At 39.9% G+C, this 288358-nt stretch overlaps 5 protein-coding genes and 1 long non-coding RNA gene across 32 annotated transcripts; 3 read left to right on the forward strand and 3 right to left on the reverse strand.

Annotated features, from left to right (window-relative positions):
• Nucleotides 1-6278: 6278 nt before the first annotated feature.
• Nucleotides 6279-63974, reverse strand: SHC3 (SHC adaptor protein 3). Its single transcript, XM_040091139.2, has 15 exons — nt 63837-63974; nt 63338-63468; nt 58969-59162; nt 57572-58176; nt 41542-41612; nt 29494-29557; nt 26748-26867; nt 23586-23639; nt 19427-19478; nt 15410-15536; nt 14237-14384; nt 13183-13279; nt 12179-12373; nt 9648-9943; nt 6279-6603 (listed from the first exon to the last, which is right to left on the reverse strand). Exons 4-15 carry the CDS (start codon nt 58109-58111, stop codon nt 6475-6477), a joined length of 1893 nt encoding a protein of 630 aa, XP_039947073.1. The 5' UTR covers nt 58112-58176; nt 58969-59162; nt 63338-63468; nt 63837-63974; the 3' UTR covers nt 6279-6474.
• Nucleotides 35096-39684, reverse strand: LOC120765907 (uncharacterized). The gene is made up of 4 exons (XR_005704521.2): nt 39506-39684; nt 37631-38919; nt 36958-37043; nt 35096-36861 (listed from the first exon to the last, which is right to left on the reverse strand). It is a non-coding gene; the product is annotated as an uncharacterized LOC120765907 (long non-coding RNA).
• Nucleotides 63975-92440: 28466 nt separating the features above from the next.
• Nucleotides 92441-95115, forward strand: CKS2 (CDC28 protein kinase regulatory subunit 2). Its single transcript, XM_040090367.1, has 3 exons — nt 92441-92622; nt 93410-93537; nt 94667-95115. The coding sequence occupies exons 1-3, from the start codon at nt 92564-92566 to the stop codon at nt 94717-94719; spliced, it is 240 nt and encodes a 79-aa protein (XP_039946301.1). The 5' UTR covers nt 92441-92563; the 3' UTR covers nt 94720-95115.
• An 873-nt stretch (nt 95116-95988) lies between these two features.
• On the forward strand, nt 95989-122616 carry SECISBP2 (SECIS binding protein 2). Of its 6 annotated transcripts, none has more exons than XM_040090827.1 (18): nt 95995-96062; nt 97189-97334; nt 99188-99380; nt 101368-101497; nt 101899-102053; nt 103163-103250; nt 106820-106968; nt 107498-107656; nt 110777-110878; nt 111907-112026; nt 113150-113318; nt 115787-115956; nt 116721-116859; nt 117271-117400; nt 119092-119312; nt 120041-120195; nt 120631-120832; nt 121632-122616. In XM_040090827.1, the coding sequence occupies exons 1-18, from the start codon at nt 96021-96023 to the stop codon at nt 121736-121738; spliced, it is 2577 nt and encodes an 858-aa protein (XP_039946761.1). In that variant the 5' UTR covers nt 95995-96020; the 3' UTR covers nt 121739-122616. The 6 variants fall into 6 exon arrangements, with proteins under 6 accessions (XP_039946767.1, XP_039946761.1, XP_039946763.1 ...); XM_040090829.1 differs by having other exon boundaries at nt 113186-113318; XM_040090828.1 differs by having other exon boundaries at nt 101371-101497.
• Nucleotides 112442-223125, reverse strand: SEMA4D (semaphorin 4D). Of its 22 annotated transcripts, XM_040090806.1 has the most exons (22): nt 222909-222995; nt 222265-222314; nt 166985-167047; nt 159007-159397; nt 156612-156757; nt 155472-155534; nt 154919-155017; nt 153728-153821; nt 152668-152781; nt 151495-151646; nt 149627-149802; nt 149342-149498; nt 148334-148556; nt 147796-147911; nt 144431-144603; nt 144170-144213; nt 142711-143037; nt 140015-140221; nt 128802-129011; nt 125996-126093; nt 125793-125864; nt 124356-124469 (listed from the first exon to the last, which is right to left on the reverse strand). In XM_040090806.1, exons 4-22 carry the CDS (start codon nt 159098-159100, stop codon nt 124362-124364), a joined length of 2673 nt encoding a protein of 890 aa, XP_039946740.1. In that variant the 5' UTR covers nt 159101-159397; nt 166985-167047; nt 222265-222314; nt 222909-222995; the 3' UTR covers nt 124356-124361. The 22 variants fall into 22 exon arrangements, 21 of the variants coding, with proteins under 21 accessions (XP_039946752.1, XP_039946740.1, XP_058280158.1 ...); XM_058424175.1 differs by lacking the exons at nt 222265-222314; nt 222909-222995 and adding an exon at nt 223063-223125 and having other exon boundaries at nt 159007-159371; XM_058424173.1 differs by lacking the exons at nt 222265-222314; nt 222909-222995 and adding an exon at nt 223063-223125.
• Nucleotides 223126-268364: 45239 nt separating this feature from the next.
• On the forward strand, nt 268365-270046 carry GADD45G (growth arrest and DNA damage inducible gamma). The gene is made up of 4 exons (XM_040090129.1): nt 268365-268488; nt 268600-268701; nt 268807-269020; nt 269375-270046. Exons 1-4 carry the CDS (start codon nt 268436-268438, stop codon nt 269483-269485), a joined length of 480 nt encoding a protein of 159 aa, XP_039946063.1. The 5' UTR covers nt 268365-268435; the 3' UTR covers nt 269486-270046.
• Nucleotides 270047-288358: the final 18312 nt, after the last annotated feature.

Below are 288358 nucleotides of genomic sequence, written 5' to 3' on the forward strand. Positions count from 1 at the left end.
TCAGTGGAGGAAGAGGACTAGGGTTATAGCTCAGCACAGCTACGCTTCCTGCTGACATGGAGACATCCTCTCCACAGTACATAAAGTGGCTGCTTTTGTCCTTGCAGTCACTCTCCACTGAAACATCATGGAATAGACTACCCTTCTCTATTCTTACATATTCAGTGTGCCAAGCTACCTTTACAGGACAGGGCATCATCTGGCTCAGAAAGAGGGCCTGTATTAATGCTTATATGCTTTCAGAAAATAGTATTTGTTGAAAACAAAAACACGTGTCATCTGTCAAAGTAGGTGGAGCTCCTATGGTGGTGTAAAGTCAATGTAGCTGAGGTCCAGGTCCTCATGTGCCATTTGGTTCTCTGACATTTTTCATCCCTGATTCTCCTGGGTTGAGCAGTTGATTAACTTAAAATTATTCATTATCCAAGTGAACCTTTTGCTACAAAGTATGCCTCCCTTCAGATCAATTAAAAACCCCAAGCTCAAGCCCAGCCCCAGCAAATAAACTTCATTAAGGAACCTAAGAGAATAAACTCAAGCCCACTTCATGTGAATGTCAAACTAGTAATAGTGCTCACTGTTTTATTACTTTGGTTAAACATATACAAACTGAGTAATCAGAAAACAGTTGCATGACACTTATATTCCAAACTACATTGCTCAAGGGCTTCCTCAGAGACAAAATTTGTCTCTATAGCTAAAATATCACAGTCAGCAGAGAGGCAAAGGCTTGAGATTCACAAAAGTGGTTAGGAATATAAATTATCACAATATTTCCACATACATTATTTTTCCTACAATTTTCAGTTAAAAATTTTCTAAAATTAATAAATATTATTAAATATTATTAAATAGCAATTGTACAATAAAACTTCCTTTTACAGCAAAATGGTCACTTTTTAGTTTTGCTGTTGCTGCCCACACAATGCAAAGGAAAACATTTACCTCAAAAGAAGAAACCTAGCTTCTTTCAAGTTTTAATTCTGCAGGACTTTACTAAGAAGCAGTTATCACAGCAATCCAGACAAAAAGGACACAAATATACACTAATTATAATCTTCACATTCCTCACTTAATAGAAAATTTCACTTAATTTTGAATTAATATATGCCTGGGTGTGTTTGGTGTCTTTTTCCTCATGGAAGAAAAAGGATGACTGCTGGAAAAAGCTTTCATTTGACCTGGACTTTATTTGATAGTTACATAAAATGTAAATCTGCATCTTAATCTCAAATTCTGCAGCTACCTTTGTTTTCTGAGTCATCTGCACTGTCTCTTACACAGTGGGGTAGCAGAATGAGTCACCTAGTTCTAGCATCCTTCTTCCTTTGGTTTCCATGACCTGTTATGTTGTCAAAGTTTAAACATGCTTTGTATGGTGCTTTTGCTAGAAATGTGTAGTTCTGAAATCTTATCCCCTTTACTGAGACAAAAAAAATAAAAATTAAATAATAATAATAATAATAATAATAATAAAAAATTTAAAACCCTGCATTTTCTCCCTGGAAGCCTTAGGAGATATTTACGTTGGAGTGTGCAGACGAACAGATCACGGCTTGTGAACATAAATGTCTCAATAAGAGATGAGCAGTAGGCTTTGTATCCCCAGAGGTTCTGATTTAACTCTGCCAACTAATTAGCATGTTTATAATTTGGCAACCACTCTCTATTCTCATTAGTGGCTTCAATGCTGTCTGGCTCATGTTTCCAGGCTTCACATTTCTTATCCCTGTAGTCTTCTCCCCCAGGACAGCTTTTCACTCTCTAGCCAAGCCTCTGGTTGACTGCAGGCAAATTTCTTGTCCATGCTATCCTCACCACGGGCCTACCCTCATCCCAGCTGCATCCGATGCAGACATGACCAAGGTCCACAGACACTGTATGTGGGTGAGTAGAGTAAGTCCAGCTGATCACAGAACATTAATGGAAATTCACCCACATTTTGACAGCTTTGAACACATCCGGATGTGTGAAGAATGCAAACCTCAGCTTCGGCAAAAAAGACCGTGTAAGTCAAACTGGTTTTGATAGTAAACTAAGGTATGTCTGAATTTAGAATTGATGCAGACACATTTTGAAACTGTCAAGCAGATAAAAAGGGAAGTATGTCTCTTACTTCAGTTTAGATTTCATTTATGCAAATATTGATTATGGTTTACTTAATATAAATTCTTGGTTCTACCACTTGCTTTGGATAGAGGTTGGAAGCTAAAGGACAGTTTTGCAAGCACGATTTGTAAGATTTTTTTCAGAATATTCACAATTCCAAATATCCCTCTGATAACTGCAAATTTTGTAGAAGGTGCGAACCTTTGCTAGTTATCAAATCTACTGACAAATGTCTAAATATGCATCAATTGTATTATTAATACATTATAGCTGGCATCTGGCATTGATGTGCCAGCAGCAATCACACTACAGTATCTTTTTTTTTTTTTTTTCCTCATGTTCCTGCACATGATGCCTGGGGTCCATGGTGATAAGAAATGTGAGTATATTGTTCCACAGTGTGGAAAAAGTATGAATACAGGCTATAGAAAATTTAGTGCTGGCAGATGATATTCACCAAACTGTAAAACATTTTGTCCCAGTGACAGTGCATATTTTGTACTGAAGTCTTGATCCCAGGACCTTTGTTCAAGCTTTTATTGAATGTCTGGCAGACAGGTTTTGGCAGAACCGTTGTTACCTTCCATTGTGAACCCTGTAGGAAATGAAGTGAAGTGAAAAAACTGTATAACTGGGCAAAAAGGCAGGCATTAAGCCATGGAAATTGCATCTTCTTATAAGGTGACCAGCCAAGCATGGTTAGTTTGAACATTCTCTTCTTGCATTAAGGAAAGGGAAGCTGCAAATCCTCACTCTGAACAAACTCCCATTTGTCAGAAAGTATTTCAGTTTTCAAACCATATTTTCAGGTTTCATTGCTTCTGAAGCATCTAAAATAATTGAAAGTATGAGAACATTTTTGTACCTAGATGTCCAGCCTATCACTAACACTGGATGAATTTTATTAACTTAATAATTAGTCCAGATCTGCAATAAAAAGTAATCAAAATCATCTGGCTCATGTATAAATGTTCTTTGTTTCAAGGCATTGAATATGTTTTCAGTAGTTCCGACAGTTGCAACACAACAAATCAAAACCGTTAATCAGATAGGACTCAAAACCAGTGTAGACACTCTTGCAGGATATTTAGAGTTCCAGTTCTGAGTTCTCAGCTATTCATAGGAGAAACATCAAAAGATACTATCCTATCACCTAATCTCAGTGATTTCTACTGAGTCTAGAATTTTTTTTTTCAGTAAAACCCTACTTCTTGAAGTCATGGTACTGAATTACCACAAGCAAGTGTCTAGTCCTTGAGATTGCATTTAAAAACAATAAAAAAGGTGAGGGACTCCAAAAACAAAGGTGAACATTTAAAGATTATTATGCTGTCAGTTATTAGGTGTTCAGCTAACTTCTCAGCATTTAAATCTACCTTATTATTTTTACATCTCTTAAACTGGTGAGAATGTTGGCTCCTCACAGAAGTGGGCCCAGCCGCTCTAGCAGGTTCAATTAGTTCTTGTCAAAATCAGTTTAAAATTGGCCTAATGACAACTGGTTTGGAAGTGCTATCCAATTAGCTTTACAGTTCATTTGCCCTTTTCAAAGGGGAAAGCCAAATGTACCAGAGTGACAGGGACAAAAATCGTGACAGGATCCACAAATGGAGTACTGAGTGGCACTCACGGTCTTCCTTTCTGTCCAGTTTTGAGACTGTGTGGCTCCCAGTGATGTAGAAAAGCCTCTGTTCCTTCACGTGTGGCCAGACAGGGTCTGCTGGCCGATCATGTCAGCAGGGCACTGTCGCAGTGCAATGGCAGTATTGCCATCTCGGACCGCACTGCATTGAGACAAGATATACGTAACCTTTGCATCATCAATGGATATGCTGAGCTGAGCAAATTGGCTGTGCTGACAGAGCAGCTCAAAAATAGACACATTTCCCTAGAGGCACAGTTTGTGAAATATAGTCTGGGAAATTTAGTATTTCTGTCAAACAGTTTCATTTTGTGTCTCCTTGACACCAGCTTTAATTTACAAAACATGCAGCTAAGTGGCTGATAAATTATTAAAGCTACAGTTAGGACAGTGGTAAAAAAGGTTGAGATATTTATTTCAGTGTATGTTTAGTGTCTTTAATTCATACACCTAAATCTTGTCACATTTTTCCAAGATATTTAGGAATCCAAAATGGACATAAAAGCATATGGGCTTTTTGAAGACACTTAAGGGTGTCTTCCGTACTTTAACTGAAATTATAGGCAATATTCAAAGAAAAAAAAACCCACCTTCTCTTATAGATAGTGATATCACAGTGAAAAATTTCCAGAACATGGCTACAGGAAGGTTAGAGCATGGAGTAACAAGCATTATATGTGAAAAAAGTGGCAGCTGAGATAATTTAAACTGGAATATGGTGAGACATGAATAAATAAAATAATTTTTTGAGACTCTCAAATAAACTTGTTTTGGTGGATACTACTTTCGGATATAAGAACTGTTCCTATTTCCTTGACAATCCCAATCTAGTAAAACAAAATTTTAAGAATTCCACTAAACTCAGTGCCATGCTAATATGGATTGAATTCAGCATTTAATTGCTCTCCTTTGCTCTCAGTTCCCATTCAGACCTAGAAATACCAAATAATAACTATCTTTAGTAAAATTAATCACAAACATTTAGTTCGCTAATGTCTTAATTTGGCTTCTGGATGTCCAAATTACAGAATCAAATGTATTTTTACGTAGTCGCAGGTTATATGATTAGTTTTAGGTGGTGTCTCAATAATTTTCAGTTTTCAAATTACTCAAACTTCCAAGTTGCAACTTCACCATATTTAAAAGCAGAAGGTACAAGAAAGTTATCTCAGAACGTTAATGTGATAGTCCTGCAGAATATATTCTAAGTGAATTCTTCAGTCAGTTTGATTATAGTTTGACAAATTTTAAAACTTACCAAATTCTTAGAACCAAATGTAACTTTAAGTATATTGCGGGGTAGGCAGGTACTTAACCTAGACTTACCCTGATGAGCTTTTATGAATCAAGTCTGAAGATTTGATTTGAGAGACTGGTGCTAGAGAAGACCTTGAATTGCTGAAGGCTAAATCTTGAGTCTGGCACAAGATTGCATTTACAGGAACTGTGTCTATTGAATTTGACTCATAATAAGATTAATAGAATAGGAAAAAAACTTTATATAATGCTTAGTACAGTACAAACACCCCTTAAAGCATTTCCCAGTACCAAAAGTCAAGGGCACTTCTGCCAGAAATGTGTTTTTATTGTAAGTGTATTTTTTAAAGTTGATATTTAGAGAAAAACAGTAAATTTCCAATACCTATCACTTGCTGAAGGCCAAAATGAAGTTTTGCTTTGGCAAGTAAATGCAAGTGACATTTTCAAAACTGACCACTGAGTTCAGATAGTTTTCACTGCTTATAAGAAGAAAAGATTTTTCAGATATTTTTGAACAGTCGGGTACATCTTCTATTAGGCCTATTAAACACAAGTTATTTGAACTTGTCTAACCAGTTTGCAACATCTCATTTGAGACTGTTAGTTCAAGGACACTAGATCTTCACCATAAGCAGAGAACTACTTACAAATAACTTTAGCACTGAAATAAATAAATTGAAGTTACAGTACATTGTTACAATATCATTGGAAAAATCAGAGCACACACCTCATACACATAGAGATCACACCAAATAATTGCTTAAGTAAGTTACAAATGTTTTGAATAGCATCATATAAGAATTCAAGCTTGACATCAGAAAGATAAAATCCTTTTGATATCTATCAGTGACACTGAATAATGCTTTAAAAAACATTTTATGCTAAATTTCTAAGCTGGAATAGTTACTCAATTCAGATTCCTTCCATGGTTAACTAGCATAATCCACCTGTAATCCCCATAGCTGTGCTTCTTAGGTAAAAACAGAAATAAGATTTGTAATATTAAATTTCTCAAGAAATTGAGACTGCTGAATTCTATTTTTTTGTCTTTTTTTTTTTTTTTTTTTTTTTTTTTTTTTTTTTTTTTTTGGTAAAAACACATGGCACAGAAGATAGTTTTATGCTGTCAACAGACTGACTTGAAAAATATAAATATATACTGTATTTATATATATATATATATATAATGTGTATATACACTATCAACATTCACATTAGAGAACCTGAACAATTTTGTTGAAATTACTTTTAAGAAAGCCTTTTGCTCTGATTTCATGTCACATAAAGCATTGAAAATGTTCAAGTGTACCATATGAAATGGGGCTTCTTAAACTTAAACTTCACATATACTTGTGAAATATATGTGAATATGTAGAATTTTTTTAAATGTACATTTTGTTTTCACATCTGCAATTTCTACCAGTTATAGCTTGCAAGTTGCAATAACTAAAAGTTATCTGGAGTCAGTGTTTTCTTTCAGCAGGCTGTTGCAGGTAGAGTTCACTCACTGAAGAAACTATAGGCAAATTATTCTCAAGGTGATAGTTGATGAGATGACTTATGCTGTCAAAGACACGATCTTTTGTACGAACCTTCAAAAAAAGGATGCAAGAAGATAGATTAAAGAGTAAGGTACTTTTCCCCTTAACTTCACACTAAAATTGCCTAAAACTAAAATGACAAAATCATACTTTAGAAACTGATCCCTCTTCCATCAAAATTGGTGGAAATTTGGCACTTATCCAGTGTGGCTTCTCGTTTCTCTCTCACTCCCCCTATTCTCACCAAACAGATATTTTGCATGCAATTCCAGGGACCAGCCTACTCTTATTACTCTTTCTGAATATGTCTGCTTGAAAATAGTGAGTCCCATTTTTAGATCAATTTTTCTTCTTCAAAGGACCACCTACTTTGTTGAGGTGTTCACACCTCTTTAATTAGAAAGAGTTATTGTGTTAGATTTGTCACAAACCATCTTCTTTGTGCACCTCTGAATTTTTTGTGCTTAAGACTTTTTCCTTTCACTACTCAAAAATTCCCTTCCTAGAAAGAGATCCACTCACCATATGTGCTTAGCTTGGGTTTGCCCTATGCTGCAGAATACATCCCTCTGCCTTTGGAACTGAATCACTTCAGGACAGGAAAAACAATTTTTCTAGCCCACATACCAGCCCTCTGTAGCAGCATCCTGATGGTATACAATATTCCACCCATGAGAGGAGAAAACTGATATTGCAGGATAAAGCAGTCAAAATAATCAGAAGCCAAAAACTAATCTACAAAGTGATCTTTAATTATTTAGCCACATGTTCACAAAGCATTTCCTTCCTCTGTTTCAAATGAGTTAGGCATACAGCTGCTACAGGCAGAGCACAGATCCACCCCAAGCAAACATCATGTGGCACTAAAACTTTTATTGGGCTGGCACTACACTGCATCAAACAAATGCCTGCAAGCATTGTTCTGAGTAAAAAATGTCATCTGGTCTCCTTGAACTATTCTCAGGAAGTGAGAACAACTTGTGTTAAAACTTTTGAAAGTCATCTTATGTTGTGGTGGACACCTCACCTGAAATAATTCAGTTTCATTATTAAGTTCTGTAAAATTTGCTAGAAGCTTAACATAATATGTCAAAGGGTTTAAAACAAACAAACAAACAAACAAACAAACAAACAACCCCCCACAAATTTGGCATCTGATGCTTTCTGGTCAGTCTACATGTATTTAGTCACTGAAGGAAACCAAAAGGCTCTCCCAATTTCTGAAGCATTCTGCTTTGAAATGTCACTTTCTCCAAAATAAAACTATATTTTCAAAATGAAAAGATACCTTTAAAAAATAACTAACTTCACTTATCTGTAATCTAACATGTTCTTACTGTAAGTTAGACATTCTACCATCACCAGAGGTCTAATTCTAAGTCTAGAAAAATCCTACAGTCCTCCATTTTAAGTATCTATCATCTGAAAAAGGGATCTCTTTTCCCTTTTTTTGAACTTTTTTGTTAGCTGGATGAGAGCAGAAGCAACTGGACAGTTAACTCTGCTCTGAGAACACACCCTTAAGACCTGTTATGTGTCACTAGGTAGTGAATGCGAAATTAGTTTTAGGCAACAACTGTGTGAATCAGTCGTCAAAAACAATCCCGTTGAGACCATGCAGGACAAAGCCACTGGCATGCTGTGGCGGCTGGCCACACACTGGCATTTTATAGACGATTCTCCACTTTGACAAGTTGCAAATAGGGCTGCTCAGAAGCTGTGTCAGGATCCCACAAATCGTACAGACAGCACAGCTGTCTGTAACTTAGTACAGCTGCAGAAAATCGTTGTTCTGGAACAGTGCCTTCCAAGCAAGGCACCTCAGAGTCACTTGGGCCATGGCGATACAAGCAGCCTGAGGGAAGGGATAGGGGCAGATAACAAGCAGGTCCCTAACCAAGGAGGTCAGCAAATTAGAGATGCAGTAAAGGCAGTGCAGCAAAGATGGAAGGGCCCTCCAATTTGTACGGAAAGAAAATGCCTGGAAGTCAGCTCAGGACCTGAGTATTCCATGGAGTCAGCACTGCAGTAGAGCTCCTCGTGGGACACCGCATTCCTGCACTTGCCGCGGTACACAACAGTGTTTCCTTTGCAGTAGCCTGTAACAATTATTTATGGGTTTTCGTGGAAAAGAGAATTAGGCTACTTTGTTGCAGGAAATTGGCAAATTTTAGCAAAGGAGGCTGCCCCTCAAGAGGTGCAGAGCTACTCCCCTGGACTGGTGTGCCCATCAAACGCAGGATTAGGCAGCTGGCGCCTCAAAAGTGCAAAAGCATTCTTTGACTGGCCTTATGTGGCAAATGTAATTAATTGCAGCAAGTACCATGCATGAGCCTCATGACTGCCTTACAGACTCTGCGGGACTGACATATTTCTGCCACAGCTTTCTCAGCTCAAACACCAACAGGACAACTCCTTTATGGGAGCTTCGCACTTACCTTGGGGCTGGTTATCTAAAGCTGTCTTTTATAGAGGAAAAGGCGTTGCCTACTTGCAGCTACCAGAAGCCAAGAATAAAACTCATGACAGTGATGTCAATCTCTTTGAAGAGTTTATGCCTCCACAGAAGCAGGACAGGACAGCTACAGAAAACTAGAGCTCCCTTTTCCCCTCCAGCCTGCAGTGGGGAAGGTGCCCCCATCAGCAAAGGGAGTCTTTGTGCAGTTAAGAGATGGAACAGGCTTACCCCAATTCTCTCCTGAGAATTCATGCAGGAAAATACAGAGGGCCTGGTCCATATCCCAGGTAACAGAGATGCCAAGTGGAAATTGCCAGCATGCAGGCTAGCCAAACCTCCCTCCTTTAGTGAGAAAACTGAAATGGCTTGGCTGCACTTTTGACCAAGACTGCACAACACTGGTCAAAGTGTGAACTTGCTTGGGAATCAGGTCCCTAAGGCTCCCTGCAATGTGCAGAAATCATGTGCTAAGTCTTCTGCTAGGCATCAGAGAGAGAATTAGAGATGTGATGGCACATCAGGGATACGAGGTGCTGCTTATGATAAAGTGTGAATAAGCTGTAAAGAAGATTAAAGGCATTTAGAGACAATTAGTAGAGTCAGAAACCTCATCTATTAGTGAGGAGTCAGTGCTTACAGTTCCTTCTGGGTCCACCAAAAGAAGATGCTTGACTTGTCCTTTGTGCATGCCTGTCAGCACATAGGAGCCAGGATTTGTGGTACTCTTCCTCACGAGGAAATCTCCACATTTCTTTAAAAGCTGTTCTGCTTCTTTCCTGCTCATCTCTCCTTGGTACCATGGCTCTGTACTCAGCTCTTCAGCTGCGGTTTGGACAGCTACTCTGGATAAAGGAGGACTGGTGCACCCCATGGAGGTGGATTTCTTCAACATAGCCTCAGATGATTGATTCTTGAGAGCATCTTCAAATGGTTCTTGTTATGGAAACAGAAACAGGAGCAGGATCATTCAGAGGTAAATCATGTACCAAAATCACGATATTCTGGTAATTTTAAACTGTATTTATTTTGCATTACAGCCACTTCTCTTTATCTTTATGAAAAAAATGAGGGAATGTACACTACTAGACTTACTGATTTATACAATATATTAAGATTGAGGAGTGTAATGCGTTTAAAATGTATGTTAAGCACAGAACAATACTGATAAAATCAGACTGAACCTTGGCAGGATCTTTTGAAAGGTATTGGTTTATTTCAGTAGTGGCTATTGTCAACAGCTCTATTTATATGATCTGGTACCAGGCAAATCCCTCCTTCAGTATTTCTAGGTATGTCAGACAGTTTAATTTCAAATAAATTGCATGATAGGAGTCTCTAATGTCATTATACTCATATCAGGTCTCTGTTCAAACAACTTATTAATTTAAAAATTATCCATTACTGAGTCTCCAGCCCAAGGCTATGTCTAGTAGGGAACATTCACCCTCACTACTCAGCCTACTCCTAGCCTCCATCTAGGAAGAGAACGTTGCAAAACATACACAGGTTAACACATTTAATGCCATTACCTAGCTAAAATCAGCCTTGGGGAAGCATCTTTTAAACCTCAGCCAAGTCCTGAACTCAGTGCAATTGTAGAGTTGAGTGGAAAGAAGTGTCATTATGGATCCCAACAGTCTTACAGAAATAGCAAATATGTCATAGGGTGCTTTGCTACATGTTGTACTGACCTCTTGGAAGTTATTTACTCTTGCAAGACCTTCATCTGGCCCACAAAAAGAAATGTTCTGTGCCCCTAGGCTTACAAAAGGACTTCTGGAGAGTGGCACAGTGAAGCGATACACCAGCTCTAAATAGATTGTTCACACACAAGGCGTACAAAGCCCTGTTTGCGTGGGGCCACAGAGAAGCTAGTTTAGGTCAAAGAGGGAGGAAAAATATTGTGCTGTCACAGCTTATTGATATCTCAGTCAGTTATTAAAAACAGTTTATAAATATCTTCACTATAACGCAGTCTGCACAAAGTCCAACATATGTTTAGCTCAACAAACCACTAACTTAGGGCTAATTAGCACATTTTCTAATAGTACTTTTCTCTCATTTTCCAATGGCTGATAAGAGTCAACGTCCCTGATTTCAAACAGCAGATTTTTCTCATTTCAGGTCTATATTCACAGACAGTTATTATCCCAACTTCCTTCCCTCCTCCATTCTTACAACTGAAAATCTCACTAAGCTGTGGAAATAGAGCCATAGCTCAGCAAAAACATGCCAGGAGGGTGGTGGGTGGGTTTTTTTTTTTTTTTTTTTTTTTTTTTTTTTTTTTTTTTTTTTTTTTTTTTTTTTTTTTAACTGAGATAGCAGGAATGTAGATATTTTCTTTTACAAATAATTTGTAGGCACCAACTGCTTTGTCTCACTGCCTTCTAATTATGTGAACTGAATGAAATAAAGCATGGATAAGCAATTTATCTGAGGTAGGAAAAGCACAAAATCTCAAGAAAACTCTCTGTGCATCAAATGCTTTCAGTATTACTTCATTGTTTTCTCAAGGCTGAAAACAATGTATATTATTAGCACAAATACCAAACTATGGCTGATGCTTAAGCCATGGTTTTGCAGCTATGGTGATGTTTCTGATCTAGGAAAAGCTGCCTTCAAAATTGGTACAGATAGGACAGTAGGCCAACCCAGAGTAAGTGGCAACTCAGTAATTTAATTTCCATGCTAGATTCCTTGTGGCACAAAGCTTTTCATATGTGCATTGCCTTCCTTGTAACATACTCACAGGACAGGCTGAAGGCAATTCTCCACCCATCCATACCTTCACCCTCCTTCTTCACTTTCCTGCGTGGCAAGCTTCCTGATTATTTTTTCTTCTGACATAACTGCCTGCGATGTTAAGGATAACATGGACTGCAACTAACTTTAACTCAGATATTATACAGACTAGCTCAAAGTCTTCAGCCACCCTTATTTTAGTTCAGTCCAATATGAAACACAATGGATTCTGAAATTCACCATAATTACACCAGGAACACTAAATTTGGAAAACTAAAAAATGTTGGTGTTTTTGTTGTTGTTGTGTTTGTTTTTGTTTGTTTGTTTGTCTGTGTTTTTGTTTGTTTGGGTTTTTTTAATACAGAACTAATGCATAAATATATTTGGTCACTTGATTCAAAGGAAGTGAATAGGAAGGGAACTCACTCATGTCAAACAGATCCTTTCCTGGACTGGTTGCTTCAGCATCCTCTGCTGTTCCACTGAAGGTACTTTCAGCATCTGCCTGAAGTGCCAACATATCTTCTCTATTTATATGCTGGGTGTTTACATATATTGGCAGATCTGCTGTTGGTGCTACTTCTGATGTCTCCTCTGACACACTACAAATATCCAGAGATCCTAGAAAATGCAAGACTTTTTTTTTTCTTTTTCTTTTTCTTTGTTTTTTTGTTTGGGGTTGGTTGGTTTGTTGGTTGTTGGGTTTTTTTTGTAATTGACAGAACAGTGTTGAGCAATTATCATCACACCACATCATCACAGGTTTAAAATTTCCTGGACTCGGAGATGTAAACGCAATATTACAACAGTAGAAAAGTGTTAATTAATGGATTCAGAACTGTGTTCCAATGAAGGTATGATGGGGCTGTTTCCCAGGAGGAAAGGAAATATTTGTAAATAAAGATTGTAAATTTCAAAAATTATATTCTGTTGGGGAGTCATGAGAGGAGGAGAAGGTATAAAATCCTCAAATGTGTACAAATTAACAACAGAGAATATATTCTGCCATTAGAACATAAGAGTCTCTAGAAACACAGTAAAGTTATCACATAAAGCTGGATGGGGTGAAATTTTATATGTGCTTTGAAATTACTTGAAATTCAAAGACAAGAAAAGGAACATTATGCACTATTTGCTGTTTGTTAAGTAGGGAGCATTGCTTCACATTTTGAATTAACCTTCTCACTTTAGGCTTTTCATTAGAGAATTCTATTTTGCATACCTTAGTGGGTCAGATTTTCAGAACAGATCATACAGCAGACCCTTAAATATCATAAATTTCACTGGTATTAACTAAACTAAAACTCAGACAAAAGGAACCTATCAACCTAGTTCAGTTCATTGCCTTTAGACTTTGAGGCATCAGGCTTTCTCATGCTTTGCCCTTCAAGACCACCTGCAGTACCACAGACGAAAATAGCAAAACTCACCTTGTTTAGCAGGCCCATGATGCAAATCTTCACTGAATTTTTCTCCTAAGTGATGGCTCTGATAATAAATTTGCTCGCCTCCCACTCCTGATGCAGACTAGAATGGACACATGCAAGGAATTTTTCAATTGTCTTTAAAATCTCTGACACATTACAAGTGGCTCTGCCAATTTCCTTGGATGTATTTTGTGCACCCTCACTCTTCCTTTCCAATTAATCATAATGTAGAATATATATATACCAAATATATTTCTGTAAGAGTAAAATATTACCAGTGACCTTCATGTGTTCTTCCCTGATTTCCGCTTTTAGTGGCCCCCATGATACCAAATGATGCATCATTTCTTTAGTTTGTATTCACATAGCAAGTCTTGACAACCTGTTGCTGGGAAAGGTGTTCCAGAGAAACACACATGGGACCAGAAGACAAGCCCCAGTACTCTTCACAGCATGAGCTGAAAGATTCACATTGGTACCAGGGCACTAAGGGGAGTGTGTTGGCTACAGACATGGCCCCTCTGGATTTAAGCAGAGTTGTGCTGGATGTGAAAACATCTCTTAGGAGGCTACATTGACACTGCAGTCAAACCTTTGACAGGAGTGCTAGTAGAAATATTCAAGTTGATCTTCATTCAGCATGAGGGGGAAAACCTACTTAGGAATCTGGCTAAATTCTAATCACTGCCCAGTCATTAACATAATGAACTGTTAGCAATTACAGCACTAGATTATTTAAATGATTCTGCATTAAATCGTTCCCAGTTAATGTGCACTATTTGATACTCTCTGAAGCAGACATGGTTTCTGCAAATATAGTTGCCCCCAGTGGATTTCTGTTCCTCAAACCTGGTTAATCTAATACCATGAGGATTTCACTTCTTTTAATTTTTTCTGAACCTGCCTAATGTGTTGTCCCCCTCGATTTGCAATGGCCATTCAGAAACTGGCCAGAGTTTCTATACTTATAGACCATTTCAAGATATCCACCGTAAAACCATGTCTTTTAAAAATTTTGGATCAATCAGCAGGAGAGTAGAAATGAAATTATACTGACCTCAGCTGTGTTTGCAGCAGTGGGACACCTTGTTTTGAGCCTGGCATCAAGACATCCGCCAGGTATTTTATTTGGGATGTTGTTGTAATAGTGATGCTCTGTTGCCTCGTTATCTTCCTCCATCCATGGGTCCTCGAAACTCTGCATCCTGTAAGCAAGAGAGTGCTTTCTTTTGCCTCTTGCTTGTAAAGCATGTACAAATACTTTCAGCAGGTTAAGGCTGCCTGTCAACTGTATATTGTATGGACACTTCAGCTACCACTGAAAGTCAGGAAGCAATGATGGATCGTTCAGCAGATCATCTCTGTTTAGACAAACTGACATAAACCTCCTTTGCAATGGAACAAATTCTTTATGCTGAGTAGAGTATGTTTAAACTTGGCTTTAAAGACCATTATAAACTACATTAACAAACAACTTTATCTAACCTTAAAATAGCACTTGTAATATTATGACTTGATTGACTGACTAGGCTCTAAATCTTTGTCTTTAGCTATGACTACTCTATCGCCAACGTAATTCTGCAAGAACTTCACAAAGACAAGAAACTGAATACAGCATGCTTCCATATTATGATAGTAGCATTTCATATTCCCTATATACCTGGTTTTGCTCTGATGTAAGAGATTACAGAAGGTACAAATTCACTAGGGTTTCCAGTAATGCTAGTAAGCACATAGAAATCCATGTCTCTAAAAAAATCAGAATTTTATTTCCCAGCCTTTTGAACACATGTAAGCAGACAGAGTTTGTATCCTCTAGATATCAAGGTAGTCAAACCTCCCTGCAATACATCACGTTCCTAGAAATATAACCCTAATATGAGAAATACTGAAACATCATTAGTAATTTTGGAAGCCCAGCAGTCTGACCTACACCAGCTAAACTGACACAGCTGCTGTGGCAGTAATGAGGAAATACCACAAATAACAACCATTCTTGGCCATCCAACTCTGCTTACTAACTACAGCACATAACACATTTAAACATCATTGGATGTTAAATGTACTTTACTTCTTTCATATTTGTTAGATAAACACTGTTTTGCTAATACAGCAGAAATCTTTTTTAAGTATTCAAGTCCTGTCTGTCTCCAGCAACACTGTCCACATTTTATCCAGTAAATTGAAAGCTAAAGAAGGTCCTTTAGCTGTCTTCTGCAATTGCACTCACCTATCAGGGAAAATAGGTGTCTTAGTGGGGCATTGCAAGTACTGCTTAAATCGAAGCTCAAATGCTTGCCCTATGGTGCTGATGACATCCTGGGCCAGGCCATCACAGCATTCCAGTATATGACAAGCTGAATGAAAAAGATTGACATATGGAAATCACTGTTTATGTCATGGTGGGATGCAATGACCTATGACAAAACACCACATGTCAAGCTTAGTTTCCCTATTAGTGAAGTGAACATTTCAATAAAACCCAGTTCTGATACAGTGAATTTCAGTCAATCACAACTATTTAAAGGTTAAATAAAATTGCACTGATGTATAAATGCAATAGACAAGCTCACAAATCTGTTCCACTATTTTAACAAGTCCACAAACAGAAAAAAAATCATAAAATTTCAGTTGTTATTACCTAAACGCAATAGATAATATAAGAATTATAAGCTTTAAATTGAAATTACAAAAATATTAATAGATGGTAATAGCAACAAAAGCTTTATTTGTTTTCCTCAGTTTAATTACTTCACTTTTATATCTAATCACCCCAAGTTCACAAGCTGCTCTCTTTTCCCAAACTACAGACTGAGGGAGGAGTAGTATTCACAATACTTTCTAGATAATGAGCCCTCATCTTATTCCAGGAATACAGAGATTGGTACTTTTTCCTGCTTGTTTGCATGGAGACACTCCCAGCAAACTGTGGGGTTGCTGAGGAGTGCAGAGCCAGCAACCTGATTAACTCCATCACTCCATGTGCAACTTCTCTGAAATCACTGTAACAGAGGCAGTAAAGGGGGAGGCTAGCAACGCAAGCTCTCTTCCTATAGAAGACCAAGAAACCTTTATCAGCTGTCTGAGCAGCCAAATCTGTCCTGGTTTTAAATCAGGAAATGGCTTAGAAGTCTCATCATGTGTGAAAACACAGAGGTCAACTTGTGAAGTGCTCACTCAACATTGCAGGAGTACAGATGGGTGCTAAGAGATGGAAACTAAAGATCTCAATGAACAACATCTCAGTGACACCCAGAGAAGCCCAGATGAGTTAATTTTCCATACTCAGAGTTGGAGAAGCATGCTGTCTACTGGCTATAGCCTGGATTGGACTTCAGACTGGTTCTTTTCCAAGTTCAAAGTCACTGATTTTTTCACCCCTGAGTGCTTTAATAACCTGAATAGAAACTCTTCAGCTGAAAACCTTCATTTTAGTACATGCCCATTGCCAACTCACTGGAACCAAGAGCATTGGCTGTCAGTGTCCTACAAATAAGGGTTGGTCATGACATTTAGTTGAAGTAATACCAAGACTAAGTAAGTTTAGATATTAATTTTTCAGAGGCTGAAATATTGGATAGACTTCTGAAGAGGCCAGAATAAAGGGTCAAGAAACCTGCAGCTGGGCAAGTATGGAATGTCTCTTCTGCAGCAGCAGCAGCATCAGCACCTCATTCAGCATGAGATGGCACCAGTCACAGTACCAAAAACAGTGGTATTCTTTTCTCACCCTAGAGCATCTGCTGTGCCAACCAGCAAGTTGAAATGCCTCATCCAGGAAAAATGTCCCTAGCTGCATGTTGAAAGTGGATTCAGCAGAAAAAAGCAGGACCTCCATGTGTCCAAAGATGGAGGCAGACATCCCTGACTGGTAGTAAGGTGTTTGCTTTTTCATGCCATCTGCAACACTGCTATTGGCATTGAACAATCAGCCCCCATGGATGGTGCACATTTATCTCTGAAAACATGGACCAAAAGTGTTTTAGCCAAAAAAGGCAGAGATGTTTGCACTCTATAACCAGAGTGTGAATTTAAAGAGGTGACATCACTCACTGCTAAACCTTTCTGGAGCTAAAATGAAGCATGCGTTATTAAGTAGTTTCAGTAGATGACACAATGAATAACCTGTTTCCTTGGATACATGAATGGACTTTCAGCAGGTAGGAGATATGACTCTTGTAAAAGGATGAGAAGGTTTGGCTCACACAGAGATGATTTCTTGTGAATGTTACGACAGAAAATAGATAGACAGATCCAGAATACAAAGCACACAGACAGCTTTTCCAGCCTTGGGAATAAATTAGTCTAATATGCAAGCTATACTACAACACTGGTGTTAGGGTAGCGCCAGTAACAGCAGCAATAATATTTTCATTAGATTCAAATGTAAAGACAAATTCCATTTTAAGGTAATTTGAAGACAACACAAAGAATGACAGAACAGCAAGTGACGGTGAAAGAGGGCAATTCAGGTGCCTTGGTAAATCAGACCATTTTAAAGAATGTGTTTTAATACAGGTGGCATACAAAGTCACTGATCTGCAAACCATTGATGTATATATACAAGTGGGGAAAGCACCCATAGAAAAGTCATAATGCTGAAGGCTTAAAAATCACAGGGTTAAAGAATTTCACATGAGGTAACAGTGCTTCACTGCAGCAAAAAGGTCTTAGGAGGAAGCAGCCAACAAAGAGGACAAAAGTAAGAATAAACAGAGAGGTGCATTGTCTGCTATAGTGGCAGCCCCTGTTATGCAGGTATGATATGCCTTTTTAAAACAGCTGCAGGAAAATGAAGGAAGGAGGTACAGAAATTATCTGAAGGATGGAGGATGTGCACTGCAGCTGGAATGCTTGACCTGAATACAACAAAGGAAGACAACAATATCTGGTGCTCAGATGACTCCTCAGCCTAAGATAGCCTAGCTCAACAAGGAACAGTCACAGGAAGCTAAGGAAAAGCACATTGAATGTAGGATAGAAGGAGCATAGTACCAGAAGAACACAGTGGAGAAGGAACATAGTGTATAAAATCCACTCATATGGGGGCGTGAAAACAGAGCCCAGGGCTCCTCTAAACCCTACACAGCAAATATCTGGTCTACAATGCTAGTCCCTGCCTTGACTGAGATGTCTCAGACCAACTAAACCAGTCTGGATTTAGCAGAAGGGTACTGTTAAAGCAGGGGGGCTGGAGAGCAGCTCTGCACCATGCGTTCCATAGTCTGATGCTGGAGACTCTCCAACACGGAACACACGACCTTGTAATGTAACAAGCATTGCAAAGAACTGGACTATTCCCTACATCCCATTCCCTTTAAATTTTCTAGGTATTACTCTAACGTTCAGTGTATTAGTATGCTTAGTACAGGTATTATTTATGAGCTAATACTCTCAAGTCTGAACATCTCTGAACATGGACACATCAGATTCTTCCGTTATCTTTAAAGGTGACTATACGTGGAAGCTACTGGATTAGTTGTGCCGGTGGCAAGGTGGGCAGCTGGAGGTTTGCAGGATTGGCATTTTGGAGTGTCTGAATTCTCCAGAAATCCTGTTAGAAGCATTTCATGTCATTTTTTTGGAGCTAGTCTGTTCTTCTTTCTCTATGATTTATGAATAGTAAATAGATTCTCAGGTACATTATAAAATACTTTGTATGTTGCATTAAGACCAAGCGAACACAATCAACAGACTCCTGTCCTTGAATGATTGCTACTGAAGCAATACAACCTTGAATAAAACTTCACTGAGAAAGAGAATTACAGTGAGCTGCCTCTCAAGTTAGCTATTTGATAAAGAATCTGATTCTGCCAGGAAGAGTTAGGCATGTACTGGGAAGACCTAACAGATTTAGCTGCCTGATCAGATGACTTAATCTGATTAAGAAGATTGCTTATCTCTTGCACTGTGATTGTGTGCAGGTAAGACTTGGCTGTTACGAAGAAGCTCACATAGCCAAGTAAGGCAAGTGTTTGATTTAAGAGATGAAGAGAATCAAAATGATATTTGGGTATGAATTAGTGGCAAGACCTATTCATTCCAAGCTTGAGAAACAAACTACTGCTTCTTATTGCTGCACAATCTTTCCATGGTTCTGTCAAAGGCAATCCTTTGATTGGTCTACATTCTACGTTTACATTTTTCAGAGGGGAGGTGGGGGATGGGGGTGAAATGTGACTTAAACCATGAATAATTAGTGCTTCTCAAAGGAAAAATGGATATCAGATATATATTTCTAACTTACCTCTACGATTAACAGGATCCTTAGCTACGTATGCAACATAATCTGAAGTATCCTGTCAAAAATTAAGATATCTACAATGAATGGAAAAACATATTTGCATTGATTACAGCAAAAGATCACAGTCCACAGTATGTACAGTCCTGTGGGCAGAGCCCCAAATGACATATTTTGCTTTACAGTTGCATATTACTTAAACCCCATATAAAAGTTTATGGGTTTTGGTACTAATTGTACCACTTTCGTTTTTACAGAATGTGATCTAATCCAGCAGAATCTTAAAATCTCTTCCATCAGTTAAACAAACTCAGTAGGATTTGGCCCAGGTCTCATTTAGGAGGGAATAGAATTACAAGTCCTTATCTTCAAACTACCCAGAGATTTTAGTTCATAAAATGAATAATCATCTGGTTCTGTGGCAGAAAGAGTGGGAGTAACAGCACTGCTCCACAGAAATATTGAGCAATGGCATTTACTCATGTGTGACAAGCAGGTGTTTACTGACTACAATTCCATATGGCACGGAAGTGCTCAGCCCCTGCTTGGCTCTGACAAGCTGTATCCCTGGATGCCCTCCCCCAGCCCTTGGACTGCTCCCTGCCACACCGGTTGCCACATGCCCAGTGGATTTTCTGGCAAGGGCACACAAACATCTTCCTGAGGGATATTTTTTCTTCCTCTCTTGTCACCTCTTTGCTTCTGTGCATGAGTGGTGCAGACTTCTATCATTATGCAGATGAAACAGAAAGGTCTGTGTTTCTGGGAAACACTCAGGCCTGCTGATATATCTGGAAAATGCCATATTGCCTTGATGCAATCAGGAAGTCCTGGTTAGATCTGGTATTTCCTGACATGCCTGGCTCGTCAGGTATAGCTAAACCCAAGGGGTATACAGGATACATTACAGCTGGCTGTGTAAATTTACCCAAAGCCTTTTCAGGTGACTGATCATTGCCAATTACACCAATATCTAACGTCATAATAAACATCAATCCTCAGTTAAAAGATAGACTTCTTCAGCACACCTTTTTCTAGCGCAAGCACACACCACCACCATCAGCCACCCAAAACAAATCACGGTACTGAATGCCTATACAATTTCCTTTCTAAGCAGAGAGCAAGGGAAATGATTAAGTACAGTCATGGATTCTGGTGACAGATGTGTAATCATGTCACTTAATGCATAGTTGGAAGGCACTCAGACACAGCAGCAGTGAGGCTGGTCTATTAAAAAGCACAACCTTACCATTTTATCTCGTAATTTCTTACACATCCTGTGGCACAGTGTCTGGGCAGTGACTACAGTGGAAATAAGGATGCATATCAACAAGTAAGGGGAAAACAAAGGTGACTATGTCTATAGCAGTAAATAATACAGAGCCCTTGTCTCGCTGTATTGGTTTCTCACACTATGCCCTGAAACTCTCTGAGGGACCAGCACACACTTGGTATCGATCCCAAGAGACCACTATGAGGGAATAGAGTGAATGTGTGGGAGCAAACTGCACTGTGTTATTTATTTCAGGGCCAGAAAGACTAGAAAGTGGGCCACAGATCAATTTATTTACTACTTTAGGCATAGCTAATGGACACATCTATGCCTGAGTAAATCATAGATCTATCTCATAGCTAGTATAGGTGTGAGATTCAAGCTCTTTTAAAGCTCTGAGATTCAAGCTGACTATGACAAACCATTAAGGACCTAAGGTGGGCACATTTCAGTGTGGCTAAGTTAGAAGACCCCCATTCAAAACCTATACAGGGATTGGCAGACACAGCAAACTGATCCTTGACATTCAAGGACTGAAAACAAGTATGAATGAGCTATAATTTTCAGCCTAAAGACATTGCATTGTGGTGTTAAAATTTGGAGGTATTGCTGAAACTGAAAAACTACTGCCTCAGAAACCTCTGAGAGACCTGCATTATTAGATTTTATGAGATCATCCACTCCAAAATTTCAGCAGATATCTCCAAAAGCAGATGTCTTGTCTGGCAGCCTGGAAACAACCACCTGAAATTACTGTGGAGCTAAATTGTTTAGCATATCATAGGAGGGCCTGAAGAGAACTAAAGCAGATTGAGAACACAGTCTTGGAAGTGAAATAAAAATGGCTCCAAAACTGTGTATGAAAGGATTTGGCAGGGAGATTTTTAAGCTCCCATATATTGACACAGCCAGGAACTGACTCAATTGTAAAGGGGAATATTGCGAAAGTATACATGGTATTCAAGATATTCTACAGGCCTGTGGAACATTTCTCCAGGGGTTATATTTTGGATAATATAATTAATAGTAAGGGAGGGGGAGGAAGGTTGTAAAGCCACTTGCTGTCACAAATTGGAGGCAGATATCCAGAGCAGAAAGATTGATGGGGTAGAGAAGTGAGGGTAGTCTCATTTCCTGATAAACCAAGCTCCAAAATAAGTTCAAAATAAGGGAATCACTTCCTAAGGAAACATGGGCACAGATCTAGCTGCCTAGGTTGCTATGGGCTTTCTCCAACCAGTTTAAAACTTATATAAAAATTATGGTCTGGAGCCCAGCTGTGACTGGGAGATACAGTTCAGTGGAGGAAGGATGAAGTGGAAATCATTAAGGGCTGATGAAAGTTATGTCTACATGGCTCTCTGATGAGTAAATACAGCTGTGACCTAAATCACACCCCCGCATTTTGTCACCTTCTACGTGCACCTAGGATAAAGGTACTAGTTGCTTGTAGAAGAACATTACCCATACCTACTTTCTTCCTCCCAACACCAGAATGAACTCATGCAATAGTCTTCTTGGGAACACAAATTCATAATTTCACTGTTGTAGGCTCCCCTGCACCATGCAATTTTATTTTTCTGGTAGCTCACTGACTCAGTAGTGAGTTTTTTATCTCTGTAAAACATTTGGAAGAGTTTGTTTACTCCAAATCTAGAACTCTACTGCTGTTCCCCTCCTCTTTCCTGGTAAATCATCAGTGGGCAGTGTGAAATGGTGTTTCCAGGACCTAGCATTTGGGATGGCAGATGGGCAGCAAAGAATCTTCTTATGGAGGCAGGGAACTGTGCTAATCATTCCTCTGCCCACTTCAGGAATTGTTCATTTACAGCATCCATTGCAATCTGTTGTGCTTCAAAGCTGCTGTTGATTCATTTTTTGTTCCCCAAATTATTGTGATATTGTGTCCTTTTCCCTTCTGCAATTGTACTGAGGTCAGCAAAGCTATACTAAGACTGAAATTTTTCTTTATGTTTTCTGACAATAGCAAAATGAACAGAGAAAGCACCAAGCATCTTCACCTTAACATAGTTGAACTGAGAATTAACTCACAAATCAGGCTAGAAATTGCCTTACCTACAGTACATGACTGACATATGACAGTTAATCACATGATGGAAAAAAAAGGTACTCATTCAATTAATTTAAATTTAAAAGCTTTCAAATCTTTAAGGTAAGAGGTGAGCACTGTCTCTAATTTATATTTTTCCCCTTGCTAAATGAATGACAAATACTTTTCAAGCCCATTTATTAATATACCTTTGGATTAACAGCTTATTAAAATAAGGAAATACACAATAAGCTGGAATCTGCCCTTTGAGCTAAATGAATGAAATTTGTAGGTGTACTTAAAAGCTTTGCAAAACAGGAGACAAAGATCTGTGCTTTTCTTGGAAGCCTGTCTTCAAGCTGCATGAGTGCACCAAATATACCTACAGGCAGAATTTAGCACAGTCTTCTCAGCGTACATTTACAATTCAGAAGAAAAAAAAAAAGAAAATTATGCATTAGTATAAGTACTGTAAATATAGCTGCAACATATTCTATTACTGTAAAAAGTGCAAGACAAAAAAAACAGAATGAAAATCCACACAATGCTCATGTGACTATTCTACATTAACCTGAAAAAAAAAGCCCTGCTTGTCAGTTCCTATACAAATGCTTACAGCCCCTTGATACTTTTTGCTTCAATCGTTCAAAGGATCCATGAACACTTGTCAACCATTCCCCTCAAAGAAAGCTTGATGGCAACGATCAAGAAAAAATTATGAAAGAAGAAACTGGAGTCATTGTGATTATGTTTTTTCTTTTAGCAAGATATGCATTAAATTTTGTCACACAGTCCTCGTAACACAGTATCTATGTGGGAGAAGGCTTTAGAGAAATGCTTACCGGATCACCTCCAGACGCAAAGGAGATAGATTGCATATGGTGATTTGCTATGATCTGTATGGGTCAGAAAGAATAAGTGTGAATCAGATGGGTTTCTTACAGTTTGCAATTTTGATTTCTTTTTTGCTTGTATGCTGGTGAAAATCCAAAATCAAGATAAAAATTACCTACAAGTACTTGAAAGAGTAGCATGATTATAAAAACAAACTTAACAATAAATATATCTATTCTGGTGTTCTTTAAAATGTATCAGGACACTGCAAGGTTGCTAAATGTACTCAGAACTTCAGTAAATCATACAGACTGTCAGAGAGTATCTTTTGAGAAATTTTAATCTGTTAAAACTCACTTTCTTTATTATGGATAATGATGAATGAAACAAAAGGTCCTATTCATCAAACCATTTTTCTGCTGATGCCACTCTGGTGAAATCAATGAAACCATGCCAACCTGTACACCAGCTAAGATTCCTAACATTGCATCCATCACCTCCTATGTTGTTTTATGTTTCAATCATCAACAGGTTTACTATATGTAAACAGAATTTTGAATCTAGCTGCAGTGCAGCATTGTGGACAAATTCACAGGCACACTCTAGGGCATTTGAAATTCAAATTGCTTATGTACAATTTGAACTAATATGATATTTCTCTGGGAAGAGACAATTTGTCCTGAACCTCTAATAAAAGCAGATCTCTGCTATTCTAAGATGTAACTTACAAAATCTTTTAATAATGAAATTGTGTAACAACCAAGAAAGAAAAGGTCATTTGAAAGAATTTTTCACTTGATATTTGAGTCACAGAAGCCATGCCAAGGAATTCATCTGGGATGGGACAGGCCCCTGTTTAGTGCCTCAGAGCATCTGACAATAGAATTAGGATCTTGATTCTTCACTTTGGAGAGGTAATCATATACAGAAAACTATTCTGGAAAAAATAAAATAGGCTAGAAAAATATTCTCTGTGCTGTTTCCCCTAGCCTGTTTCTTAAAGACCTGAACTACCAACTACCTTCCTCGGAAAGAAAAAAGCCTGACAGGACTTTCTCTGGATCTTGCTGCTTCACTAAGTCAGAGAGAGGTGACTACTATTTGTAGTGCTTCTTTTATGTAAAGAGCACTTAATTTTCAATAGCCCTGCTTGTCCCACAGCAGCCTCCAAAGATGTGGTTAGTTTTTAAGTGTACACTGGTGAATTAGTGTTCTGTTATTCAGCAATGAGGATTTCCTTCTTTTTTTACCCTTAAAAAACTAACAATAGAATATATAGAGAATACAATACATATAGAATGTAGAATATCCTAATAATAAAACAGAACTAGTGAAGTTCTTTTAGACATTTCATATTATCACTATCTCGACTTGTGCAAATAACCTTGTCTTTTATTTAAGCATATTAAAGAAAAATTATTTCAGATTGTTGCTAAACTATTTTTTTCCAAATTTTAAGGAAGCTGAAAAGTACTTGAAACCAATAGTTCAAGTCAGGTGAGTTTTTTTTAATCCCACAGCTAATTTAGTTTGAGGTAGGGGTATTCCCCACCTCACCTCTACCAATACCGAAATACTGAAAAGAGACACTGCAAATTATCAATGCATTGCTTAAAATGAAACAATTCACTAATGTTGGCACATAGTTTAGAAGCCTTTCAATCTACATCAACCTTTATTTTAAAGAAATAAGAAAAACAAAATCATCTTCCACTCATCCCTGCTTAATATGTTCTCAGAACTGTGGTGCAGGGGTACATGCAGTTGCTTTCTTTCTGCCACAAGGGCCAACAACACTATCTTTCCAGATCTGCCAGGAAAAAGAGGCTGTTACAGAAGTTCACAGCCATCCTCTTTTGTGGGGCCTCAAATGCAAAGCTGCTGGGCCATGCTTATCTGCAAATCAAATCCTTGGCATAAGCAAGAAATAGGGGAGGCCACAGCCAGACTAGGGATCTCTGAGAAACCAGATGTTTCCCAGGCCTGCAGCACCCAGAAGAGTCTACCTCAAGAAGAATGATATGACAGAAAGATGGACAGTCTTGTCAATTCACAAAAAAGGCAAAAGGTGTGGGATGACTCTTCTCTGAAATAAATGAGTTTAACTGCATTTTTGCCCTAGCACTGGCTGATGACAAGCTGACTTTCAGGGTCTGGCACTTCCTCAGCAGAGCAAATAAACATCAAGTTCTTATGCTTCTGATAGGGGGGTAACTGTCCTTAGGAAAAGCACTGCTGTGTATATTCCACAGTAAGGCTACAAACTACTGCAGACAGTCATAGCACTGCTCCCACAGTCTCAGTGCTCACTGCAGAGGATTGTGATGTTTTCTAAATAAGGATAAGAATGAAGATATATGAATGAGGACATAGCAATGAACAGCTTTTTAATAGACAGTGTGTATATTCTTTCTTATTTTTTAACCCCGAGGCCCCAAAGGACTAGTAGGAGTTTTACTTTTTCCTCTCTGTATATGGGCAGAAAGTTGCATGCCCTAACGCAATAGGTGGTTCACAGCAAATAGCACAGCAGTGACTACGCATGTCTGTCTGCTTCTTCTTTATATATACCCTGAGCAAGGATTTTTCTCATCTCATACATCATTCACAAAAAACTGCAGTGATTCTCCAAAGTCTGTCTGTACCTTCAGCACAGTGAAGAAGAAGAAACGAGGTACTTTTAGAAGGCTGTCTCTCCTCTCTAAAAGACTGGCCTTACACTGCACTGCAAAATTCATGTATTTTTAGCAGTGCTTCAGGAACAGTTTGCCCTCTACGATTCTAAATGGGAAGTAAACAACAAAACTGAGATGCACATTCAGTGTTTTAGTTGTTGCTCCAAGCAGATCCCTTTTACTACTCTGAAAGTTTGTAATTTTATTCAATAAGAACTCCCATGACCAGGAAATGGTATTTCACATCATAGGTCTTGTAAGAGCAAAACCAATCTACCTGAAACATAGCAAGGAAAAAAAAAAAAAAATCATCAAAGTTGTGTTGAATAGTGAAATACTCTGACTTCCACTATGATTATATTTTGGGTTCTTTCCTTTTATGACATTATTGAGGAATAATAATGTTGAGTAACTGAGTATTTGGCAGACAGCAAATAATTGTGCAGCAGGCTGTTCATCAAAAGCCTCACAAATTAATACAGAAGTTACACTCACCTGTTTTGTATCTGGATTCATTAGATTTAAGCTGCTGGTGGAGATATTCAACATTATGCTCATTCCTGCAAACTGAAGATTGCTCTTCCCCAAGATGCTAGAAAGGACTTTGCTTGGTGGCTGTGAGGAGGGGGGGGAAAAAGCAGATTTTTGTTCTCTGATTATTTTTGAATGACCTTCATTGTACGCAGTGTTAGTGGTGATTTTAAATGCTTCTAAAAAGTTTATGACTTTTCAAAGATCATTTAATTGCAACAGCTGTTTTTCTACGGACATTATTTCTCATACTACTACTACAACTGCTGCTGCTGCTGCTGCTACTACTACTACTAGTAATAATAATAATAGTCAAGCAGTCCTTCATCTACTCTTGACCAAAAAAATAGGGGTTTTGTGAGACAGCACAGTCTCATCTTCACCAAGGGACCAAGTAAGCAGACTAAGATTAACGCCTTCAAGTCAGTATCTCAAAATGACAGTGTTCTTGTTCAATAAAAATAGCTTCAGCTCTTGAAATGAAATCTGTTTTTTGCTCTACATCTACTGATTGTTCTACTCCCATGCCAAATGGAAAGTGGGAACTCCAGTGATACTGATGGAATGCTCACAAAATGGGATACAGAGTGTTATGGAATAGATGACCTCTAAAGATCCCTTCCAACCCAAACCATTCTATGACTTTCCTTCAAGACTTCAGAGCAGGTAAAAGCCAGAGATAGACAAATAAAACCTCATTATGCTGGGGTAAAACATGTATTTAAAGATTATCAGAGAATAAGTCTAAAAATGTAATACAGAGGATATAATAGTATTGATAACTTTTATAGGCATTTCACCAGCTCTTAGGAGGTTTTGTAGCAATAGAAGTTAGGCTGTCAAAGCAAAATTCACAAACTTCTCACCTTTGACAGCTATGGGGAACTACATAGCTGCATGAGAGCAGCCTCATTCAAGTAACCACCACCTGTAAAAAATCAGGCTGCCCAGCAGTAACAGACCAAGTCCTTTAACTTACTCTATTTGCACTGGTGAATATTCATGCTGGTCCTTAGGATACAAACACAATATGACTGGAGACAGTCTTATTCTGCCATTATATTTGCATTTACCTGCAAGCTTGGATAATTTTGTTCCTAACAGGATGGACACACTTGAGCTTTTGTGGTCCTGAAAGTTTACATGCATTCAATTTTATCTTCTTTTCCTTCTGTTTAATTGATGAAAAATACACTACGTACATACTGCTCCTATGTAACATGTGCTGCACTATTTCAACCCTTTCATGTTACAAAGCTAGTACTTCATTAACTTCTCTTTTGAACAAACTCTTTTGACTATTATTGTATTTCTTCTTTCCTTATCTTTCATGATTCCTGGGTCAGGCCTAAAGATCACCTACCTACAGTGTTGGTAATGTGTGAGAATTTGGCCTCTGGAAGTACATGTCACCTTAACAAAATTCATGTGCCACTAGTGGCAGAAACACAATGAATGTACAGACCAGAAAAAGACACACCTCTTTGACATTTATCTGAAATTCTGTTGCTCTTTTCAATAACTGATAAGCAACATTACTTTTAAAACCTGTAACACCTGCAGCAAAGTGTCTCACCCAACACTTGCAATGCTGTTTAACTTATTTTTTCAACTACATTTTATGTCATTTTGCTTTCCAAGAAGAAAGATACTTTCATCTTTACTTTCAGATTTAAAATGAAAAGCCAGAGAAACAAGAAATGCCAATGAGACAAATTTGGTGGAGGTGAAACCATAGCCTTAATTTCTGAGATAATTCCCAATTCCACTGTGACACGTTGTCACATATGACTGATTTTACCAGGATATAATTCTCCGTTGCAAACAAGCGGCATTTCCTCACATTCCTTTCTGCTGAGATTCTGCCTAGATGGTGGAGCAGCTGGGGAAGCAGGCAGACCTTTTACTTCACCTCCCCATTCTCCTCCTGTACCCAAGGACATGCATGAAGGCTACAATTTACTACTCTCAATGTTTCTTTCCTTAGAAATAGCATTACATCCCAGCTTTGCTAGCAAGCTTCTGGAAGACACTGTTGAGAGCCAGTGGAGGAGCTAACCCAAGCCTTCCTCCTCTCTCTGTCTGAAGACTCTAACTCCCAGCACACAAATAAAAATAAAAGCATGGTAATAATGACATCAGGTACACACTGGACTCACCATCAGCACTGGGCACTGAGCATCAGCCACAGGTGTTTATGGAGAGAGCATAGAAAACAAAGGATTACCTCATAGGCTCTTTCTATTTCCAGAAATCAGTGATTACCGATCTCATTAAATATCATCAGTAGATCTATCCTTCAAGAAAAAATCTAGTCAGTTTCAAAACTATATATGTTTTGGGCTTCTGCTGTATCTTCCAGCACCTATTTTCATAATTTACTTATGCATTTATGAAAAGGTATCCCATTTGTTGGTTTTAACTCTTCCACCTACAATCTTTAAAAAAAAAAAGTAAAAGGAGGAAGTTTCTATGGAAGGAACATAACGGCACAATCTTCTTCCTAGATGTATTTATATTTCCAGTTTCCTACAAAAGCAGATCCTGACCAAAAGGGCAAGCAACACCATACAGTGTGTAAAAACAGCCAATACTTTTAATGATTAATCATCTGTAATTCTCAAAGTTAAAGTCACCTGCCTGCTGTGCCTAGTCTCCACTGTGCTGAACAGAGGAAATACAGTCAACTGCACTACAAGAAAAAAAATACCTTTCGTTTCTTGAAGGCTCTTTTGGGACCAGGCATGGCTTCACAAACACGACTGATTGCTTCCCTAAAGAGACAGAAAGAAGCTTTATGGCAAAAGAATGTGTGGGTTTCTTCATTACTCTTGAAATGCACTGGAGAGAACAGTTACAACTGTATTTCTGATCACAAGTGAAGATAGTTAGTGGGTCAGTTAGTTTTCCTCTAAAAAAGAAAATGTTTCCTTACATTGTCAAAAAGGTCTTTTCTCACTGTAAATTAGAATATCATTCTTAATATCATCTTTGCAGTCTTTTGTATATTGCTTAAACATCATCTTTTTAAAAAATGTTTCTTTTAACGTGAGAGTTAGAAAGCATTATTTTTCTTACTGTTATATTATGCACTTTTCCAGTCAGAGAAAAACAACCAGGTTTTAGACAGTATCAGAACCCTAAAATATTCCTGATAATACGTACATTCTATACAGTACATGAGATGTACAACATTTTAATTTATACTAGTTCAGTACAGTCTGAGTGGTTTATTTAGTGGCCTTCTGTTTGTATTATAGGGAAAATTATTGCCATCAATATTTTGTTTCAGTTTTCTAACATTGCTTCATTCTTACCATTGCACTCAAATTGACTGAAAGAAATGTATTTCCAAAACCGATTTGAATCTATATAGTTTCATGGAAGTGTAACTATACACTGCAAGAACTCTTGAGATCATGCTCCAAACAAATCTTACAGTTCCTTTCAGTATTTAGCAATTTATAATCTGAATGGCCAGTCTGGTCAGTGTTTAGAATTTGTTCCTGTGCACGCATAGGCCTCCTCTCTGACCACTTAGGTACAAGGCTCTAATAGGCTGGCCCCACTACAAGACAGAATGGTTTCACAGGAACAAGCAAAAGTGACTACAAACCTTGTTTAACTATCTTTACTATGTGTTGAGTCTAACAGCACTTTACATATAGAGCCAGACCCATACAAATAACATATTTTACGCAAAACCTCCCCAAAGCTCAAAACCAAACCAACCAACCAACAAAACTATATGAGAAAACAACAGAATGGGAAACAATGAACTACAAGCTAAAGAACAGCCAAAATAATCAAAACCTTGAAACATCATCTGGATAAAGACATAAATTATATTAACTTTACGCCATACACCATATATTTTGACTACACAGAATCAACAAGTGAGTCAGGAGAACAAAGTCATACACTTATATCAGCATTCAACTTATAATGGCTCAACAAATGTGACAGATTATATCAGGTGGCAATCAGTAATTGCTTTATAGTTATGCCTTTTGTGCTTTCAGCTTGGACCTAATCCAAAATTTGAATCATCTGGAAGAATCAAATTTTATTGGTTTGGGGAGATGGGTGGTTGTGGAGTGGAATGTGCCTTGAAGCAGGTTTACAGTCCTGCCATTCTGAAGTGTGAGATTTATAGCAAGAGATGGTTTAAAAATCTTTCAAGCACACTGTCTTTTCTTCAGGTCTAGAGGAGAGGTTGTTTGTTCTGTAACTTATGTCTTTTTTTCCCCCACCTACATCTGTTTATCTAATAAAATTGCCTCTCACTACAAATCCTGCCTTGCATAGGCACTCAGACCACTATACTACAATGCCCCATTTCATGGTTCAACACCATGGTTCTTAGTTCCCACCTTTACCCCCTTTTTTTTTTTTCTCCCAAACTCCAAATGAGTGTTTTAGTTAAATTAATTACTAGATTTTCTTACAGACCAAGTAAAAAAACAGTTGTTTTAAAAGAACTTGTCTGATGCAAAAAGCACAGCAAGCATCACACAAGTGATCACCATGATATGAGACAAGGGTTATTCCTGAAAACGTAACCAGGGAAAAGTAAATAGTACACCTCTCAAAAGAAAAATTCACCAAAAAATGCTTCTCTTTGACTCAAGAAAAACAGACATTGTCTTTTACAGAATTATCCTCTCTGGCTACTGAGGTAAAACTTGTGGTTTCCCATCTCCTTCTTCCACTGAAGTAAATCTTTCAGAGGTAATAGAATGGGAAGTTCGGCCAGCGGAAGTCTCAAGCTCACTTCAGTCTTTCAGACCCGTGTCTCTTTCTTCACCAGGTGTGTCTTAGTTCCAGATATTTTGACTGCAAGTTGCTCTCACAGAGACATCACCAATCCTTGTCACATCTTTGTCACTTCCAGTGGTCCAACTAGTGCATTGAGATACCTCTTAGGTCTTGCCTCTCACAGAAAGGACTTGGATTTCTGAGATACCTGCTTGAGGGATAAATTAGTCTATAATTTCCTTTCTCTTCCTATTTGCCCCCATCATCTTCTCTCTAGTGGCAGCATGGAACTTAGAGCAAGACAAGGGGATCTTCAGGCCACTGCACCCAACAAAAATTGTATGCAATTTTGCCATTTTTCGAGTGCAGAGTTTGGTCTTGTAGTTTTGCTACTACCTCTCCTATCCTGCCAGCTCATGATAACCAGACATTAAATGTCTTAGTCAGTAGATTAATCTGATTAAAGGACCTTGTTGATCAAAACTGCTGCTTGAGCATAGGAGAGCATAGCTGAAAAGGCTGAAGCCCAGGGCAAGGCTTTGCAAGCCTTGACTACTCCTTGCATGGTCAGTCTTGGCAGAGCTTTTTTTCTTTAGGGGAAAAAAAAAGAAAAAGAAAAAAAAAAGAAAAAAACAACCCACAAGCTGGAGGACCTGGGCTACACATCCTCTCAGTAAAAAAGCACTATACAATTTCCAGCTATCTGTCTTCCTTTTAGCAAAATATCTCTGTTTTACAGAACGCAGTGTTTCTGAAGGCTGTGGGAAGACTGGGAGTCTTTGGGTTTTGAACCTCTGTAAATACTAAATGTTTAAAGCAACTGCAGAGTTCAAGTTAACAATGTTTTTAGTGAAAACGCTGTGAACTTCAGAAAACATATTCATAGAGCAATTCTATGTAATCAAGGTCAGAGTACCCTGGCAGCAACTCTTTGCACGCCTGCAACAGAAGGCACAGTACTTTTCCTGTGTGGGAGTTAAGGAGTCTAAAAGCAGTATTTGAAGAAAATAAGAAAAAGGATGACTGAACATCTGTCACTGCAATGATATGCATTTTATCCAAGGGCCACTAAGATGATTAGAGGGATGGAGCACCTTTCTTATGAGAGAATTGGGATTGTTCAGCCTTGAGAAATGAAGGCTTTAGGATGAACTAACATAGCCTTCCAGCACCTGAAGGGAGCCTACAAGAAAGGTGAAGACAGACTTTTTACAAGGGCATTTAGTGATAATATGGGGAGAATGGCTTCAAACTGAAAGGGTAGGTTTAGACAAGTTGTTAGGAAAAAATTCTCCACTGTGAGGGAGGTGAGGCACTGGAACAGATTTCCAGAGAAACTGTGGGTACCCCATCCCTGGAAGTGTTCAGGGCCAGGTTGGATGGGGCTCTGAGCAACCTGGTCCAGTGACACATTTCCCTGCCCATGGCAGGTGGATTGGAATTGAATGGTCTTTAAGATCCCTTCCAACCCAAACCATTCTATGATCCTATGAAGGTTCCCTGATCACTCTGTTCAGTATATTCTAGATAATTTTGTGGGTAAAGTTGTGCACAGACAGCCAGATAGCCTGGTAATGTGGAAAGGATGGCCCAAAGACTTCTTTGCCAGGCAGGACAGGGCAGATGTAACAATTTTTTTTTCAGCAAATCACATTTGCAAATACCACAGCAGCATAAACACCTGAGTCACAAATCAAGACCAGGAACAGGTATTGCTGCTAGGCTGAGCATGCCATCACCTGACTGTGCATAGAAACATTTGCCTAAGGAAGCCAAAACCAAATGTTTTGTGTATATCTACATGGCTAAATATTGAGCAATTTGAAAAAGTAGGATATTACTACATTTTCTTCCTTCCTAATTAGAAAATTATTTGACGTAGACATACATTACACCTTTCTAAGCCACATCCTGCTTCATTAACTGGGCTCGGATAAAAATCAGTGTAGACTTATGCCAATCTCTTATAAAATTAGTTACTGTGCTGTCTGCAGTAGGAACCACATGCTGAGTTCCAAATCTGCCCAAGAGTATTTTCTGCCTTCCAGATGGTCATACTGTGGAGTCATTTTCTTGGCACAAAACATGTTGCGTATTTTGAATATAATTTCAGCATTCAAGTGTATTCAGTAAAAAATCACCAATATTCATTTTCTGAGACTGACCTATACTTATTTAAAGTGGCTTGACATCTGAGACAGAAAAAAGGACATTTTACATTGCCATTTAGTTTCATTAAAAAGACTAATGCTCTGGTATAATTCATAGCTTTAGTGATATTTTATTCTGTCATACAAAGTAGTCCACTCAGGAATCTCTAATGTGTTCCTCTATGAAACATCATCACTTGAAAATACTCTCCATTTTTTGATTGCGCTGTTCCTGTTCTTAATTAATATGATTTAATTGATTAAACCCCAGAATTCTGGAACCCATTTTTCAGGGAAATTACATACACATAGAAAAAGCACAGACTTTCTCAGCATATTTGTAAAAAAGTAAAACCATTTCAAATAATGAGATGAGAAAATGTGACTACATTTTAGTCTGAAATGTTTTGTATCCAAATATTTAAAACCCACTAATACTCTCTTGTTTAGATATTCTAGCGTCCTGTAGTTCTTCCCACCTCAAAAGCTTAGGACTTCACAGCTTGAAAAACAGACATCAAAAGACCGACTTTCTAAAGGGAAGAACTGCTCAGAAGTTTCACAATTATTTCTTAACAGTACTAAGTTCCTGTCAGTTTTAATCATTACCAAGTATTACACCAGTATTTTCTGAGGAGGAACAAAGACTTAATTTTTAAAATTAAATTAAATTAAATTAAATTAAATTTAAAAATAACCTGCTTCTGAGAAAATTAAATAATGATTAAAAAAAAAAAAAAAAAAAAAAAAACCAGAGACCAAAAATCCATTTTTAGAAATCTGTTTAATAATTTAAATATTTTTTGTTCATTTGCAGGCAAATTTGCAGGCAAAACAGGCAAAATGAGCATGGGCTGTCTGAAGTAGCACAGGGGACATTAACAATCTCTGAAGACTAAACCAGTATTTGACCACAGATTGACCAAGTCTGGAGGACGCATGGCTGAAGAAGTAGCTAAGGAGAACAAATCAAGGGTATGGAAAGGAAGGGGAGGCTAACTTTGCGGCAAAGATGCACCTACTGCCATGAATCCAGAATCCATGAATGCAGCAGCATCCCTGAAGGGAAACCCCCACAGAAACTGGTGCAGAGACCAAGTGATGCCATTTGTCACCATCCTGATTGATTTGAAACCTCTCTTGGTGGGGAGCCTGGAAGAAAACTTTTGTGGAATAAGGTGATGTCAAGCAGATGTGTCACACAAGCCAACATAACTTGTAGAGCAAGGAGATGACAATTCTTTTTTTTTTTTTTTTTTTTTTTTAGCTCCCCATCCTGTTTCTTCAAATGGAGTTTTCTTATATGTAGAAAATCTAAAAGCAGAAAATGAAAGGAAGCTGGCCAACTTAATCTTTAGTTTATTGAATAAATTTTATACACTCAAGTGGTTGCCTTCAGCAACTATTAGGCATAGAATACCACGTCATTAGATATGCAGTATGCAATCTATCTAAAGATAGTTATTCTCATGCTCCTGCATCTTCAGTGTGAGACTTCTATTAGCCTCCTAAGAGAAACCAATGCAGTTCAAAGGACTCTTTTGCTCTTCTTGGCAAAGAATCTTTTTTTCAGTATTTATAGACAACTTAACTTTTTAAGGAATTTTTAAGACAATTCCTGTACAATTTGTACCTTCTTCCATAACATGCAAGTAAGTTTCAGAAAACCCAGTTTCATTCATTCATTCATCAGTAACAGAGAAATCTACCTGATCTTGATTGTTTCTTCCAATAAAATAGTTCTGAACAATGGTCTTATTTTAAGAAATATAGAGTGAAACTTGTTTATCCTACTGGCACACCTTAGATATATCTCTTAACTTTGCATGCATACACAACTTTGAAGAACATAAAGTAAGGATATATGAAACCTTGGTGTTAAATGTACAGCTAAAAGGCTTCCTTATAAACAACCCCCCAACTGTCAAGAATATAGTCAATGACATGAAAAACATCTAAGAACATTTACTTTTAGGTTTAGATCTGCTAAGTAGCTCAATCCTTTAAGGTCTTTTATGACTTTCAGCCTTTTTTCCACTCAGCCTGGTCTCTAGCTACTTATCGTAGTCTAGGTCAGAGAAATGGAGAGAGAAATTAAAACCCTTTTCTGTTGCTAAATCAGGATCACAGTAGTCTCCAAACTGGGCCCAGCCTCAGGTAATTTACTAAAAATATTTTCTCTCAAAGAGTAGATATTAGAAAATATTTCAAAGGCAGGCACAGGACACTTTACAGAAGTAGAGTGAAAACATTTAGTCTAACAAATATCTTTTTCTAATGCCTAACGGGCTTAATTTCCAAAGCAGGACTTTGGAGAGAGGTATCTTAAAAAAGCTCTGTATAAGACAGATGGCACTTTATAAGTATCTGGGCTGTGTTTGCCAAAAAGCAGTGTTCAGTGCTGATGAACTGTCTGGTGTGACTGGACATGTCATGTGAACAACAAATTCCTTATGCCATCAATTCTATGTGTAATCAATATGCCAGGTGCTATTAACAGAATTGGAGAATGTCTTGGTTTCCAGGTTACTGTTCTTAACTTTGTACTGCAATTTGCATTTAAAACATGTCAAGATCACTCTGCTTCAGGTCCTGCTGCTGCAGACCCTTGTGGAGTGATCATCTTCCTGAAAATCCAGGATACAGTGATATCTGTAACTGCTTCCCTGACTATTTGGCTTCCAATCTTCCACCTTCCCTATCCTCCAAGAGGTTCTTTGTTTTCTTAAAAAGCCACTTGGACTGGGGGACCTTACTTAGTTGCTCTCACTCTGGCTTTCCAGTACCATATATTAGTAAAATTATTTCAAATACTCGTCAACAATTTCCACTCAAATACTGCATTGAAAAGGAAAGATTCCAGTCTTAGGCACACAAAAATCTTTTTATTCTACCCCATTTCTGTGCTAATAACAGCTTAACTAGCAAATGTAAATTATTCTCAGACTATCTATAGCTGCTATTGCCCCAGTCAGAGGTGTGCTGTAAGAATTGTAAGGATGTCTCCATCCATTTCTGAGACTCATGCTTCCTGATGAACCAAGCAGCAGCCAGCAGCTCATGCTTCCCACAGCTTTGACTCTGAAGTAACTGTGCCCATCTCTTCCTGCAACTGCAAGTGGTCTGTGTGTTCTGCCATCTCCTAAGTGCCACCCACACCCACGGTTCACCTGGAAGAAAGCAGAAATAAAACACGCTCACCTTTAGGCATGAGAGCATGTTAAGGAGGACACTGAATACAGAATTCACTGCAGATAACAGATTACCTCTCTGCCTTCAAAAATCACAGAAGACCCATTCTTGCATTTCAATGTCTTCCACCATTTTTTTCAGTGATGCTTGCTGACAACTTCTGCAAACAACACAGATACAGGTGAAACATTGTATCAACTGAACTGCTTTATATTTTTAGCACTGGACTCAAATACAACTCTAAAATTTAGATTTCCACCATTTCTCCTCCAGGGATATTGGCATAAATGGATTTGGTTTAATAGTTTTATTAATAAAGTTCAGGCCTCAAATTTGGAGAGGAATATTTTTCAAGCTGTTCATACCAATAGAGTTAATGTAGAGGACCGGGATCAGAGCTTGGATTTGGGTCCACTGCTGATATGAGGCATTTCAGTACTCTGACCTATTGCTATTAAACCAGCATGCAACATAATATTTTACTCAGCATAAGGAGGTGTGACTTTATGATACTGCATGCAGTAAACTGATGACATTCAATTAGATGCCAGTGAACATTCACCCTTGTAGTTCAGACTCAGATGTACAACAAACACTGCATGCAACATCTACTTCAAACCCGTGCATAAATCACTCATGCATACAACACAAAAGTGAGGACTCGTTATTCTACTGCAGCTTTAACAATAAGCATACAAACATATTACAAGAACTGCAAACACTGCACATGTTGCAAAATAATTTTACCTGATTTTTAACTTATTTTTTTTACAAAAAGCCCGAAGGCACAAAGGGCCTGGCCACAGAAGCTTAAGAGTGGCCTCTTTCTATGACGATGATGGTTGGTTTCGGATGAACTTTAACCACTTGCCACCCATGGTTAGCTCAGTAGTCTTGTCTGCTAGTCCTCTTTTTCCTCCACTATGTTGAAAATTAAATGCTTTTGTTTGTCTTGCTGCCCAAGAAAGTCATCTTGATTTCACGTGTGTTACAAGAATTATCACTGGGTAATTAAAGATGCAACACGTGGATTCAGCTGGCTTTCATTTATCATTATGTGTAATGGCTGACCGTTGTCTGGCGCATCCTCTTACTTGTTCAAGAATTCACATGACATTACATTCATTACAGGAAAGAATAAATACAATAAAACTGATTAATACTACTCTAGTTCTTCTATTTCCTCTGTAGTGAGAGAATCTTGAGACTTCAAATGTATAATGATAAAGGCAAAAAACTGTTAGAAATTTTACATAACTGTTCCTTGTTTCCTCCAACTCAAAATTAGAGCAGTAATACCACCGCAAGGTACCACCAAGGTTATTAAGGTCTGATAAAGAGTATGTCAAGTGAAAGTGTTTCTTCATTCCTCTCCCATGAAGATAGATGTATTGCTGCAAGTTTTAACATTTTAGTGTACAAAAAGTGAAAATGCAAAACAAACACAGATTACAGGATAGGATAGGTTAGGTAAGACAGCATTAGATGGCACAAGTTGATTTTTCACAGGACTGCAATAAGGACTGTTGACCAAACTATTTCCTCTGGGGCTTTGATGCAGTTCCTGAAATTGAAGCCAAAGTTCTTCACTTGCCAGATATGTCTATGCATACACACTGATGTATATACTTTCCTAATGTATTATAACAGCTGTGATTTTCAAAGCCATTCAAATTATCTACACAATGTTTTTCCATGAATTTCTTATCTCTAATTCACCATGTAAATGGAAATCTCAGTCCAATTTTTAAGTAATTTCTAAATGCTCACTCAACTATTTAAGAGCCATTTACAAGCACTAACTAATTCATTTAATCAGAGTTGTCTGTGACTGGGACTAACAATTTGTCTCAAATAATACCACGAGTTTTCAAGCAGAGCAAGATACTACATGTCTCACCCTCCCATTACTGAGCCCCACAAGTTTTTTCTTCTAGGAATTGATGCTGCTTATTTTACTTTGGGGATTCAGTCATCCTCCCAGCTGACGGAGACATAAAGTGACATATGCACTGGAAGGCAGCAACTGGAAGTAACTGGAAGGCAGAAAAAAGGCAGATTTAGGATTCCTAATAACTGACTTCCTGTTTTTAAGCTCTGCAACATGGAGAAAAAGTAAGACTAAGAAAGAAGGCAGAGATAGGCATGTGAGGCAGCGCTAGAAAGCTACTTATTAGGAAGAAATGCATCCAGGCTTCCACACTAAATCAAGTAACTTGACTCACTTTTTCTGTTTTTTAATCATACTTAGTAAATACTGCATAATGCCAGAAGTCATATCAGTCCAAGAGAGATCACTTTCTTCTATGACTGGTTTTGAAAGGTCTTGAAAAAATAACAGATCCAACAGGTGTGATGCATGCAGTAGGATCAATTCATAAAGTTTGGGTCAGAAAGGGATTGCAGCTGCTTTGACATCTGTTTCTCTGGTCAGAGGAAACAGCACATAGAGGTTTACACAGAGAAGCTTTTAATTCAGCTATGGGCCAAGGCTCCTGACTGAGGCAGTCATGGCTAACACTACAGACCCAAGCCTTGGCCACACCACATCAAAAGCCATCAGGCTACCAGGACAGGTTTTTTAGCTGGTGGCAAGCTGCAGAGAAATCAGCATGGACGTACCTAAAAATACATGTATGATGTAGTAGACATAAATGTGACTTTCAGGTGCTTTTATTGTATTTGAAATCAAAGGGCTGCACAGACCGTTTGGTACCAGGTGTCTTCTTAAGAGGGAATTGATGCCTGCAATATCAGAACATCAGCCTTATTAATTAAGCACATACCTTGAGGCCTATGTTATGTTTCTTAAAACACACCAGAAATTTAACTAGCATGTGTGAATTTTACCAGTTCCTTAATAATATTTTCTTAATAAAATAGGTTTGTATGTGAAATGCTACATAACAAAGCATGTGAGTACTGAAAACCAAGGACATGACAAGGGGATTTCTAGAGCCAGATGATTTAATGAAATGCAGATTTAGATGTTAGGTTCTGACTCAAAAGCTACCTAAAACCCTAAAAATTTTAGATCAGGAATTACATTATGAAAATTATGAGATTTCATTGTTTTATGATACACAGGAAATTGTAGATGCAAAACAAAAAGCAAAATATAAAGATAAGGCTTCCCACTTGAAAAAAAAAAAAAAAATATATATATATATTCTGTGCTCTAGATATAATTAGAGGATGGTGGATTAACAAAATTATTTCATGTAGTGAAATAAGCTATAACTTCAACAGAAAAAAAAAATAAAATTCCAAATTTGTTTCATAGTAAACGCCAATAAACTTTTGGGGTTTTTTATTGGAGGAACTACAAGGCAAAGATATTTTGTTTGTGTAGATCATATTTCTTCAGATCATGAAATATGCTTATGTATTGATGTCAGAGTAGTGCCTTTAAGCTAGATGATAAGAAAAGTAAAACACTATTACAATGAAGACATATAGTAAAGGAAACTGTACAGAAAAATTAAGATGAATTCCTTCCAGATATAGAAAACAAACTAAATAATTATCACAACTGTTTAGTAAGCCAGTATCACTGAATTTCCAAGGGGTAAACAAAAATGTACCACCTGCATTGAAACTACAGATCTGCTTAGATATTAAATAATTTTTAAAGGTCACTGTTGAAATAAATCAGAAGTGTACATGATACATTTTTAAAAGTACAGTAGTAAAATTATGAAATGCCTCCATAGTCTACATGGCTTGAAAAAATGGATTCTGTCATTTACCTGTCCTCTGGCTTCTATGCCTCTCGTCAGTGCAGCATCTTGACAAATTAATTAACTTTTTGTGAAGACTTACATGGCTCAATTCAAAGCTGCTGTATGCAAGTGTAACTCAAAGTCAATGCATATAGACACAAGATTAATATCCAAGCCTAAAAGCAAGTGATTTTTCTCATTTAATAAAACAAATATTTAGCTGTTTATAGTATGATATATAGCTTATGACAGATTCATTTATTGTCAACGGTAAGACGCCTCAAAGAGGTGAAATTCATGCACTTTATCCAGCCATATCACTGTGTGTGTGCTTCCTTGAAAAGGATTTCTTTTTCAGTTCCAGAATTTGAAAAAGTGGCCTCCAGTTGCTAGAAGACATCAGTGCTACATTCCTCTGAAATAATTGACTCAGCTTTTCAAAAGAAAATTCTCTCCTTTTTTTTGTTTCTGGTATCACTGTGGTGATATATTTCCTTTTATATCCTTTGTGCAGACAGTTTATAATCTCACAACTTTTCATAAGAAATGACTATAAAACCCCATAAACATGGGGCTCCAAACGAGCTCCCTAGATTAATTTTGAGATCACAGATTTTAAGCATATTCTAATTCTCACTGGCTTAAATGTCATTAAATTGGTACCCAGGTAAGTGCCTTACTTGGTATAAAAAAGTAGGTAAAAATTTTCTAAATTAGCACATGGCATATCAAAACTCCAAAGAGAAAATAGCCTTTAAGTCCTGCTGAAACTGTATTAATACCACATAAAGGATTTACATGTTAAAGCAAAACTTAAAAGTGGACTTATGGTATTCAAAAATCATTTACCATGTGATTTTCCATCTTTCTGGCCTTTTCACTCTGGGGACACAATTCAGAAGTTAGTTTAAAACACATAGTTGTACAAAATCTTACCTTGCAACCTGCATTCTAGTATTGAAGTCAAGAGATCTCATTGACCGTAAGACTTCTATACAGCCCAAGTACTGTAAGGAAAAAGAAAGAGTTGGAAAATATATTATAATTATGCTTGAGTTCTGGAAGAAAGTGCAACTAACCACTAAAAGACAATGTGCAATTCTTATTTTTACATTTGATTTATCTTTTGTCTAAAGTAGGTTGCTGTGATTATGCTGTTCTATGTCACAGATTTGTTCCAAAGCATTTTGTTTTATTTGTCACATTTTATTCATACTGTTTTATGTTCAACCTGGTCACCGTAATACATTCAATTTATACTGAGTTGATGTGCTTTTTTTTAGTTTTCTTCTATCTTAATTTATCCACTTTAGATACAATCAAAGTAAAAAATAATCTTAATGAGAAAGGAAGTGTGGTAAAGGAAATTTATCTAGTATTGGTTAATAGGACAAAGTTATTTAAAAGGGAGAGAACGAAGTCTCATTAGAACAAAAAAGGCAACTTACAACAGGGAAGCTGAAAAGAACATTAATAACCAAATTTCTTAGTAAACAGCTCAGGGATAGATGTGATTTAGTATTTTCATTTATTATAGTAGTAAAAAGGTGGGAAATGCTAATAAAATATGCTAATAAGCCATGCTGGGAAATGGCTTTAACAGGGTCATTCAAGAAAGGAATTACATGAAGGTTAGCTAATGTTAAGACAAGACCAGACTTTTTGACTGAGATTTCTGCTCTGCATCTCTGTGGAAAAAATGGAGTACTGTTATGAAAGATGTTAAAATTCAACAGTATCTATGACTGGGAGTGAGAAAAACTTAGGTGAATCTTCTAGATTTGCTTCCAAAAGTGGGCATAACTTGCATATGCTAAAGTCTACTGGAGCTAAAGCTCTTGTCAGATATTTGGATGGTGTCTGCACAAGCTGCCTCAAAACTGACAACCCGTGGCAGTATCTTTCCATGCAGGTTAAGTATTCAATCATACAGTTGACTTTTGAAAGTCCAGCGAGCTGGGAGAAGTCTTTACATCATGAGCTTGATTATGGTGATCATGATGCTATTCTAGCACTGTGTTTTTATATCAGCTCTTCTATCAGTTTTTCTCTATTTTCACAGCATAATACAATCTATTTGGGATGAAACTGGTGCAAAAATCAAGTGAGGCCAAAATTTTTGCCTGTTTGGGAATTTATTTTTGCTGAAAAAATAATCTTTTAAGTAGAAAATCACTGCATCAGTAACCATAATATCTAGAATTTCAGCAAAGATTTTCCATAGAAACATGTACGTCATAAAATATTTACAGGCTGAGAGAATATCTAGTTTGTTTTCACATATCCACTATTATTTATTTCTATCAAATGTAATTAAGTCATCAAAACACTGAAAAAAATTAGCTAGACCATCAACTGACTCTTACATATTAAATTGTTTGAACTTACATTACTTATTATAGGACATAGTTTCTGAGAAAGGTTTTCTCAAGATCCATTTCCTAAAATAATTTAGAAATCTGCAAATCTGTATGTTTTGAAAGCTTATAAAATATTTGTGGAAATTGAATTGTATAAAGAGATCCTGGCACATGTAGCTTTCAAGCTAAAGATCATACCCTCAAACTGTCTTCTATCATTGCAAAATTAGACAATCCTTGTATCTTACTACAAATAAAATCTTTTTTTTACATATACTTCTGCCTGAGCACTTAAAACATATACAACTACATTTTCATGCACTGATGAAGGAAGTTAAGCCATTAACTCTATTTTTAATTATCTCAGAAAGTGCTTTCATTTTCTTGGAGAGTAAAGTCTTTAGCATCACTTGGATAACCAGCTGAAATAATTTAACTTATGCCAATAAACAGCAATGATCAATATTTTCGTTTTCTTTCTGTGTCATTTCATTTTAGTCTAGGATCCTTTCATAGATTAATTTTGTCATTATTTATTTCACATGAAATGCTCTTTTAATTAAGTACGCTGTAAATAGTATGACTATTCAAAGGTATCCCTGGGATTTTTTTTGTTAAAGAAATTTAATTCTTTCATCAACGTATTAGTTTAGACCTCTCAATACTAAAACACCCTTGGATTGTACTTGTTCCTTCACTTACCTATATTTGCCACAAGTTTTTTATAGCAAAGTAATTGCACGAGTTTGAGAACCAGGTTCACTATTTTGGAAGCAAACTCTGGAAGGTATTTTGACAAGTACATGCAGGCGTGCAAATAAATACACAAAAAACATGTGCAGAAAAGCCAGTGTCAAAATAAACAGATGAATCAGTAGACAAAGAAAACATACTTAGAAGACGTGCATTCAGACTCCTTTGAGTCATACTACCTAATCTGCATTAACAAAAATAGAGACAAGATCAGACTGAAGGAAGGTCAGATGGAAAAATTACCCTGTACTTGTTTTATGTATATCACAGAGACAGCTGAAGACAACATAGTAAGGCTTGCAGAATTCCTGACTGATCAATGCAAAGATGGCAACTGATTTGCTGAGATAAAAGATGTGAACACTTAATCACCACGGCATGTTTTTGTGATGAAATTACTATAAAAACTGACATTCAAAAGGTCCAAAGGCCAACTACAGGGACATATAACTCACCTACTGCTATGCTTCAATTATTCCCCAAGACCAACACTGCTGTCTAAAAATATCCATTTGAAGTACATCCTGACAAGGATCCACAGAAAGAAGACATACAACCAAGATAGCAAGGAAATAAATTATTCATTTATTTCAACAAATAAATACCCTCATTAAAAAGAAATGCTATCTTTTGCTTTAGGCATTCCATGAAACATTTAAAATATAGTTATAAAACGGTCTACTTCCAAAAAAAGCTCCTCTTCATGCAGCACTTAATGTATATTCTAACCAATCAGCTTCTGTGCAGCTTCTGTGACATTTATGAGGTCCATTCTCCCTCTCATTGCTCAGGAACCAAGTATACTGAGATGTAGCCCACCTTGATGTAGAAGGATTTGGGACTACCAGTTCCAAGCTTTCTCAGATAACATTCTGCTTTCCATTGACTTTCTAATATTTGAAGGAGTTTCCAGGTTGTGTACACTCAAAGGTACTATGTCCCAAGGAAAAATACCTTTCATATAAATGAATACCTTCCCATTCAGAGATTTTAGATTCATAACTTGTACTTTGCATGTTAAACAGTATCTCGCAGGAAGCAGAGTGCCACACACAGGTGGGACCGTGTAGCCCTCATCCCATGTGGTTCCAACATCCTAATTAGTTACAATTTTGACAGGTTAGTGTAAGAGAAGGCTATATGACTCAGATTTCTGGTTTGTCCCATATGCGAAGTTTTGTTCCACAGTCCCTAAAGTACCTGTCTTCTTTATGACTCAAAAAATTCCTTTTCAGCAACTAAAACTTTTGACTGAAGCCTGTGCAAAAGAGAATACTGAGATCTCTCAACACTTCTCAAAAACAGATATGAATACTGGCTGAGTGCCTTTGTGTACTCGGAGAGGAAAAAAGAGGAAAAAAAAGAAAGAAAAGAGAGTAGTCACTGTCAGAGAAGCCTTTTGCTCCAGAAATATGAACAACCTTACTTGGTGCTTCCTAACAAGCTTCTCAAAATACCAAGTTATAGGAAGGATTTCTCCATTATTGGACTGAAAAGCTGGCAGTAAAAACAGGAAGAAATACTTTTATAAAAATGTAGCAAGACTTATTCTACTATTCCATCAGGATGTAGCTCCATACAGCACTGAAGCAGTCCAACCCACATACACATCTAGCAGATGAGTGTCTGCCTTGTGCATAGTATATCTACCCATCCCCTACTCTCAAATGAAATAACAACTCCTTACCTCTGAATCCAAACTACCAGAGTATTATTAGCTCATCAAAATTGCATGGGCACTCTTAGTAAATTGAGATTTACTGTTTTTAATCTGTGTAACCAGATGACCATCATCAGATCTGAGTGGTTCACTACTTTGCAGCTTGTACCTGTCTTGTACAAGTCACGTGAGAGATAACCTGGTTACATCAGCAAAGAGACATACATTTGTATTGTTAGACAAGAATTAGCCTATGCCTTCAAATACTGATGTATCCAAAGTATGTTCTACACATTGCACAGCTGCAGATAACAGCCTGGGGGCACAAAAATTAGATTCTGATTCCCAGGGTTCTGGATGTTATATGGAGATCTAAGTTTCAAAAATAGAAATAAAATAAGCTGGGCAATTCACTGCAATTTTCTCACCCATGGGCTTAGGCTGTGCTTTTGCTTGGCGTGTGCAAAAGTGAAAAAGTGAGTATCATTTTACTTGCCACATCTGGTTCTCATGGGTATCTCAAGTCATACGCCCACATTTTCCTTTTTTTGTTTTTAAAGGAATAGGGGAATTTGTTTGCTTGGACTTGGGGTTTTTATTGTTTTACATTTCATTCTCATTCACCAAAAAGCTAGTCCAGAATTACATTCTGCCATGGAAGTAAATGAGTAGTATGAATTGACTAGTGCTAGTTAACTATGGTTAAGGACTCCCTTATTTAAAAATAGGAGCTTTTATTTCAGATTTTATTGCTACTAATGCAATGAACATTTATTTACGCATAAAAATTACAGTTCCTTCTAATTTCAGGTACCACCATGAACAGCTACAGGAGCTTGTGAAATGTGCACTGGGAGTTCCACAATGTTCCACAATACTGAAAAATTATTTTCAGGTTTGTTATACACCCTAAATCTTATTAAGACTCAAATCCAGATGCCCATTAACAAGCAGGCCATAATACAAAAATAGTAACAGCCCAGGACTTGATTTCAAGATAGTAAGTTTGTCTACATATAACTGTGGATACAATCAAGATTTTTAATATCAATATTGATGTGTGAAAAGGAGAAAACAACGCCCCCCCCCAACAACAACAACAACCCCCCCCAAAAAAACAAAAAACAAACAAAGAAAAAAACCCAAAAAACCCCCACAACATGAAAGCAGCCCAAGCTAAGTTCAATCTGCAAGATCAAAAAGTATTCTATAAAATGAATTTTTCACTTTAGAAAATAATTATGAAACTCAACCCTTCAATCCCTTTTATATCATATTAGATGAAATTGCCAGCTTAACTGAATTTAAAATACCCACTTTCTAAACCACTAAGTAGGAAAAGTAAAAAAACAAACCAACAAACAAAAAAACCACAAAAATTTTTAAAAATTCTAAACAAATATTTAAAGAAATTTAAAAAATACAAGTCTAAGAAGGAACTGTAATCAGAAAGTGTTCTCTCTAATAAAATAAACTAAGTTAAAAAAAAAAAATAGTGCCACAATGCTTCCTAGTTTCTTATTTGTGCTTTACAAGAACATTTATTACCCTGAATACCTTACTGGTTTGACTGAGTCATGCACCACAAAATTATTTAACTCTGCTAATCAGCAAGACATGGGCACAAAACAAGAAGATAGCTTATCAAAAGATAAATTTGCTTCTTTACTTCATATGGAAAGCATAGTGTAGTTCTATGTATTTTATTGATATGATTTGATTGAATTAACACCTGAAAACTTTTAAATATAGAGGTACTGAATTCATACTGAAAAAATGTACATGTAAAGGCCCTTTATAATATCCTACTTGTCATTAATCCAAGGATGTGGCTCGGCTACCCAACTGGAACATAGATCTGGGAATCTGCTAAATCTTTCTGGACTCAATGATTAGCAAGATCTGCACTCTAATGTGCAAATCCCTTTTTTCTTTGTTTTTGTGGGCCTTTTTGTTTGTTGATTGTTTTGTGGAGCTTTGCTTCTCTGTTTTGTGGAGTTTTGCTTCTCTGTTTGTTTTCCTCTTTACCTTAAGAGCTGCCCATTGTTAAAAGGGTGTTGTCAAACGTCATAGGTTGAGAACCATTGTCCTGCCATTATCATGGCAAATATTTCACCCAAACTGCCATAACAGAAGTCTGCAGGACACCCTCTCACTTCAGGTGTTGTTGAAAATACAAAGCATTTGATGAGCAGAAGAGGCAGCCTTCTAAAATGGTGGCTACCATCAGCTGAACAGATAGCAGCAGTGTGGCTAAAAGGAAGTCCTGCATGCACAAAACCATTCAGATTTACGCTAGTTTACCCTGCCACTTTCAGTAGAAGAATGGAATGGAAAATTTGTTCTGTGACATTTCTAATGTAAAGTAAGTTATAATATTAGAAAAAACTGTGGGCAGAACCAAGACTAGATATTCAGAGAGAAATAAATTTGTATAAGCAGTTGTCACAGAGTTTTAAGTAAGCTGCTAGAGATTTCAGTTTCTCTAAAAAGTTTGAATAGTTTGGAATATAAATATATTTGTCTTTAAATCATCTGCTTAACTATCACATAACACCATATCAAAATCTTAGCTAACATGGGTGCTCAGTTAACATGCCCTCCCAGCCATGTCATAGCCTCCTGCTCTTCCTCCCCTTGGCAAGACATATCTTTGTGCATATATGCATGTCTCTGTGCTCTACCAGTATATGCCACAGCCCCCATTCTGTACCTCTGCCCTCTGTTTTCCTGCTATATGCAGAACAGCACACCTGGTTCTGGCAGCAGTAATTCTGTATGAAAGAAACACTGGCAGCCTTGTTATGAATGAGGAAAAGGCCCTATATTTAGACGCTCTCAGAATCCAGCACCAAAAATGTGTCATAAACGTATGCTACCATGAAAAACAGAAAGGCTCTCTTCCATGCTTTCATACTTCTGCAGTTGGTAATTTTTATACCAGTAAGTAATCATGTACAGAGCTTCCAAGTGAATCAATATTTCCCCCAAAGGTTTTTTTCTCATTGAAGAATGCATGTTTCAATCCAGACAGAAAATTCTAAGGAAGGACTGATTGAGTGGAAGTGGAATAAAGTATCTTCTTTAGGGTTCAACTACAGATAAGCCTCAACCCCTCAGTGTAAATTTATCATCACAAAATCCTCCACCAGTAAACCAACAGAGCTTTCATACTAGTAGAAATTATGATGGATATGACTATCAATTTCATCTCTCTTGAAAAACAGGTGGTTGGCTTCTATAGCAATGGATGAGAGAATACAGTTCTCCCAAGAACATCTCCAACTCTGGCCAACATCTTCCCATTTCCTCTTGTACAAGAACTTGCTTCCGGAGAAAAAATAGATTATATGTTTCAATATATTCAGACTAACAATTCTTAAGTGGCAAATGATAGCAAACCCTTTCTATGAATTGTCTTACCCTGTGAAAGTATTCTGGCAGCACCTCACAATCAACTCAACAGTAAGGACTCAGAACCTCTTTAAAAAAGGCAAAATATTCAGCTGGGAAAAGAAGAAGATATTTTATCTTATCGTGAAAAAAATTCTTAAGTCAACAGAGGTCTCATTTCTTGCCAGAGAGGGGAAAGATATAACTGAGAAACAAATCTTGCTTTTGACAATTTTCTAATCTCCATCTCAAATGGGGTTGAAAACAAAACATCTTCAAATAAAATACCTTTTTCTTAATTTCTTACTTGCAGGTGGATGAAACAAGATTGCCAACATCATGCCCCAAAATATTTATGTGGTAGAGATGCTAAATAAACAGGGTCTTCACAAGATTTCAGAAAAATCCCATATTGGTGGCTTTGCATGAACAATATTTCTTATGTTCTTATCTTACAGATAAATGTTTTTGCATGCAAAACCTCAGGCATGTTAGAATCAGAAGCTCACACTGGACAGTGATTTATTCTATTGTTTTAAATGTAAACACATTCTATATTAAGCCTCTATTTTTTGTATGGGCCAAAAATTCCCTTAAAAAAAGCTAAATTTGAGAAAAAAACCCCACAAGTTTTAGTTCTATACTTTTTAGGTTTAATTTAAAAAATGTATCATAACAATGAATGCAATTATTGCAGTCTGAACTGTGATCGGGATACACAAAGCAATCACACGGAGACAAGAGATTTTGCAGGGCAGAGAGTTCCTTCGAGAGAGCCCAAGGCTGAGAGCCCCTCTGCCTGTTTATTTCTTACTTTTTACACATTTGTGGGTCTGGCTGTGGATTGGCTTCTGGAGTTATCACCTCCCAGCCGAATGGCCAGAATGGTCAGTTACAATTGTTTTCAGGTTAGAAATATGCCAACAAAGGACAGAGAATGAAAAACAAAGGGTTTGTTTATGTTACATGTGTGAGAAAGAGCAGAAAATGCTCCTAATATTGTACAGTAGCTAAAAAGTCTGACTACATCTTATGAACAATCAAAAGGCTTTAAAAAACTCAGAAAAACCAGGGTGACACTGAACCACTTAGAGAATGCACTGCAGTAGCACAGATAAATTACTTCATTTTCACAGCTGCATACTTTAATTCAGTGAACACTTTCCACACTGTTTTGCTGCTACCTTGAATATCCACTAAGATAGACTTCCCTTTAAACCACCATGCAGATTAGTTCCAGCAGCTTATGTTCTGCATCAGAATTCCTTTAACACAAACACACAAAAGCTTCTGCAGCCGAAACAATATGCTTCAATAGTTGGAAATCATAATCAGACATTTGAAACTGTAAATATGGACAGTGGAAATATATTTAGCTATTAAAGAACATGTTCTTCCTCAGTCAATAGAGAGTAAGAAAGTCATTAGCAAGTAGAATTTCTTGATGAGGAGCGCAATTAAAGCACAGATTCAGAAGACAAAAGATCTAACAGGTGCTTTTCTACTATGCCAAATACAAACCCATGTAAAATATCTGAAATACATATACTGTTCTGCTTTCTAAACTGTGCATTTGGAGGTGTGGTGTAGGAAGGACTTGTGACTGTTAAAACTGGAAATCCAAAACATGCATGGAGGGAGAGGGAGTACTTTTTTTATATGAATGCCATATGTACCTCTGGTCTTCATCAAAAGAGTTCAACAACTAAACCAGATCTTTTTTCTGAGTCTTTATCAATATTTAACTCTCCTATGCTGAATTTATTGTGTTCTCAGTAAGAGTGCCCAAAAGATGACCTCCACTGTGTAGAAAAAAAAGGGATAAGGGGAGAGATTTCCAAGGCTGGATTTAAATAATGAAAAATTTCTGGAAGGTTTCCTTGCCACATAAAGGCTATGAAGAGGCAGAGCAGCTCTGGGAGGTTGGGGGTACCACCAGGCTCTCAATGGCCCCAAGCAGACTCACTTGAGACCCCTTTTCACCACCATTCCTCAAACTCCCAAAGTCAGAATCAGCTCAGAATTGGCATCTGCAGATTTCAGTTTGTGCCCAACACCAAGCTGTCCTGCCTTTCTATCTCATCCATCTTTTCTTTCCGTTGCACAGTTTATACAATGTTTCCAGTTACTCAGCGCTTGCTGCTTAGTTTTTTGACACATTTACAAAAAAAAAGTTCGTAAAAGAGAATAACACTGTAGCATCTGCATTCAACATGCGGTGACACAACACGGCCCCTACATTTGGTGACAGTGAAAGGCAGTGATTCTGAAATATTCCAATATTCTTCTGGAAGTTACAGGTGTTTCTAAAATGTCCTTTCCATGAAAGCAGCTTGTCTATAAAAAAGAGACAATTCTGTTTCTTGTAATTATTTTATCACAGGTAAGCAATGTCAAATGTCAGTCGGGAAAGATGTTGTCCCATGAGACATTCTTTCCCTTGTGTAATTCCTAAATTAGTAACAGCCAAAAATGGAAGTAAGGGCATCTTAGTATAACAACATATCCAAGGTCTGGAAATGGTGCTGAGCAAGCTTAGACAACATCTTATGATAAAATCTCCCTCTTTTGTTCATGTGTTTGTTATTTAAGGTATTTGTTCAATTTATATCTCCAATTTCAGAATTTATTCTGAGGGAAAAAAAAAAAAAAAAGGAAAAAAAGAAAAAAGATAAAAAATACCTGTATCAGTAAATCCAATGTGATGATGCTGCAGAAAAAAAAAAAAAAAGAAAAAGAAAAAGAAAGAAAAACAAACAAACAAACAAACAAACAAACAAAAAACCCCAAAAAACAAACCAAAAAAACCCACAAAAAACCCACAAAAAAACCCCCAAAACCACAGCCTAGACAGCTGTTTCTGTCTACCTCACACTACTTTCTTTGTGTCACCCTATACCTTGTCTATTTTTATTTTGGTTGCCATTTCTGTCTAATTTCAGATGTGGTTTTTTTCAGTCCTCAAAGCTCTAGCTGTGACTTGGAATGTCTGATTCAGCCTTTTGAGACTGAAATCTCACCTCACCATATGAAAACTTATTTGAAAAAACAAGGGGAATATCGAACTTATTAAATAAACTTTCTAGATTCTCCTTACTGAATTGTGCCTAATCCCTCCAGAAAACAAGGGATGACTGGAAATGCGCTTGCTGCCCTGAGTCCTATTGTTATTCCCATCACAACTCAAGTGGACAGGCTCTGCCTCAGACCTGTCTGCAGCTGACAAAGGTAGAGCTGCATTACATTTTGTCATAAATATATAGGATCAAAAGAAATTAATATTGCACGACTATGCAGAATTACAGAGAAGCAATACTGAACCCCTCTTCCCCTATGAAATTTGTTTAATTTAATGGGAGAGTAAATCATCTTGAAAGAGCATTAGTGGCTGGGAAGGCTAGTTGTCTTTAACACTACACCAAAGCAGACCCAAGCTTTTTCTCATTGTAAACAAGAAAATTTAATATTGATACTCTGTGCATTCACTTGAACTTTCAGCTATAAAATTAAGCCAGGCTGCATCACAAGTATAGCTGTTGTGTTAGTGGAGACAAGATTTCTCTTCAGCTAGGGGAGAAAAACACTGTCACTGGGACAAAGGAGAGCCTTGTCTCCAGCACCACAGAAGGGCATGAGTTTTCCCTGAAGATCTTGATTCATATGTGTGTTTTCTTTGTGTTTGTAGTGGCAGATATTTACATTGGGCACATGATATTCTTACTGTAAACATTGTTGGAAGACAAAAAAAGAAACCAACAATCCAATTTCCAAGGAAAAACAAAGAAGGTATTCTGCCTGAATGCAATTTTACCTCCTACACTAACCAGCTAAATTAATCCAGGGATTTCAAAACTGTAAGACATACACAACTAGCAGGAAAAAAAAATAACTAGCAAGAGTAAAATTTTTGCTTCAAATAAAAATACTCCATGCAAACACTCTAAATGTACTGGAGAACAGACATTCACATTGACAGCTGAATTCTTCAACTCTGAAATCAATACATGCTTTGCTTTCTACAAAACATGTGCAAATGTACAGTAATAGTACTTGATTCATGTAATTAGAATAATATTATAATTAAGACTCCACAGTATGATTTCTGCTTGTAGAATCTGATTTAATTTCTGTGAGAAATGCTCTTTTCCTATTATTGGGCTGTACAACAGATTCACAGTAGTACAGGTCCATGAACATCAAAAGAAAGGTTTTCAGGAGAGCAACAGGCATCAATATCATTCTTTCATAGTCCAAATAACAGTGAAGAAAAAAGGAAAGGATACTAAAAGATCTCTCAGGAATATGGTACAATAGGAGGGATTAATTACTTAAACCAATGCTTAGTCACTTACCTCTCTCTCCCCTAATCTGCATGTATGCAGCTTTAAAAACCCACAGTGATAAGCCAGTTCCATTACTCTTTGTTAACACCGCCTGTGTACCCGGGTTGAGGGTAGCAGACTATGAAGTAAAAAGTCAGTATTCTATCCTATTATTACCATATGACTGAAACACACAACACATTTCTTAAACACGTAAACCTCATTACAAACAGGATGCTCTGGGACTGTGTTTTTTCCTTATTAGAACTATAAGCACAAAATCCTACAGATTATGGTTTTAGTCAGGCCATGCCAAATGATCAGTTATTAAATAACAGCACTACCTCAATTTGACTGACGAAAGTTGAAATTAAATCTGATTAAAAGAAACCCAAAAAACTTGCACATTTTTTTTTCCCACAAAGAAGATAAATATAATCAAAAAGAGAAAAGAAAAATCTTTGTTGTAATGTTATTTTTTTCAGTGACGTCAAATCAGTTCTGGCTAAAACAGAAAGAAAAAAAAAAGAGAAACATTTTTCCAAAGAGTCCTGAAGTCTTCGAGAGGAAGGCAACATATGATGCAGTTTACACTTTGTTAGCTCCATTTAAGGCTGTGCTTTGCAGTCTGGGTTAACCACTAAAGAGGCACAGCAATTCAATTCATCTCTAAGCACACACTTAACTTCCAGTGTACAAAGGTAGCCTCAATTGTTTCAATGAGAATGCTCCCGTAAACAGTGTCATGCAGGAATGTTTGCAGAACTGAAGCCTTTACTTGGTGATGTGTTTGAACAGCTTCACAATGATGTGTTTTCCACATCAGATATAAACTGCTGTTATTCCCTTACAAGGAATGGAAGTGCTAAAATGTTAAGGAAATAATTGCAGTTAGGATTATATTCTTTGACTACTTTGCTAAATAATAATAATTTAACGTCCTTTTAATTGAAATATAATTGGCCTGACTTGCAGTGATTCTTTTGGATGAAACAGTTCTTCCTTCTCTCGCAGATACTATATTTCTATTTGCTTTTTAACACTAGATTTACCCAGGTCTGTTCTATGCTACTGTATTGACTTTAAATGTTACTGGCTTTTTCAGATAAATTCTTATAGGTAGATAAAATTATACAGTATTTTTGTTTATTTGCTTTTGAACTGCTGAACAACAGCATTTTAAACTCATTGACACTTGTTACAATATCCAATCACAAGTTACTTGAAGACAGAAATGCATTTGCCTCTTGACTGTTGTGCTCTTATTTAAATAAAACAAACTCCAAAATGTCTATAACATTACTTAACTACACTCATCAGTAGATATTTATCATTGGAAATAACAGTTTACATTGAAACATTTAACTGTTGTTTCATTACTCCATTTTTTACACTTTTTTTATTCTATGCATTTGTTTTTCTGACAACATGAACTTCTATAATCTCTCCCTGTAGTAATCAATCCCACGACAAGGAAAGCACCAAGATCTTTAAGGAATTCCAGCACAGTAAGCTACTTCCCCCTCCTCCTGTCTTCTCCCCCCCACCCCCCCCTCCATTAATTCATTATTTATTAAACATTAAGTAGCATCAAGTGAGATTTCAGTACCTGACTACTTTATGTCCCCAATATGGTTATGGCCATTGCCTAATTTGTTACTAAAATGTTTTTTAGGGTTGGTTTTGTGAAATTTTTAATGTTATAATATATAAAAGTGCAACATGAAATCCACTGGGAGGAAAAAGTGTAGAAAGTGCCAGTACTTTTATGGCTGAAAACAATTCCATTGCAGCAGACCATGGAGATCAGAATATAACTACAGTTTGCCATAAACCTACACCCTTTTAAAGCATTAGAGTTACACTGCCTATTTTAAAAAAGAGTAATATGTGAAAATGTGGGAACAGAGGTGAAATTTCAGATTTTTCATACATTGCACATAGGAATTTTGGAATTTTGTGTCTCTTCAGAAGATTCCAGTGTGAGCTATCAAACTGCCCAGCAGTTACAATTAACCCTGTCCCATGACAAATTTTCTGGTTTAAGTGTGGATTAATGAGAAAATTGTAACCTAGTGCACATTTACACACACGCATATACAAAAATCTAATTTTTGTCTCATTTAAAAAATGGCATATGGAATTTTCTGAAAGGCATATGGTACTAATTAAACATGGTATGAGTCCCCCAGACAGTCAGTATAGCCATGATGTATCCAAGGAATGTTTCCCCTCAGTATACATTATCTGTGTATTGATTTGATGGCCTGATTGGATAAAAGCCTTGGTATCAAACAATGTTTAAGGGTTTGGGAACTGTACTTCTATTCTTATCCATATGAATGCAGCAGTTGCCAAGGAAAACTGTGATAGTTAATAAGCAAGCAAATTAGGAACTAATCAGGACCAGTTTATCTTCATTCATTCATTAACCACTTATTTTGGTATTTATTTTCAATCTTTCTTTTTACATTTAGAGCACTGTTCTGTGATTCTTATGCCAGAAACCACAAAATTAAAGTCATCATTCTGGTTTTTTTTAACAGAAACAATAAACTAGATTCCATACATTTTAATGACTAAGAAACTACAAACACCTAAAAGTAAGTTGATTGATTTTGAAAATTCTGATATATATAGTGTGTATAAATACACTTTCATCCCATCATCAATAAGTAAATAGTTGTTCTATTATCCTGTTAAGTATAGGTAAATTACTATTTGTAAATGTTAGTCCACTTCTAATAACTTTAATTCTCTTTTCAATTCAAGGATATCAGCTTCCTCTAGCATATAGTAGGTCAACTACTGAAAGGATTAAGAAATTGAATGCTGTGTTTGTTCTGATTCATAGCGATCACTTCAGTTAAAACTAACAGCAGCAGAGTATTCCCACAGTCATTATTTGGCTTATAGTATCTTAAGCAAAATAAAAAGTAAAATGGTTGAGTCCTCTGAGCTAATGTGAAAATGGTAAATGGCTTTCTGTTAACCAGAGTATTTCTGTGCAAAAAAAATCAGAGTCTGAACTACGTCTAGCATCTGTGGGTTATTTTCACTGAGACACTTCTTGAAGAGTTACAGAGAAGCAGTTGTGACTTGAAAGGTAGCACTAACTCCTTTGTAGTTTAGTAAATTTCAGAGTAGTAAAAAAAGACTGTACAATTTCAATAGTGCTCTGAACTGGCCAACCTACTCAATCTACTACCACCTGCTAAATCTATTAACACCACTAACACAAAGAAACGAAAACTGCTTCCTTAGGCCCCCAACAGCTAAATATGCACTCTGCTTTTGATAATGAGACTTGAGAAAAAAGCAGTGAGAGTTAAGTAAGAAGGGTGCCACTCAGTTTTAAATCAGCCTGAAATAAAGTCACCTGTGACACTGAAAAAAAAGATGACACTAAAAATAGACCTGTCATATTAATAGCATGCTGCAAAACAGTTTAACACTTACGATACAAAAGCCTTTTCACCATCAAAACATGGCAACTGAAGAATGAATTCTGGACAATAATGTTATTTTTACACTTTCTGCACACTATGCTGAAAGGTGTAACCAGACTCTTACCTAACTACAAAAAAATTGCACATATGTAGAATCTTGAAGGTTCTACTTTAACAGGTGGTTTCAGAATATTTTCAAAGCATATGGAAACATTACATTTACCCTGTAAACTTAAGATCCTCTGCTCTTGACATGCTGTATCAATGAACTAAAAAGAGCAATAACATTTAAGGTGGCTGAATGCTCATTATGTAAAACAAGCTGCATTTTCCTGCTCTACCCACATTATTTCTAATTGTGAAACAGATTAAGAACTGTGCTCTCTGCCTTACTGCTCTAAGATTTCAAATATCATTTCATTTTAAAAAAACACTCACCCTTAAAGGTTTTTAAAGCTGAAAAATTCATGCATGATTAACAGTTCTCACACAAGAGTCTTTCTTTCCTCCTGTATATTGCACCAGACATATTGAAAGCCTACGTATACAAGATATACATAGTATGCAAGATGACACTGAAAACCTGAATTCAGAAGAAGGCTAAAAAAACCCAAATCAAATCAGCTTTTAGCTTAGGAACAAGATTTCTATGCAGCTGTAGAACATTATTTGCAGGTTTGCTTTAATGTAACAAATAAATACAGCTTCCCAACCCTTCCTTCCTACATTTACATTTCATGTATTATGCACAAAAAAAAAAAAAAAACCAACAAACCCACAACCAAAACCAAACCAAACCAAACCAACAACAACAACCACCAACCCCCCCCCCAAAAAAAAACCCACAAAAAACCCCAAACCCCCAACAAACCCAAAACCAAAAAAAAACACCAAAAACCAAAACACACACAAAAAACCCCAAACACCAAAACCACTAAAAGAGATCCTTTCAGCCTGACTATCCTGGCAGCAAAACCAGCAGAGAAATTTTCACTGATAAAAACAGAGAATGGAAGAAAACAGACCAACCTTCACAATGTACGTCACACCAGGTCCCAGGATCTTCTCACTCGAGTGCAGCCATCCTTGAGAGGATTTATTCACAAAACTGCTAGTTTGATTCCAATCTTCACCTCCCAGGTGCATTTCCTCTGACTGTGCTTTTTTCCCCATACTCATCTTGCTCACGTCCTGCTGAGAACACGAAGTGGCAGAGACAAGGTTACATGTGCTGTCTGAAGCCCCTGCTGCTGAACTAGAAGCACTCGAGCTTCCCTGCAATTTCGAGACAGCAAGCTCCTTTACTGCTGAGGAGAGGTTTTTGATACCCAAAAAGCTGCCCGTGCTAGACAGTTTCAAGTGGGACACTTTATGGATGAGGGTACACAGGGTGGTGGGTCCATCTTCTTGGTCCTTGCGGAGACCCTCTGGTGAGACCAGGTACGAAGGTGAAGCTGAAGTTGTAGAAACTGCTGAGACCTTGCTGTTCATGGGCAAATTGTGAATAAGATCATCAACAGATGTCACAGAATCATTCCTGAAGCGGTTATACTTGGTACGTTGAAGCATGCCCTTCTATCTGCTTTCCTGCATATGTTCTGGCAAACCTGATGCCACTGCAGGAGATGCCTGTACTAACATAGCAAGCAATTCATAACAACACAGAGGATTAACAAGAGTTTAGGGTAAAAAAGAAAAGAGTATAAGAAAAAATTTCTTTTGGTTCCCTGTTAAGGTTGGGTGAAGTAACAGTTTTCTGTGACTGAGATCCCAGTCCTGCTTAGAGCTGCCAACTCGCTCACAGCAAAAGCATGACTCACACAAATGAGAAGGACCCTTTTCAACAAAAGGCTGTGAACACTGCAAATCACTTCCTGTAGCCAAAAAAAAAAAAAAGGAGAGAGAAGAAAAAAACCCACATCCACCCACTTACAGCACACTAGCACCAATCAATTCTCAAATTCTCTTTTCCTATCTTCTCAAACAGATATTTCCTCCCAATCTTTAATTCTTATCCCCTCCCACCACCCTTTTAGTACCAAAGGCAATTACCTTTAAAACTGTATTAACAGACTTTATGAAACACCACACTTTATTCATCTGTTAACATGTTCTTCCACCTCACATATTTGTGAAACTATAAAGAAATCACAATTATATAACAAATATCTGGATTATATTTGCATAAATATAATCCCCCTCTCCTGCCCCTGCAGCAGAACACGGACACCTTAAAGGTTTTCAGAACAGATGAACAGAACTAAAGAATATATTCATTTTTTCCACAAAAGCAACCTAACAGTGCCTTTTTATCATTGCTATCCCTCACAGAAACTGTTATATACAAATTTTGATAGAGAAAGAAATCCTTCTTCCCTGTTACTTCACAGGAACATTGTATTTTAATGCAGGAATTGCGTAAGTACCTATGTGTGAAGAAAAGTATTTTTCTGATGTCCGACAACAGGCTTAACTGATGTTTTTCTTTCACAACTGATATTCACTCCGAAGAAAAACATGAAGAGGATCTTCAATTCACTGGAATGTTAGGTTTAATTCTGAAAAACTGAAAAATCCCTGAAAGAATATTAAAAAGTCCAGGTAGCAGCAAAATGACATCCTGCAGTGAAAAAAAAAGAAAAAAAAAAAAGAAGAAAAAAAAAGAAAAAAAAAAGCCTTTATTAAGCATAAATGTCAGTCACAAACACTTGATCTGAAGAAGTAGCAAAACATGCAGAAAAAAGATATTTTATTTCTCCTGCAATTTTTTTAGAAGTCCAAATGTGTACAGTATTGTGATACACAATGCCCATCACAAGCCATATGGCTTTTTCCTATAAATCAATATGCTTTGAAAAACATTTTTTGGATGTAGGACAACACACTGCATTATAAACAAATTCAGACCAGAGAAGTTGCATAGTGCAAAGTAATTTTTAAAATAAATTACTGACTGCAGCACAACTTAAAGGAAAAAAGCCCATGGAATTCTTTCCTTCTCCTATGACTAAAAGCTGCAGTATACAAACTACAAATACAGCGAAACAGCCGGCTTAAATACAGGTATTTAATTAGTATATTCATGACATACTGAATTAAGTCAGCACCTCTTATCCCAGCAGTGATGAATAATGGCAATGTCCTAGTCAATGTAAAGCAGTTTTCTATTGATCTGCAGAACAGCCTTTCATCACCACACTGCAAACCTGCTACAGCATCCTCACAGCATTCATTCCTCTCGTCATCCTCCTAGCACAGCAACAGCAAATATACACACCACAGCCTATTTTTACGTTTCTCTACTGCCCAGAAAACCCTACTGCTCCCGAACGGCTCTCCTCATTAGAAGCGGCCAGCAGGACTGCAAAATGTGAATGAGATGCTGCGCGTGTGAATGAAAGGGCTGGCTAGCATCCCCACATTTCTGTGAATGAAGGGAGGCCTCGCAGCCTCTGCCAGGCAATCCCTTGGGTGCTCACCAGCCCAGCCAATACCAGCCGGCTTTGATGACTCATTCAGCAAAGCCTTGCTAAATAGTGGAAGATCCCATTTCCAGCACAGGCGGCACCTTTTTTGCTGCAACACCAGAAAATGAAGCCGGCATGTCAGCAGACGGGAGTTGAGTCGCGAAAACCCCGTGGAAGACAGGGTGTTGCCAGAGAAATGTCTGGGGTGTCCACAGAAGTAGCAGGTGAGGAAAAGCGTGGCATCAGATCTGTGTCTCTCCCCGACTGTATTCATTCAGCCAATTCATTTACATCCAGGAGAGGAACATGAATGTGCACATTTCGCTTGATATTCGATTGCTCTCTGAGAGCCTGCAGATTCACAATTTTTACAGGTTTGCCTTCAGAGACGTCTTACAAAAACAAAAACAAAACAAACAAACCAACCCCCCACAACAAACAAACAAACAAAACCCAAACAAAAATGCCACCCAACCAACAAAAAAACCACCCCAAAAGGACCACAAAAACAAAGCCAAAGCCCTCCCAGAAAAAAAAAAAAAAAATTGCATATACTTATTTCTCCCTTATCTACCCTGTTACCACAGCAGATATTTAAAGGCAGTATGATAATCACTCCAGGGAATGGTAGGCAAGGGGAAAGCTAGAGCATAAAAGCTTTCCAGAGTACCAGCAATGGTCCAAATTTTGAAACTTTCACTGGACAGCTTCCAAGGCATCCATTGCATGCAGAATTCTCCTGCAAATCTGACATAAGACCCTGCAGAGGAGTAGAAGCTACTGAATTACCCAGTGCTTAAAATCCAGTGCCTATTTCAGTGTCTGATTTGGGAATCTGTCTCCATTATAAACCCAGTCCTATGGTAGGAAAACTGAACTGTTCCCAAACCTTGCCTTTTGTAGTTCCTGGGACTAGAAATAGTACATAATTTTGCCCTGCAGGCAGCAGGTTCAAATCCAGCTCCAGGAAATAATGAATGAAATTAGGAGACTGTGTAATAAGCATAAACTGCAATTTAAATTAGGATCTAGCTCATTCTAGCTATTGCCAGAACATTTATAATGTCCTCTGCATTTCCAGCACTCTGTCTGGAGTTTGCACACTGACTTTACCATGCCTACCTTAAACAAGCTTGTTGCTGCTGTTATCATAGCAAGAGAGCATGACATTCAGAGCACAATTTCTTTCTTACGTCTATTTGCAACCCGTGCTAAGTCAGCACGTAAAGTGGATCCAAGTTGAAAATGAACTTTTTAATTTTCTTCTTTTTTTGCAGGCCTGTCAGCCAGATACTACAACGTGATTAATAAATGGCCATGGAGCAATTAATAAAATGGCAGGCGGAAATTCAATGTCAGTTAGTGAAAAATAATATATCATCTCAGAAATACATGCACAGTCAGAGGTGTACTGACAAATGCAGCATTTCTTACACACTACTGGTAATTTTGGCATCTTAGACCATTCTTTCTTTTTTGGTTTTTTCCTGGGATTTTTTTTTTAGCTTTGTTTTCTCATGGGTACTCTTCTCACCCTAATTCAGTTCTTGTTTCATGTCACTGTTCCTCCTTTTCTTCCTCCAAGCAGCTCTTGGGGCTTATTCTTAGCTGTGACCTTTTTCCTTCTGTCTCTAAACTACCTCTGCAACTACTAATTTTTATTAACCACAAAGGGTAAGAAAAGAAATTATGCTGGGGGCATGATTAGAGGGAGAAACTACATTTTGCTGAGGTTTAAACAGTTTTAAATTGCTGCAAACATAGGAGTCATTGCCAATACACAAGCCAAATCAGGCAGGATTATGTGACCACCATAAAGAGGAAACACATGGAATACCACCCCTATGTTCCCCAACCTACAGTAAGAAACGCTCCAGAATGCAAAAAAAAGGGTAACTTTCAGTAATCATATTCAGAGAAATATTAATCACATAATCAGAGTCAGCAAAAATACCTTGTTCCATTAACACAGTGTGGTCAAGTATGTACTGTATACAAAAAGTGCTAGAAACTTGAAATTCTGCTGAAATATTTGCATTTTCAGAGTTATTGCCTGGTAGCAGTAAGATTGCTTGCAGGCTAAATTGAATTTAAGACAAATGAGAAAGACCTTGACTCTGGACCAAAAAACCCCTCCAAACTGAATTTGGGTTAGCTAAGTTATAAGAAACACTGAATATGTCAGACAGACATAAATATGGGTGTTGCTAAGAGTTTTCATACTACACAAAAAGTAGTCATAGGGCATCATAGTTAACATTCCTCTTTATGACAAGTCCTAAACGATTACTGTTACTGTGATGTAACATTAAGCCATCATCAAATAGGATGCTATTCCTTACATTGTAATATGACGGACACAAGTGTTAATGATCTGCTTTTCTAAATGTTCTTGCTGAATCTTCAACATCAACAAGTGGTCAATTCCTCAAAAGAAAAGGAAGCATTTCTATAGTACAAATATTTCTAATACCCTGTGGGGATTCACCCTCTTTTGATAATTAAGAAGGAAAAACACCAGCATTCTTTGCACAAGAAATAGACATATATCAGTAATCTCTTGCCTGTGTATTTAATAATCCAGCTTTCTTTATGTGAGACAGCCTCAAATGATGTAGTTAACAGAAAAGCAAGATAACACCAGGATAAGCTAAAAGGCATTATGCTCTAACCTTCTGTAATGGTTTTAATTTAATAAAACCGTGCAGAAACACTAATTAATGTAGGGGTTTTAGTGTTAATATTTTTGTGGGAGGGAGAGATTAGGAGAAAAATAAACAAAGTTGGCTTAAGCTTAAAAATGAACAACAAAAAAGTTTTATTAATACACACTAAAAGAATAGAAAAAAAGAAAGCTGGAAAAAACTAAAAGAGCATGAAACTTTAAAAACACGCTTCTTTCTTCTTACAAACTACAAACTTACAAACTTTCTTACTGAACAACACAGAAAGACACAACTTATGATTTTCAGTCAGTTTCACTACTTAGACATAACTACACATTATTTTAGGAGAAGAGTCCTTCTAAGATTTTTTATGACGATGTTTCCTTACATACAAATCCACTGCCGCCCGGAGTTTTCGCAGGCTGTGATGTTCTATCCGCAGAGCTTCTCAGTGTATCTGGGGTATTATTTACGAATACTTCTTCTGATCTAAAATTATCTTTGTCTCAAAAGGCTGAGACCTCCTTTTTGACCCAGGAGCGAGGGTTTCACAGTTCCCAAATAGATCGCTATTACACCAGTCCTTAATTTTGATTAGAATAGCATTCTACCCAAATAATACTAAGATGCTTTAAAGAACAGTTCATTTCTTCATAATTTACCTTAGAAGAGTCCGGTTAAAAATGTCCACTTCTTCAATCCTATTCCAATATTATTATTTCTTTTACTTCTCATCTAACTGACTTCATGCAGTGCCTGTTCCACGAACCTTCTGTTTTCTTCTTTCTTTTTTCTGTCAAGGAAGAATTGTGCTTTAAAAGTTCTGTGTTGCTAAGAAAGGGTTAAGTTTACTTGGGCTTGCAAAAAAGCCACGTGCACACGCCGGGCTGGTAGAAGAAACCGGCAAATGTCCTTTTTTCTACCCCTTGGTCTCGTCCAGGGCGGTCCAGCTCAGAGCTATCACTAAGCTGCAAAGAAAGCCTTCACCCGAGCTGCTTTCATGGGAGCAGCAGTTCTCAGAGGGCTCGGCAAGGCCCGGCCCAGCCGCCCAGAGGCAGAAGGGCTTGACTTAAGCCTTCCCCTCCCCGCCCCCCGCTGCATTTGGGGGGCGTTCTCAGAAGCCTGGCCGGGCCCGGCCCAGCCGGAAATAGGGGAGCTAACCTGGGCTCCCCCCGCTCTCTATGCAGGCAGCAGCTTCTGAAAGCTCAGCCGGGCCCGGCCCGTCCGCCCAGAGGGGCAGCAGAGCCCGGGCCGGGTCCGGCCTGGGCCCAGCTCAGACCACGTTGTTACTTCATGGAAGGTCACTGAAGCAAGAGAGCGGGCGGTCAGCTGCAAATAAGTTTTAAATGTTCCTTCCAAAGTCGCACTGACAATTCTCATTAGTCAACTTAGCTGTCAATATACCAGCCTTCTTTCTGATAGGTCCTTGTCCTCCTCCCCCCAACCTATGCCACGGTTAGGGCAGGGAAAAAACATTTTACATTTCTCTATATCTAGAAAACAAAATTGTGCTAACCTATGATACCTTCTTAAGAAGTATGTAGCTATTTTAATTTTAAAAAATGTCAAAACAATTCTATATGTTCTGTTTGTACATACTTAATATATCATATTCTGTATTCCTCTGTTTCTCTAATCTACCTGCCCACAGAACTCAATTACATCCTACTGTGATTTCAAGGGGGGCTCATCCCATAGCTGCAAAAATTATTGAAAGGCACTGAACTTCCTGTCAATGCCAGGACTATATAATTCTACTTCAAAACATTTTTCAGGAATCAAAGCATAGGCTGGGCTCACATCACCTAGATATTTTTTTTCCCTAATGAGTGTTTTACTCTGACCTCATCTTGCTGTTCTACTGTCCTAAAAAACCCTGAGGGCCTGTAAGTAAAAGGTGTTATTCTCCCATGGCAGAAAAACAAACCGTTAACCAACCAAACAATCAACAAAAATACAAGGAACACCCCCTTCCCCTGAAAAACCCAAACTATTCTTATTGAAACCAAAACTATTCTAACAAATCCCAGTTAATTTAGTTAAAAAAAAAAAAAAAAAAAAAAAAAAAAAAAAAAAAAAAGAGTGCTATAAATTGCCCCCACCTCCTTTTCATCCTCACCCCTTTTCTTTCACTGGATCAGAGTTTTGCTGTTTCCGTGGCAACATTATTGCTAAGGGTGGGTTGCACCAGGAAATGGGAGCATTATCTGTGGTTTTGCAAATTATTTCTCTGGAAAACCATACTGTTGAAAGTATTACTATTCAAGATCAGTGATTATTAATCATTAATGATCAACTTCCAACTTAAATTACATCAGTGGAGTATAAAATTAAGGTCTCAAATATGCATACAAATTTTTGTGCAGATTCTTATATTTTGAACCAAAAGCTGACCCAATGTTCAGGAGGCTGTTTTTTTCTGTTAGTCGGAAATACTGAAACCATTTTGTCTTAAGACATGTTCACCCATTGAAATATGACATGAAATATTTGGAAGAAAATGAAACCCGTAGTTCCTTCTGCTCCATTAGTAGTTCCCAAAAGCCTACTGTTTTAAGTCAACACTACAAAAGTTCACAGGAAAGATGCATCTGAGAAAATACCCAAATCTGAACATGTCACTGAGCTTTTGTAAGAAATGATCAGGCAGTGAAAGGCATTGAAATCCACAAACCAACACTAAACCCACACTTACAAACGCCCAAATTTTAATTATTCCTTTCTTTCAGCCAGACATTGAAACTAGAGCATTAGCAACAGTGCAACAGAACTGTATATCCTAAAAACCAGACAATCTAAAGCTCTGCCATGTCTGTTTGGCTGCCTGCACCCAACAGAGACCTCGGTAGATAACAGGTCTTTTCCAGCCCAAAAGATCCTGTGTTTCTATGGCTTTTACTCTTTCTCCCTGTCCCAAGCTTCCACCCTCCACACCAGGAGTCACACTAGCTGGAGCCTCACCGTAGAGAGGGACCCTGCCCTAAGAAATATATCCCAGTCACATTTTCTTTTGCGTCCACAAACTGCAGCATGGTGTACAAAAGGTACTGCATTTGTTACAAGTGGGCCAGGAGACCAGCTCCTTTTTAAAGGCCTTTATTAAGGACAGCTCTGTGTGGGGAACTCAAGGGGTTGCGCACACCACCGCTGCTCCCGATGGACGACGCAGAGGAGGAGGTGGTTCAGTTTTGCCAGCTGGCAGAACTGGGGCTCTGTCCTCACGAGAGTCCCTAGGAAGACAATGCTGGCTCGAGTCTAGGGGGTGTCCTTTTTGTCAAGAACTGACAGGGTTATGGTGATGACACAGGGCTGGCTCCAATCGATGATCCGAGGGTCCTTACTGTTTTGCCGTGTTAGAGTTGTTATTTCCAGTCCTTAGTTTTCTGGTGGCTCAGTCATCTTTAAGGGTCTTTTGGGTTAAGTGCACCTTAATTTGCATATGGCCTTGGGCACACAGTCTCTTGGGAGCAGAGGTGGTGACACCCGAAAGAAAGGGAGTATTGACATAGAATAGGGAATAGGGAATAGAGGTACAAACGAAAAAGTTTTTGCTTACAAACAAACAACAGTTAATTAACTTATGCAAACTTAGAACAGTAACCCTTTAACAGTAACTAAGAGCCCATATTTTAGGATTTTATTTCTTACACATTGTGAATAAAGTAATGAGTAGCCCATAACATGGTTCCATTCATTCATACTGATGGAAATTATGCTTATTCTGGGCATAGATGCATTAATGTCCATGTGTCTCCAAGTGTTTCTATTTTAAGCAAACAGAAATACCTGTGGTTTGGAGGAGAAAGCAAATAGCAACCTAGTTCACTGACAAATTATGGAACAACTTTTTGTACTATCTTCTTCAGATTGAAAGCCAGCCATTTACTTATTTTTTAACCTAGCACCTTTATGGTTCTCATTCATGAAATGCATTTAATAATTCAATAGTTTTCTTTTCTACATTGTAAAAAGGTGTCTATTTTTTTGTTTTGGTAGGGTTTTGAGTATTTTATTTTCATTTTGTCCATATCTTATTTTCCTAGGAAAGTTTTGCAAAACTGATTTTAACCCCCCCCCTCCCGCCCCCCCCCCCCCCCCCCCCCCCCCCCCCGTATATGAAATCTGACTTCACAAATTTCTTATTGATTTCAATAGGAGTCAAATTTCATTCTCCACTTCCAAATCCAAATTAAAGTCTGGAAATTTTAATTGTGTCTGACTTTTTGTATACAAGATTTCTTAGGTTGTTTGCCACTCATATGTATATTTACTTTTACGAAAATGTGAATGGTTTTATTTCTATTTTGATTTTTAAAACCGTAAAAAAAAATTACTTATATATATATTTTTATGTATTATTACTTATATATATATATATACTTACAGTATAGATACAAATATGTTCTTTGCCACTATAAGAACATTTATGTTCTAGTATCACTCATTTTTTAGGATAGCTAAATATTGGCAAGAAGAGCAGCAATTAAATATTATGTGGAAAAAATGCACAGCACACTTTGCTGTAACTCTTTGCATCAGGAAGGGCTAACTATACCTTGTCTGAGCAGACAGCAGTCCACTAACCCAGACCTTCCCAAACCCATTAGTTTTTTCCTCCCCTAATTAAAAGGTTGTCATCTGTAAGAACCAAACACCAACAGAGAGTATAAATTACCATTTTTGCCTGTTGCACATCTGACCAAAATAGTGGTAGTATGTGTAGAGATCTGGCGACAGCAGGCCTTTTCAGACTGTATCACCTTTGCCACGTTGCCATGAAGTGCATGCTGTGTGTGGCACCTACTTGAAGAATAACACAGAAAAAAACTGTTTGGGGTTTGGGGGGTTACTTTTGTGTACATCAGTTCTAGACTCCAAATCACTTCAGTCATCAACAGTGAAAAGATAGAGGAAAGGAATTGCATAGGCCAGGACAACTGCCTAATACCCACTTGCATCCACTTCACCCTGAAACAACCCATTAACTTGTGTCACCAAATGATACAGATGCTCTTAGCAAACATGGAGCTACAACAAGGCCATTATTTATCAGCCTCAGTACTAAAAAATTCTGGCAGTTCTGCAGCAGTGGATAACTGCAACAGTGGAGGGTTATTCATAGCAGCACTCACAGCACTCATTCCCAGTGAATTAAAAGTAAGGACTACTTCTGAGTTATCCATACATACAGCTGATATGAATCACCATACTGGTTTAAGCTAATGCTACTTGTTATCTGACCTGAAGGGATGGTTCACTTCTTTCTGGGTACAGTCAAATGAAAGAGGCATCTGCAGACAAATGTGTATGTGCAGGTATGCCCACATGCCTGCATGTACTAAGGATGCACTCTTTTCTCAGCTGGGTTGATTTTCCTCCTTGCATTTGAGTTGGCCTACCTTAGATACAACAATACATATGGAAAGCAGGAAGGCAAATCTGTGTAAGACATGATAATGAGGCAGGGCTGTATGGAGGGATTTAAACACCTGTTTAAATGTTTGCTAAACTGGATTGAAGTTTCCAAATTACGTTGCTAGTAGTGTAAGGAAAGGCACTAATTGAAATGGCTGCAGGTGTGAAGACTGAAAAATTCTGTTTGAAGATCCATGAAGAGAAGCAGAGCAGAAGGGAGGCAAGCACCATAACTCTAAAAGGGACTCCAAGATTAAAAAATGTTTAGAATGGCAGAGAAATGGAGATAAAGATATGTTTACCACCCTACTATCATAAACAGTAACCTGTATATTTTCTTGGTGTGGTAAAAGTATATAGTACCTTTCTCTAGGTACCCTCAGAAAAGCCCCTGAGAAGCCTCAGTACAATTAAGGCTGAGGTAGCATGAAAACTGTTGGCATTCTGAGGGTCAGCAGTTCTCCAAAGGACTTTGGGCATATGTGGTAGGACCAGATTTCCGTAACAGCAAAGACACATAGCAAGAAAGTACAGCAGAAAAGCTGGAGGAAAAACACGGCAAGGGCAGACAAGGAGAAACCAAAGCCCACTGGACAAGCACAGGTAATTGATGGGTATCCAGGTCAGAGCAGATATTGGAATGGAGAAAAATGGTCAGCTATGAGGGTCTGTGGAGAAATCACACATCAAGAGCCCAATCTCAGAACTGCCCAGTACTCACTTTGAATTCAGTTTCAAGGAAGCACTGGTGCCAGGATGAAGAGGTAGAGGAGAAATGCCACCGGCAGAGACACAGACACAGCTCATGAAAAGATAGAGGAAAAAAGGATGCTGAAGCCACCATAAAGCCTGAGAAGGTCTGCTGCGGCAATAAGTAAAGCAGAAGGAAAAATCCTTCTAAGTGTACTGAAAACAATTAGCCTTACTACCCAGTGGCAACAGTAGGGCTGTTGTTTCCAGCTAGTTCAAGTGACAGAACATCTGAGACTGACTGAACACTATCATTACAGTCAACATGTTAGCACTGGATAGATGTTGATTGTCTGCTGTTTTTATTCACTTGGATTAGGATATGAAAGAGTAAGGATCCATACTGTTACAATACTATCATGCGCCACTGAAGACACTGACAGCAATGTGTCTGTTCTAACAGTTATTACTGACCACCATGAACTGTAATTATCCTTAAACAAAGACTAGCAGCATTATATCTGTCTAGGACTACCAATACAGTGCAATAACAATGCTTTATCCTACTAAAGCTGCTCCTCTAACCAAGTGCAAGAAACTTAACCAGTAAATGCACAACTTTGCTTTGAACAGTGTGCAAATACTAAGCCTGCTTTTGAACTGCACCTTACCAACGTATGCTTGACCGGAACTTCTAAACCCGAAGAAATCATTTGTTTAGCTACAAGCAAGAGGACTGTATGCAGCAACAAAATCCATTAAGTGCAATTAAACTGAAAACTCAACAGTTAAGGCAAAAGTAAATCTACAACAGAAAATTTTGTATCAGAATACACACACGTCTGTAATGTAATACATATACAGACCACCAGGATGAGAGTCAAATGAGAGAACAGAAGGATATTGGGAGGTTTCAGCATAGTGATGCATAGCTATATGGTAATGCTCCCGGATTAATACTCTTTCTTACCTTGACAATACCATTTTTATTTTGTGTTTACTTTTTTTTTTTTTTTTGCCAAAACAATAGTTGGGTTTTTTTTAAGGAAAATCAAACAAATATTCTGCTAGATAAGCACTTCCTACATGCGCAAATAAAAAAAGTATAATCTATATTTAATTGCTAAATTAAATATATAATTTATATTTAATTTCCTAACCCTTTGCAGTATGCAGATGGAAATGTGTATGCAACTATTCCACACAAGCTTTCAGTCACACAAACTAACACCTGCCCTCTGCTGTCCAAGATGTAAACAAAGTTGGAAGGAGCTTTTCCATTCTACAGAGGACATTAATTCTCTCTAGAGCATTAGCATCTACAGGCAGCTGCACAACTTCCCAGCAAATCACAGTCACAAATGGAATAAGGAGAATGAAAAACTTACATGTTCCTGCAAGGCCACAGATAATTGGTTTTGGCTGGGATGGAGTTAATTTTCACCACAATGCCTAGTAGGGGGCTGTATTTTGGATTTGTGTTGCACAGAGGGTTGATAACACACAGATGATTTTGTTACTGCTGAGCAGCACTTACACAGAGCCAAGGCCTTTTCTGCTTTTGCTGTGGCCATGCTGGGGAGGAAGTTGGGGGTGCATGGGAGGAGACACAACCAGGACAGGTGACCCCAACCGACCAAAGGGATATTCCAGATCAAGTGACATCATGCTCAGGATATAAGGTGGGAGAGAAGGGAAAAGGGGAGAATACTTGGAGTGATGGTGTCTGTCTCCCCAAGTAACCATTAAAAGTAATGAGTCCTGCTGGGGAGGAGATGGCTCAACACCTGCTTGACCTTGGGAAGCACTGAATGAGTTCCGTGTTTTGTTTTGCTTGTGTGCACAGTTTTTGTTTTCCCTATTTAACTGTCTGTATCCCAATCCACAAGTTTCCTATCTTTTGACCTTCCAATTCTCTATGATCCCATTTTTGGGAATGAGCAAGTAGCTGTATAGTGCTTGGTGGATGGCTGGGGTTAAACCACAACACTATGTTACAACAGCAAGCTGTTGAATGTGGTATCTCATCAAAAAGACTACAGTTTAAGAGGGCAGAAATGTGCTGCCTGAGTGTCTTGTCTGTTCAGAAGCACAGAGTAATGATCAGCAACCCAATTTCTATTGCTGCTTCAGCTTTTTGTGCTCATTAAAGAAAGCAGTCTATAAAATGTCATCAGTAGATAAACCACCTTGCTCAGTCTTAGGGTGGTCCTTTGCAGCAGAAATTATCTCTTCATCACTTAAGGAAAAGAAGGGATACATACTGCCAGGAAAGGTGATGCACATGACATATAAGCAGTGTAGGGAGGATCATATGGCTGGTCTTTCTGTAGTTATGCCTAAAAAGCAGCTTGTAATTACAAAACAGCAAACACATCCAAAGGATGACTTGAAGAAACCCCCAGGTAAATTACTGTAACTAGATAATCAAAAATAAAGAGGCTGTTTCAACTTTTCCCTTTTATCATTAAATTTTTACTTCAAGATAAAAAAATTTGAAATTTCTCAGTACAGCAGATTCCCATAATCCAATTAATAAATAAGCACTGGTTAAACCAGCAGAATATTCCTTTGACATCACTAGAGATGTAACCGAACCTCACCAAAAGAAATACTTTTTAACAGCTGTTAAGAGCCTTTTGGGGAAAGACACTGATTTTCTAAACCATCATTAATTTGTTCATTTTGAACAGAACTTTGGCCAAAGAAAATTAAAATTAGATCCTACCATAAAAGTATCCTTTACACATAAATCATGACTATGAGATCCATGACCCTTTAGCCTGTTTTTCACTCCTTGGTTACCTCTGCAACTGCTCAGTATCCTCTATCTGCATATAATTGTTAGATCAACAGCTAATGAAACCACTGACCAAATTCAGCCAAAACTACAAAGAAGGGCAGATTTGGAAGATGCTAAGTAACAACACACTCATGCAATAAGGAGGAAGAGAAAAAGGTGAAAATTAACCTATATCTCCAGAAAGAGAGGCATCATAGTATTAGCCTGCATTTCTTAAAGTCTAACATTTTTAATAAATATGCTTTATATATTATCTGTATCACAAAAGTTCACAGATAAATGTCAAGACACTGGCAGTATAACCCACACGGTTAGCAGAAGTTGTTTTGCTGTCATTTAATTGGAGCAAAAAGATTTTCTATATGCCACAGAGCAGCATTTACATTTGAGATCAAGAATCATAGGCTCATTAATGATTTTCTAATAAAGGTTTGAAACTTTAGACCACATTTTCCTTCCTCTGAAATCCCAAGACTGCTCATAATGCCCATAATCTATCTCACAAAGCATGCAAAGCTGTCTGTCACCCATATCTCCATGCAGACTGGACTAAAAGTGTTACAAATGCTTAAGAGACATTTGACCGTACTGTGGCACATCACCATACTTCGGCACACTTGTTTTTATTATGGTTATCTCATCTAATATCTCTCATGCTAACACCCCAAAATTTAAAATCTGAGTTTGCCAAGTTCCACATAAAAAAGCAATTATAACCAGTTCAGTTCATCCTTCAGACATTCATCTCACCATGACTGTGGTTCTTGTCCCTAGATAGAAGATACACCTCATGATTTCTCACTAGTTAGGCAAACCTCAACCACAGGTCCAGATATTAAGCTGCACACCCATTTCAACAGAACTAAATATGATACTGTGCAATTTGCAGTTTACCAACTGGCTTAAAGTAAGCTTAACAGTTAATAATTCCTAGAACAAAAGGTAAAAAGGAGCTGCTGTTAGTATCTTCTCTATTCTTTTGTTTAACACAAGGAACATGTCTTCTGTGAGTGAATTCTTCATTAGACTAGTCAGTTACTTTCAAGGAAAATATCTGGTGTTTATGAAAACTTCAGAAAGGCTGTCACAACTCTAGGTGAATTGCTGCTGTAATCAGTCACCCAATTGCTTACTGTTTGTAAGCAAAGCACAAAACAAAATCACTGCACGTTACACTTTTGAGTCTGTTCTTAGCATGGGGAGATAAGGTCAGTATAAGGTATAGATTTTCTGGGTAATTCTTAAGGCTTAAATCAATCATTAGTAGCTACCAGTGCTGAGCATACTCCTACATTATGCAGCCTGATGATGCAGACAGATATGCTCCCACATGCTGTGATTCATGCAGTCCAGTCAGAAAATTCAGTAGCATTATTCAACAAGCTGCAGTTAAGGTACTCTAATACTGGCTTTTCTGCCATTGTCTTCTAAAATACAGTCATATAATAAATATTCTTAGTATAAGAATATTTATTTGGTGAACTTCTTGCATTCAGAGCAAGTAGATGAAATATGTTTATAGACTTTATTATATACATATACACATGCACACACATGATTTTCTCGCTCTCTCTGTCTCTAGCCAAAATAAAGAAGTTAACAGTTTATTTCCAAGGCTGTTCCTTCTCTTAGTGTATATATTGACTCCTACTATGCCTGCAGTTTTCCTTTAATTTGAACATACTTTGTAAAGATCAAGTAGCAAACACTGCAGGTGTTTTATATAATTCATTTTTTTCCTCATCACTATGCAATACTGCATGATGGGAAACCATGCATATATTTTGGCTTATTAATTAATGTTGCTTCCCCTAATTCTCTCCTGAAAACGTATTGCCATTGCAGAATGCCTGTGTTAGTATTTAGAGCATATCACACACTTCAGACTACCTCTTGGAATTAGCAGTCATATTAAACCAACTTTAATTTAATTAAAGACAGTGTTAGATTAAAAAATATGCAGCAGTTAGGGATGCCGGGTTTTTTTCCTCTTAATTTGGAGTCACATCACATCAAAATCAACATTTGATTCCTGAGACATTCAAGTGTACTTGACATGGAGATTGATTCTGGTGTTTGTATGGTTAATCTGCTGAGTCGTGACTACTTGTAACTGTCAAATTCTCTCCAAGGACAAATAATTAAAGCTTCTGGAAGAATAAGCACACAGGAAGCAGTGGAGATTGGATGTACGTAGGTGTTGAGGGCATTAATTTTTATCCAATCACTGAATAAAAAGCACATTATTCATGCAACCTTGTTCATTCACTGCTACGTGACCTGCACCACAATAGACGACTGCAGCATCTAGTGCTGAATTCAAGGCATTCAAGGCAATGAGGAAAGGACTCCAACAGTATCAGCACAGAAGAGCAAAATGCTGCAGTGTAGGTGTAGTGTGCAGCCTTTGGTTAATTCTTTAGCTCTTATGACTAATGCTAGAGTGACACAAAAATACATTTTCTCATTGAATATTTTTCTTTGGGTGCAGTAAAAATAGCAAATATTAGCCTTAAAGTAGAAAGACCTTTCTTTTCACTTTCTTTTCAGCAGGTATTTCCCACATGTCAATGACAACTATCAGATAAAAAATCCAAACTCATAGCAAACAACAAACAAAAGAATTCATTATTGGTGAAGAAAACAAATGCAAAGCCTTGTAGTATCTGTGGTACAAAACTTTTGACACAAACTATTTCAATAAAGTGAATACTGAAAAGTGTAAAATCTACAAAGCAGTTTTAGCTGTGAAGTTCAAAAAAGCCTGTTATAAGTTCCTGAAGGTTTTTAAAGCACAAGAACAGCTCCCTGTTCCAAAATAGATTCCTCCACCTTCACATTGCTATTCCTGTCCCATGTTAACTCACTACAAATTCTATCTTTGCCTTGATGCTTATATGTTTGCCAACTATTTTTACATGTAATTTTTATTTGCTTGACTATTTGTATACCACATACAAAGGTGAAACTATAACAAGACTCTAGTGAAAAATCAACCCATAAATGCTAATAATTTGGGTATCTATAAACCTATATTAAGGTCCATGGTTACTGGAAAGCAAGGCACCTGCTAAAAGTATTCATGTCATCTCCCACAACTACCTACTCACTCTGGCATTTTTAAATACCAGATCAGTTACATCATTCTTAGTAGCAGATGTAACAGCTTCATATCTTATATCCAAGCACAGGCAGAAAATATTTTAACTCTCATTTATAATGAAAAATAATGGTCTTTTAGAAAGGCTTGAAAGCTGCAGAATTCCCTAATGACAAATTTGGGTGTTTGAAATGTTATCAGAATAAAATCTCATTTTATTTTTGCATAAAAACAGAACTCTCCACAGATTTCAAGCATGAGGTAAATTAATTAGGTTTTTATTACAAACCAAAAAAGAAACTGAAAAAGAATCAAAGGGGATTTTGAACCCCCTGTTTTTAAATATATAAAAAAAGTAATTAAAAATATATTACATAAACTGCTACATCTGCAGAAAAAAATGGATGCACATGAGGAAAATAATTAAGGTCCTTACAGTAGGAATAGAGAAAATCATATCTAAGCAGTCAAGAAGAAGAAGAAGAAAATGAAAACAGAAATTTATATATATACTAATGGTTGTAATAGGACAAATTTAATTTAGAAATAATTGGTAAATTTGAAAACAGTAAAGTCCTCAAGCTGTTGGAAAAAACACAAAGTGTTTTATCCTAATGCCAGATTTAGAGAGTTTGGATAAGCTCCTAAAGTTAGAAATACACTTTTCATTGCTATCAGATACACTCAAGAATCAGCATGGAAGTTTGGATAACAGGTCACTCCTCCTCTCCTCCACCTGCATTAAATCTAAGGAAAGCATTTCAGAGCACATGAAGTAGGAAATTGAAAATGGCAAAGTCTGTCCTTTGTGCTCCTCATTGGTCACACTCTTCATTGAAACTCTAGTACAAAAATATATTGCTAGGACAGGACAACATGAGACGTAATTAATCAAAAGAACATAAAATGTTCCTGCGTCCCAGTGATGTAGTACCAATGGTTACCATTGTTGTAAAACATTTGCCTTACATTTTGAAGGAAATTAATCAACATTGTGATAAATCATATTATATAATTAAACATTAATATTGGGAACCAAGATTACTGAGCTCCTAGGTAACATCACATTTGTGTGATGTTAAGAACTGTGTGACATTACTCAGGAGAAAATAGCTTTCCTAATGTCAATAAAGAATGTAATATAATCTCCCTCTGCCATTTCAAAATTGAAAAATTATTAACTGAATAGAAGAGTAACACAGGACTAATTCTTCATTTATCACGGCCAGGTCATAAAATGCTGGTCATACCCATGATAGGTCCATTTCAGGGCTTAGCTCAGGAAAGGTTAGTAACTTGGAAAAAGGACACTGCTGATACTACTGTAAGCCAGATTTTTTGACTGTATATTTTATGGAAAAGTGAACATTCTGTCAATGTTCGTGGCATAGATTTAAAAAAAAAAAAAACCCAAATCAACTTTTAAAAACTGGCTAAGATCACACAGGTTTTATAATTCACTGTTGTAATTTGTGATATTTGTGAAAATTCAATTCCTAGATACCAAGCGGTAGATCAACATAAGTTTTTTTCTGGGCAACAAATAAAGGTGATGAATGAAATCTATGAATGTTTGCTTGCAAAGTTCAGATATGCCAATGAGAATTCGATGTGTTTAAAATAACCACAGAAAGCTATCTCAAGTATGATTATGGAATCTCAGCAGAAATGCAATGTGTCCATAAACAGTAGAACTGTTTTTACCCCGCCCATATATAGCACATGTTTCTGACACGTTCATATGCAGATTGCAGGTGGGAGTTTCCAGGTTCAAAGCAAATTTTTCCACTGAGTGGCATGTTCCCAAAAATTCATTTTCAACCCACCTAATTTTAGGCACTTAGTGAAGGGGCTAAAGTTAGAAACCAAGTCATCCTTAACTCTCTCTACAGCCTATGGAAAAATAGTGATAAAGGGCTGGTAAGACTTTACTGCAGATGAATTACATCTAGTGAATGCCTATTCAGTATTCAGACTGAAGCTATCTGCTTATTAGCAGATCAAATGTTTGAATATTGTTCGGAACAAATAAATTCCATCTAATCATTAAATGAGCTGTATACTTTCTCCCCTTATTCAGTCTCAATAGCTACTTCTGTGAACACCAACTTGCTGGCCTTATAATCATCATTCTTTCTCTGTTTATTATTTTTCTAAATAGATAATTCTTCCTCCTTTTGCCTCTTGTTTCCTTAGGTAGCAAATAAGTAAAATCTACTCTCTAAGACTGTAGCACAACAGATTTGGGTTATTTTTATAACTGCAGGCGAATGAGGAACTTGTCCACCTAATGGCTTAGATTGCATTAAAATTACCCATAGCTCCCAAATATTTTCATTAGTGTTCAATAATTTTCTATTCTCACAGCCAAAACCTCTGCTGGAAGCCTGTGAAGGTATCATTATTTATCAATTTTACTCCAAAAGCAAGATCTCTGATAAAGGATGTGTTGACAGTCACAGTTAAACAATTTTACAGGATGAAGCAGTAAGTATTGGAAAAAGGTAATAGGAAAAATAGGGGCATTTATTGCCTTTTGCATTTCAACTACTTAAAAATATGAACACAGGAAACCATATAGTCAGTGTACATAATGTAACAATACATTTTCCAAGCCAAATATAGTTGACTAAATCAAGGCAGAAACATGGGCTGCAACTACCAAAATAGAACAAAGGAAATGTGGGGGAAAATAAACCAACAAACTCAATCCCACTTGAATTTTAAGTATCTTTATACATAATCTTCTGATTATGAAGTTACAATACATATTTATTAAATAAACACTTTTTTTTTTTTTAAAGGACATATATTCTGAGATTAAAAAAAAATATTCCTGCAGTTTCAGTTCCACTTGCCATCATAGCTGCTCCCTTCCTTGTTACCAGTTTCGATATTCTAGGAAGTCCATACATAAGATCCTCCAGGTATTTGCCTTGCTTAAAGTATTTGTCATGCTTTAATTTGGCGGGGGGGCAGAAAAAGAACAAACCTCATGAAACTTCCCCTTCTTTATTACATCCTATGAGAATCTGAGAGGGAACTCCACAATTGGTCATGCACCAGACCCTTTTTTCACTTGTGCAGGGCCCCAACACATTTATCAGAACTAACTGTGGATATATACAGATATTATAAACACTATTATAAATACTTCAAAAGAGGTATTGTATTTCCTTACTTTCATTGTGAGAAGAAAGCAAAACTTTTGGACATTAAGTAATACATAAATTAATAAATTAGTTAATAAAAATACATTTAATGCAATTATAAAATGGAATATTTCATTTCCTTTATGAAATTTTTACTGCTTACTATTCCCTATGACAGGATATACTTTGTAGAATTATCTAAGACAAAGATCAGAACCAAGTAAATACATGCTTCACTCATTCACAATGTTTTTAAGAAGTCAGTTAACTTCAGTGAAGCCCATTAATTAATAATATGGAAATAGAGCAAGATTACAGGACTTTTTCTCACCTGCTTTATAAGGCTTGTTTTAAACTCAGCAAAGCAAAACATCTAGATTCATTTAAAACCAAGCTGAAATCTTGCTACCATTATCTTTCTCCTAATTCTCACCATTTTCACTATTCATATTTCAGTGTCATATACCATGCACCATAACAGTATAAAAGACACTGCATGAAAATGGAAAGGATAAAAATGAAACACCACCCACAAACACACAAAAATAAACAAACAAACAAAAATCATAGAAAATTTGTACTCAAATAAATTCCCATCCTCTTGAAAGGATGTACCTGGAATGTACAGAGAGTACTGAGGAAGTAAATGCATGGTTTAACCCATAGGCTAAAAAATGAACATATTCTTATTCACCCTTATGACGTGTACATACTCTTCAGCATATCACTGAGAGAAATTCACTGACATTTAAGAATGCAATGAATTTATGCATATAACTCATCTCAAATAATGAAGCTTCTTTCAACGCTAGGATGTGTATGCTAATATTTCATACATACACCAAAGCCAGGACTTAATACTCTATTCAGTACTATGTATAACAGGAGAACACAGAGTATCCGCAGGAACAGAATTAAAGCTGTGTTTTTCCTGATTTTAAAAGGAGGAAGAGAATTTAATTCAAAAAGCCTTTTCTGTCCCTGGCAATTATTTACACTGGGAAAGTATTAGACAGTTGCCTTCCCAACTAATAGGTCCTGAGAATATGGTTTCATGTGTGATTGCACTGGAGCACTCCTGACTGAATGACTAAAGAGAACTTGACCTCCTCCCCACTTATATTTTCAAGCTGCAGAAAGAGGCATCCTCCAATTATAAACAGGGCAGATTGAGATGCAACAACTGAGGTAAGGAACAACCAGCCATAGATCTCACTCAGGGTGCCACAAATATGACATTTAACCATCTCAAAGAAACTGTGCTCACGCTTACCAGATGCTAACACATCCATTTCATTTAGTTTTGCCTTCTGCACAGTGAAAAATATTTTAATTTTGTAGTAATTACTGTCAAACTCACAGCTCTAATTATATTCTGCCATTTAAAGTGCTTGCATATGCATTTAATGCTTCCAAAGATGTCACCCTAAATACTGACATTTTCTGTTCATTCACAGAAGATATACAGTATTAATAGCCAATGCAACAGCACTTTAATGTAAAACAAATCACCAAGGAAAGTAATGTTCAAGCAAACATTTCTGCATTTCAAAATCTGAGGTACATGTACATATTTACATTTTGTATTGCTACAAAATAGCCAGCTTCTTCCTTTTAATCTGCTTAATGCAACGGGAAGAACTCTGACAGCACCAAAAGGCCTGCTGAAGAACTGCTGAGTTTCAGGCTTGTCCCTTCAATCTTTATTTTAGCCACCATAAAAGTGAGCCAAATACAAGGACAAAAATAATTTGATCCTCTCACTGTCTAAATTCTCTTGTGCTTTGAACTGCCATAGTAGAGTGGGTTCAACATTTAGTTGCTGGATTGTACAATCCATACTGCAATTTATATTCTCTTAAAAAACTTCCTCCTGAACAACAGTTGGAGCAAAACACATCCTTATCCTGTAACAAGTTGAAATTGGAATACACAAACCATTCTGTACTCATAAAACCATATGTCTTCAACTAACATGTTGTATTTATAAAAGTTCAATCACATAATTGACTGTATTTAAAAAAAAAAAAAAAAAAGAAGACAACATATATAAACAAATTTAAAGCCTTACTACCTAACTTGTCACCTGGAAGCTTCACAAAACTCACATTTTGTAAGGTACTCTGAAAGAGGGCAAAGTGCTCCATTTTGGCAGTAATGAGGAACATGTGCTTTGGAAAACAGGGGTAAACGATGGATTTTTAAGTACCTCTATCAGTCTTCAACTGCTTCATGAGGAGCCTTGCTACCACTTAACAGCATTCAAGGAAGACCCTTTCCCTCTTGCACCCCACCACATCTTCAGAAAGGAACTGACAGAACTGGCAAACAGTTCTATGACAATGTTAAACTGCCACATTCCTAATTCCTACATTCAGTCCATCGGCTCCATTTTAATTTTACCTTTTGAAAAAGTACAATATTGAACACCCTGAAGGTTAATTTCTTCCACTTGTCCAGATATTGGGTTGAGGGCTTAAATAAGGGGATACAGCTTCAAGTTAATTAAAGGCTGTCATTTGTTGTTGCTAATTTGTAGTAATTGGCTTTGGTTATGTACTGATTAGATAAATGAGAGCACATGTTTAACTAACAGATGATACATTACAGGACTGTTTCCTTTAATTTATCATCAATCATATGGAGCATTTTTTATAACAGGTTTATTTTAGCACTGTGCCATTCCAAAATTCTTCTCTCAAGTCTTTTTTCTCCCCATGTGGCTCCATATGCTGATTGAAAAAATGTTAAAGGGTACCATGGTAACGCCTGCTATGCTATAAGACATATTGAAGAAAGTTTTCAGACCCCTCAGGCGTAACTAAGACATTAAAAAATGCACAATAATGTCAGAAAAATACTCCAGAGATACACTGATAGTATCCAGAGACACTATTTTGGGCTTGATCATTTATTACAATTACAAATTATAAAAGAGGTTTACCTGCCAAGACAAAAATCAAAATTTTGTGTAACACCTGCAACAGATGACTTTTCAGTATCTAAAATAAAGGAAGAGGGGAGTCATGAGGAACACTCAAAGTGGACACATATAAGCAGGGAATAAAAAAACCCCACAGAATTAGCTTGCAAAATGCAGGATCCAAAATTATGGGAAAGAATTCAAATAGCTACTCAGTGCAAGGCAAATATTTTGAAATAGGCTGAGCTGAAAATGACCACTGGAGAACAACAAATTAGATGAGCTTCCTTAAAGTAAAGCAACAGTCTGAGTGAAGTTCTGGTATAATATAGTCTCACAGGAACAGAAAGAATAAGATAACCATAAATGACTGGCAAAATCACTTCAGGAAGCGTGTTACTTCATAGAGCACATGTATATCCCACAGAACAGTGGAACTGCTGTGAACTTAAGGAAGCTGCTCATAATAAATACAAATAATTTAGCTCCATTCATTGTATCAGTGACAGGACAACACAGTACATATCAAAGAAGGGTACTTAAAACCCCAAAAGACAAAGCAAAGATTCAGCCTGGGGAAAATACAAAAATATTAGTGCATGTACACAGAATGAATTGTTCCCAATGTTCTTGAAAACTAAGTTCTGTTTAACTCTAATTAAATAAAGGCTTGATTCAAAGTGCCAAAAGAAACTGACACTAATTAAACATGTTGTGATGGAGGACTCACAGCTGACACCATGAATGGTTTCAAGCATCAGCACTTTATTATTCCCCAGTACAACCTTTTATACCCTTCTCACACACATTAACACCTGAATGTCCTTTTGCCCTTTTGTGATTGGTCAATACACATCAACATTCCATGCTTTTTTCCTTCAATGCTCGCCACCTGTCTTACATAGCTGCAACTTATCAAGGGTGAGACTGCCTGCAGCATTATCTCTATTCTTTTACAATCCATTCTCCCACTGTGTTGCATTTGATCCCAGCTGTACTACCAGTGGTCCAAAAAGACCACAACCCTAGGCCCGACTCGTCACAGAAGCTTTGCTGCCACACAGAGTGGAGAACGAAAGTGAAAATCTGTCACCTTTGTGGGCAGCTCCTCAAAATGGCAAAACCCTGCTGTCTGACAGGAAGACATTTTACATTTTTTTACGGTAAGGGAGTGGAAAGTTTGGTCCTTTATGTTAATATTATGAGATTTAGATCCTCCTGCTTTCCAAACCTTTGTAAATGTTCTCACACTGTGACACAGGTAATATGCCCAAAACCTGTTATTCTTTGAGACAAAAATGTAGGCGTTCCCTGTGCATTTTCTTCAAATATTCTATTATCATCCAGTCTTCTTCAAACGGGAGCACACCAATTAATCAATTAATCCCTTAACTAAAACCCACAAGTACTGTCTTTGACAGATAAGCTTGTCATTTACCATAAGATCCATGAGCCCTCCAGTGGCTATTTTAAACCTTAAACTGTAGCAATAACCATAAGAAAAAATATTTGTATGTATGTGGTTTACTCAGAGCACATTTGATTTCATTTGTATTCTGTCATCTTTTACCACTTTAACTAAACAACACTTAAGGCAGCCTTTATAATCCTTGCAAACAGATGCATTTTCAGCTCAAAAACACTTTATTTCACTCTTATGTATGTACAAAATTTATAAGTAATACATTTTAAACATTTGACTTCAAAAGTCAATGAGCAATATTTATGTAAGGGGGTGGGGAAATATCAATGCATTGGGTTCAAAACCAAAATCTTAGCCTATAATCCTGTAGGATATATACACTACCTCTTGAAACTACAAACACCTGGGACAATGAATAAACATTCACAGGCTTTTTCAATGCAAAACCCAGAATGTGGCAGATTTAACATAAATTAAAAAAAATACTTCTTCTCATAAAGGACCTTGTTCAGCCATGGAACTCATTGCAACAAGATACTGTGGAGACAAGATATTTGGCCCAAAGACAACCTGAAAATTCATGAAACAAAAATCCATAGGGGAAAAGAAATCGCTCATCAGAATCCAGACTAAACTGGGAATGTGTTATCACAATACTTTTCCAACTCTTACGCTCTTCCATTACAGAAGGCAACCACTAAAGAAAGTTGCAAAGATACGTCTGGCTAAAAGGATCTTTTCTCAGATCTAGCACTGGCAAATAATTACTTAAAGTATTTAAACACTGTATGAAAAATATCCAGTAACTGAAAACTCTTCACTACAGATTTTTTGCCCTTGATGCACTCTAAGACACTGTGATGTTACACAGCCTCCAGGAAAAATCTGACAGGACTGTGCCTCATTTGACAGAATCTTTTTCTGCTTGATTCTCCATTATTACACAGTATCATCCTAAATGTATTATATGAGCATTGGTTGCTATGGAAATCATCCACTAAATTCTCCATTATTGATTTTGTTTAACTTGAGAATTGAATCACAGAACCATTAAGGTTGGAAAAGACCTTCAAGATCATGGAGTCTGACCTACAGAAGCTGATGTTGTCAACTAAACCACAGAACTAAGTACCATGTCCAGTTGTTTCTCAAACAGCTCCAGGGCTGGTGACTTCACCACCTCTCTGGGGAGCCCATTCCAATGGCTCAATAACGCCTTCCATGAAGAAATCCTTATTGATATCCAACGTGAACCTCACCTGGCACCCTTTGAGCCTATGCCCTCTTGCCCTGTCACTGGCTGGAGAAGAGGCTGACCCTGAGCTGGCTACACCCTCCTGTCCGGCAGTTCTAGAGAAGAATAAGACTACCCCTCAGCCTCCAAGCTAAACAATCCCAGCTCCCTCAGCTGCTCCTCCAGGACCTGTTCTCTAAACCCTTCATTAGCTCCACTGCCTTTCTCTGGACACGCTCTAGAAACTCAATGTCCTTCTTGTAGTGAGGGGCCCAGAACTGAACACACAACTCAAGGTATGGCCTCGCCAGTGCCAAATTCAGTGGGACAATCTCTGCCCTGGCCCTCTGTGCCACACTGTTGATGATACAGGTCATGATGCCATTGGGCACCTGGCACCTGGGCACAGCTGGCTCATGTTCAGCCACTGTTGACCAGCACCCCCAGGTTCTTCTCCACTGAGCTGCTTTCCAGCCACTCTGATCCCAGCCAGTAGCACTGCCTGGAGTTGTGACACAAGGACCCATCGCTTCACCTTGTTGAACGTCATGGAATTGGCCTCTGCCTATAAATCCAGCCTATTTGGATCACTCTGCAGAGCCTTCCTACCCTCCAGAAGATCAACTCTCGTGCCCACTTTGGTGTCATCTACAAACTTACCAAGGGTGCATTCAGTCCCCTTCACCCAGATCATTGATAAAGATGTTAAATAGGAGAGGCACCAATACTAAGACCTGAGGAACCCCACTAAGTGACAGGCTACCAGCTGGGTGTAACTCCATTCACCATTACTCTCTGAGTTCAGTCTTTGCTTTAACTCAGTAAACAGAGCCCTTGTCCAAGCCACGGTCTGCCAGATTCTCCAGGAGAATGCTTTGGGAGGCATTGTCAAAGGCTTAACTGAAGTCCAGGCAGACACCATCCATAGCCTTTCCCTCATTCACTGGACGGGTCACAAAAGGAGATGAGGTTGGTCAGGCAGAACCTTTCTTTGCTTAACCCACACTGGATGGGCTCAGTCACCAGGTTGTCCTCTATGTGCTGTGTGATGGCACTCAAGATAATCTGTCTCATAACGTTCCCAGGCCTGTATTCCCTGGATCTTCCTTCCAAACCTTCCTGTAGATGGACATCCCACTGTCCAGCCTCCAGTTGTTAGGGTCTTCCTTGTTAACCAGTGTTGTGGTGTTAAGTTTTCCCAAAACTAGTTTATCCCCGACCTACCTGTAATCCTTAAGCAATTGGTTTAGCCCTAAGCTTGTTCCCGCCTTTGTTCCAGAAAGTTCTATGTCAATCCTCATTTGCTCCAACCCCTCACCTGTCTGTTGAGGATTGTTCGTTCCCCCTGCTCTAGAAAGTTCTGTTTTCTTCAACGCCCTATTGGTTCCCCAAGACTGCAAGCTCCCCTTATGATCCCTCATTGGATGTAACCTTGTGGACCACTCCCTGTGAACCTCCCCGACAAAATTACTATTGGTTGTTGTGACGTATCCTCTCCCTAAACGCTTTGGCGTCAATAAACCTCCTGCTGGAACCTCATACTAAGAGCCTCCACCTTCTCCTTTGTCCGAGCCCAGTTGTGATGTGCTCCTATGACTTGGGGTTGCAAGCCCCAAAGGTTCTGCCCAAGGCACTCGCAACGCCTAGGCAGTTCCCCACTCCTGTCGTTTTTGGCTTCAAGGAGCTAGCCGTATCAGTGAGTGAGCACGGAGCGAAGATAATAAAATGACAAACCATGACTGATGATAAATGATAGTGCGTGGCTTGGTGACCTCTTCCTCCACTCCCTTAGTAGGCTTGGGAGAATCCCATCCAGTCCCATACACTTGTGATGGTACAAGTGGCACAGCAGGTTACTAACTACTTCCTCCTGGACTGCATGGTGTCTATTCTGCTTCCCATCCCTGTCTACCAGGGCTGGCTACCCTGAGGATAACTGGTCTTACTGTTAAAGTTTGAGGCAAAGATGGAATCAAGCAACCCAGCCTTTTCCTCATCCTTGGTGACAATTTTTACCCCCACATCCAATAAATGATGAAGATTTTCCTTTGGTCTCTTCTGGTTTTTACTGTATTTATAAAAACAGGTTTTATTCTCTTTCACAGCACTGGCCAGATTGAGTTTTAGCTGAGCTTTTGCCTAATTTTCTCTCTACATGACCTAACAACACCCTGTACTCTCCCTGAGTTGCCTGCCTGTTGTGATGCATTAACTGGGTTTATATTTAATCAGATTTGTAATGTTTTTTCCTATGTATCAGGTGATCTGTCCTTGCCCAGCAGTGCCCATCCCCCACACTGAAATGTAACCTAACTCTGTTCCCCTCCCACGTATCCCTGATTGGGTGGTGCCTCTGGGCCCTGCCCCCTGGGAGAAAAAGCCCCAACACAGGGGGGGCCTGGCGCTCTCTGGCATCAGCGAGGCATCTGGAAGGGTTCCAGCCAAGCAGGGCAGGACTCGAGAATAAAAGCTGTAATATCCCACCCAGTGATTTTACTTTTGCCATCAGCAGTGGTCTAGTCTCGTGGGGAAATACAACTGCCCCATCTTCCAAAGGTCATAAAACCTCTTTATTCTATGAGTTCCAGTGAAAGTTTCTTCTTCAGTCAGGCTGGTCTTTCTTCTCTGCCAGCTCACCTTTTAGCAAACAGAGATGGCCTGCTCCTGCACCTTTAAGATTTCCTTCATAAAGCATGTCCAGCCTTCCTGAACCCCTTTGTTTTTAGGGGCAGTTTCCTGAGAGACTCTCTGAACCCATGTCCTGAACAGGCCATACTCTGCCTTCTGGAAGTCCAAGGCAGAGGTTTGGTAGATCCCTTTCCTTACTTCACCAAGAATAGAGAAACTCCATAATTCCATGCTTGCTGCACCCAAGATGGCCTCTAGCCACCGCATCTCCCACAGCCCTTCTCTGCAAACAGCAGGTCTGGCAGAACACGCCCTGGAAGGCTCCCCTACCAGCTGTGTCTGGAAAGTCATCTTCCACATGCTGCAGGAACCTCCCAGACTGTCTCCTCTCCACTGTGTTGGGTTTCCAGTAGACATCTGGCAAGTTAAATTCTCCCACAAGAACAAGGGCTAGTGATCATGAAACATCCACTGACAGAATATTTCACTTCATCCTGGTTCAGTGGTCCGTGACAAGCTCCCAGCAGGATCTCTGCCCTGTTGGCCATCCCTCTGACTGTCACCCACAGGCACTCAGCCTTTTCCCTGCTGTCCCTGAGCTCTGTACAGCCAAAACCCTCCCCAGTGCACAGAGCCACGCCACCACCTCTCCTTCCTCACCTGTCCCTTCTGAAGAGCTTGTAGCCATCCACTGTAGCACTCCAGTCATTCCATCACATTTCCATGGTGAAAACTACGTCACAGCTTCCTGCTGCCGATGGCTTCCATTGTTTGTTATCCATGCTGAGTACACTGGTGCAGAGGCACTTCAGCTGGGCTGTCCATGCCACCCCCCCAACACCAGCATGTCACCCCCAGGCTGATAAGTGTCATTTTTTAGATCTAAGATGTAGTCTTTTGAGTAGGTTCTGAACACTACTTCCACAAGAGGATCCATAAAAGCAGAATGAGAAAATTAAAGCTCAGTGAAATGACACAGATCAACATTAGCCTCCAAGTTCTGCAATGATCTGAATGAATCACAGACATTCTGCATTTCTCTACTCATCCTGCAAGCTGGACACTGGGAATCATTTATTCAATATCTATTCAAGAATATGACTTGGGAATCATTTATTCAATAATCTATTCAATAACACCTTCAAAATGCAATTCTTGAGCCAGCATAGGTACTGCATGGAGCGTGCATTAAAATTGGCTCCATTTTTCAAGTGAGTTTGTCCTCTCTCAGAAGGAAAGCCTCAGCAATTTCACTGGATTATTTTCAAAACTTACATTGTTTTATTCATAGTCACCTAGACCATCAAAATATAGCATTATTCTTTAGTCTCTCCACAATTTTGTGTGAACCAAAACAAAACAAAAATAATCCATCTTCTGCATTTACTAAGGGGATGTTAATTAGCACACAACAACGCAGCACTTTTGATAAAGTCCTTCAAATTAAGTAAGGCAGTAAATTCAAATTTAACTATCTAAATTGAGGTAAATTCTGAATATCAAACCTCCAGAGACAAATACTGTTAATATACATACAAACAGCCTGAGAGTGCTTTGGGGACTAGTGGTGTTGTGGAATACTAGGCAAACACCATATAAAGCCAGCAAATAAAATCAGCAAATAGAAAGTTACCTTACTGAATATAAGAATTAAGTGAGACTGTTTTTTTACTAACTCATGGTTTGTGGCTCTACAGTCTCAGAAGGCATGCACACCACATGCAGAAAGATATTCACCCCTAAAAAAGCGCTTTTTTTCCCCCCATGTAAATTCTCTATCTAATAAGGTGCAAGTTTAACTGCAACATCATCTCCCATCAGAGTTCTTCTGCACTATTTGTCTGCCTGTTATCATGAAACCTGCAATAATTTATCAGCCTTTGTCTTAAGTTTGAGCCAATAGATTCAAAAGCTAGTTGAGGATCAAAACTGATGAGAAGTAAAATTGTGTATGCCTTGCTTCCATAAGAAACATTGAAAATATAAAATCACAGATAATGGTTCATCCATATGTGCTATGAATGTGATTCACATTCAAATTACTCAAAAGTTATTAATTGTGTATATGATTATGACTCATGAAGACAGTACAAAAGGTTCCTTGACTCTGATCTTGCTGTTCTATTCAGAAAAATACATTCAAGCATCTGACATTAGTGTTTTATAAGGACATGTTTGAAAACTGAAGCACAGTAAAAGCACACATAACTTTTTTTTTAATGTCTCACAGAACTAAACAGGAAAAAGCTGCAGAGACTTTTAATCAGAGACTGCTATGCACAACACAGATGGTAAATTTTTCATCTCCCCCTTCTGATAAAATTTTCAGACAGAAAATATTTTCATGTACCATAACTTACATCCTGAACTCTGTATATGCAATAATTAAGGTGCACATGGGCCCTTCATTGTAACAGTTTGATCACAGCCCACATATCTCTGTGGATGGCCTTAGTCACAAGAAAACAGGTTACACAGAGGATTTAAATCTGCTCCTCTCTAGATACACAAAACCATCCTTCACAATAATGCTCATAGTCCATCTTTAGTTCTGAAGAGCGTCTATGCTGATTACAGTCATGCTGTTCACATACAGAGTGCAGATTTCATATGTGCTTGTGTTACAGCTATAGGAGACAGAGACAGAAGCTCAAGAATATTCTCTTTGTGTTCTGCCATTTCATCCTGTGTTTCAACAGCAACCTAATCACAGCTGCTGCCATAATCAGACAGGTCTCTGAGCAGGAGCTTACATTCCAGCTGCACAGCTCGCTCTCATTTCTTCCAAGAAATCTATACCCCCCTAAGGCTATGTGGGGTACTTCTTAGTCTGTGCTATAGCAAACTTCTTTGATAAATGTTTTAATATATGCCTTCAACATGCTGAGGCAAAAATGTATGATAAAGCTTCTCAGTAGCTTTTCTCTTTAATAAATATGTGTGTTTATGGTCTCACTGCCTTCTGACCTGGTTCAGAAGCTTTGGAGTGAGGATTCAAATCACTGCTTGATAATCTTAATTCCACAAACTAACTTATTTGAATATGAAAACATGTAACAATTACAATTAAAAGGTCATTCTAGAGCACTGGAGAGAAAAAAAATCACTTTTGTCCTACACTCCGTATTTGCAAAAGTTGCAGTGGGAAGGCATAATTGACACAACCATAGAAAGCAGGCCTCAAAGAAACCACTGATCAGAGACAGGATCAGCTTGACCTAAAACATTACTGCAGAAAGCATTTATGTTCTAAGACGTTTAGATTACGTACTGGTAAAAAATGTTTCCTAAGGTCTAGCACAAAGCTGCCTTGACAAAGTTCAAGCATTTTTGTTCTCTCCACACTGTAGAGAACAGTTTATTTCCTTCTTTGCAATGTGACTGACACAGCCTTTGTGAGGAGTAACAGTATCCTGAAGACAGTGATGAAGAGCCCTGTTTCACACAGTACCACACAGTGTGGCTGAAGCTGGACCTCTGGAGGTCATCTGGTCTTACATCCCTGTTCAAGCAAGGTCACCAACAGCCCAGAATCATGTCCAGATGGCTTTAGAAGGCCTCCAAAGTTGGAGACTCCAGCAGCTCTCTGCCAGTGCCCCATCTGCCTCACAGTAAAAAAGGCTTCTTGATACTCATAAGGAGCATCCCATGTTTCAGTTTGTGCCCTCTGCCTCTGGTCCTGTCACTGGGCATCACTGCAGTGAGACTAGTTCTGGTCTTCTTTGCATCCTGCCTTCATGTTCTCATACACATGTTTTCATCTTTGTAGCCCTTCACTGAACTCTCCCCAGCAGCTCCATCTTTCTCTTCCACTCAGGAACTCAAAACTCAGGAACCCAGGCTCCAGCAGAGGCCCCACTTGTGCTGTATGGAGGGCCAGGATCACCTCCCTCATCCTGCTGGTAACACTCATCCTACTGCAGCCCACGGCATTGCTAGCCTTACTGCAAGGACGCAGTGCATTCAGCTCAGTGTTCATCAGCATTCCCAAGCCCTTTTCTGAGAAACACATCTCCACTGGGGAGCTCCCACCATGTACTCGTGCCTGTGATTGTTCCTTCACATGTGCAGGACTTCGCTCATCATCTTGTTCCACTTGTTCCCCTCAGCTTCATGAAGGTCCTCTCAGCCCATTTCTGCAGTTCCTTGACCTGGGAGCACAACCCTGTGGTTTCTCAGTTACTCCTCCCAGGTAGGTTTCACCTGCAAACTTACCACTCTGCCCCACTGTGCAAATCATTAATGAAGATGTTCAGGTCCAGTTTTGACCCTTGAGACACACCTCTACTTACTGGTCTCCAACTAGACTTGTGTCACATGTCACCATCCTCTGGGCCTGGCCATTCACCTGAGGTCATTGTCTGCACACCCAGTCCACACATCAGCTGGTTCTCTTTGAAGGTATTACCCAGGGCCTTGCTGAAGTCTACAAAAATAATGACTGCTCTCTCCCAGGCTCTTTAACAGGCTGGTCAAGAGCAGAGCCCTTTCACCTCTAAATGAACCAAAAAAAAAAGGCTTACTTGTAGCCTTACATAAATATTATCTTTTCCTCATGTTCAGTATGTATGAGATAAGCAGAAAGCTTATAAAAGAAGACAAGGAGAGGAAATGTCTTTCATCCAGTAGACCCCATCATGGTGGTTTAATTTTTTTTTCCCATTATTACACAATGACATTCCTAACAGAAATCATTGTGTATATTCTGCCTCAAGTATTTGAAAATAACAGTTGTGCTGCCTGAGATTAAGCTAAAAAACTCCAAACCTCTCTATTTCAAATAATCCAACCAAAACTTTAGAAAACTTGCAGATGGTTTGTACTTTACAATTATACTGGAATATATATTCCTTTGTTACATGAATTTCACACATTTAGCTACACCAGTTCAAAACCACTTCATTTTGCCTGTATATGACCTGTGCCCAACAAGCTCTAATATGGAGTCAAATTAAGAGAAAAATATTACTGCTAGATTTTGATAAGCATACCTTTTAATGGTTGCATGGTGTGAGACTGGCTTAAACTTTATTGTTTAAGACAAGCTGCAGTGCCAGTAGAAACAATGCTGCTAAAAATATCACCTATTACCCATGCATGTGTATCAGCAGTCATGTATCACATGGTTTTAGTTGTTTTTTTTCTCCATCAGAACTGTTTTCAAAGAGATGAATTACATAACCACAGGCAGTACCCACATCTCTGGCAGCACCAAGGAAGCAGAAACTTATCTCCTTTTTTCTGCAGAGGCCCAGCAAGGAGAGGAGAGAGGAGCACACCACAGGCAGGGGGCATTGAGCATGAGGGGAAATTTAGGGTTGATATGGAGAAACTCTTTAATGCAAGGGCATGAAGCACTGGACAGGCTGCCCAGGGAGGCCGTGGATGCCCCATCCTGGGGGCCAGCAATGGAGGAGCCTGAGCAACTTGATCTGGTGAAATGTGTCCTTATCCATGGTGGGGAGTTTGAAACTACATAATCTTTCAGGCCCCTTCCAACCACTCCATAGTTCCATGGATTCTATGAAAGCAACAGTGAGATCGCTCTTTCTGGCCACGTTCCCACCGTACTTATCTCATCCCACAGGGCAGAAATAGCACACTTATCTGGGGAGCTGCAGAGCCTCTTAGCAAACCCTGGCAGCCTGCTACGCACGTATCCCCAGGGAGGCATTTGATGGTTTTTTCGGCTGGGTAAGGATGTTTGTGAACTGAAATCCTGTCCACAGTTCCCACCCTGCTCTGGGCACACCTGTACCCCGCGTTTTATCTGTTTTCACCCTAAGCAAGTATGACCAATGGCGCAACCATTCCTGACAGGTGCAACCCACAACACCACGGGCCAACAGCAGCTACCCGGCAGCTAGGGGAACGGCACAATTTTAAAGTGAACACGACGCTTAGTTAAAAGGGCGAAGACATCACTCTCTCGCTACCCTGAAAGAAGCAGGCCCCCCAACACCAGGGACAGAGCCGAGCCGAGCTGGGCCCCGCCAACCAGGGCAAGGCAAGGCCAGGACGGGCAGGGCCGGGGTGAGTCGAGCAGCGCAAACCAGCGGCGGCGAGCGCCAGGCCGAGCTGCGCATGTGGGGGCTGGACGCAGCCGCCCCCACCCCGGCCGCCCGCCACAAGCTGGAAGGGTCCGTTCCCGCCCCGGCCTCCGCTGGCCAATCAGGCGCGACCGCGCCCCTTCCCCCGCCAGCCCCGCCCCCCCGCTTCGTGCCGGCGCTGCTGCTCTGCCCAACGACCACCTCCCGTTACGTAACGCTCTCCCGCCCGCCGCGGCTGCTGGGGATTGGTTGGGAGCGGCGAGCGCGCGAGTTACGCGACGGCGGGGTCGGGTGGGGCGCGGCGGCGTGGCACGCGATTGGCCGGCCCCGGCGAAAGCCAATGGGAGCCGAGCCGCTGTATTCAAACGTTGAGGGGCGCGGAAGGAGGCAGTTAGTGCGCGAGGCGTCCGTGAGGGGGGAATCAGAGGCTGCTACCTGTGCCGCTGCTCCAGCCTGTGCTACCGCCCGCCATGGCCCACAAACAGATCTACTATTCCGATAAGTACTTTGACGAGCAGTACGAGTACCGGTAAGAAGCTGTAGGAGAGTGCGGGATGGCCAGCTGGAGAGATTAGGAAGAGCCGTTCCGTAGGAAGGCTTGGCCGAGGCGTGCGGGCTGCTCTGAGGGAATGAGGAGGCTCCGCCAGGAAAAAGGAGCCAGAGAGGATGTAAGGCCAGGCGGGAGGGGCTCTGCTGAGCCTCTACACGTGGGGTTTCCGCGTGGCTTTGGACTGGTGGAGAGGACGGAATGAGTGACCGAGTGCTGTTAACCGGTTAGCCCAGATCGTTCGGTGAGAGGCCAACACAAGCCCGGGCCACAGGGTGATGGCGGAGGGGCGGTACCCTCTTGCCCCAGCTCCGGGGTGGGGCTGTGGTAAAGCGTGGGATGGGCCAGCGTCGGCCCCTGCCGACGGGGGAGTGTTGAAGTTTAACTCTTCTAGGCTTACTTGAAAGCGGTATTATCAATAACTTAGAAGTCCGAAGTTATTATTTTTCAAGTAGCTGATACCGTAGCCTGTTGCCAGGAGCGCATGCTTCTCTGTACCGTCATTGGAGTCTGAAGGGGTCTAAATCTCTTCTAGAAGACAGTTTGACTCCCAGTATGCAGTTGTTTTACAGATGTAACGTGTAATAGTAGTAAGTGATTTTAAACTGGAATCTGGGACGGGTTTGATCATCGAATACATGCCAAGAGTCAGTACTCTGCTTTATAGGAAAAGTGGGTATGCATAACCTGCTTACTGTCTTTCAGTGCTGATCTGTTCCAGTTTTCTAGTGTGCAGTATTTTGTGTGTTTAATATTTAAACCTCTACAGACATGTGATGCTGCCACGAGAACTTTCAAAACAAGTGCCAAAATCTCATCTGATGTCTGAAGAGGAGTGGAGACGACTTGGTGTTCAGCAGAGTCTTGGCTGGGTTCACTATATGATCCATGAGCCAGGTGAGCACATCTGAACAGAGTTAGACAAATGAAAATGTCAAATATCAACTGCCTGGTGCTCAGCTGAAGTATGTGATGTCTAACTCTTACTGTGGAATCCATTTGGAATTCACTACGGAATGTTACTCTCTTCTTGCTACTTTAGTCCTTTGCCAACAAAGGCGATGTAATCTTTATTTTCAGCCTTCCCATCCTGCTTTCTAGATTTGCAAAATGCAAGTCTTGTCTTAGATGCGCATGGTTTATCTGTAGACAAAAACACCAGACTGAAAGTGTTCCTGCCTCTGCCTATAGAAACAGGCTTTTCCTGAGCTCTTAAATAACATGAGTATGCAGTGACTGAACCAAAGTTAATGTAGCAACATATCTTTAAATCATAAATCTGGCACACATACTTTTTTGTACAAGTTAATAGATGCCCAGGTAAACAAGGTCCTGTGTTAATCTTCTGAAAATTCTAGAGGATAGTTTCTAGCTGTAGAGCCTCCTGAAAAGTCAGTATTTCAGTTAATGGGGTGTGAAGCCCTAAAACTCCTACTAACTAGGATGTTGGTACTGTGGGAGCAGCCATTCCAGGTAACTTACCATTGATAAGCCTGACTAAAAAGTAAGAGGTGACTGATGAATTGCAGCACCAAAAACCAGGTGAAGAAATTGGCATACCCTTCCAGTGTTTCCCTTATCTGGGTACCTTTGATATTTTAGAATTTCCTGGAAGCATTTAGAATTAAGAAGACTGACAATAATGTAAGCTGGCTGTATTAACCAAAGTGGATTTTGCTGGTGTTTGATATGTGTCTAACAGATAGTATCAGCAGTTTTAGTCTAAGTTGCAGTAATAGTGTTCATCAAATCGCCTAATGTAAAGAGACATTATAAAATACTCTGTATTTTCCCAATACTTCCCTCCTGTAAGAATCTTAAGTTTATGATACTGTCAGCATTTGGTATAAAAATAAAAACTCCACTGTTGTAAGAGCACTGCAGTTGGTCTGTTAATACTGCATGTGAGGCCATACTTAGGCTTCCTAATTATTTGAAACTAAACTCAACTTTCATTTAAGATTAAAGAAATTCCTTTAATCAAGATTTGGACGAACTGACACTTTGTTGAATTTCCTTTCTGCAGAACCACATATTCTGCTCTTCAGAAGACCTCTTCCAAAGGATGAGCAGAAATAAGCCATCGTCTCTTGAATCTTCTGGAACTATGTATATGAGTGTATATATGTTGGTAGTATTCAGTGAATACTTTGAAATTTACAAAACATTCATCCAAACCTGTGCATGAGCTGTATTATTCACAGCAACAAAGCTCAGTCAAATGCAATTTCAAGCAGGCTGCTATGATGTTCAAAGAGTGATGACTTTATCTTTTACTGTTAATATAAGTGCCTCTCTGACTCTAAATTGTGTTGATGTTTGTGTTGCATGTTCTGATTAGCTCATCAGTTGTTAATGTTCTGAACCTTTTATGCTCACATTTTCTGCTATAGTGTAGTATGTTGAAATCCAATACTTAAACTTTTTTGTACTAAGAAGGCTTAAGAAATAAACACTTTTTATTGCTCTATGAAACTGAAGTGTCTGGAGTTATAATTTACTGGGTAAAACAAATATTGTCTAATACTTTAAGAGTACTTACTTCAAAACCAAAAATAATTTGGTGAAACTGGTATTACTTGGTATAAACTTAGGGTTGAGTACTACTCAGTATTTCAAAGAGCTTTTTAGGCTCCTTTGTTTAGCTTTGCCAATACCAGTTAATTTTTACTCTGAGGTTTTAGCCTGCTCTTCCTGTCTTGCACTCAAATTGTCACTGTGGCTTCTTGAGTGTAGTAGTAGCCATACAGACTTTTTTTAAGAAGGTGCTTCCATATATTAAGTAACTCTTAAAGAGTAACGGGTTCATTTCAAACGTGAGTTGTATTATAGTTGTGCACAATTTGGAAGACCAAACCAAAAGCAGGGTTGAAGTATATGCTGTGCCTGTGTGCTGTCATGGAAACAATTAAGTAACCTGTGAAGTTTGGTGAGGTAATGAGCCGCTGTAGTCTTTCCTCGAAAAGCTGATAGAGATGTCTGTCTCAAGTGCCGGCCTGTATGTGCCAGGCCTGGTTAGAGCAGGACTGTACAAGTGAAGCAAGCGCCCTCACTAAGAATCTTGCTGAGCTCTGCCTAAGTCACGCTTTTCTCCAGAACGTGACCATCGGAGTCGTGGGTGGTTGTCACCGGTGCACGCCTGCCTTTATTCCGCGCCGTCCCTTCTACGGGACAGGATCGGCCGCAGCCGTTGGCAGGGGGGCTCAGCCGGGCCCACGCCTCTGACTGCCGCTGCCGCGTCCCTGCCTACCGGGCCCGGTCGGCCGTTCCGGGCCCGCCGGGCGCGGCTGCACGCACACCGCCCGGGCCAGCCCGCTGCGTCATCGCGGCGCGCCCAGCGCCGGGCCGCGCGGCGGGAGAGGGGCCGCGCCCCCCGCGCCATGTCGGCCGAGAGGCGGCTGCGCTCGGGCCGCGGCGGCGAGGTAAGGGCGGCGGCAGCACCTGCAGTCCCCTGCCCCCTTCCCGGCGCGGAGTCGCTCTGCGGGAGCCGCCCGGGGCGGGAGTTGCGGTTGGATCGCTTCGGACCGCGCCTCGGTGCCGCTCCCCGCCCCGGGGGCCGCTCACTAGCCCGGGCCGCGCGCGCCGGCTGCCCGTACACCTCCCTGGGCAGGGTGACTCCCACCGCACCTTGGATCAGCCTTTGGTTCAGGACTGGGGGAAAAGTCTTTCTGGAAGGTCAAAATCGGGGGGGAGGGGTCGCTCAGATTGGAGCGCAGCGAGTCGGTTCCCACCACTTGGAATGGGGTACTACAGACATCCAGTGAGCTCAAGTGTTGAGACCTTTTCTCATTCAGAGTGGAGAGTCTGCTGCTGCAAGAACAGATAGACATCCCAGACATTGTAAGGCTTGGTGCCCAGATTCTAACCAGTAGTAGTAGTAGTAGTAGTGTTACGTGCGTGGACCAATCACCTGGTCACGTTCTTAGTGATCAGGCTACAGTCTCACTGTTGCTTCCTGCATGTTTTGATGAAATGGCAGTAAATAGTTCGACTCTCATTTCATTGTACTTCCATATATACATATCCTGTTTAAGTCGATGGTAATTCAGAACAAATGGAAAAATTGTCTTAATAAATTTGCTTTGTGCTGGAAACAAGAAGGCTATAAAATGAGGTGTTCCTTTCAGACAGACTGCCTTAAAATACAGATGTGCACAGTCATTGTTACATACTTTCAGAGTTTGATTAACAGTAGTGATAGTATATTTATAAATTTTAATTCGTGCTGTTCAAATATGAAGGATCAATTAATATATTTGCACTTACTGCATCTTGTTTTAAGCAGGCTTCTGTTCTTTACATAACTGACCTTTGTGAGTGTTTCATGATAAATGAGGGTATTAAGTGACTTTATAGAGCAGTCAGATGTCCTTGGTTTTGTTTTCACTTTATTTCTCCATTTGCTTTTGGTGAGCTTTGTTGTTTTGCATGTTGGAAGAGGGCAAACTAACACTTACCAATGACAGTTAAGCTCCTGAGACTGAGTGTTTTTCACTTAATAACATTAATCTCCAAATGCATGTAGCCAAAAAACGTTTTGTTTCTCAGGGCATCAAGTTGTCAGCAGAGGTCAAACCATTTGTTCCAAAGCATGCGGCGGTAACTGTGGCATGGTCAGAACCCTCAGAAGCATGTGTCTTTCCTAGGTACTTAACTACATGCTACCCATTTGTTCAGGAACCACCTTTGGATAAGTATGTATATTTTCTGAATCTTATTTCTTGGGGGATTTTAACCTTCTGGTTTTGGACATTCAGTACTCTTAAAAGTCAAGGTTCCAATACATTATTAGTGCAACTGTAGAAATGCTTCTGCATTACCTTTGTGATTTAGTTTTTTACATTTATGTTCTGTGGGCATATACCAGGTACCTTGTCTTTTGCTCACAAGCACCTGTATTGTTACAGAGCCTAAGGAGGATTTGGTGGTCTGTAATGATTGGTCTGCTTTTTGTGTGTTTTGGAAGGAGCTAAATCCAGTCCTTGGATGAAAGAATGGTTGTGTTGCAACCAGGCTGAGGTAGATGCAGTTGTAGACAAGGAAAAAGATTCTTCAAAAAGTTTCGCATCCTGTAAAATATTTAGTATATGGGGCTTCTCCTGGATCTCCTCTCCACAACCTCTGCGTCTCAAGAAAAGCAGTTTTGCTAAAACTGCTACAGGTTTCTGAAAGTTTTGATGTTTTTCTGTTAGAGCCCAGGAACAGTATTTGTGGTAGACTTATAAAAGTATTTTTTTAACCAGAGCAAACCAGAAAAAAGCCTACATAGTGGGATAGGTAATAACTGAGTCTCGGAAGAATCTGATGATGCTACATAGTTTTCACTATGCTTCTCAGAACCCAAAGCATTGGATTGATTATACAATTACTGCAAAGTTACAGGCATTTCTTTAAAAATTCAGAGCATTAGTCAACACAATCATTGTAGGCCATCATTTTGTCCTACAGGAAATCTTAGTATTTTCAACCTATTTTCATTTGTACTAGAAATTTAACATTGAGGTGAGTATGGCCTGTTCTATGCATTAGAGAAAGCCCACAGCATTAGCAATAAATCAATTACTATCAAAAAAACCCTGACCCAGACAACAGTAGTCTTCCAATTAGTGTTTTGCCTTGTTGGGACTGAGACATAGTTATATTTGAGTCTCATATGGTATACTTCCTCTTCTTGTGTAAACTGATTATAAGCATTGTTTTGACTACATTCTGTCAGCATTGCAGCAGGTGGTATAAAGTCACCCCAGGACAGTGTATTATCTAAAGTCTTTTGTGCTGATAGGAAGGTTTCTCTGTCATTATCTACACAAAATTCTGAGGTTGGCAGCTTCATGTAAAATACCTTCAAAAACTGAATGCAACTTTCTGAAGCTGAGAAATTTCTATTCTCCCTAATCAAATCTGGACTTTATATGTTTTTTGGACAAAGCATAGAAGAAAATTGAAAGAATTTTTGAGCATACATTTGAAGGAAAGAGGCATGCCCCAGTCATGTTGTGTTTTCATACATTCTGATGGTTACATGCAGGTCAGTTAATTATTATTTTATAATTCTACACTGTATTTCATACATGTTTTATACTCCATAAAATGTTATACTCCCATTTCATTCTTGTTATTTTAAGACAGATTTTAATGCTTGTTTTTTTGCAGTCAAGTATGTTAATCATGTCATGTCCTTACACTGTGCTTTTGGTTTGTTTCACAAGAAAAAGCTTACTGAAAATAAGCACGAAGAATCTCAGTAGTCTTAAACAGGCATGGGAACTATAGCAGACTAGCTTTGAAACTTGGAAATGGATAATGTGCGTTTTAAGGTATTTGCTTAACAACACATTTTCTCAAAACAAAATTAATTTGTTTTAAATAAGTCTGTAGCAGTGAGTAAATACTTAATTGAAATAACATGGAATAGTTTTCTTCTGAAATAGAGTTTTCTTGTTAAACAAATTCTTTAGACAAGGAATATGTTTGTCTAGGCAACAAGTAGGTGCTGAAGACTTTCCCCAGGATGACTTTAATTTCTTTCTCAATATCCATCACATAGTGTTCTGGGAGATCCTGCCTTCCGTGAATACTCCAGCTGCTCTTACTCACCTGATGTTGTTGCAAATGTGTATCCAGTAGCTGGCTCACAGTGTCAGTCTAACAACTCAACACACTGTAATGGTTCAGGAATAGGCAGTGAATCTGCTGAGCAAACATATCCAGTCAGACAAGAAAATAAGAGTCTTTCAAAGGTGAGCAAATCTGTGTTTTTAAAAAAATTAATACTAAATTCTTACTTTAAATCAATCTTTATAAATGTTTAGTTCATACTTTCAAAGTGAATCATCACTCTTCCTTCTTGTAGTGATCATGAATGGCATTTAAAGAGGATAGTAGTGTAGTGTGCCTAGCTTCAGAAAACCAAAAAGTTAATGGAATTCTACACTTCAGATTAATGCAATTTTTCCAGCAGAGTTTTTAGAACATGAGGGGAATTTTTTTTTTTTTTTTTCCTCAGGAAAAAAGCATCTGAATGGGGAGGGAGGGGAAAGGACATTCATTTATGAACGGTGCTTTCTTTTTTCATTCTTTGGGAGAAGGGCTTTTTTTTTTTTTTAAAGCCCAGTGGCAGCTTCCATTAACCTGACTTAGGACAGACCTGGTGTCTCTAATCATCTGTTTGATAAGTGATGAAACCACTTTTGCTGTTGAAGGATTTCTAAGACTTATTGCAGGTTGAAGACAATCCACAAGAAGGGAGGAACTTGTAGTGCTGGGGAGAGGAAAGAAAGCTTCATGTTAGAAATGTACTCTTTTTTTCAGTCAGAAGTAAAACTGATATTCTATAAACATCCTCAGTCATTTTTGTGTCTGTCTGTTTGGGGATAAATTTCTTGAAACTTGTGATATGTTTTCAAACAAAAGTAGACAAACCTCTCAAAATACAAAAAGGAAAAAAACTCTAATGTATTATAAACTCATTTTCCTCTTTGGTTAGACATTGCGTTTCTTAGGTTTGTATGGCTGCTTTGGTTTTCAGCAGTTTCATCTGATCTGTTCTGCAGTGACATCCTTCTGGTGGACCTTACTCCCTAGGCAGAGACCTGGTGACTTCACTGTGGTCAAGCCTTTGTAGAGTTGTAAGACTAGGTCCTAAGCATGCATTACTAAACATAAGGTAATAAAGTCTAGACACCTAAAATTAGTAGTTTTCTTGCTGAAAGGAGAATTAAGTGCTGAAGCCGTCTGGGGAGAGGATGACCTCAGCATCAGCACAAGTGATGTAGTACGAAGAAGCTTAGTCAAGCTTCTGGGAGGAGTTCTGTGATCTTTGTACTGGCCTTGTACTGTTTTTATAGTCTGTCATTTTTCCCTATCATACGTATTTTTTGTGAACTTCATAGAAGGAAGTGATTGATCTTTGCAGCTTTGCATTAATTAGATCATGTGTCCTAACGCTTTAAAAATTTTCCTTTGGAGATCAAGAAATGCCTTGCCCTCCCACCTAAGAAAACAATTTTGCTGCCAAATATACTTTGAATTTAGTCCAGCATCCGGTAATCACAGTTTAGCCATTCATCTAGGCTGGTATAGTATAGTTTGCATAGATGCAAACCTAGTGCTTGTTCCTTGCTTGCTGATTCCTAAGCCCAGCTCTGCCAAACAGTGCTTTGTGGAAGAATTGTAAGATTTTCACAACTGTGCAGTGTGGGTGAGTGCGTGTCCTTTACAGGGATCATGTAGATGTGTCTTCTCTAGCTACTTTACTCCAAGGTTTTTGCATGTTGTGACATCAGTCTTAAAAGTTTACCCATAATATGTAATTAGTCAAAAGATTGCATGCTTGTAAGATTTTACCCCTGTTCTGGAAGAAACTTTGTTTTAGAAAATCAGGCTGGATGGTTTAATACCAAGCAATTTTAAACTATTGGAAATGCTGTGATTAATGAGATCACAAGAATGCAGTTGTCTAGAAGCATATGTATATATTCATCTTACTTGCACTATGGTATATGCTAAAAATGGCACAGGGAGCAAGGTAGATGAAATTAAATAGCGTATCTCTAAATGGCAGTTCCTAATTTTATTGGTTGCTTGTGGTTAACTGTAACTGTTTGGTTTATATTAACTTGATGGTCCAACTACAGATACAGAGGTGGTTAACTGTAACTCATGGTACACTTGCTAGCTTTACAGAGTTTCAGTAAAACTTGCTAAACATGTCACAAATACTTGCAGCAGAGGAGATCAAAAGAAGGTGAGAAAAAACTGGACAAGAAAAAGCATGATGGAGGTGAAGCTTCTGTCAAAATTGTGAACAGGACTTCATTCCAGGCTTCTACGCACAGCAGAGAGTCTGTGAAGCCAGGTACGAACATGTTGCTTATAAGTACATGGAATAGGTGCGGAATGGGTATCTTTGCAATATGCTGCAGTTTGTGCCTATGTTTCTAAATCTAGAATAGTTAAGGAAAAAGATACCTTTTCTGTGTGACTCTTGAGAAGGAATGTTGACCTGTCTTTTCCTGATGGAACAAATTTATGTAAACTGATAAAAAAATTCCTAAAACGAGCATCTGAATTTTTAGTTGCTTGTTCAGTCAGTGTGTTTTCATGTTGATTATAACTCCTAGGTGTTTTTATTTAATATGAGCTGTGCATAGCAGCAATCTTCGTGACAATCCCTGTAGTTAACTAGTGTACTGTAAAATGTACCTAGAAGTGATCACAAGCAAGTTTAATTCCTTAGACTTTACATGCTTTATTTAGACAGGTTCAATAAAACTACAAACAAGAAGTCAACTGAAACTGCGAAACCAGAGTCTTGTCCTGTACCCACATTTGAAACTAGCTTTCTGAACTTCCACAAGTCACAGAGTTTGGAAAGCAGTGAAATACTGAATGAGCACCATAAAGGTACACCGGTAAGTTTAGTGGAAAGTAACACTGTCCTTAGTCAACCTCACATCTCTTCTGCTGAACACCAAGGATAGCCCATGCTATCTGCAATCCGTCTTGCAGAACTTGTAAAAATAAAGCTTGTCAAAAGTACAGGCGTTACTAATGCAAGTATTTTGCATTCAGTATGGCAGTTTAAGACTTACTTAAGTGCCTTGCAAGCAAGAAGGTTCAGAGCTAGAGGTTTTAGGGCTCTTCTAGGTGGTGGTGTCAGTGCTTGCTGTCTCCTACTCTTATTGTTCTTTCCTTGTCTGTGCTGCCCATAGGTAGAGGAAAGCCAGGTGACACCAGAACATAAATACGTACTGGTATGGACTGGATTGTCTGTACAGACTACCGGCATATGTTCATGTACTTAGCAGCTTACTGTTTTCTTTTTCATCTGGAAATAATAAGTAAGCAGTTGCTTATCCAATAGTTTCAACACACACACAAAAAAGTCTGCATTGTTGTACTAAATTGTTTTCTGCTAAAGGTTATAAATAACAAAGTGAATTCCAGAAGGAGAAAAAAAATTGTTGAACATTATTCTTTATTTCTTTGGCTCCCTGTTTGTTAATAAGTAAAATACTGAAGTTTTCAGCAGTGTATCACATATATTGAATCAAAGTTTTTGGTAGTTATTAATGATTAATAGGTCTGAAGGATCCAAACAAAATATTATTTCTGATGCTTCTCAGTGGAAAATTAATTAAAAAAAACCTTTCTACTAACCCTTCGGTGCCATTTTTCATTATTTGTTTGAGTTTGATGATAGAATTTGTTTTTAGCATACATGAAGCATCAGAATATTTTCTTGTTTGTTGTTAGATTATTGTTTAGATGCTTTTGTAAAATATAAGAAGGCATAATCTTGATTGTATACCAGTGAAGAGACACCTTCTCAAATTTTGTAATACCATAGGGCTGAAATGATGGTTCTACTAAGACAAGCAACAGAAAGGCTGAAAAGGTCCCTGTGCCCTTATCTGTACATGGGTTGAGGATTTTTTAGTTTGTGGTGATTTATTTGGTTTAGCTGTGTTTAGGTCAGTGATTTTAATAATTTTATGATACCTGATCATCTGTTTTGCAGGAAGATACTTCTACAAAAAGCAAAGCTTTGCCAAAAGCTTCAGATGAAGCAGGAGACAATTTATATCCCTCTTCACTTGATGGTAGGGGTAAGTTTTCCAAACAAAACTTATTTACCTGCATTTTTAACTGCTTGTATCTCAGCAGTTTGGAAAACTAAAGTGTTCTGAGGAGCTGTTGATGTGTAAAGTACAAAAAGAATTCAGGAGCAAGCTTGCTATAAAAGAAAAAAAACCCAAACAAAAATAACGAGGTATCACTTTCTTTGAAATGAGGTGACCACTTTTTGCTCATTCTTGTTCATATATTTCATCAGCTGGGATTTTAGAATTGAAGAATTATTTAGTTTGGAAGAGATCATAACCCTAACACCGTCAAGTCCCCCACTAAACCGTGTCCTTAAGTGTCAGGTCTCTGCTTGTTTTAAATATCTCTAGGAGCAGTGAATCAACTACTACATGGGGCTGCCTGTCCAGTGCTTGATAACATTTTTGGTGAAGAATTTTTTCCTAATGTCCAGTCTAAAACTGCCTTGATGCAACTTGAGGCCATTTCATCTTGTCCTATCTCTTGTTACCTGAGAGCAGAGGTCAAACCCCACCTGGCTACACGCTCCTTTCAGGTAGTTGTGGAGAGTGATAAGGTCTCCCCTGAGCCTCTTTTTCTCCAGGATAAACAACCCCAGTTCCCTGAGCTTCTCCATACAGGACTTGGACTCCAGGGTCTTCACCAGCTCTGTTGCCCTTCTCTGGACATGCACCATCACCTCAAGGTCCTTCAATTTACTACACCTCAGTGTAGTGAGGGGCCCAGAACTGTACACAATCGAAGTGTGGCCTCACCAGTGCTGGGAATAGGGAGACAATCACTGCCCTGATCCTGCTGGCCACACTATTGCTGATACAGGCCAGGATGCCATCAGCCTTCTTGAGCACCTGGGTGCACTCTGGCTCATGTTCAGCTGCATCCTCAGGTTCTTTTCCTTTGGGCAGCTTTCCTGCTGCTCTTCCCTAAGAGCTCTTCCTTGTAGCACTGCATGAGATTATTGTGACAATCTGAAGGACAGAACCTACTATTTCAGCTTGCTGAACCTCGTCTAACTGGTCTCAGCCCATCAATCCAGCCTGTCCCTATCCCTCTGCAGCGTCTTCCTACTTTCCAACGGATAACACTCCTGCCTGGTTTGGTGTCATCTGTGAACCCGTTGACTTGATCCTGGTCACTGATAGATTACACAGGACTGACACCAATACTGAGCAGAGGGGAAAATAAAGAAAATCAGCTCCAATATTGAGTCCCATTTCGTTGTATCACTGATGCTCAAGGGAAAATATTTCCATACTTGCCTCTCATATTGTTTCAGGTGAGAAAAGGAGCATGTATTGTTTATTGGAAGTCTGTTGAGTCATATGCAGATTTTTTCCAAGAATAAATGAGATACAGATATTTGATTAGTCTTTATGTGCAGATTTGTTTTAAATAGCTGGCACCCCAGAGTTTAGTATATACCTAAATTTTTTTCTGTGCCCTGTTACTTCTGTTAAGAGAACCATGATGCTGAAACACTTCTCCTTTTTTATGTTTGTTCATTTTGTTTGGGAATTTGTGGGGGAAGAGGGGCTTTGGGTGCTTTTTTTGTTTACCTGTTGTCTGGCTGTGGGGATGAAGAGCTTTTTTGTTGTTTGTTTTAATTGCCACAAGCTGTCACATGTGAAAAGAATTCTGATGATCAGGACTCTTTCTTGGAGGCATCACTTACATTAAGATTAAATTGAGTGCCTCTCACTGGATTTCTGTGCATGCACAGACATGCACCAGGCTGAACAGTTTGGTCCTTATCTTCCCATTGACTTCAGTAAGGATTCAGAAAGGACAGGTTAATCTGCTGAAATGCCTTGAAGGGCCTTCTAAAAATAAAATTATTCCAGAACTTTAAAAGCCATCTTTAAATGGTTTTAGTTAAATACTGTTGTCAATTCCTGTTCCTGAGAAAAAAAGTAGCAGTTTCTGGTGGATTGACTGTGGCAGGCAGTCAGACTCACACACAGCTATTCTTTGGCTCTCCCTTCTCAGCGGGACAGGCAAAGAAAATAAGATAAAAAAGCTTGTGAACCAAAATAAGGATACAGGAGAGTCCTTGCTTGATTGCTTGCCAGGCAAAAAATACTCAACTTGATGAAGATTGACAGTTCATTGACAATTAAAATAGGGTCAGATTGTGAGAAGCAAACACAAAACTAAACCCACTTTCCTCCATACCTCTCTTCTTCCTAATATCGCCTCCCTGTCCTGAGTGATAGAGAGAAACAGGGGCCACTCTGCCACTTCTTTCTCTGCAGGGTTGCAGGGGCGCAGCTACCTCACCATGGTCTGCACCAGAGGCTGTAGGGGGACCTCTGTTCTGGTACCTGAGCACCTCCTCCGCCTCCTGCACTGATCTTGTTGTCTTCTGGGCTGCTGCATTCATGGTTTTTCCTATCATTCTGCCTTCCAACTCCTGCATGTGTTTTTCACTCTTCCTTAACATAGGCACCATCAGCATGGTTGATGGGCCAGCTGAAGCTGGTGATGGGTCTGCGTTGGAGCTGTCTGGGGCTGACCATGTCCATTTCTTCACAGCAGCTACTGCAAAATCCCTCGCTACCAAAATTTAGCCATCTAAACCCGTTATGCTATTTTACTGTTCGAGGGAAGTTTTTCTCATTCTTAGGAAATTCTAGATTCTATATTTGCTTTGTGTCAGGAATTTTTACATAATTAATTATGTCTTTCAAAATACTGATAGACACTTCGTTGGTGACGTTCATGTATGCTGAGACACAGTAGGAGGTATTTCAGCTACTACATATGCCTGTAACACCAGAAAGTTTTCAGAAAATTAAAAAGTAATTTGATGTGGCCTTGTGCATGAAAGCTAGGAGAAATATTAAAGGAATTTTTTATATAAACATAGATTTTTCAGTATTTTGAAGATGAACGTGGGAGTATGGAGTTAGTATGATACAGTACAGATTTCCAAATGCCAATTAATTGTGTTTATGTATATAGTGTTGTATGGTGGTTCTTTAGAGAGACCCAGATGAGTGTCGATGGCAAAAGGCAGAGAGTCTGCTCTTTCCGGGGGAGGGAATCACGGCTTTATTTGGGTTCCAGCCCCTTGAGCTCCTTTAGGTCCTTCCCCGTCCCCGTTCGCTGGTGAAAGAGTGCACACCGCTCTCTCTCAGGTTATTTACCCAGGGGGCAGGGCCGAGAGGCAGGGACAAGCCACTGCCCAATCAGGGACAAGGTGGGTGTGGAACAGAGCTGGATTACATTCCAGTGTGGGAGGATGGGCGGGGTGGAGCAGGGACAAACCACGTGATACAGTTTCCATGGGGAACAGGGGCTACAGAGGAAAACGTTACGAAACCCAATATAAAAATGAAACACAATATAAACCCAATTAATGCACTACAGCAGTGTTGGGCAGTATATGGAGTAGATAAAATTCAGAAAAGCTTGCTGGAGAAATAAAATGTGTGTCTTATTCCAGTCCTTCCTCAGAAAGAATATGACTCTGCTTTATTTGCTAGGCCTTGACTGATTAATTACCGATCCTTTTTCTTTTGAGTATTTGCGAACTATTTTTGAGACATCTTTGTGTTTACTTTTTTCCCAGTGTCATTTCCTGAAGCACCTGCAGATGGCTCTGCTCAGCCACATGTGTCTTGGGCCGTGATACTTTCGCAGCCCCCAAAGAAAATTGTTTCATCACCAGAATCTGAAGGTCTTTCCAGAGGGAAGGGGAAGCAGGAGAGTGAACCAAAGGTACTTGAGAATTCTCTGCTCTCAACTACTACCTGTCACTGTGTTTGTGTCTATTACCATTTTTTCCCTGGGCTCTGTACAGTCTGCACTTCTTTTAAGAGATGGTAAGAAGTCAGCTTGTTCTTAATAGAATTTTTCTTGTTATGGAAAAGAATCACAGGATATCAAAAAGACAGTCTATTTCAGGAATAAGAACTTTCAGCCTAGAAGCTGGATTTTTTTCAAATTCCTGACCCTCACAATGAGGCATGAAACGTGGAACTCTTGCCTTATTTGGCTTAATATTTCCTAATTAAATCCCGGTAGTCCCAGTATATTCTGATAATAATGCAGGATGCTGCAACTGAAGAATTCTTGCTGTAGCTATCAATCTCTAAGAGATACTGAATTTTCCTTGTCTGCTTCATGTTCCAGCCTGGATTGGTTATGATACCATTTAGTAGCATAAGGCTAGTCGCTTGCATATATTTTGGGAGGTGACACTGAAAAATAGTAGTTTTTAAAGGTCATGCCTCATGGTCTTTTGTAGCAGTCAGGAACAAAAGATATTGCGAGTGAAACTGAACCTGAAGAAGGGTCAGAAAAGAAGAAAAAAAAGAAGAAAAAGAAGAAAAAACTAAAGTCACGCACTGACATAGAAAGACCTCAGAGTGATTCTAACATAGTACAGCAACCACCGAAGATTGAGGTAAACTGAAGAAGTTTTTGTTGCTGCTCTTTTTTAAAGTGTTATGAGTGTATTAGAAGACGAAATATTAACACAGCTTTGTACAAATTTAAGTTCAAATTGTATTTGTGGAGAATGTTAGTACAGTTTGGTTGTTTTTTCAATTGAGGTGTCTGTCAGAGGTTACTAGTAGGAAACTGTTGTAGTTTTTAAATTAACACATGTTTGGTGAGCACAATTTCTCAAATTAGAAATCTTCTGTAGCAATTGTTGCTTGGGGTACAGGGAATATACTGGGTACTGCAAGGTGCCATGGTTTTAAAGACTGTGGTACAGTATTACAATTCTAGTTGTCTTACTTGCTGAAAGCAATTTCTGTGTAACACAGTTGACAGTGCTTACATTTCTACTTTTCATTTAAGTTTCCTTCCAAATTCATGTAATTGTAACAGGCATATTAGTATTTTGATAATTCTCTATATCAGTATTGCAAAGGCCTGAGCCTCTCTCACTTAGAGGAGTGTTGTCTGGTATATGGTTGAAAAGTGCTTCACTGAAGGCCTAATATTGTACAGCATGTGTATGTGTTGATTTACATGTTTGAGCTAGTGTAGATAATACTCAACCTCTGAAATGGCAGCATAAAGAAGCTTTCCTGGCTGGCTTCTGTTCTGTACATTTTAGTGCAGAAGATGAAGCAGAAGTGTGTCTGCATGGTTTCATTTTGTGGTTCCTTGTCAAGGAATGGCACTGTAGGGTTTGGTAAGGCTTATTCTCAGAAGAGGGCTCTATGGGAAAGGCACAGCTGCAGGCTGGATGGTTGGAAGCCTGTCGAGGGGTGAGAGGCAGTCAGGTGTGAGGAGCGAGTCAGTTGGAAGTGCAGCTGGAGTGATGTGTGGGCAGCGTATGAGAAGAAAGGTGATTGGATGGTAGAACCTGTGGATAGTGTATGAAGCAGAAACGTGACTGGGTGGAGAGATGTGTGGGCAGTATATGAGCAGAAAGGTGATTGGATGGTAGAACTGCAGCTGGGCCAGCCAATGGGTGCCTTCCTTCTGTTAAGTTCTGTTAGGTCTCAGTTTGGTTTCAGTCATGTCAGGTAGAGATTAAAGATATATAAAGGGTGTGACTTCTACAATAACCCAGTCTCCTTTGGATGCATAAGGACTCAGTGTCGCTTTGTTATGTGGCACAAGAAATTAGTACTAACAGACGTCGTTGTTACAGAATTATGGGTAAAATCAAAGATCTGCTAGTTCTTTCTTCAGGAGAATATCCCTGGTTTTTCTATATATTACCATAAATGCTGTATGCTATGAATGGACATTGTCTAAACTGGAACAGAATGGCAAAAGTCATGGAAAGTGGCAGAATGGTAGTGGGACTATTGAAGTCTAAATTTGAAAAAAATTGCATAGAACCATGGAACAAGACACACGTTGCAGTGAAATCTGTGATGTGGATGCAGCATTGGTTTGGCAGTGAAGGAAAGCTTTCTGACCCTGCTGGTTTGCTGGGAATGCTTATGATGTCCGCATCAGTTTGAAGAACGGGTGAGATGCTTGTATGAATCTCTTGTAATAATAAATCACAAAGAGATGACACACATGGAGCTTCTGGGCACTCCAGGGGTTTAAGGAGGTTCTGTTTATGTGCAGCAGCTCAACAGAACAGTATATTGGATTGCTCTCTAGTTTTATAAAGGTCAGTCATTTATAGACACTGCTAGTAAGCGTAAATGGATACATCTGGAGAAAACCAGTCCTGTCTTTTCATACACATTGGTATGTCCTGACCTCGATATCATCCTTGAAGCTGCTATTGATAATCCGGTCATTGCTAGTAGTACTGGTCAGACATGTAAATGGTGCTGGGAATTACTAGGAAAATAAAAAAGAAAATAGATTATGACAGTACATCATTTCAAGGCACATCTGGTCTAAATATAGTGTGGATTTTGTTTTCTTACACTCCCCTCATTCCTTAAAAAATACACATATTTGAACTAAAAAAGATAGACAAAAGGCTCCAAAAATAATCAAAGGTATGAAGCAATTTCTCTGGGAGGCAAGACTGAACAAAATTAGGACTTCTCAGTATGTAAAAGAGATGGCTAAATGGGGATATAGCAGTGACAAGAAAATAAAAAGGAAATTACTTGACCTTTCTTATAATGTTTGATGTTCTTACAGATGGTAAGAACAAATACAGGGCGATGTTACCTCTTGCTGCATTTTAATTATTCAGTTTGCTACAGCATGTTGCAAATGACAGAAATCTATTTGCATTTCAGAAGCAATTGGACAGACTTATTTAAATCTTCTAAGCGAAAAGAGTGTATTTGTGAAATATTTTTTCACTTCCTTGCAGTTGCTTTTTGGCTTACTTGCACGCTTCTTTAAAATTATTTCATTGGTTGAAGTGTGTCAGTCCTTGTGCTAGGGCTTCCTAGCTTGAATGTTTAAATGAAGCCTTTCAGGCTGGAAAACATCTTGGTGTGTTCAGTGGTACTGTGTCACAGCTAAAAAGGCCTCTCAGAAACTGGGGGGAGAAGCAAAAACCTCGCTGGTGGATTGGAATCATTATGATGGAGACAGTGGGTATAGGGTGATGAGTATAGGGCAAACTTCAGCCTAACTACAGTGGATCCTCTGCTAATAAAACTTACTCTTGTGTGTAAGCCATAATCATTTGAGAAATTTCTGTGTTTATTTCTGTACTCTAGTACATACTGCTTGTTTTATTCTTCATCACTCACGGTTAAGGCAGAATTGCACAGCTGGAGGCTGTACTGGAAGAAGAGGGAAGTTGTTTGCAAGGCTTTTAAATAATTTGAAAAACATTCCTTTAGGAGCGGTTTACCTCTAATGATTTCTATCAGCTGACAACCGTAACAAGCAGCTTTTCTATTACATTTCTGTTACAAGCTGTTTCAGCCCTGAATTAGCTGTTGCATGGAAGATTTAAGCATTGTTACATTTGTCATAGGTGGTGGCATTACCCTTGGCTTCTGAATTTTTGTACAGTGAAACAAATTATGATGAATGTTTGAAGCAAGATGAAAATTGCTGGGAGTGTAGGAAAAAGATTTGGAAATATGGACGTGGTCTTATGAAATCATCATCTGCTTTGTTTGTTTAGGATGTTGAGGAGTTTCCTCATCTGGCAGCTGCTTCTGATAGGAGAAACAGGGTGGGACCTCAGAAACCATCTTTTACTTCTGCAGTCAGAAAGCAGCCTGAAGTAAGTAATCTTGTGATGCTAGTGAGTCAAATGTCAACTATGAGTCCAAGTTGTTTGGGGGTTTTGATTTTTTTTTTACATGAGTAAAGTAAATCTCAGGAATTAATTTGGAAATGCATTCAATATGCGAATGAATCCTAAGTGTAAATCACAGCCCCTTAGATTTATAGATGTAAGTGGCATATAACCCCTCAAAGTTTACATACACTGTAGACACGTGATCATTAGGCCATTCATATGCCCATAACAATATTTGAAAATGAAGCTTCCTTGCTAGTTTTTTCTTGCAAATCTGAAAAAAACCCCCCATGAATGTGATCAGGTAGTATAGCAGCCAATAAATGGTCACCGTCCTAGAAGGTCACGTATGGTCTTCCCAGAGCCTTCTCTTTTCCAGCTCAACAACCTCAACTCTCTCCACCTTTTATCATAAGAGAGGTGTTCCAGCCCTCTGACTATTTCTGTGGCCCTCCTGTGGACCTGCTGTAGCATGTCCATGTCTTTCTTGTGCTGGGGATCCCAAAACTGGACACAGTACTCCAGGAAGGGGGACACAAGAGCAGAGTAGAGAGAGAGAATCACTCCTCTCAATTTATGGGCCATGCTTCTTTATACACAGCCCAGGACACGTTTGGCTTTCTGGGCTGGGAGTGCCCGTGGCTGGGTCATGTCCAGCCTCTCACCCACCAGCACCCCCAAGTCCTTCTCCCCAGGGCTGCTCTTGATCTGTTCATCCTCCAGCCTCTGCTGGTACTGGGGATTGCCTCAATGCAGGTGCAGCACCTTGCACTTGGCCTTGCTGAACTTCATGAGTATCACACAAGCACACCTCTCAAGCCTGTCTAGAATGGCATCCGTCATTCTGGATGGCATCCCTTCCCTGAAGCATACTATTCGGCTTGGTGTCATTCATAGACATGCTGAAGGTGCCATTGGTTTGAATTTAATATCATCTTCACCCTTTTCCCTGTCTTGTTTTTAAATATTTTTTCTTCCTCCCTCCCACGTTTTGTCTTTACATTTCTAAGAACCATCTCTCTGAAGAGCCTTGTGACAGTCTGTCTCCCTCTCTTGATGAAAATCCCAAGGTGGATGGGTTGTTAGGGAAACAAGCTTCATCTTCTGTATTAGAAAGAAAGAAAACTCAGGTAAGTGAATTAGTGTTTGAAGAGAAGTTCACAACTCGAAATGGACAAACAAAATGATCCTATTTAAATATAAGAGTAAGTCCATGCTCATCTGGGATTCCGCATTCATACTTAGAGAAAAGTCCTCTTGATAGAAAAAGGTCCTCTTGATAGAAGCAATCAGTAGGAATAATTGCCATCCTCTGAGGTTTGATACAGTGTTTAGGGAAAAATACAAACTTTTCATTAATATCTGTGGGTTTCAGATGTCAGGAATTTTTCTTTCACCTGTTTTAGTTGATCATGGCATAAATCCAGTTCTAAACTGGTTGTCATAAGGAACTGGGAACCTCCTAAAGGTGGTTCTGATAGAATAGGAACCAAGGAGATCCCCTTACTTTGGGGGAGAAAGGAGAAATAAAGAGCAACAGGTGAGGTCAGGAAGTAGTTCTTTGTTGGTGAGTAGCTTCTAACACAGCTCTGATGCAAGGTGAGATCCCATTTGAAGACTGAGGAGGTCATGTTCTGTAACCCTGTTGTAACAGAAATTACAATTAATTGATTCTCCCAGATAAGTCTTCCAAAAGTGCCAAATCTGGCAGTCATTTTCTTTGCATGTTTTGCTGTGGTGCTTTGTTTATTCAGTCTTCCCCACACTATTCATTTGTAGTCCTTTTATTTTCTGCATCATTAAATATGGATCGTGGCTTTTGCCTTCTCTTCAAAACAGGGAGAAAGATGAGTGCTTATGAGGAGGTGCAAAGATGATGTCCTCTCTTTATAGTGAGACATTGGAGATAATGATTTATGTGTGTTGCAGTCACATACCCTGAAAGAATCTCAGTAGTTTTTCTATACTTTTAAGAAAACTTTAAATTCTGATGAGCCTTTTATTTCTTTCAAGGATAAATGACAGTCTGAGAAAGCGGGACCCTGATATTGACGACTTTATACTTTTATGCTTTGTTGCTGTAGCTTTTTTAAAAGTTTCCTGAACGGTTTCTGATTTTTTATATTTTTGGACATTAAAATTGATGTTTATTTGAAGATAATTGAGTTACATTAAAGAACAGAAGTATTGTGGATAAATATGTTAAAATGAGTGTATTGCACCATAAAATATAATGGTCTTTGCATTTTGAAGCGGCGGGTGTTTCTAACTGGTGCTGAACTTGCTCAGGAAACATCCAGGAGCAGTGGTAAAAAGAGTCAAATTCCAGTGCAGTTGGATTTGGGTGGAATGCTTGCAGTCTTGGAGCAGAAGCAGCAAACAGAGAAGTCAAAACCATCTCCTAAACCTGTGATATTTTCAGGTATTGGTAACTATGAAATTACTTTTTTTCACCTTAAGCTGTTTTTAAGTATTCAGACATTAAATGTAGTCTGATTTCTGATCCTCTGGTGATCTCTGTGCAGGCAAGTTCACCAGATACAAGAGAAAATGAAGGTTCTTCAAAAAGAAATTTAAAAAGCATGGCAGTCTGATTGGCTTGATGGATGACTTATGGAAAGAAATATATTAAGGACACTGATCTATGAAAGAGTGCCTTGTATTTATACAAGTGATTGAAATGTTGCTTTGACAGAAATACCGATGTTTGTGGAGGTTTTTGCTCTTCCTTAAGTATGTGTGTTATTGTTCTGATCTGAACAGGCAGGAAGGGGCTGCACAGTAACAAAGACTTTCTTAATCTCCTCTGATGTTAGAAATCATGGAGCTGAGGCTTGATTGAAAAAGCTCCTTTTCAAGCACAGAGGTTATACGAGACTCAGGCAGCCTAAGCCGAAGGATGAGTTCCGCCATACCTCTTAATTGTGAAATAATTGATATTAACAAAATGCTAGGTTTTGTTAATGGAGAGGATCTTTGAGTTCTTTATGATGTGTAACCAGGAAGCAGAAAAAAAAAGCTCATTGCCTTTCTCATTATAGGTCAAAATTTAATTTTGATAATGCTGGTGTAGTGTATTTTGCAAAAGGAACCATGATATTTGCTAGCATTCAATGACAGTAAAATTTCTCTTATTTCAGCAAAGATTTTTTTAGAGGTTATTTCAGAAGGAGATCTAATCACAAGAGATTTCATCTCACAATACTTAATGTGAAAGCTGAGATTTTAAATACAAAGCTCAAGATGCTAGGCGTCGATGAGATTTTCCTTCACTAAGCTGAGAGAACTTGTAAGACGGTTTTCAAAAATACTTTTTTTTCAGTTGATCTCATTTTATTTTCATTTGGGTCAATCAGGCTTAGTCCTGCAGAGGTGCTAATAACCAGTTTTGTTTCTATAAAATTATACAGTGCATGGATTGATTAGTAGATGATGGGCCATAATGGGTCAAAATACCTGTTTTCTAATACTAAGTTTCCTATGTCTGAATCTGCTGCAGGAGAGGAATTGATGTGTCATATTTGTATCCTGGAAGCATAAAGCAGATGTTACCTTAGCTTTATACTTTTTTAATGTTCAGTACACCATTGCTTTGGTGTGTACCAAAGTACAACTTTAGTTTGTGAAGTGGCATTGTGCTGACCTCTGTTACCAAAAAGAGGACAGTTAACAAGATCGGAAAGGAGTGTGACCACAGATGGTTGGTTTTACTCCACTTACTACTTTGCATGATAGATAATACTGGTAAAACCATTAGGTTTAGGAACATGAAAACTGTGAACTTCAAATGGTGATGTGCACATGAAGAAACTATGTATCTGTAAGGTGCATGTTTTTGCTGCAAATCCAGCTTCAATTTTTTTAAGCCACCTGTGCTGTGCATTCTTGGCAGTGTTCTCAGTTTGGCTTTGATACACAGTGCCAAAAAAGAAACATCAAGTGTAGCAGTTTTATGATGTAAACTGTTTACTGTAAGAGTACCTCATGTGGGAGGATCTGCATATAAATACTGTGGAAGCAGTAAATGAAGATGGCTTAAGCTGCCAGAATATTTGCATGTATTTATTGGAGAGAGGTTGCCTGAGTCACAGAGGGAGATGTCAAGCTGGTTCTACTGATACTTAGTCATCCTCTCCATTGACTTGCTAATATAACTGCTTTATATTGCAGGTAACTGAAGTTTGACAAAGCACTCTACAGGGCAGTTCCTACTAATAGTGAGGGAGAGTAGTTTGTTTGATATGAGGTCATGGTATGGAAGATCCAGGTTTAGTCATTTGTCCAATTATTTAAAGCTTCTGTGCTCTAAACACTCTGAAAAAATGCAAGTAAAGTGGACATCTTCAGCGAGCTTTGCAGGTTAAGTAAAAGAGGCTTAGCAGTAGCTTTGAATTACTCATGACCCATTTGCAAGTGAACTTCATCCAGCTTCATTAAGGTGTAACAAAAGGTAGGCGTAAGTGCTTAAGTTTATTTACAGCAAATAAATCTAAAATCTGTAATACTGCTACTCTGTATTTATCTTAATCCAGTATTGAATCTGTGGAGGAGGAAATGCCACTACCATGAAACACTGAAATTCCTGAAGGTTTACCAAGCTAACATTGTGTGGTGTTGAGGGTAGCTTGGACTGCAGTGTTTGGACAAATTCTGCCTTTGAGACAGAGATTGTGATTCCAGGGATGTAATAGAAGTAAAGGACACAGCCGTTTTTTGTGAGGAGTATCTTTTAAAAATAACATTGTTCAAAGATACAGGATTGCCTATAAATTTTCTTAATAACAACACAACACAATTTTAATATGTGTACACCAGTCTTAAACTTGAAACTGGATTCTAGCTCAAGTATTCGTTTTAGTTGTCTGATGTGGATTTCTTCTTAAATCTCAGTTGGTGGTGCCATACCATTGCTATCTAAAGACCCTGCTACAGCCACCAGAAGTCATCGTTTAAACCAAGGAAAGATGCCTCATAATCCATTGGATTCCAGTGCTCCTTTAGTGAAGAAAGGGAAACAGAGAGAAGTACCTAAAGCAAAGAGACCAACACCTCTTAAAAAGGTCGGGGTTTTTTTTACCTTAAATAGTACAACTATAGGGTAATTAATATTACTCTGGGAGTCTGTTAAGCCCTCTCATATGGAGATCTGCATCTTACTGTCCACTTGTCTGAATTCATTTTTAGCTTTGCTTAGTTTCAAAGAGGAGAGGGGTAGAAGAGGGTAGTCTTGCTAAATGGCATATACAAATTCCCAAAAACCACACTTTCTCCCTTGAATCAATTGATAGCTGATAAAGTGTCTCTACAAAAGTGTCCACACATCATTGCTGCAGGGGGACATGCAAAGAACTATTACTTGGTTTGGCAAAGATGACCTTATTTCAGAGCTGGGGAGAATGGGTCAAACAGAGGTCATATTTACTGTTTCTATGTTCTTCCAAGCCAGAAGTGCAGCTGATTCTGCAGCAATAGGTGTTAAGTCCAGTTGTTGATTTCTGGTTTATCTTCCCTCTTTGCCCATTCACATTGCTTCCTGTCACATCTTCTGCATAGAGGATTTTTTTTACTTTAGTTCTGCCCTTGTAGTTTATCCCTAGTAAATATTTTCTCCACCCATAGACTGGTAATCAAGGTAAAAGTCCTCTTCTGTTTAAATTTATGAATTATCTTTCCTTCTTTTTCTTAAGTAGAAAGAAAAGGTGGTAAACTTCAGATGCTAATGTTGAACCTCTTTATAAATGGTTCTTGTGTAAATATGTGGTAAGAGTAATGTTTTGTTATCTGCTTGACATCAAATTGGTTTGGTTTTCATATATATTTTTAGATTATTCTGAAAGAAAGAGAACAAAGAAAACAGCAGCACCTGTTAGAACAGAAAGGAGCAACAAAAGATGAAGATAACATTTGTCAGAAAGCAGGAAATGTTACTGAAAACGCAACACTTCTACAGGATAGTCAAGCAGGTATCTTTTGAGAGAACCTGTAATATGGTATGTAGCTGGAAATTTGAGCACATTTAGTGCTTTAGAAAATAAGTACGAAATACTGCCACATGAAGTCTGCAGCCTCAGTTTTCTGAGATCACCTCAGGCTTATCTTGACTGTCAAGTGGGCTAAAGCTGAAGGTCAGTAATAAGGATTCTGATTGCTGTTCCACACTTCTATACCTCTTGGTTTTAGGTATGTTGTAAGGAGAGCTCCCACCTACCTCTGGCAATTAATGAGGTTTGGGATGAGAAAAAAACTTTATAAGATCTACCACAGACTGTTCTAATACTAAAGTAGTGACTCTTTCATACATGCTTGACAGATGAATCTCTTCACAATGCTTTTTGGGCTGTCTTTTCATTGAAATACCTTGATTTACATTATAGTTGTTCCAGTAATACAAGTTGCTGAAGGTTTTCCTGAGCAAAAGGGGATCAAGGAATCTGAAGAAGATTCTGTGACTTCAAAGCAGCTAACTGCCACTCTTCCAAAAATCCACAGCAGGAATTTTAGAGAGTAAGTACTGATGGCTCACTTTGCACGGTACCAAAAATATGACATTTTTCAAACAAGGTAATTCAGGGTAACTGGAGTTTAGACTGAAGGCTCTAAATTTTTTTCTTTCAGTCTTTCTGTAGGCTGATACACAAAGAAGTTACAAACTTAGTGTGTTTCGTGATTTTCACTTGAAAATGCATGTTCCTTGAAGGAAAAAAAACCACATTTGCTAGAGGCTAAGGGGGTAAAAGAAGCTGCTGTAAAAAAATTTTATTTTAAATAACGGGGTAAGAGATTAAATAAGGTGTGCTATTTATTTCTTAAATAATATTTTTAGTTGTAGTTTGATTTTCTACTGCCAAACCAAATGGCAAAAGTGTAAAGAAACCAGATTACATTTTCACGTTGTGGCTGGGCAAAGAATAAGGGTAAAATACTTCTGAGTTATTGTGTGCAAACAGTTTCAGCTAAATGCTTAAGATGATGTGTATACACATTTCTTCATAAAAAAGAAATAGTAATTACCATATGTGAAGAGGTCAGAGATCCAGTCATGAGAGCTTGAAACAGTTTCTTGAGGAAAGCAGTGTTTTTAGATCTCCTTCCATAAAGCAAATCCACCACTGGCAGGTTTTTTGCAGTTCATGTCATAGTAATACAACCATTCCTGCTGTGTTAACTCTTAGTTTAATTTGTAATTGCAATAAAAATTGCTCAATTTGTGTCTGTGCAACAGTGTTTTCCTGAGAACACAGTTTGGGTTGAATATGTGAAGGACAACTCAGTTTACAGGATGTAGAGCATTCAGCGAAGTTTGGATTATTTTCTTTAGATTAGGTTTTTTAGTGTTCCAGTAGATCTGTCTTCAAGACTTAGTGAAATCAATAGGAAATAGTAAGTAAAAATTCTTGTAATCTAAATTTGGAAATAATTGTATCTCTAAGATTCAGGATAAATATTGTGATCTCATTATATTACGTGAATTTGCCACTGGCAGATTTTTCTGCTGACAATGCAGAATGACAACTAATGATACATCTTTAGTTTTTCTCTTTGAAACCCTTCTTCACCCAAAAGTTCCCTTTGTAAAAGTGGGGTGGGGTGAAATAATTTTTAACTCTGATCTTCCACAGAGTGTACTAGAAGGGTGAATTACATTGGTTTGTATCCTTTCCTTAGGAACAACACAAAGCCATAGTCGGATAAGTGACAAAGGATGACAGACATTAATGTAGGGAGGAGAAATTTGATCCAGTTTTCCATGTTTGTTATGCATAGCCTTGATCTTACATAAATAAATTAGAATTTTGTACTTTGGTTGCTGTACTTTCATTTATATACATCAAAATAAACGCCCACAGAAAAATGCTTCAGTAAAATAAGATATGCACATACCTATTTCTTGGGGTAAAATATATATCTATATATCTGTTGATATATAGATTTATTGTATATATGTATTTTTAATATCATTTGATTATGAAACCAGGTAACAAAAGGAACGAAACTTCCTCTAAAATTCTCATGAAAAGAAATACTAGGTAAATTTTTGTTTTTGTGTATATAACAAGTGTGTTTGGAGTGGAAACAGAAAAAAATACAAAGACATAGAATAGAATTTAACAGGTATATTTAATGTATTACATATTTAAATGTTACATATTCGTAATTTTAGTGAATCTAACTATTTGTTTGCTTCTTTCTTCCAGTTACTGCAGCCAAGTACTTAGTAAAGAAGTTGACAGTTGTGTGACAGATCTCTTAAAAGAGCTCGTTCGTTTCCAAGATCGCTTGTATCAGAAAGACCCAGTAAAGGCCAAGATAAAACGCAGGCTTGTTATGGGTCTTAGAGAAGTTCTGAAACATCTGAAGCTGAAAAAACTGAAGTGTGTCATCATCTCTCCTAACTGTGAAAAGATTCAGTCAAAGGGTAAGTAAGTTCTTAACAAAAAAAAAGTCTGTTTAATAAAGGAAATGCAAAAAGAGAAGGTTCAGTATATTGACAGCAGTATTATTGTTGGAGGAATTTATTTGAGTATCCTTTGAAATCAGCCATATAAAGTTCCCCTCCTTGCTCAGATTGTTTACTGCTGTGCAGCTGAACTGTGAGCTGAATCAAACTGTCTGGTGTGGGAGAAGATACCTGAGATTAGGGTCTCTTTAGTTACTGATCTGCTTTGCTGCTGCATAAGAAATTGCACTGCACAGCTGAGACCATCCAAAGGCTTCTGATACCAGCTCTGCCAACACAGAGTCCCACTGTATCAATCTCTTTTAGGACATGGAGTGACAATAAATCACTGGTGATAGTTTCCTAAAAGTTGTCATTATTAGCAATAATTTATTGTAATTGTTGTAATTATTATAATTTACATAATTCCTTAGCAGCTGGGTCTTTTTTGATACTAGATTAGACTGTACTACATATATAGTAAAACATGGAATAGTAGCAGTCTAAAATTAATGCTAACTAAGAAATAAGAAAAAATGTCAAGTTGTCCTTTAAAAACGGATATTCAACGCTATGGTTGTGGTCTCTGTTTTTTTTCCTATGAGGTGTCGTTTCAGAATGCACCTGTAATCTTGGGATATATTTTTGCCATGTGATAACAGTATGGTTCTTTAGCTCCAGTCAGCCTGACTGTATTGTCTGCTCAGGTGGGCTGGACGAGACTCTACACAACATTATCGACTGTGCCTGTGAGCAGAATATCCCGTTTGTTTTTGCCCTTAATCGCAAGGCCCTGGGCCGCTGTGTGAATAAAGCAGTGCCTGTGAGTGTGGTGGGAATTTTCAGTTATGATGGAGCACAGGTAAGCTGAAATAAGTCATGTCATGTTTTTGTTCAGCTTCACTTTTTACTTGGAAGAGGAGATGAAAATACTGTGATCTTAAGGGGTTTTTTTGTTTTGCTTTTGCACACTTAACACTCTTCATCATAGGTCATATAGGTAACTTATATGAAAAACTGATTTTAGAAGTAGAGGCAGTCAGCACTGTTTAAAAAAATTACTCTTCTTGTCTCTTCCTGACATCCTCTTTATCTCCCTCGATTTTTTTTTTCCAAGAGTACTGCTGTTTTGATAAATGCTGATAAATGCTGTGGTTTTCATGTATTCATACATACTAAGATGCTCAACTTTTATATGTGAACCTTCACATTCTGAATAAGGAATATTCATTAGATTTTCAAGGAGATGTTAAAACTTACTGCGTGATTTAAACTGTGGTATTTTATATTGCCATAGGACCATTTTCATAGAATGGTACAGCTGACAACAGAGGCTAGGAAGGCCTACAAAGATATGATAGCAGCTTTAGAAGAAGAAGCTAAAGCAGGATTAAGAGAAACCCAACCCAACATCTTAACTCCTGAATCTGAAAAAAATGGCTTGTTAGAAACTTGTAAAACATCTTCCAAAGACTCAGATGAGGATGTACCAAATTACAGTAAGTATTTTTCTGTTTTCATTCATAGATTCATCACTCATCAATTCTGTGATTTTCACTGAAACAAATGACATCTGCTCTAGTCATTTGAAGGAGGGGGCAAATTCTTGGGTTTTTTTATAAATCATAAATCAGTTTTTGCTGAGAAGGTATTAAAGTTACTCTCTGAAATCCACAAATGGCAGGCATTGCTTTGGTCAGGGAGGTTTAGCAGAGCTCCTAATTATATTTCTATTTATTTAAAAAATCCTTTTAAGATTAATTGTAGATGTCCATACTCTATGACTATGGTAGACTTAACTTCTGTATTGAAGCCTATTTGAGATGCATGTTCCTGTCCACATACACTCATTCTTAGAAACATTTTCCTCCAGCTCTGTTCTTAAGTCAACAGACAGTGCAATGTATTGCAGATAGAAAGTTTTGAAAACTTAAGAGGTTTTTTTTTAAGTTGGAACCACCTTCAGGGTTAGCCTTTCTTGAGTAGGGTGTTGGACACAAGGAGCTCAGTGGATCCCCATCACTTGTAGGTTATTCTTTTGCACATCTGGTGTTGTGTAATGAAAAGGCCAGCATGCCTGTGTGTCAGCTTCTCTCAGCACTTACTTTGAAGGGGAAGTAAAAAATCAGGGTTGACTTTTCATTTTAAATTTTTCCTCAAGTATTATATGATAACATGTTGGTTGTGTGTTTTTGTTTGTTTGTTTTTTGTGTTTGTTTGTTTGTTTTGTTTTTTGGTTTTTTTTTTTTTTTGTTTGTTTGTTTGTTTGTTTTTGGTTTTTTCCCCAATATTCCCTAGTTAAAGTCTGGAAGAGAAAACTTGAAGAAGAATATAACCCATATGCTCTGGAGTTGGAAAAAAGTGCAACTGCTGACATGGCGATACTGAATTTGGAAGACCATTAGTAAATCCAGATCTAGCTCTATTGGGCTTTTAATTTTTTTCTGTTAGATCCCTAGGAAGAAGGTAGCAAAATAACATAATCTCAAGAAATATCTGAAGTTAGCTAAGCAAATTGTTCTGAATCCCTCCCTTGGAGCACATGAGGCACTGGTTAATGCTTTTATGTTCTGTATGTTTCTCTGATTATTATAGCAGATGACAGCACAAAATTGTTGTAGCCCCAAACCACTTGAACTGGCTTGACATACTTCAATACCTTTACAGACTAGCATTCATTTCTTGGGGTAGAATATACCAGAAGAACCTGACAGAAAAACAGTTTTCTTCTGGAAGAGATTGCTTGAGCCAGAAGGGGCTTAAAGGAGAGTTGTCCTTCATTTTTAACTCCTGTATAAAAACGTTCAGCTGTTGTTTGATTGTGGGTTTGTTCTTAGTTTTTCTTCTAAACAATGCTATCCATGTCACTGTGTTCTAGTCAGCAACAAGTTAATTTGGGGCAGGTAGCTTGATTTAAACTAATTAAGGAAAGCCATAATGACAGAGTTCCTAGTTAGCTCTTCTGTGTTGTCCTTTGGGGATCATACATCAGGTGTGAAGGAGATAGCACAGACTCCTAGGGTCTGAAATTCCTGAAGTGAATGTGCTCTGTTCAGACATTTTATAAATCTGATGTTTCTGCTGGTACTAAGAGTAGTTTTATCATAGATCCTGCTTTGAAGTTAGAGGATACTGTAGGACAGCAAATGTGCTAGCCTGCTTATCTGTACTGCTCCCTGCTGAGACACCTCATTCCTTCAGTTTGGGGTTGTGTTGGTATATACATCTATGAGTTTTTGAGCAATCTCAGTTTGTATCTAAACAGAAAAAAATTTATATCTTATATGAAATGAGATTTGTATCCTAGAAGAAATAAAATTTTGAAAACAAAATGTGCTTATAGTAGTGGTGGAGCACCTTAGTGGGAATGGCCTATAAAAACCCTGTTGAGGACAAGCATAAAGAAAGTTGGAGGGATGCACATACAACTTGTGTCAGCTTTTCTGAAAGGGGATACAGTGCCATGGGCTGCTCAGTATCGCTGTGGTGTGTCTGCAAGTGCTTCACCATACTGAACATTTGTAGTGCAATACTTTGGAAGCAGCTGCCTTGTGGTGATAGAAGTGATATAAAAAACTCTAAAATAATTTTGAAATGCAAACTATTTTGTAGAATATGAATTGTATAAAATCTGTTACAATATACTGATTCTATAAAGAATATTTGTGACTTAAATAAGCTTATCTTGTGGGAATTTAGTGATAGTTGAAATCTCACATTTGGGAAAGAACATTTACAAGGGGAGCCAGCCTTATGCTGAAATGCACTAGTTATGATGATGATCTATTTTGTATTAGTTCCTTCTAATCTTAAATGGAAATTGGGGATGAAAGGTCCCAGTGACAAATCATGCTTTTGGCCAGCATATCCCCTTGATGCCAAGGTAAGTAGTGATTTACTTATTTGTACCTATGCCACTTGGATACACATAAAGAATTTTGGAACTGCTAAACCCAGTCATTGCATGGAATGAGGACCAAGTGGTAAGAAGTTTGGTTTTTAACCATGTTTTCTATTTTGTCTTACTGTAAAAGAGCATAAAACTTCAGAAACATTATAGGTTATTCACAATCTTAGGGACTTATTTCCAGTTCTTAGAGAGTATAAAAAAAATCTACGATAAGGTATCACAGCCATGGTTACTAATGCTGGTACACAGATTTATTTTTTATGTGGCACCCCCCCCCAATGAACTAAACAGAAAATTTGGGAACTTTTTACTTCTTGCAGTAATTTCCTGCAGAAATAAAGCAAAGCTTAGCTGTGTCATCTGTAACTGTGACCCGTCTTACTTTGTATGCCCACTCAGCTCCGCAGAACTAAACTTAAAACATGCTACAGATCGGTTGAACAAATGGAGGAGAGACAATTCAAGGAAAGTCTATTTATGGTTGTCCTGAGAACAAAAAAATTATCTCTGGTGGTATCAGAAGTCTGCATCAGCATTAATGAAATGCCTATGTGAAAAACAGGGAAAATGGTTAAGAAAAGTAGGGAAAAATGAGTATGCACTCTGCATGTGTGACAAGGTGGTCTGATACTGGAAAAAAAAGGATCATTCAAGTCTTTGCATGAGGAGACTGCTTTCTTTAATGTGGGAGACACTCTAATTTAAATCTTATCAGTTAGGAAAGAACTTAGGGATAAATGTGAAGCTTCTGATATTGCTCAAAGCAGCTCTCTGCCTGGGCTGATTATAAGAGAGCATCTTACTTGCCCCCAAATTGTTGAAATCCATTGAGCAGATAATAGAGAAAATTTAATTTATACCTCAGACTTTTGTTTCTTAGATGTACAAGGACAAAACTCAGAGCAGTAATGCAGTAGAACACTTCTACTGTGAATAATGTAGGTTCTCACATTTTCAGTCCGCACTTGATCATCATAAGGAATGGTCTTCAGATTCATTCAGCATAGAATTTTTAAGTGACATTATCTCAAATATAGAAGAAGAATTTGCAAAAACTAAAGACTTTTCTCATATACTTTGTAATCTTATCTGTATTTTAAGCATTAGTCAGAACTTCTTTATTTGGTATAGAAACTATTACTGTCATGGCTTAAGCCCAGCCAGCAATCAGGCACCACTGAACCTTTCATGGTGGAAGCAAATTGGAAGGGTAAAAGCCAGAAAACCTGTGGGTTGAGATGATGACAGTTAAATGGGAAAAGCAAAAGCCATGCACACAAGCAAAGCAAAACAAGGAATTTATCCATTGCTTCCCATGGGCAGGCAGGTGTTAAGCCATCTCCAGTGGAGCAGGGTCCCATCACATATAACAGTCACTTGGGAACAAATGACCACTCCATACATGCCCCCCTGCCTTTATGTACTGAGCATGATGCCACATGGTCTGGAATATCCCTTTGGTCAGCTGGGGTCACCTGTCCTGGCTGTGTCCCCTCCCAGCCTCCCTTGCACCCCAAACTTTCTCACCATTGTGGCAGTGCAAAAAGCAGAAAAGGCCTTAGCTCTGTGTGAGCACTGCTCAGCAGTAACAAAAACAGCTCTCCATTATCAACCCAATGCTCAGCACAAATCCAAAACAGTGAATGCCAGCCACTGTGAAGAAAATTAACTCAAGCCTAGCACAATTACCAAAGGAAATATGTTTAAACAAATGAGCTTGCTGACACTAGAAGGGAATGCTCTTCAAAACACTGGCAACATAAGGGTAAACATGGTAAAAGAAAAAAAAGCATACAAGTTAAAATGCCTTCAAAAAATGTGATCCATGTCTTAATTTCTAAATCACATGCCAAGATCCTCGAGCCCAAAATAATCTGGTTGGCTTAATGAACTCAGAACAGAAAACATGATATATTATTTGAACAGCACAAGTCTTGCTGAGACTACTTTTGTTCTTTATTAAGCTGAAATAGCTGACATCAGAAAACCAGAGACAGCTGCAGCATGGGATGGGTGGCCTCTCTTGTACCATGTAACTTAGCTTAGTTATTCTTTGGTGCAGTAAGAATATCCCCTTCCACTTCATGCTTGAGGTGATTCTCCTAAATATCAGTTTTGATGTCAGCACTAAGGCTTGTAAAGACATCTCCAAAAGCTCTAAGATTAACAGGTCCTTAACTTGCACACATTTCTCCTTCTAGCGTTCATTCCTTTGTCCATTAGAGGCTGTTTATCTTGTTGCAGGTTTCCTGAAGAAGAATTTCAGAATGATATGTTAATCCCATTCTAAAAATTAAAATGGTGCTTCAGGTTGCCTATACTAACTGTTCCACAGGCAGGAAACACATAGTACCTTTTGTTTTCAAGTGATCCTTGCTCTTAACTGTTGGAAAAAAAATCTTAATAAATGGGTATGGACTACTATTTCTTTTTTTAAAAAAGGTCAGATTTTATGGACAGTACCATTCATGAAGTCCATTAGTGTCTGCAATCCAGTTAGTCTACAGCTATAATGAAATTGATCTACTCTTCACTATACACAGACTCACTGTTTTGGGCAGGAAGAGAACTTCTGACTGATGAGCACTTGGTTCATGGACTGAAGGAACAAGCTGACATAACTGCAATGAATGTCATACACAGAACAGACTGTTGAGAGGGTCAAGAATGATGACATGTACAGGAACACAGGATCATTTTGTTATATGAGTACATGCAGCTGCAGAAGTGCAAGAGGCAGTAAAAGTCTTACCCATGTTTTCTTCCAGTTTTGCATCATCTTGTCATGTTCACTGATGGCACTTCTCCAAGTATCAAATTCTTTGGTCCATGCATCCTGACCAGCACTATCTGATAATGGTAATGGGAAGTTTACATAACCATATAATGGCAGAACTCAGTACCTGATCAGATTCAGGACTGCCTGTCTTGCAGTAAAAGGGGCTAGAAGGAACCCCCGTCCTGGCCTTCATTTTGCTCTACATCCTTTCATGTCATTTGGCAGTAAGTTCTGTTGAAATGATTATGTCTCTTACACTATGCATTAAACTAAATGGTCTCCAGAGTAAACAGATTTAGTGCCATTACCTGTGATTTGAGATCTAGAAGGTAGGACCTACAAATTATTAATTGAAACCCATTTAACAAGCACAGGAATGCTCTAGGTAGATCATAAGCCTGGGAAGAAGAGTGACACATTGGAGAGGACCAGTTAACAGATGGACCGGTGACATGATGGACATGTCCAGTTAGTATTTCTCATTTTACAGTCATCATAGGATCACAGACTCAATCAGGAAAAGACCTCTGAGATCATCTAATTTAACTTTGATCCAGCACTACCTTCTCAAACAGACCATGGCATCCAGTGCCACATCCAGACCTTCCTTAAATGCCTCCAGGGACACTGACTCCACCACTTCCATGGACAGCCCATTCCAATGTTTATCCTTTCTGTGACAAAATTCCTCCTAATGTCCAACCTAAACGTCCTCAGGCACAGGTTAAGCCTGTGTCCTCTTGTCCTGGGAGAAGAGACTGACCCCCACCTGGCTGCACTCTCCTGTCAGATAGTTGTAGAGAGTGGTAAGGTCACCCATGAGCCTCCTCTGCTCCAGGCTAAACACCCCCAGCTCGCTCACCCATTACTTACAGGACTTGTGCTCCAGAGTCTTTACCAGCTCTGTTGTCCTTCTCTGGACATGCTCCAAACATCTCAACCTCACACTCCATCATCTTACTAAACTGAGGGGCCCAGAACTGGACAAAGAACTCAAAGTGAGGCCCACCAGTGCCAAGTATGGGGTACCATCATGGGCCTGCTCCTACTGGGCACATTGTTGCTGACACAGACCAGGATGCTGTTGGCCTTGGCCAGTTGAGCACACTGCTGGCTCATGTTCACCTGCTGTCACCAGCACCCCAAGATCGCTTTTTGCCTGGGCAGTGTCCAGCCACTCTGACCCCACCTGTAGCGCTGCAGGGGGTTGTTGTGGCCAAAGTGCAGCCACAACGCTTGGACTTGGTCCAAGACCCAGCACTAGCTCTTGTTGAACCTCATGTTTCTGGATTTGGCCCTTCAATCCAGCCTGTCCATGCCCCTCTGCAGAGCCCTCCTGCCCTCTTAACAGATCAACATAACTCCCCCCCCCCCCACCCCCCGCCAGTCTTGGTTTCATCTGCAAATTTGCTGATGGTGAACTCAATCCCCTCATTTAGATCATCAATGAAGATTTTAATTAAAGAGTACTGGCCCCAGCACAGACCCCTGAGGGACCCCCCTGGCCGCCAGCTGGATGCAGCACCATTCACCACCACTCTCTGGGCCTGGCCATCCAGCCAGTTCTTATCCCTTCAAAGAATGCTCCTGTCCAAGCCACAGGCTGCCAGCTTTTCCAGGAGTGTGCTGTGGAATGTGCTGTGCAGTGTCAAAGGCCTTGCTGAAATCCAAATAGACAACATCCACGGCCTTCCCTGCATCCCTCAGGTGGGTCAGCTGGTCATTAAATGAGATCAGGTTGGTCAAACATGACCTACCCCTCCTAAACCCATGCTGGCTGGGTCTGGTCCTTCAGCCATATATAGATGCCACATAATTTCACTCAAGAGTTCCTTATACTTCCTTATATTGGTAATTTAAGGTGGGCTATGTTACTGCATCTTGGTCTATTTGCCAGCTTTTTTTGCAGAATGTAGGTGACATATTTTCTGTTTATCTTTTGGGACACTAGCAATAGTCATATGTTTTTAGGGCATTTACATTGGTTTGGTTGAGATGTTTTAGTTTTGCTTCTGAGGCAGACTTCAAAGTAACTGGAGTGAAGTAACTGGTGTAACTCCCATGGCTTTTCTCTGCCATTGAAAAAAGAAGCATTGAGCCTTCCTTGACAGACTCACATTTGGTATTAACCAGCTTCTTAATTTTTCCTTTCTCTTGCCAGGAAAATCCCTGCCTGTAGTATGCTCGTTAGTCCTGCTGACTTTTTAAAAAGACTATTCAGACTTCCTCCAAACCTGGGTAAGGTCTCAACAGCTAGCTGCAGCAGACAGTCTGGATACCCAAAATCCTGCAGCAACTGAAGTTACCCAACTGCCCTCCTGCCTAATTAATGTCCAGATGGAGCAGAGGGAACTGACCTTGCCCAATCATAAGTGGTTTACAAATCATGCAGTTTCAAAAATCTGGAATAGTGGGGGTTTATCTTTACCATCTGACTCCTTATGTCCTTATGAATTAAAGAATTTTTCTACATTATTGTGTAGAATTCCATCAGAGTTCTTATTTGTAGTTCTGTTTCACTCATCTAATTTTCAGGTTTTTTGAAATGGCTTAACAGGTTTTGGTTCAACTTCTAGATCATGACTGCTAATTTACATTAGTCCTTTGAGGGAGGGGCAGAAGAAAAAGTTCTTATGGCTATAAAACCTTTTCATAAACAAAGTGCAGACTAATACAGTAGGCAAGTAACTATCTTTAGATATGCATGTTTTATGGGTGAATAATAGAGCTTTACTCATATCAGGTCAGGCCAAACAGCATACACTTGAAACAAGCCTACCTCTGTCTTCCACTGTGATCAGCACTTCTGATGTCATGTTCCCAACTTTTGAGATGAATGAACATCTGTATTCTGTGTTTTCTGATACTGAATCTTTCATCCAGCTGAGAACATGCACTCTACCATCAAGCAGCATGTGAGACTGCTCCATGATGCATGCCTTCATCGTTTGTCTGTTCTTCTTCCAGACAAAGTAGGAGTTCTCTGGACCTGTAAAAATGTCAGGTTATTCGGTAAGAAAATAGAAGATGAGTCTTTGAAAAGAAAACAAACCCCATCACATCACAATTAGGCCTAAAACCATAAATACTTCTATTAAGTGTTTCTCAGGTTTCTTCATCTGAAACTCTGGGTACCAAAAACCTGAGATAAAGAGTAGCTAGCACTGGAAATTCAGGTTCAAGCCAAAGTTGTAGGCCTGTATTGAGGGATTCTGTGTGCATTCTCACAACGGGGGAACTCAGCACATGTGATAAGAGCCAATGATGAACACCAGCACCATCTGCCTGTGTGAATTCCTGTAGCACTAGGACACATTGCCTACTGATCCCCAGCCTGGGTCCTGGAACAAAGCTGAAACCAGCTGAGACATGCCTTGCAGAATCTGAAAAAAATGCCAGGAGGGGAAAAGTTCAAGAACTCAGTGTGTCTAAGATGCTGGAACTAGTAATGAAAGAAGCAGTATTGGAGAAAGTACAGAACCAGTAGTCACGGCAGGCACTTAAGCAAGAGAGATCTTGAAAGAAGCTTGGACCAACAACAAAGAGCAATCTAATTTTTTATCCTTGTTACTATTATTTGTCTTAACCTGCACGGGCAACATTTGAATAAATCAGAGTAGCCTGAAGGACAGAACAGCTGTTCCCAGTACACTAGCTAGCAAGGTTGGCTGAAGTGCACTTGGCAGAATCAGAACCTTTCCATTTAAAATGCAGACATCTGGGCCAAGCTAATCTGAGCTACAGGGCTCTGTAATTCTGATGTTTAAAACATGACTGTTTCTCCCTCTGGCCTAGGATCCAGATGAGCCGTAGCAAGAGAAGATGTGAAGACAAATTTGGGGTAAAAAGAAAATGAACTATTGTTGCAAATATGTCTTGACAGAACCTACTACAGCTTTTACTGTGAGCACTTCATGTTCCAAGTTGATGTGGCATTTTTCCCTAGAAAAATACAATTCTGTCATTAAGTTTCAGATAATAATGCAGAAAAAAGCCCCTAGTTTTTACATTTGTGTACATATTACGTATTTGTACATAGTAGACATTTTAATGTTGTGTATTATATTCAATTCTTAAGTCCTAGGTTTTATTTCCAAATCTCCCACAAATATGGGCACATAAATTAGCAATGAGGATAAGCGTGAATGATAAAGGACATGATACAGAGTTAAAGCACTGTAGAGTTTCTCTGAGGGAAGTGGCACAGTCTGAAGGGCTGACTGCAGCTCTAACAAAGCAGAAGGGGCAAGCTGGACTGAAAACAGCTGGTCTAGCACATACTCTTTTTTTTAAAAAAGGTGTTTTATGGATGATTGTACTCATTCTGCAGTTAACAGCAGATAGGTTACATGTCACTAAGTTCATGGAAGTCTGGAACCAGGGAAAAATTACTTCAGTAACCTAAATCTGAAGTTGGAATTTGGACAAATAGGAGGAATAGTATGTGCAAGCCCAGCAAAAACATCAAAATCTGTTAAGTGCCATTTTAGAGCCATGCAAGGAAGCAGCATGTTTAGTGCAGGACACTTCCCTAAGCTTACTGCAGATGTATTATTCACACCAGAGAACCTGCTATATTTTCCAGTGCTGAAGATCCAAATTGTGCTGGAAATCTGCCAAAACTTCAGCTTACAATCACTTTTCACCAAGTGACTAAAATGCAGCAATTTCCTTATACATGAAACATTGCAAGCTCTGTTGGTTCCGACTGGCCCCTTATGAAGTGCAACTAGGCAATTTCACCCTTCCGTTGTTTTTCTGTGCGGTCAGAAGCACTCGAAATCCCCAGAGATACACATTTATCCCCACTTACACTGGTTGACAGCAAAATCTAGGTGCAAGCAGTACTCAAGAGTTTTTCTGATCCTGTTTCAGTGCAGCTTGTTTCCAATTTTCAGGCAATTACCTTCTCTACTTTGATTTCATTTTCAGGATGGATCAATAGAAAAAAATAATACTGTGAAACAGTTTCATCTGCAAAAATTTTGAATCACATTTGTTAAATGCAAATTTTCTACAACTCTATGGTGAGAAATTCAGGCCCAGATGTAATGGATAAATATTTCTGAAGATAAAGGAAAACAATAGAAACAGATACTCTGTTTTTTTTCTTACTGTCACTATAAAACAAATTCTTTATATGTCTAGTGCAATATTTAAAGTACAGGTTTCTGACATGATCTACTTACTTTACCATCCATGTTAGGAATGCTTGAAAGATTTTTAAAAAGTAGTTTTATTAGAACATAATAATCAAGCAGAGAATTAAACAGCATGCCAGGCTAGGTACACAAGTAGCTATCTCAAAGCAAACATGAAATATATGTCAAACAACTAACCTCAAAAACATTGCTTCAATAAACTACACTAATTACACGTGATTAAATAAAATCAACTTCACTACCTTCATGATTTTAGAAGGGGAATTAACAGTTATCAAATAAAAACACAAGAAACTTTGTGGCATTGTCTGAATTACTCTTTTCCTCACATAAGCCCTTCAAAATTTCCAGTGTCGGTGGAGTGCTTGCTTCTTTCCCACATAGGTTTCAGTTTCTCTGCTTTCAGTAGTTTGAATGAAATGATAATGCCCAGGTAGTAATGGCCAGAGTAGTAGTGGCCAAGGTAGTTTCTGCCAGCAGAATGGGTTCTCTGACCTATGTCAAATCAGGCTGGGTTACAAAACTCACATTTTCAATACCTAGGTGACTTTTTCTCAGTATTTTCCAGGAGACAAAAAGTTCAACCACCATTGTCAATAAAGAAACTCAAACCACTGCAACTGCTTGCAGTCTTCTACCCACAGTCTGACTGCATTCACTGGGTTATTGGAGTAAATTTGACCTATGGTTAAAAGAAGTAAGTAAATAAAACCAGACTTAAAGAACTGAAGTATACACAGGTACAGATTCAGAGCAGCATGGGGATGCACCCTGCTGAGCTGGACCAAATTAAGCATTTGCCATATATTCATCACATCCTAACAGACATGCGGTTTTCAAGACAGCTTGCAGACACTAATTTAAAAGGAGTAGATTATGGATTAAGTAGAGCTCAGTGACATAAAGCAGGAGGCACAAGAGAGAGCACTGGCCAAGCTGTCTCCCTGTGCCAAGTGCTGCCATGTGCAGAGAGCTGTGGTGACATTTCAAAAGCAGCCCAGTGAAGCTGCATTGTAAAACTTGAGCAGTGCTACCACTGATGGTTCAGCACAAGGTCTCCCTCATTTCTAACCTAGTTATTGAATAAGGCTTCCCTATATTCACAGAAACATTTTGCAGATGGGAGTTAGTACAAAAGCAGGAGCCATCAGAAAAACGTACACCCCAGGTAATAATTTCTGCAAGCTGACAGCAAATTAAAATCCAGTGAAGACAGGTACCCCAGAGAGAAATTCTACGACAGTAACAAAAAGTCTTTTACATAAATTCCTATAACCACAGGGATGGGAAGTTCAGTTGACCAAAAAAACCTCCCTTGTACAACCCAATACACACCAAAAACTCTTTCAAAGCTCACCATGTGCATTAGATTAAGATCAAGCTTGTGGCTTTGCTGAATGCTACTGAAGCAAACATCCCAGATTTCTGAAAAACCAAGATCATAAAGGAAGTTCTCATCTGGAGCAGGGATTAAGTTTTAAAAAGGCACCACAGTCTGGATGCAGGAAGGTTTTTTTTAAAAATCAGACATCAAAGTTAGCCCAGGAAGAGGCTAGTCAATCATTAATATGAAACATTACCACCAGTATGAATGAAAGATCTAGGACTGGTCACAGTTTCTTGAGTTGTAGGAGACTGAGTCATTGCTGCTGATACCAAAATCAGAATGAAGTTAAGCCATCAGAGAGTAGCTGACTGGAAAAGTGAGGGGGAAAAAAAAAAAAAAACAAAACACCAAAAAAATGCTTTAAATTGAGACAAGAATCTTTGCAGTTTTCTGAAAATAGTGTGCAAGTTACATAGCCTGTATCCCCTATAACTGGGGTGCATATTTTTTGTAGTTTTGTTGGTTGGTGTTTGATTGTTGAAGCAGGGCAATTCATTTAGAAGACAAGCTTGACAGCAGTGGAAAAAAAAAGTCCCTTTAAAAAGCCAAGAAAACAGACCTCTCTGAAATGCCAAAGATTATTACTTCCAATACCAAGTATTTCACACTGAAGAATGCCTTTGGAACACCTGATGCTTCATTAGATTACCCATCCCTTTGTGTAACATCAGCACCACAAGATGATGCAGCCTTATTATGGCAGATGAAAAGCAGGAAGTGCTTCCTGCAAAACGTGAATCCTGTAAGAGCTGGAAGCAGCAACCAGTCACTAGAGGTGATGCACAGCACACGTAGGTGCAAGTGAGACTTGGCATCTGCCTTCTCAGAGTTGAATTTAAAAGCAGGTTGGGAAAATGGCTGATGGGCACATTAGATAAAAATTAGAACCTAGATAATTGTCTGTGGGGATATATATATATAAATTTGTGTGTGTGTGTGTGTGTGTGTGTGTGTGTGTGAGACAGTCCCTGGTTCTAGCTTACTAGTGCTTAATCAGTTTAAGTTCCACTTTCACAGTATCATGGAACTAAATACGTTGGTAAAGAACTTTTGAGATCCTCAAGTCCAACATAAAATCTAACACCACTTTATCAACTGGAGCGCAGCACTAATGCCACATCCAGTCTTTCCTTAAACACTTTCAGGGGTGGTGACTCTACCACCTCCCTGGGCAGGCCATTCCAATGCCCAATCCTTCTTACTATGAAGAACATTTTCCTGATGTCCAGTTTAAACTTCCCCTGGCACTCTGTGTTTGCCTAATTACTTTCAGCCATCAAAATAGCTAACAAGGCTACTACATTAAGTTTTAAAAGAAAGTGAAAAAAATAGGACAACATATTTTAAGGAGTAACATGCTCTCCAAAAATCACTCCTGTTCTCCAGAGAACACAAACTACGCTTTTGCTTTGTTTGCTAGGTACATCTAGCAGAAAGATGACTGAAGAGATGGAAATGAAATTTTCATCTCCACTGTGGGGACAATACACACAATATGCTGAGACAGTTCTGGTAGCAGTTTTTGCTGAAATAGTTAAAAAAAATATGACAGCTTTGGTCTAAATTAGCCACCACACCAACAGATTATTAATTACAACTATACAGGCTGCAGCTCTCATGGGGAAGAAAAACAAGTGTATGGGTAGTCAGGCTGCAATCCTGGTTGGCAGGAGCTAACAAGATGTTCTGAGGAAAACAGCATAAAATTGTGGTTATGGTCCAGATTCCAATACCAGTCCAAACCCATCACATCTCCCAGGCAAGGCTGGGAAACAGAGCTATTCAATCATGGCCAGGGTATAGCAGTTATTACCAGTGTAGTGCTTCAAGGTGAGGCATTACTGAATCAGAGTTCCACACAAGCAAGGAGAAAAGGTTGAAATATTTATGCTGAATTGCAAAGGCTACACTGGGAGGTCAAGAAAACTCTTGTGAACAACTGGTACAGAGAAGAAAATACATACCTACGTGAATCCCTCTCCCAAGAGAAGACATCCCAAAAGGCATTCAGATCTCAAAGACCCCAATGTGAAGCAAGCATCTCCTTTTATACATACCCAGTCACACTACAAAAGCTGACGCAGATTCTGCTCCCTTGTAGTCTCCCAAAACTGCCTACATTAAATTCAAATGGAGAATACTGCCTGTTTTGTGACCCCAGCTGTTCATCTCTGCGGACAGCCTATGCAGCATCCCATCCCTAAGCCAGCTAAAAAGCTGAACTAGACAACTAAACAGCAAAGCTATGCTGCTTCACAGAGGTAATCCTGCACAGAGGTGCCAGCTCTTTTCCTTGGCCTTAACAGAATAGTTGACAAGTCACTCTCTCAAAAGAGTGGCTTATTCAAATTGTGTGAGGATACCAGTAGAGAACTGAAAACCATGCAATGGCTTAATTTCCCCAAGCCCTCTGCTGACATGAGCTGCAGCCTGCAAGACTTTGTTGGTGAGCATACAAAACACCAACTGGTATGCACCGGACACACAGCGGCGCACATGCAGACTCAAGTGATCTATGCACATTACAACAGCAGTAACTGCTCCAGGCTACAGCTGCTAGTCCTAAGTGGACTGAATCTCCCAAGCTATTTCAGGATCTTTATGTTTTAATCATTTATATACTACCAAAAAAGCCACATAAGATGTTTCCCAACTGCACCTTATTACTCATTCCACAGGAAAAACCTGTACAAGTGCAGTCAGCTGCACACTGTAAAATGAAGGAAAACTATAGATCAACGACATTTTCTGAGGAAAAAACAATAAAACACATTTGGTTCTACTTCTTTTCCTTGCTCTCCCCCTTTTTAATTTTATTTCTGATGCTTTTTAATTTGCCTTATGCTTAAATTATTTTTCCACTGAACTTATTCTAGTCTTTACTGGAAAACTAATATAAAGTTAAAACAAAACCAACCAACCAAAACCAACAACCCCCACCACCACCACCACAAAAAAAATCCAAAAAGGCATTCTCGTTGCACACCTTTCCACATATTTTGTAGCTTGACCATAGCCTTTACACATAAAACGGCACAGCAAAGGGTATTTCTACAGAAATGTTGCAAAATCTGCTGCTGATGACAGAATTTAAGAATGCATTATCCATCTGACAGTCCTAATAAAAATTAATTTTCAATTTTATTACAGAATTCACCATGAAGGAAGGCATCAGAGCTCAGGTAACAGCAACACTTACAAAGGTGTTTAATGTTGTTCGTTTTGCATGCTGATGCAATGAGGGTCTCAGCAGGCCCCATGTCCGCATAAAGAAATGCTAGCATTGTAGTAAGAAAATTACACTAAGATATCACAATCTAAAGTAAGGTATCTTTAATGTCTATGAGTTTTATGTAAAATAGATCTGCAATATTTACCCAATTTTATAAAATTTCCAAGACCTTTTCTGTTATATATTAAAGGAACAATCTTAATTTTCCAACTTGTCTTCTAGATGCATCCCAAATAATAATAAACAGTGGCATGTTAGAGATGTGCACACAGGAAAGGTCTTGTAGTGTCACAGTGCTGTTAAGCAATGTTTAGTCAGTGCAGAAATAATGGCAGAAAAAAAAATAGTATGAAACCACAAAACTACAAATAAACAGCTATGAGATAGTGAAAGTCAGTGAAATTAAGTCAAAGTGCATGTGATAAAACACCAAGGGTCCGTAGAGAAGACAATTCATAAAGTAGGATATGAAACTTTAACAAGGTGCAAACCGACCATTCACTAAAGGAAGGTAAACCGACCATTTATTAAGCATATAGATTAAAGTAATGGGTATAGCTTCAGGAAAGCAGTACTGTGTAAATTTCAAAATATAATGCATAAAAATGTGAAAATTGTATAAAGTTTTGAAATATTAGGATTGATTTGTCCTAGAAGATGCAGGGCTTTTACTTTCAAGGCTACCAGTTAAATCATTATCATGTTTCAAAAATGAACAATGTATCTGTTCACAGCCATAAACAAGGCCACTAACCAACTCAACTGGTTATAAAACACAAGTGTATGAAAAATTGCTATTTGGTATCTGTTTTCTTTTAAGAACAGAAAAGTAACAATCCAAGTCCATTATAAGATACCGACATGCTGTAATTTAAAGGGTATTATCTGTCATTCTGGACAAACATTTTGTCCAGCACAGGTTCCCAGGCAGGCTCATTCTGCTCTGGAAGCTGCACACCTTCATGCCTCTCCTGAGCTCTACACCAGACCACCCCAGGGCACCCTGACTGATGCAATCATGCAAATGATGCAAAAAAACCTCACTGAAGAATGAATTATTTCACTTCCATGAGTAAGTCAGTCTCTGACAGGTGACTTCCTCCTCCTGGGGGGAGGGGGAGGGGGGGGTGTGGAAAAACAGGCATAGCTAGGTACATGGGCTTTTGAGCCCTTCTGCTGAGACTTGCAATAATCCTCCTGAAGTGCAGTGCACTTCATTTTGTATTTTCATTGTGTTGTATTTTGTACTTTCTCCATCCTGCTGTGATTCTTTCAGTGCAACTTCAGGCTCCACCAAGGAGGAATCTCTAGTGAACAACTTGCAATTCTGATTCTTGCAAGTTACGGATCTTTTCTTCCACAAATATGGGAAACTTTCTTGTACTCCTTCTAAAACAGCATAACCACAGGGAACAGGCTTTGTACATGGAGGTTACCAGATACCCATCTCAGTATCTCCATGAAGTAATAACTCCTTGAAAGTGTATTTCCAAGTTCACAGGACTTTTTATGTTCACACTATTGGGTATTTTTACCAAGACTGAAAACAGTCTAATATGTAAATTGCCAGCTGCAGATGAACCAAGAGAGGGAGTCATCTTGACACCATGGACACAGAGAAGCTCAACCTGCAAGTGAAGCACAGTGTTTTGCAGCATTTCTGATTATGTGTGCACAGCACAGTCACCTATTTCAGTTTTGTCTGTGAAGTTATGGACATGGAGATACTACTCTAAAGCTGGGGGAGGAGGTGCCAGTAAAACAACTTTGAGCAGAACCAAAAGTCTAGAAAAAAACCTGTTCCTACTATACCGAATTTCAACAGAGTACACCTGAGAAATTATACAACAGGTGTGTACATGACCAACTCACTCTTTCCCCTGAACCAGATGGTGTAGTATTTTGTTCAATTTGATTGAAACGTGCCTGAACTGCCTCTAAAAGTTTTAAAAATTCTGTAATGAGAGAAAAAATTTCTATTAGAGAAAGTACACAAGAAACATAATGTTAGTCCATGCACATATGGCAGATAGGTCTCTGGAGAAATGTGAAACTCTTTGGGGAGTAAAGAGACACAAACTGGGAGAAAACTTGTGAAGGGAGATTTATTCCTCCCTTTTCTGCAAGTGCAGGAGTATTCCATGCTGAAAAAAACTCACTTTTCAGGAAAAAAAAATTTGCCACAAGTGCTGTTCGTGCTGTATCCACTTAACTTTACCTTATGGAAATGAGCCAGTTACAAGGTTGTAAAGTCTTAAAGTCTTATCCTTAGGCAAGCTTTCAGGTTAAAACACGTGGGATGAGTAAGAGATGAGCAAAAGAACTCACCCACTCCTGCTGAGTTTCCAGACAGCTTGAAAAACATAGTTACAATTAAAAAAAAAAAAAAAAAAAAAAAAAGAGAGATTCAGCAATTCTGATTAAATAACAACTAAGCTAGAAACTTAATTAAAAATAAGCTTTGAGGTTTTTACTGGATGATGTGGCAATCTATGTATCTACATCATACATTTACTGACGCCATATCCTTCTTTGCAGACAACCAAGCACAACATTTAACTCTCTGATAGTCTCATTTAACCCTTTTGTTCCTTGCAAACACATTTTACCTTATAGTCATAGCTGAGAGAAATCAAGTTCTACTAAAGCTATGTTAATATAAAGAAATATCAACAGACACTGAACAAATCTGAACAACTCCAGAGACGTTCCTTGCAAAAGCAATTGTTTAGCCATCCCCACCCAGGATGAATTAATATATCCTCACATGCAGAACCCAGAAAGATACAAATACCTGCACCAGTTCAGTGTGCTGCTTTGCATTTGCTGGTTTGTTTTTTAAATCAAGAGACTGAAATCGTAATTCTGGGTAAGAGAAGAGTGTGAAATGTCAGCGAACTGCCTTTCTTCCCAACAGGAGCAAAAACTCTATCCATAGTACAGAGTCCAGTCCCTGCCTGCTCTGAAAAGCATTAGAAGCGCTTTCATAGCTGGGTCACCTTATCCCCACCTGTGCCATTACTGCATTCCTTGGATGTCAGATGATTACTAGAGTTACTTCCACTATTCACCCCTACAGTTCCTGAGGCATGGAGTCCATATGCTGACTTAAGGACACTGCACCTTCATTCTTAAGTTCACTATCAAGGTAAATACAATTACTAACAATTACTAAGAGCAGCATCAGCATCATCTTAAAATAGGCACTGCTGGATGAAAAAAAGTAATTCTATAATAAAGTCTATTTCTGTAGCACAATTATCAAACTGTCTATATATTTTGTGCCACTGTAACCTTTTTTCATGGTGGACAACAAAATTTCCAAATTGCCTATTACAAAAGTGAACAAATTACTGCTGAAAAGTGCTTTCCAATATAAATAATTCTATTCTATGAAAGAGCCTTCATTCCACTGTTGTTCCTTTTAGAAATGGGAATACAAAAAGTGCCTTTTTTAAGATCTATGCTAATAAAGACTTATGCATTTTGATCTGATTCCATGTAACACTAACAGAGATGCCACCACAGAACAAGCACTACTTTTTTTAATTTTCCATCTCTAAAATTTCTTCTTTTAAAGAATAAGGTTACATATGAAAACTTGTTTCAATCCATTAAATCACCCTTAATTTAAACCAGCAATTACAAATTGTAATTTGTAACAATCCAAACAAAAACTGGGAAAAAAAGCTGAATTGCTATGGAAAAAACAGCTCTGTCCTCCTGTACACCTCAGATAAAACATCTATAATAAAACGGAAGTTGTTATTACTGTATGCACTTCACCATTTTGAAGTTAAGATGAAAAAATGAATGACTAACCTGGTCCAGAAAATAGGTTAAATTCAAATCCAACAAAAGTGTTGTTTTGCTTTTTTTTAACCGCATACACACTGACAATACCTACCTGCTAAACATGCATATGCAATCCTGATTCACCAAATTCCTTCAGCATGCAAGTGAGCCTAATAAAAATCAACTGACTATTAACATACTAAAGCGGATGGCTGAATCAGAGCCTCTATTATACAGTACAGTACTCACAGTGACTTATTCTTGGTAAGAGCATGTTGGCATCCTGATACTGTCTCTCTTTGCTCTTGTTTTTCCCCCCAAACATTACACAAAAGTAAAATTTATACAGTACATGGTGACATAGCTAAACCTTTAATGCAGAAAGTGCTGGCTTATACAGGGGTCTCCCAACTTACCTGTGGCTTGGCAGAAGAGGTGGAAGGGTCCCCGGACACTGACATGCTGTGCCTGGTCACTTAGGAAAGGTGGCAACAACATGACCTTTATGGGGTCTTTGCTAGACCAAACCTCAGGCTGGGTACTGGTGGGTGAAGGAGGTGAATCACTTCCCACACAGGACAAAAAGGAGGTACCAGTAGGAGGGAAAGGTATAGGAGATGAGGCTGTGTGACAGAAGAGGACAGAAAAGAAAGTAAAAGGGTACTAAGGAAAGAAGTTGCAAGAAATACATCACACAATGAAGAAATAATGCAAAAAGACAAATGAGATTTAGAAAGGTAGCGGGACAAAGTTTCCCTAGGTCCCTAAAGAAGAGCACTTTCCTCCTTCACCCACGCTGTTTTTCTCCCATTCTTCCCATCTCCCCAGCCTGGGTTAAAACCCATTCAATCAAAGCTGAGAAGCTGCTTCAAATTAATGACAAAGTTTTTACATTGCCCCCAGAGGAAATCACAAGGAACATTAGTGCTTGCCAAATGGAAAGCACTGTTGTTGTGTCATGTTTGAGAAAAGCCAAGATGTAATACAATTTATTTTAATATTTATTCTGTTATATGTACATAATTAAAAATAGAAAAATAAAACCAAACTGAATCTTATAAAATATAAACTGTTTACACTAAGATGGTCTAAATTATGTTTGCATGAAGGTTCAACACAGAAAAGCAGCCCAGGCATACTGCTATTTACTGTTAGAATGTATTCTACTTCTAGCAATATTTACAGAAAGAAGCAGTGAGAGGAACAATTCTTCAGGACTGTACTGCACACATAAAATGCTTTTACAGACAAACAGCGCTGCTGTGAACCAGGCTGAGTACAAATGCACACTTTCACGTTAGCAGGCATGATTCACATAAACAGTTCAAAGGACTGATTGTTTAAGCAGCTCCAGTTTCAGTCTCCAGTTGCATAGGAGAGTGAAGGTATCATCCAGAAAGGGTCACACTGCAAGTATTTGTCACAAAAAGAAGCTGAGTTATTTCTGAATCTGAAAAGAAGAAAAAAATCAGCAACATTTTCTCATCAGGCTGTGTCCTAACAGTCCATTCCAGCGAGTCACTACTTGAATTGTTGGAGTTAATTCTTCTTGATTCCTGTTTTGCTTCCACAACACAAAAAACCTCTTTCCATGTCACTGCTAACTGACAGTTGTTTGCCTGTACTGTTCTATAAACTAAAAAAGAAAAAAAAAAAAAAAAAAATCCAGTTTTGTATAGAAAATAAAATGTGACTATGTCCAGCTGGCTGGCTGGTGGGGGGAAGGAAAAAAAAAAAAAAAGGAAAAACATTTGTTTCTTCCTTCCCCATTCCCCACTTACTCCATGTTTTTTACTGATATTGTTGTACCTACATTTCTAGAAAGCAGCAAAGAAAAGAGCCTTTAAACAAGATTATCCCTGAGTCTTATACAAATCAAGGCAATGCTATCCCCATTATACCTTAAAATCTAAGATACTTATAGAGCAGTTAAAAAAAATAACTTTAACCAACTAAAGAGACCTAGTGTGCCAAAACACAAAGCATAAAACTAAACACAATCACTAGAAGCAAAGCAAAAAAAAATGTCCCAATCTGGACAAAAGTCTATATTTTACCAATCTGATAAACTAAACTCAATTTCCAATTTGGAATTAAAATGAAACTAATCTTTTTTTAATGGCAACTAAAAATATGTGAAGACTGAAGTACTTTTTAAAGCCAAATGAATTATGAAGTTACTTTTACTCTATTGAAGAACATGGCCAAAGAACAAGCAAGTAGCTTCACTAGAGCAAAGTGCTCAGTGGGGGGGAAAATTTGGAATAAAGAAATGGTGATCTGAAACTGGCCATTTGAATAAAAACCAGAATAAATGACAGTACAACACAAGATGCTATGGTCTCCAGACAAGTACACCACTTCTCTAATCTGTTGAGATCTGAATGAAAATTGGCTTCCTGTACAGCTTAAGCATGTAACCCCTGCTATGGCTTAGCTGTCACACCCAGGCTCTCCGCGCTCAAACTGCCAGCTGCAGGACCACAGCTCACTTCTGCCAATGAGAGGGACAATGGGGTCCTTCAGTCCCCCTCCACATCCGAGTCGGCGTACTTGAGCTCACACTTGACATCGAAGGGCTTGTCCTTGGCCTCACGGGACGCCTGCGAATCCCCAGCCTGCAGCTGGCTGTTCCCGCAGTCAGGCTCGGTCTCGTAGCCAGTGTCGTGCGCAGGCTTGGGCTGCTCCCCGCTCTGGTGGCTGACACTGCCCTGCTCCACCAGCGTCTCTTTCACACTTTGCTCGCAATCAGAAAAATCTGACTTAGTTTTCTTCTTACCAAGCAGCATCACAGAGCGAAATTTCAAGCACTGCCCTGGCAAGTAGCCTTTGTAACAGTTGTAGGAGAGCAGGCACAGAAAGAGAATGAAAAAGAAGAGGAAGAGGAACATCAACAGGAAGTTATCATTTGACTTGAGGAACATTGTCTTTTCCGGGACTGCATCAGGAATTGAATTGAACAGGTCTGTATTGGAGGCTACACTTGTTAGGACAGGGCCAATGGGCTTTGTTAACATCCTTGTTGTTGTTACTGGTACCATGTGAGTGGTTGAGATGTGAGCAGTGGACCCCTCGGTTGATACAGCTGATACTTTTGGCACATCACTATTACCTTCTGTTGGTGCAGCTGTCGTGGTGGGGCCCACCGTGGCATGATGCATTTTTTTCAGTTCCAAAACATGCTTAGCCAGCACCTGAGAAAATTTTTTATTTTTGACCTTTTCTTCTGACAAACATTGGTAAACACCACTGTCTCCTTCTGATAAATTGAAGATGAGCAGTGCCTTCTCCAGCAGACGGTACTTGGGACTCTCCACTCTCAGCACATCATCTTTGAACTTCCAAACTACCTGTGCCAGATTGGACTTTTGAGAACACTTGAGTTCTGCTGTGCTCCCGTGCTTGAAAGTATGCTGTAGGGGATTCTCTCTTACTTTATCTGGAACATCAAAATAAATGTGCAGAGTATCAGCAATGATTCCAGTTTGCTCTAATCTGTACAGCTTCACCAGACTGTTACAGTCTTACTGGAAGCATGAAGATTATGGCATTCACTTCACAAGACCAGGTGGACAGCATGCAAGAATCTCAGTGGGATACCAAGCTGCACATGGAACATCAAGACAGTAAACTAAGAGATAGGACACATCGACTCTAAGATGGCCTCCACTTCTAGATAAAGGTGAGACCTCACTGATCCACAACTGAGTGTGCACCTGAGAAGTCACTGTTGGGGAAAGATATTGTACTTGGTCGCACTTTATAACCAATCAATGCATTTTAAATAAAGCAGCAACTACAAAGTATCCAAGAGGAAACTGAACTACCAACTCTCTTCTGAAAAAAAAGATATTTTGCACTTATAGCACACCCACAACTAAAGGCACCCTGTAAATTAACAACAAAAAAAAAAAAACCAAAACAAGCAAAGCTTTCACGGCAGTCCACACTTTGCTTGGACTAGAAATAAAAAGCAAGTACATCAAACTCTAAAAGTTTTTTCTTAATGCAGCTAAAATCTCCTGTAACTCTACTACACTTCATGATGATCTCCTTGATCTGGTGGGAGCAGCACACACGACAAAGAAAGGACCTGTGGTTACCTGTTTTAAAGCACTATGGAAGGTACTTCAGCTGCTCTATATCATGTTCTGAATTCCCTCTCCCCTTTCACCATAAAACCAACTTTTTTTTTTTCAGAGTAATTTAATCTGATCTAGCAGCAATAACAAAGTACTTGTCAAAGCTCACAGCAGAATGTCAAATGCTGCATCAAAGAGACAGAGGCCTCTGCAATAGAAGTACTTCTGGTATTGCTTTCATTCACAAGTCACTGTTGAGGTGCCCCCTTTTCAGGGGATTGTGCACTGCACACTGAAATGCATACAAACACAGACAGTTTTTAAGACAACATGCAGGTTGTAGAGATGCTCAAATCGTCAAAGCAGAATCCCATACCTATTAAAATGTAAATGGATGTCCAGATAATCACAAAAGCAAAGATCAACTAAATAGAACTCTTTCACCACTCCACCTAGACATATGAGGGAGCTCTTCGAAGACTAACTCACCAGAACAGGAAGATGCATCTCCACCTATGTTTTGAATCCAGTTCCTGTAAAAGGAAATCAAACATTACAACTTCAAATCTTGTTTACTAAAGTCTGCCCATCCCCTTATACTAGTAAGAGTCATCTAAACAGCACTAGCAGACATAAATGGATAGGAAAAACTCTGTACTTGAAAACATTCAATTCAATTCAAAATTCCAGTTATCAGTAAGGGACTAAATATTGATTTGTAACTGTAAGGTAATCAAAGGATACTATTACCTTTCCATTTCACCTTCTTTAAAAATATCAGTGCAGGAAGCTTCAAGAGGTTTCCAAGCACAATAAGGATCCCTTGCTAAAACACAGTCAACACAAGTGGCATACTTGTCACAGAATGCCACTGGAGACTGAACCACACCAGAATTTGAACCAGCAAAGAGGTATCTTCTGCCCTAAAGGAAACAAAGAACAACAAAAAAACCATCACAGCCACTTTCTCAAACCCAAACAACCCAATTCATAGAACAATTTAGAAGTTATTAATGAGCTGCATATATACAGCCTTTTTTTGTAAAAAGTGGTGCCTCAGAAGAGTAAGCATTTGGTTAGCTTTTATTTCTAGAACATTACCTTGGAAATACTGCAACAATGCTGAAAGTGTAAAAAAACAACAAAAAACTGGAATAGGTATGTGGAAAGTACTCATGTCTAGCTATGACTTTATCAGTTTTTCCAGAGATGTGAATGCAGTAAATCCATCTATGAGGCAAGGCACGGCTGTGCTGGTGACAAGCTGCAGTTGGCACACACAGGACTGAGTGGGCAGTAGGGCTGCTCCTGTCAACCCAAAGCAGCCCCACTGCCTTCAGCTCTTTAGCCAGCCTGTCTATGCAGCCATATCAGCATCATCCTTACAAGAATCAAATGCTTCTTAAAGAAGAACACTGGTAGTATTCAAAGGAAACAGCACTGGCAAGACACCTAAAAGAAGCAGAAAATAATCACAATGGCTGTTGAACCATTGTTGCTGGTGATCCCAAAGCAGTCTGACTCTGAGCACAGCAGGAAAAGATCACACTCATCCTTATTATAAAGGGCAGGCAGCTGCCGTATTTCACTCATCTGCTTTGGAGTCTGGGAAAAAATGATGGCTAAAGGTACACTCTGACTTTACAGATTATCATGCAAAGCCTCAAGAAAGGGGCCTGTGCTGCAACCCAAATCCACCGTGACTGACCCACTACTCCTCCTGAGAGGTTCTGCACAGAAAACTGAATGGCACACCTCACCTCAGCAGTGGGCTGGCTTCATCCTGCGCAGAATACCAAGCAGGTTTATCAGCACCCTACTGCAGTTGTCAGGCAAACAAGCTGGATATAAGCACGGAAAGGCTTTTCCTGCACTGCAGCTGTACAGATCTCAGTGCACAGAAATGTACTCAGTCATGTCTGCAGTGAGACTGCTTGACTCCAGCAGGATGAGTATGGTCACAAAGTGAAGAGCAGACATCCAAGGAAAGATTTAAAGCACAGAAACATTCTTCAAAAATGTCATGTTCAGTTGCAGACATTTGGCACATACACTCAAGAGTTCAGAGAACATGAGGCGAGCTGAGCAAACCATTTAAAAAATAATCCAGACACACCTTCCAGTCAAGCAGGAATTAAGATGATCTACTGTATGCTCATCTGACTTCCTACCACCCTCCACACACCATGGGAAGAACCTAGAGACTACCGAAAAAATGCACTCAGAAAGGGCTCTGACTCCAGAGAGGTCTAAAGCCCACCACCAGGGTAATTATTACCCTTCTGTGGTTAGTCCACTACTGTGGGATGCCATGACATGTAACACAATACTAGCTCTGTGACGGACTTCAGTAGCCACTGACTGTGGAGGCAGAAACTTGTGTTTTCAGGCTGGGAAGTAGCAGGAATCCCTGCTTGGGTGGTACTGTGACTATACGGTTACCATGACTGGCAGCTGATCCAACCTACCACTCCCCATCACTGAAAAAGACCTCTGTTTTTATGGGAATGTACTGGGCAGCATTACTTCAGTGAGCATGTGGCACCTGGACCCAGAGGGAATACATTCAATGCCATAATTCCTACAGCAGCCAACCAAGTGTGTGCTGAAATTGCTATATAATATGTATCAGGCTTAATGCCCATCTCTTTCTTTGCATTCCCCTGAAACAGGCAAATCATAATTAAGCCAGTGTAAGAACAATCCCACAATCAGAAGAATGGGTATTAGCATATATATTAGAAGAGCTATCTGTCATTATCTTCTATGACAGAGCAAATTCTAAAACTTCTGGTGAAAGCAAGTAATTTGAAACTTTTTTTGCAAATTAAACAAATACTTTGTGTGTGTGTACATATGTATATATATATATATATACACACACACACATAACATCTGCACAGATATATAAGTGAGTTGTCAGTGTGATGTATCATGCAAAAAGAGTACAAACATATTTATGGAAAACTAAGCACAGACGTCTTTAATCCCGATTTTCATTTGTCTAGCAAAAACATACTCTGTCCTTTCTTTCTCTTATAAGCATGAGAAGATAAATAAGGACACAGGATGAGCTTGTAAAAATTACACCATAAAGCTTTGTTTCACTGAGCTGATCATGTTGACATGCAAAATTTTATTAAATATCGAAAAAAAATGAAAGCTGTTTCAAAGTATTCCTAAGTCTCTAAGCTGCAGAGTGCTTATGGATCACTAGGTAGCTACTGAATGCTGATACTACTACTAGATACTCCAAAAGAGGCATTCATTCTCTATGAAACCCAGAAAATCTCACTGATGCCACAAGCAACTTTAGGCATAGACAGATATATGCACGGATGAGAAGGTCTGAGTAACTAGGGGCAGGAATCTAATCCATGTACAAACTACACACAGTGACCATCCTCCTGTGGTCACAAAAGCACTCTAAGATTAAACCAAGCAACTGATTAACAGTGTAGGACAGCTGCCAGGTTTGGAGCGTGCAGCAGCTCTTGTGCCATCCAGCTGGAGCTGCAGCTGGTGCCCCACTGGGCAGACAGGACCTCACCAGAGGTCCTGACCCACAGTTGCAGCAACGTGACCGCTCTCATGACACAACCAGCATTCAGGAGTCTGCAAGATTTAGGACAGCAGAAATCAATTAACTATGCAATTATGAGACCCTATGGTAGAAGACTGTTCTCTCTTCTAAGGTCTATTTCCTCAGAACCACATACCACTCCTCAACTAACCTCAACCCCGGGGATTTTTCCTCACAAATCTGCAGTGGCCACAAGGGGTCAGGCTATTTACATCACTCCAAACCGGAAATTGGTTTCTTAAAACACCTTAGTTTCCTGCTTCTGCACATGGAAACCAACTGAAGACCTGCAGACCTTGGCTCCCTCAGCCACTGCCCATGAAGGTCTAAATACCTTCAGAAGCTTGCCACCTACCAAACACACTGAAATGCAGCAGGCAATATGTGATTGCTGCAGCATGGTGAGTTACAAATGCAGCCTTTGGCTCTAAGCAGAGTGATGGTCTAAGCCGAGTGAAGATCACAAAATAGCCCAAACAAAGTTCTGTCAAAGAACAAAAGGAGTGAATGCTGTGATGCTTATACCACTTACTGTTTTGGGTGAAAGCAAGAGAGTTTGGACTGGTTCAAAATTTGGAAAAAGCTGTGTTTCTTCAATAATATGCATTCCATTTTCATAGCTGATAGCTTTGTGCAGGGCCCCTCGATCTGAAAAAACAGAGCAATATATTGGTTTAAGTAAGATCCTTGAAATTAAAAGGCAGGAAAAAAGCCTTCACAATTGCTACAACTTGTCTCAATAATCTGCTTGCTGTTCAGCAGAACAGCTCCATGTCAAAGGCAATTGTTAAACTTGCCATGATCAGGACCTCTGAGCAAGAAACATTTTGGTACACAGAATGACCGGTTGGGGATTACATTGTTTGGTTTTGCTGAACTCACTGAAGCTTTGCAGTTCTTTTCCTTCAATACTTTTTCAAAGTACCTAAGATTGTCCACTTACTGTGGCACCTTACTTTTTTTTAACACCAGCTGGTGTAAAAGCACTGTAAATAAAGAAATCTCAAGAGTTTCTCTAAGAAAACTAAAGAATCAGTGCATCACAAAAACAGGTGTTTTGCAGAACTCACCAGTACCGATGAACATAACATCATAGATGGTGCCATTGATTGCTCTGACTCTGTCAACTACAATCTGTGTATACTTCACATCTCGCTTTACTAGCCGAGGTCTGTCTCCCATTGGGGTCACTGAGTCATCCATTAGAGGATGATCTTTGACAAACTGCAATGTTTTGTCTGGTAAATTCAGAGAACTCATGTAGTTTGATGCCCTGGCTTCATTGTTTATACACTAGAAGTGGGGACAGAGAGAGGATGAAAAAGAAAAAAAGACAACCAAACTGTATCATTTACTCATACAAAATGAAGACAATTAACAGCAATTGCATGCAGTTTCTTCTCCACATTATTCAGGCCAGTAACCACACCTGTACACTATACTCATTGTACCAAGGAAGGTCCTCAGGTCTCACAGCACTTTGGCCTCAGGGATGTACTAATCCCTGAGCTTTGGACTACATTTTTGTTTGGGTCCAAAACACATTCTAAGAAAATATTCCTTCTGTGCTCTCATACACCTTTCAGCACTTTTAACCATGACCTCTTTCAGCACTAGCAACAGTATGACTGTAAGGAACATAAGGAAGTAAAAAAAGTCTGAAAGAGACCCAGCACTAGGAAAGTTTGAGTTTGCAGAGCAGTGCACTACATTAGATAAACATGTTGATTCTACTGAGACAACACAATGGTTGCTAACTTTTTATCTGAACTAAAAAGTGTATGATGTAGCTGGTGTAAGCTGAGTTCCATTTCACAATGAGAAAGTTATTAACAAAATAATGAAATACAAAACCAACAAATAACTTAATTCTAAATTAAAAAACCCCAAACCCCAAGACTTTGATTCCCAGATAAAAAGTTCAGAACATATCACTTGAGTGATTTCCTATGAAGCTTTTACAAGAAATAACCAGGTCAGGGCAAACAAATGAATCATTAGTAGGTTACTAGTATTCCCTAGTCTGTTTCCTCCTGAGCATTAAAAAAGTCATTAGATGAAAGACAACAGAAACTTACCGCACCAGGTCGAGGATTCGGAATTTCCCCATTGTATCGTACCCACTTTGTATGGGACTGTTCCACTGTAGCACTCTGCATGTATTTTCCTTTCGAGAAAACCTCTTCTACAGTAGACAGATTGTATGCACACACTGCTGACAACCCCACATTATTCCTATTAATTCAGGAAGAAATTAGGAAAAAACCCAAAAACCAACAAAACATGTAAGTAATTATAATTTTCTTGTAGCAACCAATTGAGATTAAACGTACTTATTCAGGAAAAGAGTACACCACACTTACAGTTGTGGGGTGAAGACTCCATATATCACTGGTTCCTTCAAAGTTGGAGATTTGAGAATAAAAACATCACTGATAACATTGAAAATTAAATTCTTATCAGGGATGGTACAAATCAGTCTGGCCTTGAGAAATGAAGTCCATTTTTTCTGCAAGGTCCTTAATCCTCCTTGGTCCCTCTTATGGTATTAAAAAAATAAAAAGGTGTTTGTGAGGAAAACTAGCAGCATTTTTGCATTTAAGAACCACTGCTATATAGCATGCAATTACTAAGCCCTGGTGCTTCATAATATTTTATCTATATCAACATCAAAAAATGTAAACACATTCACAAACAAAACAGCATAAAAGCCACAGGAAAATTGGTTCAACAAAAATAATGCAAAATTATTTCTATCACACATACAGGGAAGATGAAATATTAGAGTTAATAAAGAACTCAGAAAAACTGAGATGGGCGGTGCTCATTAGGAAAAAAGTAAAACAAGCATGGAAGTATTATACTGTCCTTTAAGAGAAATATGGAATACTGCATTTGTTCTGTGACATCAAAGCTGATTTAAATTCTAATGCTGCAATATGCCTTAAGACTTGCCTGACACTGATAATTTTATTAGAAGAAATCCAGCAATGGTATAATCCTTCAAGCAGTTACCACCTTTATCAAGGATTTGCAGGTACCAAGGCTTAAGTTAAGATATATTGACTAGAAATGTATTTCAAAATATTTGATAATTGAGTTGAGTTGTAGCTCTGATACTTCTCTTATAAAATATTGAAAGAGTATTAATATTTCTATTTAGTATTTCCATTCATTATCTGATGGTATTTAAGGAAATCTGCAAAATTTATTAAAACAATTAAGTATAAGTGCCTGTGGATTTGAAATCTGCCACTGATTTCTATTTCAAACAGTCTGAAATATATAATAGTGTAATAAATGAAACTCTCATATTCCACAATATTCCCCTTTTTAAAGAGTGCACAAGCTGTTAGTGGGCAGAGTGCCACAACAGTAAGTCCCATCTAAACTTGCCTCCAGCTCCTTGTTTAATGGAAATCTCAAGGGCACTAACTTGCTATTGCTTTTTTGACTTCCCTGTTTAAATACAAAACAGTAAAGTCAAAATAAAACTTGCAACCTCATAAAAATGAAACAGCCAGGTAAATTTCCTGTTGGGAAAAAAGGAAATTGATACATTCCACTGAAAAAGTTTTTTGTTAAATAAACATATTCTGCTGAAAAAACTTCCATCATCAAGAATTTTAACCAGCATTCCTGAGAATGTACTTGAATCAGCTTAACACTCTGAGGCTTAAGCATAGCAAGTGTGACAGAATCAGGCTGCTGGTGACCATTTCCCTTCAGGCTCTGGTAGCTGTAGCAGTTTCATAGGAGTCCCATTTGCTACACCACAGTCAAGAATTATTTTGCTGTGGACACAGGTACAGCTGTGTTTGCATACAGCTACTTCGAAGTCACTCAACACATATCCTATCTGCTCAGCTCCAACCAAAGTCACTTCTTCACAGGGAGCTGTACTTGTTTAAAAAGTTAACAATGAAAAATGGAGCAATGCTTTTTCTTTTGCTGGGTTTTGTCAGGGTTGCTTTTCTTCCAGAGAAAAGCAGAACACCCAGAAGAGCTGAAATTTCAAAACTATGCAAAATGAAATCAACAATTTATTTACAAAGCAACCATTAGGCCTCCTCAGTTCTGACAAACTGACTGGAACAGCTCATTCATTAAGGTTTACTAAACTCAACCACCTCCAGTTACCTGGAAGTAAGTTCAGAACAATGAATGCTTTTTAACATGCACACACAAGATTCCACAAGATATAGTAAAAGTAAACTGAACTTTCTCCCACCTTGCATACTCTAGCTATTCTTGGAATCATCAATTTTCCAACAAATTCATACTCCACAGACACCTCAGTGAAAAAGAAGTATATCTTGTCATCTTCTCCATCTGTGCTGTTTGGATCTGCTCTTATCACATCAGCAAAAACAAAGTTGGGCTCTACAGATACAAACAGAAGAATTTTCTATTATATATGTGACTAACTTGTTTCCCTCAAAGACCCTCAGAAGTTGTCTTTCACCCAAACTCCACACTGCATTTACATCCTCTCTAGTCGCTGACCTATGCATACAGCTTGATGTTCACAATATGAATAGGATTTCTAAAAAAAAAAAACAAAACCACCAAATCACAAAAACAAAAACAAAACAACAACAAAAAAAACCCAAAAAAACCCAAAAACAAAAACAAAACACCAAAACAACAACACAACAAAACCACAAAAAAACCCCAACACCCACCAGAAACAGAAAAAAAATCCCCAGAACCCCACAAAACCTATGTGAAAGCACTAAGATACCTGAGAGATCTCCATGATCTGACAGCTTATTACTTCAGCATTCTTCAGTCCACACTCAAATATGGTTTTCTAATGGGCCTGGAGAGGTAACCCTCCCTTGCCTGCCTTTCTTCTATTTCAGCTATTAACTGAAGCACTAAAATGACAGCACCATTACATGTATTACAAAACTCAGAATCCTATACTTTTTGGACAACGGTCACGATTTTGGCTATTTTTGGCACAAAACCTAAAACGTGAGAATTCACAAAATTCTGTCAATTTTGAAATTCGGGAACCTAAAGTGCTAAGAACCAAGATCAGCTCAATTTAAGAGCCAATTCAAGACCAAAACCTGTTTCTTACCATATTGTAATTCAGCTGCATTACTACAAGGATGAACAAGCAGATAAGTAAGAAACCAATAATGTCAAGTTCAAACATGTATATTCTGAAGCTGTTTTCATCATCAGTGCTCAGAAAAATCCTGAAATTTCAAAATACAATCTCTCGATGGCATGAATGAGGGCACACACTCACAGTGTATGCCAGTGTAACAAAATCCACCTCTCTGAGACATCAGACAATTGCTCCTTGCCCAGGTAAGACACTCAAACTCTGTACACATGTTGTCGAAGAAGAAAAAGTAACTTGTTTAGGCCAGTTTTCATGCTCACTTACCATTAAGCCAAGGTATTGCATACTCTGTTCTCAGAGGGCTCTGATGAGAGTGCCGTGAAATAATAGGTTCACTTCCCAAGAAATTGTAGGAAGTCCCAGAATAAAGCTCCTCATCTTCAACACAAAACCATATATATTAGAACTTATGCACTGGGTACCAAAAAGGATACATAAATATTTTGTCAGTCTATGTAAGCTTTAACTTCCCACAAGAAAAGGTAAACACGGATTTCCTCTGAATTGCCCCAGACATCTCTTTCATGTTTACATTTCTGTCAATCATTCTCAAGCTAACACTTCCACACTTGGGTTTATTACTATTATTATTATTATTGCTCTAATACGAGAGCTGAAAAAAGTCAACGTTGGTTTTGTGGCATTTTAACATTTAACATAAAAACCTACAGTTTATCTTAAAACATCCAAATTTACTTAAATGCATCAGAAGGCTAGAATTATTTTCCTCTCTTTCTAAGCCACCATTATTCAAACTCGATTTGTACTGATTTTGGGACAATGCAGGGAGCATGTTATTTTTTTTCTCATTTCCTGTTTCATGCGATGTTGAGCTTCTCTTTTATGATCTTGAGATATATGCAGGTGAAAGCCACAAATTCTGGCTTCCCCAAATTAAGATTCAGTGGTGTGTTTCCATGCAGTAAGTACACCTGCAATAAATATTTCGCTTCCCTATTCTGTAGCACACCTTCAGGACATCTAACAATAGTGCTTGCTGTAGTTCTGAAATTACAGTAATTGATACTACAAGGGCAGTCTACGTACATTTATACTATCTGGACTAAATATGTTTAACATCTAGAAATACAGTTTGAAAATTGGTATTTTACAAATTGCTTACAAAACAACCTAGAATTTGAAGCTCTCCTTTCAAGAAACATGCTTAGGTTGACTATGTATTTTAACATCTATACAGATACACAACACAGACAAAAAATACGGATGCAAGCCACCATTTTGATAATGACAGACTGGAGGGTGACAGTGGAAAAGATAGGACATTTTTAAACATAAGAACAAGGAATGCAAAATCTGAACTTACCAACCATAACAGATGTGTAGCTTTGAGCAGGATCAAATGGACATCTGCCCTTACCATCTTCATTTTTACCTCCAAGTTCAAATGAAATTAAATTCTGTTGAAAACCACAAAACAACAATTAGCACTTCTTGTGCCAAGTTAACTAAAAACTAAACGCTAAATAATGGGCTATATCATCTACTTCCAGCATCAAAGGCACTTTGTGTAAAATTATAGAGGGCATATGTGTTTTCAGAAAAATCTCATCAAGTCCCAAAGACAGAGGAAAAAATGTGATCCTATAATTTGTGAGGGTGGAAGCAGAAAAAAGCAAAAGACGGAAAGTTAAATCTAGACAGACCTCAAGAAAGAGCACCCCAAAAAAACTAGACAGCAAGAAAGGTAGAGAAGTTAACTGATACATAGAAAGAACTGGCAATTACTCAATTAACTTGAAAAAAGTGGAGAGTCTTAGAAATCAAGAAAGCTTTCTGAGGTAGAATAAGCAAATTTTGAGATGACGGTAAATTTGTGTGACATGGCATAATCCAGCTGGGCTTTAAAAAGCAACAGAGTACTTTGGCTGCTATTTTATAAATCCCTTACAGACCAAGAGAACGAGGATGAGAAAGCTGAAATGCATCCACAGTACTGAGGAAGGAAAGAGTTATACTATGTAATGAAAGCACTGGAAGCTAAAGGCTCAAAGAATTACAAGGTTTCTTCAGTTTTCGAATTGCTAAGAGCTGCAGTAAGGAAAATGATACAAGAGTCAGTGGAGAGAAAAGGGAGTTTTAATTTTGTGCCAAGACTTCACTCTGAAGGATTCAGAACTATACATCTTCGGCACAGCCAGGAGCAGACACAGGAATCTGAGAATTTCAAGAAGATTCAGTAGTGAGTGGAAGTTGCAAACAATGTAATTTCAGTTTTAGAAACTGGTTTTATGCTACACACAATACATGAAGAAGTATAAAAGGTAAGGAAAAGTATATCTGCAGTTAGACAAGATGAATCAATAATTCATTAAGTGCTTTGGAAAAAGGAGGAGTATACTCTGCCATTATGATGGGACAGCAAAACAAACGCTCCTAACCTTACAGCCAGCAGTGAAGATGCAACAGTTTCGGGAAAGAAGAGTAACTCATTGTTTACCTGAGCTGCTTTTAAGTTACAGCTGTGGCTGGGTCAAAAGAGGTGTACATTTCTTACCAGGTAATCACATGTTGGCTGAAATGCATTAGTTCCACATACGTAGAGGAAAGTATCATTCAGCTGCTGCAAGACACGCACGTAGTTACGACATTCAGTCTGTAACAGAGGATGAGGAAAGGACTAGTCTGATAAACCACAGCTTCCACATTCCAACATAAACAAGATTATCCGTTGCCACTACTTATTCCACATCACACCCGCAAGCCCAGGTGACACATGCATGACACTGGGACACCATCTTCCTACAATCTCCAGTAGCTCTAATCCTGCAGCAGCTGGTTTCCTACAGCCAGTAGTATGCAGCTGCCTCAGTGTCCTAGCAGGGTGTGTTCAGATTTTCAAACATTCAAATAATATTCAACAACAAAAATAATGAACTAAGGAAAAAAAAAATTAAGCATGCTGCAGTTTCTAACACTCAAGTTAATTAAAAAAAATTAGGTGATTGTTTTGAAATTTTCATTTCAGTTAGATACTTTCTTCTTTCAATGCAACTCCTTTTGAAATAAAATGTGCAAGATCTTTCTCAAAGTTCAATAAAAGTACATACCTGCTCTGATTTGCCCTTGACTGCACATTTAGTCTTTTTATCTTCTGTGACCTTCCAGTGTAACTAAATGAAAAAACATGCAACAAAAAAGCACATTCAAAGTACATTAATGCAAAGCAAGGTCTGAAAATCTTTCAGTAACACAAGAAAAGGCAATCCTATCTAGAGCAAACGTAAGACCTTCTGCAAGTAGCATTCAAAAGTTCAAAGCCATGTTTTCCCAGGGAGGTGACATTTTCTAATCCATTTTAGTTCTGCCTTAAGCAGAACTAAACTACCATCTTCTGGGCTCATAACGATGATTCCCCACAAACAGCTGATGAACTTTTCATTACCATATGCATTAGGAAAATGCAACTGTAACTGGCTTAAGTATTTTTTAAATTTGAAATACTTCTCTATTTCATTAATACTTGAATAAAAAACACTTTAGGGGAAAGGAAACAAAGAAGATTTATGGCAGTAATTTACACTATATTGAACAGAACTTTACAACTGTGTTTTATACGCAGGTGAAAGTGCCCACTGACACCCATGCACAGGATCTTCAGATTAAAAATCATGTAAGCATCTTATAAAGCACCCTAGGTGGTAGTCCTTTACTGCACATCTTCATGCCAGCCTGTGTTGCTGATGGGATGGAAAGCAGGAGCCTGGGAAGGACCTGGAAGCAATGTAACATTAACAGAATTCTGCCTGGGATAATCTACTTTGAGAAACCAGTACAAACATATTCAAAGTACTTCTCTGAGCAAGTTAATCAGACCTGTCTGCACCACCACTTGCTGTGCAGACACACCTAGACGCAAAACAGAAGATGAGACTGAAAGGACAGGGCCTTAATTTGTAGCCCATCTGCAGCCAGCTCCAAGTAAGCCCCAGCTTTGCCTCTGTTCCAGATTACTTTTTGACTCAGATTAATAGAAAATGGCCCACTCCCGATATTAAGAAAATATGTAAGAACTACTGCTACAGATGATACCCCCAGTCCCTCTAGTCCACCACCCTGACTCCAAGAAGAAAACACCCAAGGAGATCTCTCATTACTTGTTTATATCCAGCTTCTCCTTTCTTACTCTTTTACTCCAGAAAATATTCCAGAAATAATACTGGAGTAGGATAATGTATTAAAAGGCATACCTCGTGCTGCTTCTCAGCAATATTCACTGCGTTTAAGGCAAAGATCACTTCCCTGGCTCCTACATATAGAACGTTTTTGTCTTCACTTAACAGCAAGGTTGAGTAGTTTGACACTTTTGATTCATTAAAATGTATTAGCTGGACCTCTGTTGAAATGGAAAAAAAATAGTACCTCATGAAGAAACACAATCATTTAGGGTCAAACTCATGAGTAATTTTTTCTAAGTAGTCTAACACATGTCAGAATACTTGAAAACAAAGGTTAGTTCAAACCCATGTAAAAGACAAGGGACCCCTTAGAAACCTGACTACTTGACTCAGCAGAAACAGCAACTTCCACCAACAACATCTAAATCATTTGTCCCAACTTTCTCACTCTATTTCAAATGTTTGAGTATTTCCTCTTGTGGTGATCCCTGTAACTCACTTCTTCCTTCGTTTTTTTTTTTCCTAAACTTCTGTTTTCCACATCCACTGGCAGATTGTTTCTCACCTTTTCCTTTCCATGTACCAATCTACTGTGGAAAATCAGGCTAGTCACCACATCCCTTTCAACTACCCTGAACAAAACTTACAGAATATCCTGCACCTTAAGACAACTCTTCAGCATATTGACATAACAGAAAGAAGACACAGGAGCATATAACAAGCCATTCTGCAGCTGATTCTGAAGTGAAAAACAGAGATGAAATACACAACATACACACAAAATAACAGCATGAGGAGAAAAACCCATGAAAAATAGAAGATTAGAAGAAGAGGGATATATGAGAGAAAAGCAGTGGAATGAGGAAGCATGTAGAAAAGACCAAAATGGCTTGAAGAAAGATGACACAAACTGACTAATACAAAAGAGTATTTTTTCCAAATGTACAACTCTAACATAAAAACAACTGAGAGTTTTTGTAAATGAAGACACAACATTAATTAAGCATGGCTTTTTTGATACAGATGAAAATAATGTACTATTAGTTCCGATTCTATCATTAGCAATTGCACATTTTCAGCTATAACACTCCAGAAACATTCACTTTAAACTAGATTCTCAAACATGTAATTTTGCAATCATTTACTTGGCAGGAAAAATTTCCCCAAATGGATGAACTGGTTCATACAACTCTGCCGAACAAAATTCCCGCTCCTATTCAAAGTAGGTCTCCAACATTTAAATGCAATGATCTTGAGCAGACAGACAGAGAGAGAAATAATGGGCATGAAAATAAACTCCATTTATTTTGACTAATTTGGATACGAGTCAGCAGTATTAAATAGAATCTTGCCAAATTTTAACTACAAGATAGAAGCCATCAAGGGCTCTAAGCAGGAACTACAAGCCTTGTCTAGGCCACCCTTTCTAAAAGGCTGTATAAGCAACTAATTGCTATACCAATAATCAGGAAAAGCACTTTCTACAGTCATCTCATAATCTGCTTATTCCTACTACATTCTTAACCTCCACCTATCTTTTCCTACAGAATATCTGCTCAGAATTTAACATCCTTATTTAAGACTACTTCATTATGTGGCAAATGTATTTGTTTGGGTTGGTCAATTATTGCATACTTGGGCAGGTAATCAATTGCTGCTTACTAATGTTAAGGAAGGACCCAAAGACAAAATTTCTTAAAGCCTCCATGCCACATGGTTAATGGGGGGGAAGGAGCAGAAAGTAGGGGAAAAAAATATATATATTCACAAATAACTACTCTATGAGTGTGTTCTAAAGGTCTTTTCTCAGACACAGGCTAAATTATTAAATCAAAAGCTAAAGGATCCTCTGATTGCTATTACTTGTCTTTGCACTTATATTTGCAAACTCATGATTATTGTACTGGGAGATTATGAACACATGCTGCAATTTCAAATGTAAAAAAAGGCATTGTTCTGTGAAAAACTTTCATATCTAGACATCATAAAGTTGGAAGAGGGCCAAATGCTTATTTTTCCTTTGCCCTTTTATTTAGTCAATGCTCAGGGTGGCTCAGTGTCAAAATGGATTATTAGCTGGAGAGATGCATTTTGCCAACATATTCAAACTCCAGGTAAAAATAATTAGTTTAAAACAAAATACACCAACTGAGGTTTTCTCTTGAACCAAGTTTCAGTTGCAATATCCTTCAGCTGAGAAAGCCAAATTTGGAATTCCTCTTCTGTTTTCAGAACAGCTCTGTTTTCAAAGCTGTTTGAAGAAACCAAAATCAACCAACCCAATGCATGAATGACTTTTGAATATTCTGGTCCTAAGCATCCATAAAGTGAGGAAAGTAGCAATACTTGATCAAATTCATAGCAAACTGGCTGAAAGAACCTAAAGCCTCAGTGAGTTTTAAATCCCACAGAAATCCTGAGGATGTGGCAATGCCCCATATTACAATACTTAAATTTCCTTTCTTACCTTTGTGCTCCCAAGTGATCCTTGGTACTGGGCCAAATGCTATTGCCACTTCTAGCAACAAACCCCAAACAGCATAAAAAGCAGAGAGAGCCATCTTCAGCGTCCCTGCTCTTTCGAGTTCACTGGATAACTACAGCAGGTAGCGTTTCTTTGGCAGATGAAATGGAAACTCCAAGGAGTATTAGAGACTGAGCATTTCAGCTCCTGAGAGCAATGCAACAAGGGAGGCTGGAACAACTGTACAAGTACGTGCTTTTCAGCAGATCACTTCAAGAGAACGCACATTTTCCGGGATGCTGCATACAGAGACTGCCCACACGCTCCACAGGCTGCAGAGCTGCTGAGAAGTGATGGAGTGCATTCTTCTGTTTCAACAGAGAAATAAATGATACTGTGGAGAAAGGAGGGAAGTAAGAAGTAGAAGAGAAAGCAAAGCAAATACTGCCAAAAATAGCACTGATCTTGCAGTATTTCTACAGCTGTCTGCATATCTTACTTTGGATACAACATACATTAATTGGTGAAAATCATGTTCTTAAAAACAAGACACACATTACATGGCAAATGGGCAATAACTGCAAGCAATCATTTCAATCTAGAATTCCAAGTGTAAATACTTTGAATTGTCAATTATGCTTAATGTATACAACTTGACTCTATTCTTTCAACAGTGTGGCAAAGAAAATCCCACCTTTTAAACAAACAATAAACAAAAGATAATAAAAAGTGCTATGACTAAGATCACAGAGCAAAGAACATGAGAACTGCAGCATTAATAGTAAGTATGGTTACACAAATCTGCTGCACCTCCCACACTTGGGATCTTACAGAGTGTCTTTTTAGTGAAGTTTCCTAAAATGCTACTAACTCACTTAAGATGTGTGGTGCGCAGGGGTAGAAATACAGCTATAGAAACTAAGAGCTACAAAAATTAAGGGAGAAAACACTTCCAACAGTGAAACTGCTAGATAGATAATCACAATGATGGAAGTCATCATGTGTCTGAGTCAACTATTACTCTCAGACCCAGAAAGGTCTGTCCTAATAAACAAAACTGTTCACTGCTTTCTATACCATCTTCCAGAAGTCTCCACTCCTGTCTTCCTACAACCATTCTTAGGTGAAGACTCCAGAAGCAGCGAGTGCATTCATCACGTACTAGATTATAAAGAGGTTTTGATGCCTGCACACTTAGGGTGGTGATGAAAAAAAGTTTTCCTTTGCAGCAGGACACAAGATGTTAAGATTTTCACTGTGCCACCACTGCCTGAGACACTGAGGTGACTAGTAAGAGACACACTACAGTACAAGATAACTGTAATACCTGGAGGTTATCCAGCAGGAGGGCAAGTGAAGGTGTATTGCTTTTGCATGGCCTAGTTTTGATAGCAGGTGAGCTACAGGGGTGGCTCACGGAAGAAGCTGCTAGAAGCTTCCACCACATCCAGCAGAGTCAACCCCTGGCAGCTCCAAAGACAGACATGCTGTTGCCCAAGTGTGGCCCGATTACAAACAGTGGTGATGCTTCTATGAGTAACATATTTAAGAAATCAAAACACAGGTGGAGGCACAGTTTTACTTGTGAGCAAAAAAGAGCTGTGTGAGAACAGATCAGAGGAAAACTCTGGAGACATTGAGGTCAGCCTAGAAGGAGAGGGAGGAACTGCTCCAGGCACCAGAGCTGAGATTCTCCTGGTGCAGCCCATGGTGGGGCAGCTGTGCCCCTGGAGCCCACGGAGGTCCATGGGGATGCAGAGATCCACCCCCACCCTGTGGAGGAGCCCCAGGCTGGAGCAGGTGGATGCTACAGGAAGCTGTGACCCCATGAGAAAACTGTGGAGAAAGGGGCTCTGCTCCCATGCTGCAGCAGGCTCTCCTTGAAGGACTGCACCCTGTGGAAGAGTGACCCATGCTGCAGCAGTTTTGGGAGGACTGTTGCCCATGGGATGGATTCCCACTGCAGCAGGTCACTGAGAGCTGTTCCTCATGGGAGGGACTCACATTGGAGCGGTTCATGAAGAACTGTCTCCTGTGGGAAGGACCCCACAGTGCAGCTGGGGAATGACTCCTCTCCCTGAGCAGTGGGATAAACCATGGCTGATGACCATAATCCCCATTCCCTGTTGACGTGTACCACCAAGATAGGAGGTGGAGTTTGGGAAGGAGGGAGTGGTGGGGTGGAAGTTGTTTTTAAGGGTTTTTTTCACTTCTCATTATCCTGCTCTGATCATGTTAGTAATGTTTTCAATTCATATCTCTATAAGTACAGCCTGCTTCACCCATGATGATACTTGATGAGTGATCTCTCCCAGTCCTTATCTTCACCCATGAATGCTTCGTTAAATTTTCTCTCCTCTGTCCAGCCACACAGGAAAGTGAGTGAGCAGCTTTGGTGGGTGCCTGGCAACCAGCCATTGTCAACCCATGACAGAAGGTTACAAAATCATTAGTAACATTCAAAAGGAAAGGGCCAGTACCTGAAAAACACAGATGTAAAAAGACTAAGGGGAAGCTGAAGCAAAAACATCTCGAAGCATAACCAAGATGCCTGCAGGAGGACCTGGATTTAAGCAGGAAAGGCAAGAAATCTCTAGTAAGCACCACCAGTGGATCTTAAGTAAGGTTGCTGAGTAGAAGACAGGCAACTACATTCTAAGTGTTTACACCTGCTTTACTAAATGATCACAGGCAAGATTAAAAGATTTAGAAATCTCATTTATTTCTGTAAATCTTTTATCCAAGACAAAAATCCACACAAGACTGTAACTTGTTCAAGGTGAATCTGTAACTTAGGTATTTTTTCCCATTTCTTTTTGTCTTGGTAAGTACTTTGGATCAAATCCAACTGTTTGTAGCAGATCATACAAATTGTTTTGGTTTTTAAGGCATCATGTGTTCAGTTAAGCTTACTAGGCATTTTTGTCTGTCTTTCATCCTTCCTGTTTATCACCATATACAAGCAATGCCAGGTTTTGCTCTCCAATACATTAAGAAGTGCCCACTCATCCAAGTTACAAGGTAGGACATATTCTGAGGCAAGCAAACAGCTTTAAAGGTATGTGCTTAAAAAAAGAGGACAATAGTTCAATTATTAAAGTTTCGGGCAGTTTAGCTGTTTTATTTTAAGAGAAATGTAAAGAGAAGAACAGCAGTATGAAGAAACATCTTTGTGCCATTTTTTATACACACACTGCTAAACCTCTTCCTAATGCTACCTTCTGTTACTGAAAAGACTCCACGTAAAAATCAATTCCCTGTTAACTCTTGATTTGTTTCTTAATTTCTTTTTAAATTTGTTTTTTAAAGAGACAGCCAGGACATCTTTAAGCTATCAGTTATGTACTGTACCGTACAGTAGAGAGTACTCCAGAGGAGACTTCTGAAGTCCTATAAATTTTTTGGACTTTCAAATAGGATTGGTGAATAAACATAAGCTCTAGAAAAGGAAAACCTTGAGTTTTCCTACAGTCACGTTACATTCCTAGCCTAGCTCACCTACCTCAGTAAATGCAAAATGACAATGAAATTTGAAACGAATTACATTATGTTTTGAAGGAAACAAAGGGTCTTGGCTGGATTCTTTAGTGCCTGCTTTGCTGTGTGGACTGAGAATTGCTCTGGTTATACAAAATGGAAATCTGTGATTTCATGTCTATTGTACAGGGTTGCAAGAAAGACCCTTTTTCACATTAATAAGTTTGACTTGTGGGACATTACTTGATGATCTAGGGCAAAATTTTGCATGTTACGAAAAGGACTGAAACAGACTACAGTAAACATTACATGTTCAATTATGCAAGATCCCCTTTGTTCTGTAACTTTAAATAGAGATGAAAGTGCACTCAGAACCTTGTCCTTTAATATAGTCTTCAATTCAATTACTCTCCCTGCTCCTCCCTTACCTGTGTTGAAAATTATCCAGAGTAAGTCCTTCACTGACATCCACTGGGAGGTCATTCATAATCTAATATGAACTTCTTTTTACATAACACAAAGAGTACAAGAAGGAAAAGTTAAAAAAAAAAAAAAAAAAAAAAAAAAAAAAAAAAAAAAAAAAAAAGGGCACCCAGACAATGGCCTGATTTCCAGATTAACTCAGTTCCATCAGTGTTCACTAGCTTTGATTTGATCTGAGTGCTCTGAATTTCTGAAAAGTTAGGTCTCCTAATACTTTGAGCATTACCCCCCAAAAATAAGCCACAATTTGCTTGGAAACAAGTATACTAAAGAAGTAAAGCAGAAAGAAACCTGAAATATTTGGTTACCTAACTAAATTCTGATTAAAGTGACCACAGGTCTACTTCTCTGTAAAACTGTTAAAAAAATTCTGAAGTAAATAATGAGTTAATCTGTAATTTAGGGTCTCTGATGATAATTTTACATCAATGTATAATGACAAAATGGAGCAAAATGAGTTTTCCATAATGCTTGTATTTATAGTGACTAAAAACAGGGCAACTGTAAAAGCAATCAACTGTAGAAGCCCCTGTCAGTTTGGCAGAGCACAGCTGGAAGCTCAAAGCTGTGAACATTCCCCTTGACATGTATAATTGTAATGCACGAACAGAGAAACAGGTAGAAACAACTTTCTACTCTCTTGAAAGATAGAAATTCAAAACTGTTATAAAAAGTTCAGGCTGCACAACTGCTAGTAAGGAATACTAGTTTGAAACCAGGGAGATACAATGGCATATATTGACTGTTACCATCTGTCTCTCACATCACCGGTGTCACTGGGCATCAAAGAAGCAGTACTTTAGTCTACCTTCTGGAAAAATGCAAAATCCTAGTCATGCAGTGTGAGAAGCTGGAAAACCAACCATGGGAAAGAGACTGTCATCTTTCTCATCCTCCACGACACAGAGGCAAAGTATGCATAAAGAAGTACTTGAGAAAACAAAATTTTGTCTTTCAAAGATGTCAATTCCACAACCCTTGCCAGTACCCAGGTTTTTTTGTAAGTAATGCAACCCAGTCAGCATGGTACAGCTAGATCCAAGCGTATATCTCATATAAGCAAATACTGTGCAAGACAGCCAAATTCTGGAATTTCAAACTAGGAAATGGCTGATTTTGCAACACTGGTTTTGAAATTTTTTTTTTCCTCCGAGGAACACTCAGTTGCATTGTGCAACTTCTCATTTTGGCTCAGCATTACAAAAGCTGCTAAGTGGACCTAGTGTTACTTTGTATATGAAGGTTAAAACCAGAAGAATTTACTAACACACCAGAAACAGTCAGCATCAAAGCTGGGACTCTTGTAGATTCCTAAGAAATAAGAAATTATCATTACCATCACAGAGGACCCAGCCTCTCCCTGAAAAAAGCTAAAGCAGCACTGGCCATTCTAGCCTAAATCCATCACTCCTCATGATTCCCCAGCCATACTAAGTGCCACCATAATTTTCCTCCCTTTTCGTATTGGACTTTATTCTCCTGCATAGGGTTTATCTTTCTTGCAATTCCCTCATCTACTCTGTACTACTTCTCCCACCCACACTATCGTCCAGTTTTCTTCTCAACACAAGCAGTGCAGAACTCCATGACCACAGGTGATGCCAGCCCCACAGTGAGGCTACCAGACAAAAGATCACCTTCCTTTAGACTTCAAGGAAGGCCCTTTAAAATCCTTACTTCCCTACCTCTCTGTCAAACTACTGTCACATCAGTCACTGTCCAAGGACAGCTAAATGAGGACCTCACAGTAAGGAACAACTAACTAAATGCAAGACACCCTTCCTTCCCACTGCCAGACGCAAAACAACCATGGCAGGTTTACTAGGCAGCCTACCCTGCTATTTTTAGACATTTAAAAACAACAACAACAACAACAAACAACAACAAACAAAAACACCCCCAAACCACAAACAAACAAATGAAAAACACAAAAAAACCCCCCAAACCAACACAAAAAACCACAAACACAAGTAACTCCCCAAACAACAAAAAAGAAAACCAAACCAAAACCAAAACACAACACACCACAAGAAACAACAACAACAACAACAACAACAACAAAACAGAAAAAAAGCCCAAACAAACAAACAAACAAACCACCAACAAAAAAACCCTGAAAACATTTGCAAAACTTGCAAGGATTAACTACGATGAGGAATCTGAAGCTCAAGATGTGGAGACAGGTAAATTCATGAGTGAATGGCTTCCACCAGCAGAAAAGGGTGAGTTAAAGGATTCAGCTGTCAGAGGGTATAAATTCCAAGTTCTCCCTAAATAACTTCCTTTTGAAGGTTTATAATAATACAAGCCTGCTTTAATAATATTTATTGATACCTATTTTATAACATTCTAAGGCTCTAGACATGAAAAACAAACCAGAGAAGTCCAGCTGTGAGATTTGCTTAAACCTCTTTTTTATTTTCCAAGTTTGCTTCCGAAATTGAAAGGAAAAGTTAGCTATATTTGTATTTCAAGTAATCAAAGTTACACAGCAAGAAGTGTACAAATTACCTTTTTTCAGCTGAGCTACATTTTCATATGTTGTGAATTTCGGATCAGTAAAGACAGGCTGGTTATATCCTTTGCTTTAGTTCTCACCCTTTTAAAAATGTGAGGCACACTGCAATTTTTATATAGTCTCATGAAAAACATCATTATTTAAAATATTTTTATTATAAAATACATATGGATTCATTTTCTATTGAGGTAAGGTACAGCCTCGAACTAGCAGACCAGTAGCCCTTTACGATTAACATACAGGCAGAGCACAGGATTATTTGCATTTCAAACTGTAACCAAAATACTTTGTAGTTGCTATGTGATTATAAATTAGATGAAGAGTCTCAAGACCATTTGGAGTGGTCTCTATCCCTACCACAAAGCCTCCTGAAGGATGTGCACAAGTGCTAAAAGAGGATATAAAAGCTGACGAAACTAATACCCAGTTTTAGGCCCAAAAATCAGTATTTTCTCTTTCTGCATGATAAATATGCCATCAAGCAATCCTGAGGAAACTAAAGCTTGTGCTTAAAGAAGAGAATTTATCTTCAGAGGGATACTGCTAAAGATCCTTTATTTTTTTTAAACTCACATTCCTGTTCTTTTACTACTACATTCTTTTTCTGTGGGCAAAGATTATGCAAAGATTACACAAAGATAAAGTGTTATGTGAAAAAAATAATTACAAGACAGATTAAAATTCTTATTTTTAAGATTATAGTGTGTAGATCACTACAAACAGGATTCAACTTCAAAGAGCAAGAGGAAAGAGCTAACTTGGATGCTGAGCTGTCCCAAATACAGAATTCAAGAGCCGCCCTGGGCATGTTCTAAGACCCTTCTCTGCCTGACTGACTACTCCCAGATATTAAACCTGAGTTGTGACAGAGAGTGCTGCAGCTAAAACCAAGCAAGAAAGAAAGTCTCTGAAGTTTGTCTTCTCCTGCCAGTTAAACACACTGTCTCCATCAAAAATATAGCTCAATTTCCTTCTCATTTCTTCTTGGGCTCATAGGACTGAATGAGCAATTTGAACTGATTTGAAGATGCCTCTTGGCAACCAATGGTACATGTGAAAGTACTGCATATCTAAATTAACATGTGTGAGTGTTTTTTAAAAAATCTGTCCTAGGTGTCCAGCAACACTTTCAGAGTCAAACATCTCCAAAAGCAAGCCCAGTACTCCTTCATATATATAAACCACATAACACAGGGAAGATGCAACGCTGAATATGACCTTTTAGTGGTTAACTAAAGAACAGGTAAATACAGAGTATATTCCTAAGTGAAAAAAGTCTTTCCTGGAAAATTTCCTGAGTACTTCGGTCTTGAAGCAAAAGAATGTAATAAATCAAACTTTTAATTCAATCCTGATTTACATTTTTCAGTATGCACTAAGTCCCTAGTATTCTTGCAGTACATTTATTTATTTTGCTAACAAGGACACCTGTAACAGAGTCACCACGAATCCAACACGGCCCCCCTTGCTGTGGGGATGTACCTCTGGTTTCAATGTACATACCTGCCACTCTTTAGAGCCTCCTGCACACCTCAGGGCTGGGAAGCTGTCAGAAACACGTCCTTTCTGAAAATGGGTAAGAAACAGGTTTTGACATCAGTACCACATAATCCTGAAAAGCAAGTTCTGATATGGGAATTACAATAAATCCTCCACAAAAGTTTGGCTTTTATTTCCCAGATTACCAGGGCAGAGCATTCCTGACAAAAACCAGAACTGCTACATTTGCATCCAATGAGCCAAGATCCTGACGCTGCACTTAACACACACACAAAAAAAAATTAAGCAGACCTGACAAAAAGCAGACACATTAGCCCTTTTAAAACTCAGTTTGTTTCTCCTATCCCAAGCTGGCTGATACCTGCCCAGTCCAAAATTATTCAGCACTTGCATTGCAGTAGCAATCACTGATACTGGTAGGAGTGTGGAACCTCTCACATGCTTGTACAGGAAGTACTAGAGAGTGGTTAGACAACAGCCAGCCCTTTACAAATTCATATAAAGCAGTTCCAACACTTCCCTGCATTATTAAAGAAGTGTGTTATGCACAAGCTTAGGAAAAAGGATTTGCATCTTGACAATGGAACCTAGCATGCTTATATTTATTTTGCTGTAATCACAGAAGAGTGGGCCACTCTGAAGCAATCACAACTGGACACAACAAAGCATTTATCCCAAGACTGTTCTATGTAACATGCTCCCAATATGCAGACTCATAACACTGTTACATCAGATTGTATTTAGCATATGTATTTCTTAATATTCATCAAAGCACTTTTAGAAAGATCTTAGCCATTGTAGGGGTTTTAGTATTTATTCTCTTTTTGTGGGAGGGAGAGATTAGAAGAAAAAAAACTAAAGCAGGCTTAAGCTTAAAGATGAACAAAAATAGTTTCATATACATACACTAAAAGAAGGAAAGAAAAAAAAAGAAAGTTGAGAAAAAGAAAACTTAAAACAGAAGGACACTTTAAAACATGCTTCTTTCCTCTTGCAAACTATTAGCTTTCTTACTGAACAACACAGAAAGACACAACTTGTGATTTTCAGTCAGTTTCACTATTTAGACATAACCACTCACTACTTCAGGAGAAGAGCCTTTCTAAGATCGTTTATGAAGATGTTTGTCACAAGACAAACAAAATAGTCCAGTGCTCTCAATGTCACATATCTGCTGCCGCCCAGAACTTTCGCAGACTGTGATGTTCTATCAGCAAAGCTTCTCAGTGTATCTGGGGTACTTTTTACAAATACTACTTCTAGTCTAAAATCATCTTTGTCTCAAAGGTTGAGACCTCCTTTTAATCCAGGAGCGGGGGCTTTAAAGTTCCCAAATAAATCTCAATTACATCAGTCCTTAATTTTGATTAGAATAGCATTCTACCCAACAGCACCAAGATGCTGCAAAGAACAGTTGATTTCTCCATAATTTACCTCAGAAAAGTCCAGTTAAAAATGTCTACTTCTTCAATACTATTCAATACTATTAGTTCTTTCACTTCTAATCTAACTGACTTTATGCAGTGTCTGTTTTTATGTACCTCCTGTTTTTCTTTCTTCTTTCTTTTAAGGAAGAATTGTGCTTTAAAAGTTCCATGTTGCTAAGAAAGAGTTAAATCCACCCGGGCTTGCAAAGGCCACATGCAAGCACTGAGGCTGCAGGAGCTGAAGAAAAATGCAAAGCTGTGCTGATGGAGGAAGCTGGTAGATGTCAGTTTTTCCACCCCTCGGTCTCATCCAGGGCGGCTCGGCTTGGAGCTGTTATGGAGCTGCAGGCTTTCTTTATCTGCTGCCAGCGGTGATTAAGCTGGGCCATGTTTTGGCCCTTTTTGTCGCAGTCTGAGCACACGGCCAGCACTGCTGAACTGCAGCCGCCTCTCTTCCCTGCCGGCAAGCAGGAGAAAGGGGCTCAGATGGCCCAGGCTTTCTCTGTGAGGGCAGCAGCCCTCAGAGGCCCAGCTGAGCCCGGCCCAGCCGCCCAAAAGGGCAGCAAGGCCTGACCCGGGGCCGCCTGCCGCCCACAATGTTACCTCATGGCTGATTTCCAAAGTGAGAGAGCGCGATCAGTAGCAGATTAGTTTTAAATGCCCCTTCTAAAGTCGCATCAATATTTCCCATTGGTCAACCCAGCTGCCAATATCCCGGCTAGCTTTTTGATAGGTCCCTGTCTTCCCCCCCACCCCAAGCCACTGCACAGTCAGGGCAGGGAAAAAACATTTCACATTTCTAAAACAAAGTAGTGCCAACCCATGATAGCCAGGTGAAGGGATAGTGGTCTTTAAGTTAAAACCACTGAGGGTCTGAAGTCAATTTCACTGAAGTCAGTAGTAAGGGGGTTCCCAAAGAGGCAAGTGTAAGATGGTGCACCTGACAAAAAAAATCTCCTTCGTACTTCTGAAGGCTTTATTCTTGTCCCAGAAGATTATAATGACTCAGAAGACAGAGGCCTCAAAAGAAACAGGCTAGAGAAAATTATAAGCAGAAGCTCAATACTGCATGTCTCTAAGGGAGAGCCTATACAAGACCTTTTCCACAGATCTTCAACAGTGCATGTTTTGCAGCTACAAGTATCGTAAAAGGGATCAAACAGCTACATCAAACCCACTTTTGCTTACAAAACAGTATTTTCAGTATCTTTTGGGCTATATAAAGAGGGCAAGGTAGTCTGATTCTTCTCACAATCATTCTTCAACAAGATATCCCATGAAAATCCATCGTCCACCTACATAATTACCAACCGGCTTCTTTTCACAAAGAGTAGCAGAATGTATCTAACTAAATTTTGATGAAAAAAAACCCCTTTCATGTTTCATTCTGCTGAAAACAAACTAGAGCAAGCAAACTGTAAATCATCTGATCAGTTATGAAGCTCTCCACAAACCAACTTACACCAGATCATCTCTATGGCTGTAGCTACTCAGTATTTAAGTGAACAAGTAAAATTTACAAAAAATTCTTGCGTGCTGCAAGAGGCCACCAATCAACACAGCCACTATCACTACTGGAGTTTTCAGATCCCAGTATGCCTTCTTATAGCTTACTGCTCCCAGCGCAAACTATAATAAGATACCTTAAGGGAAGAAAGAAAATTCTGTTTTGCCTCTCTTGAGAAAGAGCTTCCAGCAGCCTATAGCTTGTACAAGCACTTTCACTGTAACAAAGCACTTGCATCTAAATGAATAGCTACAGTAGGTGTGAAACTCCTCTGCAAAGCCTAGCAGCAAATCAGCTGACCTGTATACTTTCATCAGCCTGACATGGGTGTTTTCAAGCCTCTGCAAATAGCTTCAGGTTTCTGAATTATGATCTGAGGTCACTGGGGACTGAAAGACAGGTGGCAGATGGCTGGAGGTCAGCCTCTGGATCCCCATGGAGACAGTAAGATGTGCTGCTAGGACTTCCAAGCTGTGGCACCTCATCTCAGGAATTCTGCTCCTAAGAGCAACCCATCACTCCTCAGTGTGGTCCTTGGGAAGTGGCCACTAACCACCAGTGTTTCTGGCAGAGAAGCCCACAGACATGGGGTTGGGTGCAAAGGTGCCTAGGCTAAGGTGAAGGGTGGTTTGCAAGTAGGGGCTCAGTCTTCTCCTTTGGTCACACTGCCACTGGCTGCCTGTCAAGACACCATCTGTAGTCATGCTACACAAGTGAGTAACTACTCCCAGCCTGCCAGAAGCTATGATATAATTAAGCCCTTTAATCCAGCTCAGACTTGAGTATGAAATTAAACATCCATGTAAGTACTGCAGTTTGGCAGACATCTTTAAGGTGCTGTTGTTTGACTCAAATCTCACAGGTGATCCTTTACAGCAGGCACTCCAGGAGCTCCTTGACAAACTTTACACCCCGTCAGGTTTTAAGAGTACTTAAGTCTAAACTTATGGAGGAAAAAAAAAAAGCCTCTAAACTGTTTCTTCTGGCAACAGTTACTTAAGCTTGGGGAGAAAAATTACGACATGAATAGCTCATTATTTTGACAACTGTGACTAAGTCTTCAAAGATTAAAGAAAACATCTACTGGATTATAAATGAAAGACAGCCTGAAATACATTATGTAGAATAAAAGGATAGTTGAAATTTTATCTTAACAAAATTTTTCATAAAAGATCCACAATCCTTCATATGTACATGTTTGCATACACTTGATTTATTTGAAGACCTTCTAATCTGCCAAATTCCAAACCACATTAACGTATTAAAACATACTTCTGACTGTCACATCCTACTTGCAGATAAAAAAAAAAAGACAAAAAATCCAAAGAATAACTAACACGTACTACTCTTCCTTCTGCATGCCAATTACCATCCAGATCAGAAGCATTTCTTTCATCTTCTATTCAAGCACATGCCTGCTGTAACCAGGTCCTAGTGATTCTAAATGAAGAGAAGAAGAAAGGAAATTTAAGAAAAGTAGCTTATAAACAAATTTTCTTTACTTTGAAGTCTTTTTGGGAGACCATGGAGGCAAATTTTGAGTTTGGGAACACTTCTGGTGTTACAGCACTATACACCAACCTTACTGAGATACCACTTCCACAAAAATACCTTGATGATCAGAACTAGAGCTATATTTGCTACCTCCATCTCAAGTCAGCCACAACCTATACATACTGGCCTTAGAAAAACCATTTTATTAGCTTACCTGGAAGCCACAATAAAGCCAACATACAGCTATGAGTCAGACTCTGCACAGACAGCTGCCCACAGTATCTGTCACTTAGAACTTTCCTGTGAATGTCACATGCGGTTTTAGAGCACTGAGTTACATTAAAAGGTAGGCTAGACTACAAACTTCAAGAACAGTGCATATTACCATCACTACATTCAAATAATTGATCTGACACACTAAAATAACTGCTGCTGACACTGCCCTTACCCACTCTGGATGGGGCTGGTGATCATACCTGCTAACTACCTGTGGAAGATACTGGGGGTGAAAAATAAAAGTAACAAACATGCTAGAAGACCTACAGAGTGAATTTCAAATGTTTTTTCCCCTTTCCTCCCTGTAAAGTTTACTTTTCATAAAAACATCTTTATTTCACAGACCTGGCCTATGAACACCCCTCAACTTTTTCTAAACATTGTAAGAAAAATAAGTATGTGAGATTCAACCTGAAGCAGAGGCCTGTGCTAAACCTTGTTCTGAAACAATGAAGTAAAAAAGCCCTGTTAGGACTTGAAATGACATCTCTATCTAGCCCAAACTCTGCTGCACAAGTGCATAAAGAAAATTAACAAGTACCAGCACTTTTGCTTCAGATTATCTTTTTAAGCCATCACTTCAGAGATATGTAAAATCTTTACATGTTCACACAGCCTTTGCTTAGAGAAGAAAAAAAAAAAACAAAACAACAAAACAGAAGCTACACTGGAATATTCTGGTCAATAAACACAGCCTTTGAAGAGCAAGGAACGCTTCGACCACCTTCACATTCAACAAGATCAACATGAAGAAGACAATTACTACACCTCTTGTCATAAAAGCTCATGTAATCCATGTCTCCTTCTATCAGAAAAGGAGCAATCCTGGAAATAATTTGTTGGTTAAAAAAAACTGCACAAGAAGAAATAGCAGATAAGCCTCCAAATCACACTCTTGGTATTCAATGAAAAGTAACAGAAAACTAAAGTCTAAATTCTGCCTACATTTTTCATAAATGTTCTTTATTGGATATGCTTTAAGGTCCCTAAAAGAAAATTAAGAGTTAAAAAGAGTTTAAAAGACTATCAGCTGCCAATTGTGAGGAAACACCTCCTAATATTAGTAAGAGGAAGTTACCTATTTCCATATTCATTCTGACAACATACCCAGGAAACCCAGGAAAGCTAAAACTAAGATCAACATGCTGTATTATACCACCTGTGTTCTTAAGAGCTCAGATCATATACTTTGTCACTTTCAGAGAAGTTCTGTTGCTTTTCAACTATATAATACTACAGTATTTCCTGTTTTTACTTTTCTGGACTCTTTACAGGTGATAGTCTGAATATGTTTAAGAGTTATCTGAACATAGATAACAAAACACCTAGATTTCCCAGTGTTTCTTATTTAGCTGAATAATTATTTCAATGCTGTCTTGGTATTTTTCTCTCTTGCCTTGAGAAACACATGGCCCCTTCCCCTACACCAAGAAAAAAAAAAAAAAAAAAACAACAAAAAACCAAGGAAAAGACATGAAGAATCTCTCACATTCTTTAGAACTGAGTATTTTACCATACTGATAGTGCACAAAAACCCAGTTATTCAGTATCAGATTCTAGTTTTTAAGGTTTCAAGCCAGTTTTTAACAAAATATGCCAGTTACTGAGAGATTCCAGACTCTGAGGTCTCTTGACTCTCAGAGGAGGCAAATACAACAACTACCTTTTTCACACAGCAGCCATTTTCAGTACCAAATCATCTTTGGGCCTGTTTGCCCACTGAGAACACTCACTCAACTTGCAGGGCTGTACATATTCCCACACACTGTCAACACCATGCACTCCTCAGAGACACTAACTATGAGACAACACAATAAAAACCAACTTTAAACTAATTTTAAAACCATGTCCAAAACACTGCCCTCATTTTTCTTCCCCCCCCCCCCCCCCCCCCCCCCCCCCCCCCCCCCCCCCCCCAAGTTATGTGGCATCAAGTGGAACAGAAGGAAAAAGAGGAACAATTTTCACCTCAACACATAAGACTACAGACCAGTACATCTTCAACTGCACAACAAAATGTTTTGCACCTTAAAGAGAAGCCTTGGAAAAGGTTACCCTTCCATCCTAAGAAAAAGCTTCTGTGCTGGAAGAACCAGGCAACTTCAGCTGAAGGAGCCTGAGTCAGCTCCCTGGTTGTTAAAGACATAGCACAGCCTCCCTGAGGCAGCTGTGCAAGGTTGCTGAAGTAGGCAATCTGAACCAAGCTATTCATAACAGTAAAGAAGTAACAAAACCATAACTTTACTGTCTTTGGCTATATAAGAACCAGAAATTAAACCTTGAAGCAGTATTTACTATTACTTCCCCAATTAAAATTCACAGGTGGAGTGCACCCATTTTTTGCGAAACCAAAACAAAACTGTTCACATCCAAAAAAAACTTCAAGAGCTATAAAAAGGGATTTCCTCAAGCATTACAAGTTATGCAAGGACATCTCCAAGTTATGAACAGGTAAAATATGTTCTAGTTCTGAGTATCTTTATCTTACTATCATGCATTACACCTGTCTCATCACACATGCTACTTCGTCTTCCTATCTTCCTCTCATGTTCAGTTGCACAAAGCATAATGTAATGAGAATGTCATTAGAACTGGTTAGGGCAACACTTCACAGCATGACAAAAACATGCCCATTCTGTATAGCATGACAACCAGAACAGACCGCAAAAAATTCATACATTCTTGAATCCACCTGTACCATATTCCAAATTACATCCACCTGTACCATATTACAAGTTACATTTGGGATGAAGAACTACACCAACAAAATGCCAAACGGATCTGTGATAATAATTTTGAGTTCTCGGTTTTGGATGCAGTGAGGGGATGGAGGCATCACCACTCCCAGTGCTTTACCTGTCCCTCCAGAGAGCTGCTTCTACTGCCAACCACACACATCCAGCTTTGTATTCATATGACCATGCTGCCTGAACAGTAACATCTGTGCAATTTTTCCTCCATCTGGCATTACACACATTGAGGGTGGTGCAGTAAAGCCCTCTTTCAAAATGCTTTTTCCTCAATTAATTGTATCTCTATGGCAGTTAGCTAAAGAGTCACCATCAAATGCTGTCAATTCTCTTTCCAAAGCTCCAAGCTGAAGCCAGTGCCTCTATGCATGTGCTATTGTTTTGTAAGCTGCTTTTTCAGCAGCAAGTTTCACCACTCAGGTTTCCATATGACAGAGGCAGGGATGTTAAGACTTACACAGAACTTCAATTCCTTTTTGTCCTGTCATCCATTCATGGGATAAAGTCATATATGGAATCTTCTCAAAGCAAATGCAGCATTCGCTTCTAAACATATCTCCACTGAAAACCAGATACAGAATAAAAAATTAACAACATACCACAAAATTACCCTCATGTCTGCTTACCCTTGTATTAATGCAAATAACAAACATTTTTACTTTCCATACCCATTCTTTGATACCTGACTTTCAGACAACAAATGTGAAGTTCTATTTTCAGATACCACAACAGCATAAAGAAGCAATGCCGTTTTTCAAGTTTCATTGCACTGACATAAGTAAAGTCTGACATTCTAAGCTCTCACACCTGGTCTACTACCAGGTAACAATTTTTTCTTCTTTTTCCTGCAGTATTCCACTTGCAGAATGAAGTAACTCACTCTTGTTAAACCAGCACATTCAGGCTCTATAGGTCCTAGACACCACCTGATAAATTACAAGAACATCTGAGTTTTAAGACACTCATCATGAAATTACCGATGTGCCAGGGTGAATGGTTTAAAACAATCATCCCCTGGGTCCCCTAAAATGGGGCTGGGAAAAACAAGCAAGATAACTGCTCTTCCTTACAGCTGCAAGGCATCCAGCATGCTTAAGCCATCCATTGCCTCTGGCCATTTCTGTGTCCTCTGATCTCCATCCATAACTCCTTGCCCAGACCAACACCCTTGTGCAACTGATCAACTTCCATAGGCTAAAAGTCTACTTTGGGGAGGTACTGGATCAACAGAGTTTAAATCCACACATAAGGGTCCCTTTCAGCAGCCATGCTAGCTTGTGGCAGATTGAAATTAAGTGTGACACTATGGGTGACATTAAATCACCCTGCCTTCCTTGGGTAGAGGAAAAATATGAGAGTGACAAGTGTTAAGACTCACTCCAAGTCCTCCTCACCTCATCTCAGGGCCAAAATAAGGGAAAGTGAGGAAGAGATGAGACATCCTGGTCCCTGAAAGAAAACCCTGAAGGTCTGAGGGCTGTATAATGCAGCTCTCCCATCTGATGCAGTATAGCACCTATAGGGTATGGAGTTTTCTGCAAGACTCCCTGCTGAAAAAGATGTTGAAAAGACAGAAAACCACTCAAGGGTAACACCACTTCCCTAAGAGTAAACACTGCTCTTCCGCTGCAACATCATTATGAAAACAACTTACTTTATTCTTACTTTATTCTGCCAGTGATAAGCAACTACATCAACATCTTAAACCCTGGCCACAAGTTTGTTACCATTGCATTTGCCTTCATATTCAAGAAACTCCACTGTCTCTAAGGACCAGCAAAGATCACAGAGCATGGCACAACTGCATGTCCCAGCCAATCTCACTAAAAACAGGAAATATGAGGTCTAGGGTCAAAATTCAGAATTCACCACACACTGCAAAAGTAATTTTAAATAGCTGAGATCTCAACAAGAGACTATCTCCAACAGCAAAATGAAACTCATGTTTTCCTGCCAAACATCACAGAAATACAGCAAAATAGCCTTGAAATTTAAGAAATCATCATTTCACTCTAACAGATATAGCTAATGCAGACAACTTAAGTGGCAAGCATTTTAAAAGGTTTGGGATTTTGCTGTGTTTAAGATTTTGCTAGGTCAGAAATGAATTATCATTTTTACTTTGTTAAAACCTTTACATCGACCCTTGCATTTTGTATGCTGGAAAGTAACAGTACCGTAGCTCTGGAATAAGCTGCTAGTGCTTTTCACAGACAGCACAGATGCAGATTTATAAATCATCCTTAGATTATTTTACCATTGCCAACTAATAACCTTTTTTGTTTTTTAAACTACGTACAGCAGGGAGTCTGCACTCTTAGCTCTAAGATACACAGAGAAATTATGGATACCAGCAAATACAAAAATGTTTGCACAGAACAGAATTTGTTAAACATAAGCAGAAGTCAGTCAGCAACAACGCAACAATGAGTGACTCTGGACTTCAGGAAAAAAAAAACAAAAACCCTCTGACTTTGGAATAACTTCCACAAAAGCACCAGTTAATCATGTGCTGTTACATCTATTCTATAGGGTTACAGAGCATCAATCATAAATGTTCCTGGCTCAATACAACCCTTGTGTTGATATTAATAATGCAAAGGTCATTTTGACCTTTACCTAGTAAATGTGTGTCAGTTTGTGCCCATATTACTGCTTTCTGTACATCTAAAACCACAGGTACAGATCTTTCAGTACCAGGGCTTCAGGTTTCAGATCAAATTTTGAGTGAGCATGTCAGGAACAGGATTAACAGAAGCTTTGGTCACAAAACATTCTCATGAGCATTACTGGGATTTTAACTCATGCAAAGCCTAAAATGAGCTTTTTCTTATGCCAAATGAAATGCTACAGAGAGTCATTATAACACTCTATGATTAACTTTGAAAACCTTGTTTGCACTACCATTATAGATATTTTAACAGGTAAGATAGGAGATGTGCACATTACAGAGGTTCTGCCTCAAACTTTGTAGACAAAACAGATACATACTACAAGTTTCTAGCTGTTGAAAGCTAAATTTGAGGGGTTTTAGTATTACAGAAAAGCAGAACTGGAAAATTACACGGAGGCATTAGAGGCAAGATGAGATTTATGTTCTTCCTCCAAGGTTTAGGGCTCAACAGAGAAACAGAGCTTCCCTTAGTAATGCTGACCTCCAAATGCCACAGCAACCACCATTCACGTCTTATCTCAAACCAGAGATTCCCACCCTACAACACTTACAGCTTTCACATTTCAAATGTCAGAGTGGAAAAATTCCATTAAACTGAGCCAAATGCAAAAGTTAATCCCAAACACAAGAGAGGGATCAGATAATTCAGCAGCAATTAAAGTTACTTGTGAACCAGATTCTGGAGAGGTGTTCAAGCCACTAGCTGCTTCCCTGTATCACTTTGTAACTTTCAAGTCAGATACTAGTAACACATTAACAGAAAATATGAAAAGAAGACCATCCTTGAGACTGCCATATCCCCTTTCCTTGGTGCACAACCCAGAACAAATAGAGACAGGACTTGAGAAGATACCTTCATAGTTTATATTCCAAGTGTCATTCTACAACACGAAATAGCCTTCTCTTCTAATGTGCACTTAATAGAGCAAGAAACAAAGAAAAGCCCCCATACAGACTATAAAACAAATCAGGCCTTTCTACAAAGTAGAACAAAAAATCATCCTTCTACATTAATTCAAATCAATTAAACTTTTAATGTTAAAAGTTCTTTGTATTAATTTTCTAAATTTAAATTTTGATTGTTATGCAGCTCATTTGCTAAAAGTCTGGTGGCTTGTTTTGGGTCGGCTGTTTTGGTTTTTATTTTTGTTTGATAAGTGCAGACTTCATACAGTAAACAAACAAATGAATTACTAAGCATTGGTTTCCTTCTCGCTCCCCCTTGACACTTTTACCAATTTTCTCTAATTGGAATATTAGCTTTTAAACTACTGCAAGAGTTTATAACCAAAAAACCAACCAAACAAAAAACAACAACAACAAAACAACCACAAACAAAAAAACCCCACAAACCCACACCCCCCCCCCCCAAAAAACCAAAAACACACACACAAAAAACCAAAACAAAAACAACAACAAAACACTACAAATCAATGTCCCATTATTAAAATGTGAACCCAGCTAGACAGCGTTATTTATTTGTTAAGTAACTTCGGATAAACAGTTTTCTTTCCAGCAAATTATTATCTAGACTTCTTTGAATTCAGAAGATTTTTCTTTTTAGAAATGGAAAACCACTAATCTTTCAACTTTCCTATAGGATGTACAGACTTGCACTGAGAATTCAAATCTACTAACAATCAGCTTGCTTTTCTTAAGTAGCTTTTGCAGATCTGTAAGAAGTCATCCAAGGTAACCTCGAGTATACAAACTACAAACTGAAATCAGTACCCCAGATTAACATCCATGTATTAGCTGCTTTGCTATTGCTCCTCTATAATTTAAGACATAATGACAGATCTCATTATTTTTGTTGCTAAGAATCCTGTCTCCTGCTGGACTGTTTGCTAGCAAGCTTCATTTAAACTTCCTTATTCTTACAGGCTGCAGACATATTTCTGCTCAGCAAAACACTGTCTTTAACAACAGATTTGTTGTTCAGTGACACATGAGAAACTGCTACAGTTTGCATGCAATGGTCTAAGTTGCTCACCAGCAAGGTCAGCTAACTACACACCTCGAGGCACAACACAAGCTGCTCATTGATCACAAAACTTCCCCAACTGCTGTCTCTGAGAAAGCTGAAAACTACTAGTAGTCACCCTGAAAAAAAAAAAAATATAGGCACTGGCATCTATGCTCAAACAGCTTCTCTATCTTTCTAATACAATGGGCATTACGCACTTTACCATCAGCTCTTGTTGAGCCATGGCACTTTAAAAATATCTGAATAGGTTAAAGGTTTTTGAATTGTAACACACTCTAAAAGGCTGGTGGCATATCCAGCAGAAAATGTTGATGCAATTTCACAACAGTTGACCCCTCCCTCAAGACTGCTAGCAAAACACTTGTCATGCTGTGTCACCTCAGATGACGTTAAATGGCATCACCCCTCAGCAGGAAAAAAGCAGTTTCTTACTTCGTGTTAGAATGAAACAAAGAATTTTAAATGTTAACATTTGAAAGTACTGCTCAAAATGAACCTTCTTCAAGACAATGCCACAATTATGACAACCTAAATAATTCGGTTTATTTCATATATGTTTCAGCAGTGATATAAATTTTTCATCTTGCTGAATGAGTTCACCTAAGTTCTCCAAATTGCTTGTGATGCACAGGAACCAAAGATTTATCTCCTGCTGCTTCTCAGAGTACGAAAACTGGTTGCTTCATTCTACCTACTAGAGGATTTTCTTTGCCAGATTTCCTACAGGAGTCCTTCCCTGTCTACAAGAGAGGCTTCACAGGACATTTCCTGAGAAAATGTCTTAAAACAATTTGGTCAGGTCATGACAAAGATGAGCTGCTGACTAACAATTCCTCAGACCAATCCATGGTTGATGGGTCTTTTTTCATCCAAGGCCCAGAACTTGTCAATGGCATTTATATTCTCTCCAGTGCTCTGGTACATTTTTCAGCTCTCAGAGACACGCATTATGTTCACGCTTCTCTTATACTTGACAGTGCAGTTGCCAGTTCCATGTCGAAGAGAAAGAGCCTGGGATCAACTGCTTCACTTCTGAAGGACATGGTAACAACAAAAACAGAAGGTGACCATGCCTGGGAAAACAGGTACCAAGCAGAGCACTCCACCAGCTCCTGTGGTGCACAAAGGCTGTTGGTGAAAGCCTGGCTCAGGACACTTACCAAAATGTCACAGTGGACTCAAAGCAAGCCTCTTCTTGGTAGGCGCACTTAAACAACATTTCAAAAAAGCAAAGTTTTACTTACCAGGAAAACTTGGAAAACTTCAGCAACTCCAATAGAAAGAAGGTGAGAAGCCTGCCTAGTGAGGATTTTCATGTGGCTTGTAAAAGTTATAATTTCAACAATTCAGCAAAAGTCTGTGCTGCTTTCAGCTAACACATCTTAATGCTCACATCACTTTCCAAGTAATTCTCTCCTACTAAGTCACTTCATAAGGTTTCAGGGAGAAAACAAGTTTAATAAACATTAATCTGTCCCTTTAACAGCCCAAGGAGCGGGTAGTATAGCTTGTGAGCACCCGCCACCACTTTCCATCCACCTCTGCGAGGATCTCCTAGCCACTCACCACATCCCTTCACAGCTACCATGACACCTACCAGAGCTACCTCATTCTAGCAGCCATTCCTTTGCTTTCCACAGTACAATGGCAACTGCACAGAACACCCCACACCTGCCACAGGGGTAGTACAACCACACTTTCAGTACTTACAGGAAAGTTTAGAAACACCCTTCCACAGAGACAACCTCATGCATAGGAATGCTCTGAAGAAGTGCCTATTCTCTCAGCAGCACAGTCTGGTCTTTTAGCACCATATGCCCTGTGCCCTAAACAAACCCATCTTCACAAGCTGCTGACGAGAGATGTGAATGCAAGCCAGACCCCATGTCAGACCCTCTACTCATTTCTGTGGTGCCAGAAGAGGCAAGGGTCAGGTGGACCACCACCTTGCATTGCTATGCAGGATCCTGTTTCATAGTTTTGACTCCAGCATGATTGATAAATTTTCAGACCGACAAGCATCAAGAAGCATTCCCTCAGACAGCAAAGCACGTAGCCTGCTCTTCTGATAGCAACAGCAAAGATGCATGATTTCAAGGAATAAATGTGCCATCATTAGGATTGCCTCAATGAGACTAAATGACCTAGAGCGGACTGGTATTTTTCAAAAGAAATGCTCATCTAATAGAAAGTCTGCAGTTCTCCAATCCTTGTCCTCCCAGCTTGAAACTGAGACAAATAAGATTACAATATCTTAAAGTGATCTGTTAAAGTAGATAAAGCAAACACTTCTTTGTGTTACTGCAGCACACTGGAAGACTTAACCAAAACATAAAAACTGTTTCTCAGAGGAAGAGGTCTTCATAGCAGCAAAACTATGGAAGAACATGGAGCTGTTTCTGCTGATAGCTTGCCAAATTTAAACAGAAAAATAAAGTAAATAAAAATGCTTAGGGAAGATAAAATATTGTGCAACCCCATTTCAATAATGTCAGCTGTTTACAGTCCAAAAGTTTAAACTCTATTGGATTAGAACGGATGACATGTGACTTCTTGAAGCCAGTCTGTGACAGTTATATCCATGAGACTGCAGAAGGTTCATCAACAGCAGAACGAGGATAAGGCAAGTCTACAGACCTGAAAGTCAAGTTACTAGTCCACTCTGCAGACAATACTATAGCCAGGAAAGGCTTAACACAGTATTCAGACTCTTAATCGACAGTGGACACTGCCCATCAACCAGGACTTGAGGAGGCCAGTGTAACTATGACTCAGTTTTTTGTACTTGAAACAGAAACAGCCACCATTGATTAGCAGGATTTGCACTAGCACTAAAGAGAAAAATACAAGAACAGAACAGGCAAAGCTTGTTTGGGCAAGCATCATGCCACATAGTAGAGTGGAGATTAAAAAGTATAAATAAAAATCAAATGTGAAAATCAGACAGCTGTTTCAGAAGAAAGCTAAGACAGAAAGAAGAAAACAAGACAAAGCATAAACTTTTAACCAGGACATTCTACAGTCCCATTATCCTCACTCAAGAGAAGCAGCACAAGAGGTCAGGGAAGCAAGCAAAAGGACAAGGAACAGGGAATTGCTGTTACTCAACTAACTGCAACCTGAAGCCATGACTTACGGCTGCATCCCTGGAGTACTGGCCACCTCCCCCCCCGGCTCTCAGGCCGCTTTCTGCAGAGCAGTGTGAAGCTGTTTGCACCCGTGAGCAGCAGCACTGACAAGAAGATTAAAGTTGCAGGAGTGAATATGGGAACTCCAGATTCATTCTCCTATGCTGCGTATTAGGAAAAATCTGGAAACACGGCAGACTCCAACTAAGAATTATCTGCACTTCAATCTTAGCAGATGCTTTATCTCCTTAACATACAGATCATTACTACATCTCCAGTTTCAAGGAGGCTGAAAATCTACTCCACCAGCAGAGAAAAACACTACCAAACTAGCAAAAATGTCTTCAGATGTTGTGTATTATCTGGTCCAAACCAAGGCTGATCAGACACAAGAGGCATCTGATCTGCAGTATGTCTGCAGACACCTTTTCCTTTGCTTCTGCTTTTAAAGGGTCTGTGGTTGACAGAAGCTAAAGAGAGCAAGAGCAAATGCAGAAAATTTCCATGAGTCTGAAGGTTAAACCTAGACCACAAAGTGGCAATAATTTCTGCCTTTATGAGGAAAAGGCCATAGTTAGAACAAGCTGAGCGAATTTAGCTCAATCGTAACCACATAAAGCCATTCATCTCTGCACAGAATATCCCAGGCTTTGCAGCTAACATTTTGCTACGTGAATGGGTAGAGACATTTGCTCACATAAGCTGGTTAAATGTGATTCAGCCCAGATGTCCGAGTGGCTTGGCAGTCTTTGTTTGCAAAACATCAATAAAGAATGACAGACACAAATGTTCCTGTCCAGAGGACATGCAAGGCCTGGCGTTTAACAAGACCACTTCTCATACCACATATTGCTAACATTCAGTGATGTACCAGAACCATGGTTACACAACATTCAGTTCTTGTACAAATGAAAAGTGAAAATGGGTACAATCTAGAATCTAAAACACCTGCCCATTAGGGTCCCCACAACCTTTGTGAAGCAGTGCTGCACCTGTTAGCAACAAAGAGGTAGAGAGGAAAAAAGAGGTAAGAAAAATGCTGCCACTTATGGCAAATCCCTGATACAGCATGGGGTGGGTTGAAGTGTTCCACTTACAGCCATGACTGTTTTCATAAACGTGTACCAGGATAAGTCCAACAGCTTTGTCTTAGAGACAGCTGCAAGCATGAAGATAGCTAGGGCCAGAACTACATTTTTAGTGGATCTGCTCAGATACTTCTATCACATGAGTGGCACTGTCCAGCTTAGTACCATGTACAGTTCTGGAAAACACACACATAAAAAGAGCATTTTAAAAGGAAGTATCACATATATACAAAGATTAACAGGAGAATCAGGGTGCAAATAACACAGGGAATAACTTCAAACAAGGCCAGTAACACAACAGTAATTCATCCTCCCAAATTCAAGGTCATTTTCTACTCTCATTGTGGAATATATTGATTCTAATCAAGCACAAAATTTCCTCCAGCAATATGATGTCTGGCTCAGCCAGCTTCCACGATGCATGTGTACATTACAAATTTACCCTCAAAAAAGCATCCTGGGTAAAAGCCATGGACCCCATCTATTATGCAAATATGGGCAAACATTCCCAACAAACTTCCACACAACTCCTACACTGAGGTATTTGTTCAATATGGTGAAACAAACCAAGCACCTTAATAAATAAAGGCATTCCCCTGACTCAATCACAACAAATTAATTCCAACACTATCATCCCAGATTAGCTGCTAGCGGCATTTTTAACAGAGCTGAAACCAACAAAAAAGCTTGGTTAGAGCCCATCTTCCCCAGAATATACCATATACCAACAGAGAAGCCTTAATACATAAGTTCAGATCCACCAGCAGCAGATGCACCTGGTAGTCCTCCTCCACCGCTTAAAACAAGATAATATCTAATTTGTAATAAAGAGGCATTTCACAGGCAAAAGAATGGATATGCTATAATCAATATCAATAAAGTTAACATTATAGCAGGACAGTGTCTTCCCAGATACCAGGTTTATTGCCTTCAAATTTAATTTTAAAGACAACAACTTAATGGAGACACTCAACTCTGAAAGTGCCTTCAGAGTGCCTAACAGCCCTTCAAATTCTCCTCCTTACAGCTGCCCCATCTTTGAAGGTCAACAGACATTCTGCCTGCAAGAAGGTATTCAGATATTATGACTTTTGAGTATCTGCCTTAAGCCAAACGTTAGAAAGAGTTCTTTTTTAACACTGGGGCTGGAAGGACTGGGAAAAAATTGAGCATCAAGTACCTGATTACAGCTTAGGTGCAAAAATTTGCTCACACTGTACACACAAAACTTTGATCAACACAAGAACACTGAAACCTTGAGTAACCATGGTCTTGATACACCTAGGCCAGAAGTCTTTATATTGTAAAAGAAGAAAATTAACTTTCAGGTACCACTGTCCTTCAAAAGCTATTTATAATTCTATTTTGTTACACTTAGTTATAAATGTAGTTTTCCACTGTGTTCTCCAGAAAGGAAGCAAAACAAAAATAAAACAGGATTTTGTGGCAAAGAATAGAATTCTGGGGCCAAGGAGCAAAAAATCAGCTAGGAGAGATCCCTCTTGCCCAATATTTTAAACATGCACAGAAAGTTTACTGATGAAACATTCAGTCTTTTGTTCTAATCCACACCTATCATTTCTCAGAACAGAGGCATCACTCTCCCGCATCTGTATTTTGAAGGTACATGGACCAATTGTTTTACACAGAATTGTACAAATATTCTACCTGCCATACACTTTGGATGGCAATGTACAAGCAGATGCTCTAGCCAATTTTGTTCCAAAAGCAGCAACTGCTCTCCTTGCCTAAAAAGAATTTAATGAAGCCATCTGCTCACAGTTCAGTCTATTCTAAAAACATCCTGCATTCTTCATTCTCTCTTTTACAGTCCAAAGTCTGGATAGCATCCCAAGACTACAACCTTTGCAAAAAGAAAAGCAAGAAGCATAAAAAATTTCCTGAAAATATTTTGTTCATATTTACATTAAAGTACTTCAGTATCAGTATATTCAGTATTATTTGCAGATAACACATCACTGAAACATTTTTGGCGATATTTATATTTTGAAGAACGATTAGTAAATTGGAATGCAAACTGAATCTTGGAATGGTTGTTTTTAAATATTTGAACAGATTATTTGGTAATGTAAAAAATGTCCAGTCAGGGAAGCTAACTGATCGACAGTTTAAAAAAACCTCAGGGTTACAGCCTCATACAGGCACAGCCAAGAAATTAAGAACTTATGTTAATTTAAACTCTATCCAATGCATCTGTAAAATAGCTATTGGGAACTACAGATTTGAATCAATTGCTGTAGGGGCTGCAGGAAAGTGCCATGTTTAAGTGCCACACACCTGTCACAGCTGGTTTCAGCTGTCAGGACATAACCTATTCATGTGGGATGTACAGGACAAGAGTATGGGAAGTGGCACAACTAGGCAAGAATGAACCTGAGGTCGGTCTCCTACATGAAGTTACTGCTTTCACACATAATACAGATAGGAACAGATACTGACTTTTAACACTACAAACTCAGATCAGAGGCACATTTCTCCAGTTTCCCATCTGCTAGCATCCCTCTGGCAGCAGCTTAAAACATGATTTTTCAAGGAGATATAGTGCAGCAAAGGATTAACTTCTGCATCTGGCAGTACAAATAAGTGTGGATTTCCAACTGAAAAATACTCCCTTTAACCACAAGTCCAAAACCTGTTTCACCGTGCATCCAACATAACTCTGAAATCAACAGTGCTGCAAACCCATCAGGAAACAGAAAATACATTCATCATAGTACAAAGCACAATAGAACCTTCAATTTTGCCTGGCTCCTCTAGATCTCTTTCACACACAACTAATGGTTATGCTAAATTACAAACAAAACACCATGAAAAAAACAAACAAAAACAAACTCCCAAAACAACAACAAAACCCCCACCTGTAAATGGCACAATAAAAACTTTTTTGAAATGAAACAGAGCCTTCAGACTCCCAGAGCAATAGCCTGAATATACAACCTGCATGTTTTGGGTTTCATTGCTTTCACAGTGAGACTTTCTGGAAGGCTGGAGACAAGAAAGGGAGAAGAGTCTCTCTCAAATGTTTTTTATGACAGTTTCCAAAAAGTGTGGTTTCTCTGTGGGACTCACATTTAACAAATTAAGACTGCATGTCCAAAATTTCAGTAATCATCTGGTGCCGGGAGAGTTGTAGTAGTAGCATAGGAGAGGCTAAAATCTGACCAAAAAAGCAAAATTCCACCCCCAAACTTGGGTGTGAACATTTGCTGTGTTTTCACAGCTCTGAGTGTCAAAATTCCATGCTCGCAGTTCACAACATATTGTCAAAGAGCTACTTCTTCAGAGAGCCAAGCCTGTCATAGCATGAAGAGAGAAAAAAACCCCTCTATTTAGAGTTTTGTCTCCCAGATGTCTCTGTAATAAAACCAGAATTGCACCTTCCAAACTTGCCCTTCCCATGATCATAAGAGCAAGGAAAGCAAGGCTGTCATTTGGGGGGTTTTATACACGGAGAGAAATAAGTAGAACTGTAATGTACTGTAATAATTAAGCAGTATTTTTGTTTTTCCAGTGCTGGGATTCTACAAAAGCAATCACGTGCCTACTGTCACAGCCATAGGTAATTCATCTGAAATAATGTGGCTGACAGACAGCTTCCAGATTATGCCAAAGCTATCAAAGGGTCTCCATAAGGCCAAAATTGAGCTTCTCAAAGAAGCCAGTTCTCCTGCTGCAAATGGTGTCATTTCCTCATTCTGCATGTGTTAAGTGACTGAAGTATAAGATTCATGAAAATCAAATCAGAAAGCACTAAGACAGTGCTGTAAGTCTTGAAAACACACAGCATCCCCTGTTCCAAGCAGCTAAACCAGTCCACAATTCAAGGGGAAACGGTCTAAGTAGGATGGTTGCTACAGTCACTGATACAAAGCACACAAATATACCTCTGCTTCTCTGCTCTGGCCTGAGAATTTGTGCCATGACAGCAAAAACTTTGCTAACCTAACTGCATCAGCATCACCCTCCGTGCCATAAAAGGCAGCACATCTGCAGAGGATGGCAAGATGGGCTTTACTGTGAACAGGCCCAGAATCTTGTGCCCTCCATCCCTACATACCCCTGGTCTCAGGACAGAAGGCATGCGCTCAACAATGCGTCTTATCACTGTGCCAAGGGCAAGCAAAGAAGTCTTCCCATCAAAGCTGACATGGGAGTCTGCACCTGCCTGTCAGCGGCTACTTTGGAAATTATTGCTCAAACAGCACCATCATCCAGCTCCTTCTCACATTCAACGAAAATTCCCGGCACCATCCCTCACTGCAAGCTGAACCAGCCCAGGCCTTATGGAGAGAAGATTGACATTCCCTACCCACACATCAAAAAGAGAAACAGATCAAACACCACTTTCTCAACCAGGGATCCTAGCTGAAAGAACGAAGGCAGAAATCCATCCTGCTGCTGGTTTCAGCACTTTTCGGACCTGACATGTTCTGGAGAATATACATCTGAGATAAACAAAACATACTTGGGATATACAAAAAAAGTTAAGCATAAATGAATTTTCCAGGTCATTGCTAGAGTCACATCTGCACATGCACCTTTCTTTTCGCCCTTGTCTCATCAGTGTTACTTACCGAGGATTAAAAAGAATGTAAACTATGAAGTGCTTGAAATTTGCTCCATCAGAAAAGCCCCCAAATTCACTTGTTTGAAGAGTACCAGGCACAAGAGAGAAGATAATCTGAATAAATATTAGCAGTGCATTAATGGAGATATAGAGATTTGCCAGCCACAGTCTTTTCTCCACCTCCATCAACCAGAACAGAATGTCATCAATTCAGATTTATACAACTGCTAGACTGACAGTGCTTGAAATGACACTTTAACAGCAATATATACGTAACGTATATATTATTATGAGAGATGCAGAAATCTACACATGCCTAAGTTTCTTCCCCTTGTTCTTACAGACAAATGAAAACTCTAAATCTGAAGTTTCAAAAAACTTACCCAGCAGAAAAACTAGGCCATTTGCTTCTACGGGAGAAATGGAGGGTGTGACATCACTTTTCAGCCAGATCAGTTTCTAAATGCTGCTCAATATAGAGCCAGACAAGCTTTATTACACTAATGCAAGGCAACAAGTAAAAGCTCATTTAACTGCAGATTTTCAGGAAGAATATGCTATCTTTCCCAGTGTAGAACTACAGTTTTGGAAAGTGTTAAGTTTTTGACTGAAATTCTGCCAAACAGAGAAAACACACTGGAAGCTACCAGACCAGTTGCTGCCATGGAACAAAGCATCTTGAATGTATTCCTCACAAGTTCAGGTTTCCACTGATCCACCTGTCTCTTCAATTTCTAACTGCATGTGTGCATCTCTGGAATCTCTTTTGTGTAATTTTCCTTTCAGCAGCTCCACCAGAGACTTGACAAACTGGGATGCATGCCTCTATAGCCTCACAGCACACAAACGGTTAATGCTCTTGCTAACCAAGTGAGAAAACACTGCACAATACCAACCTACTTTATTTGAAGTCTGCGTTAACTCATGTTTGAGCTACAGTGAAAGTGAGAAGCATACAGAGAGGCTAGATCTCTGAGGTTCTGAAAACCCTGCTCTGATACCAGAGGACTGAATAAGCATAAGTGCAAGTGCACAAGCTGTGCTTCTGTAACACACACGCAGGAGAGCACTTCAAAAACACCAACCTGAGCATCCCTGAAACACAGCCACAGACAGGATTCTGATCTGCAAATAGTATTAACAACATCAAAGTTTGTAACACAGGTGCACTAAAAAGTGGAAGATCTCGAGTTCAGAGTAGCAGGACTCAATGCAGATCCCACTACCTTTGCTCTCTTCCAGCCTAGACCTTAAGTCCCTTATGCAGACAGATAATGTGGACTTCAGTTGCCTCCAAAGCACCTTTCTACAGCAGTGTATGGGGGGTGTCAAGAGCACATTACTCTGTTCTCACTCTCAGCCAAAACGTGAGCTGCTCCCAAAAGATTAATAAATAAATAAGTCACTGAATGACAGCAGTTCCACAGTCCTCTTCTGTTCCCATGCTGATGAAAACTAGCAGACTGTGGCAGAGACACAATGATTTAGCATTATGAGAATATAATGATGCATCACAAATGGTGAGCAGCAGGACACAAAAATGAACACTGAGGAAGAACAGAAAGGGACCAGTCACCTATGCTGAAGCCTGTTTATTTACTTTTATTTGTCTTCGAACTTCACTGACTGCAGAACACCAAAAGTCATTTTGAGTACTGTAAGACAGAGCAGATAAACGCCTGATGTTTAGCAAGTATAATTCGTACCACAAGCTGGTTTCGCTACTTGGATAGCACAAGTAAAGTATGAACAAGCACTGCTAGCATGTTTAAAATCTACTTAGCACACACTGAAGACTGAAAATGTACCAAAAAGGATCACTTGGAAAACCAAGGCAATGGGTATAGCAAACAAAAACTAACTGCATTTAGTTTTAATGCAAACTTTCACAGCCCCCATACTGATGCAATCTCAGGCAGCAAACAAAGGCTGCAAGAACAAAAAACCAATCTGAAAGACAGTTCTGTGTAGAAACAATGTGAAGTAAACTAATTTAAAATACACTGATGTTTAACCAAATTCTGCCCTCTCACACTATCAAAGTTAGAGTGATATTCTCATCAGAAGATACTAAAAAACAACACTGCTAGAGAAACAGGTAGTGGAGTGGAGGAGTGGAATGGCTACCCCTCCTCCAGATCAATGAACAGTGGCAGACCGATCATGACACACAGTATAGTCCCAACAGCTGCAGCAGACAGAAAACGCTTTGTACAAAAGCTGTAATCAGGGCAGTTCAGAGCTGCCAAAGAAAAAGTTAACATACAACTAAGACTTTCACACACAGGCACTTCATTAACCTCTGCTTTTCATGCTGTGCACCCTTGAGTAACGGGTATGCAAAACTTTGTTTGAAAAGGTTTGTCTTCCTTACTGTAAATGTGAGGGCATCCCAAAGAGAAAGCACTGCAGTTACCAGAACACTTCAGATGGGTATCTTGGGAAACAGAACCAGGTCTGTGATTACGGCCCTGCCTAAGCATGATGGCATCCACTTGCCTCCCTGTCAGAAGAACTGGATACTAAGCCTGTCACTTTCAGAAGCAGAGCTTCCAAACAGATAATAATTCACAGCTATGGGCACAAGTCTAACTTTTCTGCCAAGCAATGAATTTTAGATACTGAAACTCATACACCAGTCTGAAAGGTTTTCAAGGCAGACAACTAAATATTTCTGTAGGTTAGTGTATCACTGAGCAATGGGCCTCCTAGCACAGTTCAAACAAACAAACTGTATTAACAGACTATGCATTAATTAAAGCTGACGATTCCTTGCCCATCAGGCAACAGCATTCAGGAGCCATCACACAACGAAACCATTGTTAGTCAGTCTTTACATATTCAACTAGAGAACAAAAGGTGATTGTTGTACAGTCAACAAGGACTTGAACTTCTGCAGGTAATTCCACTTCCCATCTCTCAACAAACACAACAATGAAAAAAGATTTTGCACTGAAAGAAGTGGTGAAAACTCTTAGTAAAAATATAACAAAAAAGTTTCCCTAAAGCTTCCTCTTACAGTTTTTCACTAAACAGCACCTTTTCATAACAGCCATGAGATTTTAAGTTCAACATCACATCACTTAACTTCTGCCATTAGCTAGAAAAGATAGTACAAAACTCCCCCCTAAGAAGGACAGTTTATCTTCATTCCACCCTCCTCGGTAACCATATTTAGCGCTCTTTTGAAACTTTTCAAACCTATGAAAAAAATACAACATTTTGACATTCGAGTATGAGACAAACATAAAAAGAAATCAGATTACTCACTTCTTCCAAAACATTTGTGATATGACAGTTGTTCTTCAGTAAAAATATGACATATGAAGCTGAATAAGCAAAGGGTAAGGAGAAAACTCCTTCCATAAATTAAGGTAAGAAGAATTTTGAGCTTCTGGTGGTGTTCCATTAAAATATACAACACATTGAAAACCAAAAATCAATCATACCAATGTTGTTTTTAAATTCTGATATTTGAGAAGGTACACTAACTACAAGCAGCAATCACAGGTGGCACAACGTGAGGACCAACCGAAAAGAGCAGAATAAATACTTTCATCCCAATTTTCATGAGAAAAGAAAAATTATGAAAGAACATACAAAGCTTCAGAAAGAAGTAAAGAATGAAATCCCAGAGTAAAATGAAATTGCAGGCTGAAGCAACTAAAGACCTTCTAATAGTAGTGATTTATTCTATCACAGCCTGTTAGTGTCAGGTCATGTAATGAACCCAGATGATTTAGGAATTCTTGTAGGGAGAAAATGCTTTTCAATTAGCAATATGGATCTGAGTTGGCTGATATCAAGTGCCTGTAAGTGAAAATCTCACAAAAATGATAGATAAACACTTTAAGACTAAAAAAAGTCTTAAATTCCATTACTTTTCATGACCTTAAGTTTATGAAGACATGCCTTAATGTTATCTTCAAAATCAACCAAAAGAAATTAGGTACTAGATATAAGCTGTAATTCTTCCAACTACCAACATTTCTCTTGTTTTCAAATATCCTAGTGCTTCTGCATAAAGCTGAAACACAAAAGTTGGTAACACAGTGCTGTGAATTAGATCACGTGAAGCCTGTAAGAAATGAAACAAACTCATAAAGAACAATTATTACACAGCAATCATTTACAAACGTGAAGATACAGATGGGAAAAAAGACAGAACTAACAAAGTCAAAGCTGCCACAGAAAACTGTTTTGCCTTTCCGCGTAACAGAGGCTGCTAAACACCTCCACAAGTCCAGTGAAGGGAAAATCTGCTACTAGAAAATCAGTTCCCAACATACAGCCTCCTGCAGCGATAGAATCCATTGCCACTTTTCTTTTATAGTAGTGTGCTTTATTACTGCTCTGAAATACCTGCCTTCAGTTTCCAAACATTGAGGTCTTACATTTGTTACCCTAAGGAGTTAGCTAAATTTTTCTTCCTCATCATTTGTATTTATCCACTTATGCCCATTACCTTTTCTTTGAGAACTCACACAGGCAGTGAGTGCTTCTTGAATTTATCCCACTGTAAACATTTTCTAGTACTTATCAACTCTCCATGACTCAGGTAATATCCTGTACTCCTTCACAGTCAAAAAATATAATGGAAGAAGATTAAACCAAGCTTCTGTGAGCTTCACTAAACCGATATGCATTAGAAGCATCACAGATTAAAAATATACATGGAATCTGCTCACAATCACTAAGACATTACAATAAAGCTCCAAACTTCCAAATGAATCCTTGCAAGTGTTTCAAAACTGTTTTCTGAGACATTCAGACAATGCCTGTCCAAAACCCTGTGTTTTCAAAGCAACCAGGTTCAGAGCCAGAAGTCATGACTGAGACCAGCAGCCTCTGGGTGCTGTCAGAACTGGATTCCTTGGGTTCAGGTATTTTTTCCTCAGATTTAGATAACTTAAGTAGCTCTAGTTACTGAAAAGAGAAGCCTACAGCAAGCATTTACTCTTCATAATCTCTAAGACACAGATACACTTTACAACATCAAGAGCATAGGAAGCCATTTCTTGGGGATGTTTTGGTTGTTTTTTTTTCTTTTTAGAACGGTTACTTTGCAGTACACCAAGGTTAAGTCACACTTGTTTAGCCCAGCTCCTAAGGCTAAGAAGCAAAAAATTAAGCCTTAGTGCACTTTTGCATTCCTTTTCCACCGCGGCTATGTCACTTCATTGGGGGGGGTAAAGGAGGTGTGTCAGATAGAAATCCTTCCAACCAAACAGAGATAAGCTGCTAAGACACAAGAGATTTGTCTCATGGCATAACTTTGGTCATGCCATGAATATATGTACTTCTCTTCAATCTGACTCCAATTTGTAAATTGCTAGACAACACAAAATCCCCTTCATCCTCTTACTCCCATCAACTAAAACCTAGATAAAACTTTGCAAGAGGAAAGGAAACAAATGGGATTATAAAAACAAAATTAAACCTTTTGACTTATTTCCTTCTTCCCCTTTCATTCACTACAGGCCAACAAACCTCTTGCCTTCATCTTTTAGCAGAGATCACTCAGCTTAATCAGCATCTGAACTTATCTTCTCTAGGCAATGAGAATCCTTTGCCAGAATGCCTTCCTCTCAACTGAGCTTAAACTGTACATGGATGACATAAAAGCAATTTTAGGGTGGGTACAAAGAAGCAGCAAGGGGAGGGCCACCCAGGTGCAACACCAGAGAAGACAAGAGTTGCCTCACACTATAATGCCCACTGCTGCACATGCCCTACAGGACACTGCTTCCCCATGTTCTGCAGCCAATCTGACCATCACTGCATCTGGCTCCCGTCCTCCCAGATGTCAATGCCCTGCTTAACCACAGGGAGAAAAACACTAGGGAAAAAAGCAAGGCCAGAGAAAGAGTCCTGTGTTTTCCACCCCCTGACTTTCTGGTGTTGGGACCCATTTTTGTTTAGAATTTGACTTACATGGGAAGCAACTAACATCATCTTGGTTCAGTACTCTAGGGCAGCAGGACAGCAGTGGCCATGGGAATTTAAGGCACTGGCTACCATGTCTGCAATAGAAAGCTCCCCAACAAACAGGCAAAAATACTTTAAAAATCGATGCCCACAGAATTAAGAGGATTACAGAGAAGACTTCAGCAACACCAAAACACGAAAAGGAAAAAAAAAAAATACAATCCAATACTGTGTTATAAGTGAGCCCTGGAAATCATAGAAATCTGGTGACCCAGATGGCATGTGCTACCATTCAAACAAAACAGATTAGTTTGGACAAAGAGTACTCCCAGATTACACATTAGAAAACTTTATTAACAGCATCACTACACAGAAGAGACAGAGGCCAACCTGTCATCATCAAATATGAACACCCTAGAAAAGCATCTTGTTAAACCTGCCATTTTTGCTGAATCCAATTTCTACAGATACAAAGAGGCGATTCACAGTTCTTTACCAACATTAAATGGAACATGGACCTGGCGTGGCACACCCAGTTCCACCGCCCAGGGCCTGCAAAGCATGGCCAGTGCCAGAGGGTTTTGGTTTGTTCTCCGTCTCTGGTGCTGGATCAGAAGCCAGTCTGGACCTGTATGCTCAAAAACCACCATTTCAACTGTCCGCAATGTAAGCCAAACCATGCCACACAGCACTGTTCCCCAAAAACCACAGGGAAGGTAAAAGATGGAGGATGCACTTCCCAAAGGTTCAGAGCTTGCTCTCTCTGGCAGGCACTGGAAGGCAGGGAGAAAGTGGCTGGGCAAGAAGCTGACAGAGGCAGTGAACACCACAGAAAACTGTGAGTGTAAAAACCTGGTAAGAGGCATAAATTACTAGAGACAGAGGCCATTTTTCTAAGTGCCGCCAAAAGGAGTTGTAGCATTGCATCTTTTTCAATCATTAATTGAGGGCAAAGCAAAACAATGTGCTCCCCACCCACCCTTCTGAGCGGGTTCCTCCCGGCCCTATTCAGATATAGCAGCCCTTCCCAGAGTCTGGCGCTGGACAGGAATGGCTCTGTCACACTACCTGAAAGCAAGGAAGAGCTTGGCAGCTGCTCCTCCCTGTCTTCTATCTTTGCCCTATGCTTTCAAGAAGGGCATAAAAGCCACGGAGGACAGCCCTGCTGATACCGGGGCTGATCTTGCTATGTGGGACTCTGCATACCTATAGCAAAGGAGGAACAAAAAAAGTTAACATCAAGATATTCAAAATAAGAAAGAGTCACTGTCAAACACAAGAAAGGTAAACTCCAACCCTAATTTAGAAAGAAAATTAACTCTGCACTCTTAACAATCTTCAGATGACAAACTTGAAGAGCCTGGCACCCCAGAAGTAACTATCCCTCCTTAATGGATACCCAGCAGTGTTTCTGCTTGGTGAAGAGTTTGGGTCAGAGCCTCCCTGAATCCCTATCACATCTCAGCCTTCAGCTGCCCCAGAAGACTCTGGTCACACCAAACCAGCAGCTGCTGGCCAGTACTGCTGCAACAGCCAGAGCACTCCCACACAACAGACACTGAAATATCTCACAAAAGAAGAAAGTAGGTCTACAGCTATCATCTACCGTTAATAACTTAAAGATACAGTATCAGTTTTATTATTTTTAAAAAGGGCTTTGTTCAATGTTAAACCACGCAACTGATCTATCAGACCCTTAAAAGGCATCTTATCCAGGCTGAAAAACATCAACTGATCAGTTTTTCACATCATGGGGCAAACTTCTCTTCCTAAAGGCATACAAAGACAGCTTTCATCAGTTCACATTTTATACCTTGAAACCCTTGCCCAAGTTTTTCACCCAGAATCCGATTGTCAAATGATCTGTATTTTAACTAGACATTTAAAAAATCCCCAACACTAAACTCCACTATACTGCTACCTATTTCTTGCTTTGAAAAAAACTCCGCTGACGTAATAGTCTACTAACCCATGAGCATCAAACACCATACCACTCTTGTAAAAGGAGGAAATACCTTCTCCACGCCTAAACCCTGTTCCAGTCAAATGTGTTATCTGAAATAAATGCAGTTGAAACAGTGGAAAATTAGGAGTTTTAAAGTGCTAAATAAACACACACAGCATGACATTTTTTTCTCCAGATACCCCTCAGCAAATAGACTGAAGATTCATCATGTCTAGAGCAACCATTCTTCCAGGACGATGATTAAAAAGGAGCTGCACACCATACTATCCCTATGATGCAAGTTTTGATACAGAAAGATTTCTGCATACTTAAAAATTTAGACATCAAATCAAGGAGTAAATTAAGACCAGCCATTAAACATCTGTGTTTTCCAACACACTTAGAGTTTTTCCACCACTCAAAAGCAAACAATACTCCCATAAAAGATTAACCATATGCTGTATTTATGTACTGAGTCATTTTCTGCAAAGTGTATCAAGCTACTGAAAGTTAACAGTTTCTAAATTAAGTAAAACCTTCTGTTTAGTAAGTAGTCTGCTATTAAGACAACTGGACCAGCAAACTTCAAGGTATCTGTCACATATGGGTGAGCTCAAGTGAACCAGTTTTGTAGCAAAACATTGCCTACAGCCTGAGAAGTCATTAGTAAATGAAGATTCCATATTAAAATCAGCAACTTGCTCAACTTAATTAAAAAACATAGGTTGGAAGAAGCATATTTAATCTTAGGGAAACTACTTAAACAGAATGCATGCTGTGTAAAAGCACCAACCACTGACAATAACAAAAATGCAGAAAACATCCCCCAATTCATTAGTAGCCAAGTAATTAATAACAGTGAGCTGGTCAGTGTTGCAAAGTGTCCCCAAAAGCCTACAAAGCCAGATTACACCAGTCTTACATACTCTAAGGAGAGCCCTCGCTCTACAATGACGGCCTGGGCTTAAATTAAGACCAGAGAACATGATGTCAGCTACTGAGAGTGAACAACATGGTAAAAATCTGCGCCTGCACAAAGATCAACTACTCACCTGAATCAAAATCAAAGGAAGGGAAAAAAAAAAACAAAAAAAACCCCCCCACAAACAAACAAACAAAAAAACCCCCCACAAACCAGTCTGTGTCAGCTGGTGACATTAGAATGCCAGATGCTCTTATTAAACTGAACCATAGAAGTCAAGGTGCAGAGAACATTGAAACGTGAGGCAAAGACAACAGCATCAAAAGAAGAGGACACTGTGCAACAGGTCCATCCTCTGCATTTCCATTCTAAAACTTGGGGGGAGAAGAGACAGCCTGAACACCCATCATCACAGAGATCATAATCTCTCGCATCAGGGAGAGGCATGGAATTAAAATAATTCCCTCCTTTGGTGGCTGCCAACGAACATGACCTACAATTCCACACTAAATAATAAGTGAAAGAAAGCCAAAACTTATGAAATATTTTTGCCAGCTGAAAGAAACTGTCACTTCAGTCAAGTCAGATTCACCCTTAATTTGTTGATGCCCACGCTCCAGCTCACCACAGCACAGATCACACCACAGTTTCACCAACACTCCTCTTGTTCGCAAAACCAGCTGAGGCAGCTCCTGGCCCTACAGCAGTGCTGCTTTGTCACTGGTGGGGACATGCCATCAGCAACCAGCACTGATGTGGTGCCACATCAGGCCTCTGAGCAGCAGCACTACCGCTTCTGAGGAAGCTGCATGGGAGCAAGGTGAAGGGAGTGGGAACTGGCAGAAGTAGCTCTGACTGGCTTTTCTGGCACATGCAATGGCAGTGGTGCACCAACACTAACAGGCAGAAGCCTCCATGAATGCCATGACCATGAGAAACGCATAAAGCACCATTGATGCTGCTAAATTTGAGTTGATCTTAATGAGCAAGAGGAGACATTGGATATTTGCATATGTATTCATAATAAAGAGTTTTACCGTGCAATTTTCAGGCTACATTAAAACAATAAATACAATCATGGAGAAGAAAGAGGCAACTTCGGCTTGCCCATAGTAAAGACGAACCCACAGGCAAGCCTATGTTGAGAACAACCACACTGTCCAACTCATAAGGGCTTCCATTTGTGCTTCACGTATCTCAAATCACACTGACTCCTCTTTCATGCAGGAGGAGGGCAGTTCCACTGGACACTGCTACACGCCCAAGGACACAGACAGGCAACCACTCTACTCCATACTCTATGCCCTGGCAGCACCACCATACCTCCACATTTAACCAACCCCAGGTCAGCTCCTCACAAGGTCTTTCTTGTAAAGGTGCAGTACTTGCCCCAAGCTGCCATACAGGCAGCTCAAAACTCAGGGTCGTTTGAAACATAACAGTCAGCCCATCCCAAGCTGCAGGCTTTCCTATACAACCAAACACTCCACCAATCTCAGCATGACCTTTCCGCCTGTAGTACACTATAGTTATCAATTACCAACACAGTGATACCATGTAAAAACCTGCAGTCACCTTTCTTGCGGGTTTTCATGCATGTGTAACCAGTATGCACAAATAATTACCTGTAATTATTTATGCAAGCAATTTAAGTGGCCCAATTCTTGCCACGGTTAAGGTGAAATGTCTGAGTACCAGAGCGAGTTGAGAAACTACTATTCTACCTGAGTAATCTTCGCAAACAAAACAAGCCTCTTCAATGCAGACTGTCTGGGTAGACACTGCTGATGAAGATGAAGGACAAACAAAGGTCACAAAGCTAAGAGAGTTTTAAATACCTGCTTTGGAGGCAAACTCCAGTAAAACACACGTTTAAAAAAAAAATAAAATCAAACAAATTCTTTATTTTCAAAGTATTGTGAGATCTTCTGAGCTTCTATACCTTTACCTCACTTTGTAATTAGGACTCTCTTAGTAACATGTGCATGGGATTATAGATTTCCTTCCCTCACCCCACCCCCCAGTCAAGTTTCAAGTTTGTGGACTAGATCCAAGGAGCTAGTTTCTATGCATTCCTGCGGGAGAAAGGACTATTGAAAAGTCTTTTATTTCTGCATGTATTTCCCAGAAGGCCCAACTAATGCAAAAGGAAATGTATCAGGGTTCTTCAATGGGGGGAGGGCAGGAGGGGATTAACATGTTTCATGGGCAGTGTGTGTGCAAGCCGGGAGGGTTGAGCACTTCAGTCTGAGCAATTAAATGAAACTCTTTTGTAAATCTTACCGTATGATATCTGATTTTTCAACAGAAAAATCTGCTCAAGTAAATGTCAAAGTAAATTGTGCCCAAAAACAGACGTCCCAAAAGGTTACTGTAAAGGGGCACACTTCAGACTGAATACATACATCTCATGAGAATCACCACTGAAGCACATCAGCATCATGAAGTTAAGGGTATAAATTCAGGAGTGCACGTTTTCACCCCAAGTCAACATCATCTGCATGAACAGTTTCGCATAAGTGCTACCAACTCTTTCCCCCTCCTAAACTGATTTTGTACATACTCCTCTACAAAGCTTTTCAAGAACTTACCAAATTTGGGTCCAGCTTCAGAAAGATACATCAAGATTAAAACAGCCCCCCCCCCCCCTCTCAAAGCAATCAGGAACTGAGCAACTCTTCCCTATACTAAAGTAAGTATTACAGGAAAATGGAATAAAAGATTATTTCTCCAGGACTGTCACTCTGGCTGCTGAGTCTATTCCACCAGCAAGGCATATCTATAGGCAATGTACAAAGCAGCTTTTGCCCCATCTCCCACCTCCAAGGACCCAAACTATGACTCTAACCACCTACACTGTCGACTGCAGTGTTTTCCAAGCCTCTGCTGTTCCCTCCAAGGTTGTTTTTCTTTAAAACACCCCTCCCTTCCACTTGCTCACAAAAGTAGGGTTTAAGGCAGACTTAGCCTAAATTTGCCAAAGGTAGATACTGCTTTCATTTTTACAGAGAGGACAGGCAGAAGACCATGCCACTCAGGTTAATAGACTACAGCACAGGCTTACTAACATACAAGAATTGAACATTGAACAAGAAGCTCAATTCAAGTTTTACTGCATTTGCTGGTCCAAAAAATCCTATTTCACCTGTATTTAAATCTGTTTGTATTTTAATATAGCATGCAAGTAATGAAGCTGTCTACTCAAATTAAAAACAAATTCACTTGCAGAGTTAACCAGCCTTATTCGTTAGAGTGTAAACAACCTAGGAAATTTAACTAGTACACTGAATAACATAAATCACTCATCCTCCTCTTCAACCCTCACATAAAAAAGCAAAAGTAGCCAAATTATTTATTTACTTAAAACCAAATGATCTGGTTGATTGTTCCAGGACTGTGCTTTAAGACTGTGTACTATCCAGCACTGTATTTACAACATTAGGTACATCAACAGGGAAAAAAAACCCCAAAAAGATTCAGTACTGATTTTGCTCAGTAATTTCTTTTCTGTGATCTCATTTTACAGTTTTTGAAGGCTTCCACTTCTGCAAAATTATATTCTGGAATTTTTACACTACAAACGCCAGACTCTCTGTCCACAAAGATCAACACTTCCAACAGTAACCCAATTTGCCTATGAAACACATACTACAGCCTAAACAGTATGCAAGCAACTTAAGAGTTTATCATGGTGATAGGAGAAGGTGATACTGAAAAGCATGGTCATTCATTTAATAAGGTATGAAAAGATCCAGCAGCCAGAAACTGATGATCAACAACAAAATGGGCAGGCTCTCACAGAGAACAGTAATAAATGCTTGGAAATAAGATGACATGGGGGATTTGCAATCATTAGAATCAAAATGAGGAGAGATGCAATTTTCTGCACAGCGACCGCGAGAGTAGCAGACACTGCTTGCTACAAATTTCACTAAGTCATTCCAGAGGTCTGTGTTACTCAGAGGACTAAAACAACACCTTTAGTTTGCTTTTTTTCAGTGAAGCACTGGCTCACTTTTTTCATCATATTATCTTTCCACTTTCAGCTGAAGCTCACCACCCTACCGCCCCCTGCCACGCCCCTCCTCCCCCTCCCCGTCTCAGGCAATAGGACATTGAAAGGGTAGGCACAGAAAGAACACCAAATGCTGTAATTCCGTGGTGCTACAAGAACACTGATTTTGCGGCTACATCAAGAAATTTACTATCTTCCACATTTTTCACATAGTTCTACAAGCAGACACACCACAAAGCTGCAGAAGCAGTGAAGGAGAGAGCACAGCGGCAGCAGTAGCATGCACAGCACTGCAGCACAGCTCCCTCTCAGGGCAAAACCCACTCAGCAGTCTGCTGCTATACATGCAGCTGCCTCACCAACGCATGCAAGGCTCAGAAAGATTTCATATGCACACCACTGAGAGAGACAAAGACCAAGGCAGCAATCAGTCTAATGGCTGTTTTAAACACATTTCTCTATTCTTTCACCCAAAACCAAACCAAAACCAAACCAAAAAGCCCCACACACCAAAAATCAGTAATTCATCATTACAGCACTTTTTTTTTCCATTATGAATCTGCCCAACCCATTGTCAAGTTGGAAGCAAAACCTTAGCATCAGTATGTATGCACTTTGGAAACAATATCCAGTCATTACAGAGCAAAGCTTTACTCAGGGACCTATCTGAAAACTGTTGTGAAAAAAACCTTCCTTATTTCTCTTTGGCTGTATACATAGCTTTGAAAAATCCCACCTAGATTTTCAAGAAGTTTCTGTCACAAAGCCACTTCTCAAAGTCTGCTCTTACTTGCCATGAATCATTGCAATACCAGTTCTCCATATTACCTCCTTCAACCTTGCATGGCATAATTACAAATGTTCTCTCTGCATAGTTTTACATATTTAAATGAGAGATTTCATGCCATGCAAAGGAAGTATCTCAGTACACATGTATTTCACGTTATACTTACACAGTGCTACATCATTTACTTCTCCATTTCTAGATAAACTCTAGCATAGTGCAGTTTATAAACAGTAATTATAACACAAGATAAAATACATCTCCCAAATTGCACATGATAATTAAGAGCCTTCATGAGAAACCCCATGTGAAGAAAAAATTCATTGTAGAACTGGAAAGTGATAGACTATAAAATCAAATAAAAGGGAAAGTAATTTCAGCCTCAAGACACTGTGCATTCCACATACAGGCGAGACCCCAGAAAACTCTCTGAAAACCTGACATGGGATCTGAAACTGTTTGGGACAGTCTGGAGCAAAAGAAAAGCAGCATTATGTTTTGCTACTGTATTCATCCTTCTCGGTATCACACATCTTGTCCAAATTATCATCTGACCAAACACTTGTGCTTGTGCTGTTACTACCCTGAAGAAGGCATATGGCCTGAAGTGTTTAGCAGAACATCTTACTCTGTGTATCATCTGCCAAACTGAAGTCAATACAAAGTGCAAGCACAACTGAGGATCCTTCCTCCTACAACAGTGTTTCCCCTTACAAGACTACAAATTCTCAAGCAGAGAAGGACCACTGATCTAGTGCTTGGTGTTGAAGTGCTACTTTCGACACAGAGTTAAACATACTCCCTTTCCCAGAAAGCCCTATATGTCTGGAGCTTCTGAAGGCAGGGGTGGTTCCTTCAGGAAGTAATGAATCAGTATGACCCAGAAAAATGGACAAAATGTAGCCAGTTGACACTGAGCCCAAGCAGCCTCCCTTCTCCATTCTTGACTACTTCCAGAAATATTTCATCTGCTTCTGTCACCCACAAATCCAAATCAAGAAGGCAGATCCTATAATAAGAGCAGTAAACACTCCTGAGCTTGTAACTAGTAACTTCTCAAATCAAAGAAACAGGTATAACTCGTTTTTTTCTTCCTGAAGTTCCTCATCTATTCTCAGAATAACACTGACCTTCAAGTAAATAGGGCCCTTCAGAATCCTGACCTGCACTAGATTTAAGGACAAGAAAATCTGTATTTACATGATTAATAACACAATTACTATAACTGCTTATAATATTATATTAGTATATATGATATGTTAGGTACTACAATACATATTAATAAAGTGATATAATTACTCATATTTAGTAGCAAAATTTTGAAATGTACAGGCTTCTTTCATTGACTGATGTCTTTAAAGTTTAAAGAAACATTTAATATAAAGAAAAAAATAGTAATTAAAACTGGGCTATGCATTCATTTTACTTTGGTCTTTCAAGCAAATTTGAATACCATATTTTACTGAGCTTTTTGAAACCCAGGTGTAAAATTTAAACAGCAAATTTATATTGCCCACATAAACAAATTTCAAGATTATAAGGTGTCCTAGGGTGACTTTATGATGCTTGTATCCCCAATCGTCTGTTCTGTTTGTGCTGTATATTGAGTCCTGTGCCTTTAAGACTGGTTCTAAGAGCAAGGAGAAGTGCGGAGTTTGTTTTGAGAAAACTGCCTGACTCCTCCACATTCTTCTGCTCTGGATGGGGTGTTCGGCGGAGGCTTGGAGAGACTGCAGGACAGAGATTTCTTTTGCTTTTAGCTAGTTTCAGCTAGCTAGGGCAGAGAAGTTCCCTGGACTGGTTTTTTTTTTTTCCTTTTTCTTGGAACAGTTTAAACCTGCTCTGGACTGAAAACCCAGGGGAGCACTGGGGGCTGCACCTGCGGCCCACCGGGGCCTGGACCTCGGCATTTTCCAGCAGCGCCAGAGGGACTGGGACTGAGGAGAGACTGAGAGAGAGCCGAGCTACACCCACGGCAAGGACTTTCTCAATCTGCCATCTCACTTCAGAAGGAGAGGTTTTATTGTTTCATATTATTCATTCTTTATACTTGTATGCACTTCATTTGTTTAGTAAAATAGTTTTTTCCACTTTTCTCCAAAGAGGTTTTTTTACCGGACTGGTTGGAGGGAGGGGACACTTGGGTTTGCTTCCTTAGAGGGATCCTATACAGGGGTTTTCTCCCAAATTTGTCCCCAAACCAGGACATAAGGTTATCATCCAAAGTCACTTTAAACTTCTTAGAACTAACTACTTTTTGAAACAAATTTCTTTGTTTAATTACAGTTCATTGAGTTACTTTCCCACAGGCCAAACAAGGCATGACAACTCAGTCACTGCAGCTCTTCCCAAACTTCTTGATTTTTTGCATCTCTGGTAGATCATGCAATGGGGTGACTTTGTCAGCACTACTTTTGCAAACTATTTTAACTGCAAAAGCCAGCATGCACCACTGGCTTCTGCCCTGGCACGCTATGCTACATACCCCCCACAGTCTGGTCCTTGGTCACGCTGCAGAAGCAGCTGCACTAATCCCAAACATTTGTGATTTTTTCAAAAGAGATCATTAGTTTCACAGCAGTTTTTGTGCACCTCATTTTACACTGATGGAGGCTAACAGCAACAACCAGAACAGCCACAGCTACTTCATTCACACAGAAAACAATGTGCAACTACCAGCATCATTCTGAATTGCCAAAATTTCTAAGTTTTACTGCACTGTATTAAATAGCTGGTAATACAAAGCAAAGTCACAAATTTGATAGTTGGTAATTTCCCTCTCCCATTCACCCTTCCCAAACAGCAGACGCCAACTACCTAGCTACATTTCATTAATAAGAAAAACACATAGTCAGTTGATACAAACATGGTAACCAGACACCTCTCATTGTTTTAACCATTTCATTCTTGACAGAATAATGACAAAGAAAACCTTAACACTGACTGTTTCTAATCTGCAACTACAATTCTTCAGCTGATGTTTACAGCACAATTCTGCAACTAAAAAGCAGTAACTCTCAGCACAAAAATAAAAACAGCATTATGAAAATTACTTGAAAATTCATGGTTTTGTGGGCTAAAAAAAAAGAAAAGAAACAGCAGCAAAGTATGATTTGGGTAAAATGAAAAAAGCAGTGTAGAAGGACACAACCTTCATGTGAGGAACACTCTCAGTCCCGCTTGCTACCACCGGCTGTAGTTTATGCCCTGACACCTTGGGCAGCCCAGAGGCTCCCTCTTTGAAAGTTCTGTAATGGCTTGCTCCAGTGCTTTTATTCCTGGAGAGGGCAGCCCATGGGCAGGCTGGAGTGGAGTCCACGGCAAACAGGCAGCCTGGAGCCCCAGCGAGGCTTCCATAGCAGCAGTCACTGCTGCCAGGTCAGCAGAGGACCTCCTGAGCTGCCCCACATCACTGGCACCTCTGTCCCTGTCTGCCAGCACCTGCAGAGCTCAGGGGAAAGCTAACTACCAGATAAGCAACAGGAACAAAAGCAAAGATTAAATAATAGTCTCTACTGAAGTGCATCAATAAACAAAGCTGTGGAGAGTTATGCAAGACATCAGTCATGTGGCATTAGCTTAATTAAAAAAAAAAAAAAAAATTAGAAGGGAAAGAAATAGGAAAAAGCAGACACAGTTACACACCCAGACAGAACATGGCAAGAGCAAAACACCAATGACAGCTACTGCAGACCAGAAGTATCAGTTTACCATTCCCCAAAGAAAGTTACACCATGTGCCAGGTTTCAGCCATTCAGGAGGAAAGCAGGTCTGCATCACACACATATCCCACTGATAGATTGGGACCACCCTCTCAAATCACTCCAACTGACTGCAAAGAAAGACCACCTGCACCCACAAAAACAATCCTCATCTCCCAGCAGCCTCCAAAGCCAAACCAAGAAAAGCCTACTGTGGCAAACTCTGCCTGAAGTACCTACCATCACCAGACCAAACTCTACTCCCCTGCCTGCAACCATCCAGAGTTCCCTGCACACTGATCTATGCCACATTCTTCAGTACATTCATCTACTGCCACATTCATCTACTCAGCCACATTCTTCAGTAAAGTCTCCCTTTCCAACAAAAATAAGACTTCCTCAAGAAAGGTATCTAAATCTCTGTGTGCGTGCAGTTGTCACACATGCTGTAAAATCCCTCCCCATTTTGCACCCTAGTTCATCATCTCTTTTTAGTCTGCCACCTGCTGATCTCTCAGGAAATAAACATATATATATATATATATATACATACACATACTTTTTTTGTCATAGTAGGAGAGAAAAAGAAATTTCAAGATATCAAACATCAGATAGCACTGCATGCCCAACCACCACAAAACAACTCAGTGACATTAATTTCTCTGAATCTGCTTTTCTGTCATTTTTACAGTTTTGGTCTTCTTTTTCTGACCAAATTAAAAAATAAGAAAATAACTGGGAATTCATAGGTTCAGTGAGACCTTGACTAAAGGTCATATTAAAATATACTAAAGCAAAAAATTAACATATTTAAAAAAATACTGAAGAAAATATACATGTTAAGTGAGCACCAAGTAAGTTTCTTCTTAAATTCTTAGCTTCTCAAAGTGCACACAGATTGAACTCCACATATGTTTTCTTTATTTTATTAGACAAAACATCCATGTCATTAAAATGTAACTGCATTCCTTCAGTATTTAATAGATTCTTATTATTGAAGAAGTATTTTAGAAGCATAAAAGATTATTCTGATCTCTTCTAAAAGGCAGATTTCATTATTGGTTTGCCTTTTGTTTTGCACATATTTCCAAACACCACTCTACTGATTTTGAATTTGTGTGGAGTGCTTTCTGTTCATTTATTCAAGTGAGCTTCAGTGATGCAGATAATCAAGATAACAGTTATATTTTTAAAATCACAAAACCGGAAAAAGCAAACGCTAGTTATGCAATACATACCACAAGTTTTAATAAAAATAGCAAAAGCACTGGCATGATTCAGAAGCAATAACCAGAAAATGCAATAATACATTTTAGAGCACAAGCACAACTGAGATCTGTGCCTGTCACCCTAGCCCCATTTATTCATCTAACTTCAGCATGTCTTTGGGCAAAAAATACTGATATGCAACTGCCATTCACTTTTGTAAACACAAAAGTGATTATTCTGTATACATTTCTACAAATCACATCAAAACCTGTTGTCTTCAAAATAAATCTCAAGATTCAAGTACAGTTTTGCACACTTACAGTATAAATGGAGGACCCAATTTTTCAGCTACAATTTACACAAAATAGGCATCAGTGTTTTTCATGGTTTCTTCACATTTAAGCTGTACGGCAATAGAAAACATATAGTATATATAAACAATGCACCAACAATAAAAAAAAGAGGAAACAGCTTCCTAGTAGGTCCTACTAGACATCACTGAGGCCCTTACTCAGGCATTGCTATTCTTGGGAAATACACTTACATATAGCTCCAGCTGAACCAAGGCTATTACAGAAATGGTGAAAACTAGTCACAGAAATAGTGTACACATACATGTAAGAACTTTTATAATTATCTCCACATAGGCAACATGACTCAGATTCAGTTTAGGAAACTTCAATCTGCTATGCAATTCAATCAACTTCATTGTTAGTTATGATGTAATGAAATTGACCAGACAACACTGTAAACCTCTTCCACTTGGAGCCTAGATTACACCATTTTACAAGTTAAAATATTCTTTTCCACTGCCGGTAAATTATTCCCTATTGTGACAACTCATTTACTAGAAGAATCTTTAAATGAGCTTTCAATTTGCTCTGCCTAACAAAACATCTGAAAAATTAATTTCTTACCTGCAACTCAAGCTGCATGTTCTTCTTGGAGCTCCTATTACAAAGGCTGTAGTAAAAGGCTGCCTTGAGCAGCTGGCAACAGCCTGAATTTTGTCATCAAGTAATGAGTCTGCCACAAAAATAATGACCACATGGCAGCAGCCTGCTGGATATAAATCCCTTTGCTGCTTAAAACTAGATTTTGGATCAATATTAAGAAAAAGCAAACCCACTAATACTATCTGAAATGAGTAGAAAGAAAAAAGAGCATCAGTGCTGGTCTAACTAACAGGATGCAAATTAACACTGCGTTGTTCTACATTTGAGCAAGTGTAAAGATAAAGAATATGAAACAGAACACTTAGCTTTTCACATAGACAGCTCCCAAGTGCTAAATGCTTTACCATGTAAATAGAAAACCTTTCTAAAGAGACACTAGTACTAAGAAGCAATAAAATAAATGTTTTGGGAATAGCCTCTCCCCTCTCCAGCTCTGCCTATCCTTTGTTCCCAGAAGGTTTCAATTCTTGGTTAACATCTGAAAATAACTGCCTGCCTCCTAAAGGCATCTCGAACAGTTTCACTCCTTAATCAGCAGGAAGACAGCTGAGTGATGTGAGGCATTTTCGTCTTCTCCCTGGAGCAATCGCACCACCTTTACCAGGCACTACTGCAATATCAAGCAGTAAAATGACTTTAGATGTGGTAGTCTCCCGTAATGAGAGCCACATGCCAATAAGGCTGCCGTCTCAAAACCCAGTTCTATTATCAGCTGCCTATTAGGATTTAGCTTATTGATACAGCTATGCCAAGGATCAATCAGCGCAGCCTGAATACAAACCTCAGGAAAAATCCATCTGTAAAAATGAACTCCCAAAATGTTTGGTATACCTAAATACAAAAACATAAGCAATAATCAACTGCATTATCTTTAAATTTTTATCATACTGTGAACACTGTAATCAGCAGCAGTAGGTTTGCAAGTCCTAATGCTCTGGCATAGGAAGGATACGAATAAAATCCTACAAGATTTACAAAACGTGATGAATTTACTTCCCTGTACAAATACCTTAGAAAATTAAACTAGTTATCTATTTCTCAGCAAACTGGAGGTAGAGAAGAAAAACGTGATCATGGGCTCTATTAATATACTTGCACTGGCTATAGCAAGAAGGTAACGTGTGAACCAGAATAATACATATTTCAGCTTTCATCAGATTAGTAATACACACTATAGTCTCACTCCACAATGAAACATCAACATCTAGAAATTGCACAAATGCATTTCTTCAGAACAAGACACCTTCTCCCTCCACATGACTCAGTCACTTGAAAATCTGGACATAATCCTTCCTATCCTCCTTCTAACAGAAACACTTTTCTTTATGTGTTATTACTTTTCTGTAATAACACATAAATTCCGTACTTCTTTCTTTTTCATCCAGTTTTCCATCCTTTCCAACTCCACACTCTTCCTAACTATCCACTCTTGATGTCTATGCCACACAGCTCAGACATGTGGCTGATGTCCATATCCCCTGCCACACATTCCTTTAATTTTGTTGTATATTCAATAAACTAATAGCTATTGCCACCTTTCCCTCCTCCAAGCATTTGAAATTCACTTCCGCAGACTTACTTGGAAAGCATTTTCAGATAAAACAGCCAAAGGCAAAGCTGAGTGACTCAAAGGAGCAAGACCACTCAAATGATCTTTCAAAATTCTCCTCCTTCTCTTCTATGTGGCTCACTTTCTTCTTGTTTCAAACCACGCTGTCAAGCTCATATGGCAGTGACCATATTTCCCCATCTAAACTGGTGTTTAGATATCATAAACTCTTAACATACCTGCTTGTTTGGGGCCCTCGAATGCCACCAGAGTATGACAGCCCTGGTAGTACCATAAAGCCATCAACTACCTTTGAGCCTAAAGCCTTTAGATTTTTGCAGAAAATTGAACTCTTTAACTGTGAAAGCAACAAACACCATCCCTTCACAACTTTTAAGTCCCTCTTTTCCACATAAAGGGAACTACCTAATTTGGCTTTATCAGGCATAGTTTGTTGGAAGAGTTTCTGAAGCCTTCATAATTACTTCCTCACCCTCCCCAAAAATCACTTATATTTAATCTCTTCTGAATGTTTTTTAAAGCTCACATTTTCATTAACTATAAAAGATTAAACTGCCCGTGTTTCATGTCACATCACAGTAACACAGGAACCTTCCAACTTTTTCACACAAACTCCGAAAACCAAATACAACTAGGAATTAAAATTAAAGCAAGTTTCAGAAAAGGGAGAAAAAAAATCTTAGCTTTGGGAGATCCAAAAGTAAGAAGTGCTTTATATACTGAAAATCATCAAGGCATCCTGAAAAACTTGAAGAAACACAGCAGCAATGTAGCAGATAAAGAAACCTTGAATACAAGAAAATTTTGCTAAATGTTTAAGACATTCAAGTCCAGAAGTAAAACTCCTGTATTTCATCATACAGAAGCTAGACAAGGAAGCAGAAGTGCTAATGAAAAGCTCAGGTTTTTATGTGTTTCCTGTTCACACCTGAAACACTTTTCTGATTAATCCATGTATTCCTCCTCTATGATGCATGTCTACATGACCCCACATACAAAGCCATTACTCAATGAACAGCAAACCTCACCAACACGTTTTCAACTCTGCAGATGGCCACAAGAAGAAGCAGTAAGCTTCGTTACTAATCCTCCCTGTTATCACAGTTTCTCCTTCAGCAGTTTCAGAGCTAGGCGATTCCACATGCGTCTCAGAGATGCAAAAGCCTGAGTAGCTAACCTCAGGCTTTGGACCAGACCACACTGTCCTCCTGCCCAAGAGCTGAGCAGGGGGGTATAGCCAAAGTCCAGACACATGCCACAATTACCACAGCAAACACTCAGCTGTTTTAGTGAACTCCAATTACAACCTGCCACAAAGTCCAGCCCCAAAACAAGCACAAGTACTTTACTCCTATGGGTAACTCACTGGCTGACAGCTGAGACACAACAGAGCCTCTGATGAATTCCACATCTTGCTGCGCATTTTATGAAAAGTTAACAGCTTTCATCTTCCCACTTCCTGCCTCTGCCACAAACACATGCACTCAAAGTACTAAGACAAATACAAACTTTTTAACAATTGCTTACACAGACTGCACAAATCAAAACAGAGCCCCATAAAAGACCACTATCACACTGCCGGTGCTGTCCTGGATGTTGTATGCTTTGGGCCTTTTCTATACACTTAAACCTTTAGCACAAATCCCACTACTGGCTCAGCATGATGAGTCTGGAAAATCTGTGCCAATGTGCCAAGAGAACAAACAGATATGCGTGTAATTTGCTGTACATGACAGCATTAGGAATTTAAGGCAACTGAAAAACAAGCTTTATATACAATACTTCTTTGTCCTAGGTACTAGAAATATCTACATATATAACAAGATACATTTACCAGCCACTAAAAACACACTAAACCAATTGTGACTATCTATGCACTTTTACTCTAAAACATTTAGATTAAAACAATTTCTAAGCAGCTTGATATTAAAATTTAGACTAAAGTGATTTTAATTTTAAAATTACTTTTTAAGTCCCATGGAATACATTCATCTTCAAAAGCACGGTATCAACTATGTTTTTATGAACTCCTTTGGAGTAAAAAGGAAATGAAACAGCAAGAATTTAAACTAAAATGAATTTGAGCTACAGCTTCTCTCTTTCAGTGAAAAGCAATAATCATCCACTTTTATTCCAGTTTTGTCCTTCACATTCCTCTACTCCAGGATGATTCAGGAAACACTAAAGTTGCTTGTTCCAGTACATGCAGTACCCACCATTGTTCTGGATCACACAGTACAAACAGTTCCATCAATGCATTTTAAAAAAATGACTTGCCTAAACAAACACGGTGGCTCAAAACTTTACTTTCCCTCTATGAATGCTAAAATTGATATACGTCATTATTGTCAGTATCTCAGCAATAAAACTTCATTTTTTCTTGTTTCCCACAAGAATCTTAATATATGCAACCTTCCGATAACATGGCCTATAAAAAATGCTTGTGGCTTTACTGTTAATATTTGATTAATTTTAACATTAACCAAAGGTTCATCTGTCTGAACAGTGGGCGCCCTCAGGGGTGGCAAGGTACAAAAAAAAAGCTAACAGCATGTTGCCTCAGTAACCAAATACAGAATCTCAGCTACAGTTACAATTTTCAACTCTATATTAAATCTGAATGCCTAAGCATCTTGAACTCATGCAACCACAAAGGATTTTCAACACCTCAGTAAAGGTCTCAAAAGAGCCTGATGAAGTTATTTGATCACATCTGAAGAAGTTTTAAAGTCACAGCAGCAATCCCACAAGGACATCTAACCAAACATTTCCACAGTGCTACTGGCAGTAAGTACTACATGAAAAATCCACACTGCTCCTCCTAGTGAGATCGTTAAAACATTTTTCAGAAGCAAACATAAAAACCAGCAAATCCTGAACAAAGGCTTTTAGATACATATCTATTCCAGCTGAGCCTTATCCAGGCAGACATTTCAGGATCAGGGTGAACTGTTCAAAGACTGCCCAGACATCACGGTCTGAACACAAGTTCAGAGCTGCCACAGCACCTCTCTAAACAGAAGGGCATGTTCAGATCTAAGTCTGCTCTGCATTTCATGTACCCATCTTCAAACTCCAACATGTGCTTTCAATATCCTTTAGACCACTTAATTCCCACCTCTACACATCTCTATCTCCCTTTTAGGCAGTTTCAATTAATGTTATTTATCTGGATCTTGCTTGGTTTTATTCTCTCTTAGCAACACAGGACATAAACCCTCACAAAGCTTGCAAACAAGTTTTAACGACCCTAAAATAGTGGTTAGAATCTTAGCTGCAATTGACAGATAACCTAATGAATAATGTTTTCTACTCTCATGCATTACCCCAATCAACTCCTGGCACTGAAACTGCTATGGGAATGTTCTCTTGCCACATCACAGAAGCTGACAAAAACAGTACAGCCTTCTTTCTCTGGTGAAAACTGTCAGAACAAAACCTCAGAGAGGGGGGTTGTGACTTTGGAGTTTTACTGACAGCACTCCTCTCTCAGAAGACAAATGATCAAGCTCTTCACAGATGTAACTATGCTCACTTGCCTAACATCTTGCAAGATAAAGCAACTTGACCCAAAAGTTTCTTTGGCCTCAAAATCCATCTGTTTAACTCTGGTTAAAACCAAAAATTGCCAAAACAATGCCTCATCCTCTGTCTACTAAAAAATCCAATCCACACTGACTAAACCTGAGTGCTAAACGTCACCTTTCTAATTCACGAAAATGGATGGAAATGCCATAACTATGCCACCACATCCATGTGACGCATAGACAATGCGGTCCTGATGTCACACAGACCTCTTGTTTTCTGTTTTTACCTAGACCTCAAGCAGACAACAGTTATCCCTTACTTCAGAATGACTAGAAATACTTATTCATATCTCAACAGTCACTGTAATCCATTCTCAATACACAGGAATTAATAAAAAATTACATGGATTAATAACAGTATCAATATCCTTTGCAGCCTAAATGAAAAAAAGTAGTTTGCAATACCTTCTCACTTTTCCTCCAAGTTTTCTTTTTCTTATCTCTTTTATGGAGACTATCCTTCTAAATATCACAGCACCATGAACTTTACAGTTTCACTACAAACCCTGCACAGTAACCAACTGGATCTTTCAGTACCAAAAACTCTCCCAAGGAATGTTAGGGATCTGTACAAGAGCAGCATGAAGGGTGCTTTTGCTTCATGGCCAAGGCAGAAGCAGTACATGAGGCTCTTGGTAACCATAGAGCCTGCTCAGCCTTAGCAATTCAGATGGCACAATACATCTGTAGCACTAAACCTCCCTGTTTTGGCAACCCCTAGGCAACTCTACCCATTTAAATTATCAATCACCAACCACTAAGCTTAGAAGCATTTATACACCTCTTCCTTCTGAAAGAAATTATGGCAAGATGCTGGAGAGACTCTGCATGCAGTCTCAACAAAACATCTGTCATTTTCCCTCACCAAGATAGCAATGGCCTCACCTAGAGTCAGCACTGATTAGTCTAAAGGAAAAAGAAAGCCCAGCTGTCCAAACTAAAGGCACAGAAGAAACAGTTTTATTTCATCCCTCTGCAAAGGTCCCACTTCATTAATTCTGGTATTACAGCTCAACTTCTTCTAGCATAAATGTGAAATCCAAAAGTAATTCACTATTTCTTCACAAGTATGACCCAAGAAAAGTGATGGGTGGCAAAATTCTGTTGCCTTTTGGTAACAAAAATTCCCAGGAAGTGCATCATGGTACACCTAAGAAGTACATATGAAAATAGCTAACCTGGACAGGGAATACTCCTTTCCCAATCCTGATACTTGGCCACCACTGCATGAAGAAAAATACTGTCAAGAACAAAGAGGTGGGTAAATGAGGGAGAGATGTGAAGATGCATCAAGCAAGCAAAAACTGCAAGCCAAGAGCAAGCCTAAGTTTCTGCAGGAATAGTCTGCTCTCCCCACCAGCGTAAGGTTTTTGCCCATCAGCCATTATACTGGTTAAGAAACTACAGTCTATCTCATGTTCCTCCTCTTTGAAAATAAGTCTTATTCGACAGAGAATTAAAGGCTTTTTTCCTCAAACATTTTTATCAGAGTAACAAATCCTCTTACATAATAAATTTTGAGTACCATTTTGGTACAAAATAGACTAATGCAAATAAGCAACAACTAAATTGGTGGAGTGATGTTAGTACAGCTATGATCAAAGTCAGATAGCCATCTCCAGAACATCGCATATGCCCCCAAATGTCATCTCAAAGTCTACCAAATGGTGAAATGACAGCTGTTTCTTATAAAATCTCTACACTCCAAGGAATCTAAGTAAGAGATATTGTTAAAATGAAAGATCTAGTTAAAGATATACATTTGTAGCTTTTAAAAGGTTTCTCCCTCCTTTCTGTATCTTTAATCAAAGGTTATAAACGTGTAGGGGATGGCTGTTGCCATGGAAATATGCAGGCCAACATCTCTCTGTGGGAATCTCAAAGCTCCCTTCACTGTCAGGCATCTTGTAATGACAGGGTCACATTAGCACCTTTGACTCTCAAAGCCCATTCATTGCATTAAAAATTAGTATAGCTGACTCCATTCACCTTCCACAAACTATCACTCTTGCTCAACTGACTTTCTGCTGCACTTGCCCATTCTCCCAGGACATGCTCCCAAACCTGTTTCAGCACCACTCCTCATGCTACAGAAAATTCATCTTCACAGTACACTGCCTTCTCAGCAAACACTAAGCAGAAAACAGAGGTTGCACAGGCCATCAGATTCACCTGATCAAGAGCATCATTTCATAATCTGCTGAGAAATTTATTTTCCCAAAGCAACTGACACATAATAAATCTGCACCCTATACTAGAGGATGGAAAGCAGAGCTGTGAAGAAAAACAGAGGCAGACATGCAGCAACAGGAACTGAACTCTAGTAAAAGCCAACAATTAAATTAGAGAACAGAAGACAGCTTCTGAATAATGGTTACTTTTACCTCTGGTGGCTGTCAGTGCTAAAGAGGGAAAAAGAAGTTCTTGAAAACCTCAGTGGAATTCCTGGATATGAGCATGTACCATTTGGTGCACAATCAATTTATGCACATAGGAGGCCCACTTCAAGGCAAACGCAAACACTTGCCTTTTTTTATTATTATTACTTTAAATCAATTCCAAAGAAGCAAGTTCAACCATCTGAGAATGTGTTCTTATCAACACCTTAATACACACAAGCCAATATACACATTTAATTTATGCAGTCATTTAATTTATGTTTGTATGAAATAGAAGTTTGTGTCACATACCCTCTGACATTGCAGTAATAAATCCCTTAGACACATAAAAGATAGGGTTCAACATACATTTCAAACAAATTTATCTATATTTTTGGAAAAAAGAAATGATTTCAGTAGTATCCACTAAAAATAAAATAGCCATTAAAAATAGCCAGTCAAAATATTTTAAACAGCTAATATACTGTGAATGGGTATATCAACTATGGGTTGATTCTTCTAGTTTTTAACCCTTAAGAGAGAAAAGATTGTAGAGATAAAAGCTCCTAAGTCTATGGAAAGCTCTCACATATTCATCATACAATCCCTCACAGCTAATTCCAGTACAAAAGAAGTAAAATGACATTCTATGTCTCACTTACCTAGAAGATAATCAGGATGACCTTTCAAAGCAGTTTATCAATTTCACTGATGCCCAGTAAAACCTAAGTCAGATTCAACTAAGCAGTAAATTTATTTTCACAGGACCAAGTACCTAAACATTTAGCTGCAAATTTTCAACAATCCCAATAATTTAGTGAAGAAAAAAGCATCCTTCTCTCATCTAAACAGGACTAGATTTTAACCAGAAAGAAAAATTTAATTCCTACCACTGAGCAACATACAGACTTTTTTTAAAGGCTTTGCAAGGGGTTTTTGGTGTTTTGCTTTCCTGGTGGAGATATTAATTCCATCAAAGGTACTTATTTTCTTTATATTTACAGCTCTGATCAATGAACAATTTTTATATTGGACACTACAGGTGGGGCACATCTACATACATACATACATACATACATACATACATAGATGGGGATCTGTGTGCCCATACACATGCGCCTCTAGCAAATCCTTAGTAATTATATGCAACTGCTGAATGGAAACAGGAATGCCTGAATTTCTTGCCTCTGGCCATTTTAGGCACTTTTTGTGAAAAGAAACAACAGATATATGGGAGAGGAAAAAAAAAAAAAGCTTTGAGCACAGCATTTCACAGCACTGATCTGGCAGACTCCTAAAGTCTGCAGACAACTAGAGCTTGTTTCTGGGGGGTTTTGTTTTTTGGGGGCTCTGTGTAGGTGGTTTTGGCTGGGTCAGAAATTTCGTTGCTGTTGTTTTGGGGGCAGGGGGGTGTTTGGTTTGGATTTTTGTCACCGTTGTTCTTTTGAGAGGTCAGGAGAGTATACTTGTGCAGGTCCCTGTACTAGAAGGTAACCTCTGCAGGCATATGCCCAGCCTCAGCTAGGTTCCACCCACACAAACCTGATGGCAAGACCAGGGCCCTGATTATTAACTTGTGTGCTCAGATGACTCTTCTCTTCTTAAATGCTTTGCAAACAATTCTTACTGTACTCAAATTAAGCACAGATTTAGACACAGCAAAATCTTGTGGCCCACGCTGCAATGTCTGGCATGAATTACTGAGTCTACTGAGAACATCCAAGATGGAGCTCAGAAAGAAGGGCAATAAATATTTTATAAGATTAGGCTGAGAGAATATTGATTGTCCCCAAACCTCTCATTGTATCAGTTGGTCCAATGATTCCCCCCTTCCACAAACTGTTTTTCTTACATCTTCAGCCAAGCAAAAGGAGTCTCATCAGATTTTACAGAACAGTAAAATGTTCTGCTTCATTAACAACTGGGATTTTATTTCTTAAAGGTGACTTAATAAATATCTTCTGAATAAATTTGAGCATTACTAGATGAGGTGAAAGCACAGAGAAGAGTATCCGTAAAATACTGTATTAACATACATTCTTACAAGTTACTATAATTCTAGCAAACAAACCAGTGTTATCCATGTGCATATAACAGTCCCAAACACCACAAGATATTGACAGTTTAGTCTTTCTGAGCCTCAATGATCTGCTAATCAGAAAGGTAAAGTAACGCATTTTATGGAGATCAATTACAGAATTAACTGTGTCCTCACACTAACTTTGACCAGTCTGTATCATGCTCAGCAAAACCAACAACAGCTCCTTTGAAGTATTCCAGAATTATGAGTTCAATTACGACAAACCTAACCAACGTCAAGCACAACTTCAATGGGCTGATTTAAGACGTCAATTCAATGTGCACTTTGTTTTTTAAAAAGTCTACATTGCTCCATTCTCCCCAGAACATATAAAATTTACACAGAGAGAGAATTCAAATACAAATCCAAGAGGTTCCACATCTCTAGGTCTCTTCCCCCCAAGCTGCATTGTTCTTCCAGTAATATACAATCATACCACATTACCTCTTTTAGTGGAAATGAGAACAAAGACATTCTATAGAAAACAAAAAGCCTCCACATTTCCATACACCTCTTTGTATATTTAATGACAAAGTTCATACAGTATCATTTGTTTATTTAAAAAAAAAAAAATAAAGCACAACAGCATATACTTATAAATCATCTGGGGCAAGAAGAATGCCTGCCTTACACTGGGAGAAGGAAGAAAACTCAGAAATACTGTTAAAGTCTGGCCGTGAAAATTAGTCTTCAACAAAGCATAAACTATAATCAGGTTTCATGCATTTTCCTCCCTACTCCTTGGCTCTGCTATTTGCAGTGCATGTGAATCTGTGCGGACCTGGAGATTTTACTCAGGCACAGGGAACGCCAGCCTCCCCACTGTCTCGCCATGCCGCAGGTCTGTCAGACCTGCTCCAGTTTCCAGACAACCTTTGGTCTCTCTGTTGCACACCAGCAAAGAGCTAACCAAGTCTGTGAAAGTTTTTCCTCTCCTCCCTGCTTTCCCAGTAGAACTGCTCATCTCCATAAACCTTTCCCTGCTTTGCATATTCCTTTCTGTCTCCCAGATAAGTAATCAGATGCACTAAGTCGTCACAATTTCCCACTGCGCCAATTCCATAAATTTCCAAATCTCTTCCACACCAGTGCTTTATTATCTACACACCTGCTCAGCCTGCACAACCCTGCAGAGGAACCCACAAGAAGGGTCCATGCAAAAACCAGAGAAACTGACTATCCTTGCAATGAGGGCAACAGGTACTAATTTTGCAGCAGTGCTCAAGCCTCTTTAGCCTGCCGCATATATAGGCTAATACTAATTTTTTAAGAGGATCAATGCAGAAAATGCCTAGTGGATTAGGAGTTCACTGCTGTACATGAACGAAGACAAAAAGAAATAGGTAGAAGAGCAGAGAAAGACAAGAAAGTGTGTCCACTACTTGTACCAACAAACTTGGTTCTAAACTTCATACATGGTCTTCAACTAACTATATGTACAGTCTTTACAAAGGTTCCTACGTTCCTTACTTGGTTATATCTACAGATTTTATTTTTTTTTCATCTGTTCACAGTTTTTTATTATTTTGTCATCTGCTTTGTTCCCCCCAAGCCACAAGAACTGTCCCCATCAGTGCAGAACATACTCTTGAAGTAAAGGCTGCTGTTTGTTGTTTTAAAAGACTTTATGTGTCAAAAGTCTCAGAGTTACAGTACTGAAAACAACATTCATGCCCCTTCATTCAATACAAGTATTTTTTCCTCCTCCATCACACCATAAAAAGAGAAAGTATTACATCTACTAAAAGTAAGTTCTGGCATATTTATTCATTTAGTTTCCAGAAATGCTGGCATACCCAGAAGTTCACTGCACCACAACCTGGTGTTACAGGGAGCAGGAGGAAGTAGAGCGACTCTTGGACACCCTTGGCTAGAAGTAGAGCTCAGCACCCTTCTTACTGCAGGCAATATCCTCCCTCATGGTGAAGGCAGGCTACAGCAGCACTTCCAGAAGCTAAACAGGCCTTTGCATTCATGGAACTTTACAGGCAGATAAAAGAATATAAAAGCTTTTTGGCCAGGATACAATTAAATGTAAGACCTCATTAATCCAGTCCTGGACAGCAAGATCTGTAACTTCCCAATCCAGGACGACAGCATACATTAGTCTGAAATAAGAGGTTTTACTTTTTCCTTTGCACCTGAAGAGCTATAGGAACAGAAAAAGTAATATTTGGTTCCTTTCATTAATTTATCCAAGAAACAAGGACAAAACCCTCATATCAGAAAGAAAACAAAACAGCTTCCACATCTAGCCTGCACAGCTATATCAACACACAGACAAGTTAATTGCAAACAGAAACTGCAGCAGTGCCTTTTGGCATCTCCAAGCTCCTTTTGGTACTCAACCAGTTGTATGCTCCACTGAAAAGCAGTTCTTCAGCCACTTCAGCTTCCCAAGATCAAGACACAAGTAAACTTAAATGCGACTTTTCTCATTCTTTTCAATACACTTATTTTACCTATCTACCTAGACACTCAAGCACAGGCTACTATGCAAAGCCAGATGAAGAAAGCCTTATAAAACACTGCTCTATCATCAGAGAAATTACTAGTTAGAAAAAAAGGAGGCAGAAAACTTCAGAGAAAGAGCAACCAAACAAAAAGCCAAAAGCAGTTCCCAGCTCCTTGTTTGTTATGCAGGTTCCCAATCGAGCATACCTTTCTGCAGATAATTAACATGGCATACAGCAAAAGAGTATAGGGCACAACAGAGAACACTCCCTCATCAAATTGTTTAATATTACCACAATTGAGGTTTACTATCTGCTTTACTTGTTTTTGTTGTCATCTTTAAATCGCCAACCTTATTCTCACATGCCACCCAGATTTTAAAACACTATGAAATATTGTCTCAGTCCCATATACAAGTACATGATTTTTAGTTTAATAAGAAGCATAGTAGATCACCACCCATTCATGAATAATGCTTTTCATGGTCATATACCTTCAGAAACTACTTTTCAACTCATTTAAATCACAGAATATGAATCCAACACTTGGAAGCACTGAAGGCTTACAAAACATGTTAGTCAACTTTGGCAATTATTTCATTACATTACCTTTGCACAGCAAAACCTGGGATAAGAAACTTCACCTCTGAACATACACGGGAAATACTTTATATTCTTGTTATCTACAAAATCACTATTGCAACAACTGGTGTGAGAGTCCCTTTTTCCTGGAGAAAACCAAAACTAAAACAAAATAATTGGCGGAGCTCCAGGATAACGTAATAGAGCATAGAAATGCTCCAAGATTTTATTTCTACCAATTTAGAGTCCCACTTTGAAAAGTCATCCTTAAAAATCAGATTATGGCACAACAGCCTATCAACTTATCCAACACCTTTTGCAAACTAGGTGGCATACGCAAGTATTACATCTAATGCTAATAGCCCAGAACAAGAATTAATTTTGACATGACTGAAAGAGACCTCCCACTTGCTTCACTGCAAGAAAACAGCTAAGAAAATTTGAAAACGAAAATATTCATTTGGCCACACCCCCTAAGACAGCTAGCTGGGAGAGAGAACAAGAGTGCGCTGCCGAGCAAGCACAGTGCAGATTTCAACTCCACCCAAGTGGCCTTCAGAAGATGACAGATCCTCTCGAGTTCTCCAGCCCCTCCCCAGTAGAAGTCTGTATGAAGCAGGGAACTCTGAAGCTCAGCTGCTCACGAGACAGGCCAATACAGGATGTGAGGGCATCCAGAACCTCTCTCCTTCTACAGGACCTCTTAGTGGTACAAATCCACATATTTTGGCAGAGTACTACTGTATTCATGCAAGTTAACAAAAAAGGTTACCGAGTGCTCAATGTAATACTTGTTTATGCAGGGAATTGGGGGGGGGGGGGGGGGGGGGAGGAGAGTGGATTGAAACAAAATACCAGCAAAGAGATAGCAACATAGCATATTAAATTAAAGTCTGTAGGCACATCTGTACTTAGTGTCCAGAAAAATCTATGAATCAGTGTTACAGTTTTGAGACAGAACCGTTCAAATCAAGCATTTAATTTGTTGTGGAAGTAGCTACCGCCCTCCCCACTGGCTACAACGGCTTTTCTTTCTTAAAAAGAGAAAAATTTTATGAATAGCTATAGACCTATTTTGGCAGGTATGAATGCAAGCAGCATTGTCAGCAGATGCTGTAGCAATCCTCAATCATCGAAATAGGTATATAAAACAATTGCTTCAGGGGAGGGGAGAGTAATGGTGAAATACTTCCTCCACAAGCTAAGAGATCATAGTAAAGACAGACTTCATCTGTCAATCCAGCTCCTCATTTACAAAGCTTTTTTTTTTTTTTGTCCCCCTCTAAGTATATACATGCAGTAGCACATTCCCATGCCACTCATTCGCTTTCAGTGGAAGTCACCTATACCTCATCTCTGCTAGCGGAAAGAATGATGAGTGGCCATCCATACATAGCCTGCTCATCCCAGGCAGCACACTGTACTGACGCTCTTGTCTGCACAGCAGGGAACATGGTACGTACAGCGTTTCACCCGACGCGAGCCACTCGGTTCTCTCTTACAATGCCCCTTTCTAACTCAGTTTGTAAATGATACTCCCACTCCGCCTCAGCCTCCACATTCGCCATCCATGCAGGCAGAACAGCTTCCTTTAGGCGCACTTGCGTAACTGCCTGAGCTCGCACTCTTTCTAATAAAAGAAGTCATTACACAGTTCTCTAACAAAACCTCCATAGAGGTATCCAAAAGGGAGTATGAGATCAGTAGCTATTTCTGACCCTGATGGGCACAAAGCAGTCAACAGCCATGTGCTAATTACTGTAGAAATTTTAATTTTCTTTTAAAAAAAGGCTTTATTACTCACTGATTTCCAGAGCTACTAGAAATAACTGGTGCTAAAAACTTAGAGGTGATGTTTCACATTTTCAGCCGAAGTAACGCCCCACGAAAGGTAAATTATAATAAAGGCATAAACGAAGATAAGAAAATGTTTCAGCATTAAACCAAAAAGCAGACTTGAAAAAAACCCTTCAGCCTACAGATACGTAAGGTTCACTCCCACACCAGGGCAGGATCAAGCTACTGTTCCCCTCCTCTGCTAAAGGCAGTCACGTAATAGAAAGGAGCTACAACAATGAAGTTACCGCGGCTGCACTTAGCCACTCAATCCTTCTCCCCTAAACGCCCATGATGCGTAGCTTTGTATACGCGGAAAACACCACTCAACAACCCACACCCCCAGGAAGCAGTGAAGACATCCCCTCAGAACGAGCTGAGGGGCAAATAGGACAGAAGATTCTCTCTTCGCCAGTACCTTGCAAACTCGGCACCTCTGTGGAGACCTGACTGAAACTCTCCTGACAGCTGAAAAATAAAACAGCACATATCAGCTCTTCAAAACACATGCAGCCGGCTACCAGACAGCAACCTCTTCGCTGAATGAGGGACGGCGGCTCCTAGCAGACAGCGGCCTCCCCGAAGCGCCTGGACACACTCCTGGCAAACTGGGCTGCTGGCCCTTGGAAACCTATCGCTCCACAGCCGGGCGAGAACGTCTCGCATCCGTCCTCACCACCCTCGGCCGCGCCCCCGGCCCCCGTTTCCGCGGCAGGTGCAGCCAGCACTGGCGGCGGGGGCCCGACCGCCGTCCCGGGCGTGCACCTGGCGGAGCCGCAGCCAGCGGGCGGGCGGTCGCTCCCGCCGGAGTCAGTGGGGCTCAGGAGCGGTGGGAGGAAAATCAGTTTTATAAACCTGGCAGCCCTCGCTCATTTGCTGCTGTTGGAGGCTCCTCCTCTCCGTCTCGCTCCGGCCGCGTCGCAGACGGGGGCTTGCCAGCGCCCTCGCCCCCCACCCGAACCCAGCGGCGGCCCGGGCCCCGTCAGGCGGCAGGACCGACTGCGTTCCGTAGGTGCGGCCGCACCGCCCGCCCCACGCCGGGTCCCCCAGCCCCGCACCCACCTCGGCGGGAGAAGGCGTGCTGGGCACGGACGGTCGCCGCTCCAGTGCCGACCGCTCCCTCGCCGCCGCCTCCTGCTCCCTCCGCCCGCCCCCCGCCGCCGTCGTCTCCTCCTCCCCAGGCCGGCGCACAGCCCGCCCCGCCGGGCGCTCCTACCTGCGGGGGGCTGCGGCGCGCCCCTCTCACGGCCCTCGCCCGCCTCAGCGCCTTCCCCGCGCCTGGGGTTGGGCCGGCGCAGCCCCCTCCTCCCCGCGGCGGCGGAGGCAGGGCGGCGGCGGCGGGAAGGGCAGGAGCGGTAGCAGGAGGAGGAGTTGGTGCCCGTGTGTAACAAGTTTGGGTTGCCCCGCAGTATGGCGGCCGAGTGGCGGTGGGGGCGGTCCAGGCCCTCGGTCCCGGGGGTCTTGGCAGGGGGGCTGAGGCGGCCCCTCCTCGGGCCTGCTCGTCCCTTTCTCCGCGCCCGGCGCGACCCCGTTAACGGCAGCGGCCCCGCGCGGCGGCCGGAGCGGCAACGGCGCCGGGTGACATTAGCCCGGTCACGGCGCCGGCGGACCGGCTCCTCCCGCGCCACATGGGGCTGCGTGGCTTGGCAAGGCACCGAGGCGCCTCTGCTGAAAGCAGGTGTGGTGTCCCGCAGTTCAGGCGGGCGGTGCAAGAGCCGCCGTAGCTCCTTGTATCTAGTGCCACTTGTCGCATTCCGCTGCTCCTCCTCCGTCTTTTCGTCTCGAGCAGGATGGATCCGTTCGCCGCAGACCACAGGGAAAACCGCACCTAGGATCCATCCTCTGGGCACCATGGGAATGGAATAACTTGGATCGAAAGCAAACGTTACTGGACTTATTTTACCTTAAGGCATAGGTTCGCTTAGGTAGCTGCTTGGCGGTATATAAAAGGAGGACAGAAAATAGGTCAGTAAATGCACAGATCTCACCCGCGATCCTTCTGCTGAGTCACTGATGAGTTATTGATTCCCGTCATATCGATGCACGCCTGGTATGACTGTTCAGATGAATGACATGGACCAATACATGGGTGTCTGGTTTTGGATTGGGGTTTGGTTTGGGTTTTTTTATTGCTGTGGAACAGGTGATTCCATTGTCCTGAGATTGCCATAGCTTGGTTAGCAACAGTCATTGAAGCAAGACTGAACAAAATATTTCGTTTGTCAGATACTGCCACTTTCTTTACTGGCTGACCTTTAACTTCCAGCATTACACAACACTGTATTTTTACTATAACATGCTAGTCGATCTCTATTTATTCACATTAGCTGTAGGAAATCTAGCCTCTTAAAGACAGGGAGACATGATAACCTCAGAGGAAGTTTAGATGCAAGGCAACCTTCATATTTCAGGGTCTGTGAAATGGTAGAGTCTGAAGGAGAGTATTAGCATAGCCGGCAAACAGTCTGTTGTGTGAAAAACAGTGGGAAATCAGTTTTCCTGCATTAGATTTTCAAAATGGTGATTTAACTTACTCCAAGTTAACACTGGGTAATCAGCATTCATCGCACCATTGACATCAAAGAGGGTCATAATGCCATCAAAACGCTGGATAGGAAGCATGGAGAAGAAAGTAGTCATACCCAACTCTGAGGGACAACAGCAGTGGGGAGCAGGAGGGGCTGAGAAGCCATGGTCTGCCAGGAAGGGGAAGAACCACTTCTGATGATTAACCTGAGTCTTAGGTCAAATGAACCCATGCCAGAAAATCCTTGCTGCAAATACAGTAGTAGCATGATAAAAATCCTTATCATATTTTATTTGGGCAATTGCTGTAATTTATACCATCAGAAGATTACCTGGATCTCCACTGGGACTGACTGCTGGTATTAATATGCTAGCAAAGCTCTCTAGTGTGGACAAGACTAAGCATCTCCTGAGGGACACAACGATGAAATCATATTCCAAGGAAAGAAACAAAGATGCTTTTTTAATCTTTCATTTTACAAAATCTAGGCTTGGGTAGTTCTTAGCTCTGAGTAGGAAAATCACAGGGATTTTGTCAGGTTTCCCCAGGGAGCCTGCAGTCTGCACAAATTCCCAAAAATTTCCTGGCCTGGCACAAGGGAACTGGAGCAAAGGCTAGCACCAAGATAAAATTGCCATTATTTCTGACTCTATCCAGGTTAGATGTCATGACTTCTTAAGAATTATATTGTTAATTTGTATAATGTAGTTTTCAATCTCTGTTCTCAGCAAAACCTGGAGAGTCTTACAGACTTGAAGGTTGGAGGGAAAACAAGGAATTTATATTTGTACTTTGTCAAATGGCAGATTCTCAGTCACATTTAGAACCTTCTTTCAACTAAAATATATTACCAAATGGGATTTGATGAGAAAAAGAAAACACTAGTAATAAAACTGTTGGGAACATACAGCTGGTACCGTAAATTGCACTACTGAAAATTCCTTTTGGTTCCAGTTATAAGTTATGTCTTTCACAGGACTAAAAAACAAATGGCCTCCAACACAAATTTGAGAGGTTTTCCAGAGGCCTGTAATATTAGTCTGGATTGTATGTGAGCTAGTTGTGTAGGGCTAAAGACACTGATCCTCACAGTAATTATAACTGATTTTGTTTTCCTAAAAAAGATAATAATCGTCCAAATACTGCATGCTGTGGCAATGAAATTGTATAATGAATGATTACTAGTACATGTCTACATCAATTCCATAGTCGGTATTCCAAGGACATGGAGGAAACATGCTTTTAAAAACCTCTACTATAAGCATAATAAAATCTAATCTTGAAAAGGACATAATGCTTTCTGCAAAGTAATAATATGTAAAGACTGCCTCAGTCCTGATACACTTACTTCAGACAATGTGTTGAGGTTGAATATATACTCGGGTATTTTAAGTCTGGGCAAGCTGTATCAAATCTGTGACAGAAAAAACAAAAAACAAACAGAAAAAAAAGGCAATTAATCAAGAGAAAGGGGTTAAAGAAAGCTGTAACAACTGATGGTGTTCTTAAACCTGCAGTCCTTAATTAAACTCACAAACAAGTAAGCTACAGGAGCAGAGTAGGACAGAATGAGAGGAGACCAGAACTGTCTCAGAAGCCAGGTCTGAGACCGAGGGCAGATCTGTCCAAGAGTGAGTGAGTGAACAGGTGGTAGCTTTTTACTAAGTCAGTGAAAAGGGCAGTGAACATGCCCAGAGGTTTGCAAACCAATATATAATGCAGGGAATAAGTCAGTAGCAGAGTGCATGAGCAAATGAATGGATGAGAGAATAAAAGAATAAATAGTTGGGTTGAGTGAATGCAACTGTGAACAGTTCTGAATGAAGTCAAAGTTTAAAGGTATACCTTTATATTGCTCTGGTGGCATGACTTTTCAGATCACTTGTCATTGATTTAAGCCAGCGTTAGAGGAAAACAGCACACATTGCTGAAAAAAAATCCCTTTTCACTACCAATTGGGGGATAATAACACAGTAAAAATAAGGATCTTAAATACATTTTACAGTCATGACAGTTTTGGAAACATTAATACAGAAAAATAAGCACACAAGAGGCATTTAAAAACATTGCCCAATAAATTAATGTTGATTAATGTTATTAAGCTACTAGAATTGATATAGACCTAAAATTATTTGCAGAGCAGGAAGATGCCATTAACTGTCCTAGTTAGGACTTCTTACACAACAGCTCAAAGTTATTCATGCAAGATTATACACTAAGTCAGTGGCAGAACCACAGATAGATAAAGCCTTGACCTTTTACTTTTGTATCTTCCCCATCAGGCAGAGAAAATGCATTGACTTCACTTTTGCAATTACAGAGGCAGTGAAACTAAATTATAATAGTCAAGGGGTTTTATCTCCTAACCTTGGGGGTTTTTTGGTTTTTTTGGACTGAACACTTCCTATATCATTATGGATAAACATGGCAATTATGTAGAGGATACACTCAGAGACTTTAAAATTGTCCCTGTATTTACTATGTTTGTACGCCTAAGACAGAAGCAGAGGGACCTAAGTAAATGCTACACAGACATCTACATTTAGGTGTTGTAGCTTAGGGGAAGTGCATTTTTAGATGACGTGGCAGAAGAAGGTCTTTTTCTCTGCCTTTGGTGGATTTCTGTGGGTAAGAACACTAAGGGTCACAGAGAATATTTTCCTTTTTGTTTCTTTCTCTGGAATCACAGATTTAGTGGAGCTACACTGTAGGCTAGTGTCTAACCACTGAGCTATCTGTAATCTAGTCTCTGTTAAATCTCACAGCCTGTTAGAAAGTTTGCTAAAAGGATAAGGGACACGGTGAATTTAGGGAAGGAAAGTGGTAGGTATTCCCCTCATTCTGGTGCTGTGTCAGCATTTGTATTTTAAAATGATATATTGCTAGCAAATTAATACATACGACATTAATAATATACTTTGCTCCTGGGCAAAACAGCAACAACAAATACTTTGTGTTTACACTTACCAGTGTCCAAATACAGACCCTGTAATTCTTACACAAACATCTATGTTATGTGCATGGGTACAAAATTAAGAAACTAACCACTCCAGTGGTCTTTTCATAGGAAGATGGCATGGATATACTTAGAATCAACAGTCAATGAATAATAAATGAATGATAAAAGACACGTTATCCACTCTACGTGGTGGAAGAAGTACATGGGCTGGTGAAGGAGGCACATGTTTATTAATGAGAAAAATAATAAAAAAAAGTGTCAGCAGTGCTTACCTCAGGGGACAAGGTCAATGAGGCAACATCAATAATGTAGTACATTAAAAATAATGAAGAAACTAAAACTCAATATATTGCTTCCATGTTTTTTGAAAATGCAATTACATTTCCAGAAAAAGCAAATTAATGAAAATTGTTTAATGGAGTCATCATCAATCACAGGAATTATTTCTGTTTACATGTTTTTCACATCTATAATATCAACATCAAACTATTTGTGTGGGGTAACATGTGCTAATCATGAATAAATATGAAACCAGAGAGGTAACAAAGGTGTCCCCTTGTTAAAACAGGAAAAGCAAATGTAGGGTTTGACAGTAGTGGATTGAGACATCTATAAACTTTATACTAAGCTTACATTCTTCCTATATGAAACCCTATGCTTTTATTGCCTGCACTACTACAATATTTTATGATGTTTTCTTATTTTTCTTACATCTTTTTATAGACTAATAACTTGATATGATGCTTTACAAAAATAAAGAAGTGGAATTATAAGAGATTTTTCTGGTGACAAACTTGATTGTAAAAAATAGTAACCCCAGACCTGTCTCTTTTGTGTATGCACGTCTCAGATCATCGTGTGGCCTGAGAATGGGGAAATGCATCACCACAGTAGTGAGTGAAGAGTCTGCCTTTTTTTCATTCAGCATAGCATTTTAATTCACTTACTTTCCATACATAGAGTTTACACGAGGAGGATCACAAGACTCGTGAGATTCTTTGACTTCTGCCAGTGTCTGTAACTGCCTTTGACTGTAAATTCTGCTGAATTACCCAGCTAAAACCTGTAGACTCTGAACTTTGAACCTTGATAGAAAAACAATATTAACGTTAAAGCATGTATTTCATAGTTGTTCCTGTTCTTGTATGGGGCATCTGTCTCAAGTAATGACAAGCCAATTGATTCCTATCAACACTCAGACAACCATGAATCCGTAAAATTCAGCAGAAGTCAGCAGTGGAAATACACCGTGAAGAAAAGATGAAAGCAGACTGCTTTCTTCTCCTTGTGTAACCTTTTTACCTTTTTTTTTTTTTTTTTCTTTTTCCTTTTTTGTGCTGGCATCCCTTGTCTTTCTCACTCCCAAAGAATGTAAAAACCTGATGTAACTTGCTTCTTGAACTAAGTTGCCCTAATAACCACCTCTTTGGCTGAAGTTAAACCAGGTCATGATTTCCCAGTGTGATGTCTGTCACAGGGACATTTTTTCCCTGCCCTAGAGTAAGGTTTTTCTATCCACCAGTTGCTCCTATTAGGTTTCTGTTACTTTATGTGGAGAACAAAGCAAAGGATCCAATTGCCTCACTATTATGAATTAAATAAAAGGACATATAGTACAGGAGAGGATGGGTTTTTCTAAGCTGATACGAGCATTTTGCTACTATCAAAACCCTCTTGGGAACACGGAGCTCTGTTCCAGGGAGTAACAAAAGAAAACATAAAAGATAGGTTGGAAGGGACCAAGGCTAGTCTTTGACAAGACACTCACATAGATAATTTTAAAGGTCATTTTAAGCATGCAGAAATTTGGAACATTTTATAGCTTCTCTAAGACTTACATAACAGTATAAGTGAGTAGATGTGCACAAAATCAGAATTCACATCTGTATCTTGCTGTTCTCCCTGAGATGGAAAGAAAAATACAAAGACTAATGATTACTGCCTTTAATATACATCACATGGTTTGGCTGTCATGAAAAGAATTATTTTATCGGTCTAAAACAGTCACCTCCTTAGAATTTCTTTATTTGTGTTTCTGCCAAACTGCCAAACCACACAGAAAAACTAAAAAACTAAACTAAACTAAACTAAACTAGAAAAAAAAAAAAAATTGGGAAGAAGAGGAAGCAAAAGTTTTATAGTAGAGCAAATTTAGATTGTTTTTATATAATCCTAAAAATTCTCCATCACTTAACAAAAACTACAAGGAAAGAGATTCAATTCCTGTGATTAAACACTGATTTTGTAACTAAAATATCAAGTTGATCAAATTTTTTATCGATTAGCTAAAAGTTTTTATTCTGAAGGTCTTCTTATTTTGAAAATTAATGTTCATTAGTTAACACTAAAAAATATATGTATTCAATTACAGATGAAACAATTTGATTAACCATTTCTCTGGGAACAATTCCTCTATTGATTTTCTGGTGTAAATTTGCAATACTTGCAATATATCAAGGAAAATTCTAAAGCAAGAAAGGACATGTCCAAAATTCTTGGTAGTCTTCAGGGTAATAGAGCATGATAGGAAATAATAACAGTAGAGATCTGTTGATCACTCAGGTTTACATCTCATTACCTCATTGCATCAGAGATACGAGCTGTGGTCACCCACACATGCTGCCATCCTGAAGCTGGGCCCTGGTAACTAATTTACCTGTGCTGAGCCTGGCAAAACTGTTAAGTAAAACCTGTTAGCTCAGATTTTGGTTCTGCATTCTTTTATGTGACATTAAAGTGATTTGTTATCCAAACAGCTGTCTCTCTTCCCTCTGCCACACTGTGGGCGCTGGCATAAAGGGGAGGCAGGAAGGAGCATGGGAGGGCTGTACTGCACATTTGCGCTTATGTCCTGGACAAAAATGGAACTTTGTTGCTGAGGAACACTGACTCTGCTACATCCAAGCAGGTATAGCTGATAACAGCTATAGTTACTAATCTTAGGAGTAAATTAAAAGAACTGGAAGAACCTTGTATTTACCATTTGTTTTTCTTTGATTAAGGCTTAAAAATTCTATTTTAGGTTAAGAGAGGTAAGAAGAAGGGTAAGAAAAATGTCAGCAAAGCTTAGCTGACAGCCACTGTTCTTTGTTTTGGCTTTAGGAATGAAAACAGAGAAAGGAAAAGTCAAGTAGAAAGCAAGCATCCTTAGTAAGAAATAGCCAAGATAAAGAAAAAAACAGGAGCTAGAGAAAAAAATATCCGAGAAAAATACGAGAAAAATTTATTGACTCAGCTGGGCCTGTTATTTATATGTTTCTCACATTTAAAATAATGTTTTTTCCACTGAGATAAGGAGAAAGATAAGAAATATTCAGTAATTAGGAGCAATAAGGAAAGTTCACTCCCAGAATTCCTAGGGTTTTGAAGTTGCTTTCAAGGCCTGTTGTTTCTGGTTGTTATATGTCTTCAGTGTTAGGGCAGCTCTGGAGTTTCCAGATTCTGGGATTTGTTGAGTTATGTGCCTAGGGGCAGACATTTTAAAGCAATGCTTTTGAGAGTCACTGGAAGTCTGCTTGTGTTGTGTATTCAGTCTATATCTATTGTGTACACTCCTTTATTGGAAAAAAATACCCTACAACAAAAAATGACCTTATAACAAAGGATAAGGAAATGGTATTTACTTCTTTCTGTGCCCACTTTTTCTTTGCCCTTGCAGCTGCACAAATAGCCCAGTCAAAGACTGTCTGAATAGATTTCAGGGATCAGAATCATATCAGCACCTTGTGCTCACTGTCACACTTCATACAGATCCTCTTGCCTTCTTTCCACATGAAGTCCCATCATTTTAAGGCAAAGACAAACACAGCACCAGACTCCCTGGCTGGTGCTCCCTTACCTGGTCCAGAGCCCAACCTCATTTGTTTGTCTGCAAGTTAGTCACTTGGAAATCATTTATACATAACAGCCAAGGAAGTCTGGTAGTATGAAATTAATAGATAGTATGTAATGTTGAAAAAGCCAATGGCATCAAAAGAGCCATTCATGAGTCTCTGCGTGAAGCAAAGAAGTAAGCCAAGCCCAAATCCAAACATGTTAAGCTGCCTGCTATTTTTGCAAATATAACAGATACTTTCACAAACACTAAATGCTAGATCTTCCAAAGTCTAAATACAGATTCAAAATGCAGGCTGGGATTGCCCATTTGTGCAGGAAATTACCAGTGGTAGGAGCTGGGGAAAACAGTGCCAGTAGGCCAAGCTGAGAAGATAAATTGTGTCCAATCTCAGTGCAATGGACTGGTGGCATAACATGCACTTGTACCATGTATCATTAAAGTTTCATGTAATGTACTTATTTAACACATTTTAAAATGGGATAAGCAACTGCTATTCCAAGGAATTTTAAGCCTATTAATACCGTATCCTAGTTGTGAGGCATTATTGTCTTGTGTCCTTGTTGAATCTTGCCAATTACTTTGTTTTCAATTAAATGGAGAAGGCAAATAGTAGGATTTACACCATGTTCCTTTCTGGGCCTTTTAATGGTGCTTGCTTAGGTCTTCAGAAGTGAAAGACCATCCTCTTCACAGTCTTCCAACCTTCTGGGCAAAAATTTCTGTGGGATGGTCTCAACTGTTCCCAGCTCTCTGATCACGTCTGAATTTGATCAGGGGGTGATGCAAGACAACGTGCCCCTGCCATGCTGCACTTTGGGTGCCAGGGTGACTCAACTGCCCCTCTGTGTCATCACCTCTCTCCCCTTTTCCTAGGGTTTTATAGCACCACAGCCATCTCCCCTTTTCCCAAGTGTCAGCAATGTGCTGTCAGCTCAGCTTGGCACAAGAGCAAGTTGATTAAAAATCCTGACCTGATAGGGAGGAACAAAGTTTAAGGGAAAATTGCTTAATCTCTAGCAGTTGCTGCAACTCTAGTACAGATGTGGAGTTCAACATGTTTCTCTCAGGTAACACCTCCCTTCTCAGCAGAATTTGTGAAAATCCCTGCAAACACAGCCCTCTTCACAGAGTTTTCCCATAGAAGGAAATGACACAAGAAAATGCCATTATTTAGAATGTTCACATTTTTTTTTCCTTAATTTTGCCAATTTTACCTCTATCATATTCTGGGCTTTACTGGTAATTCTTGGACATTTTCAGTCACTTTATCAGAATCAGGTGTAGCTGGCACTCAAGCAGGAATTGTTCTTCTAGTGGCTAGCTGGAAATATACTTAGGGGAAAAGGCAAATCGTGATTTCAAAACATGTATTTAAGTCCTGATAAATCAGAGTAGGATTTTTGTCCACATAGTTAACACTCCTTTTGATGTTTCAGACCAAGGAAATTAAATCACACAAGGTTTTTTCCTTGTGTTCTGCAGTGAGTCTGGCTGACTGGCTTACACCTACAAGTGCGTGAAGGCTTCGGGGTAGTTTTGGAGTGCTGATTAATGATAATTTGAAACTGACTGAGCACAGGTATGTGCCCTGAGTTAAAAAAAAAAAAAAAGTAAATACATTGTTGTCAGTAGTGTGTGGAGTAGCAGGTTTTATGGGAGTGCCAAAGAGCCTGTCCACAGCTCCTGTTGCTTGACAGCACTTGTGCAGTGTATTGACCTCTACACTTACATCTTCCTTCCTCCTGTCCTCAGGCATCCAAGTGGCCTTTATGGAGACACACTTCTCAAATGACCAAATGCATTACAGATACCCAGTCAGTAAGCATGTTTGTTGCGCTTGTTTCATAATGTGAATGGAGGTAGGACATTCTCTCAGATTCATGAAACACCTAAATGTATCCACCAACCAGAACTAATTCACAGTATGAATTAATTAACAAGAAGTGTAAGTTCAAAAAGGGGAAAACCAATGATTTTCCTCCTTTATTGTGTATTGCTCCTCCTTGTTCTAAGTACAGCTCAAAACGAGTTGCAGGAACTGTGATTTGCATTGCTTGGTCGTGTTTATACAGGTTGTTAAACCACTCTCCATGCCGGTTTAGTTACACCCAGTACCGACACTCGTGATAAATGTAGGATTTTATGAGGCAGTTTATAAAGCTCAGATCCTCATGTACTAGGGATTCTGCCACATATAACAGAACAGTTCATATTGGAGGGAGCTCTGCACTTCCCTCTTTCTGTTGTTAGGTTTTAAGGATTAAAAATGATTGATCATTCAGTCCTACCCTGTGTATCACAGAGGTCAGTGAATGCAGCCAGGGTTTTCTGCAGCTGATGCAAATGATAAGCATTATGTTTTTTTTTTCTGGGAGCACAGTGCAGTAATCTTATTTGAAGGCAGAGCAAAGATGGAAGGATGCAACTCCTCCAGGTTCAAAATTAAAAATGGTGTTTTATGGTGTGGGAAGCTTGTCCAGCTGGTATTCAAAGTGTATGTAATTGCTTCTCACAGTTCTGCTTTGAAGGAGAGACTGTCAAGTTTTCAAGATTATCTGCCCAGCACAATTTACAGACATGAAAGTCACATATAAATGTTTACAGACAGATATACATACCCACCATGCAAGATTGTTATTCATCCTACTCTCTTACTTTCAAAGAGCCAGGAAGGCGAAGAAATGCTGTATTGGTATATATAGCCTCATGAAGAACAAAGGATTGCATATAGTAAAATAATGCATGACAGATCTCAAGAGAATTAACGATGGTTTGGTTGTTGGTTTTCCCCCTACCCCACCATGGAGCCTGTAAGTCTAAAAACCTAACACATGTGGGAATCAAACAGATTTCCTGTGTGCATGGTGATTCCTCGAGAACAAGTTTGTAACAATGCCACCTAACCAGTGTGTTTTCAGACCAAGCAGTGTGTGATCCGTTTAAACCAAGAGGTGATCAACTAATGACCACTTGCACACTTCTTAGGCACTTCAGAAAATTGTAGCAAATCTCAAGCCTTTTACATCCCCCCACTGTGGCTGCAGGCCAACCTGCTCCCTTGCTGAAGGCAGCAATAAGCTTAGGCAGCTTAGCCCAGCTGAAGTAATGAAATTACATATTGCAGTTCAGTTCACCATGGTCAGTGCCCTCAGCCTCCATTTGGAAAATAATTTTCCTGATAGCAACTGTTCTCAAAGCTTGGTAATACCAGCTCTTGCCTCCTGCTGGGCTTTGTAGAAATAAAACCCCTTATTTTTCTTTTTGATTAAATAAAGTATCTCACAAGGCCAAAATGACAAAACTTTAATGGTATTTGGAAGAAAAAACAATAAAATTGTCTCTAACCTCAGAGACAAAAATACCAATCAGAACTGAGAGTATAGAATAAAAAGGAAGAAGCACGGATTGATAACTCTCTGGGCATAAAGCTATCCTAGCTGAACACAGATGCAAACACATCTTCCCTAATGGAAATATTATCACATTTGGTAGCAATTTCATTGCTGGCCATGGCTGTCTCCTGGCATACAAAATACAGTGAGTTGCTCCGGGAGAAGAAATCTCCCTGAACATTCATGTGTATAAGGCTCCCAAGTGTTTGGTGATGATCCAAGCTTGAGGCATCCCTGCTTCTGGGTCTCTGCCCTGAAATCAGATTTCATTCTTAATATCTCCTCTGCACATGCATGGATCCGTCTCAGGTGTGGTGTCTGTTTGTTTGTAGGTTTCATTTTTTTTGAAGCTGGGGCATTTCCTCAAGCAGCTTGCAACAAGGCTGCTGGAGTGGTCTCCCCGCCAGAAGCAAGCAGTGGACAGGCAAGGGGAACAAGAACACCTTCAAGCAGTCTTGCCACCAAATGCTCCATACCATAAAACAACAGCCCAAGTAGTTATACTTTTGTCAGCACTTCTCTTGATTTCACGGATTAATACAAGGAAGACAGGCCATACTAGAAAGATCAAGGGCTACATGACTAAGGAGTTAATCAGGGAGGTTTGAAGTGCTCAGTAGCTTCCTGGCTCTTGCCAGACCTACTACTGCTGTAGAGTTGTGAGGAGGGCCATACAGAGAAGGCCAGAAGGTGAAGCTGAGTGTGAAATCAGTGCTCTGCTGATGTGGCATTCAGGGGAAGCTGATCCTTGAGGAGCATCTCCTAGGAAAGTCAAAGTGTTACTCTGACAGCCCTCCTGCTTTACCCTGTGGACCCAGCCATTGTGTTTATGCATTCTTCCTGGATGCCTTTACCCTGCTCTGCAAGGGTTTGGGTGGCTTCTTATCAAATTAATTTCCCATCTTTCAGAAGTTGTTATTCATTAGTAATGCAGAAGAGCTTCCCATGCACTACAGCCTTGTAGATGGAATTGGCACTGACAGCAATAAATACCTTGTAATGTTCTCTTGCCAGGAAGGTGGTGTGTTGCCCCACTGCCAGTTTTCAGAAACATTTTAATTTCTCAAGTGAAATGTAATAGTAGGAAGATGCAGTCTGAGCTCAGAAATCAATACCTGCTGCTAATAAAGCTGCTCCTTTGGGAACTTATTGGTATGAACCAGCAAGATAAATGGGGGAAAATTACGTGTGATCAGGTTTTGTAGAAAGCAGTTACATTATGATATTATTTACCATTTGTACAGCACCATAAAATGGTAAAAATTACTTGTCCCCACACAAAGTAATTTGTTGTAATTTAATTTTCCTTGGCCTGCATATAGTTACTGCTTAAACCAGAATTAATATTACAGAAAACTCTTGTTTATTGCTACCATGTTATGGTGGAGTCTAAAGTATTTGCAGTTGGTGGTTTGTTTATAAACATTCTTGTTCCTTTTTGCTCAAATGCGATAAAGTCCTCACTTAAAATAAGTATTCTGCACTACTCCATCTTTGTTTTCTTTATACAATGTCAGGCTTCCATCCTTCATGTAGACTGGAAACACAGCTATTCCCAGGCTGACTCTTCAGTCCCCGGTGGGTTAACTACGCAAATTGATAGTAAGTGGTAAGCAGCCAAAAACCACTTTAACCCTTTCAGAGGAGGTCCATAACTGCGTTTCTTATGAATGAAGATGGTCATTGATTAATAAATGTAATTTTAATTTGCTGCATGATTAGTGAGTCCAGAGTCAGGTACAAAAGGAGAAAACTGCTTTTTGCTTACTATTAAACAAGGAAGCACTGTAGCATGTAGAAAATACTGCTCTTGGCTTTGCTGTATTCATGAAGGAAGGATGTGGCAAAAAGTAGCTTCTTCTATCATTTAAATAGTATAACATTTTGGTTTGGGGAGTTTTCTCTTTGAAACAACGGTTCGACATAAAAGTTTTGAATTTCCTCCGAGATGTACTTAGGCCTGCTAAAGCGTCCTTTCATTTGTGAGTCATGTTTCCTTGGGAGCCAAAATGAGAAAGAAAGATCTCCAAGGCAGATGTGCACTACGTTGTACTATTGTTGGCTGGCTGCCCTGCAGAGGTGTATGTAGTCTCTGGAGAAAGATAGAGAGGTGTTTGTTTGTTTGTTTGCTTTCCCTTTTCCAAAACTTAATCTGTGTAAGAGATCACGCAGCTAAATGAGGTCCGTGGCACCCCCGGCTTGTGGATTGCCCAGAAGGCCCCTCCCTACCGCTTCTGGGTTATCTGAATGCTGTCCCTTCTTCTCTACATCCCCCCAGCCACAAATGTCTTTTGTTATTTTCTGAATTTCGGTGCTTCTGGTGCTGGTGTTGGCCACTTTCCAAAAACGCAGCGTGGAAACTATCGCATGTGACAGGGATTGCCACCTGCCCGGGTCCTGTCAGACCTCCTGCGGATCACTGCTGGAAAAATCAGGTAGGAGTGGAAGTCTGAATTTTAATGAAGCTTTCAGACAACAGTGACAATAAGGCATCCGATGGAAAGAGAATCTTCCGCTGTGTAAGCATCAGGGCTTAGCCTGCAGCTATGAAAAAGAATTGGAGAGGGTGATAACAGTGACATTGTCCTCGCTTTAGGGAGGCATTGGCATGTCCCGGGAGCTTGTGTTACCTGCCCGCTTGCATGAGAACAGGCAGCTTGTCCTGGCACTTCAGGTTAATGGTTATGCATATTCTGCACCGAATTCTTTCCTTTGAGATTAGGAGTTCTCAGCTACAGCCTGAATTCCCACAGCCCGTTGCAGAGCAGAGACAGATATGCCCGCCCATGCTTGCAGGCTTCTCCAGGGTGTCCCCGTCGCCGCCGCTCGGTGCCCGGCCCGCCGGCAGCCGGAGGGCGCCCGGAGGACACCGGAGGGGACAGAGCGCTTCCCTGCTTGAGCCGTGCTCGCCTCTAATTTATTTTTGCAGGGTAGGCTGCAGCCTGCCTCTGTCGTGCAGCCAGATAGACCGCACGGACAAGACCTTGGCAGAAGCGTGGACCTTGCTCATTCTCCTTTTTGAAGGATTAACTGAAAAGCCTCTCTTAAGTACATAAAAGCCATGTTGGGGAGGAGGCGTAGTGAAACACAGTATTTACAAGAAGTATCGACTCAATATCGATCATGTTTTGACTAAAATTAAAAAAAGAAAATATTACCTAACATATAATCAGATGTGAATCCACAAGAGGTACCTAAGATAGTTATGCTTAAGAAGATGTTAACGGGTCATGGTGAGGGCCAGAGCCCAAAGTTAATCACACCTAGCTAACATGAGTTCTTCTATTTGGAAGAGCTGTAATAAGAATAAGGCTGTCAATGTGTGAGAAAAAAAAAAAAAAAAAAAAAAAAAAAAAAAAAAAAAAAAAACCCACACCCAACCAAACACATACACATACACATACACATACAATTTCATCCTTAACACTACATTCGCCTTAAAAAAATTCAGAAGCAGATTTCTTTTTCAAGGTAAGCCTGTCACAGGTGTAGGTCACATACTAGCTGGAAGCTTTTTGATCTCAGAGGTTCCTTTTGTTTTCCAGCTGGTCTTTGAATGTTATGGAGCAGAGCCATGAGAACATATTAAAAGCAAAGAGGGGTTTGAACTGCAGACACAACCATCAATAAAACTTAGCTCTCTACAAAACCTGGGAAAAGCCAGAGAGATTTCCTAAAACGAATTGCACAAACCAAACGCCCTGCAGCTGAGGAAGTTTCTGCTGTACCGATGCCTTATGAATCCACAAATATCATGGCAAAGATGGTGTATTAGCTCTTGCTAATGAGTGCAAGCGTGTATAAACACTGAGAAAAACTGTTGGTGTTTAAAAACAAACAAAAAACAGAGTGAAACCGAAAAACTCTCCTCTCCCTTCACAGGACCTGTCTGGACAGGCTGTCAAATCCCTGCCTGCAGCAGCTCCCTATAGGAGTCTGATCCAGCCTCTTTTCCCCATTCCTCTCTGAGAAGGGAGCTCAGACACCCTGTGTGTCTTCGCTGATTCCCTCTCTGCCACCACCTTAGATACAAATGAGTGCCAGAGGGAAGATTTGGGGTCTTTTCTTTCCCTGGTATCTGCTGCCTGGGTGTTTTACTATATCCACCTTTTTTTGGTCCCTGCTGGATGTTAACCCTGCTGTTCTCTATAGGATATTTGTCATTCCTACTTTCAAATGTGTTTTTCCTCCTTCATGTTGTTATGATTATCCACTGAGTTAGATAAAAACCTGATCTCTCTTTGTACACTGAGGAAATATCCCTTTCCCAGCAGTTTAGTTACTATCCCCAAAACTGACTGGCATTTGCTCTTGAGGATTTTACTTGTCCTTTCTCCCCGGAGTCATCATGTAGATACTTGGATTGTCCCTAAAGGGCATTGTGACTTTGTGGGGTTTTTTTTCCTTCATTGTCCCCATGATACGGCAATAAGTTTAAGGGACACTATTTTTTTTTTTTTTTCCTTCTACAACTTCCATAATGACTCATATAGCTCCTGAGTGTATAGGTGGTGCATTTTTCATCCCCTAAGTAGGACATTCCTGACAACCCTTCTCCTTCTGACAGCAGACCACTGTGCTAAGCAGCAATCTGTCATCTGCTGCTTTGGGCAGCCATCCTGAAGAAGTGCTCCTTCACATTCTGGGAGCAAGGACAGTGATGTGCAACTGTTAGTATGTATCCTACATGGGGGTTTGTCCTGTGGAAAGCTCTTCTGTGTGTTAGGAGAATTAATCCAGGAACACCAGAGGTTTATGTCCAAAAAGGAGACAGAGGAGTCCTTTTACTTTATTCGAATAAAGGGAGACACCATGGGGCATTTTCCCTGGGGTCTCTCAGTTTTTTGGAGGACGCAGCCTCCTTTTTATCCTAATTTCCCGGCTTCATTTCCCTCTCTCTTTGGCTGAGGTACTTGAGAGGTACAGACTTCCCAAAATGCCTAAGATTCCCCTTTTAATGTACAACCCCCCTAATTTTTAATTTTTATGGGATTTATGGGTTTTTCTCCATCGTTGCTTTCATCTTTCAATATTCAATTTCATATGGTTTCTTTGTAAAGGCAAGTATCTTCTTTTCCATGCATCAATCAATAGAATCCTTCCCATTGTTTCACTTATCTCTCAGTGCTAGTTTTATCTACCAGTAGACTCAGGGCTTGTTTGTAAAGACGAATCTTGTCATTCCTCTCATGTGTGCCCATGTTTCTGAGCACCCTGGCATGTGCTGGCCTTGCTGGGGAGATGCAGCTGCTCAGATGTGGGGCATACTGGGCTGCCCTCAGACTTGGCCAGCATGGATGCATCTCTCAGGGAGATGCAATTGATAAAGACAGAAATAAGCCCATGAGTCGAGTGGTGTTGGGAAGTCTGCAACAGGCACTGGGAAGGAACCTCGTCCCTGAGCACTGCACTAATGGCTTAAACCAGGCATGAGCGAAAAACAGATATGACCACACCCGAAAAGATGTTAGGTATAAAGAACCTGTTTCTGGTCATCCTATAGACTCTGTTGCCTCTAGCAGGACTCTGGTCCAAAATCTGCCCTCCATGTTTCTTTCTGAAAACTCTGCAGCTGCCCAATTACGTGATGGGACACCTATGGACATGCCTGTTTTCATGTACTTCTAGGTCTTTGCAGGGCCAAAAATCTTTCTATCACTTTCTTACCATAAAGTTATTGTACAGTTTTGGTAGATTAAAAACCATCAACCTAATCAGATCTAATGACAAAAGGAAATAATTTTAATATATGTTGAACTAAATGCCCCTCCCCTATGCGATACACTTCTAGATCTACTGCACCCAGTTTTCAAGTTTCTCTGGTTTTTTGTTTGTTTGTTTGTTTTGTTTGTTTTGTTTTGGGTTTTTTTTTTTTTGGTTTTTTGTTGTTGTTTTTGTGTGTGTGGGTTTTTTGTGTGTGTGTGTGTGTGTGTGTGTTTTTTTACTATCTGACAATTTAATTGAGAACACAATGTACTTCAGACTGCTTACCCTTATTAAAAATCAGTAGATTTTTTTACCCACACTTTTCTTCCCTTGCTTATCTGCAGAGCAGATGCAGACCTGCTTGCTTAAATCAAGGCTTGCAATTCACCAGAACATCAAAAGAGCAGCCCCTATCACTTCAGTCTCTTTTATTATTGCAGCTTGTCTCCATGATCTCCACTGCATTCTTGCTGCAAAAGGAGGTGTCTCTTTATCACTTCCCTTCCTTTCCTTCTGCTCTTAGTGGAATCTGCCTCAGCAATCAGAATAATAATGATTTATCTCCAAGGGAATGTGAATGCAAGCCAAGTTCCCTTGGTACAGGGAAATCAGTTTGGTATTGTTTACTCATCCCCTGTGGATTCACCAGATGGCATCAGACAGCATAATTTGGATTCTGTGCTCAAAAGAGAGGGAAGGCTGAAGCTGCAGGAACTGATAATTTGAAATTACCAATTATTTTGAGGATATGGTATGTTTTTCATCTTTGTCATAGAACATGCAAGGAACCAAAATGTATTGTAGAACACCTGGACCCCGAACATGTTAAGTAAACCATGTTTAGTGTGGCGATTTATGAATTATTTTGGCTTCTCTTGTAATAACTGCTTCCTCTGGAGAGGATGCGTTTCCTGGGCTGGGTTAAAGGTCCTGAGCAGGTCAGCAGAGAAGAGGCAGTATGAAATGAGGCGTTGCAGCTGTTTCCTTCTAGGCCAGCACTGCTTCAACTCAGTAATAGAGGACTTAGGTTTCTGTTCTTTAAATATCCCAAGCATAAATTATTCACTCAAAATACATTTGTCAGAGAATAAGCACGAGGAAAAGAGAAATGGAAAGCCTTAGCAGAGCCTGAACCAGCTACAGCTTTACTGACCACAGCACAAAGCACTCAGTGCAGCCTGATGTCCCAGCCCTGAGGGATGGAGGAGATGATCTAATCATTCTTGTCCGTCTTGTTGCTGCAGTTTTATTATTTGAATTCTTTTCAGGCCAGATACTAAACGAACATAAGCTTTTCTATAGTGAATCCTGATGCACTGATTTATAGCTGCTGAGTGTCTGGCCTTTGAGGACTGTTGTAACCTCTAGAATACTGATTTCTCATTTTATTTTCCCTGATGCTACAAGCAAGCCCCTTGGCCAGGACTCCGGTTGTGCAATATAAAAAAGTGTGATGATGCCACGATTTGTAAAAATGAATGACCGAAAGGGTGAAAAGTTCAGCAGTCTTAGCTGCAGCACTGCATAACCACTGTAAAAGGGGCCACAGCCTCCAAAAATCATTTGACAACAGTGTTTGCTGGGTGGGACCCATTCTGCTGCAAATGAAGGACCTGAACCAGAGGTGAGGAGCAGGCACAGGGAACCCAGAGGAGTGGGTCAGAGGACCCAGAGCAGGCTCGGGGCATGGATGGGAAGGACATGAGGACTTTTTTGGTAGCTACCCACTCAGGAGAGCAGCTTTTTTGGAGCTGCCCACTCCCTCACGGGTCTCATTGCCTCTGACCCTTCCTTCCTGGAATCATTGCCCACTGCATCTCATTCTCCTCTTCTCCCTGCTGCTGTCCTCTTTTCAGGGCAGAGCTTCAGCTCAGCCCCAGCTGTCCAGACTCCAGGGTCCCCTGGGAAGCTCCTGTAGAAGACAGAAACAGTAGTTGAAAAGATTGCTCATGGCAGATGACAGTCTATGAAGGTAGAAGAAGTGTGAAGATCAGGAGCATAAAAATAGTTTGCAAACCACCAGTGGTGCTGATCTGCCAGCCTGATCACTTCCCAGAAGGCATCCAGGAGGGTGGTAGATGCTGCCACTGCAAAGATGAATTTTGGTTCTTGAAGGATAGTTCTTCCTTGTTCTTGGAGGGACAGTGCCAAGCTGGATCCTCACTCCTGAGATACCCAGGAAGAACCACTGAAGGGAAGGAAGACGAGGGGCAGATCACCCATTGCACCTTCATGCCAGCAGCTACAGAAAGTGTTGAAAACTTTTGGAGACCCCTATCATGCATGGGCTTATCATGTGACAGAGTCACCACTATCAGAGTTTGGACCAGGAGCCCCAGTCAGTCCCCAGCCCTTCTTGTGACTTCAGAGATGGCTGGCCCAGCCAGAGGGGTGTCTGTCAGGATAAAATATGCTCTCAGTTTTAGCTGGGCCTGATGCAGATCTGCCTTTCTTGAGGAAGATAATTAAAGGGATATCTATCATCTTCCCCCACACACAAGCTCTGTCACGAGTGGTTTGCTTCCTAAAAGGAATATACACCTGCCTATGATCCAGCATCCCAGAGGAGACTGTTGCAGGAGCAAGTATTACCTTGTCCTGTCCCTCCTATTGTTATCTGTGTTAATAAGAGTGGAATTCAGAGCTAGGAGTCTGCCTGCAGTCTCTACCTTTCTGTGTCCTCATTTTGTAACTGATGAATAAAAAAGTAAGCTTCTTCCTGATTTCAGTGCTGAATTAACTTTCATTAAAAGCCTATAAAGGAGAAAAAAACCCCTGGAAGTTCTCATACATTCCAACCAGTTTTTGACATATTCGTTAGGCCTACCATGGCATACATATTTATATATGAGCACAGTACATATGTGAGTATTTAGCTGCCAGGGAAAGGGTGTGATTTTGTTTCAATGATTCTCCCGCATGTTAATATCCAGATTTAAGTAATGGAATTTCATGATTACTTTGAAAGACATACATGGTATCTACAGCTTGGTTAACCATCACAGAAAACCTGCTCTTTTCCCTGTGGGGAGTGTGTGCCAAGGGTACAGGGCTCACACAACCTTCAGACATATTTTGCGCTGTGTTTTTTCCAGTTCTTTCTGTCCTGGTGGTCTTGCAGGAGTGGGGTTTGCTGTGCTAAAGTCGATGCAGTGGTTATTGCTGCTGTCTGGATCTGGTTCCTGCTGCAAATGGGCTAAAAGAGGGTGGTGGGATGGCAGGTCCTTCCCCAGTGCTGTGCTGACTCACAGTCTGTGGCACTGGGGCTTTCCGTGGCCGGCAGGCTGGTGTGGCATTCCTGCTTTTGCAGGGCGCAGGGTGGTGAGACTGCCGGGCAGCATTGCAGCTGCAGCAGGTTGGGGCTTGGTGGTCTGAGTCAGCACCTCCCAGCCAGCCTGGCAGTGGGAGCGTGGGAGGGCAGCCTGCCTCCAGTCTGGGATGCAGGCACCTGCATGCAGGCAGTCTTACATCCTGTACTGCTTTCCAGGCCTTGGTGTTTTCACCAGAGTTTCCTGTCCCCTCACTGGGGCCTCCAGTGTCTGGACACGCTCAGTTACATCTTTTTTATGGCCTTTCATCTGCAGGGTAGAGAAATGCCCAGCTCATTCTGGCCCACTTGTGCTCTTGATATTTAAGTGTGTGAGTAATGAGGCAAGTGAGCCACTGCATCAGGGGGAGCTCTAACTGAACCGTGGCAGTGCAGGTCTGACCCATAACTGCAGGGAAGCCAGCCCTTACCACCTGGAGCTCTTCCTAGCATGGTGGGTTCCAGTTTGCAATGGGCTCTCTGGTTAGGAGTAACCCGGGGGATGCTGTGAAATAATCACACTCCAGCACTTCCTTGCAGTGCTTTGAAATACCCAGTTCTCACAGAAGCCAGTTGCCTATAATGAAATGCAGCTGGGAATCTGGAAATACCTCATCTAATCTCTTTCCTAGTCTACTGTGCGCCCTAGCAGAAGAAAGTCCAGAGAGGCAAGTAGCACCGTGTTGTGCCAGTTATGCACTCACCAGAAATTCCCCACTGCTTCTTGTATGGCAGCCTTCCAAGCTACCAGTACCATGAGACTAATGCAAAGCGATCCTCTTTCCTGTTTGTTTTGAAGTTAGGGGGGTGGATTGGTTGGTTTTTTGGGGTTGATTTTTTTTGAGGGGAGTGGTGGGGGGAATGGGTTTAGTTTGATTTGTGGTGTTTTTTTTTCCTATTTGTCAGTATATTAACCTGCAGCAAATCTCACTTTAATTTATCCAGATTCCTCATATGGATAAAAAAAGAACCCCAGCCACTTTTTCCCACCCTCTGTTACTCTTGATACCTATAGCAGCGTCCTGTTGGCATCAGCTGCAGCATGCTTGATGTACTGTTTACTCCCAGAACTTCAGACTGTCAGACAAGTAGAGAGAAAGGTATTGGCCAGCTGTTTGTTCATGTATGTTGTTACCACCAAACCACTATGTGAAAATCATGTTACATAGTACAAAATATTATGCGTTTAATATTCCTGTTACTCCCCATTAAATTTTATTTCCACCAAACCTAAGCACTTATCAGTAGACTTGCTTTTTTCCTGGCTTTGTGTTCGCTGAAGTTCTCTCAGGAAAGTTGTTATCTTCAAAATGTGCCAAAGCATATTGGTTTCTGTTACAGGTACATTATTATACCACCACTTCCATGCAGCCAAAATGAAATAAGCAAATGCACTGGGAAAGACAGCTTGACATGACTACTATCTTATAGGTACATTTTATTCTGTAAGTAGGTCCACATGTTTCAAACATTTTAGAGTAGAGAATCAATACAAACACAGCTAGAAGTGGATTGCACTCAGAATTGCATTATTACAGGACTTCTTTCCTACAATTAAACCTTTTCTATAACATTACCTGTATGAAAAAAAATACTATATACTTATCTCATTTATGTCTAAAATACAAAGATTTATAGCAGCTGTGACCACCTTAAATTATGTCTTCCAAAAGCCTAACTGATTTGTATACCCAGTACTGTGGAAAGTCTTACTAAATAGTCAGTAATATGACCAGCAAAAAGTTCATACACAAGCCTAAAATCAGGATGAGGAAATCTACTCATCAATTTATGTTGGCGGTTTCAAGATTGTCTTAATTATTTTAAGTTCAATCCTAAAAAAGGCTGAGAATTTTCAGCTTGCATTAGAAGAAGTCATTGCTCAAGGCTGTGCAAGAGCAGGCCTGAGAAAAGAACAATTACAAGTGTTGAATGCCAAATCCCTTGCTGCAATAGCTGATCTGGGATTGAACCTGCTTGCACCACACATTGGTTTGGCTACAACACAATAAAGAGAAAGAGCTTGTCAAGACAAATGTGCAGCAATATGCCATGTGAGAGAGGCCAAAGTACGTGTTAAAACACATCTTTCTAGCTGGCAGGAACACAGCACAATTTGAGTGTGCTGTAAAAAGTCTCGCTAAACAAGTCTCTCTGATTTTACCCATTAAATACAATGAGTCCCATGACGGGGCTGTTTGCTGTTTTGTAAAATGCAGGCTCTGTTAGTGAAATCTGATTTCTCTTCTCCTTCTCACCTCCAACCATGTCTTTTACATGTTCTGAAGCAAACATACATAGCTAATTCTGTATTATTTGTAATTACCGAATGCTCTGCTTCTGTGAAATCAGCTCCTCTGATTACAATTCTGTGTTCAGCTGCCATCCTGGGTGTTTCACGGGATGTGTCAGCAGACACCTGGCTCTCTGAGGTATCCCTTGCGTGTGCAGCAGTTGCATACACCTGAAGAACAGTCTTCAGCTTCAGAGCCAAGAGCAGGTTGCAGCTCCTCCCATAAGCATGTCCAGGGTAGCTACAAGTCTGTAGTTTCTCTACAGGGAGTGTTTTTCCCCCCACACTCTGCTCGAATTTTGGTTCTTGCAAGGAATTGACTTGACTGGGATAAAAAAAGGGATCTTCTTTACTAAAAGTCATTTGACATTAGTATCTAATCCAGAGCAAGAGTGAGAAGGGGAGAATTCAGGAGGGGACATTATAGAGGCCTACCTGTAGGGGAACCAGGCAGCTCTGTATTCTGGTCTTGTGATTAATGTCTCTTGTAGCATACACAGAAACATCCTCTGGAGCTCAAGTCTCCCAGATTTTATTACTAAGCTTAGTCTTGCATTTCTTTCTGTACTGTAACTAGTCTCATTATTGCACGAAGAGGCACTAAATTGAACTCTTTTTCAGAATAGTATTGAGGATAGTGGATTTTGGCAGCCCTGACCCAGATTTTGCCTCTGGAGTGGGGTGACATTTCACATGTATTCAGTGCTCAGTGCTTGCTTTTGTGCCTCTGTGAAGCGGATGTTTTGCACTGCCAGTCTGAGGCACCGAGGACTTCCAGCATGCTGTTTCAGCAGCCGCAGGACATAACATAAAGCTATTGATCTTTTTTCAAGGGTCAAGTATTTAAAAGTCATTGAAGCACTCCAGTTCTGCGTGTCTTTGCTGCATCTAGGCCCACAGCCTTGTCTTTGCAAACATACAGTCTTCACAGAATGATTTAATTTGCTATGTAAATTATTAAATAAAACAATTAATGATTTCTACAGTTACAGCCATTGGGTAAACAACCCTGAATTGAAATGCACTTGGGAAAACTCTGTTTCTGTAGGTGCCAGTTTTCTAGTTTTCGTAAGATTAGGTAACCACAAAGCACATAGATTAGGTGTATTACTGGCCATTCAGCTCTGCTGGGATGCAGGGTTGTGCATACATGCCACAGGGAAAAGAATATGGCCCGTTCAGATGTTTTCAACCAAAACACACGTTTATAAATTCTGATGTGTAATTCTTAATAGTCGACTAAGTTTGCTTATAATTACATCACTGAAGCATGAACTGATACCAAGAACATAATTTTCACTTTACATCAAATGGAGAATTTGCCCTCAAAGCAACATATTCATCACCTAAAGTGTTTGTAGTTCTGCATCCTGCTTAAATGTCTCTGGCATTTGGAGAAAACTTATTTCCCATTAACATTTTCAGGTGTTTTCTAGCAAACTCTGGCCTCTGTGTAGAATTGAAAGGTTTCCTTAATCCATGTTTTTGGAATGAGGAGAATGATTTCTGCTCTTCACTAACAGTTTCACACCTGGATGGTTAGTTATGTTCACTAGTACCATTCTTAGGGACAGCAGAGATATGTAGCAAGCAGAGCTGGAGAACTCCATCTGCTTTGTAAGAAGTATACTGGGATGCTCATGCTGACTCGAGGAGTGTCAGCAACAAGCACCCTTTCCTAACCAGCTCTTGTGCCCTAATGACAATGTGCTATCTTCAAGCTGCTTTGTGGAAATGAATGCATTTTAGCACCATCAGTGCCTTATACTGCATATTAGAAGTCTTCTGTTCACTTAACAGAACCAGCCTGCTACAGCATTGAAAATGTGTGTCAGCCTGAAGCTAGTGTAACTAACAGTAAAAGCTTATCTCTCTTTCACAAGGAAGCAGAATTAAATGGTCAGGCACTACTGGAAAATCCATAGATCTCTGTGGGGTTCTTTGGTGGCTGCTTGAATCTTCTCTGTCGGACTGTCTGAGTTCAGAAACACAGTTCTCACAGACCTCTGCAGAGAGAGGACAGAAATAGACTGCATTTTAAAATAAAGTAGTAATTTCTACTGTCTGTTGGTTACCCATTCATGTGGTCGTGACCTGTCACACAGGCACAAGTTTCTGTAAATGACCTACTTCTGTAGGCAGGTTACTGGCCGCAAAATCTGACTGGAAATCGAATTACTATCTACCTCCCAACAGCCTTTTGGCCTTTCTGTAGGGTATTTCATCCCTTTGTAACATAGGGATGATGATGATGGTGGTGATGATAATACTTGTCTCCTTTGTAAAAGGCCTTTTAGATCCAGTGATGAAAAACAGTATCCAAAGTTAGAGATAATTGTTTCCTTTTGTCTGAAAGCAATCATACTTATTCATAGCTTTGGAGAATCAGAATATTTGTAGCTTTAGGGAATTATTTCAAGCAGAAATCCCCTTATTTATGACACTGTTTTTCAAAATGTGTCTCCATCTTGTTGACAAAAGCCAGGAAGTATTTGAAGCCATAGCTAGTTTCTAGTGTCTATCCAGTGTCTAATCCAAGTTCACTTTTTATAAAAAATGTTGGTTTGGGGCATTAGTAATTTAGGAGAAGCAGAGATCTCAGACATGCAAAAAAAGGAGGAAGTATTAAATACACCTTCAGACTGTTTGTAGAGACCACTCCCCTGTGTGCCCTGTGATTTTGACCTTCCACTTTCTGGCAGCATCCTGGTGTTGTACTTTGCTGTTACTCAGATCTGAGGTACCTGCAGCAAGTTGAGATTAGATGAGTTCCTTGGGACTGCTCCTGTTGTCTGTGGAGGAGCATGTTAATGGCGCTGCTCAAATAGACCCAGCTGGGATCTGCCTCTCTCCTCTGGGACTGGGTCCATACGACCTTCCTAATCCAGCGCTTAGTGCAATGCTTCCTGGATCCGTAAGTGGACTACTGGAGGGGATGACAAGGAAATTGGGCAAGTCCCAGCCAAGGGTGAAAGTCTGTGAAGGCATTGGTTTGCTCCCTGGTGGTAACAGCAGAGGCAGGGCTTCTTTCCATGCAGCTGTGTAGAGGGATGCATGCATCTCTCCTTGGATAACTAGGAAGGCCTGGAGGAAGATAGGGGATGTAGGGAATAGTACAAGAAACAGTGAAATAAGTCAGTTTGGAGCTTAAGGGCTCCTCTCCTACAGGACTTCAAGGTGTCAGTTTGGCATGGCCCCAGCCCTGCCTTCATGCTGCCTCAGGCACTTGGCTGTAACGAGGAAGGCCACCAACAGAGGCAAGGGATTTGAAATGGCTCTTCTGTGGAAGAGGCATTTTAGTCTTTGATGGATGTGTGAAAGGTATGAGGATACAGTGATGATTACCTTCTGTTCCATTAGTGAGTGACTAGGGAGGATATTAAATGGCAGATATTAAGCTTAAACATTTAAATGTCTGCAGGATTGGATAACTTCCAGGAATTGGCCAAAGAGCTTTCTGAACCATTAGTGTTGACACAATGAAAAATGAAAAATGGAACAGTGAAGACATTGAAAAGGGTTGGAAAAAAAGCCAGTATTTTAAAAGAGTAAAGGGAATGAGTGAGGCATTAAATGCTCCTGAACCTGACATCCATCACAGCAGGGAATGGAGTGGCTGGTACAGGATGCAATCGACAAGGTGAAGGGTCCTAGCCTCCATTACACGTTGATTATAAACCAGGAGTAATTGGTACTCTACACAATGACTGCAGCCCCCTACTGAATGAATTAAGAACTGAGGAACCGTGGAGTGCAAAGGCAAGCATATATGGGAAACTGTTGTCCATTTGCAGCTGAACCTGAAAGAATCAGCTGTACACATGGCACCCTTCAACGCAGTGTTTCTCTGAAAGAAAACCCTGAAATTTGCACAAGTCAGGTGTGAGACTGACTTTGCTGCTTGGTGTAACACTAAGGTTACACACACCTGTATGAACAGGTTAGCTAAATATGTTGAGATAGGCTGTTTGTCTGTCACTGAAGTATATATTCGAAGCCACCAACTGGCAGATCCTGAAAAAAGGAATATAGGCCACCAGGGAGGCTGATCATTATGGAGTGCTGTGGCTCCTAAAAGAACAGGAAATCTCTATGAAAATGCCTAACTGAACATAGGCTCCCTTTGCCATGCCCTGCTTAGGATACCAAATATGTTCCTCAGAGATAGAAGGCAATATACTTAAATTTACAAATCTGTCTGATCTCACTCATTGTAACCTTGCCCATGAGACTAGACACCGCCGAAAGTAAAGGAAGAGACAATAGGGTAGTTCTGCTTTTATTCTTAAGTCCTGCTCAGCCTGGAGACCCTACCGGATGGACATCCGATGCCAGAGAGTGCTGGCCCCTCCCCTGCCGGGGCCCTAGACAATACCCAGAGGCATTGCCCAATCAGTGGTAAAACAGCATTAGGTTACATCTCAGTGAGGGGGGTGGGCACAGCTGAGCGGAGACAGATAGAAAAGAACATTACAAATATAAACCAAATTAATGCGCCACAACAACTCATAAAGCAGAAAACTATTGCAGTTGAGTTCTGCCTCCCGCTGGTCCATATGCAAGTGTGTGTCATGCATTTTTAGAAGTAGATAGCTGCTACTGTGTGTTAAATACTACTCTGTAAACGGTGTGAATCAGCCAAAACTGTTTTAAATTGGGTTAAGACTAATTTATTTATTCCCATGATGCTATTCCTGCTGTAAATTCAAGATCTGTGGCAAATTAAAAATCAAAACTGAACAGCCGTTCCTGTTATGCCTTAGACAGGGTACAACTGGGGCTACTAGTGGCTTACTTTTTATTTACATTTTGCCACTGCACAAAAAGATGAACACTCCTTTCAAGGGATAGCACTGACTTTGAGTTCTGTGTGGTTTGGTTGCATGTCTCCCTCATAAGCTATCTTTCTTTCTTTGAACTGGTCCGAACAGCTACCAAATGGTTAAGTCAAACTCTTGCAAATTATTCAGTGTATGTCCTTGGGCTGTCTGCAATTCTAGTTTAACGAAATTATCTGAATTCATTGCAAGAAGATGAGTTCTAATGTTCTGTGAAGGCTGTACGTCTGAGAGACTGTGAGCAGTGTGCCTTGTTAAGTTACACAAGGGACTTGATTTCCAGGCTCAGGTTGCCTAAAATAAACTCTACATCTCATACATTCCCATTTAATGCTCCCCCCGCCTCTGCCCCTAGACAAAGTCAGTCTGTGTGCATGCAATGTCCACTTTGTGCAATCCAGTATCAGACATGTTAGATGGGTGACCAAGGAGTTGGCTCTCACATTTTGTTTGCCAGCAGTGGACTCTGCAGTACTTGCAGAGCAGGGCCTGTGGGGCCGAGGTGTCACAGGGACATAGATTAGGGCACAGCCAGCCCTAGTCTTCTACCCCAACATCTTTCTTGTGGCCAGCGTTTTCCAGGACTGTGGCAAGAGGAATGAATTCAGATTAACTCCTTGCAGTTTTGCAATGCAATGGGCATTTTGAGGTTACAAATAGTCTTGAAAAGCATCCAAGTAACTGTGAGGGTTTTATTCCTTTTGCTCTAGAAATGAGGCGTAAAAGCAGTACAGTTTTTGGTGTGGCAGCAAACTTGATCTGAAGAATCAATGCAGATTTCTCACAGCTTTCTGAAGGTTTCTTTGTGGAAAAATGGCATGACATTTTGAAGCATATTAGTGCATTAATGGTATTATTTTTGAGTTGTAAGCCATTGTAATAGTTTTAATTTTGAAACCGGGCGGAAACACAAATTAATGCAGTGGTTTCACGTTCACTAAATTCTGGTCTTAGTACCTACTCTTTCTGTGGGAGAGAGACTAGGAGAAAAAGCAGGCTCAACCTTGAAAATGAACAAATAGTTTTATTAACACACACTAAAAGAATAGAAAAAGGAAGTTGGGGAAAAAAGTAAAACAAAACAGAATGAAACTCTAAAAACACTCTTCCCTCCTCTCAGAAACTGTTCACTTTCCTACAAAACAACATAAAGAGACAAAATTTGTAATTTTCTGTCAGTTTCACTATCTGACAATAGTCTTTCCTAGACTCTCTTAGAGTCATGGATCCCACTGACAACCTAGAACAGTTCTCTTGTGGGTTTTTTAACTGTCACAAAAACAGCTGCCCAAGGAAACCTGCCTTTGTGACCCCTCCCAGGAGCAGGTACCCAAGCTGCTTATGGGTCATGGGTCTTAGACTTTTGCATACTGGGGTGTCACCTTTTAAAGATGAATAACTCCAAAGCAAAGGATTCTTCATCTTAAGGTACAGAGATATCTTCTCACTTCTTCAGTGGCACAGAGAGCTTCTCATCTCTATCTCTGTTTAAGCATCTTATAAGATTAATATTACTTAGTCCATCACAAACACCTTTGCTTAAATCCACACACAAATCAAAACAATCATCTCCCCAAATGCATATCTTTCCCATGATTTAAAGGAATGATCTAAATATAGAGTTCATTTCTATGGCTCAAGTAAGAGTAGAACAACCAACTCTTCAACCCTCTGTCCCAATAGTCTTTTCACTCTCACTCTACTGACTTCATGCTGGTTTTTTTTTTTTTCTTTATGTTCACTCTGTCCTTTCTTACTCTCTCAGAGAAGGGCCAAGCTCTGGAAGCTTCATGTTGCCAGGAAAGGGTTAAATCTGCTCGGAGTCTTTGTCTCTCTCTCTGTAGCTGGTGGTGTTAGATGTTCAAGGCTGTGCTGGTGAGGGAGGAAGAACTCACACAGAAACATCAGGGATCAGAGTACCCTGGCAGTCTGGAATCACAAAAAAACCAGGCAGGATCATAAATGCCTTCTCAGCCCACCCCTCAGTGTAAATTGGAGTGGTTTCGCCTTAAATGGTGCCCACAGCTCTTATCAGGGGCCCGGCAGAGATCTCTCCCTGCTCCAGGGAAGTTTGGAGAAAGTAGTTGTTGTAAAGCAGCAACCTCTCCTTCCCCCCTCACCCCAGGAGCCGATGGAATTCAATGTTACCTGTCTCTCTCTCACCAAAGAAAAGAAGGAAAAGGGCCACCCACAGGAAATCAAGGGGTTTTATATAGTTACTTCCCAAAGTCGTAGCTAACAATTTTCAGTGGTCAAAACAGATGCCAATATTCCAACTAACCCTCTGATAGGTCCCTGTCCTTTCTAAAGCAATTCCCAGGTCCTGACCTGGAGAATTATTCTACATTCTTCTATAACTAAAAATCCAAACTGTACTAACCTATGACAGCCATATGCCATAGATCTTCCATCAGACCAGCATGCAGCCAGCAGGGCTGTGTGTAGACTCTGGGGTATACTGTACATTAAAATATATGATAGGACCCAGACTGTATTCTGTCATGAAGAACCTGCTGTCAAAGGGTGGCCTCAAATTTGCAAAAAGAGAGCCTAAAATATTTTGTTTCTGTTTTGCTATTTGAGAGCACTGAATGAAAAAGCAGAAGTCTTTATGTTATTCACTTCAAATGGGATTTCCACCCCTGCCCCCCTTTTCTTTCTTTTGGTCAAGCCACAAACCTCATTCTCAATTTCCTGAATGCTGATGCAACGTCTGTGTTTCGCAAATGGTGCATTTACAGTGTGTCAGCCAGCTGTGCAGGCAGGAATAGGGACATGCAGTTGATGAGTTTACCACAGAAATTAGGGGGAAGGGTATTAGAGTGTTTCTCTGGGGAGCGGAGAGACTCCAGTGAGAGCATAATGACACCTGGAAGAGGCTGGTGCCTCTGTGCATGCCAGCAGTATTGGTGCAAGCAGAGGCGGGAGGAGAGTGGGTGACCCAAGGGAGTGAGTGTCTTGCAGGGGGAGGGCATACAAGTGTGAAATTTGTTTTTTCTGCCTTCACTTCAAGTGCTGTGGATGTTCCTTTCCTGGGATTAGAAGCTGGGAAAAAGAGCAATGTGTAAAACCTGCAGCTATATTAATTATTGCTATTATTATTATCATCATAATCATCTAACTGTTGTGTAAAATTGCAAATATTTATTCAGCTTTTACTCTAGTATAATTTTAACCAGCCTTGTGGGTTTGCAAATTAGTGAAATCATAGGATCTGTCAGACATTTTACAAGCACAAATGCGATGATAACATCTAATTGCAGGGATCTGAGACTGACTGACTGCAGATGGGATGCTGCTAGCCTCTTTCTGTCTGTTACGGATGTGTCAGAAAATTGTCAGGACAGTGTTAAGGCACTCCAAATCTGTGTAATGTAGCAAACCTTAGGTTCTGACTGAGCAAGAATTTAATCCACACTTAAGCAGATGCATTTGCAAACAGCCCTGTTGCAAAAGTGCTTTCAAGACACTTTTGTGAATAATCTAACCCAGGCACAGAAATAGTTGAAGGAGCAGTATTCTGAAAAGTAACAATTACCTTAATACACCTCATCACAATATATGGAAGGCTTCAAGCATTGGAATACGAGCTATATTTAATTCTAAATTGTGATGGTAAGATACTGTGTCAGTCAGACGGATGTTGTATGGCTGATTTGCTTCCATAGTGGTCGTTTGTTCTTTCATTCCCAGTCATGGTCACTTTCGTTCTCCCAATGTCCTGGCTACTTTCATCTTTCAGTGGTAATACTTTCTGTAGGTGCCTGCCAGAGGAATTCTCAGCATGGGCTTTGCTCTCTGAAAGTCAGAAGCTTTATAGGTGAAATGGGGAACCTGTTTCCTTATTTCCTACTGGTTCTCTGAAGCATTGTTTAGGCTCAGGTATGCAAAAATCTATCCTATTTTGACCACTTTGTATGCAGAGGATAAATTAATAAAAGAGAAGGCTATGCAATTAATTCCAAAAAGTGATGTCAGTGGAAACTTTTTAGGTGTGCTTAGTGTGGCAGTTACCAGTAAGCATATGTGCAGTCTGGTTTCACCGTGAGAGGTGGATGACCTGCCCATCCATGGGTGTAAGAGAAAACCCTGAGCTAATGGAAGTCTTTCCAGAGCTTTGTAAAAGTCACTTAGGGAGCTGTGCTCAGCAAGTCTGCACGCGTGTAGCCCGTGGGTGACACCTTGTGAGCAAAGCTGGTGAAATCTCTGCTGCGAAGTTCCTTACTCACGCAGAACTGCAGGTGCGCGGAGCAAACCTTGCGGGAGCAGGACTGCCTTTTTTTTCTTATCTATCCCCCGCCACGAGTGTGGGGAGACCAACACTCGCGAAGATGAAGACGTGTACCCGCCGACCCTGTGTCACGGGCACATGAATAGAAAGCAAACGCTACCGTGATACCCAGTGAGCCCCAGCGGCAGGGAGAGCCTGCCACTCTGCCTGGTCGTGGTACCCACTGATGAAAAACCAAGAGTCTGTCTTTGCTTAGGGTCGTCCTCAGCTTTTCTGATGAGTTGCCTGGCAGTTTAGGGTTAGAGAAGTTTTTTTTCAGGGGGGTCTTGCCCAGTCGGTGATGGCACTCGCCGCCCTTCCTTCTCAAGGCTGAAAGCTACCAGTTGGCAACAACAGTTATTGTGCTCTCTTTCACCAAATACTAAGGCACACACACACAGAGAAAAAGAAATTTGGTTTAGAGTTAGTTAGTTAGTTTGTTTGTTTGTTTTAAAATTTAACTGTCAGTCTATATATTTCCTTCACTTCCAGCTTTTCTCTCAAGCTGTGAGGGTCAAAAAGATTTAATTCAAAATACAAAAAGCTTCTCTCCAGTAGCATGAATCCTGGAACTGGGAGATTTAAAATTACAGAAAACATCCAGAGTTTCAGCCAGTCTGCTAATCCTGTTTTGCACATGTGGAATTAGGCCAGGCACAGAGAGATTTACCATTTTGTCCAGGGTTACATATAATTTTTAACAGTTAGATGTGCTGATGTCCAGATTACAAAACAAGTCTTCCTCTTCTGAAAAACAGAGATGACTACATTCTTACAGCATATTCCCTATTTCAAACCACAGTATGAGGTTATTAGGCCACCATTCTCTTTAATTCTTGCTAGCAAACACTAAGATATATGTATGATTTCTGGACTTCTCTTCAGTAGTTGTCTTGTTGTTTTACAGTTGCTTCTGTGTTCTGAATGACAGAACATGAATGAACACATTCTCATCTCATGGTGCTGTACAATGGAAAAGATCACTGTAACAAATTCAGTCTTACTATTGTCATATAAATGTCATTGCCCATGTCCCCAGACTTTCTTAATGAGCTGGGAGTGGGCCACTTCTCCAAATGTGTGTATCTTAAACACCGACTAGAAGCAGAGTTAAATTTAATAACTGCTAAGTGAAGTTCACATCTTATTCCTATTGTATCCACACAAACTGGAGCTAAGGGAAACTATATTTCTTAAAAAGTGATGCCATTCTTAGATTTTGAAATATACATTCAGGATCCTGAATGGCAGATTTGCCCAGAAATGTGGGAGGCACCTGCTGGGGTGCTGAGGGTTTGAAGACATACCCATTTAAACCACTAGAGGTCCGTTTCACTCAAGTCCTTTCCAGAATACGGAGAGTATTTTGTATTAGTACCAAAATTTTAAACTCTTGCATACTATAACAAATACTTAAATAGATATTTAAACTATCTTCCTTTAAGTGACTGTTATGAGAATGCCATCTGAAAAGATAACATGCTTTTTTTTGTTGTTTTTCTAGTGTTTCTTGCAGTAAAAGGTAGATTTTAATTTATTTATTTATTTATTTTAAGCACTCATCTATTCAGCCAAGTGCTGAAGAATGCTAAACAAGAAGATACATTAGTGTGTATCTGCTGATAATTTTACTGATTTCTCACTCCTAAATACAGAGGATGAAGTCACTGTGCAAGATAAGTCATGAATGCCCGCTTTGGCATCCTTATCTTATTCTCAGAATGTTTGGAGGCACAAGTCAAAGGAGTTTTCTCATGGCCCCTCTTATCTATATTAGACAAATTACAGGGACAGAGTACCATACTGGGAAATGAAACACTGTGCCCTAAAATGAATTATCAAATGAGGAGCTGTGAGGAGAGGAGTGACTATTCAATAAGTTTGTCTGTGACTTCCAAGAAGCCTTTCCAGTCAAAGGTGTTGTGCATGGCTTTCGATAAACAACTACAGAAAGCATCTGAAGGGTAGGGCTTGGTGGGTACAATTTGAAGGGCAAAGATCTTGTTCCTCCAGTATGTCTGCATGTGTGCCTCAGCTTCCAATAAGCATTTACCCCAAACTGAATTCTTGCCAGTGTGTCTAGAGCAATCTCAGACTTTCAATGCCGCTTCTTTACAGGTCAGCCAAATCTGCTTCCTATAACTAAGCCCTGAGAGTCCAGAGTGCACAGTCTGCATCTTTCAAACTTGACTGAGCACCAAATTCAGCTGTTCTGCCTGGGCAAACCCAGGACTAGGGGCAGAGCTATTTCTTCTGCCCCTGTTTATTCAGCTGAGCAGAAAAAACTGTGCTCAGTCTTGTCCTACATCCCAGTTTCCATTCCCAGGACTGTCAGAAGCTCTCTCTGGGCATATCTTTGGTTGAAACTACATGGCACTGCCACAGGGCATGCTTGACACCCTCGCCCTTCAGGCATTACAAATAGGGAGCTCCCCTCCTCTCCAAACCCCGGTATGTGTTGCAGTTGACAGAGTCCTGCTCAGACACTGCTTCTAATGCTTGTGGGAGGTAGATACGACTAGGGAAGATGCATTCTGGTTCCGCATGGAGCACCTCTGCATCTTTCACTTAAGGCTTGTTGATGACAAACAACATCAGGTGTCAGGGGCTAGGCATGAGTCACAGCTGACAGAGCTTATGCTGTTAGTGTGGATACTGAATTTTTAATTGTCAGTAAGAGCATCTACCTGATGTCCAGGCTCATATACAAACTGACTGGAATCAGAGACGTTTTAGATGTTCATACTTTCTAAAAATGGTGTCATACCCATGCCCCAGACAGTAAGTGATCACAGCCTCAAGAGTAGGCTACCCACCACCCCACCTCTTATGTACATCATCTGTGCCCCTGCCTGCCACACTTTCACCACACTAGATGAACAACCAAGGTCTAGGTGGAAACCTGTGATTTAGGTTTGAACTAAAATCCCATACTCAGTAACTGAGGTATCGGGCTATATGGGAAAATTAAAAGGAATTACACATAACAACATGAGAAAGTAAAAAGCAACAGAGGAACAGTGGCAACTTAGGCAGGTGTCATACACATAATTTAATTCAATTAGTTAAAGCTATTACAGTGAATTTCAAGATGGACAATTAACTAGTAAAATGTGATAGCAAAGAATAATAGTTCTGCAGTTATTTTGTACTCAATAGCTCTGCACTGGCCTTTTGACCTACACTGTGTTAAACTGCATCTGAATGTTATATTTCTGCACATTCATCAACTGTCACCACTTGCTTTTTGTAACCTTTCCCATCAAAGAGTGCAACTGGATTTCACTTTATGGGGTCATTCATAGCTCACTTCTCACTATGATATTTGGCGCATTTGATCAACAAGATCTTGAAGAGGAAGTCTGAACTTTTAGATAACATTACATAGTAGCTTAATTAATGTATCTCTTTATATCTAAAGAAAATACCTCTGCTCATCTTTGTAGGTGAAAACGAAAGAGAAAATGTATTCATTTTCTAATTTAGAGCTTTTTCTGTTTTTACTGTCGCAAGGATTGTTGGATGCATATGCTTTGATTTGATGCTGTTTGTGAGTAAGGAAAATTGGCAGTGAAGAGATGTCTCAGCAAATAACTGAGGTCAATAAAGATTTTTTATGTTCTCTACCTTTCATTTGTTTTAAAGAAAAGGGTGAAGGGAAGGTAACCCTGCCCTCATCAGATCTCATTTCTTACCTGTTTAGATATAAGCCAGTTTCATAGATTTTCTTTTTAAAGGCAAGGAAAAGCCTATGCGAAGATTCAGAATTACACATTTAAGGATCTAGTCTGACCATCTGAATTTTCATTCTCCAGCTGGCCATTCTGTTACACAAACAACAGAAGACATCAAAGGACTAACAAAGGATCAGAGTATTTTGCTCAGACAGGAACATCTCTGCTGAGATATGAGAGACTCTTGACATAGGGCAGCACATCTGCAAGTTACAGAATCACAGAATCACACAGAATGAATTATGCTGGAAAAGACGTCCAAGACCAGATCTAAGCTTTGACTGATCACCACCCTGTAAACTAGACCACAGCACTACGTGCTACACCTAGTAATTTCTTTAACACCTCTGTGATGATTCCACCATCTCCCTGGGCAGCCAATTCCAATGTTTAACTACTCTTTCTACCCTGAGTTTAGCTCAGCTGGTACTAATGCTACTACATGGTACTAATAACATCAAGACTGTGGGTTCAATCCTAGTATCCCATTCCTTTAAGAATTGGAATTGATGATTCTTGAGGGTCCTTTCCAGCTCAGAATATTCTGTGAAGAAATTTCTCCTGATGTCCAACCTAAACTTTCCCTGATGCATCTTGAGGCCATTTCTTCTCATGGTTGCCTTGCAAAGAAGCTGATCCCCACTTTGTTTCCACCTCCTTTCAGGTAGTTGTAGAGAGCAATAACGTCTCCCATGGGCCTCCTTTTCTCCAGACTAAAGTCACCCTAAAGGTGGGGCAGAGAAGTGATTGAGGGCAGCCCTGGGGAGAAGGACTTGGGGGTGCTGGTGGATGAGAGGCTGGACATGATGCAGTCATGGGCACTCCCAGCCCAGAAAGCCAAACGTGTCCTGGGCTGTATCCAAAGCAGCGTGGGCAGCAGGGGAGGGAGGGGATTCTGCCCCTCTGCTCTGCTCTGGTGAGACCCCACCTGGAACCCTGCATCCAGCTCTGGGGTTCCAGCACAGCAACATGGAACTCTTGGAATGAGTCCAAGGGAGGGCCATGAAGTTGATCAGAGGACAGGACCACCTCCCCTACAAAGGGGATGAGGAAGTTGGGGCTGTTCATCATGGAGAAGGTTGTATGGAGACCCCATAGGAACCTCCCAGTATATGAAGGGGAATACTGGAGAAGGGATCATTTTTTGGGAGCTGTACTGGTAGGACAGAGTTCTACAGAGGTTCAGACTGAAAGAAGGGACATTTAGGTTATATATATGGAAGAAACTATTTACTGTGAGGGTGGTGAAGCACTGGAACAAGTTGCCCAGTCCAAGGCCAGGCTGGATGGAACTTTCAACGAACTGGTAGAATAGAAGGTGTCCCTGCCCATGGCAGGGGGGATGGAACTAGATGGTCTCAAAGGTCCTTCCCAAACCCAACCATTCCATGGTTTTATGATCTGCCTTCTTTGTGAATTACATTTCTTCATGCTGCAGAATTACTCAATGAAATGAATAATTCTGACAGCACCTGGGCTAGGGAAAGATTTTGCTCTTTTTTCCTTTTAACAGACATCTCTTCTGTGATCTTCTTAAGCACTTGATTTTTAACTTTTCTGGGCATGTCTACAAAAAATCAGTACGCAACAAAAAGTTGCTGATCAGGTGATGTTCAGCTGTTAAAAAATCACTTTGGCATTGTATGGAGCCATTCACTAGAAAAACCAACATCATCATTCAAATCTCTCTTTAATGTCATCTGGCTGGACTGGCAAGATAGCAAAACAAGGCTCTGCTTCAGCAGTTTTATTCTGCTGGAGGAGAGGGGCCCGTATGCAGGCAGAAAAAAACCCCAAGGAACTAAGGTTAGTGGGGATGAAAAGCAGCTACATTACAAGAAATTACCATTTTTATTTGTAACTGAGCCTGGCTTGAGATTATTTTTGGTAGCATCTGGAAGACTGACTTGGCAGCATCTGGAAAACAGTGCTGAGTGAATGGAGAGACAGGATCTGTGATTTTTGATTTTCTCCCCTTTCTTCTGGCTTGAATTATTAACAACTATAATTTTTTCTGTCACTTATGTAAATTTCTAACCTTCCATCTGAAGCCATCCTATTAAGTAAGATTTCCAGGCATTCTTGGACAAGGTGTGTGCTCAAGAATAGTAAATCTGACACTGCAGGCTTCCTGGCACACAGGCTTCAGTTGAACATGCGTGCACAATCTGTCCAATTTGGCCAGAAAACATAGGATTTACTGAGCTGAGTGTTATGCAGCCACAGTGCATATGGGCTGTGAATATGTCTAGGATTACCAGTCACACAGCAGCCAGCCAGAGCTGCTGTGAATGCACAATAAGATTTCAGTTGCTGGACTTACAGACACACAGAAATCCCAGGAGAGAATCCTGAAAAATCTGCCCTGATAAAATTCTGATCTGATAAAAAGAAAGCATTGCCAAGAAAACTTGGCTTTCAGCCCTGGTTAAAGGAGAACAAAAAGAAAAGGAAAAAAAAAAAGATGGTCATGCCTCCCAGTGTTTCTGAGAGGCTCCTGAGCTGGGGTGTTCCCTGATGTGTTATCAGCTATCCCCTACAAACTGTTTTACTGCTTTGGACTGCCCTTCTCAGCTCCAGTAGGATGTGAATTATGCAGATTTTAGCACAGGGCTGGGGAGGGAGCTGTCCCAGACAATTGAAGCTCACCATAGCCTGAGTGTTTGTCTTTTTTTTTTTTTAATGCACACTAGAGTGAGTCTCTCGGGAGTCTAACAGTGGAGATAAGCATGAAAAGAAAAACATCTTCTATCTGTAACTCTATTGGTCACTCCTGGTGGATATGGTATTTTTAAAAACATGAAACCCAAACATGTAGTGCTACTGCAAGAATGACATTGAGGTGCAGGAGTGTGTCCGGGGAGGGGCAATGGAGCTGCTGAAAGGTCTGGAGGACAAGTCCTATGAGGAGCAGATGAGGGGGGGTGTTCAGCCTGAAGAAAAGGAGACTCGGGAAACCTTATCACTGTACAACTGCCTAAAATGAGGCTGTATCCAGATGGGCATCTGTCTCTTCTCCCAGGTAACAAATGATAGGACAAAAAGAAACAGCCTCAAGTTGTGCCAAAGGAGGTTTGGATTGGATATTAGGAGAATTTTTTTTCACCAGAAGGGTTGCCAAGCACTGGAATGGGCTGCCCAAGGACATGGTCACACAGAATCACAGAATCACAGAATGTCTAGGTGGGAAGAGACCTTCAAGATCAAGTCTAACCCATGTCCTAACACCTCAACTAGATCATGACATCGAGTGCCACATCCAATCTTTTTTTAAACAGGTCAGGGGATGCTGACTCCACCACCTCCCCAGGCAGACTATTCCAGTACCTTATTACTCTTTCCATGAAAAACTTTTTCCTAATGTCCAGCCTGTATTTCTCTTGATGCAGCCTGATTCTGTGTCCTCTCATTCTGTCAGTTGCTGCCTGGAGAAAGAGACCAACTCCCAGCTGTCTACAGCCACCCTTCAGGAAGTTGTAGAGAGTGATAAGGTCACCTCTGAGCCTCCTTTTCTCCAGGCTAAACAAACCCAGCTCCCTCAGCCGTCCCTCACAGGTCTTGTGCTCCAAGCCCCTCACCAGCCTGTTGCTCTCCTCTGGACATGCTCAAGTGTCTCAACGTCCTTCCTGAACTGAGGGGCCCAGAACTGGACACAGCACTCAAGGTGTGGCCTCACCAGTGCCGAGTACAGGGGCAGAATGACCTCCCTGCTCCTGCTGGCCACACCATTCCTGATCCAGGCCAGGATGCCATTGGCCCTCTTGGCCACCTGGGCACACTGCTGGCTCATGTTCAGCTGCTGTCACCAGTGCCCCCAGGTCCCTTTCTGCCTGGGCACTGTCCAGCCACAGCATCCTCAGCCTATAACACTGCAGGGGGTTATTGTGGCCAAAGTGCAGGACTCACCACTTGGACTTATTAAACTTCATCTTGTTAGACTCTGCCCATCCATTCAGCCGTTCCAGATCTCTCTGCAGAGCCATCGAGTCACCATCCCTGGAAGTATTTAAAAAATGTGTGGAGGTGCCACTTAGGGACATGATTTAGTGATGAATGTGACAGTGTTGCATAAATGGTTCAACTTGATGATCTTAAAGGTCTTCTCCAAGCTAAATGGTTTTATGCGCGACTATTGAGGGATCACATGGCTAGACGTATGCTGTATAGGAATCTAAACAGTAAATAGATCATTTATATAGAGAAAAAAAGTCTTGAACTTTCTAAATATTTCCATCTAAGTATTGCAATGAAAGCAAACCTGCTGGGGAAAATAGCACTGTGTTTTGAGGTACAAAAACTCGAACGCCCAAAATTTGTGCAAGAGGAGCTTTTGCCCTTTTTAGTGCAAAGTCTGAAAAGATCACAGAAACGAGGGCTCTGTGCTCATCTGCACAACATTCTGTAATAATTAGGCCTATGCAAACAATTAAGTGCTCTCCATTCTACAGCATTTCACTTATATGGAGAATTCTCTTCTTTTTTTAACTAAACAGTGGAACTTAATTGAGAAGACTGCTGCTTCTATTACTACAGCTTTTTTTATTAACCAAGACTTGTAATATGCAGGGATTTTTTTTATTTGGTTGGTTTGGTTTTGGTTTGTTTTTCTTTGTTTTGTTTGGGTGGGGGTTTTTTTGTGTGTGTTTGTTTGTTTTGGTTTTGTTTTTGTTCATTTGTGGGGTTTTGTTTTTTGTTTGGTTTTGGAGTTTTGTTTGTTTGTTTGTTTGTGGTTTGTTTGTTTGTTTGTTTGTTTTTTAAGCAGAAGCTATGAAAAGCCTTCACTGCTTGCTCAGTAAGTGAAATATCCCTGTTGCCTACAGATTGTGGATGTTTGGTCTTTGCTGGTGTCAATTCTGTGGCAAAAGTGTCACAGAATAAAGGTTATGTACAGAGGAAGCGATCTGGTTTATGAGGCATGGGGATCAACAGTATCTGTGTCAAGTTCAGTGGAAAGAAATGATATGAGGATAAGGTAGGTGACATGTTAATCTTCTGGAAACACAAAATCAGCTTGAATTTAACCAGAGGACCCTCTGGTACACTCTCCTAAAACTTGTGTTCCATAGAAAGATTTTGATTTAGTTTTTATTTTGTGAGATGCTGCACCTGGAGAAAGAAGCTTGCTAGGTGATTACAATAGGTCTGCAAGGGAAGAGATGCTGTTGTTTTCTCTGCAAAATGACAAAACTTATGCTTGTTATCAGCTATACAGGTGTGTAATCCTTTTGCACTTTTATCTGTTAAATTTTGCCAGGTTTCTTGCCTTTATTGGGATTGAATATACTATTATGTCCTCCTTACTCTGTCTCTCACTTTTGGTACTAGGGGGCTGGTTTAGAACCATACAATCATCAAGGTTGGAAGGGGCTTCTAAGATCATCTACTACAGCAGCGCTGCCGCTGTAACTCTAAACCACCAGACCACATTACCCAGCACCAGATCTAGATGCCTCCTAAGGACCCAGGGATAGTGACTACACCACCTCCCTGGGCAACTTATTGCAACGCTTGAATACTCTAACAGTGATTTTTTTTTTCCCCCCCTAATATTTAATCTTATTCTCTTGTCTCAGCTGAAGGCCATTTCCTCTGGTCCTATCATTGCAGGGACAGTAGAAGAGACCAACCCCACACCTCACTACAACCTCCTTTCAAGGAGTTGTAGAGAGCAGTGAGGTCTCCCTTGAGCCTGTTTTTCTTGTGATTAAACAAACCCAACTCCCTCAGCCATTCCTCATAAGACATGTTTTCTAGTCTTCTCATGAGCCTTCTTGACTTTCACTGGACAAGCTCCAGCACCTCAATGTCCTGGAGGTGTGACGGGGCCAAAACTGGAATCGAAGTGCAGCCTCAGCAATGCCAGGTACAGGGGAATGATCACTGCCCTTGTGCTGCTGGCCACACTATTCATGGTTCAGGCCAAGATGCCATTGGCCTTCTTGGCCACCTGGGCACACGTTGGTTCACACTGAGTTGCTCTCAACAAGCACCTCCAAGTCTCTTTTTGCCAAGCAGCTCTCAAGCCACTCTTCCCCCAGCCTGTAGCCCTGCATGGGTTTGCTGAGACTAAAATGCAGAACCCAGCCTTATCGAGCCTTAAACTGTTGTCCTTGGCCCATTGATCAAGTCTGTCCAGAGCCTTCCTACCCTCCATGGTTCAACTAACACACTTGTGTAGGACCCATCAAGGTCTGCTTTTTTGGTTGGTTGGTTGGTGGCTTTTTTATTATTATTTTTAAATTTTATTTTTATTTTTTATTTTTTTATTTTTTTTATTTCCCTGTGCCTCCCTTGTAAGCGTTCCGGACAGGGGAACAGGAGGGGGCCGCGCTTGGGGGCCGCGGCTGCTCCGGGAGCCAGCAGCGATCCGCCAGGTGACCACGAGAGGTCAGCGCAGGCTTTGCTGCGAGCGGAGCGCGGCGCCGGGCGGCAGCGGCACCTCGGGCCGTCCTCAAGGGAAGAGATCTGCATCGAGCCTCGCCGCGCCGCGGGGAGCACGGGGAAGTGGCACCGACCCAAACCAGCGCTGTCTGCAACGACGGCAGAACCCACTCACTACTCACTCACGCCAAATGCTGCTGCCGTGTGATACTCACCGCCGTCCCTCCTCTCCCCCTTGACCTACAGGTTGATTTCGAGCGCTCAAGAGTGGATCCGCCAGAGGTCTGTGCCCACCAGTTAAATGTATCAGAGGGAGGAAAATAAGAAAGCAAGCAGTGGAGACCGACCTTCACTGAAGTTCAGTTTGCTTATTAGGCATCAAAGGTACCACATCTGCAGAGCTGATACCTTCAGACCAGGGATGGGACCTTGGGCTTGCACAGCTCTCCTTTCTACACCTCCTCTTCTGCGTTAGAGGCCTGGTGTTGATACTATGGTTTGAAATAAACCAGATTGAGTATCTGGTAGTTAAAGCTTCATGGTCTTCAGCACCATGTGTGCTAGGAGACTTGGGAATAAAGGGGCAAACTGAAAAATGTAATGTCAAGAACGCCGAATTCCAGGGTGCTGCATCATTAAGCTGAAACTGGAAACTTGCATGTCAAAGGATTAATGTGTTAATATGGTTCCATAGATCATAGTTTATTATCTAGACAGTTAGATATATTTTACTATTACATATGTACTGTTTTCCATGCTGAGTTACTTTGACTTACTAATTTGGATCCATTTTAAGTAACTTTCACTTCTACTGTAATGAGAAAGTCATCAAAGTAATAGCTGATATCTCAAAGCTGTGAGTCAGTTCTGGATTTCCCATTTATTTCATCAGAAATAGGCCCTTCTAAGAGACATACTATTTAATGTGTCTTACCATTCAAGCTACTCTTCTGCATTAATCCCCACCTATATACTTAGAGAAAAAAAAAAAAAAAAAAAAAAAAAAAAAAAAAAAAAAAAAGGGGGGGGCTTTTATCTTTTGAGACTGGGTAGTGTATGCTATGTACACAGTGCTAATTCCAGGGAGTGGAGACAATTGCACTTGCCTGAATACAGGTCAGGACATAATTTTCTGGAAACTTCTCACATCTTTTTTTAAAGAGAGGAAACTAGGAATTTATGCCCTTCTCAAGCAAATCCAGACTGACAGGTCACTGATTGGGTTTCCAAGTCAAGAGTCCCTTTGTATGTTAGTAGAGTAAAAAAAGATTGTTAGGTTTTAGAATTGCTGTTTACAATAAGGAGTTTTCTCCCCAGGACTCACAGCTCTGTAGACATCAGACAAATATTCTTAGAGAGGCGGGATGTATCTGGCAGATATCATGCCTATGCTGTCACGAGTTTAAAATGGAAACTCACTAAGTGATTATTGCCAGGTCGAATGCTGTCAACCTGTAGTGTCACCAGGGCACTAACTAGAAGCAACTGGAAGTAGAAACACAACATCTCATTAAAGTTGCTCAGTTTGAGAGGCATTTTGGAAATTCTGGTGCTCAGAGAGACTGAAACTACTGAGCAGAGTATAGCATATACAGTCACAGATAAGAAGTGCTTCATCCGGGACTCCCAGTGAAGTACTGGAAAGGACATCCCCGGGTTTCAACACATTCAAATGGGGACAATGCAGCTGCAGGATAGGGAACAGCAAGGGTGACAAGTCAGAGAGGTCTGTGCATCCTCTGGAATCGGTCCGGACAGGTCGCAGTAGCACAGGTTACCCCAAGGTGGCTCTCCACAACCTCTGTGAAACCGCGTGGGGCTGCTCTTGAAGCGGTGACTCGGTGGAGACAGGTGCTGTGAGCTTAAGCCTAAGCGTGTCAGATGCTGACGGGATGTGAAAAGTGATTTGCCTTTTAATATTTACACTGTGCTCATTCACAGCAGAAAAATTTAGTTTATTATTGCTTGGTTTGCTGACAAACAGGTTCAAATCTGAGTTCAGCAATCATGCTCGTTTCAGTCTGAATTAATTATATAGGATACATTGTCCAAATTACAGCTACTTTTAAAAAAACCCGACTGGAAAAAAAAAAAAAAAAAAAGAAAGAAAGAAAGAAAGAAAGAAATATTTTCACTCTCCGCCCCCCGCCCCGTCCCCAGGATCCTAGGCCGGTACAACCTGCAGAAAGATTACCAGTGACCTCAGAACAGGTCTGCATCGGGGCTTGCAGTCCTGCAAGGATGAAATCTAGACAGCCTTCTGGACAGGGACCCTGCTCCGCTGCCAGAGTGTTCTCCGGGGAAAGGGTTTTTCTTACGTCTGATCTGAGCCTCTTGATTCACCTTAGGCTCATTGCCTCCTGCCTTCCTGCTAGGCATTGCTGTGAAGACCGTGGTGTTTTCTTCTCGATGATCACTCCACAGGTTTTGGGGACTGCAGTTTGCAGCCCAAACTTTGCCTTCCCCAGGCTGAATGGGCGCTGGTCCCTCAGCCTGCAGAGCAGGACAGCACTGCAGCTTTGGACACCTCGGTGCCCTCATCTGCTCTTGCTCTAGTTTATGGGTGTGTGTCCCCTGCTGGGGCTGCCCAAACCGGGCAAGCTACATTGCTGTTGTCCCGTGAGTGCTGAGCAGAGGGGGATTATCACCTCCCCCGGCCGGCTGGCCATGCTCCTGTTCATACACACCAGGGCACAGGGGGGCTTTGCTGCAGCCGGAGCCACTGCTGAGCATCACCAGGAGACTGCCCACTGCAGTCCCCGAACTCTCCAATATGGAGTATTGGGGATTGCAGCTCTCTAAAGAGCTGTCCTCAGCGCTGCTGCTTACAAACGCTCTCCCTTCGCGGCTATTCAAATTTGCAGGAACCATATTAATAAAACCGTTTCTTTCCTTTTTTAGTTTTTCTTCTCTCCCCAAATTTCCCCTGCACTGTTCAGATTTTCAGTTCCAAGTCTTGGACACAAATCGCCCTGCTACACGCCAGTGCCTACTGGACAGCGGTGCGCAGACAGCGGTCGCGCGTGCAGGCACCGCTGGCACCGCTGGCTCGGGCCGGCGCGTGCCAGTGGCCCCCTCCCCCACCCCCGCCCCACGTGGTCTCCCGGCACGAGCCGCTCTTGGCCGCTCCCCCCCTCCTCCGCCGCCCCGAGCTTCCTCTCCGGCGCGCGCCGATTAGCATAATAAAGCCGCCCTTTCTCTGCGTCGGCCAATGGGAGGCCGGGAGGCGCCCGCGAGGGCTATAAGTAGCGCACGCCTGCCGGCTGCCGCCTCAGAGCGTTCGCGGGGTGTGCTGAGGGAGGGCTGGGAGGGCTGTCGTCGACCGGCTGTGCGGAGTGACTGCTATGACTCTGGAGGAGGTCCACGGACAGCAGCCCATGCCTGCGGGCAACGACTGGTACGTGCGGGTGGGCACTGGGGAGCCGAGGAAAGCGGGTAGCGGGCGGTTTCGGGGTGGCGGTGGTGGCGACGGCACGGTGCTGACCCTGTGTCCTCTCCCGGCCTGCAGGATGCAGGGCGCCGGCACGGCCCTCCACGAGCTGCTGGTGTCGGCGCAGCGCCGAGGCTGCCTCACCGCCGGCGTCTACGAGTCGGCCAAGCTGATGAATGTGTAAGTAGGGCGGCGGGGGCAGGCGGAGTGTGTAAGTCAGCCCGGCGGGACTGCGGGGCTGCCGGCGCCGACCGCGGGACTCATCGGGCTGCTCCCCTCTTGCAGCGACCCCGACAACGTCGCGTTCTGCGTGCTGGCCGCGGACCGGGAGGACGAGGGGGACATCGCCCTGCAGATCCACTTCACTCTGATCCAAGCCTTTTGCTGTGAGAACGACATTGACATCGTACGGGTGAACGACGTGGCCAAGCTGGCGGCTATCGTGGGGCCCAGCGAGGACTCCGGGGAGCCGCGGGATCTCCACTGCATCCTCATCACGGTGGGTGTCCCGCGGGCGGCGAACGCTGTCCCCCGGCGCTGCCGGCTCTGCCCCGCACCGCCAGAGCCTCCTGGGGGCGGCCCCTTCTCCCGCTGCGGGTGGTCGAGTTCTCTGCTGGGCACAGAGAGAGTGCTTGGCACACAGCAAGTCAGCCGAGTAGGAGGAGGAGGAGGCAGAACTTCTCGTAACTGGATTTCCTCCGCTGTCCACAAGGGCAAGCATCTCTGCTTCCTGTCTTGTCTGTGTCAGAACAGAAACTGTCTGGAAGTGCCTAAGCTAATGCTTCTGTAAATATTATGATGACCTCAGCTGGTGGGCAGCGCTCATGGTGTGCAACTTTTTTCTCTCTTGTAGAACCCGAATGAAGAAGGCTGGAAGGACCCAGCTCTGGAGAAGCTGAACTTGTTTTGCGAGGAGAGCCGAAATGTCAATGACTGGGTGCCAACTATCACCCTGCCTGAGTGATGGTCACCTGGTGCACTGTGGAGGCTGAAACCTTTGTTGCATTCTCAACGTGCTGTGCATACACCAAAATGTGCAACAAGCTGCTGATTCCATGGATTAGCCTGGTCAAGGGACTGGATTAAAGTCACTCAGACTGGCATGCAGTGGGCTCTTACAGAGGAGAAAGAGGAAAACAGCTCATCTCACCAGTGAGCCTCAGTAGGCTGCAACCGTGGAGAGGCTGACATACCATGGAACTGAAAGAAGTATTGCAAGTTTGGCTATGTGGAGCTGTTTCAGAAGGGAGAGAGAAAGCTGAGGGAAGTGGGCCAAAATTTTCCAGAAGGACTGGATAGAGTACTGTAACTAGGAACTGTTGGTGCTGTCTGCAAAACACAGGAGAAAGTATCAATATTTATGGAGTATTGGGGATTGGTTACTAAGACAAATACAGATATTCCAAAGCAGACAGACTTCAACAGGCCTCTTGGGTCACTCTGCAGATCTGTTTTAATACTGCAATAACTTTTATTGAAATATTTGCTGCTATTGAAGCTTTCATAATAAATTTTTGACAAATAATTTCTGGGAGTGTCTTGCTTGCTCAGGGTATGGGGAAGCATGTCACTGAAATACGACTGATGTTTTGCTTGTGTGCTGTAGTCAAATATCTGCTCCATGGTAATGGAGTTATTGCTCAAATACTTTCCTGGGCTGGCTGAATGAAGTGTGCTGTGCTGTCCAAGTTGATAATTCAACCTTTTACCTTCTTGCAACAGCTGCTTATCACAACAGCTTGCAAGACTAAGGAGTCGCATGCCTAATGAGCTCACTTATTATAATAGGAGGTCTTTGTAGTCTGGTGGAGGAACACAACGCATGTTAGAAACATGGATTTTTGGAATACAGACCTCCAGTAAATTGCATCATTGATTCTTGAATATGGCTTAGATGCATTCAGAGCTGACGTGTTTCTGCTTGATAGAAGCAGCTTAAACATGATGGGGGGGCTGCAAAACTCCTTAGATGTCAAACACATCTAATATTTGCTTTGATTAAAATGACATCATTAAAACTAGCAAATGATGAATAAACATCACATCTGCCACAAGCTGCTCTCTGATTGCCATATGCTGTAACAATAGGAGCTGTCAGTCCAGAAGCCAATTTTGCGAAACCTAATTGCATGACAACGCCAAATTAAGTCCAAAACAATTTAAGGACGGTGTGGCCTTTTTTTAGAGATCCTGTAATGAAAAGCTAATATGGGTGGGTTGGTTTGGCCCTATGTTAAAAGGGAAAATGTCACCCCATTTTTTGTGCACGAACTATGCATGTGCACGAGGACCTGGCATTAAAATGGCACAGTAATAATCCCCTCTCCAGAGAGCAAGAAAGTTAAACTACTCCCTTCCTTTATAGGCACTAAAACCACTCAGTTATCACAATTGCATTTCCTCTGGGCTGACTTGCAGTGACTGACAGTAGCACTTGCTGAAAAGTGGTCAGTTCCACTTGAGCGAGGAGGCTGGTTGTGCTCAGTTTCATTGTTCCTGATAAGGGAAGTACAAATTCAGCTCCAGCATTCCTGAAATATGCTTCCATGTACAGGATTTATCTAGCAGTGTTCGGCCTTTGTTACTGTGTCATGAGAGGCTGTAGGCTGGCAGCATAACAAGAGCTTAGACCGAAGTAAACACTACAAGGCTCTCAGACTCTGGAAGTATTAGTTTTTGCACTTAGGATACAGAAGTTTCTGCACAGCCTGCTTTTCTACTTAAACTGCACTCAGCAACTGGTGTCTGTCTAGGACTTTGAGAAAAGTCACATGGAGAAGCAGGATAATAAACAATTCTGGCAGCTGTGATAACAGAAACTGCCTTTAAGGCAGTTGCCTTGATACACAGAACATATCAAGTGTGGGTGCTTTATTAGACATTTTCATATTTTTCTCTTAGCAAATGCAGGTTTCTTCATTTTGCAGCCAAGAAACATATTTCTCCTCTTTGCTTGGGGCCTAATAAGTACTCAGAGCCAAGAACAGATTAAAGTGGACTGTTCTGAAATCAACTTTCATGTGAAGTATAAGCAGTACTTCACAGCCTTGAGCAGTTTAAACAAGCCTGAGAAGACTAAAGGAAGTTCTCACGCATGTATACAATTAGAAAAATCATTAAAGTATAGCAGAGAGTAAGTGTAACTGGTCTGTTGACTGAGACAGTAGGCAAAGATAGTGGTACATGGTGGGAAGTTTAACTTTCCAGTTTTTATGAAAGGAGTATACTATGCAGCAAACAATGAACTTAGTGGGGCAACACCAAAATACCCTTGTGAAGATGTTTCCTCTAGTCTCATAAAAGATGGTATTATGAGCTTCTCCTCCCACCTTGTGAAACTATAAGCTGGGCCCCATGAGAAGTACACGATTTCTTATTTTAGTGACCTATACAATTGTCCTGAAATCCCTTCTTGATCACTTCAAATACACTGTCATGCAAATTGTACAAAACTGGGTTAGCCTGCAAATGTTATTAATACGGTGGTGCAACCAACGGCAGCTCTGACGTGCAAGTTATGTGCTGCTGCATATATCTGTATTTGTAATGCTCAATGCTACTTTAATGTGGCAAAAATTCAGCAGCTGGTATCTACATCTTTACCTGCTCAGATATATAACTGCGCAAAGAGCAACTATACATTTATTAAAGATAGAGAGTAGACTTGGGTATTATTGACTGTAGTGGGGACAACTGGTTGGGAGATGGTTGGCTCACCAGATGTCCAGGATGTTTTGTCAAGTACTCAGGAGATCTGGAGGCTGGGACACTAGTCTCCTGTGTCTGTGAGCAATATGCCCCGAGTACTTTGCCTTGCCAGAAAACACAAGTACTTAGGAGAGAGGCACTATGGGTTTCCAGAGCCGCTGGGAGCTCTGCCAACGTGCCCCCCTCCAAGCTGTGTTGCATAGTCTGCACAGGGTGGTTTGTGCTGTTCCATGGTGGCCACGTCACGGGGTTCTGGGGAGGAGACATCAGTTCATAGATGTTAACAATAAAGGTGGCTCTTCAGGACATGACCAACTGAGGGACGTGGCACAAGGTGCAGGAGATGGAGTGGAGTTACAGAATGGTGGTGCTTCTGGCTTTGCTTTCCATCAAACTCTTCAATTGTGTGCTACTAGGTGATAAAAACTGTGTATTTCAGTATTGTCATCATCAGCTGTGGTGTTGTGCTGACTATATTTCTAGCTACCTTTTTAAATGAAATGATGCATAAAGTTTAATTTCAGTTTTTTTAGCAAAAATTTTGCATTTTTTCTCTGTATCTATTTCACCGCCTAATGGTAACAACTGACAGGAATTTCCCTTCATGTGTGGTTTCCTTCTCTTAATGGTGTTTTCTTCCTGTTACTCTTCTGTGCCTGACTTTACCTTTCTCTCTTTGTGGTTATAGATAGTCATCTCTTCAGATGTCTGACAGTTTTATTTTGTGCTTATTAACTGCATTATCATCTTATCAAGATGTATATATGAATACTGGTGCATAGTTGTTGTAAACAATGCTTCCATTTTTCCTGTGGAGTAGAAAATACAAAAAGGAAGATAATAAAGGGAATATTATGAAGAGAAAGGCAAACTACTGCACAAAATAAAGTTTACATAAAATCTGTGCACATGCTAGGAGATATAAACAGTGTTTATAACTCTGGATGCTCAGGGAAGGAGCTTAGATTTCTGCACACTGGTGGGGGTTTTAGTTATAGGCTGTTTAAATTAACGTACATTCTGTAAGTGGAAGATCTTTGCAAAATTGCTAGTGTCAGAAACATGCCATAGCACTGCTGTCTGACACATAAGGGAGACCTGGCTCATCTCAACAAATGTATTTAGGCCAGCTCCCAGATTCCCCTGACATCAGGAGGAAAGAGGAGTGTGTGCCCGTGTTAAAACATGGCAAGTATGCGGACAGTATCTTACAAGTGGAAACAAATGCCACCACATGTTTGTGCAAGAGAGGTGTGTGGAGAAGGATGTGTGACCATTGTATTCCTTGTAGGGGCACACATTGTGGACAGCTGGGCTCATGACTATGCATCCACAAGACTTCATTCACTGCAAAAGCAGCAGTAGCAGAATCCAAGGCTGGTGGAGGGATGGAGCTGTATAGACAGTACATCCACCAGAGCCTTTCTTTTTACAGGTTTTTATGATAACTGCTTTTCATTCCTGCTTATTCCATATCCATGTCATTGTGACAGCTATGCTTTACTCAGTAAATTCTGAACATGCTATAAGATATTGAAAAAACTATGTTAATACTTCTTGTATAATTATTTCATACTGAATGAGTGAATACTTGTAGTATTCCTCATTGTTCTGCAGTGAGATAGCATTATACACAACATTCTGACCATTGGAATGTATGTGAAATATTGATTTTTAATGTATTGGTATCTTTAAAAGTATGATCAGATCCCATACATCACAGTTATAGTGGTTGTAATATCTCCTCCAGTCTTCCACTGCACTGGCATATGATTATTTTGCTATGCTTATTTTCTTTTTATACCTGAAAATAATACAAAGTTATTTCCTTCTGTGTGTATAATCCTCTCTGTAGAGCTGACTTTACTTTGAAATCATGACTTTGCAATGTTAATATCAACACACACTGCTAATTCAAAATTAGTTTATTCAATTATATTTTTTGTTTGTTTTGCTGGTTTTTGTTTTTGTTTGTGTTTTTGTTTTTGTTTTGTTGCTCGCTTGCTTTTTCCCCTGGGTTGGAGAGATAGCTAAAGAAAATAATAGGAAGTATAGTTTCTGTTTGTATATTACCTCGGTGCTACAACTGGCAAGAAAAAAAAAAACCTTTTAAAAATTATTATTTTGACAAAAGTTTTTATAACCCTGATAGGAAGGCCCATGTATTATAATCCATTGCAGAATAGTGATGAAATTTAACAAAGAACATGTAATATGAATTTTAATATCACAAGGAATTTCTGTGCCATTAGGCTTTGAATTAAAGAATTTTCAGAGTGGGGAATTTGAGTTTTGCTTCCTATTTCCTTTTGGTGGGTATAGAAGCTGTAGCAACCTAGCTTTCACACCCTATTGAAGCCAGCACAAAGCAATGGTGCTTAGTAACTTCTTTTTAAATGCATAAATAGCTAAGGCACAAAGTTTCAAATTTATACTTCAGAAACAAGACATGTACTGAGTGCATACGCTCAACTGTGAGCCCAGAGCCAAAACTCTCCAGTCAATCAACTTATTTAGTTGTGTAGCCACAAACTTGCTTACCAGATTGAGGCTTTGCTCCTCTGCTTAAGAATATGTACTGTAAGAGCACAACAGCATTAAATGTTTTATCTTGGATCAGTCAAGTGGCTGGAATGAATCTGTGGATCTTTTCCTGCTAGCCTGCTTTGGTTCACACAGCAGAACAGAACTGGACCATGCAAACGGGATTTCTCTTGGAAGAAACCAAGCCAGAAGACATACTCTAAGGGACAATCTAATGCTTTCCAGCTGCCATTGTGCATTCAGTTCACAGCACCACACTTGAGGTACATACACTTATTTGCTGATTAAGAGTAAATAGGCAAGTCTTGGCAGTCAAAAAAGAGAAGTACGTTGGCCTACTTTTCACAAAAGAAGTGATTTTAGTGTAATACACATACCAATTTGTTTTAAACAATTGCATGCTCTTGAATTAACAGGGTTAAGAATCTGCTTTGGCAGCAGCTTGCTGAATTTAATTGTTTCTGAGGCAAGAACAATGAATGGTACTATTTCTAGGAGTGGTTGCCAAAGGTAGTTTTTGTAATAGGCCAGCTCTGCCCAACTGGCAGCGTCAGGACAGCTTTGCCTGGCCTGATGCCTTTGTGCCTGAGGAGCAGGTGGCTTCATGAACCACACGTGGTGTTCCCGCCCTGCTGCTATGCCACCCCATAGGACAGACAGGCACTGCACGAATCCTGCACTGGCCAAAGCAGGGGCTGTCCCCCACATGGAACCTCTCCACTCCAACTTCCACTCATTATGCAACTGGACTTTCTGCACAGGTGCAATGGTACAAAATACTTGCAGGTGGTTTCCAGATGACATAAGGATGAATAGGACCATACCCGAAGAGAAAACCTTACATTAAGATCTGAATCCCTGAATTAAGCTGTAGGAATGTCACAATCAATTTTTAAAATATAGTAAGTGCAAGGTGATACCTCTTATTGCATGGTAGGAGATTGTAGCTACCAAGTGAGAGACTACGGGGTCTTACACCAGTGCCACAATTGGTCTTGCCTTTGGTCTTGTATAACATTTTTGTGCCTTATGTCTGCCTATGTTTAAACCAACCTACTTACTCTAAGCTATTTTTCCAGATATAGTAGTTAATGCAACAAAAAATGCATAATGTCAGTAGGTGCTTCTGTGCTGTTGAAGGCATATTTGTGACATGTGAGGAATGAAGCTGTACATAGTTAAAATGGAAGGATGGTAATGCACTTCCCTTTTTCCAAAGTACCAGTTGCATTTTTCACTAATGCAGAGATTCTCTCTGTCTCACATTCTGCTCTGTTTCTGTAGTGCTATAAAAACAAATTTTCTGTAGTTCTCAAGCAAATTGAGGATGAGGAAAGCAATAACAAGCACTGCATGGTTTGTACTAAATGACAATCTTACCTGGAAGCTATACTTCCTGCAGAGGAAGGGCTGTATACAACCTGTCTTGTCTGGGATAAGAATCACTCACTCCCACAGATACCAGGCTCAGCCTTCCATAAGTTACTGCATCACAAAGTCAGACTGTATTGTACAAGTGTAAAAAACAGGTGCTTTTGATTGTGTTATGGGGACATGGGTAATAGAAGCATGCTTTCTGCCTATTGAATGTGACAACAGAAATTGTTCCAGGTCTCTCCAACCATCTGGCTATCAAGTCTAATTTACAGCAGAGGTAGATTGTATGGCTTTCTGGAAAGAGATGTTTTCCATTTCTGAATCTGGTTTCTTGATTTAAATAACTTTTAAAAAGTGCTGCTTGTTTGCTTTTATAACATCTAAACCAGCTTTCAAGCATATAGCCATTCTTCATGGCCTGTAAAATACCGTGTGAAAATATAGTTTAATTGGGAAATTTGTTTTGTTTTTATCCCCATTGTGGTGGTGCAGAACTGTTTTATTAGATTTTTGTAAGAAGTTTATGTTATGGTTCGTTTCACTGTATCCCCAATTCTGTATCCCTTTTGTGTTGTCTGTATAATAAGGTGTTTTGTGTCAATCATCCCATACCTCACATGACATGTAACATCCCCTCTGCCCCAACCCCCCTCTCTGGGGCAGCTTGTCAATCACTCCCGGGATCCCTCCCGGATTGTGAAATCTCCGTGAGAGAGCTTCAGGTGATAGGTAGCCTGGGGGAAATTCCTTTGGCTCTGGATTTTAGTGGTCTGAAGCTTGGGGGTGGGCACACCTTGTTACCCCCTGAATCCCCTGATTTGTTGTCTCGTTGTATCCTCCCTGGGACCCTCCCCCGCTTATAGGGGGTAGGAGGGAGGTGGAAGCTCTCAGCCACTGGGTTCTCAGCCTGGAAGCTCTCAGCCGCTGGGTTCTCAGCCTGGAAGCTCTCAGCCGCTGGGTTCTCAGCCTGGAAGCTCTCAGCCGCTGGGTTCTCAGCCTGGAAGCTCTCAGCCGCTGGGTTCTCAGCCTGGAAGCTCTCAGCCGCTGGGTTCTCAGCCTGGAAGCCCCGAGCCGCTCGCCTCGGAGCTTGGAGATCTCTGCTAATAAACATCCTTTAACCTGCTAAGCTGAGAGCCAGCCTTTTCTCTTCTGCTGCTGTTGACTGTCACCTTTGGGTCCAGCTGCTAAGCCGAGAAGCCAAAACAAACTGGAAACTTTGTGTCTGTGTTGACCCGAGCTAGCTGGGGGTCAGCTCCCACCCGGAGCGGGGACACAACCGGACACACCCCATGCTAAGGTATATATTGAATTTTATAATATTTTTCTTCTCTTCAAGGTATGTATAATATGTAAAATAATTCCTAATTTAGAACTAAGCCCTGAGAAGCACTGGAAGAGCTGGGTGGCTAAATTAAAAAAACCAACCAAACAAAAAACAACCCACAAAACAACATAAATAATGCTAGCACTGAATCATGGTAATTGTACTTGTAAAATAATTCAGACATATTTCCAGAAGAGAAACAGTAAAATAATTCAGACGTACTTCCAGAAGAGAAACATTGCATTTAACTAAACCTAGTACACATGTCCTTGCAGGGTGTATGCAAATAGCTTCTCACCCATGAACATTGGTTCATATACACATGGGAAGAAAGTGCAGAATGATTCAAATCTGACACTATATAAATAGGTTTGTATTTTGTCTCTGTGTGCTCTGCTCCATCCTTTATCAGAAGTAAAGTACCACTAGAACACTGCTGCAGAATGGAATTCCCTGGTTTGCCTCTCTCAGCAAGCCTGCCTGTTTCAATAGAAGAAACAAACCAACAAACTTGATACTGTGCTATGAAGGTCTGCCTATGTTGCACAGTTCCCATGGGGCAGGTCACTTAGTCAAAAAACAATAGCAGCCTTCAGAAAACTATGCAAAGGATTTCTCTTGTTCCTCTACCCGTACTTCTAGACTGCATTTTCAAATAACTAGTTGTCTTGTGTTTACAGCAGTTGTCAGTTCACTTGTTGTTAAGGGCTCACGGTTTGGCATCTGACATGCAGGAGTCAATGAGGTAGCACTGAATTTATCTGAGCCAGAAAGGAGGGAGCTGTGCAAGAGCTGCTTACCAAGCAGGTAAAAGTAACATGGCATGGAGCTTTTCAAAGCAATGCTATAATAAAGTTATGGTGTCTCAATTATTCCATATCTAACCACTAAAAAATACATGTTACTCTGTATCTGGCCTGCCAGAGTAGCTTAGTGGCATTCTACTTAGCCTGAATGGAGAAGCAGTTAACCTCCCTTTTAAGGAAGAACAACTGTAGATAGGTGGCTGAGTGGGAGGCATCAGGTATGGAAACGGACGCTGGAGTTTGGTGGCACAAAGACACTTCCTATGCCTATGATTGCAGGACTGAATACTTTATATGAGGCCCCACAATGAATATTTGAACCAGCTGGACCAGAACTCTTGAAATAACCAAGTCCTACATGATCCTGTAAAAGCTGTTGTCCAGATAGATGAGAACTGCTCAGTGTCATGTCTGGTGCCAAGCCTGCTGGATGTGCCCATAATTTATGACGTACTCCAGAAAATCATTTTTCAAGAAAGGATTTCTGAATGATTCAGCTTCAGAAACAGAATTTGTCAGCATGCACAATCAGCCTTTAAGGTATACATCAGGAGAAAATAGCCACAGAGCTTGTGGATGTTATAACAGCCCTGCAGTATCACACAAGTTGCATGAGAGCATCCACATTGGATCTGAAGAATAATACGATGCTTTGTTTACGAAGTAAATATTTGACTGGCCTTTCTGTACCTTCACCTGAATTACTAATAACTTACTGAAGTGTGTCATTGAAGCAAATTGCAGCATAATTATGATAATAAGCCCATGCAGGCCAGATCCAGGAGGACCCTGTGGAGATGCTGGAGCATGCTCTGCTCCCAGAACTGCTGACATTACTGTGCAAGCTTTGGCTGGTTAAGGACATTTTGCAAGAACTGGTTCCCCACCTCCCAAACCTGCATTTCTCCCCTTTAAGCTCACAACCTGTATTGCTGCCTCTGCAGAGCCCATAGCTTCAGATACATTCATGCAGCTTCCCTGTCCATGAGCGTGTTGCTCCAGGTTTTCTAGGGGCCTGCCTATAAGATTTTGTTGTCCTCTTGAGGTTTCTCCAGTGCCTCTTTGTCAGGGGCCGAAGTTGAAGCAGGATGGGTTGGGAAATACGTCGCTGCTCTCACTCTCTGAAAAGCCAAAGGTGTAGTGGCTGCAGGGGCGTTTTGGCCCCAGGTTTCCCGATGTGGCCAAACCACCCAGTCCACCCACTCTACTGCTCCAAGGGAAGGGAATGGGCTTCGTCTCTGCCCCAGCCTCACAAAACTCCCCATTTTCCAGATGATTTGTCTACACTGAGACAATTGCTTGTCTGCTAAAAGTGTAACATGGACAAGTTCCCCATTACTCCCTCAAGCTATGAAGAATACCAGAAGACTAGTGAGAAACTTCAGAAGCAGCAGTTCCTTCCACAAGCTGGAGATAAAATTTCCATTAATGATAAGTGTAGTCACTTGATTCAGCTTCTCCATTAATATTCTAATCTGCCACAGGCATATGGTTTACAGAAATGAAAACTGAATATAACTGACACTTGAGGTTACCAGAAATTCTTACACAAAGCCTTTCATAGCAGTAGCATATCAGCTGGTAGGGGTTCTTACTAGAAACTAAGGTTTCTTTGTTAGCAGCAGATGATTTCCTCTCCTGGGGCAATTATGTGGCCTAATTGCCTGCAATAATCATCCCTGCTAGAGGTGCCTTAATACCAGCCCTTCTTTTTTTGCACTCCTTACTGACTTTGTACTTCCAAGTAGCAGAGGTTGACTTTACACAGTAAGAAAGCACAGGCAATATTTAAGAAAATATGTTTTTTATTAACTAATGCCCTTCTTTGATGCAGTTATTAGTGCCTACACTGTTATTTTAAAAAAATAATATTAAAACAGAAGAGAAAACTGATAATGTTAATTTTAAGATGTGACCTATTCCTGAAAGATAAATTGTCCTTCCAGTTGCTTACAGTTGTTTGGGGTGTATTTTTATTTTAACACTTCTTTGTATTTATTCTTTTTGTAAGATACCAGTTAGATGACATCTACCAATGATAGACTCTGCTATGCTGCATTACAACAAGTTTTAAAAGTAAACCAGAATTCCCTAAAAAAAATCATAGGGTATACTGGACATTGGCAGGATGGATGAGGTAATATATTTTTGTCACCACTGACTTTCCTGGCTTCATTTAGATGTTACCAATGTTTTCTTTCTTACAGATAATCAGGTAGCAATACATGATCATTCATAAATACCTTTCCCAGCATTTACATTCATTTTGAACAATGAGCAATATAGCTTGATTTTTGGACAAGGTTCAGCAAACCATACAGGTTCAAAATGAAGGTCTATCCTGCCTAATGTTTTTTTCTGTTGCTGACAAAGAGCAGATGTCTAGAGAAGGGTATCAGAAGAGAGCAAACCCATAAGGTCTCCTTTCCAAGTGTGAAGCTCCTAAGAAACTTGTAGCCCAAGGAACTTCTGTGTCTAGTACAGTGTTTTCAACATAACTTATTTAGAGACTGAATGCTTTAAATTCAGGTACTTGAGATAGGTACATAGCAAGTGTGTGGTCAAAAGCATAGTAAAAATGTTCCAGAAATACAGAAAAATAGATTTCCCAGGTGGAATGTCTAAAGATATCTGACAAGGAGATCGCTCAGTTCCCTGCAATCTGCATCTGTAGATCCTTTCTTCCTCAGCAGAGTGAAAGGGGAAGATGCATATTCTGTTTGCTCTTAAAGGCAGAGGAATCATTGGAAAAGTCCAATAATCATGTCAATGAGTATGACTTTTCCAAAAGAGGATAGCAGCCTTCACTATTAATTTAGTCTGGAAGAAAGGCCTTTTATTCTGATTAAGCTGTACTTCAGAACTCAAGCAGGGCTAAAGTGCCTACTAAGGAAAAAATTATTGCTGTTCAAAGTATGTTTTGAAAGTAGTATTTTGATAATTATTTAATGCTTGCTATTGCCATGAAAGAAAAAGAGCAACCGTAACGATATTATTAATGCCAAATTTGAGTAATAAGGTTAAGTGGTATTTGATTAATACAGCCACACTTTAACTTAAACTACATAAAGAGCGAAAATTAAACTTTTTTTGGAGAAATTAAAGAAAAAACTATAACCAGAAATCTTTTAGAGACATGGGAAGTGAAGTTCTATGTGTGTGTGTCAGAAAATGGTTGGTGTTGGTGTGATTGGGCAGGGACTTCTCTCTGTGAAAAGACAGATGCCTGGATGCATCCAAGCTGAAGATGTGGGTGTGTTCAAAGAGGTATAAATATCTTGCAACTTAGGAGTTTAACAAAAATACAAATGTCAGTTCTTGAGATTCAGGTTCTAGTACAGGTGTCTTCCAGTGTCATCTAATTTCATCAACTAGAGGGTTGTACTACCTTATACAAGCTGAAGAGACCCCAGGGATGCAGGCTTTACACTACCTAAAAGTCACTTTGGCAAGGTGATCAAGCTGCTCTCAGCTTCCTTTGCCTACTGACCCATCTTAATATATAGGGCTCTATCCAGATAGGCATTAGGTTCTCTGGTAGTGGTGAGACAGAGGTCAGAGGAGACTTTAAAGGCAAAGACTGCAACTTGTTTCCTGCATTCTGAACTCAAACTGTGGACCTGAGCGAAGATGCAGGAAGACAACTGTTGTCTGAAACCGGAATTAGGTTTTACCTGCAGCAAAATGTCACCAAACACTTTCATCTTTAGGTGTTTGGCTAAGATAGTATTATTTCATAGACCCTTGGTGTTGTAAGTAAGCAGGGAGCCCTGAGGAATCAGGAATCCCAAGCTTAGGAACAGCTGAAAAAATTCTGTCAGATAAAGCTGAGTAAACCTGAAGGTTTTTTTTCCTCATACCCAAATCATACATACAATGTTGGTTTGGGTCCTATTACTTCCTGTGTACAGGAGCACTAGTCATATTATTCATTGCTGTGTGGCTTGAAGAGAGATGCAAATGAAACTGCACAAGAGTTAACTCCAAGCTGGCCCTTTTGTGAGGAGTATCAGTTTGTTGTTGTCACAAATTCCCTCAAACAGAAGAACTCTTTCCCTTTCTCTGGGACCATTTCATTGCTTGACCATCATTTTTCAGGCAAAAGCAGAACAGGTGTGGACATTTTGAAACCACTGAATTTTGCATCCCCCCAAGAGAACCAGAAAACCCAGCATGGATTAGGAGAACCATTCCTCTGCATCTGGTGTTATTGCATGCAATAACTGGAGAAATATCATCAAATCCTTTAGAAGCTTAAGGAACCATGTTTGTGAATGTATTTATATAGAAGGATATTGTTACAGAGTAGAAAGTCAGAGAGAAAGGGATGCCACTGAAGCAGTTTTGCAAACTGCCACCCTTACATAATTCACAGAGATTGTGCTGCTGCTGGAAAAGGAGTGATATTGTGCTTATCTTTAATAGGAAAGTATAAACATTGGACCGAACTGCTGTGGTGGTAGCTCTGTCCAATTCAATGTGATGAGAACTAAATGTGTCACTTTGTGAGTGTCTCCTACTGGAGGCTGCATGAATGCTTTGGAGTCCTTTGGGATTTATCTCACCCTTGACTTACCCTAGTATTTATATGACAATAAGAACTGTGACCTTGAGACTATAAGCATCATGCCAGTGTAGCTCCTGTTGCTGAAGGATCTGAAACACACAGTACCTGTGCTGAATACTCTTTTGGAAATTGTGGGCATAGTGTAACCAAGATACACCTGCTCTCTCTTTTGGGTGAGATGAAAACATCTCCCTTATGGTTTAACTCTCTTCAGTTTTGTTTAGCTTCTGGAAAAAGCTTCTGTGTTTACTTTTGGTATGTACTTTTAATTAGAGGCAGCACCTAGGTCTTCATGTTGAAATATTAGATTCCTTTATGGAGGCATTGTGTCCAGCTCCCTTCAAAAAACACAGCAACACAAGAAGACCCACCTTCAAAGGCACCTTCTGATTTTTCTACAGTGTGTGAAAGAGGAAGTAGGGAAGTGGCTTTCAGATTCTATAGCTGAACCTGAACATATCTTTTTGTGGGAAAGGGAATACTGCTCTTCCAAGACTTTTGGTCTACCTTTTCTACCTTAATGATGATTTTAATATGCAGCATGGGGGACTGAAACTCAGCATGGCATCAGTGCTGGATACTCTGCATTCCTGCACTGTTACTTCAGCTGCTGTTCTCTTCGCTCTCTCTCTCTCTCTCTCTCTCTCACTCTCTCTCTCTGCCCAGCCAGGATGATTAGCCAACAAGTCTATCTTGTAAGCATGTGCATTGTCACTCCAATTATGCACACTCACTCACAGTCATGCAGGTTGAAAAAGACAAAGGCAGGTTTTCCTGGCATGGCAGTCAAAATTAAAAAAGAAACAGGGAAGAAATATAAAACTGAAATGTAGCCATTGTGCATGTGATTGTGATTCACAATTTTCTTCAAAGAGCCTACAAGTTCTTTGATAGATGTGACCCCCTTCAAGGAAAAAAACAGCCATGAAGTTTGTGAAGCTATTTATTTATTAATTTAGGGACTGTTTACCCTTCACAAAAGAAAAGTGTAGGGCAGATCTGCTTTGTGTGCTTCAGGCAGTGAGACATCTGAGGGCTGAAGATGAGCAGAGGCTGTAAGTTGGTAAGTAATCAGGGAAACCCAAATATTCTTGAGTAGCCAAGAGCTGACAAAATTATGTCAAATGAAGCTAAATAAACATGATGGGATTTTCTTCCACCCAAATAATACAAAAGAGGTAATGTTATTTTTGGTAATTTTATCATTTTACATGTACAGGAACACACATCTAGAACTAGTCTAGTCTAGAATTGCAATGGGTGCTATGGGTGATCAGTGGAGACCAGCAGCCAGGGTAAGCCACTTGATTGTAAGGTGATGCTCCTTTGTTTAGAGCTCTTTAAATTGGAGTATGGTCAAAAGTTTAGCAGAGCTGGTTGTTGTTGTTGTTGTTGTGGTTATTATTTTTATTATTGTTATTATTATATCCCTGCCCAGAATCTGACCCTTGTGTTACTTACTAGCTATGTATAGAAGGATATTGTACCCACAATGAAAGGACATTTCTCCGCAAAGGTTTTGGAAGACCTAGCAAGAGGAAAATGTCCTGACAAGTCTTGGTAAAGCATAAAAAAATTATTTCCACCATTGTGCTTTCCTAAGGATATCATTGTACTTTTTTTTTTTTTTTTTTCTTTTCTTTTCTTTTCTTTTTTCTTTTCCCTGTGAAGTATTGGTTATATCTTTCTCTAGTGCCTTGGAAGAGAACTGTATTGGATGACACTTGTATATATCTTGCCCTAAGAACATGGATGCTGTGAAGAGAACTGTGTCCAGGTTGACTTTGACTTCTTGAGAATCCTAAACAAAACCATGGGTCACTACAATCTTTCTGCAGAAAAAGAGTTCTGTGAGCCAAAACCACCAGCCATATTGTCTTTAGGGTAAGCTGAAGGCAAAGACAAAATGACCTTTCTTAAAAAATCAATTGCTCTGTGGCTGATGCTTGTGGGTCAAGGTCTGGAGCTCATGATAATGTTTTCATCTCTGTTTTTGAAGCTTCAGGTAAACTGGAGACAGCATTTCAGAGCAAAAGCATACTTTCAGATTCTGCTATCCTTCTGCAACTACACTGTGAAAAGGAATTAAACTCTTGCCCTAAGAAGAGAGTAGTGGGTCCACAGCTATTTCTACCATGGGCCTGTCTCATTATCTCATCTCAAGAAAAGAGAAACGAGGAAAGTAACTTTGTTGTGTTCTGTCTTTTGACGCAGTGAGATGTATGTCATCTTACATTTTTAAGCTAGTTTCTAGCTAATATCTCTATTGGTTATGTTTAGAAATTAGTTTTACCTAATTAGAAAGAAAGCCAAATTGAGATCCAGAACACTTTTCTCAAATATCACAGGCCTACAGTTTCTATAATTTCTCTTTTAAATTTCATTGTAAAAATATATTGAAACTGTGGGGGGACTGCTGAAGTGAAAGTAATTGCTAAAAGAAAAAGAGAAATGATAAATCTAACTGTACAACACTGAAGGAAATCATCCAGCAGAAAGCACCTTCTGCTCTAGGGACGCTGTGCCTCAAAGGAAAGAAGAGCTATGAGCAGCTAATATGCATTTTTTAAGGAGGAGTTTTTTGAAAAGGATGATTTTAATTCTGTGTATAGCAAAAATTCACAGGGAGTATGAAGTAAATTTCTAAAACTGACAACAAATATTTTGTAGGAACCTTTTATTCATAAGAATGCATAAATAATAATAATAATAATAAAGTACTTACGTTGACAGATGAAAGCATTGTGAACTTACCAGTAATGGGACTGAAAACGTTCACCTGGGATATGTCCCTACTCCCCCACTTCCCTCCTCCCCCCCCTATCCTGCTTAGGAAAAGACTCCATCAAGCATTTCTTTTGAGAAAAGTAGCATTATTGTGCAAAAACATTCCCTGTCCTTTTCCTTTGGAAGAGGGGCTGGTCCACATTTACCATGTGCTGAAGGGACATATGAAGCCAATGGGAAAAGTGTGGTGGGTCTCATTTCCACCATCCAAAGCTTTGGATATTTGTCCCAGTCTTGGCAACAGTGCAGCATGCCGGGATGAGGACACCCTGAGTCTGAGGATACAGTGTTGGGGCAAGGAGGTCAGTACTGCCATGCAGGGTCACCTCAACAAGCTGGAGCTCATGGGAATAAACGTACAACCTGCCATTGAGGAGGGCATGACCCCATGCAATGTTGTGAGCAGGGAGCTGACATCGGTCCAGAGCAGTTCCTGTGCAGAAAGGGCGGTGAGGGTCCTGCTGGCTGCAATATTGAATGGACCATCCAGCAAGAAAATTGCACCCTGGTCTGCTTCAGGGATGTGGTTTTTCCTCTCTTCTCAGCACTGGTGAGGCTGCAGCTGGAGTCCTGCATCCTGCACATGAAAGATACCAATGACTTGGAGCAAGTCCAGGCAATGAGGGGACAGGTGTGCTTGATCAATTGCTGCTGTCAGCTCCCTAGTGGGTGGCTGTAGAGAAGATGGGAGCCAAATTCTGCTGGGCCCTGCACAGCAGAAGGATGAGAAGCAAACTGCCACAAATTTCAGTGAAGGGAAATTGGAGGAAGCTATAAGGAAAACCACTTCTTTTTCCTGGTGGGTGTTGAACACTGGGCAGGCTGGGTGTCCCCATCCCAGGAGATATTCAGAGCTTGACAAAAAATGGTCTTGGTCTCACTTTAGAGTTTATTAGCCCGTCTTTGAGAACGATAGTGGACTGGATGCCTTCCAGTAGACTTTTCAAATCTAAATTTTACCCCATTTTTTACCCATAAATTATCCTTTCTACCCTTCCTATTCTGCAGGTGCTCTCAGGACATACTTTTTTCTGGACCTTGATACTCAGGGGTAATTCAGCTGCTTGATCACTACTCAGAATGGACAGAGGATGAAAGCCTTGTTAGATCACTTCCTTCTTTACCGATCTCCTGGAGCTGCCATGAGTTAATTCACCCATTCATCTTAGCTCCCAAATAGCTTCTAAAGGCAGATTTAAGGCCAGGGAAACACAAATCAGCTCTCAGTGTCATTGAGGATCAGGTAACAGAGCCTGCTAATAGAAGGAGCTGGCCAAGCATTTGAAAATTTATTTCAGGTGTGTGAAAGGATTCACTTCTCTTGGCTTATGCTGCTCCCACCCACTGGGTGACTGGAGAGTGTTTCTGGTGAAGAGCAGTGACTGGTCTGCAGATATTCAGGGAGCATTCCACACTGCATTTGTCTCTTGCTGCAGCCAGTGTGTGGATTTGTATGTGCAAAAACCATTAAAATTCTTATGTGCCCTAAGCATTCCTGCCTGGTCAAAGACGTCTTGGCCTCACATGAAACCCATATGCACTCTGTTTTGATCAGTGCTTGCTCCTCCTTTCCTTGACATTGTCCCCTGATGCTGGCTCTTGCCAATGCTTGTTTGGCTCCAGGACTTTCTTCCCTTGGCAGAGCTCCTGCAAATGCAGATGTGGAGCTTTTGCAAAGCCTGTACCCCACCCGTCTTTCTCTTTATCCTCTTGCATGCCTTACTCTTAAATCATTTTACATTTCCATGGATGCTCTCAGTCCCAGACAGTGCAATGATGTTCTGGGGTTCCCAAAATATGCTCAAAACCTGCTCTGTGTACTGTCTTATGTAATAAAACACATGTTGCCTTTTTTGATCCATACTGGTCCATTACACCAGTTTTTATTTGGCTCATCACAGTGCTAGAAACAATTGCACTGATCTACACTTATTTATAGGTAGCAAATTAGCTCAGATTGTTGACTTCCAGCAGAAAAGCATGCCCAGGAGAAATCACAAAAAGTGATTTGTATTTTTATTTTTTGTGAATAAACTCACAAAGTCAGCATTTTGACATAGTTCAAAAAAAAAACTCTGTAGTTCTCAAATGTCAGACAGATGCAGAAGTTTCTTGCAGTGTCCTCCCTGAGCCAGGGAGATCCTTCCCAGGTTAGGTGCTGGATCACTCTCTACAGCTGTGTTCCTCTTCTTTAAAAGTTGCCAATCACGTAATCACAGAACAAAGCCCACATATTTAAGGTGAGTGTTTGCTATAGTAAATTGTTGATATAAATAAACTGTGAATCAATTGAATGCTAGGGCTTTGCCATGTGAACAATTTACCATATACTCATGAATTACTAAGGCGTAGCCAGAAGATAAGTTCAATTCATAAACAGGGCACACTGCTAACCGTGCAATCTGTTTTACTGAGGGTAAAATGCAATCTTGGTGAAGAAGATATCTGTAGGAGAGAAAAAAACACAGCAAACCCATGGATTTAATGTTTTTGCTATGTGGCAGGTCACTGAATTTTGCTCACTGCTACTGTGTGTCTATGGATTCATTTCCCTTTTCCTTTACAATAAGTGATAGAAGTTAAAGTTATACCCTCCTGTAATCCATCTTTCCCACATTTCCAAATATGACCCCATTTCCTTGTTTTCAAAAAGTCTTTCAGGTTTCTAGAGTAACATGTCATGCTGGAAACTCTGCATCTTTGATCTTCAGTTCTACAGCACTG

This window comes from Hirundo rustica, chromosome Z, assembly GCF_015227805.2.
Source record: "Hirundo rustica isolate bHirRus1 chromosome Z, bHirRus1.pri.v3, whole genome shotgun sequence".
Taxonomy (NCBI): Eukaryota; Metazoa; Chordata; class Aves; order Passeriformes; family Hirundinidae; genus Hirundo; species Hirundo rustica.

Excerpts from the sequence above, each read along its gene's own strand:
- SHC3 (XM_040091139.2), bottom strand. The coding sequence starts at position 58,111 with ATGCTTCAACGTACCAAGTATAACCGCTTCAGGAATGATTCTGTGACA. Across the intron at positions 23,640-26,747 it reads TGAATCCAGATACAAAACAG|ATCATAGCAAATCACCATAT; the intron begins GTGAGTGTAACT and ends TGACCCATACAG. Across the intron at positions 19,479-23,585 it reads TTGCGTCTGGAGGTGATCCG|GATACTTCAGATTATGTTGC; the intron begins GTAAGCATTTCT and ends AATTTTTGACAG.
- CKS2 (XM_040090367.1), top strand. The coding sequence starts at position 92,564 with ATGGCCCACAAACAGATCTACTATTCCGATAAGTACTTTGACGAGCAG. Across the intron at positions 92,623-93,409 it reads GACGAGCAGTACGAGTACCG|ACATGTGATGCTGCCACGAG; the intron begins GTAAGAAGCTGT and ends AAACCTCTACAG. Across the intron at positions 93,538-94,666 it reads CTATATGATCCATGAGCCAG|AACCACATATTCTGCTCTTC; the intron begins GTGAGCACATCT and ends TCCTTTCTGCAG.
- SECISBP2 (XM_040090827.1), top strand. The coding sequence starts at position 96,021 with ATGTCGGCCGAGAGGCGGCTGCGCTCGGGCCGCGGCGGCGAG. Across the intron at positions 99,381-101,367 it reads AAAATAAGAGTCTTTCAAAG|CAGAGGAGATCAAAAGAAGG; the intron begins GTGAGCAAATCT and ends AAATACTTGCAG. Across the intron at positions 117,401-119,091 it reads CACAGCAGGAATTTTAGAGA|TTACTGCAGCCAAGTACTTA; the intron begins GTAAGTACTGAT and ends TCTTTCTTCCAG.
- SEMA4D (XM_058424175.1), bottom strand. The coding sequence starts at position 159,100 with ATGGCTCTCTCTGCTTTTTATGCTGTTTGGGGTTTGTTGCTAGAAGTG. Across the intron at positions 155,018-155,471 it reads TCAAGGGCAAATCAGAGCAG|ACTGAATGTCGTAACTACGT; the intron begins GTATGTACTTTT and ends CCTCTGTTACAG. Across the intron at positions 125,865-125,995 it reads AAAACTGGAAGAAAACATGG|TTATGTCAGCTTGTTCCTTC; the intron begins GTAAGACTTTTA and ends CATTCATTGCAG.
- GADD45G (XM_040090129.1), top strand. The coding sequence starts at position 268,436 with ATGACTCTGGAGGAGGTCCACGGACAGCAGCCCATGCCTGCGGGCAAC. Across the intron at positions 268,489-268,599 it reads ATGCCTGCGGGCAACGACTG|GATGCAGGGCGCCGGCACGG; the intron begins GTACGTGCGGGT and ends CCCGGCCTGCAG. Across the intron at positions 268,702-268,806 it reads TCGGCCAAGCTGATGAATGT|CGACCCCGACAACGTCGCGT; the intron begins GTAAGTAGGGCG and ends CCCCTCTTGCAG.